At 34.1% G+C, this 279,084-nt stretch overlaps 24 protein-coding genes, 2 long non-coding RNA genes, 1 other non-coding gene and 4 pseudogenes across 50 annotated transcripts in view; 18 read left to right on the top strand and 13 right to left on the bottom strand.

The window, feature by feature from the left end:
- The first annotated feature begins 7,202 nt into the window (after positions 1-7,202).
- On the top strand, positions 7,203-9,690 carry LOC133704967 (homeobox-leucine zipper protein ATHB-13-like). Its single transcript, XM_062130044.1, has 3 exons — positions 7,203-7,898; positions 8,006-8,388; positions 8,943-9,690. Exons 1-3 carry the CDS (start codon positions 7,766-7,768, stop codon positions 9,297-9,299), a joined length of 873 nt encoding a protein of 290 aa, XP_061986028.1. The 5' UTR covers positions 7,203-7,765; the 3' UTR covers positions 9,300-9,690.
- Positions 9,691-17,729: 8,039 nt separating this feature from the next.
- On the top strand, positions 17,730-22,331 carry LOC133704985 (cullin-3A). The gene is made up of 2 exons (XM_062130068.1): positions 17,730-18,295; positions 20,162-22,331. The coding sequence occupies exons 1-2, from the start codon at positions 18,135-18,137 to the stop codon at positions 22,197-22,199; spliced, it is 2,199 nt and encodes a 732-aa protein (XP_061986052.1). The 5' UTR covers positions 17,730-18,134; the 3' UTR covers positions 22,200-22,331.
- A 2,124-nt stretch (positions 22,332-24,455) lies between these two features.
- On the bottom strand, positions 24,456-31,456 carry LOC133705446 (transcription factor MYB88-like). Of its 7 annotated transcripts, none has more exons than XR_009844270.1 (13): positions 30,555-31,152; positions 30,422-30,468; positions 30,252-30,308; positions 30,091-30,163; positions 29,768-29,823; positions 29,487-29,666; positions 29,231-29,403; positions 28,531-28,679; positions 28,143-28,285; positions 27,844-28,058; positions 27,594-27,742; positions 25,481-25,843; positions 24,456-24,836 (listed from the first exon to the last, which is right to left on the bottom strand). XR_009844270.1 is itself a non-coding variant. In XM_062130654.1 (13 exons), the coding sequence occupies exons 2-13, from the start codon at positions 30,642-30,644 to the stop codon at positions 25,733-25,735; spliced, it is 1,443 nt and encodes a 480-aa protein (XP_061986638.1). In that variant the 5' UTR covers positions 30,645-30,773; positions 31,200-31,456; the 3' UTR covers positions 25,079-25,732. The 7 variants fall into 7 exon arrangements, 6 of the variants coding, with proteins under 6 accessions (XP_061986638.1, XP_061986637.1, XP_061986640.1 ...); XM_062130654.1 differs by lacking the exon at positions 24,456-24,836 and adding an exon at positions 31,200-31,456 and having other exon boundaries at positions 25,079-25,843; positions 30,555-30,773; XM_062130653.1 differs by lacking the exon at positions 24,456-24,836 and adding an exon at positions 31,204-31,456 and having other exon boundaries at positions 25,079-25,843; positions 30,555-30,773.
- LOC133705447 (uncharacterized) lies at positions 24,757-29,597 on the top strand. Its single transcript, XR_009844271.1, has 2 exons — positions 24,757-24,846; positions 28,426-29,597. It is a non-coding gene; the product is annotated as an uncharacterized LOC133705447 (long non-coding RNA).
- Positions 31,457-46,075: 14,619 nt separating the features above from the next.
- TRNAY-GUA (transfer RNA tyrosine (anticodon GUA)) lies at positions 46,076-46,159 on the bottom strand. The gene is given in 2 exon segments: positions 46,076-46,111; positions 46,123-46,159. It is a non-coding gene; the product is annotated as a tRNA-Tyr (tRNA).
- A 2,777-nt stretch (positions 46,160-48,936) lies between these two features.
- LOC133704430 (probable pectate lyase P59) lies at positions 48,937-50,685 on the top strand. Its single transcript, XM_062129246.1, has 4 exons — positions 48,937-49,136; positions 49,250-49,904; positions 50,086-50,328; positions 50,458-50,685. The coding sequence occupies exons 1-4, from the start codon at positions 48,937-48,939 to the stop codon at positions 50,683-50,685; spliced, it is 1,326 nt and encodes a 441-aa protein (XP_061985230.1).
- Positions 50,686-52,173: 1,488 nt separating this feature from the next.
- On the top strand, positions 52,174-53,537 carry LOC133705245 (AP2-like ethylene-responsive transcription factor At2g41710; annotated as a pseudogene).
- Positions 53,538-54,004: 467 nt separating this feature from the next.
- Positions 54,005-60,979, bottom strand: LOC133704178 (uncharacterized). Its single transcript, XM_062128946.1, has 13 exons — positions 60,821-60,979; positions 60,673-60,734; positions 60,369-60,446; positions 60,193-60,274; positions 59,907-59,977; positions 59,636-59,737; positions 58,551-58,640; positions 57,977-58,051; positions 57,624-57,656; positions 56,785-56,862; positions 56,454-56,519; positions 55,831-55,967; positions 54,005-54,430 (listed from the first exon to the last, which is right to left on the bottom strand). The coding sequence occupies exons 1-13, from the start codon at positions 60,873-60,875 to the stop codon at positions 54,409-54,411; spliced, it is 951 nt and encodes a 316-aa protein (XP_061984930.1). The 5' UTR covers positions 60,876-60,979; the 3' UTR covers positions 54,005-54,408.
- A 2,879-nt stretch (positions 60,980-63,858) lies between these two features.
- LOC133704714 (single-stranded DNA-binding protein WHY1, chloroplastic-like) lies at positions 63,859-67,373 on the top strand. The gene is made up of 7 exons (XM_062129642.1): positions 63,859-64,249; positions 64,359-64,459; positions 64,559-64,651; positions 65,206-65,300; positions 65,934-66,007; positions 66,225-66,313; positions 67,097-67,373. Exons 1-7 carry the CDS (start codon positions 63,898-63,900, stop codon positions 67,214-67,216), a joined length of 924 nt encoding a protein of 307 aa, XP_061985626.1. The 5' UTR covers positions 63,859-63,897; the 3' UTR covers positions 67,217-67,373.
- A 2,735-nt stretch (positions 67,374-70,108) lies between these two features.
- LOC133704335 (glucose and ribitol dehydrogenase-like) lies at positions 70,109-71,251 on the top strand. Its single transcript, XM_062129136.1, has 2 exons — positions 70,109-70,288; positions 70,504-71,251. Exons 1-2 carry the CDS (start codon positions 70,163-70,165, stop codon positions 70,882-70,884), a joined length of 507 nt encoding a protein of 168 aa, XP_061985120.1. The 5' UTR covers positions 70,109-70,162; the 3' UTR covers positions 70,885-71,251.
- Positions 71,252-72,431: 1,180 nt separating this feature from the next.
- Positions 72,432-77,233, top strand: LOC133705244 (NADPH-dependent aldehyde reductase 1, chloroplastic-like; annotated as a pseudogene).
- A 2,890-nt stretch (positions 77,234-80,123) lies between these two features.
- LOC133704437 (E3 ubiquitin-protein ligase RHF1A-like) lies at positions 80,124-83,523 on the bottom strand. Of its 3 annotated transcripts, XM_062129258.1 has the most exons (8): positions 83,050-83,523; positions 82,425-82,471; positions 82,263-82,325; positions 82,024-82,132; positions 81,576-81,916; positions 81,078-81,185; positions 80,632-80,992; positions 80,124-80,502 (listed from the first exon to the last, which is right to left on the bottom strand). In XM_062129258.1, exons 1-8 carry the CDS (start codon positions 83,215-83,217, stop codon positions 80,500-80,502), a joined length of 1,200 nt encoding a protein of 399 aa, XP_061985242.1. In that variant the 5' UTR covers positions 83,218-83,523; the 3' UTR covers positions 80,124-80,499. The 3 variants fall into 3 exon arrangements, with proteins under 3 accessions (XP_061985242.1, XP_061985241.1, XP_061985243.1); XM_062129257.1 differs by having other exon boundaries at positions 80,124-80,992; XM_062129259.1 differs by having other exon boundaries at positions 80,124-80,992; positions 81,576-81,871.
- Positions 83,524-92,262: 8,739 nt separating this feature from the next.
- On the top strand, positions 92,263-98,567 carry LOC133704754 (mitogen-activated protein kinase kinase kinase NPK1-like). 5 transcript variants are annotated; one of them, XR_009844120.1, is made up of 18 exons: positions 92,263-92,715; positions 92,797-92,838; positions 93,430-93,495; positions 93,578-93,688; positions 93,777-93,857; positions 93,945-94,022; positions 94,109-94,191; positions 95,027-95,108; positions 95,243-95,343; positions 95,531-95,570; positions 95,975-96,034; positions 96,117-96,163; positions 96,248-96,476; positions 96,557-96,793; positions 97,145-97,485; positions 97,584-97,651; positions 97,891-97,990; positions 98,302-98,387. XR_009844120.1 is itself a non-coding variant. In XM_062129713.1 (17 exons), the coding sequence occupies exons 1-17, from the start codon at positions 92,419-92,421 to the stop codon at positions 98,403-98,405; spliced, it is 2,079 nt and encodes a 692-aa protein (XP_061985697.1). In that variant the 5' UTR covers positions 92,263-92,418; the 3' UTR covers positions 98,406-98,567. The 5 variants fall into 5 exon arrangements, 3 of the variants coding, with proteins under 3 accessions (XP_061985697.1, XP_061985699.1, XP_061985698.1); XR_009844119.1 differs by having other exon boundaries at positions 97,572-97,651; XM_062129713.1 differs by lacking the exon at positions 97,891-97,990 and having other exon boundaries at positions 97,572-97,651; positions 98,302-98,567.
- An 11,650-nt stretch (positions 98,568-110,217) lies between these two features.
- On the bottom strand, positions 110,218-111,648 carry LOC133705028 (protein FANTASTIC FOUR 3-like). The gene has a single exon (XM_062130122.1). It carries the CDS (start codon positions 111,306-111,308, stop codon positions 110,328-110,330), a length of 981 nt encoding a protein of 326 aa, XP_061986106.1. The 5' UTR covers positions 111,309-111,648; the 3' UTR covers positions 110,218-110,327.
- Positions 111,649-115,261: 3,613 nt separating this feature from the next.
- On the bottom strand, positions 115,262-118,082 carry LOC133704890 (uncharacterized). Its single transcript, XR_009844145.1, has 2 exons — positions 117,919-118,082; positions 115,262-117,240 (listed from the first exon to the last, which is right to left on the bottom strand). It is a non-coding gene; the product is annotated as an uncharacterized LOC133704890 (long non-coding RNA).
- Positions 118,083-121,258: 3,176 nt separating this feature from the next.
- Positions 121,259-127,647, top strand: LOC133705572 (protein phosphatase 2C 70-like). 4 transcript variants are annotated; one of them, XM_062130854.1, is made up of 13 exons: positions 121,259-121,525; positions 122,658-122,844; positions 122,951-123,187; positions 123,252-123,424; positions 123,520-123,678; positions 124,257-124,400; positions 124,495-124,562; positions 124,941-125,076; positions 126,200-126,294; positions 126,689-126,804; positions 126,884-127,013; positions 127,276-127,330; positions 127,430-127,647. In XM_062130854.1, exons 1-13 carry the CDS (start codon positions 121,385-121,387, stop codon positions 127,586-127,588), a joined length of 1,800 nt encoding a protein of 599 aa, XP_061986838.1. In that variant the 5' UTR covers positions 121,259-121,384; the 3' UTR covers positions 127,589-127,647. The 4 variants fall into 4 exon arrangements, with proteins under 4 accessions (XP_061986838.1, XP_061986841.1, XP_061986840.1 ...); XM_062130857.1 differs by having other exon boundaries at positions 121,260-121,525; positions 122,951-123,145; positions 124,501-124,562; XM_062130856.1 differs by having other exon boundaries at positions 121,260-121,525; positions 122,951-123,145.
- A 937-nt stretch (positions 127,648-128,584) lies between these two features.
- Positions 128,585-133,038, top strand: LOC133704721 (uncharacterized). Its single transcript, XM_062129653.1, has 11 exons — positions 128,585-128,911; positions 129,054-129,101; positions 129,243-129,422; positions 129,537-129,603; positions 129,809-129,873; positions 130,566-130,644; positions 131,002-131,120; positions 131,224-131,303; positions 132,234-132,303; positions 132,553-132,630; positions 132,726-133,038. The coding sequence occupies exons 1-11, from the start codon at positions 128,669-128,671 to the stop codon at positions 132,795-132,797; spliced, it is 1,101 nt and encodes a 366-aa protein (XP_061985637.1). The 5' UTR covers positions 128,585-128,668; the 3' UTR covers positions 132,798-133,038.
- Positions 133,039-138,306: 5,268 nt separating this feature from the next.
- LOC133704728 (probable ATP-dependent DNA helicase CHR12) lies at positions 138,307-149,045 on the top strand. Of its 2 annotated transcripts, none has more exons than XM_062129663.1 (12): positions 138,307-138,762; positions 139,692-139,851; positions 140,177-140,241; positions 140,732-140,920; positions 141,349-141,498; positions 142,032-142,424; positions 144,569-144,834; positions 144,950-145,165; positions 145,702-145,909; positions 145,987-146,140; positions 146,646-147,248; positions 147,898-149,045. In XM_062129663.1, the coding sequence occupies exons 1-12, from the start codon at positions 138,538-138,540 to the stop codon at positions 148,632-148,634; spliced, it is 3,366 nt and encodes a 1,121-aa protein (XP_061985647.1). In that variant the 5' UTR covers positions 138,307-138,537; the 3' UTR covers positions 148,635-149,045. The 2 variants fall into 2 exon arrangements, with proteins under 2 accessions (XP_061985647.1, XP_061985648.1); XM_062129664.1 differs by having other exon boundaries at positions 138,313-138,762; positions 139,695-139,851.
- Positions 149,046-150,726: 1,681 nt separating this feature from the next.
- On the bottom strand, positions 150,727-154,797 carry LOC133706053 (RAN GTPase-activating protein 2-like; annotated as a pseudogene).
- Positions 154,798-154,936: 139 nt separating this feature from the next.
- On the bottom strand, positions 154,937-155,671 carry LOC133706054 (small ribosomal subunit protein uS9). Its single transcript, XM_062131572.1, has one exon. The coding sequence runs from the start codon at positions 155,567-155,569 to the stop codon at positions 155,135-155,137; it is 435 nt and encodes a 144-aa protein (XP_061987556.1). The 5' UTR covers positions 155,570-155,671; the 3' UTR covers positions 154,937-155,134.
- Positions 155,672-158,150: 2,479 nt separating this feature from the next.
- On the bottom strand, positions 158,151-164,872 carry LOC133705470 (ARM REPEAT PROTEIN INTERACTING WITH ABF2-like). Its single transcript, XM_062130707.1, has 19 exons — positions 164,578-164,872; positions 164,301-164,461; positions 163,289-163,473; positions 163,080-163,200; positions 162,922-162,996; positions 162,714-162,808; positions 162,489-162,564; positions 162,090-162,197; positions 161,320-161,448; positions 161,119-161,187; positions 160,867-160,926; positions 160,588-160,711; positions 160,369-160,508; positions 160,005-160,068; positions 159,798-159,877; positions 159,366-159,430; positions 159,167-159,284; positions 158,956-159,080; positions 158,151-158,543 (listed from the first exon to the last, which is right to left on the bottom strand). The coding sequence occupies exons 1-19, from the start codon at positions 164,840-164,842 to the stop codon at positions 158,450-158,452; spliced, it is 2,154 nt and encodes a 717-aa protein (XP_061986691.1). The 5' UTR covers positions 164,843-164,872; the 3' UTR covers positions 158,151-158,449.
- Positions 164,873-172,933: 8,061 nt separating this feature from the next.
- LOC133704569 (leucine-rich repeat receptor-like serine/threonine-protein kinase At2g14510) lies at positions 172,934-177,635 on the top strand. Of its 2 annotated transcripts, none has more exons than XM_062129442.1 (10): positions 172,934-173,304; positions 173,416-173,959; positions 174,052-174,515; positions 174,926-175,061; positions 175,160-175,231; positions 175,311-175,379; positions 175,740-175,811; positions 177,029-177,100; positions 177,207-177,277; positions 177,441-177,635. In XM_062129442.1, exons 1-9 carry the CDS (start codon positions 173,223-173,225, stop codon positions 177,244-177,246), a joined length of 1,551 nt encoding a protein of 516 aa, XP_061985426.1. In that variant the 5' UTR covers positions 172,934-173,222; the 3' UTR covers positions 177,247-177,277; positions 177,441-177,635. The 2 variants fall into 2 exon arrangements, with proteins under 2 accessions (XP_061985426.1, XP_061985425.1); XM_062129441.1 differs by having other exon boundaries at positions 177,365-177,635.
- Positions 177,636-178,323: 688 nt separating this feature from the next.
- Positions 178,324-179,373, bottom strand: LOC133704933 (uncharacterized). Its single transcript, XM_062129999.1, has one exon. The coding sequence runs from the start codon at positions 179,261-179,263 to the stop codon at positions 178,562-178,564; it is 702 nt and encodes a 233-aa protein (XP_061985983.1). The 5' UTR covers positions 179,264-179,373; the 3' UTR covers positions 178,324-178,561.
- Positions 179,374-198,555: 19,182 nt separating this feature from the next.
- Positions 198,556-206,745, top strand: LOC133704271 (cyclin-T1-4-like). Of its 5 annotated transcripts, none has more exons than XR_009844035.1 (8): positions 198,560-198,825; positions 199,367-199,916; positions 200,019-200,100; positions 200,771-200,905; positions 201,209-201,384; positions 204,632-204,777; positions 205,323-205,616; positions 206,231-206,745. XR_009844035.1 is itself a non-coding variant. In XM_062129052.1 (7 exons), exons 2-7 carry the CDS (start codon positions 199,372-199,374, stop codon positions 205,355-205,357), a joined length of 1,119 nt encoding a protein of 372 aa, XP_061985036.1. In that variant the 5' UTR covers positions 198,560-198,825; positions 199,367-199,371; the 3' UTR covers positions 205,358-205,872. The 5 variants fall into 5 exon arrangements, 3 of the variants coding, with proteins under 3 accessions (XP_061985037.1, XP_061985038.1, XP_061985036.1); XR_009844034.1 differs by lacking the exon at positions 206,231-206,745 and adding an exon at positions 205,755-205,872; XM_062129052.1 differs by lacking the exon at positions 206,231-206,745 and having other exon boundaries at positions 205,323-205,872.
- Positions 206,746-212,858: 6,113 nt separating this feature from the next.
- LOC133704241 (sugar transport protein 8-like) lies at positions 212,859-215,025 on the top strand. Its single transcript, XM_062129018.1, has 4 exons — positions 212,859-213,249; positions 213,409-213,728; positions 213,826-214,452; positions 214,537-215,025. Exons 1-4 carry the CDS (start codon positions 213,117-213,119, stop codon positions 214,999-215,001), a joined length of 1,545 nt encoding a protein of 514 aa, XP_061985002.1. The 5' UTR covers positions 212,859-213,116; the 3' UTR covers positions 215,002-215,025.
- A 12,720-nt stretch (positions 215,026-227,745) lies between these two features.
- Positions 227,746-230,071, top strand: LOC133704250 (sugar transport protein 8-like). Its single transcript, XM_062129028.1, has 4 exons — positions 227,746-228,136; positions 228,296-228,615; positions 228,713-229,339; positions 229,424-230,071. The coding sequence occupies exons 1-4, from the start codon at positions 228,004-228,006 to the stop codon at positions 229,886-229,888; spliced, it is 1,545 nt and encodes a 514-aa protein (XP_061985012.1). The 5' UTR covers positions 227,746-228,003; the 3' UTR covers positions 229,889-230,071.
- A 349-nt stretch (positions 230,072-230,420) lies between these two features.
- Positions 230,421-231,994, top strand: LOC133705240 (sugar transport protein 8-like; annotated as a pseudogene).
- A 373-nt stretch (positions 231,995-232,367) lies between these two features.
- LOC133704756 (mavicyanin-like) lies at positions 232,368-234,696 on the bottom strand. Its single transcript, XM_062129718.1, has 2 exons — positions 234,422-234,696; positions 232,368-233,059 (listed from the first exon to the last, which is right to left on the bottom strand). The coding sequence occupies exons 1-2, from the start codon at positions 234,591-234,593 to the stop codon at positions 232,668-232,670; spliced, it is 564 nt and encodes a 187-aa protein (XP_061985702.1). The 5' UTR covers positions 234,594-234,696; the 3' UTR covers positions 232,368-232,667.
- A 4,007-nt stretch (positions 234,697-238,703) lies between these two features.
- LOC133705694 (sugar transport protein 13-like) lies at positions 238,704-243,432 on the bottom strand. Its single transcript, XM_062131042.1, has 5 exons — positions 243,149-243,432; positions 242,137-242,459; positions 240,833-240,957; positions 239,858-240,149; positions 238,704-239,590 (listed from the first exon to the last, which is right to left on the bottom strand). Exons 1-5 carry the CDS (start codon positions 243,282-243,284, stop codon positions 238,901-238,903), a joined length of 1,566 nt encoding a protein of 521 aa, XP_061987026.1. The 5' UTR covers positions 243,285-243,432; the 3' UTR covers positions 238,704-238,900.
- Positions 243,433-260,067: 16,635 nt separating this feature from the next.
- LOC133704752 (protein TIME FOR COFFEE-like) lies at positions 260,068-267,067 on the top strand. 2 transcript variants are annotated; one of them, XM_062129711.1, is made up of 12 exons: positions 260,068-260,466; positions 260,563-261,027; positions 261,142-261,230; positions 261,424-261,736; positions 261,878-262,283; positions 262,388-262,448; positions 262,542-262,631; positions 262,742-263,006; positions 263,143-263,212; positions 263,304-263,370; positions 263,491-263,847; positions 263,942-267,067. In XM_062129711.1, exons 1-12 carry the CDS (start codon positions 260,370-260,372, stop codon positions 266,420-266,422), a joined length of 4,761 nt encoding a protein of 1,586 aa, XP_061985695.1. In that variant the 5' UTR covers positions 260,068-260,369; the 3' UTR covers positions 266,423-267,067. The 2 variants fall into 2 exon arrangements, with proteins under 2 accessions (XP_061985695.1, XP_061985694.1); XM_062129710.1 differs by having other exon boundaries at positions 261,142-261,332.
- A 10,131-nt stretch (positions 267,068-277,198) lies between these two features.
- Positions 277,199-279,084, bottom strand: part of LOC133705686 (vacuole membrane protein KMS1-like) — a 5,219-nt gene continuing 3,333 nt past the window's right edge. Inside the window, exons 5-8 of one of the 2 annotated variants that reach the window (XM_062131028.1) lie at positions 278,923-279,080; positions 278,279-278,395; positions 277,809-277,988; positions 277,199-277,684 (exon numbers count right to left, since the gene is read on the bottom strand). In XM_062131028.1, coding sequence (XP_061987012.1) covers positions 277,508-277,684; positions 277,809-277,988; positions 278,279-278,395; positions 278,923-279,080 — 632 coding nt within the window. In that variant the 3' untranslated portion in view covers positions 277,199-277,507. The remainder of the gene's footprint in view (positions 277,685-277,808; positions 277,989-278,278; positions 278,396-278,922; positions 279,081-279,084) is intronic. The other variant, XM_062131029.1, reaches the window with a different exon arrangement.

Here is a 279,084-nt window from a genome sequence, read left to right as displayed (position 1 = left end):
CTTGAATCATTAGTGAAAAGTTGTACTTGCCTCGGTTGCCATGTCAATATCTTGTTCGTCTTCGTGGAAAGCCTTGCGTAGTGACTTGCAGGTTACTCTTTAAAAGTAATTTTTATTTTATTTTAACAGTAAGAATATTCTCAGATCAAATTTCCGGTAAATGTTTCAACTTTTAGAAAGTGTGCACAGCTATAACTTTCTGTCCATGGTTTTTTATTATTTTCGGCTGTGAGGTGAGTGCTTTGTACTAGCCTGTTGCTTCAATGTGCTTCCTTCGTCCGTTTCTGCAATCAAAACTTCACATGTTTCAAAAAAGAGTAATGATGTTTTGGCTGAAATGCCGGACCAAATTTGACAGATTTAATGTAAATCACTGGATCAAATTTTAAATAGTTGACAAGTTGGTCCAGTTTTTAGAGGGCTCCAACCTCTTCTTTCTAGCCCCCATTCTTTTTTTTGGTGCACGAAAAGACTAGAATCCTTGTACAATTTGCAATCCCCTGGTGAAAGAATACTTGTCCCTCTATGAAAGGTATCGAGAGGGTTCATAAACTTGCAATTTAATTGGGAGGATAATGGGTTTGGTATGCCGTTGAACGGAGGTTGCTTCAGAACGATCCTCTTCTACTTTTTTTCTCCGACTAGGTGAGTCGAACTGAGGACTGACGTGTTTTTTTCTTTTCTTTCAATTAACTAGTGTAGGACTGACCAAATCCAATGGTTTCTAAAATTCTTACTGTCATGATTTAAATGACTCTGTACAGTAGAATGTCCTTATGTCTTGATTTCTTTCTATGAGAAATTTATGTTTGGAGTTGCGGATTAACAGCTGCTTTGCTACTTTTTAATTTAAAATATTTTTTTATGTTTTATATAAAAATAAATTTAAAAAAATTATTTTAATATATTTTCAAGTAAAAAACAATATTTACCACATTTCCAAGGAGAAACTTAATTAGCTTCTGTTTGCGAACAGTTTGAAACTATGTGCTTTAAAAATTAAAAAAAAATTGTTTAAAATTAATTTTTTTGATATATTAATATAAAAAATAAAAAAAATTTAATATATTATTAACAAATAACATTTATAAAAAAATCACTACCACGTTCTTAACTGTAGCCGGTGACAATCCGGAGATATCACGATGCCGAGTGGACGGTTGTGATTGATGGGCCACCTGTCTTCGAAAAAAAAGTTAAACACGGCCACGAGGAAAAATTAAATTAATTAAATATAGCAGGTCCTTTTTTCGTTTTAGCCAAAAAAAAGGGGGGGGGGGGGCGAAAAAGAAAAGAACATGGCAGGTCTAGTGGTTGACAAATCAACATCAAAGAAATATTTCGATAGCCTAAAGTTTTGGAAAGATAATAAATAAATAAAAAATAAATCGCATGGAGAGAAATAGAGGGACGTAGACCGCAGACGGCACATGGGTTCAGACGTTCAGTGTTGAAGCAGAGTGAGCAGCTTGTTTTTTACCTAGCAGTGACGTCAGATTAGTCCTCCAACTTGTTCAACGCTCTCGATCGGCTCCCTGATCAATTGGATTCCCAACGTAATAATCTCAATTAAGCCTCACAACAAATTCTGTTAATGTTTTGTCCACAGTATCAATTTTATGCAATCAAATGATTCGGTTCCGAGGCAACTTCATATGTTTTTATCAAAAATCCCCAACGACTTTTACTGGTTTTATTTATTTCAAATAAAATATTTTTAAAAACATATATATTTTTCAATGTGAAACGAGAGAAAAAATAAATTAAACCTTAAATGATATTAATTTTTTAAAAAATATTTTTTACGGGAAGTATTTTTATTAAGTCAGTTTGCTTGATCATTTAATAATTTCAACAACATTAAAAACAACATTATCAACACCCATACTTTTTATTTGCATTGAAAAGAAAAAAAGAAGAAAACTTCAATATCTCGCATGATAGCGCCGGAAATCAAACTGAAAAGGAAGTAACCCTGATACTCATGACAGATGAAGAGAGATAAATGGGAGGGAAAAACAATAGTGCCTTGCTTTCTGGCAGAGAACATGGATCCACCCCCATTCCAACGGAGGTGGTGGTGACCTCCAGCTCCCAGTAATAAAGTCATGTAATGCTGTAAGAACAACTTGTCTTTTGTCCAGTTTCAAGGCAGTATTATCAGTCATGTGGGTCCCAACACACCCCACCTCCAATCCCCAGATCAGCGGGTCCTGCTTAACCCTTCAGTTTTAAGATACATCCCGGCTAATGATTTTTCCAAACAGGGATGCAGCTTCGACAGCTGTGATATTAGTAATATACAAAATGTCCAGAAGACCAGTCTCCAAGAATCAAGTCAGTAAGATCCTTTATATATATACATGCACAGAAATAAAGGTTCGTAGGTTAAAAGAAAGAATTCCTTCATGGACAGCTTGTTAAAGTTATTATTTTGATTTAGTGGACGAATTCATAATTTCTCTTTAATTATCTTGCCAATGTATATCTTCAACTCTTAAAGTAGGAGAGCAATCCATATCAAATTAATGTGGACAAAAACATGACGCGAACACTAGCAAGGGTGCAAGAGATCGATGTTTCTGATCAACGCGCGCGTACGTTCATTTGATCAGGAGGCAATTTGTGGGAGTATGATATAAATGAATGATGCATTTGGCTTTTCCAATCTCAAAATCCCAACCTTCGTTTCTAGCATTCCAATCACTTGAAAGACTAATCGAAATTGCCAAAACTCCATTGCCTCTCGTCCACGAGGATGTGGGCATTAATTGCATGCTTGCTTGTGGCTAAATTAACTATTTCTGGGTCCATGTGTTGGATGCTCGACTCGTTTCTTGGGTCCAATTTGCCTAATTGCTTTTCCATGCCATGACGTGTGATGAATGGTGGGAAGTTAAAAGGAGAAATATAAGAATGAAAAGAGTACTGAACCACTTGGTGGGGTTCCATTTCAATCTGCCGTCTTCCTTCTGCTAGCTATTCAAAGTTCTACCCTCTGCATCTACAGTGCTCTATATATGAACATGATCGAGTGGATTCATTTGCTTGACATGTAGTAATTAATTACGAGTGTTTGGAGATCTCTAGTGTGTGCATGTGTGTTTGACACAGCATATCAATGGAAGTAGGTTTCAGTGTCTTTGTAAATTATTGATTTAATTTTGAAGGATACATAATAATTCGCTGCATGAGGATGGTGATATCTCTGTGCTGGGGGGCTTTGAAGGGTTTTTAACACATAGGTTTGGTATATATCTAAACTACATCGTAGTTCCGCTAATGTCTAAACATGTCATTTCGGTCTCTTTAGTGTCAAAATAGGTTTAGTACTGATAAATTCCTGATCTTCAATTTATTTTATAATTCATTAATTAAGATTGTGTTTGGATTTAAGTTATAAGTGTTTAAATATTAAATTTTCTAACACTTGACTCCCTTAATATTGTGGGGTGGGGGGTTGAAGTTTTTGCAGTGTTTTTTCTTTTTTTTTTTGAAATCCAACTTCCATTTCCCCTTGTTTTTACTCGTTTAATTAATTCAGAAAATATCATTAATTAATTATGATTTTATAAATTATTGTTTAGTTTATGGATTAGCAAATAATGAATCATTGTCTATTCGTATTTGATTAATTTGCTTAATTATCTAATAATTTTTATTAGTTTAAAACTCTATGTTATACTTACCTCCAAAACATACCACAGACTTTTAATAGTTAATTTCTTAATTTATGATTACTATGTGTATAATTTTAAAAATGTCTTGTCCATTAAATCTGTTCATCTTGAAAATGATTTTTTTTCATTATTTTATTGATCTTAATATTTTTCATTATTTTAGCCTTATTTGTTTTATATTTGTTCTCTTTTGTTGTTTTTCATTTTATATCTTGATATCTACTCAATTTAAAGTAAAATTTGCTTTTGAACACAACACCTGTACATATTAGTTTTAAATATATCAATTTTAAACTTAACTTTAGTGGTATATATTTACTATTATTATGGATTACACAGTGGTTACAATATCAGAAAGCAACATGGGGTTGGAAATATATATTATCTCTCATAATAAATCAAACTATTAATGACATGTATTATTTTTAATTTGAGTAACAGTTTTGTTTAACTGCTTTCAGTGTGTCATTTATTTATTTATTTTAGCTTTCCTAATCAATCAAACTACTGTTGGCATGTACTATTTTAAATTTGCTTAACAATTTGCATTTATATAATTATTAATTTAATGGGGGATTTTCATTGATTCATATTTTAAAAAAATCAATTCAATCCAATAGTAGATAATTATTTTATAATACACTCTTCAAATAAAAGTTCTATTAACTTGAAATTTGCACAGACTCATATTATTTTATGTTTAATTTTTATCAAATAAATAGAAATAATGAGATTTGAACTCGTGACCGCTTAGTCATTAAGGTTGTGATACTATGTAAAAAATCAATTTAACCCAATAGTTTAAACTGTTATGTGAGATCTTAAAATATAATTTATATTATTATCTAACAATATTGATATTATAATACATTAATTCCCTGCATAACCTTTAATTTTATAGAAAATAATTGAATATCTTGTTCTATAGAAACCTATTACTAAGAAATGCAATATATAAGGATATGGTTTCTCATTTGATTTAAGTACTTTCAAAGGATAAAAGTTAGGTCATATGGATGAATCATTTAGCTGCCCCACATCCAACCCTAATTTTGTATTTTTATGAAAATCTACGAAGATGAATTAAGAACTAGCCAATAAAGAGAATGGCTGCTAGGAGTACAAGAATAAAAATATATAGTTAAAAAAATAATAGGTACATCAATTTATTTTCCAACCACAGATTTACAACAACAGTGGAAAAATTAAGACAATATCGTCTTGTTGTATTGGTCCGTAGATGCTACAAAGAATCATTTACTGTATCAACAAAATGCCCATCAAGATGCTTTGCCTAGAACGTCAATCTGGGAAAAATCAGGGCTTTTTCTAATCCGGTCCCTCGTCATTTGAAAACAGCATCATTCCTAGCTAGCCAACCAGATTGACCATAGAACAACTTGGAGTAGCAGGAATCAAAGCTTCTTCTGCATCGCTCCTCGACAGAAGAAAATCATCAATCTGACTATAATTAAACCGCATAAAAATCTGATTCTGTTAGATTTATTGAGGTTGCATGTCCACTATATCGAATAACACGTTACAATACATGAAAATATTCAGTAATAATATTTAACTTTCGGTGACTATCATTATATTAATAATTAATGACTTTGATAATCATGGAGATTGCCTCCGAAACTCTATATATAAAGAAATGAGCACGGTCAAAAAGGTTAAATATTGGGGGATGAGATGTGAGAGTTGAGAGTAGAAGATGTCGACGGAGGCCATCTGGGGGTGTGGCAGGAATAAGAGAGAGGAGCAGTGGGATAGAGATGGATGTATATTGTGTTGTGTGCACGAAGACAAAAAAGACCAGCTCTTGTAGGGTTATAGCAACAGGGGTTTTGCTTGAGCTTTTCAAAGCCCTTCTCCATCTCTTTCTCTTTCCCCACCTCTCTCAACACGTATACACACGAAACGAAACCAAAGCACAGAGGAGGCTCAAAACTGATGAAAGGATAATGGATAGGAAAGCTTTCGTCCTAGCTAATGCATGATGCTTGTTGGTGGTTTAGGTAGCAGCCCCTGTCCCTCTACTTGGGCCCATCCCTAGATTCCTGCCCCTTCTCTATCACTCTCCCTTTCGAATGCATGCAGTTCCCCTTTACGATATAATTGAAACTATAAAAGTTTTGATAATAAAAAAAAATTGAGAGGAAAACAATAAGAAATTAAAAGAAAAAAAAAAGGATCAAACTGAAATCACAATAATAATAGTAATTATTTTAACTAAAATCATAAATTTAATTTTAATGATAAAAATAAAAGCCATAAAAACTTTTTTAAAAGGAAAAATGGATAAAAATATGGAATTAAAAGACGAAAAAGATCAAACTGAAAATCATTTTATATATAAATTAAAAACACATAAAACTTTAACAAAAAAAAAATTATAAAAATATACAAATTAAAACTAAAAGAACTGAATCTGAAATATTAATAATACTAGTGATCACAATGTATTTATCATGATAGAAGAGAGAAACGAAAAGGAAAAAAAAGGTATCAATAATAATTCAAGAATATTTAAACTATATGTACCGTACCTAGGATGGAAAACGAGATAATAAGGCATCAAATATGGTAGAATTACTTTTTTAACTATCGGGAAACGTCGTACACGGCGCTATAAAGACATAACATATCTCATTTGTTGTCACATTAACATTACTTGTTAACAGTTTTTTTTAATTAAAAATATTATTTTAATGTCAAATTAATACACCACCCTCATGCCAACCAACAATTTAAAAAAATGGAGCCAAAAGACCCTGACATCCCTAGTTTTTATGAATTAAATTCTTTATATCCAAGTGAATATTTGTAATTCAACTGGTAATAAAAAAAATTAAAAATACTAATATACTCCTACTTGATGCAAATGACTATTTTACTCTTGAATATATTTTTGTTATTTCATTATTCATATAAATAATATATAGGTAAAGATATCCTCACACAAATATCTTTCTTGTCAAAGAACCATCTCAATCTAAAAATTTAAGCTGTTAAGTGAGGCCCCAAGATATAATTTATATTATTCTCTAACACACCCCCTCAAGTGAAAGCTCTTTGAACTTGAAACTTGCACAGACTCACATTACCTTGTACTTAATTTTTATCAAATAAATAAGGATGGTGAGATTTGAATTCGCGACCGCTTGATCATCAAGATTCTGATACCATTTCAAATAACTATCTCAACCCAAAAACTTAAGCTGTTAGGTGAGGTTTCAAGATATGATTTATATTATTTCTTGTTGTGAATTAAATTCTTTATATCCAAGTGTATACTTGTAATTCAACCGGTAATAAAAACTAAAAATACTAATATATCCTTACTCGATGCAAATGAGTATTTTACTCTTGAATATATTTTTGTTATTTTATTATTCATAAAAGTAATACATAAATAAAGATATCCTCACACAAGTCAACAATGTTATTTGTTACAAGACAGCTTATTATATAAAATATTACGAATGTTGCAAGTGAGCTTAATTAAGATACTCAAACTCTCCCTGCTCTTGCGATAAAATCTTTCTGGCTCTCCTATCTACAACGAGGCGGCTCTCAATTTCTGTTTTCACGAAAATAACTTTGTGTTTTCAAGAAGAATTACTACATACTTTTCATTCTTTTTATTGCATAAGAGAATGGAAGAAATTTCGTTTCTTTTATAGCAGTAAATTCACATTTAAAAAGAAAATGAGAATCGTTCCCTCTTCATATAAAGAGAAGTAGAAGAATAAAATCATCATCGTCTCTCTATCTATCTCTTCCCCGCCCTCACCTCCCTCTCTTTCCATGCGGTGATGTATTAGGAGCCGAAAGATAAGCTATCCATCTAACCAAATTTTGCATACCGATTCTCTTAAAATAAATTTGTTATAATCTTACATATTCCTTTTTTCTTGTGTAATATGTCATCTCGCAAGTCCCTCTTAGTTTAGTTCTGGCTCTCCTAGACTAAACTTTCTCCACACAGCATCTGCAGATATCTTTCGTTTTGAGTTCCGGATTAGCAAGACATTCTGATCCCGACCACAGTTTTAAGATTGGTGGCACTAGTCTAGGTGATGACGTGCAATGGGATGGCTTTCTTCCCAACAAATTTCATGCTCCAAAGCTCTCATGATCAAGATGATCATCAACCTCCCGCCACTTCTCTCAATCCAATTCTGCCATCTTGCGCACCCCGAGACTTTCATGGTACCCTCTCAATCTGATCTCTCTCTTTCTCTCTGAGCTAACTTTGACTGGATATATTCAGAGTGTTTTTTTCTTTTCTTTTTTTCTTATTATTTTTTTTATGGAAGGGGTGGCTCCATTTCTAGGGAAGAGATCATCAATGTCGTTTTCAGGGATTGATGTGTGTCATGAAGAAGGTAATGGAGAGGATGAGTTGTCTGATGATGGCTCACAAGCAGGAGAAAAGAAGAGGAGGCTTAGTATGGAACAAGTCAAGACTCTTGAAAAAAACTTTGAGTTGGGTAACAAGCTTGAACCCGAGAGAAAAATGCAACTGGCTAGAGCTCTTGGTCTGCAACCAAGACAGATTGCTATATGGTTCCAAAACAGGAGGGCCAGATGGAAAACCAAACAGCTAGAGATAGATTATGATCTCCTCAAGAGACAGTTTGATGCTGTTAAAGCTGAAAATAATGCACTACAAACTCAGAACCAGAGACTTCATGCAGAGGTTAGTTTTCAATTAGCTATTATATAGAGCTTCATGTTTGAATTAAAATTTGCCATTAGCTCTTGACCTCTTCACTCTTATTTAATGTCTATTGTACCTTTTGGGATACTAAAATCATTGATTACAAGCAGATTTTTTGCATGGAACTACAATTATTGAGTATAATAAGTTTCGAAATCCAATCATTGCCCCCTGGTTTATTCAGCTTCTTGGCCTTTTCTTCTTCGTACAATGATTTCTGTGAACTTTTCAATAAAGCTTCTTTTCTTATGATTAGTTCACCTTTTTTTTATTAACATACGTTGGTTTGAGCACCCACGAAAATTAAAAAAAAGAAATTCACAAGAAACACTATTTAATATTTGAAGTGCTGAATATTGTTCGTGGTTTTAGAGGTAAAGTCTAATTAGTCATGCATGTATGTGAAAGGTACAGATCTTTCCTACATGTATACGTTTAGTATATATACTTCAGTTTTTATTTTTTATTTTTTATTTTTTGAACTTAACATATAGGCGTATGCTTCATGTTGATTGGTTAACTCACGGCTGCAGATATTGGCACTGAAAAGCAGAGAACCGACTGAATCTATCAATCTCAATAAAGAAACTGAGGGTTCTTGCAGTAATAGAAGTGAAAACAGCTCAGATATCAAGTTGGATATCTCAAGGACGCCAGCTATTGACAGCCCTCTACCGAATCATCATCCAACAAGCAGGCCCTTCTTTCCCTCATCATCTATCAGGCCTACAGGTATTGCACAACTCAACCAAAACAACTCTTCAAGGCCCGATTTTCAATACCAGAAGATGGATCATATAGTCAAGGAAGAAAGTCTCACCAATATGTTCTGCAGCATAGAGGATCAATCTGGATTTTGGCCATGGCTTGAGCAACAGCAATTCAACTAAGAAAATGAGCCTGGAATGCCATATTGGACCGCACCCATTATACGCGCAGTTTATGTGGAAATAGTTAATCTTCAATTCATTAAAAGGGAATTTATCTTTATTTTATGAGTTTAAAATTAAGTTCATATATATAGTTGGCACTTAGATTGGTATATAAAGTAGGATACCTTACGTTGGGATTTCAGGTGGGGGAGCTGAAGATCTTAGTTTTCAGAGGAATAAGATTTGTGTCTTTGAGTTATATATATATTTTCCTTTAGTAATGAATATAAGAGGATGTTTGCTAGGTTGGATCGTTGGAGTTGAAATTACATTTGCTTGTGACTGGTTTGGAACGCTAGCATGGGTCATGAATGAAATGAGAAGGGGATTTACTCTCTTCCTTGCTTTTTTTTTTCGACTTATTTTTTCTTCCTTTTGAATGTTGTGTCTCTGTGCAAGAGAGATGCTTCCGAGTGCTTTCTTGGAAGTCCAAGTAATGAAATATTTTTTTGCCGATTTCATCATTCGGCACAATATGCTAACCCAACGGCGCCGATCAACCGAAACAAAAAAAATATATGTACTCCGATGTGCTGGCTGGACGGTAAAAGGAAATTGTATCGTTGGTAATTCACTTTTACTTTTTGTTGGAGAAAGTCTGAAATAGAAACAAATAAAGATATGGCTAAGAGGTGTGACAACTGGATAAATTTATTTCATTGAAATATTATAAATATTAATGTAATAGCATTAATAAGTTTTTTTTTTCATGATTTTTATTTAATTTACTATGCAATAAAAACTCATATTTATAAACACTAAAAAGAAAGTGTTTAATTTCTTTATTCATTTACAAAATATACCAACACTTTTTACTTAATTCATTTCATAAACTTTAATTTATTTCTTTTGTACACTAATGTTTTCAACAGTGTAAGTAATTCCATCAAAATTGTAATTTTTTTTATGATATAGTAGTTGACTTTAAGCAACTTATTTCATATTTAGAGGTTTTTTTAAAATGAAACTCTCCCTCCTAGTTAACAATATTGTATCTGGTAAATAAAAAGGAACCCCTTTTTTTTTTGTTAAAATTAAGAACAAAAAAATCCCCATTTGAGAGGGTTATTTTCTTTGTTATTTTATTTTACGATTACATGATATATAGCTTTGGATTAGTTTCTAAATAGTGAAATTAAACTTGTTTATTTGTTCCAGTCATCTACATCAAAGACTAAGTAAGAGTTATTAATTTAACCCAAGGAGAGAAGTATTGTATGATTGTAGAATTGGATTTATAATTTTACGCCGCATAATTGTTGTTTTTTTTAATCAAATTACTAAATATATTGTTTCAGTTTAAAAATAATTCTTATTTATAAAATACGATATATATTAATTTGGAGGAGACTTTTACAAGAAACAGAACCAGTGAGATCTTAGGTAGATAAAGTTGATTAATTATGCGTCATCACAGAAAACTTACAGAGTACTTCTCATCAAAACATTTGATTGGCGCAATCTAGAAAGTCAGTATACCAAACCCTAAGCAAAAGGTTAAAATCTATGCCCTTCACGAGAAGTGAAAGGTGTGTGCAATTCCTGGTCATTTTGAAACAGTACATGTAGAAAGAGAAGTTCACTTGCATGGCTCGTCACTTCATATATAGAGATTAAAAGACAGCGGAAGATCATGTATCCATCATCGGAAGCACCATCAGTCATGGTGCTTGGACAGGAAATACTACACGAGGATTAGGAGATGAACAAGGATCGAAAGAGTACAGGTTTTTGAAAAGGGATGATGAGATTAAGAAGAGTAAAGGAGTACGGGACGAAGCATGCTGTAGAGAGAGAGAGAGAGAGAGAGAATCGAGCACACATTCCGAGAGAGGAAGAGGACAAATAGATGGAAGAGAACAGGGAGAGTCGAAAATGGTCACTCTCGTGAAGGAGACGTCGGCAATCTTTGTGCTGACAAAGAATGGAATGGCATCGAAAAGCCAATCTAACATCCCACAGACACCTTTTTCGCAGTGACCAGTCTCCCATTTGCGCAGGTCTTTATTGAGGCTTCATGTGACTCACTGCGCCACCCACTCCATTGGCCATGGCATCCAACACAGAGTCAGTCTGAATTGTACCCCAACTCCTATACATCTCCTTTTCACAATCTCACTTTCTACTGTCTTTCTTTATGGGCGGAAAGTAGGGTTTTTTTTTTTTTTTTTTAAGTTGTTCGGTAAAAATAAATTATTTTTTTATATTTATTGATGTTATAAAAAAAATATTGAAAAAAATTTACAGTATTTAACTGTTATAAAAAATAAATTAAAAAATAACTTTTTAATATTTTATTTTTTTAAATTTATTTAAAGAATAAAAATCAAATCTAGCAAATAAAAAAATTAAAAATAATAAAATTAAAAAAATATATAATTTCCTGAATTATTTCGAATAAAATAAATAATAATATAAAAATAGAGACCAAATCTGAGAGGTAAAAATAATAAAAGATGATAAAATTGAAAATAAACTTTAATTTTATAAATTATTTCAAATTAAATAAATAACAATAAAAGAATATAGATTAAATCTAATAAATAAAAAATTTTAATTAATAAAATAAAAAAATAAAAAATAATGTTGATATAAAAATTAAATTAAGTCAGATGAAGGAAAGAATCAAAATTTTACCGAGATGTGACATTTATACTTTAAAACATGTTTTTGTTGAAATACTTGGATTTGTTTCCACGGAAACTAAAATCTCTATAAGATTGGTCAATGATTTCATGACTAAAAAATATTTTGATTTAAATTAAATTAAAAGAATCAATCCAAATATATTTTATGGCTTTTATTTTAATATTATTCTAATTAAAATTATTTTTTTAATATAATATTAAATTTAAAAATTTAGTCCAAATGTATTTTATGCTTCCTACTTTATTATTATTACAATTAAGAATATTTTCAGTAATTTCCATATATATTTCTAAAATACCCTTTAAATAAAACAAATTTAAGATAAATTGTACATGACTTGTCTATAAATAGACAGCTACACCACTTAATCAAACATAAAAACATGCATAGACTTAGATGATCAAAATCATTTTTAAATAAAGAAAGCAAATGAACATCAAAGTTATTTTCTTCATCAAATCAAACCAATGAAGCAAAGGATTAAAGTTATTTATTTTATCAAGTCAAACCAAGTTAAGATCTCACACGGTTAAATCTTTCAGATTCACATGAATATTCTTTATTTTCATTAAATCAAATAATTAAAACTTTTGGATTCATGTGAATATCTTATCATTTAAAGGAAAATTCAGATTTAACTGTTAACCAGAGAATTTGTAAATGTAAAGAAAACCTCAATAAAGTTTATATTTTTTTATATAATTCATTGTTATAATTCTATATAATTTTTAGTATATTTTCAATAAGCGAAATTATTTTGTGTGCAGTTTCCATAAACCTCTCAGAACTTTCCATAATCCTCTATCCAAACAAAAAAATCCATTTCAAATCCAAAACTGTAGACGTTATAATTATTATTATTATTATTTTTGCTTAATCACATTTTCATAACTAGATAAAAATATATATTCTAGATGTCCCTTCAAGGAAAAGAAGCACCTCATCTTGTCTCTATAAGCGTGGGCTAGGGCTTTTATTTTTATTTTACTCTCGAATGTTTTTGGTCTAAAAGTTCTTGCTTGCTACTAGAATTATCAAGTTTTTGGTTCGCGGGTGTTTGGGACTAGAAATTTACAGGAGGCGCCAGGTATGTAAGCTGGACTTGAACCTGATAAGAGTTTTGGACACTCTGGGCTTGGCACCTGTAATCCAAGCTGTTGTTCACTATTTGGGCCTATCGTCCTCTATCGTTTTCTCTTATTGGGTACTGGGCCCATTGAAGATTAGCACCTCCGTGGCTATCACCTCTGTGGGCCGTGGCTATCACCTCCTTCCCTCCTCCAGCCACCACACACACACACACAGACACACACACAAAACACTTTCTTCAACCACCACCCGCCCTTTTCACTTTTATTTTTATTTTTTTCGGGATAATGCAGTCAGTAATCTACTCCACTCCTCTCACCCTCCACTACCTCCTCCCTGGCCCACAAACTTCTCCAACTTCCCTCCAAGGTCACAGACTAATAACCATGTCACGTGTCCTCCGCCCCCAGCAAACCAATACCTCCTCGGAAAAACCCACTGGAGAGACCATCTTTTTTCACGGTGGAGCCCACTACGGTGACCTCATAGGCTCATAGCCAACCTGCCACTGGGTTTCACACTTCTTTGGCTGCCGGACTCTAGCTGCTGTTTCAAGGGCATTTTATCTTAGGTGGAGGTTCACCAACCTGAGGGTGACAGTACTACTTCAGGGCTGACAGCTCAAGACAGGAGTGGTTTCTCCTACGAGGCTACAAGGGATAAAACTAAAAGACGTTAAGGTCGTGCCACGTTTTATCAAGTTTGTAAATTCCATTTTGATAGGAATTTTATTTTTTCAATTAAAATAAAATCTTTCAGTTGTATAGTGTTTGGAACCGTTTCAGGGCTGTACTCTATATATATTCAACAAATATAATTTAAATTTAAAATAAATTAATTATAAATTATACAATATAAATACAATGTCAAACAAATATAATTTTAAAATTTAAAATATTTCTAAATAATCAAGATTAAATAGATCTTTAACTTAAAGTAATTTAACTTAAATAAAATATCAAAAATATTATGAAAGTAAAATATTTTAACACAAATATTTTAAATATAAAGTTAGGTCAATATTATCAATAGTAATCGAATTTAAAGCATTCCTTGGTTTGTTCAAGTTCCTACAAAGTATAAACATGAAAAAAAAAATGAATATAAACTATATATATTAGTGATAAATCTAATTTTAAAAAATTAATATCATTGTTAATAAAAATAGTAATAATAATTTTCAATATTATTATTAATATTTATTGAAAATAATAATGAAAATGAGCTTTTTATACCTGAATGGTTTAATTAATTAAATTGAACAAGATTCAATGGCTTTTCAGGAACGGAACAGAACAAATGGAATGAAATTGGAATATTTTGGACAAAATTTAGCTGAAAAATCCGGAATGAACCGAAATTTAAAATGAAATAAAATTATTTTGTTTTGTTTTATTTTTTAAATTAATATTGAATATTTCAGCAATTCAAAATAAAACAGAAACGAGATTCACAACCTTGTATTTTATAGGTGAAAGGGGTGATGTCGTGATTACCTTGAAAGATGGTACTAAAGTGCATCCTAGGAGCGTTCCTCAATTTAGAGAAATTGCCAAGTATTGTCTCTTTGCGGCTGAGAAGCCTGTGGATTTGACGCCGGGGCTACATAGTATTCATAGCATGTCTTTAATATGATTATAGTTATTTTTTTTAATCTGAAAATATATTAAAATAATATTTTTTTAAATAATATTTTTAATATTAACATATTAAAATAATTTTATAATAAAAAAAAATATTAATTTAAAATAAAAAAGTAAAAAAATTAATTTTTTTAAAAAATACTTTTAAAATGTAAAAACAAAAGGTACCGTATCTCTTTTTTTTTCTTTTAAGGCATGTGATTTTTTTCCTTTCCCACCTCTGGCCGAGCAAAAACGCTGGAATTACAATTTCCATCGTGAATGTATATTACAAGTGTAATAGATGGTTGTAATTTTAATGATACTCGACCATACAATTTTGAAGGCATTTCTATATCTATACTTGACTGCACAATTTTCAAAATTATAATGCAGTTGATGGTTATAGTTGTAATGGTTTGTTATATTACAAATAGTAATGAGTATTGCACAAGAAGGGCTATATAATGAACAATTTAATGATTAAAAATAATCATATAGGGGTTTAATTGTAAAAGAAAAAACTGAATTGTGTTTGTGGTGAGATAAAAGAACCAAGAAAACCTTCCAATTAATGGAAATGAAAATAAAATATGACTGGAATGAACTCTTAAAAATTATAGGGACTAAAATGAAATTAACTCGTGATATACTACGATACATTCCAAGAATAGTTTACAGCCAAACAAACAAAAAAATATTATATAATAACAAACACCTCAATAATAAATATAAGCTAAGCTTTAAAGTTATGATTAGGAAATTAAAGAGGATCATGATGGATTCCACCAACAAAGAGGTCTGCCACTTCTTTGTGCTCATTTGGAAAATCACATCTACACGTTTTTACGGGTTTGAGGTGTTTCATATAATTATTTTTTAAAATATTTTTTATTTATAAATATATTAAAATAATATTTTTTTATTGTTTTAATTTTTTTTAATATCAACACATCAAAATGATCTAAAAACATAAAAAAAATTAAATTTAAAATAAAAAAATTAAATTTTTTTAAAAATATTTTTTAAATACAAAATCAAACAGGAATATTGAGCTCAAGTCAGGGTACAGTGGGTTGCCCACACCTCAATTTTTTATTTATTAAGGTCTCTTGCACATTTCAATCACCTTATATTGTAATTTATATATAATAGAGAATTAAAACAGAACAACATTTACTGCTTCCTTCGTTTTGTAGGGCAATAGATTTTGTTTTGCACCTTGATCCCTATATTTTACAGCATTTACAAATTGACCATGAAAATTTGTTCTTTCATGTGTTGTAGAGGGCAGAGAAGTGTTGTCCGGCCATATTCCATCGAGAAAAAAAAATCAATCTTGTTGTCTATAGATTTTTTTGATGAGGAAATTTAAACGAAGGTTGTTTGAATCTTTAATTGTATAAAAAAAATTTAAATTGGAGTTTGAAAAATCTAATTTAATTTTATGTTCTTAAACTAGTTAGATTGTGTTTGAGACATGTAAACACGGTTATTTATTGAGGCACTAACAATATTTAAAGGTTTATAATTAGATTTTTATGGTTGTTTAACTTTAACTTTTCAAAAATCAATGACATTTATCCTTTGAAAAAAAAAAAGCATAAGCATTGCCTTCCAAGCCCAATGCGTGTTTGGGCTCGGCTCTGCTGCCTTCTTTTTTTATTCTAGCATGCTAAAAAAAATAGCCTTCAAATAAAACAATTAAAATTATATTTTAAAAAGTATATAGTGATATCATAATTTTGAAATAATATTATATATTTTTAATAGAATTGCTAGCATTTACCTTATGAGTAACTACATATGAAACTAACATGCAGAATATTTCTTAAAAAATATCATAAATATTATATTAATAGAATATCTAATTTTTTTATTGTGAAGTTTTTATTAAGTCTTCTAAAAAATAATATTCATTTATCTTCGCATGCAGAGAATTAAACTAGTAACGTTACTGATTACCTTCGCCCACCTCTCCTTTATTTATTGTTTTGTTGTTGTTATTATTATTATTATTATTATTTATTTTTCCACGTCATTCTCTTGGTTTTTCTTTCGTATATACAGCACAACATTGCTCCTTATTCAAGCTCGCACGATAGAATTACCAATTCGACTAGGGAAAAAAAGATTTCTATCTATTCTATTATTCCAAATCCTAGATACAAGGGTTGCTGTTGAATATAAATTTTTCAAAATAAAAAATAAAAAAGTTTATTTAGCTCGTATAGAAATTAAATAACAAAAGAATTGTAAAATACTTGAACAGGAAAAAAGATATCTATATATTATATTATTCCAAATCCTACATACAAGGGTTATTATTACTGAATAGAAAAATTACAAAATAAAAAACAAGAAGTCTATTTAGCTTATATTGAAAATAACAAAAGAGAGCGATGCAAGATGAAAAAAAAGAGAGCATTGCTTGGAGGGTAAATATTATTACAACATAGAGTAAAATTTATTTTTAAAAAACATCAATACGAGGGTATGTAGTACCCCTATTAATTAACCCTTCAAGCTAGGATTTGTGATATTAATAAAAATACACGCAAACTGATCTGAATACCTAAATTAATAAAAAAAAATTAACTTTCCAAGCACAACTAAATATGTTTAAATAATAAAAGGGTAAAATTTATCCCTAGTCACTCTCGTACCAAACACTAACAAGGAGTAAATTATGCAATTATAAGTTAATTTTTAATGTTTGAAAACTTACACCTTAATCCTTATTTACTGACCATTACAAGATGCTGATTTTTTTTCTTCTTGAATTTCCTTTTGTGTCGTGTTTTCTCTAAGAAAATAATTTGCAAAGCGACACGTATGTGATTTAATAAGACTACAGCCACCCTAAGCTAACTCGAAGATACTAAATTATAAGATAATAAACATTGAGAACTAAGTTAAAATCATATTTAAAATCAAGGGACCAAAGGATAATTTACTCCAAAATGGGAAAAAAAAAAAAAAAACCCACCGAGGAGAAACGTAACGTGTGTGAAAGGGAAAAAAGAAGAAGAAAGAAAACAAACTCGATCGATAATTCACTCGTTCGTTCATTCATCTGGCAACAGACGGAAATCCAAAAAAAAAAAAAACCAAGAAAAAGGGCCAAATCCATATTTGCCTTATACTTGTAACCATATCACCCACAGCAGCTAGCTAGCTAGCTCCATGCTAATATCATCCTAGAGCCCATAAAAATTAAAAACATACACTCCTCCTACCTGATTTTTAATTTATCTTGAAACCCTAAACTCTCCTTTCCGTATAGGAACTGAAATTAAAATATGGTTTGTTGCTTGTGAATTATGGCCGACGCTTTGCCCATATTTTAATAATCGACGACGTTGTTTGGGTTGTTTCGATCTGGGTTTAGGGGTTTGAATTTCGGGATCGGAAAAGGAGAAACAGGTAAAAAATGAGCAATCAGAAGAAGAGGAATTTCCAGATAGATGCGTTTAAGCACCGGGTGGTGGTGGATCCGAAATACGCCGATAAGACTTGGAAGATCCTGGAGCACGCAATCCATGAAATCTACAATCATAATGCTAGTGGTCTCAGTTTTGAAGAGCTCTACAGGTCTCTCTCGTTTCCTTTTCGATTCTTATGATTTTATAATATCTGATGAATTTATGATCATGGGTTTTTCTTAGTTATTGCCCTTAAACTTAGTTGTTGATTTGCCCTGGTTGGTAAAGGTGCTCGCGGTTAACTTTTCTTAGTTCCTTATGCAAAGGTATTTATCTGCTGCGGTGTGCCGTGTTTCCTCTCATGAGCAGTAAAATTAGCTTCAGGGATGTTCTGATGATTGAAGTTATTCTTGAACTGAAGAGTCAATTTCCTTTTCTTCTCAAATTCACTCATAGTTGCATTATTTTTGTCTTTTCATTTATTTCTGTTATTATTATTTTCATTTGTGTTTGTATTTTTTGTGTGTGTGTTGGCTTGTGATGAATGATATTTTTCCTGCCCTTAAGGTAATGCTGTGCAGTAGAGTTAGCCAAAGAAATGCAACTCATTCTGCAACTCAACTGAATTGAATACCCCCTTGCATGTAGCATCTGAATTTATGATATTCAATATCTTAAAATTCTAAAAGATGACGCAAGTGACCAACAACGAGGTAGAGAATTGATTGCCATTTACATAATATTTTCTGCATTAGTGGTTTGTATAGGTACAATGTGGTGATGGCCTCACCCATCAGCACTCGGAGCCTTTTTTTTCCTTTCAGGCTCAACACCCAAAGCAATACTTCTTGGATAACCTTTTTGAAGCTAGATATATAAGGATGCACCATCTGTTCTTTATAAGATTTTCATGGGTTTCAAGGGTATATTGCCATGTCCTTGCTCCTATCACAACTTCTACACGTAATGCTCAATGCTTATACAATGTGTTTGCACCTTGTTTTTGTGCATTCTCATGCTTGTCTTGATTGGGAAGGATACATGGTTACAAGAAATTAAGACATCTGTTATCCTGCCTTTCATTTGCTTGAAATAAATTTAACATATACTGATCACTGAAACCTTCCTTTGTTTCCAGCATTTAAAAATGTTGAATTATTGGCAATTTCTTTTGTTGCCTAATGCCTTTATTTGTCTTTCACTTTCTGAAAATCAAGCAAGGTTTTAAAGATTGATCTCTCTCTCTCCCCCTCATTCTTTTTATTATTTCATATAATTGGCTACTTTACTCGTCTCTTACTGTATGATAATGTGAATGATAATAAGCCTATGCAAACTTTTGTAACCAATTTTTATTTATTTATTTTGTTATTCTTTGATTTCTGTATATACCATCTGTATCCATGACGGACCTGTTATTCAAATTTATTTTGGCAATAGAAAGGGGATAAAATTAGGGTACAGTACATTCAAATGAAATCCATTATAAAGTCATAAACCATATGGTGGTCAATTTTTTTCATGTTTTGCTTGTACTGTTTCTTATATTTTACATAATAGTTTTTTAATTAATCTTAATGATGGTTCATCCATATGTCTGTCCTGCTGTTAATAAAAACATCATTAACTTTACCTCTTAATGGTAGAGGATCTTTTTTTTTTCTTTTTTCTGGCGAGGACTTGGTCACTTTCAATATATAAAGTGGGCATGTTCTTAAGATATTTTCTCAAACTTCTTTGTCTTATCCTTTTCGTTTATTTTGTTTTAAAATCAGAAACGCTCAGAAAATGTATAAAATAGGTACTTTTATTATTGTTCTCTCTTTTTCTTAGTTAACCTTTACTTGTATAAGAGACTATCTATTTCGGATATTTCTTCGGTACCGGGCTTTCTATGATTTTGTCCGAGTCTACTCAAATTCAATAGATTCAATTTTTCCTGGTTCTTAGATGTTTGGCTGGTTATCTTGTCAAAACCATGGACATTATAATACATATGTTGTGTTTTAAGTAACACTTTTTTTTATGGTTTCAGGAATGCCTACAATATGGTGCTACACAAATTTGGTGAGAAGTTGTATAATGGTCTGGTTGCGACTATGACTTCACATCTAAAAGAAATATCAAAATCTATCGAGGCTGCTCAGGGAGATTCATTTTTGGAGGAGCTGAACAGGAAATGGAATGATCATAACAAAGCATTGCAAATGATCAGAGACATATTGATGTATATGGACAGGACATATATCCCAAGTGTGCATAAAACCCCTGTTCATGAACTTGGGCTTAACTTGTGGAGGGATAATATAATACACTCGAGCAAAATTCAGACACGGCTTCAAAACACACTTCTTGAACTAGTTCATAGGGAACGGACTGGCGAAGTTATTGACCGAGGGTTGATGAGGAACATTGTCAAGATGCTAATGGATTTAGGTTCTTCTGTTTACCAAGAAGACTTTGAGAAGCCATTTCTTGAGGTTTCTGCTGAGTTTTACAGTGGCGAATCTCAGAAGTTCATTGAGTGCTGTGATTGTGGTGATTATCTAAAGAAAGCTGAGAAACGTTTAAATGAAGAGATAGAGAGAGTGACCCATTATTTGGATTCCAAGAGTGAAGTCAGGATAAATAATGTGGTGGAGAAGGAGATGATTGCTAATCACATGCTGAGATTAGTCCACATGGAGAATTCAGGCTTGGTAAATATGCTTCTTGATGATAAATTTGATGACTTGGGACGGATGTACAACCTGTTCCGCCGGGTTCCTGATGGTCTTTCAACAATAAGAGAAGTGATGACTTCTCACCTTAGGGAGACTGGCAAGCAACTTGTTACTGATCCAGAAAGGTTGAAGGATCCAGTGGAGTTTGTTCAGTGTTTGTTGGATGAAAAAGATAAGTACGATAGCATCATAAGCAATGCATTTAACAATGACAAGACATTCCAGAATGCTCTGAACTCCTCTTTTGAATATTTCATTAACTTGAATACTCGTTCTCCCGAGTTCATTTCACTGTTTGTGGATGACAAACTTCGCAAAGGTCTAAAAGGAGTTAGCGAGGAGGATGTGGAGATCATTCTTGACAAGGTGATGATGCTATTCCGCTATTTGCAGGAGAAAGATGTATTTGAAAAGTATTACAAGCAGCATTTGGCTAAGCGGCTGTTGTCAGGGAAAACAGTCTCTGATGATGCAGAGAGAAGTCTGATAGTCAAACTTAAGACAGAATGTGGTTACCAGTTCACTTCAAAATTAGAAGGCATGTTTACAGACATGAAAACCTCCCAGGATACAATGCAAGGTTTTTATGCAAGCCACCCAGAGCTGGGGGATGGACCAACACTGGTTGTCCAGGTTTTGACAACAGGGTCTTGGCCCACTCAACCTGGTGTTCCATGCAACTTGCCTGCAGAAATGTCAGCACTTTGTGAGAAGTTCAGGTCATATTACCTTGGGACCCATACTGGTCGGAGATTGTCATGGCAAACTAACATGGGCACAGCGGACATTAAGGCAACCTTCGGGAAGGGTCAGAAGCATGAATTGAATGTCTCCACTTACCAGATGTGCGTTCTCATGCTGTTTAATAATGCTGATAGACTTGGCTACAAAGAGATTGAGCAGGCAACTGAGATTCCTACAGCAGACTTGAAAAGGTGCCTGCAATCCATGGCTTGTGTGAAGGGAAAGAATGTTCTTCGCAAAGAACCCATGAGTAAAGACATTGGTGAGGAAGATGCTTTTTTTGTTAATGACAAATTCACAAGCAAATTCTATAAGGTGAAGATAGGAACTGTAGTTGCGCAAAAGGAATCAGAACCTGAAAAGCAGGAGACTCGGCAGAGAGTAGAGGAGGACCGAAAGCCTCAGATAGAAGCTGCAGTAGTTAGGATTATGAAGTCGAGGAGGGTATTGGATCACAACAATATAATCACTGAGGTCACAAAGCAGTTGCAGTCACGTTTCCTAGCGAACCCCACAGAAATTAAGAAACGGATTGAATCCCTTATTGAACGGGATTTCTTGGAGAGGGATAGTGTGGACAGAAAACTGTATCGATATCTTGCTTAAAGGAATGGCTTGTTCAGGCTTCTCTTGTTCTGTGGGATGGCTTAGAATTGGCAATTGGAACTGTAACCTTGCAGGTGGAAAGTTGTTTTAGTTCCGCAAGTTTGTTGGATTTAATGAATATCCATTTCTTTATGCTTTGCTTATTGTCTATACTGCTGTAGTTGGTCTGAATTACTACACAAATGCATGCCATCGCGCCTTGATCATTTTCCAATTCAGACAGGTCATACTTGAAAATGATTGGAAGTCAGGGATACATTTGCTTGTGCAGATGGCAGCCTATCCGTTCACGTATAGTCAAATCCAAATCCCATTTTCAGAAATGATTTTCTTAAGATGGCATTAGGGGTACAATTTGACCACAAAGAGGTTCTCCGTGGATCAAAATTTTCAGCTTTCTGCACCTCGCCTGCATGATGCTCCTTGAAACTTTCGAAGTGTTGGATTGATGTGAAATTGATTTGCCTCATTCTCTTGGCAGTATTTTTTGGATATGTTGGTTCTGATTATTACATGTGGTTTTCCCGAAAAGACTTGTTAATTTTTTTATACCATAGTTGTTAATTATGCCCCATAAACTTAAACTGAGTACACAGTGTAACTCGGGCTAGTTTTTTAAAAACTGAATTAGATATTGACATGGTTAATCTAGTTACTTTTTTAATAATTCTATGTTTAAATTTAATTGAGTCAACATCAATAAAAAAAATATTTTAATAAAAATAATTGATTTATGATGAGTTTTTTTAATTTGGATATGACAACTATGAGTTTTCTTTTGTGTGAATGTTATACAAAATGTTCAATTTTATTTTTAGTTTTTTTTTTTAAAAAAAAGCAATAATTTTTTCCATGGAAAAAAAGAAGACAAATTCCATTGCGAAGTAAGGACAACGATTGCATAGTTTTATTTGGGCCAAAACCTACCAGGCAATAGCCCTTTTGAAACCTATCTGGTATAGGTCCATAAATTACGAGCAGGCAAGTAAGTTGATGATTGACCCAAGTAAATACATCATCATTTTATAAATGCCAAGGCCTAACATATGAATTAATTACAGCTTAGTCCTTATAGTTTATAATAACTAACACATTAGTCCTTCAAGTATCATAAATAATTAAATAATCCCTTGACCAATAATATTCTCCATTCTCTACTTATAGTAGTTCTTTGTTCCAAAAATACCGCCTTTCCTAATCGAAATTTCCCATAATACATAAAATTTCTTAAGACAAAAATAAAAAAACTAAAAAAATGGAAAAGAATATAAAAGTGATGAAAAAAATTAAGTTATAAACATATTTTAAAATGTAATCCAATAGAACTTAGAAAAGGATAGTATTATTTAGTATAATATTTCTATTTTAATATTTATTTTATAATCAAACTAAATTTATTTTTAAAATAAATATTTTGAATAATTTTTTTATTAAGAAAACTATTCGCCAGGATTGTGAAAAAAATGAAGCTCTCGTTACCTTTTTCTTTTTCGTTTTTGTTTCTAAAAAGGAAAATAAGAGATGTTCTTGTAAAAACTTGAAGAAATATTGTTTTCATTTCTAACTATGGTAATAAAAAACCATGTAGTTTTTCTAATAATAAATATTTTAGAACTTCTTATATATTCATTCAACGACAATTCAAATTTATGTTATTAACTTTTATTTTAGTGAAATTATAAATTTTCTGTATAATTTGAAAATAGAGATTAACTATTTTAATTGATGGATTATCAAACTTTGTATAAAATTAATTGATTTTTGAGCAGCAAATATTTAATTTAATCCCAAAAAAAAAACTGAATTTGTTTTTTTATTAAAACTAGTAAAATTATTAAATATTAATGGAAAATACGAGACTAGCTAAGGCGATGATTGCACCTGCATGAATGGCACGAGCCTCTGTTCGAAGAGGATCAGAAATGGTTTTATCAAACATTAGCAAGCGTGTGGTTTTCCTTTTCCGCATTCTTCGCTGTGTTGCGACCGAGTCTTAGATTTCGTTACATAATGATTTTTTAAAATATTTTTTATTTAAAAATATATTAAAATATTATTTTTTATTTTTTAATATATATATATATATATATATATAAACACTTTCCAAGAAGAAAACAAGCGGGACAAAGCTAACGTGGGTGAAGCAGGGAAGCGGAAAAATCAGGCAGTTCATCCTTAATATGAAGATCACGATCCTATTTGAATTTAGGTGGACAAAGTGGTCAAAATAGTCAACTAAACCTTCTCTCGAGAAAGTTACAGCCAATGAGTGCACTTTATTTTGTATGAGGTTCCCTCTTCCTCTTTTAACCATTTTTACTTGTAGCTTTTGCTTTGGTCATTATTACATGTTTCCAGATGTCCACCACCACTATGAGACCCCCGTACAAAATATAACAGAATCCTTAGGACCATTCTTTCTCATAACACAACACAAGTAGAACAAACTCAGAAGATCCATGGAGATCTGGAGGCTTTCTTTGATGCTACAACACCAACACAAGTTGCTTTTCCATCCAATGCGGGTAAGAACATCTCCATTTCCTTTGCTTTTCTTCTCCTCCCCAGTTTCTAGCATTTTGTCAGGAAAGAAGGGGGATCTCTGGTTCATGGCAGGAATGGAGAGGGCAGAAGAAACTGCAATAATGTGAGTCATTTAGGCATCCTGATTCTCCTTTTATCTATGGTGGCATTTTCTTTGCGTTTTTTTGTTGCCCAGAAGAACTATGAAGGTCGAGAAATACTGAAATCTTCAGTTTAGAGCTTCTGTTTATTTCCTACTCTTTCTGATGCAAAATGGTCACATATCTTTCTGTAGAGTCTGGTTAGAGTTCACAAATGCAATGATTCACAGAAGAGGAAATAGACAAAATGAGACATGCACACAAAAACTAGAACAATTTCCATTGCGATCACACAAGTTATAGTTACTACATTAGGAAATAGAAATACAGAAAACTTATTCTATACCCTTAGCACACCCAAAAACAAAAAAATAGGAATCCAATCAGCTGGTTAATCCTCCTTTACTCTCTTTTTTTTTCTTTTCCCTTTCTTTAATCATATGTAGGCGAGTTGCCTGTATATAATTACACTCCGACTACGGACTTACATAGAAGGGTCTGTACAGATGGCAAATCAAATGCCAAAAACTGGATGAGAAGATAGAACACTCGAAAACAAATCAAGACAAACAAAAGAATGACACTCATTAACAAGCACACTGGTTTTTATGTGAGTATTAGGGTAGTACTCTTCTAGTAGGCAAAAATAAAACCGACCTCAGATCACGTTGTTAGATGTGTCCGAGTTGCTAGAATGCACCGCAACATTCCGGCATGGGGTGTCCTGTCTTGGAATGCAGATAATATGCCTCTTTATAAAACTTCAGGCCATGATAGCTGCAATCCGAGGAACTGATAGTAAACAAGAGAAGACACAACTCAATAAATGTTATACGGTCCCAGGCAATTAAAGACCAGATATGATGGGCTAGACCATGTTCTTTATATCAGATATATCAGAGAGGTTTGCTATAGACTTTGCAGAAGGGCTCTTTTGCAGAGTGGTGGTTGTGAAGGATTGATGCCTGGATTGGGACAAGGAGATTCCACTCCAAGTGTTTTTAGTAGGAAGTTTCTCTCCTGGAAAGAAAAAAATGCCAAAAGAAGTGGTTAGCCTCGCATCAAATTTTGAAAGATATCCATATCTAAGCACGAGCATGTGTGTTTATATGATGCTTGTACCAAAAAAAAAAAACGAAGAAGAAGAAAGACAACACGATGCAATGAACACAAGAAGACATCTATGGCTGCATTTGGCAATTAACTCCACATGCTGATTTCAGAAAGGAAATCTCATGAATCTTTCTTATAAGTGACCCTTAAGTACTAAAGAGATGGGGATGATTTTGTAAAGGCGTGGGCATTCTTGGAATCCAGTTTGCAGTCTTGCCCACTGACCATTCATTCTGCAGAAGCATACTTTGCGATCAACCTAGATTGACTGACAGGAGGAAATACTATTCTCAAAAAGAGTACATTAGCCTCTTACATCAGTGGGTGATGGTCCAATCAAAGCATTTTTAGCATCTCAAACAAAACAATCTAGTTGAGCTTCCTAGTGTATATGGAATTGGACAGGCTATTCTAGTGAATAATTTGCTCAGATAGCAGTTATGACATAAAGAATTAGACAGGCAATTTCGTAGTTGTTCAAACATAATTTATTCATCTGATTGCTTAGTAAACCTTTTGGTTTAATATCTCACCTCTTACAAGTAATGTCACAAACTTAACCCACGACTAGAGCCGGCATTATGTAGGGAAGTAACTTGAAAGGAAACACAATGTGTCAGGCATGTATGTGCTTCACAATCATATTCGATATGCATGCAGATTTGATATGTAGTGTGCGTTAGTTTTGGAAGTGTGATATTACTGGGTCAGAGGCTTGCATTATAGCATTATATAAATCTAAAGCATATTTCTCCTTTAATTTTATCAACAAAAAGTATTTCAGTAGCGGTTGTTGCAACCTTAACAGTCTTTAATCTTTCGAAGTTTCTGGAAGCTTACAAGTTTTTTGTATAACTAATTGTGCCCATGCATTCTTAACTTCGGCTTCAGGTTGAATTGAAAATTAGAAAAGGTGACTCGAACAGTGTTAGTGTTTAAGAATGAATCCAGGTTATGAGATAAATGGAATTCATGAATTTATATTGGAATAGTTATATATGCAACAGCAGCTACTGCTATGTTTGTCATCTGCACAATAAGTTGTTATCCAACAGTTTTAGTGATTGAGTTCATGTTCAGCAGTTTCATAGGAACATCATCTCCTGCTAGCTTAATTGCTTGGCACCTACTCTTCAAGTCGTGATAATCATCACAAATTTCTAATTAATGATTGATAATTAGCTAACACAACAAGTGCTATCACCCTCACTGCTATCACTAATGCTTCAACGACCACAGGAACTCAAAGCCCTACAATAATATGAATTGCAAGTAACATTCTCAAGCCCCTTCTAGTTTTTAGATTATATCTTTATTAAAGTCTTCATGAAATAAAAATTGCTGCAGGTGATTTGATGATCACCAATCCTCTACTTCTTGTTACTAGTACCCCTAAAATCAGTGGTAATTTAGAATCAAAGTTGCACTACTTCTACAGCTAAATCTGGTGCATCTATTCATAATCATTTGTAGTTTTGATGCTGTTGCCTAGTGGTGAGCTCTGACCAGAGAGCCATATGAGACTAGAGGCATAATATTTAAACTGACAGTTCCTCCTACTACTAATAGCAATAAGGGATAGTTTCCCTAGCATACACCACGTAATTAGAACTAATGGATTAATAGTCGGTAGAATTGATGGTCAAAGTTGACTTACACTCTCTGAAAATTTTGGGCTGGGAATTCCTGCTGCCAAGGATCTGAAAATCGGGGTAACTTGAAGAGGAGAACTGAACTCTGTGCCTGATGAAGCAGAAACAATTATGTCATTTTTTGTTTGCTCATCACAGGATGGAAACATCTCCACTGCAGTAAATTGAGATTCGTCAGAAGATGTACTTTTAAGGTATTCTAACCTCCACTTGAAAAGAAAGAAACCCACCCTGTCAGGCATGAAAATCCCTTACCTTGGGTTATATTTGCACCGGAAATAATTTCTTTGTCACTTGCACCCACAAATATTCCCTCATCAATATGAACCATTTGCAATTCAATTTCAATATCCTTATGCAGTACACCGGCTTGAGTTGGTTCTGTTTTATCAGGGGCTGTGTATGGCAAATGAGTTGACCCTGTACTGTATTCAGAACTTGATGGAGACTCCTCGTATAAATCAGGTTGTCTACAGCATTTTAATCATATATTAGACACTCTGACGAGTAAAACATGCTCAGTCCCCAACATTAAACCTCCCTATTTCTATTACCTCCAAGATGGTCGACTTCCATCATTGCTAATCCTTAGATCTTCTATCAAGTCTTTAAAATCTTCAAGTTTAAAATCAATGTCACAGATTTTTTGTCCAAATAGATCATTTTCTTTGCTCCGGTTCAGGAAATCTTGGAGAACCTGAATGTCATGTTTTATAAACATATTAGAACTGGAGCAAAACCTGTGTGCATTATAAGAGTCAAGGAGAAATATACTTGGGTACTGTTATGCTTCAGTCTGTAGGATCAACATAATCACTTCAACTACCATTTTGACAGGATAATTATGCTTTTCTCAATAACACTGAAGGTCAAATTGAAAAACTGCACCTGGACAAGTAGTCAAGTGCATTGAATATTTGGGTGTTGGAAACAAAAGCTCACCTTCCAAGCATTTTCCAGACTCTGATCTGTATTTTCTTCACCAACTTTCGATGCAAGCGAGCTGAGAAGCTCTGCTTGTTGCATTAGAGCATTTATCTTTGGATCATCCTTTTTTAGAAATGTTCCTTGAATCCTACTGCTTTGAACTGCTAAATGAAGAGCAAGTAAAGAGACTTTCGAGGAAGTTCAAAGATTTATGACACAGAATAACAAAAAATCAACACAAACTAAATTTGTAAAGATGATAAATTCTGCATGTTATTTTCTGTAATAAAACCCATATTGTGTCCTCAATTTTTGCAAAGCTGAAAAATCTAATGCTCTGAAAGCTGAGCTGTGGGAGTTTACACGGGGCTGGACCTTGCATGGCAGAAGGGGCATAAGAAAGTGGAAGTGGAAGTAGATTCAGAGGCAGTGTTCAATGCTTTAAACGGAAAAGGCAGCAATTTGGCGGCTAATGAAGGAATTGAAGGATCAGGATCAGTCATACATATTTAGAAGGAAATTCATGTGCGGATTGGCTAGCTAATGAAGGCCTTTTTTTTTTGGCATCAGCAGGATGAAGCAGGGGTATTTCTACCCTGTTTGTGTAGGGTGCAAGTCATTTTCTGTTGTTTAAGACTCCTCCCACGATTTTATTTTCTTAAAAGGAAACACAAACCACATCCTAATTGTAAAGTCTTTGTTTGAGGTGTTTTACCGTCAATGGGGACCTCCTTGACACTGCTGACATGATGCTGAGCAGCCATGTTAACATTGTGAAAGTTTTGGGCCAACACAGCAAATGGAGGTCTAGGTTGCTGATTTCCACGTTGTGGGTGTGATCTGTCTCCAAAGTTGCAACTCCCTGCAAGACTAGGGATGTGGGACTTCCTGCATTTGAACAAACATGAGGTTAACTATGCTAATTACTTTCCCACTCACTATTGTCTGCTGATACCAAAACTCCACTGTACCTTATCTTCTTAATTGGGGGATCATTTTCTGGTGCTCCATCCGTGTTGAACCCATCATGTAATATGATTCTTTTGTTATTTAAGTTGATGTGCGAGTTTTTGTTCTCTTTCGCTAAAGCCTCGTATTTTGCTCTCTTCTTGCACAAAGTGGAGAAGCGGTTCTTCACAGCATTATCCGTTCTGCAGAAGTAGCATATTTTTGAAAGAAGGATATTATAAGCATTAAATCATACAAAAATGTGTGAATAGAGAGAGGAGGGGCATGCAAAAACATTGTATACCTGCCTGAAACAACCTTTGCAATTTCAGTCCATCTGTTTCCAAATATTTTTTGTGCCTGCGGATCAACTCAAGAAGTTATCTATCATATGCAGCAATGACTAAAAACATCTAAGCTGAAACGCAGAGGCTGTTCCTGCAAAACATCTGGATGCAGGGCCACTTAACTTGTTTAACTACGGAACAATTAATAATGAAGCAGAAAAACAAAACCCTATTTTGACTTTGCAAATCGAAGTAACCTTTTCCTACTAATATACATTTGAAGGGGGGCAAAATGGACAAGACAGAATTAAAGTGCAGAAAAAGATCAAAATCAGAGTACCTCACACAAGAGCAAGTCTTCCTCTGGTGACCATCCGCCTTTCTTGAAATCAGAGTTCAAATAGGTGTACCATCTGAAGTAATTAATAACTTAATAAGCGCCAAAGCACAGAAGACAGGATGAGCAGGGTAACTATATTCAAGCTGAAATAACACGCTAACCTTCTTCTGCACTGTCTTGTGGTTTTATCCTTGAATTTAGATGCAATGATGGCCCAGCTGCATTAACACACAAAACCCCTCAATTTAATTAGAGCATTGAAGAGTGCTTGAAAGAAAGGGGAAAAAAAGAAGAGAGGGGATTGGTATTAATCAAATACGGTTGTTCTCACTTTTCAGTCCCATGTTGGCTAATCTGCTGCCGAAGTATATCATCCTCCTGCGCTCCAATAAATCAATCAGATATATACTAATACTCCTCCAATAAACAACAAAGAAAGAAATAAGAAGGAATCGATTAATCACCTGTTGAGTCCATGTGACTATATGTCTCTCCTTCTTCTTCGATTCTTCTTCATGATTTCCACATGCAATCCTCTTCGACTTGCTTGTCATTCTTTACTCTTATCACTCTGTCTTTTGATAGCTAAATCTGTTTATGTTTATGTGAGTGTGTCTCTCTGCCTTGGACGCTCCTCACCTTTATCAATCCAATTCGCATGCTATGTGCTATCCTATGCTATGCTGTAATAAAATAAAGCCAAACTTTTTCTAAAAAAAAAAAAAGAAAAAAGAAAAGAAAAGTCTCTCTTTTCGTAATCTTTTTACAAGGATGGATACCAATGGAGAAGTATTACTGTTTGGTTCAAACGGAGCTCTCTTGGATTCTAGACTTGTAATCAACTACTTCTTCTTCTTTTAGTTTTACCACTATAAATGTTGTTTATTTTCTATTCAAACAACAAGCAAACAAACAATAAAGGAAAGGGAAAGGGGCTTGAAACACATTCGCTGGCCTTTTAGGTACACTCTGTATATATATATATATGGAGGCGTGGAGGCGTGTGTGTGTGTGTGTGTGTGTGTGTGTGTGTGTGTGTATATATATATATATATATATAGAGAGAGAGAGAGAGAGAGAGAGAGAGAGAGAGATCTGAATCTACTTACTTACACTTAATAGAGAGGAGATGTAGAGACAGAGAGAGGCGGGCAAAAGAAACTACTCCACTGCTACTACTACCCTCTCTTCTATTGAGTACGCTGCAGAAAGATTGATCGGAAGTTGTGAGCAAAATAATCACCCGTCTTTCTCTCTCACTCATTACTCTCACACTTTTTTGAAATGGGAAGGGGAGAGAGAGAGGGAGTGGTGCCTGTGGAAAATAAATATTAATTAATTTACACCAACGGATTCTTGCTTTAGTGCGCGGCTATGAAGGGAAGTTTGAAAAAAAAGAAAGAAAAATAACGCTGAAATCCATGACATGGATGGGATATTAATTAATATGGCCAGCGACACTAGAACCCTCTTCCACCTCAAAAACAAATTAAAAAATAAATTCACATTACTAATTATTATTCTACTGCTCCATATTTTATATGTTAGGCGACGCTTGCGTCATCACGCGCCTTTTCTCCCCCCTTTTCTTCTTCTCCAAGGACGTCTCACCGCACATCACACGTAACTAATGTAGATTTATCATCTTATCAAAATACACCAGCCAGACATCTGCTTCGTGCTCGAATCAGCCGTCCAGATGTACGGTGGAAACTATTTTTCTATGTTGCCTGAGCGATGCTGGATAGTTTTCCTTGACTTTCTATCAGATTTCTTTTGCTAGGTGATGTGGCATCTTCTAATTGATGATTTAAGAGTTAATACTTTCCATAATCACATTGTATTACTAAAACTGATGAAATATAAATTGAAAAACTCGCCTGTAACAAAATGACACATGGATTATTATTATTATTGTAAAATATTAACTCAAGTATCTCTAGCGTTAATCCTGCATACATTATTATCCATGAGCGGAACCGTAATTTTTTATTTTTTTTATTTTTTTTATTTTTTTTTTTTTAAAAAGAGAGACTGGTAGTTGCTCCTGTGGTTTTTAAAAGGCAACGTGACATTCTCCGTGACCTCCCAGGTACCATCTTTCGCATTTCAACTCTATACTACAATGCCTTTTTTTAAAAAAAAAAATCCTCATTTTCTTTTCTTTTTTCTTTTTTTTTTTTATTATTATTATTTTGCTTTGGAGTTGGAATTGGATGGCTCACGTGCATGCGTTGCTTGCTTCCACTCCAGTCTCCTCCTGCTTTAATACTCCATTGTAATTAAAACTACAGTCACACGTCTGCCGCAGGATGTGTTGAGTGTTTCGAGCGCTTCATTTGAAATTTCAAAGTGTTTTTTGTTTTGACGTGGGTGGTGCTTCTTGTTTGGTAATATGTACATGTTGCTTTTATTGACTTGTTTCCTTCGTTTTCGTTTTGGTGTGGATGGTACCACTTCTATTTTTACTAATTTTAATATTATTTTTCTCTTTAATGATGTAATCTAATCTAATCCTCTCTAAATAACTATATATATATATATATATAGATAGATAGATATATATGGTGGGTTTTCCCCCCTTATGCACCAATATTACTCTAGTGTGGAGGTTTGACTTTGAAATTGCGTAGGAGTGATCAAACCTATTCTCGATTAACTTATAAATTATTTAAATAATATCTCTTAATGTTGAGTAAAAAAAATATATAGTAGAGACAATTTAGAAAAACACAAATATACGCGCAATCTTGCATCCAACATTTATTATTAATGTTTTTGCTAGGAGATTTTTTCAGGTGAACTTTACCTATAACAAAATGATGACGCACCAATTGGGATAGTATTAAAATTATAGAATGACGTATCATTTTAATTAGTTAGAAAATCTACTATGGATAGACAAACAATAATCATAGTTGTAAAAACAGAAGGGATTTTTTTTTCATTTATGTAAAGAGATATATTTTTGAATTAACTTACATGTCAATTAAGGCTAAGTCCTTTTTTTTTACGATTATGAGAAGTCAACTCTCACAACAGCATGATAAATAAAAATAAATAAATAAATTTAATTTATAAAGATTTTGCGTGCATGGGATAAGTGTACGAGAAAAATATTGTGTATAAATGATGACTTGAGAATATTAAAAATGGATGAATTAATAAAAATTAAAGAAAAGGTGTTTTTATTGTGCTTCACTTTACAAAATAATATTTAGTATAATGATATTTTTTGTTTTTTAATTTATATTTTTTATTTAATTTGATCTTTTAATATTTGATTTTTTGAAGATCAAGCTTTATAATTTATTGTAGTTTGCTTTTTATATATTTATCTCAATCTCGTGACTCATGTTATGAATTTGTTAGGTTAACTCAGTTGATTTATTTTTTTTTTGTTTTTTTTAATTAATATTTTTTAGATTCATTCTATAACATTGTGTTGGTTAGGAATTAGACTTTTTCATTTGTTTTGATTTGTTTTCTATAAAATTATCTCAATCTCATGACCCAGATTATAAGTTTTGCGAGTTAACCTAGGTAGGCTCGGTTTATTTTTTTGGTTTATTTTTTATAAGATTATTAGGTCTCGTAACTTAGGTTATGAGTTTAGTGGGTTAGCTCATATTGACTTGAGTTATTTTTTATGTTTTATAAATTTTATCATTCAATATTGGATTAATTGAGAATTAAACTTCATAATTTAATTCAATTTATTTTATATAAGATTATCATGGTTTCATGACCAATGATGTGGATTTGGTAGGTTGGCTTAAGTTATTTTTTTATTATTTCATCATTTAATATTAAATTCATTAAAAATTAAATTTTACATTTTAATTTTTTTTTTAAAAAATTAAAAATTAATCTGAGCTACAATGAACCGGAGTTGAAGATCGAAGAGTGGACAATTTCTTAGTGCGTGTAGATGCTGAGATTGCAATGCGCCGTTAGATGGCATGGCACAGAGAGGACTCCGCTAGGATGTATTCTCTATAGCATACGAGAGGAACTATTCTTGTAGACATAATTTTTTAAGGAGAGAGCTCTAAAAGACAGGCTCCGAAGTACATTTTTAGTACCTAGATGTCTCTAAAACGGCAAGTGAAGGTTATTTATGTGAAAAGAACAGGATACCACAACCACTAAGATTGTGACAGTTGGTCAAATGTTGGTATGTGTGTATGAGATGTTATAACTAATAGGATTTTACGTGGTCTTCAGGAAATGCAAAGCGTTTTGTACTCTTTAGTTAAGGAAAAATTATAAACTTTAGGAATTGTTTCATATTTTTTTCATATTTGACTATATTATAAAAAAATAATTAATAAAATTTATTTTTCAATTAAAGAAAAACACAAGTTTTAGATGGAGAAAAGTGTTTTTAAATTTAAAAGATTGAAATACACTTTCTATAAAGAACACAAAAACCAAAGTAATACAATACTTAATTATTCTTATATATATAAAAACAATAGTGTATTGATAAGATATTTTAAAATATAATACTATTAGAAAATAATAAATGACTAATATATTTATATAGAAAATAATATATTAATATACAATATAAAATTATATTAATTTGATATATTAGTGCATATAATAGTTTAATCTATATGATATTGCTAGAAAATATATCTGAGTACAAAACATGTTATATTATACAATATATAATTATATATTTTAAATCATATAAATTGTGTTATAAATTAGTATATCATAGAAAATAAATTTATAAGTTACAATACTTAATTATTCTTATATATATATATATAAACAATAATGTATTGATAAGATATTTTAAAATATAATATTATTAGAAAATAATAAATGACTAATATATTTATATAGAAAATAATATATTAATATACAATATAAAATTATATTAATTTGATATATTAGTGCATATAATAGTTTAATCTATATGATATAGCGAGAAAATTAATATATTTAAATACAAAACATTTTATATTATATAATAATCATGTATTTTAAATCATATAAATTGTGTTATAAAATTAGTATATCATAGAAAATAAATTTATTTTCAATGTTCCCCAAACACCAAAAAAACAATGAGAATATGTATATAATATCATATTTAAGATATTTCTATTATATATATAGTTATATTTTCTAAAATAAACTATATATAAATATACAATATAGTAAAAAAATCTCACCATTAAACTTTTTAAATCTTATTGTTTTTATTATAATAGGTCAAATAGCTACATTTAATATTCTATACATGTTAGATAAACTTGAAAAAAAATTAAAAATTTAATTAATAAATTTTCAACTTATTTTTTATGGTACAACCAAATACAAAAACGATTTTTTCAATTTATTTTCATGATATTACCAAACAATAAAAAATAATTCATTTCTCAATAATCTATTTTCCATAAAAAAAAAACCTTTCTAAAAAAAGCTACTTTTCCGGCTAACAAATTAATATGTGCTCTTTCACAAGCCCTAACCTAAGTCTTTCAAGCCACATCTTCCATGATATCCCAGATTACTCATTTTTCGAAAGCTCGATAACAAGCCTTCGTGAATAGTGCGAATTAAGCTTGCTAGCTGCTAATTTCAGCAAGGTTAAGCAAAGAGGAAAAGAGAGCCGGGCTTGATGTTATCTCACTGCGAGCATGGATGTAGCTAGAGATATATATCTTAAAAGTGAATCAATTCCTTATTATTTCTTAGAAGGTGTACATTGTTAGAATCACCAATCCTACATGAAATAATAAACAATAAAAAGATTAATATATAAATAATTAAGAATGAGCCGTTCACCTTGAGATTTCAAGTTTTTGAATATGACAGTAAAGTTATTAAAATCCACTAATCCACTTGAAAAGCCTCGAAAGAGAGATGCTAATTACAAGTGACAGAGTACGTACGTAGTGTTAAAACTATATATCAAGATCCCATATGGAATAAATAAACAATGAAAAATTAATATATAAAGTTTAGAATAAACCATCCATCTTAAAGCTTGATTTTTTTCAAATAGAACTTAATAATTTAACTACAAAGCTCGATACACACCATTCTTTTTTGGAGGGAGGCTATATGCGTATCAACCTAGCTAGCTCCCTATAAAACATTGGTGCACGTATATTTTCATTTGTTCTTGGCACCGCCTTAGGCTTTCTCTGAAGTTCCTCCGTTAGATGTAGCGGCACTTGATTGAAGAAATTAACAACTGGGGATACAAACATCTAAGTAAAAAAAATAAAAAAGACATAATTAGAAAATCTGAACAAGTACAATGGCTGAAATCTTCATTGCATAGTGAAGGCATATGCTGCACTTTCCAACATGGTAAAATAAGTACTCCCGTGAATGGGAAAGCACTCCCAAGATGCCAGGACCCAAGAGCATAGTAACAATGATAATTGAAAAGGAAAGAAGGGAAGAAAGAAACTACAAACGGCCATCTCACTGGACGTCGTTTTCTCGGCAATCAATCTCCCGCCAAAACTACGGAGAAAAGGTGGCTGACTGGATTAAACACAGAACATGATAAATGTAATACAAAACTGAAAAGATCATTTAAATGGGAGCTAGAAAATACGTGAATTGATGTGTAAAAGCGAAAATAGTAACTGGCATGGACGCTTTGGGGGGTCGGTGGATATTTGTCCCACAAGCAGCCATCAAAGAGCAAGGAAACCCCGAAAAGACCGACCCTTTGGAATCCTATTTTAAAAACTTTCAAAAGTACTGTCCAAAAAATTAAGCTTGCTTTCTTTTTTCCTTTTTTTTTTTTATAAAAGGAGTAAATGCATGCTCGGTAATGCAGGGTACTGGGTAATATACTCTTCAATTAAAAGTGTTTTAAAATATTTTTTTATTTATTTTTAATATTATCATATTAAAATCATAAAAAAAACACTTGATATTTTCTTAGGTAAAAAAAAAAACATTTTAAAAATCACTTTTAAAAAACAAGTTAAATCACACATTCAAACACCCCATAAAAGGACCTTAGCAAAGCCAGATAGTGTTTAAAAAGTTAAAGTACTACCGCATATCCTTGTGGCCTCTTTCTCCACCCATCATGCCTTAATTTGGCATTTTTCGGCTTTGATTGAAGACGAATATCAGTTTTTGTTCTTTTGGTCATTCATCTTGTATCGGGCTTGACTCTACGTGCCTAACTCACTTTTCCTATTGTTGTTTTATTGTGCTAATATATTAGTACAAACAATCAGAAAAAGAAAAAAGAAAAAAAAACAATATTATTAGGTGATTTTGAACCCCTTTTCTTTATGATCTTTGACGAACACCGGGTAAAAATTATTAGAGATGAAAATGCTAGATGGGGTGTCTTTTTAGGAGTCACGATCGTGAAAAATACCTAAATCTACCAGCACAGTAGCAAGAATTTCAAATGGTCCCTTTTTAGGGAGAAAAGATCGTTTATGGTAAATTATTATTGTTAATGTTATTGTTATACAGAATATTATATGATTACAGAGAGGTTTATTGACGAGCTGCCAACCTTTTGAGGTGGTTAATGATACTGTCCTCAAATTTATTGGAAACAAAAGGCAGCTCGTGAATTTACGGGAGTTCAAGGGCATGTGTCCGTTCAGTTGAAGGACAATCGTTAATCGATGCTCTGTTACTTTTTCTTGCTTATTTTGAGTAACAAATCTACAGGCTATCTAGGGACGTACAAAGGGAGGAGTGTCGCTGTACCCGTCTGACTGACCGGAGATCAAAAGCTTGATTTAGATTCAGTTGGTGACACTCTTAACTAGCTCGAGACATTACAATACAAAAGCCGCTCGTTTGGAGATGTGGTTCTCGTCCTCAAGGTTGTTAACAAAAGTCTTGTTTCCGTTATAGCAAGTTTCCGAAATTTCCTGCCAGAAGACTTTCGCACCGCGAACACCAAGTAATTTGATCCACAGGTAAGTGGATGAAGCTGGTTTTTTATTATTATTAGGAGGAGGGGGTGTCGGGATTATTAATAGGAGTGAGAGATTCTTGGAACTTGTCATGGATATCCTTTAAATTTATTAAGTTAAGGGGTATTTTATGTCTGGTGTATCAACTTGTTTTTATACATGTTATTTTTTCTTCTTAAAATCCATGTTTAAAATAAATTAAATGCACGTTGAAGGTTCAATATCTTTAGCTCAACTGTGCGCTAAATCTAAATGTACGTGGATATGATTAATTGTCCAGCCCAATATTCTTGAATTCAACTTTATATTGAGTTTCAGTACATGTGGATCTGTCAAGCTGTTAGATCCAACATCCCTATGTTGAACATCTCATCGAGCCCAAATGGATGTGGAATTGATAATCTTTCTAGATCTTATATTAGGCCACAAGACCCCACTTATATTTTTATTGTGACTTAAATATAAAATGTTAAGGTTAAAGATGCTCATCTCTACACCTCCATGCGTATAAAAATCTTTAAAGGGACTCACAATTTATCTCTTATCAATTATGTGTAAAATATATTTTTCTTCATTAATGATGTGTAAAAGATATTTTTCTACTTTAAATTATGGGTTATAAAAACTATATAAATCCTTAAAAAAAGAAGATTCACAATTTTTTTTATTCTCAACGGTTTTTAGTATACATGTTTTCTGAGTTCATCTCTAAAAAATATTAGTCTTTTCTCTTAAAAAAAATATTTACGCATTAGAGAGTTCGAAAATGTACAAAAAGATATCTTTTATAGATACAAACTATTATGACCAATAAAGTATTGGTCTAGTGGTTAATGCACTGTTATATTCTTGTAAGGATGAGAATACAAGTTCGATCCCTAGGAAGCGTACTTGTTAGGAGGGGCAGTCATGAATCCTGAATGAAACCAGTTTCACCCTTTAAAAAAAGTATAAGAATACCCAAGTTAGCACACAAAAAAAATACTTTGACCTTTCAGATACCAGATACTGGTTATCAACTACACTAATAAGAGAAAATGAAGTTTCAAACCTACTTGAATTTTTTGTAACCTCATCAATGTACAAATAAGATAAGTATGATAATTTAATTTAATTTATAAAGTGATTGAAAACATCTTGCTTAAGTTCCATATTAATCAATGTCGAGTTGACGAATAAAGTAACTGTTAAAAAAACTTTACAAGCCTTACTTTTTCTTTCTTGCCTTTAATAAAACATAATCTTTATTCAGCGCACCATAAGTCACCAGAGATTATTAAGTGAGCCTAGTTTATCATCTAAAATCTTGAAACAATCACTGGAATTTTCTTATAAATCAATATATCTTTTCAAATAATCAGTTTATAAATAGATATATCTTTTCATATTTAATAACAAACTATATTTATGAAATAAAATAATTAAAAAACGCATCAACCACAAAATGATATGGACAAATTTATCGACATTTAAGAATTTTACTTGCTTCATCCATGATTTTAGATAGTAAACTTAGTTAATAATGGAAAATGCAAGGCTAAGATCAATACTGTAATTTCCACATGAGCAGATAAACTCGCCTACAAAATGCATAAACAAATTAATGGATTCTATATCGTAAGTGGAGCAAAACACAACAGCATTGAGCCCCAGATGAGCACTCAATTGCCAAATCTTCATATGCTAATCATACACTTAGCCAATAAAGCACCCCAACATCCCCAAAAAAGCAGTACTTAGGCAAACTAATGCAAAAATGCTTTCTGAAAAAGAGAGAATACACGCCATGATTTCGTTAGGCTTAGTAGAGGCCCAAGTTCCCAAAGAGATTGATATTTTGATTGGATGGGGGTGGGGCTTATGCATCATCTTTTAGCGGACTCAAGGCACCAAGCAAGAGCGGCCAGCTCACCAACTGTCGCCTGCCATGTGTGTCTCCTTTCAAGTTTTCTTTACAGTGAAAAAAAAAAGAGGAGAGAAAAATTAACACGTGGGCCTTTTTTACGCTCCCATTCTCAACAAAAGGAAAAACGAGAATGATGAGGTGCTATATATTCAATGAGCATATGATAGCTTACCTTAACTTTGGTCCAAGCATGGACTATAGAAACGGGGCTCTAGATTATATGTATACATAAAGGTTTCACTGTAATCGGGCTCCATTGAATAATCTTCAAATTTTATTGCCTTTTCGTTTTTAAATCATCTTTAAATGATGATGTTTCTCTTATGTAATATATAGATGAACCACTCGGCCATGAACATATGACCCAACGGAAAAGAAAGAAGCAGTATCTATGTCAAAGCTTCATCGGCGATCATGGCAGCTGTTTGCCCCAAAACAATCGCCAATGAAATCGGTCCATATTTCTTATCGGAAAATTAATAAATGGAATAAATCCGGCCGTATTTAACATGTACTTAATTTAATTAGTTAAAAGTAATTTAGATGCGTCTCCTGGTCCTTCTTCAAAAGCAATGAGGTTGATTTTTGATGATACCCTATCCCATTGCCTTGTTCAAATATTACGGGGCCCGTAATAAAACTCCTCTGTGCTCGTAACTTTCAAAAAAGCTGGTAAAAGGAAAGAAAAGAGGAGACATTTGTTTGTCTACAATTTCTCAATTTTAATCTCAAATAAATAACGAATCGTTAACCCGAAGCTCTGATGATCTGTTTGGTCGTCCGGAGTGTAATTACATTAATCTTAATCTTGCTTTGTGGTCATGTTTTATGTTTTATATATATTAAAGAAAAATTTTGAAACTTCATCCGATAATTTAAGTTTTTGAGATGAAATAATTCTTTGACATTGTATTATAATTTTGTTAACTAAGCGGTCATGAGTTCGAATCTTAGTACTTGTATTTTTATTTGATAAAAATTAAATATAAATTAAATATAAGTTTTATTTTTGTAAGCTATCCTTTTCATAACGCAAATTTTATCTAATTCTACCACTAAGTATATATTAATTTGTATTGTTGTTTGTGCACTCTCCCATATATATATATATATATATATATATATATATATATATATATATATATATATATATTCAAAGTTCAACAGAGATAATTTTTTCAACAAAATATTAATCTTACTTTTCTCTCTGAGGACCCCAATCTGGGATTTGTTTGAGCGCTTCCTAATTATTTCCTTTTCATCAATTCAAGTTGGACTATGAAAAAAGAGGACAACAAAGTCGAAAAAGAATGCTGAAAAGGAGAGAGAGCGTTTTTACCCTGCAATTAAAACCAATCAACAAAGCTTAAACCAAGAGTACATACTACTTTACACGCTTTGTCTAATTAGCACTATATATTATGGTTTAATTTTATTATTATTTCACAGGGGATGATTAATTAATGTGAAATTTTCTATTGATCCAAGCATGCAGCATCGAGACATTGGATTCAATCTTGTCCCTACTGTTCTCTCGTTTTCTCCTTTTATTTTCTTTCTCCCTTCTTTTGTTTTCTTCCTTTTGATTTTTTGTTTTTAATGTAAAAGTTTGTTTTTATTCAAGCAGAGTCTCTTGAGTGTTTATATTCCCTGATCCCATCCATAAGAAAAAGAAAGAGGAAAAGACCCCACGTGTGGATCCAAATACTGTACAGCACATTTAGGAACCTCACACTTTTGTTTATTTCATACTTAGCTTTTATGCGAATGTTGGGCCGGCTCGCTTGCTTGGGATTCCTGCTACACAATACACCTATGTGGGCACCATCTCTGGTATTAGAGCCACCTTTCAAGGCCGGGGTTGGCTCTTTACTTCACGGATCTCTTGCCATCCCTATCTTTTTCTGCAAAGCACGCTCTTGCTAAAGAGAAAGGTTTTCGGAATCCTATGCCCACATTCTTGCTTGTATATTCCCAATATTCCCATCACTTGGTTCTTATTGCTATATCCCCTTTTCGTGGTGGCCAGACTTTCCATGTATCGCCACCACTTTGTGGCGTATGTATCCATATACTCTTATATATGCATGGTACGTCGCCGGTAATATACAGGGTATATATATAGTTAATCTTTGCTTATTACTGGTAAGAGGGCCGGGGTAGATCTTGACTGGTTAATGGTCTGCATAATTAGGGTTTACCTTTCAAATCTGGTGCTTATAACTCAATATCCTAGAAGTAGCTAGATCCATAGAATAATCTTCTTCTTTTGCATGACCTAGCTAGCAGGGTTTGAACCCTTGCCATGCCTAACTGACACAGCTGTAAGTGCGCCAAACTCAACCTAGTCTTCGAGATTTGTTAGTGTTAATTGTTGTTAATAAATCAAATAATATTGTGGCAATGCAAGAGTGTTAGACTGTTAGTGAGCACCAGCGCTGCATAAATTAAGGGGCGGTCAAGTTACAACTTTTGACTTGAATCATGCATAATGCAAAATATGGATCCCAACAGCACTCTTTTATTATCATTATCGTTATTTAAATTGTCCAATTGACTTAAATATTGTGCTCTCTTTGTATTTGAAAAATAGTTTCTAACTGTTCAACAAGCAGCATAGCAGTCCCATGATATACCACACACTTAATTAAAGAGTACGTTTTGGTTTAAATCGAAGGCCCATGAAATTATTATACACATATATAATTATATACAAAGATCATGAAGGCAGCGGATCAATCCCCATTCTAATTGTCATGAGAGGCTATGGTCCAAGCTGCGCCCTGCTAGTACGTAAACCTTGCTCCACCTCCTTTTGGCTCTCCCGCGCCACTGCTAGTATAACTTATCAAATGCATATTGTAGAGTATTTATAATTATCCACCAAGAGAAAACCATTCCGTGTCTCCAGAAAATGACTCGTATTATTGAGCTTAGTTCAGTTGTGTTCAAAACTGTTTAAACTTGGATGGTCAGTGCTAATATCGGTCCTAAAATTGCCCATTGTCGTCTTTGCGGCCGGTCAGGCAAAGAATAATCTAGCTCACTGAAGGAAAAACACACGGGGGGTACTGTTTAACAAGCTGTCTCATGCAATACAATTTCATGTGGATTGTACCAGAAAAAGGAAGTTTTATTGTTTATTTAGAGGACTTTATAGGCAGAGCAGAGCCTGCAAAGGGCAACTGACAAAGAGTAGTTGATGATGAAGTTACAACCTGTCATCTTTCACTAAAGATATGCGTTCATGGAAGAGTTCGCTCCTGGCCTCACCAAACTTAGCAGACCCCGGCCCTTAATACTCTTTGCCAAACAATGACTTGACAGCACCTTCTCTCGTTCTGATCTTCCATAAATACTCTCATTACAAACAGCTAACAGAAAGAAAACTGCTGAACATGGTCAAAAGACCTGGAGTCCTGATGGATTGGTAACCCCAGCTTCAGTTTCTTTTCATGACCTGAGGTTGGTCCATTTTTTGGATTTTCTTTTCTCACTGCCCAAGTCTGCTGCGGGTACAATATTTGATTAAGCAGACTCCACATGGGACATTTAGAAGGTGTCAGTGTTGTACCCTTGCACAAACTTTTGATGATGATGATGCTTTAAAAATTGAGTTTGCAGGTTTATGGAATTCCTGGTCCTCTGCTGGGATGCTTAGAGGTTTGTGTTTTAATCCAATGTTCAAGGAAACTTTGCCCAGCTGTATTCGAGGGAGTAGGCCCAGAACTGAAAGCCCATGGAGAATGCAAGACCAGGCTGCCATTGTCTGAGATTCTCCTTTAATAGCTAGCGCGCAGCAGCTCCTCCGTCCTCGCGAATCAGAAAAGGGAACAAGTTTTGATTCTTTCGAGTCAAGCATCTTGGACTTTTCTGCAGTGATTTAAAATGACTATATTTACATTTTAAATGAGTAAAATAGTTATGACATATGTATGTTGAAAAGAAAAAAAAAGACTTGTTACCAGTAGAATCAATATTTCAAAACTTGTTTCTTTTTTAATGGTGCATCATCATTAACTTTAGAATTTATAAAATTAATTAAGATATATATAAATTTATTCGAATATTCATAATAATAATAATAATAATAATAAAATATTTCAAGAACTTTTAAAAATAAAATACTGTATTGAGAAAAACACAGCTTATGAATTATTCTTAATCAATATGCTTTAGTAATATCTTTTGAAATGTTTACGCTGTATAATCTATGTATTTTCTCAATACTATAAACAAAATAAAAAAAATAATTATTTTTTATGCAAATATACTTTTATTAGAGTGAAGTTAAAATTATTTTATTGTACACTTTAAATTTAAATGTCTTCTGACTATGATAATAGTACTGTCTTTCACCATGACTAAGACAGTTATGATTCTTATTACAGTCATAAGATAAAGTGTTGACAATAGAAAACGCTATTTAGTATTATCTAAACATGAGTATTTAAATTATTACGGTAATAATAGTTTGTTTATTACTGACATCAAAGAAACTCTACTATTATAAAGATAGTGTTATTTACAAACACACAAGTTAAATTACTTTTCAAAATATAATTTTGCTTCGTTAAATGTAAAAATAACAATTTACAACCACTGCAGTAAAACATCTATAAATATTGTGTTATCAGTTATGAACAATTTACTTAAGTTTTATTAAAACAATAAAAACAAAATAATTAATTTAATTTTACTCCATTGCTACCATAATTTAAAATTAGTTTTCATGTTTCAAACTGAATTGAAAATAATATTTTACATTAATTTATTTATAAAAAAAACTATATGTTAATTCTTTTAAAAAAACTTATATATGTGTAATTGAATATTAATATGTAGATTGGAAAGGAAAACTTACTTGTGAGAATTCGTTTTCTTATCTTTAAATCTGTTATTTCAGTGTCATTTCAATTACTAGAACCAAAGTGATATTTCACAATACGAATGTCTTTATAAATTTCGTTAAAGTAATGCAGAGTGTTCAAGATGAGAGGAGAGAAAGAGAAAATGATTATTCAACAAATGAAAAACATTCATCTTTCCATATGAGTTATGTCTCTTTATATATGATTAGAGGAGACGGTTACTTTCTTTAGTAACTTCTCTAATAACCTGGACCAGACACATCCATTATGAACGAATCAAGTCTAACCTAATAACCAACATATCTCACTCACTCATAAAAGACTAAATCTATTTAATACGTTATACTTCAAACTTGCATAAAAATTTCATACTTGATTGAACACTATAAGTGTTATCTTTTGCGAGTACTTACTAAACATTAATGTTTATATGTATAGATATATAGTGTATATATAAAAACGATATTTAGTGTGTGTGTGTGTGTGTATGTGTGTTGAGTCTTAAAAAATACATGAAACTAGATGCAACAAGTCGTTTTCAATTAGAATTAGAGATTTGGCTTTTATTTGTTTTTATGATAATATATTATGAGGTTTTTTAAATCAAGTAAATATGTTTTTTATAGATGTGAAAATAACAAAACAAAACAAGAACTATTGATTTTTAGGGACTAAAAAAAAGATAAGAAAATGTTTTTTTGTTAATATATATTTCCATAAATATAACCATAGAAAAAGAAACAAATAACGTTGCTTGTATCTTACAGCATGATTTTTTACTTTCAACGACTAAAAGAGAAATCTTATGCATAAAAAATATTTCTACACAGTTTATTTGTCTAATTTTCTTATTATATCCATAGTTTTACGCTTAGATATTTTACATAAATTTCACTATAAAAACAAGTATTTTTTTATTTTTTATTTTTACTTTGAGCACTTTGGTTTTACTTCATTGTTACTCTAAATTTAATATACATATTATATATATGAAAACAATATATGATTATAATTTTATTATTGAATATTGAAAGACACTATAATTAAACATCTCTTAAAGAAAAAAACAAAAAAAGGATAATTGATGCTACAAGTCTTTATTAAGTTTATATATATATATATATTCAAAACAAAGCTTAAATATTTTGTTATTCCTAATCATTTTAAGAAACATAAAAAAATAGTTTAAATGAAAATTATTAATTTTTAAATGCAGTTTTAAGTTTAAACTTTCCAAACTACACCTCATTCCTGCAATCCGGGGTTTAAAATGGAAGTCCGACCTGCCGGATTCGAACCAGCGACCTAAGGATAACAGTAACCACTACAGTCCTCCGCTCTGCCAACTGAGCTAAGGTCGGAATTTTATTTATGGCTCAGATCAAATGCTACAAATACATAGTTAGTAGATGAACTGGGCGAGTGGGCTGGGCTTGGATGTTGGGCTAATCCATTAAGACCTATATTATGACATAGATTTGAGGTTTTGATTTATTTTTACTCATTTTAATTTAATTTGTCTATTATTCAAAAATGCTTTCAAATATAAGAATTCGAAATTCTGCAAAATTGTACTCAATCACGTAATTAAAACTTTGAATGTTTAATTGTAAGAGTAACTCCAATAGGTGTTCTACATAGAAATGGTAATGTTCAATATATATATATATATATATATATATATATATTGGCTCTTCAATGCCTGTTTTGCATGTTACAATGGTAATGCTAAATAAAATACTAAAATGTATTTTTTCTCCAAAAAGACCATTTATACATATTTTCTTAAAACAAAAACCAACAAAGTAGAGTTAATAATAAAATAAATTAATTAAATATAGTCATATGAAAAAAAATAACATTAAACTTCTTAAAAAAAAATAAAGCATTTATTTCTCTCGCTTCAATACAATTAGCTTTTCAAATGGTTTTTTAATGGTTTTTTCCCACTGAAGTATACATTGTGAAAAAAAATCATTTGTACTAATTATAATATTATTTTATCAATTTTTCTCTTCAAAATAGCATCTATAGCATCTTAATATTTGAATTAGTTAGTAATTATTTGACTTCAAATTTTACTTTCATGCTATGATCGATGGCGGATGTTGACCAAATCATTAACGTAGTGTGACTCTGAGCGAGTGTTTGGGGTTGCATTTAAAACTGTTTTTTAAATGTATATTTAGCATAAAAACATTAATTTAATGGTTTTTAGTTTTTTTTTATGATTTTAATGCATTGATATATTTTTTTAATATATTTTAAGTAAAAAATTATTTTGAAAAACATTTTTTATAATATAATTTTATATAATCTTGAACACGCACTGAATCGAAAGTTCTCATGATAAGAAGAACAACTCTTACTCTGACTGCCAACACTATTCAACGAGAAAGAAGAAATGAAGATTTTTTTTTAGGATCAACAATTAATGTTCTAATTAGCAAAGGAACTTGATTAAACATCTCACATTGATGCATGGACGAATAGGACCTAGAAATCCTTTATAGGAGTCTTGCTCAACATACAATTAAGAATATTTAAGAGTGCGGTAATAATTATTTTTTAAAATATATTTTTGTTTAGAAAAATATTAAAATAATATATATATTTTTTATTTTTTAAATTTTATTTTTATATCATTATATTAAAATAATAATTGAAAAATATTAAAAATAAACTTTAAAATAAAAAAATTAAATTTTAATAAAAAAAATAGATTAAAACTCAGTCGTGAACAAAACCAAATGAATCTTATAGAATGTCGGTGAACACGGGCAATCAGTAGTGAAAGTTTTGACACCAAGTGCGCAGCAAAGCAGCTTGGCTAATAAAATGCAATTTTTTCCACCAACCATTCTTCACGATAAAATATCAGCCACTGACCTGACTAAAAATATTGCAGGGTTCCATATATAATCGCATAAAACGCCATCGGCGATCTTTAGAAAGCCCCTTTTTTAGACTTCGTCATGATCACTATTTCCAGGAACTCGTGGAGAAAGGTGCTTACACCAAACCAGTAGCTTCAGAAAAGTTTGTTTCTTAATTTTCGAAACAAACTTGTGTTGTAAATAATGAACAATATTTTAAAAGATTTTTATCCTATTTTTTTTAATAAATATAAAGTACAAATAAAGCTTTCTATCTCATATTAAAAAAATAAAATATTCATTTATTAAAAAAATAAAATAATATATTATGCATAACAAAAATAAAAACCCGAGTCTGAATTTTTTGATGCATCAACCTGTTGAATCCTTGGATATAGTTTTTTGTTGATGAAATGTCTTTAAAAACAGTGTCTATACACTTTGTTTGCTGTTTTATTTTGTTTTTGTTCTTCGTTCCTGATTTTAATTCCAGCAACTTGGACTATTGTAGATTTTTCATATTAAAGGAAAACGTTTGAAATAGTAATTAAGAAGCATCCTGGAGTCATTCATTAATTAGGAGTTCATGAATATACGCAATTTGTAACAGTTCATGTATGTGTGTATGTGTGTAGATTTATATATTTAAGGAGTCTCTAAAGTATATATGGCTTAGAACTTCTATATAACAAGTAATTTAGTCTCTAATTAAGATCAGAGTATTGTAGGCACAGATATTGACTCGATCACTACAGACTTTCTCCAAGTTTAGTTTCCGACCTTCTGCCGCTACTTGTAAGTACTGCACAACGCTTTTGAATCATATATCATACAGTATTAATCAAGATACTAAAAAAGCCAAGAAATCTAGAAATTTGGCTATGGAAAATACATACCATAGAAATAGGAGAGTTAAGAGACAGTTTTAATTTAGATGTTAATATACTATTATCGTTTCTACAGAAGTACTGGTTCTCCAAAATGCCAGCCTTATTTGTCTCCAAACTCAACCTTAATGACCTCTATTGTTGCAGAGCCTAAATTTAGTTGTGCGAGGACGACAAGAAATCCCAGTCATAAAAGACTATTTAACTCTGATCTGATCGGGAAAGAAATATACTTGGTCCTGTGTCTCAGCTCGCCGAAACAGGTTGTAGCTGGCTGCTCTTAGGACCCAGGCTTCACGTGGGAAACTACATCTTGCAAACGATAAATTAATTAAGGAGAGCAGAAAGGGGGGATCTTCTACATATACAAGAAGAATGCGAACTCTCAATGGCCATTTCCTTTTTTTCTCCCTTTTTGTGTCACTTGCGGCATTCGTTCCAACTCTGCAAGGCCATATTGGTGAATTCGATGAATACTGGAAGAAGAAAGCCGATGAAGCCCTTAAAGCCGCCCAGGAGGCTTTCTACCCGGATCCCATGAACGTCACCAACCAGTTTAACTTCCAGGTTAACAAGTGAGTCTGATTGAATTAAATATCCAAATTTCATTAACTAATACGACAAATTAACTCCAAGCTCATAGACACGCCATGCAAAAAGGGTTCCCACGTCTTCTTTCTTTTTTCAGGGTCATGACGGAGACCAACAGCACTAGAAGGAGCCTAGAAGGGAAAAGAGGCGGAAGATGCATGGCCACAAACCCAATTGATCGATGCTGGCGGTGTGACCCGAATTGGGCCAGTCATCGACAAAAGCTAGCTGATTGCGTCCTTGGCTTTGGCCACAAAACTGTCGGGGGAAAGTATGGAAAGATTTACGTTGTGACAGATGCCTCAGACAATGACATGCTTAACCCCAAACCTGGAACCCTACGCCATGCTGTGATTCAAAAAGAACCCCTTTGGATAATCTTTTCAGGTAGTATGGTAATCAGACTCAACCAGGAGCTGATGGTAGCTAGTAACAAAACCATTGATTCCAGGGGAGCCAAAGTGCATATTGCTTATGGTGCTGGTATTACTCTCCAATTTGTACAAAATGTGATCATTCATGGCCTTCGCATTCATGACATCGTTATCGGAAGTGGTGGACTCGTCAGGGATTCTGTAGACCACTATGGATTCAGAACTAAAAGCGACGGAGATGGGATTTCTATCTTTGGATCCTCTAACATTTGGATCGATCACGTTTCCATGTCCAACTGCCAAGACGGGCTTATCGATGTCATCATGGGATCAAATGCCATCACCATTTCGAACAGCCATTTCACTCGCCACAATGAGGTAACATGAGACTTAAATTCTTTATCTTGTAGTATTTGACTCTTGATTAGAATGTAATCTGGAAAATAAGGAAGACGGTCACCTTATTAAATGACTTTAGCTGTTTACTAAATCAACTCTTAAATGTTTTCCTCATTTCAATAGATCTCTGGTTGATAATAACCAATGATTTCTCATGCAGGTGATGTTGTTCGGTGCAAGTGATAGCTACTCGGGTGATTCTATAATGCAAATTACAGTTGCATTCAACCACTTTGGTAGGGGATTGGTTCAGAGGATGCCTAGGTGCAGATGGGGTTTCTTCCACGTGGTCAACAATGACTACACCCACTGGATGATGTATGCCATTGGTGGAAGCCACAACCCTACCATCGTCAGTCAGGGCAATCGATTTATTGCTCCTAATAATACTTTTGCTAAGGAGGTATGTATATAACCAGATATTATATCCTTCTCCTCCAGTGCCCTTCAGGTAGTTTTTTAACTTCCAAATGCTTGGTGATCAATTGAATTTTCTTCATGCTAATTAATTGTTTTACGTACGTTTATGCAGGTGACCAAGAGGGATTACGCAGTGGAGAGCGAGTGGAAGAATTGGAATTGGAGATCTGACAATGATCTCATGATGAACGGAGCATTCTTTGTTCAATCCGGGAGTCCTATCACTTCAAGCAGGCGGATCTCAAGGTTTCACGTGATGAAATCGAAACCAGGAACATTTGTGACCAGGCTAACTCGATTTTCTGGTTCACTTAGCTGCTTTAAGGGAAAGCCTTGTTAGAAATTTTACGTCTTCCATCAACTCCTCTGCAGACATAATTAAAGCCTGATCATGTTGCTGATATATATAGCGGATATAGAAATGTATGCATATATTTTCGAGTTTGCTTGAAGTGAACGTGTTGTTAGACTGAGAGAGAGAGAGTGAGAGTGAGCTCGGTACGGACAAAAATGAATAAGAAAAGCAAGCCAGAGTGAGAGACTGCTTAATTTTGCTGTCGTTTATTTAATCCTGTTCTTTCATTTTTTTTCTTTTCATTTTTATTATGTATTAAATTATAGTATATGTGTGCATTTTATAATTTAAGATTTAATTCTCTTCAACTTCATGAACACAAATAAATTTCGAGTTGAGTGTGGGTTGAATTTGAGGTCGGGTAGAGGTAGAGCAGTATCTTTTACGGTTTTACCCCCTGAAAACCCAACTTTATTTTTATTATTTATACCCGAACCCGATAAAACCTAAACTATCCATGAAATATATTAGTATTAAATGAAGTTAGATTCCATGAAAAACACCGCCGTCAATTAAGAAACCACTTTTCCAAATTTAGCCATGGAGACTCCTATAAAATAAACATGCCAGAATACTGTAATTGTTATTTTTTAAAATATATTTAAATAATATATTTTTGATATTAGTATATTAAAATAATTAAAAAATTCTAATTTCAACGGAAAACACTGTACCTCTGAGGAAGAATCCCATGAATGAACAGGCCAAAAGAAAGAATAAACAAGTGAAGAGAATGCGTTAAGAAAACAAAAATCTAAAAGGCAATTAGGAAGCTTTACTGTAAGTAAAGCCAAATTCACCTTTTGTCCGAGCTAGGCTTAATATATTAAAATTATCAGCTGATCATCCCTAAATCCAAACTGTGGACCAGAAATTTAATCTAGGGTATTTAAACCAGGACATTTAGCTTAAATTCAGTGCATTTCTGATCATTTCCAGCAGCTAAATTAAGGGTTAAAAGATGCTGTTAAACTTGAGTACGATCCTTGTGATAATTTCAAGGAAAATGTTTCATTAATAGCATATTGTTATGCTGTTAATGAATAGCGATACAATTTGCTGCTAAACATTCACACTGAATTTCATAAAAGAGGAAATAAAATATAATATGTCATCCTTCTTAGTAATCTTATACTTTTTTAATTCTATATTTACGTTTTTGGAGTTCTTAGGCCTGCATTCCACCTTTCCTGCCATTCATTAACAAAACTGCTATTGTGCTGTCTGCTAATCAACGTACTTCTTCAAGTACTACTGCAAAAATTCTTGGCAGAATTTTTGAAAAGTGATGGTACCGAGGATATTGTCTGGGGTGGGTGCTCATGAAGCATATGAGCAGTTGTTACAGCTCAAAACAAACAAACGAACATGCTTATAAATACTTCATTCATTAGTTTTGTAAACATATTAATCGAGTCTGGTCTTTTTGTCGCTCTCGATTTTCCCTGAAGAGTCCTGTTACTGTAGACAAAGATGGAGTTGACAGGGAATATTGGTGATCACATAAGCCCAGGAAGGCGTCGCTTGTGCATGATAGAAGAAGAAAGAAGCGGTGCGGAGACAAGTAATTGTATTAAAAGACGGCGGAGAGACCATTCTACATTTGCATTAAGCTGCAATAATCAACAAATTTGTCAGCAGCAGCAACGGCCACTTGGTGATTCGACCGCAGCTCTTGCCACTACTTGATTACTGATCACGATCGCTTTAGTCATCTGGTTGCATCTCAACTTCATTTTTCTCTGAGCAGTTTATATTGGTGAGCGCTCCGCTTTCTGGTTCAAATCAATCTTAGTTGTCTCTAGAGAAAAATAAAGCTAATTAACCTTCGAGAACTTCTGCAAATGCAGCAGGAGCTTATGATGAAGAAGAATCCGCCGCAAGAGCATATGATTTAGCTGCTCTCAAGTACTGGGGAACGTCAACTTTCACAGATCTTCCGGTAAATATTATCAATTTATCAGATAAAAAAACCAAACATTTTTATATGTAAATCCCTCATTAGATATTTGGTTATTTATGGAGCTAGAATAAGATCTTAATTTTATGTTGATTTCTGTGTGATCATTTGTAACAGGAGTCTGACTATGAGAAAGAGATTGAAAGAATGAAAACGGTCACCAAAGAAGAATACCTAGCCTCCTTAAGAAGGTTTGTTCTTGAGCATTCTCACAATAACAGGAGAAGCTAGCTTAAGAGATGTTTCCTCCTACTGTAGGTTCCCAGGAAGAAGCTGCTCATGCCTATGATATAGCAGCCATTGAATACAGAGGGACCAATGCTGTAACCAGCTTCGATTTCAGTACACGTTCATCAGGTGGCTGAAGCCAGAAGCCAGTCCTGCTGCACCTCAAGAATCAAAACCAACTTCAGAGCCCCTGCCAATGACAACCTTCTCCAACCACTTTCCTAGAGAGAAACCAACCCAGCTATCCATTCCCCGGATGGACCCTTCTTTAATGAATAGTTTAAACACCCCTAAACACGAGGTCATTTTCCAAAGGAAGAAACTTCCCGTTAGGCTTCTCACCAAGTCATCTTCCCCAACCGCTCTTAGCCTCCTCCTTAAATCTTCAATATTTATAGAGCTTGTGGAGCAGAACTTGAACACAACCTACGAAGAAAATGATTCGAAAAACCTTCGACATATAGGCAACATCATTACTGGGGAGGCATTCCACGACGGATTCAGCTTCATACCTCACATGGGCACTTCATATGACGATTCATTGCCGTGCTTAGAGCAGGGAGGAGAGACGTGTACGTTGCCACCATGCAATATAATGAAGCGATCTCTTTGGAATGAAGCGATGAGCATGCCTTTTCGTTTCCCATAACTAGAGATTCCGGCTTCCTTCTTTCTCATCCTTGCATGGTGGCAATACATCTGAACTAATCTATTAATATGTACCATAAATTGCACTTGAAAATAAATAAATGATAGATGCCATCTCCTCCAATACTCTTGTGAAAATAATAAATTCTTCATAATCAATTATAGTGAACAAGGAGACAAAAACTTATAAAAACCACAATAAAAAATTCATTAAAGAAAAGTATAGTCCATGGCACCAAAAAATGCTATTCACGGTTGATCAAAACCAAGAAAATAATTACAAATTCAAATTTGAAGCCCAAGGAATCTAAATTTGATCAATTTTTAATGCTAGGAATTAAAGGACTCGGCTGAAACAAATAAAATAAGGTTGTTGGACTTATTTTTAGCAGCTTAAAGTAGTGGAAACGGACAAAGAACTAACGGAGAAAATCACACATCCCTGGAATGTCAAATACACTTGAGAACAGCAACAAATACTTTATCATTTTTACTTTCTGAGGTAACATAAAATTCTCATGTCCCAAACAGGCACGCAAGGGCGTACACCATTCTCATAACAAGCCTATTTTATAAGTCAAAATTCCATACTTTACACGCCTACGGGTTGTTTCCATAACACTTGCAACAAATAAAAAATTACGATAAAATACACATTGTACTATAAACAGACTGCTTTTGTTTATTAAATTTCCAAAGCAGAGCAGCGTCTATTTTCAAATAGAAACCTACAGAGGGAATCTACCATGAGAAATCAACCATCATTTGAGTGATCAAGTTGCTCAGTGTAGTGGAAAATGTCCTTATTTGTACATAAATAATCAACGAGCATGTTGCAAAGATGCAGCTGGGTCGCGTCAAGGATATTGCAATCAACACCTGGCAGAATTAAACCTGCAAATGGCAAACCGTGCAGAACAAAACTGTAAGCAACAGAATTGCACGTCAAGAAGAAAGAAGGGGCATGGCATTTCAACATTATATTTCAGAGAAACACATAATTATGAGCAACAAGATGAAACACAACCCAGAAGCTTTATCACCACCTTTCCTACCAGAAAGCACCAGCTCAGTGAGTGAGACATAACCTCAAGCTTAATCACCAACCACCATAGTCCGTTAACATACTAAGGAAACAGGGTATATATGCTCCTAAGTTATGATATGTGGTATATGGGTTGACGACTTCAGAACCCAAACACGGATTTGGTACAAGGAAAGTTTTTCCACCAATAAAGTTTGGGTAATTCTATCTCCACGCCACCAAAATCTAATCCAAGAAAAAATAATAATGAGACCCACATTTATTTCTTTAGATTCTTTCCAGCTAAGCATCCAAACACTCCCTATCCTCTCCTGGGGTCACTCCTCCTTCATCCCTTTCTACAAATAGCCAAATTAATCCCCCCTTTATGCAAAAAGACAAATTAATTACCCACCAGTAACACCAGAACAATTCGAAATACTTCACCTATGAGATAAAGAGACTAAGATCATCATCAATTAATTCAAAGGTGTAGGGTTAAAAAAATATGGGAAAAAAGATTCGAAAGAAAATTTTCTAACACCAGAGTTCTGAAGCCACCAGCAATAACACCTTTATTTTTAATCACCAAGCTAAAGCCTCACCATTAAGTTCATTTCTTTAGTCCTTCATATGCAAAAACCCACCAAAGGGGCAAAACAGTGCAGTCCAACACTATAACTCCAGCAATATTGGTCACCAGATGGGAGATTCAGGGAAACAGATATTCGAAATTTAAAAATATTTCTAAAAGAATGCCTAATCTCATAGTAGTTGTTGGACTAAAATCCCTTCAAGAGCGGAGAAAAAATGAGGAGCTGCGTCCCTATCACAACCGGTAAGAAGAAAGCAGAGGGAGGGAAGACAGTAACAAAAGTCTAGGTGCGATTCAATTTGTAACATCCAATTCTTCAACAACTGCAACCATTTGGGTGCAATTCAAACTGTATAGATATCATGGGAATTGGCAAACTTATATAAAAGTCAATTAATTATTCCCCTTACAAACACCTTATTAATGGTGTTGTCGTAAATTTAGATATTGGAGGTGTGGAAACAGACCCACCCTAAAAGTTTCTCACTAGTTGTTAGAGAGCACAAAATATGATCATTCTTATTTTTCCTTTCAGATAACTATGAAAAATAACAGTAAATAACTGATTGTTTTGCCTGCAACAAAGAAATCCATCCCAATATACTGTTTATGCACATGCACAAGCTACTCTAGCAGATTATTAGCATTTAAAACTTGAAAATGTTGGGAAAAAACCTGAGCAGAGCTCTCGGTTGATCAATACGTGGGATTCTTGGCTGGTCTTCCAGATTATCAGTTCCATCTTGCAGAATAGCATCAGTGGCTGGCTCACCGAAGGTTTGAGATATATCGTCTGCAAGCTCCTTTAGACCCTGTCAGGATTGAGAGAGGCATCAAATTCTAGTCCAGGCTATACTCAGTGAACAAAATGCATTTTTATTGTCACCTAAAATTCTCAGCCCAAATCCTCAATGTTTTAAGCATAAAGATTTCCTGTTACCTTAAATAAGCAGTGCCAACAGACCAGAAAGCAGATATGGCCTGGTTCAAAGCATGCAACATACAGTTACATTTGTTTGCTCTCTTTTCTGGGATTCAAGTGTGGCTTAGAGGGACATGATTACGTATTAAAATGTTCTGGGATTCAAGTGTGGCTTAGAGGGACATGATTACGTATTAAAATGACAGTTTCCAGGCCAGTTAGCATGTAGTGGCTGAAGGATCAAACTGTAAATCTGCAGCCAAGCTGCATACCTAACTTCAGCTAATCTATATCAGGGTATTGGTACACTTGTGTGCAAATAAGGGAGAACAAAGACACAGAAATTTAAATTCAATTCATTAAATAAGAAAGATACCGTCAAACTTGGGACTTCAGAGTACATGAGTGAAGCACGAGTTCTTCCTGAAGGTTTGAACTGATCCTGCAAGATACAGAAAGCTGAAGTTGTCAGATATAAAACTAGACTTAGGTAATTGGAGGTTTGATAAGACAGGTTAATGAAAACTAATACTGCCTTCCCTTGTCCAAAACCTCCACTTCTGGATGGTGGTGAGAGCAAAATTTTACAATGTGCTAATTCATGCAGGCAATATGATTTGTTTACAATGCCCATTAACCACTTCTAATGTAAAAATCAGATGCATAGAATTAAAAAATCACCAAATGCATTAAATACTATTTCCAACCTCTAGAGCTTTAGGCATTTTTGCTTTTTTGCCACCAACAAAGTTGCACAGGTACATCACACCCATATTTGCAATATCCTGTCACCATACAATTGAACCAGTACATTAGCAATAATACAAACAGGAGCTCAGACAACAAGAACCGCCCATTTATGCAATTTAAAGGCATAAAACACTGGTGAGTTATCTCACTATGCCTGCTTAGGAAGCAACCATTTTATCATAAGCAACTACAATCAATCTATATAATAAACGAATAAAGAGGTTAAGAGAATGCTTCCAGCTTTTGGTTGGCCTCAAAATTAAGTAACAAACACACACAATGAAAAACCATAGCAAAAGAAAATTCAAATACTCATCTGACTATCAGAGCACCCACAACTCATGGATTATTACTTTCAACTCTTAACAAGATTTTGGAACAAGAAAAGGTTTGTTCATCCACCAAAAGTTTCAATGGCATGTAAACATCATTTCAGTTATTAAAGGCATCACAGATGCTCAAAATACAACTTTCAATTCCTTGAGCAAACACGAAGAATATCACACAAAAATATTCAGTGTTTACGACTTATGGTGCACTTCAACATAACAAACATTCATTCAAACATCTTTGACACAAAACGTGTCCAATCTGTGATGCATGTACTTAACAATTAATATTCTTGTGACTCCAAAAAAATGAGATAAATAAACCAGATAATGCAAACTTTTCATGGGGAAAGATGTTCAGCAAACCTCAGCATGTTATAGAAATGCCAGCAACACATGGATATATAGAATTAGATATGGTTTTCAATTTAAATTGAAAAAATGTTTATGTTTAAGTGTTGGTTCACCTGTTTCTCCTCCAATGAACCTATCTTTCCATCCTGCAAAAAGAACAGATTGTAATGAATTCAGAGAAGGGGCAGAGAAACAAAGACAAACATACCCAATTACAATAAAAAAATTGAGCCATTTCAACCCTTCATTATTATTGAACTTTTTTCTTCTTTTCCTATTTCAAATGGAAATGGAACAAATAAGAAGGTTTCATAAAGCACATCGTCAGTGTTTTTGGTGCTTCAATCGGATGAATAGGGTTGTGTGCAGATACGTGAGTTTGAGAATATGAGATATATATATTGACAAAGAAAGTCAGAGCTAGCAAAGCCAAAAAAATGAGGGATTATCATTAGGCAAACCCTACCAAACCAGATACTAAACACTGCAACTGCCATAACTCAGAACCAATTTGTGTAAGATTTTCAGAGGCAGCATTGACCTGTGTAAAAAAAGACACGTTAGGATCATATCACAGATAAATGTTTGGATTGCAAGGGACTGCTCTGTAATTACCTTATATTACCTATAATATCATAGAAATCAGTCGAAAGTGAGACTGTATTTTCAATTAATAAGGAAGATATAATAAGTTCTAAATAATAGCTAAATGAGCTGATATATCACACTAGGTTATTCATTAACAAAAAAAGTTTACATGCAACTAGGCTTTCAGCACATAAGATGCACATAAAATAAAGTTTACTGCTTGAAAAACAATTTCAGTGAAATCAAATCCTTCAACAGGTGTATCAATTAACAAGAAAGCTAGCCAGAATCAGGATTTCAATTATTGCATTTAAATGCTTCTATATGCAGCTTCATACAGTTTCCCAAAACTAAGGATGACACATTTGATGATGAGGTCAATCAAAACAAATAAACCTGGTCATTCATTCACAAATTAAGGTGCTGGGGCAAAGAGAGACATATTCTCTTACGTCATTTTGAATTGCCTTTGAGATCTCCTTTTGACTCTCCATTTTATCATCCAAAAGTTGTATTCTCTGTGTTAAATGCGTCTTGGCAGTCTAGCAAAAGAATATATACATAAACACAACAGCATAAATGGAAAACATGACAATGTCAGCCAGCCAGCCAAAAGAATAATCAACTCATAACTTGACATGCCAACATAATAAAATCAAGAATTGCTATGTTTTGAATTATTTTCAGAAGAGTTCACCCTATAGTCTCACATGTCACACTCTGTAAAGAAGAAAAAAGGGACGGGTACCGACCATACATCATATGAGATCCATAATCATAATCATATCATAATAATATAATAAAATGAAAGCACCAACGTTTAATATTGACAAGTGTTCTACTTACATGTACAAAATACAAATCTATCAATTAGGTGGAGCAAGGCATGGTGACTTGACTGATGATTAGGAGGGTTGACAACCATGCTTTCTCAATTGCTAGGAAGTATGAATTCTAATTGAAGCTTTTCTAATTACTAGGAGGTGTAAATATCCTTTCCAAAAAATATTCATAAGACTTTATCTACTAAAAACTAACTTATTATGATTTTACATTAGCATTAAATAAAACAAACAAAAAACCAGGAAAGCCTTCCTCCAATGAGAAAAAAGCTTATTAATTAAATGAATCCATTGCATCCACGCAAAAAAATTCAATGGAATGCAAAATTCTGCTAAAAATGCAGCCTGATCTGATAGCACAATACAAGAAAAAAAATTTCTATCAGCTTTTACACGATTATTATCAACAAGAATTCATGTAACCAATCCAGAAGAAAAAAGGAGAGGAAAAAAACTTAGAAATAGAGAATAGCAGATTGCCCACACAAACACAGTGGGAAACTAGTCGGTGGAAAAATCAACAGCAAATAAAGTTCATCATCTACACCAATTGGCTGGTTGCATACTACTTTTATTCTTCAACATGGATTGGCACATGTATAACTTAATGGAAGCACAATGTGATCTACTTTTTCACGTTATCCACATCCTAGCCCCCACCCCTCAAAAAAAATCATCAATGAAGCAGCACTTACAGACAGAGCCTCAGATACTTGCTCCAAATGTTTTGTCAAGTTTGAAACAGCACTTGCCATACTACGCTTTGTTACGTACATAAAATCTGAGAATTTTAGACCCTAGTTGTCAACAAGGAAAAAAACATTAGCATCCTGAAAGCACCTAACTTCATCGTAGGGCTACATAAAACTAAATAAGATAAATAATAAAAATAAGAGTTTTGGGCATATGAAAAGACATTTTGATACAAGAAAACACAAGATAATGCAATGGTATTTAAGTAGATACCTTCCACCACATGTAACCATAACCCAATGCCCCCAAGGTGGCAGCTGGAGCTATAAGACCAGTGAGGTTACCTGTACCAGGCAGGAGGGATTAAAATCTGATGAGAAAGTAAACCACCATATGAAATAATCAAAAGAATAGTTCATCACTAGTACCAAAAGCCTAAAACAGAACATTTTGCAAGCCAGTAAAAAAATAACCTAATGCTGGTTATGTACTGAAAGGAAAAGGGAAAAAGAAAAGATTGTTCAAATTTCCATTAAATATAAAATACAGTAGAGGATACCCATTTGGCCAGAATTCCCATTGAGAACTGTTATTTGCCGTGCAGAGGCCAGTTGTCGAACTTCCATTGCTAACCGACGCACCTGTAGGGAATTTCAAAACAGAAATTATTTACAACTACATGCAGTGTAATATTATATAATTCACTATTTAAATTAAACTGGAAATCCTTATTACCTGTTGGGCAATGGCATCAGAGTAGTCAGAATCACCATCAGATTGTTCCCCGGATTTTCCCATACCCTTCGTCAAGGACTATCAAACACAATTACACATTTAGTTACCAGAATTTACATAGAAATCAATTTTTATTTATTTCTATTAAGAAAAATTAAATATTAATCTCCACTCATTTTCAGCTAACACATACATGGGTAAATTTAACTAAGCTGCAAACTATCAGATCAAAACGGAGAGAAACTAGGTATTCTTTAAACCAAATAATAATAATAATAATAATAATAATGCAATAACAAATTACCTGAAGTTCACCCAATAATTCTGATAATTTACCGTTTTTGAGCATAACCGTACCGGTATATCCTTGTAAACAACAGAGCAAGCAAAGGTCAGTCAAATACAGCTGTGCAAGTATACATGACTGATCAGAGATTTATAATAGTTATTACCTGCTCCGGCGAGGATGAGGATTCTAGAGACGCTGACTCCTGCTTGCATAGCCATGGCTACGTCCGGTAAATCAGGAACCCTAGACGGAGAGAAACTTTTTGTTTGGGGAGGATCAGTAGAGTTGTTGATCAGTGTGCCACGAGTATGTTTTACTGGGCCGGCGTCACCTTTAGGATTAGTTGGGCCGGATTTGCTTCATTGGCCTTTTTGCGTTTCGACCGACATCACAGGGCCGTACAGTCCATGTATGGGGCCTGATGGGAACAAAACAAATACTGCTAATAGGAAAGGAAAAAAAAAAAAAAAAAGCAAACCTCCAAAATGAAACAAGTCCCCATCCTACTGGGGTAATCTCAATTAGATCCCTGATTTTATCTCGATTAGGTCACGGGTCGCAAAACCAAGAGCAAGCTTCGTGTTAGAGAAAAATACACAACTACTAGTCTACAAATGGTTTAAGAGTCTGTGTTTTCCAGATGGACATGCCTCGAACATATCAAAGCTGGTTAATACCGAGGAATGCAGATTATATGGAATGAAGAGTCATGACTGCCATGTGTTTATGCAAACACTCATCCCATTAGCTTTTCCTGATTTGTTGCAAAAGAGGATATGGGATGCACTAACAGAGATCAGTCATTTTTTCAGAGATATATGCTTCAGCAAGTTGAATGTTGATCACATTGAGAGGCTTGAAACGAATATTGTGGAGACAATATGCAAACTTGAGATGATATTCCCTCCATCATTTTTTGACTCAATGGAGCATCTACCCGTACATTTACCGTTTAAGGTAAAAGTTGGAGGACCGGTCTAGTCTGAAAAATTCTCTTTATTTTTATTGGAAAACCATGAATTTACTAAAACCTCTCACATCATATTGAATAGACCATGAAAAAAAAAATATAAATATTTTGTATTTCTTTATATAGCCTCGTCTACAACATGTGCTATTAAAATCAAGGGTCCATAGAATTAGTCGAGGTACGCGTAAGTTAACCCGAACAACCATATTAATAAAATAAAAAAATCAAGGATGTTAGAGAATTTTATTTTTTTATGGAAAGAGAAAAATCATCTTAACTTTTTGTAATTACTTGATAGTTTTGTTGACTAAAAATAATGGAAGAATGTGTTTAAAAATTAATTGATAAGATGAGAACCTGGTTGAGAGGAAAAAATAGTGTGGGGACTTAAACTAAACTAATCTTGAAGGTTGGGGACTTTTATGAGTTTGGGTCCGTTTGTTTACGCGACCGCGGCTGCGTTTTAATTAAAACGCAGTTGGCAGCTGTTTGGTAATGAAAAAACTTGATTTACTGTGCCTGAGTCCCACGTGTTTTTTGCGGCTGAAATATTAAAAATGAAAAGCAGGAAAATCATGCTTTTCATTCATTGTGCATGCTAATTGCACTGTTCACTGAACAGTGAACAGTGCAATTAGCATGCACAGTGTACACGGTACACTGTTCAAGTGAACAGTGCAGGAGAATTGCATTGTTCACGTGAACAGTGCAATTCACTTGCACTGTTAAAACAATTTTTTTTTAGTGTGTATTAATTTTATTAATATTTTTTTTTAAAAAAATAGTTTAAAGTAGATTAAATTTATTTGCACTGTGATATGAACAAATATTTTTACCGAAAAATTAGTATAGAGTAAATTAAATTTACTCGCACTGTAATATCAATTTTATACATGATAATATTTTATTTAATTGTATTATTAAATAGTTTAATGGAATAATAAAAAATATTTTATATAAAGTATTACTTATTTCATAATTTAATATGAGTAATTAATTCTACAATATTTAAATTTAAAACTATCAATATTAATATATATTTTTTAAAATTATTTTATAACCTCAATTTCAAAAGTATTCTTACCCAAACATATTAAACTATTTTTTTTCAACCTCAATTTCAACCACAGTTTTAACCAAACACCTATTTTTTCAAACCAACCTCAATTAAAAATACTTTTTATAAAACTATTTTTTTCAAACCACAACCACAACCACTACCACAATACCAAACACATACTTTGTCTAAAAATTAACCATCCATGGAAGCAGGTAACTTTTTGTCCAGACTATGTATAGAAACTACTCGGGTGTATAGTTGCATCTGCAGGGTTAATTTTATGCACGAGTGCAACCAAGAAAGAGGGACAAGGTGCAGTCACCATTTCATCTCTCCAATTTTATTCGTGTTTTTAATATTTATTCGAGAATTTGATAACTTTTATTTTTTTATGTTTTTTAAAAATATATTTGCATTGAAATGACAATAAATTAATATTTTTTATATTTTTTAATATAAATACTTAAAAAAATCAAAAAAAATATTATATATAACAGTAACAATATTTTAATATTAATCTACATTTGTTAATTCCACACTCAGAACATGAGTGTAACCTTGTTCCCTGCAACTCGGGCGAGGAAGCTCTCTGTTGTACTGCAACTATTACCATCCACGCTCAACATGTAAATGTATATTATATATTTTTTCCTTATCATTTAATATAATTTATATTAATTTGTGTTAATTGTTGATTTTAAAAATATAAAGGCTTAAGATCATGGATTTTTTAAAAAAAATAAAGTTTTTGTGAATTGAATTTAAAATTGGTTAATCAAGTTGATTTATAAACCGATATTTTATTTTTTATGTTATCACTTTAATGTTTAAAAACAAGAATATCTTAATCTTTAACCTGTTAGGTTTTAGTTTTTAAGGGTTATTAGTTTGAGTATCATAAATTTTATAATTATTAAAATTATATAATATTTAATTTTAGAATTTTGAAAAATTAATAAAAGTATATATAAGTTATTTTAGACACTCACGGTTTAAAAAAAAACACATGTTGGTGAGTGATGACCTTTATCTCATCTGAACAACATTAAGACTTACAGTAAATCATCGAACAAGAAACAATAGATGAAGGGGGGGAAACTTGTCTGGGTCATGTGTGGTTAGGTTACTATGAGATACATTAAAAAAAAAACGTGTCAAAAGAACAGTGCATGATGGCATTCAATAAAACGACGAGAAAAACTGCGTTTTGATGGGATGGGAATGGGCTCATGGCCCATGGATGGGAGTATCAACCAATCTGTTAGTATACTTGATCTATCCAGTCCCTCCTCCCTCTGTCTCTGGCTCAGCAAAGAAAAGGGAAGAAAGAGGGAAAATGTTGCAGCTAAACAGTGCGAGCCGGGTGAGTAGTTCCCCTCAAAACCCTAAACTATGGCTTCCCCAGTATAACAGTCTCTGCTCACCAAAAAGTATCTCATTGAACAGTAAAACTTCAAGCACCGAGAAGAAGAAAACTTTGGGAGTGAAGTGCCAGTACTACGACCAGCAGCACAAGACCTTCACAACTTCCCCACGCTCCTCTCCTTCCTCTTCTCCTCCAGGTAGTTTTTATTATCCGTATTTCACTTTTGATTAGTTGGATTGGAATCGCCATTAAGGTTTATAATTTATTTATCACTATTATTGCTATACATACATACATACATACAGTTGGAGAATCACCGCCTAAGGTTTTCGTGGGCCATTCGATATACAAAGGGAAGGCTGCTCTTACTGTAGAGCCTCGGTCCCCAGAGTTTTCCCCATTAGATGTAAGCCCGCTGCTCTTCTCCTCAAACTTTCGTTTTCTTTCTTTCTTTCTTTCTTTCCTTTTTCTCTTCTCTTTATGTTTTAAAATTAATATATGGCAGTCAGGGGCATATAAACTAGTCAAGGAAGGCTTCGTGCTATTGCAGTTTGCTCCTGCAGCTTCTGTTCGTCAATATGACTGGACCAGAAAGCAGGTAACCTACAATTAACCTAAGCCTGTTCCCGAATGAAATTACCGTTTCAATTTTCCAATAGTTTTCCTTGGCATATTTGACCACTTAATTCTCAAAAAAATAAAAAATCTTCCTACTTCAGATCAGGTTTATTCCGTTCATTGCCGATCATGGTGTTTGATTGAGAATGTTTTACAGTTAGTTTTTTTTCTCGGAAATTTATTAAAATAATTTTTATTTTATTTTTTAAAAATAATTTTTAACATCAAAACAATCCAAAAACAACAACAACAATAATTTTTTAAAAAAATCATTTTTTTGTGAAATGCAAGTTCTCAAACGGCGCCTAAATTTCTTAAATGTGTGTGTACGTGAGAAAGCAGGACCTTAGGCCCTTAACCACATTTGGTAGACACGTGCTAAACTCTCAAGCATAAAAAGCAGGCCTTTGATATGATTGAGAGAAAATAAAAAGTATTCCTGTGTTTGACATGTTTCCTCCATCACAATTATCCTTTAATGTTTGATTTATGATGAATTTTCAATGTGGGTGACAGAAAGTGGGCATCTTGTAGGTATTTTCGTTGTCAGTGACAGAAATTGGGCATCTTGTAAGCCTTGACGCAAAAGGTTCATGTGAATTTTTCCATGACCCTAATAAGGGAAAAAGGTACTCTCTTGTTTTTCATGTGGACAAGAGTTAAACATTTTGCGTGCTCTTACTGCATTCTAATTTCTTCTCTGTAATCTTGTGTTCTCACAATGATTGCTGATACGGATTATATAGCCCTAAACAGCTGGCCAGTCCTACTTTAATGCCTTTTGTTCTCATTGTCTTGAATATATATGACTCCACTTCATCTGTTGCAATCTGAAATGAGTTTGTCAACGAAGAATAAATGAAAATTTATTTTTTGTGATTCCATCTTCCTGCGGTCATCAGGTGATTAGACTTGATGAGCGATAATTTCGTCTTTTCTAATTGCATCGAACTCCAACTAACAGTATACAATGTATGTTTCTACTCTCATATTTGACTGTAACTGAAAGCTGTAGTATGTCATGATGCTATAAGATACTCAGAATTCAAGACTGGTTTTATGTCCCTTAAGAACTGTATTGAGCCACATAATTGCCATGTTTCCATCTTGTTTGCCTATTGATACATGTGCATTTATCATTCGGCTCAGTATAGATTGCAGGGATGCTTGTTTTTTACCATGGAAAACATGGATTCTTGCAAGTTATAGCCTTAGTGTTTTAACGAGCTTGTAAAATGTAACAAAACTGTTGATATTTGCAGTGATGAAGGTAAGGTCAGGAAGTTGTTGAAGGTAGAACCACTTCCAGATGGTTCTGGTCACTTCTTTAACCTCAGTAATTCTCTTTCCCTTGAACTCTTGGTACTGAATTCAAAAGCATGATTTATGTGGATATAATCGAGCAATTCTTGGTTCACATCCAGAGGACTTGTCATATTGAGATTAGATCTTTGTTCATCCAAGTTCTTGCTTGTTCACCACCCTGATAGTGGCTCATTGACATTTTGAAGGCAAATTAATCCAACATTGTCATGGTTCTCGTTCTTGTGCAGGTGTTCAAAACAAAGTTTTGAATATAGATGAGAACATATACATTCCAGTCACCAAGGCAGAGTACACTGTCCTCACCTCTGCTTTTAATGTATGCCATCTCTCTCTCTCTCTCTCTCTCTCTCTCTCTCTCTCACACACACACACACACACACTCAGTTGCAAGCATCAGAAAATTGAGGGATCGTGCTGAATTAATATGATAGAATTAGCTGTTCCACCTGCCCAACATTCTGAATTTTGCTATCTAGTAGCCTCTGGAGGGTCCGTAGAGTAGCAAGACGATTTACAAAATGTAAAAGGGTAACCCTCAAAATAGTCCCCATATGTGAAACTGATTTCAAATATAGTTCCAAACTAAAGTGTTTTTTAATTGGGTGTCCAAATTATTATGTACTTGGGTCTATTGTTTTAAATCTTCCCATTTTGTTTCCAGAAAATGTCAAATTATCCTAAAATTGTGTTGTTTTTATTGCATGGTATATGCGAGTAAGAATACATTAAACAGACATGGATGTGGGGACTCAATTGAGAAATATCTTATAGTTTGGAGATCAAATTGAGAAAATTCATAGTTTAGGGACCTGGTTGAGAATTTAGTGGATAGTTTGTGAAATGAATTAAGGTGTGTCCAGTGTAAAATAGAGAACATGATGGCTGGTATATTATCAACACCAAATGCATCTGAATCTTGTCTAACAAATAGTAAATCCTTAAAAAAAGAATTTGCTTCATGGAATTTAACCAGATGTTAAATAAGGGAACGAGTAAATTCCTGATCAAAAGTACAAAATTGGGTTTTTATGGAGTGAACATTTTGTTTTATTCATTCTTCCAATCATGTTGTTTCTGATGTACTTCATGTCTCTTGCAGTATATCTTGCCATACCTCCTGGGCTGGCATGCCTATGCAAATTCCATAAAACCAGATGACAGTAGCCGTGGAAACAATGCCAGTCCAAGATATGGGGGAGATTATGAATGGAACAGGTAGCGAACATCAGCGTTGCTTAGAACAATGGTGTAAATTGGTTATATTTCACCAGTTTTTAGCTTTGGTTTGTATCAATGGCCAGTAGGAGAATGTTGTCAGAAATTTTGATGAGATTTTGGTGTCCATATTTTGTAATGAAAAAACACTGCATTTCTAAGATTGTATGATTTTTTAGGAGGATTATTCCGCAGGAGGTGCATCATTGGTTGAAATTATCAATGTGGCTCGTCTCACTAACCTTGGGAATTTTGATAGGCACTTAGATTAATTAAACATCTGACAGCTTTTCTCGTCAAAAAACGAGCGTCTTAATGTACACGCTTCTGGTAAGAAGTACAAAAACTGAAGACTATAAAGCCATTGTTCTGGTTCGAAAATTTTCAGGATTGCATGAAGATTGAGAGGAAAAAGGATGATTAGATGGACGAAGAGACAAAAAAACTCAATCGGGAAAAAAATAGACACCAATTCGAAAGGATTGGAAAGCATAAGAATGAATCCTTGTATTCCATTATGCTCTCACCTTATAAAAGGAGACTAGATAGGTACGTAGTGTTAAGCTTTACGTCAGGTCACGCGAGATAATTTGAGTTAAATTAATTAAAACGTGATCTGAAAAAAAAAATATAAAGTTGAAGATTTAATAATATGATATTAAAGATGAATTTAACAAAAAAAAAACACAACGTAAAAAAAAAAAACCTAAGTTAGTTTGGAAGCACTTGATGAATCAAAAAATAATTTTAAAAGGATAACATAGTAAAAAAATCAAAGTTGAATAAAACTATATAACAAAAACATGTGTCATAGAGTCAACTATAAATAGCCTTTATTTTTATGGTAGCTCCTCATCAAAAGATCATTTGTAGTTATTTTTAAGGGTAAAATAGTTATTACACTGAAAATATTCAGATTATTTTATCCCCAATAAATTTTGTAATGACAAATATATCATATAAAAAAGACATTTCTATCCTTAATTGTAGGCTTAATCATTTTTATGGTTAGGGCAAAATTATATTGACACTGGTTAGGGTAAATTCACTCTTTGATGAATTTTGAAAGAGCATCTCATACATAATTTAATATATTATTTTTTTAATAAATATTCATAAATATTATTCTCAAAGTTTATATCCAATAAATAAATAAAATATCAAAACCAGCTGCCTTATAGTTAATTTGTAACTAGTTTAAAAAACGAGCGCGCTTAAGATTTGTCCTCCCCTTGAAACTCAACAAAAGGTAAAAGAATTAAGAATATGATCTTCCTATCCAGTATTCTTCACTTCTTTCTGTCCCATTCCTTCAACCCATTCACAATATTGAAAAACACCATCAAAATCATCAACACCCGAAGAAATTGGCCCAATTAAAAACCACCGAATCCGTAACAAGTACTGGTTACACTCTTCTCCTCCGCCTGATTTCCTCCACCATCACCTCCTCAGTTACGACCACCATAACAATCATGTTATGGGTTTTGGATTTCAGATCTCAAGTTCGAGTTTTTTTGTTTATGAAATTAGGAAATTAAAAATGGATCCTTATGTTTTAGACACTATTTTGTGTGTTTTTGAACGGTTGATCTTGAAAACGATCAGGACCGAAGGAGAAATTGTTTTTTTCTTTTTTCAAAGTCTCTTACATACAGTTTTACTCCTCATATATGGACTAGACATAGAAAGACCAAAAACAATTGCCATACAATAATTAACAATCTTAGGATTACAAATCGTTCATCTCATAATCACTGTTTATATTAAGTCTAAATTCGTTGAGTTGTCCCTCTAATTAGTAACTGGCATCTAATAGAAGGACGGTGGGTTCGGTGGTAATTGGTGGTTGTGGCTGGTTTAACCGTTTATTTATTTTCATATTTTAAAAACATTTTTTTAAAAAATTATTGTATTTTTATAATTTTAGATTGTTTTGATAGGTTAATATTAAAAATAAATTTTAAAAAATTAAAAAATATATATTATTTTGATATATTTCTAAGAAAAAATATTTTAAAAAATAATCATACAACAAACTTGTTAAAAAAATAATTTTAATAATAATTTTATTTTTTAAAAAAATACTATTAAAACACAAAAATAAAACAGCTTCGATTATTTGATTTGGGCCAGCTTTTGAGTTTTGCCCACTAAAAATCTTACTCGCGTTAGCCCCTATGGCTGTGATCGACCCAATTAGAATTCCAGCTGTGAATCTTTCTCTATCCCAATCTCATGAACCCGTCAGCAACAAGGGCACAAACCTAAAAGTCAACATTTTCGGTTTCACCATCTTGTCTCCCTTACGGCGGAAAAATTGCACTTATGCCCCTGCTGTGGTGGCATCCACATCCACCAGTCCTTTTCCACTCTAACGTATTCGAAATTGTTTTTCTTAATTTTAACCGGCCAATCAATCGGTAGATGACGTGGTTTTGTGTAATTTTGCTTCTTACTCAACCAGTCCCCAAGATGAGAACAGTGGTAACGTGAACCACTGGAACTCATCAATTAGTGAATTGCAAAATGCATTTGACACCTGGCAGATTCAGCAGCACCTTCAATTAATTCACGAGAGTCCATGCGAGAATATGGTGCACTGCCACAACATCTAATATTTTCCACGCGCACATCTTGGGTGCCTTTCTTCCTTGGCATCCACGTGCACTAGTCCCTTTCCACTCTTACGTGTTCGAAATCGTTTATCTTAATTTGAAGTTTTGAACCGATGAATCAATCGGTGATTGAATGGTTTTTGACACTTGACAGATTTAGCAGGGCCTTCAATTAATTCACGCACATGTGTTAACCTTCTACTGCAAGTAATATTTTCCTTATAAAGGGAGAGCCTCCAGGGATCAAGCTCTCCATCTCCATGCAAGCAATAGCAATTAGCAAAGCCCACCTTGGTTTTAATTACTAGAATTTACACAGTTTCAAACAAACAATGGAAGAACAAAGAAAACCTCAGTTTCCACCACAGACTCAGCCTCAGCAACCAGGTAAAGAATATGTCATGTGCCCACTCCCGCTAGCCATAAACCCTGACTACAAGCCTTCCGAAAAACTCAACGTACGTGCTTAATTTGTTATTTTGCTTCTCCTTTTCTCTTAATTTTCTTAGATATATATCAAGCACACACACTTACATATATTTATAATTTATATATGTGGGTGTTTCTCTTCATTAGCTCAATAAATATATATATATATATATATATATATATATATATATATATATATATAATGGTACTGAAGCAACTATACATGTCTGATACTACGTCTCAGGGAAAGGTAGCTCTGGTGACTGGAGGGGATTCGGGGATAGGAAGATCTGTATGCTACCATTTTGCATTAGAGGGTGCAACTGTGGCCTTTACATATGTACAAGGCATTGAGGACAGAGACAAGGATGACACCCTAAAGATGCTACTGAAGGCTAAGTCAAGCGATGCAGAGGATCCAATTGCCATAGCTACTGATGTTTCATCAGAAGAAGATTGCAAGAGGGTTGTCGAACAAGTTGCGAGTAAATATGGGCGGATTGATATTTTGGTCAACAACGCTGGCGTACAGCATTATACCAACTTGGTAGAAGAGATTACCGAGGAATGGCTTGTGAGGCTGTTCAGAACCAACATATTTGGTTATTTCTTCATGACCAAGTAAGAAAACAAGTGCGGAGAAACAGTAACTGCTTGTGTATTCAGTTTTTCTTTTCTCTTAATCCAAGAACTAGACCATACTATAAAAACAAAAGTTTCGAAGTTGTCGCACCCTCCCGAGAGCTCGACGTCGCGGCGACCCATCCTTCGTAGCGAGGGATTGAATGTTGGGGTCTTTCTGTTGTGAAAAAGGGAGTCGCCACCTAGTATTATGGTCACTAGGAAACCTAACTGGTCTTTCAGAGATTCTAAGGCAAGGGACTGGTTGCGTAAAGGGAAGGTTTTAGCACCCCTAGTACGCCCTACCTAAGGTAAGCTGCTTGGTGTTTGATTTGCCTTATAAATGTTATGGTGTTGATGTTCACTAATCCCATCAGTTTCCTAGGATAAGTCTGCTCTGATGAACGAAATCTAGGGTGCTTTAAAAACCTATTTTTTCGTCTCGTAAACCGTGGAGTAAAAAAAAATTGAAATGTCCTTGATTATAATCAAGGCTTCTTTCAAGGATTTGCGCGGATTTATTATTCCTAGAAAATTATTTTGGATATTTACCACTCCGGGTTTCTTTATCCAAATATTAACAGTGAATAATAACAAATTATTCCCAATAATATTTTGGATATTCGTCCTTTAAGGATTTCTTTATCCAAACATTAGCGGTGAATAATAGATGAATTCCCCCAAAATAAGATTTTTATATTTTTTTGGAATATTGGCCAATACCCTTTGGAGTTTTACAAACATGTTGTAAAATCCAGAAATGCAAGAAAAATGATTTTTGTTGTGTTTAAGAAATCCATGCGAAAACACATTTTCAAAGCTTCAAATATTTGTTTTTTATATAAAAAAAACATAAAAACAATGTTAGGGTATTGGCCGTATGCATGAAAACGAAACATTTTTATTTTTGATATCTTGACGAAAACCGAGTATTTTCATATCGAATTTGTATTTTTACAATATAAAAATACAAACCATATTGATCCAAAATACAATAAACATAATTTGAGAACATCACATATTTTTTTTTTTTGAAATAATTTTGAAGAAAGATTTCATTTTTTTATTTTTTTCGGGCTGGGCCCCACCCGGCCCATGTGACTGGGCTGGACCTAGCCAGCCTGCACAGCTGGGCTGGGCCTAACAAGCCCAGCCTGGTCACTGGCCCATGCCAATGACCAGCCCCTCCAGTCCGCACCTGCACGTGTAAAACTTTACACGCGCATGAACAGTGCAAAGGTCATTAAATCACCTTCGCACTGTTCATCACCTTCCTTTGCATTACAGCATTACAGTGCATGACACAAAAAAAACGGGATAACAGAGTGTTGCAACAGTGATGGTTTCCTTATGATTTTCTTTTCATTTCTGCATATTATCATAACATTATACGAAGAAGGCAGCAGGCATACCTGGTTTTTGTGAAGACAGCGAAGATGGTGGTGCTGTGATATCTCTTCCCCTCTCCGTGGTTCTTGGCGTGGCTGCTGGAAACCTTCCTCCTGGTGTTGCTGCTGCTGCTCTTCTCCTGGTGTTGCTGCTGCTGTGGGGATGGAGGAGCTGATGAGGTCGTTGGCAGTGCTGGTGCGGCTCCTGGCGTTGTTGCTGCTGCTCTTCTCCTGGTGCTGCTGCTGCTGTGGGGATGGAGGAGCTGATGAGGTCGTTGGCAGTGCTGCTGCGGCTCCTGGCGTTGCTGCTGCTGCTCCTCTCCTGGCGTTGCTGCTGCTGCTGGGATGGAGGAGACGCTGCAGTCGTTGACAGTGGTGTGGCTCCTAGCGTTGCTGCTGCTGCTCTTCCTCCTGGTTTCCTTCCTCTCTTCTGTTTCCTTACTCTCTTCCCTGCTCTCCTTTGTTTCCTTTTCTCCCGTTCAAACACTGGAACCTCTCTTCCTTCTTTTCAAAAACTCTCCCTTCTTTTCAAAAACCCTCCTCTTTTCAAAAACTCTCTCATTTTCAAAAACTCTCCCCTTTTCCCCCCCAAAAATCTCCCCCCAAAACTCTCCCCCTTGGGTGCAGCTGCTAAGAGCTGTATTTATAGGCAAAGGGGGAAGCGGGGACGCTGCTGCGCATGGGGAGCAGGGGACACCAGGCGAAGTCTCCAATAGGCGTGGCCTTGCAGGGCGCGCCTGCGCTGTTTTCCACTCCTAGGGTCTCCATCTGCATGCTGCGGGGAGGGAGGAACAATGCCGTTTGCTTTGGGTTCTGCTCCCCTTTTTATTATTATTATTAATTATATTTGCAGGGACCCAAAAAAAAAAAAGGTTACAAACACGCGGCAGAATTTTCACTTCCTCATCGGGTATTCAAACATGCATATCTTGAGCTTCTGATATCGAAATTGAGCGATTCGAAAGCCCAAATTCATCTATGTGTGTAGGACTACAACTTTCATGAAGGATTTAAGGTGAGATATAATTGTTTTACCGGACAGAATCGGGCCGCAAAACTGGTCGGTAAAAAATGGTCTCCTGATCCGATTCAAAAACTGACGAATGTCGAGCATCCCGATATGACTAAGAGTATCCTAAGAATGAACCAGAAAAATCATGATGGCAGCAGAAATTTCAGTGCAAAACTTGGGTCAAAATCCTGCTCGCGGCAGAATTCTCTACTTTCACGTCAGATATTCAAACATGAATATCTCGAGCTCCTGATATCGAAATCAAGTGATTCGAAAGCCTAAATTCACCTATGCATCCAGGACTACAACTTTCACGAAGGATTCCAGGTGAGCTATAAACGTTTTATAGGATAGAAACGGGTCGCAATCTGGTTGGTCATAAAGGGTCTCCCGATCTAAATTCAGGGAACTAACAAAGCCAAGCATCCTACTTCGACCGAGAGTCTGCCATAAGAACAGTGAGCTCTAGGACCCGATAAAGGTGTAGGTCCATTCTTCAACATGTCACGAGTGACATAATTCCGTTAGGGAGGGTCAGATATTGCATGAAGCCCAGTCAGAATCAGGGCCTAAGTTGGAACAAAAAATATTGCGGCAGCAGCAGAACCAGTTTTTTTATTTCCACTTTTGAGGGATTTATTCACCCTTAAAGACCCTATAAAAGGGAATGAATTTGGCATTATGAAGACTTCTGATCAGTCTAAGAAAACCTGATGATTTTGGCAGCAAAGGGAAAGGATAAAAAGAGCAGAAAACAGCTCAAACAGAGTTTCGAAAAAAAATATTTCTTTCATTTGGTTTTGTCAATCTTCCAGCAAACATGGGGTCCAAAAATGAGTAACAACAGAAGTTATGCGTATTGAATGTTCAACATATATAAAAACATTGTAACAGTATAATCTACAATCAATTCTTAATTAGAACCACCAATAATTAACAGTTCCAACCATGTCAAAAATCACAACCCTAATTAAACAGAACCTAGTTTTAGCACCTAATTATAACTTCTTCCTAATTGCATTATTAATTTCTTCAATTGGTACGCGCAGGCATTCATTAAAGCACATGAAGGAAGGAAGTTGTATAATCAACACAGCATCTGTTACTGCTTATGCTGGCTCCCCTCACCAATTCCTAGACTATTTGTCTACCAAGGGATCGATTGTTTCCTTCACTAGGGGATTGGCTCTAAGACTTGTGGATAAAGGAATTCGTGTCAATGGTGTGGCTCCAGGTCCGATCTGGACGCCACTGCAACCCGCATCTCTGCCTGCATACGAGGTAGAATACTTGGGGTCTGACGTGCCAATGAGAAGAGCAGGACAGCCTTACGAAATGGCACCTTCTTATGTCTTCCTGGCTTCCAATCAGTGCTCGTCTTACATGACTGGCCAAGTTCTTCATCCTAATGGTATGGTAGAACAATTTAATTCGTTATTAACCATATTTTGAAGGTCACGCGCACACGCACGCACGGAACTAATATTAATTAATGGGACTTGTTTCGTCTAATGCATGCAGGGGGTACGATTATAAATGGTTAATTGATCTCTCAAGCTCTCGCGGTTCTGTTCGTTCTGCAAGTGGTCGTACGTATACGCTGTTATATATGTATGTGTTTGCCAAAGAAATACTAGCCTATCTGCGTGTTATTATCAATCAATAAAACAATTATATATGTTTTCTCAATAAAAAAATAAATAAAACACTCATGTTCTGTTTTTTCTTTATGGTATTGTAAATATATATTTCGCAGATTATTCATATTAAACACAAGTTTAAAATACAAATTAATGGCCCGCAAGCCGTGTGTATTTTTATTCAGCTCTTTTTTTTTCCTCTCTCTTTTTCATACCAATCTCTCTTATAAATTAAATAGTTATTGATTATTTTTTTATGAATGATCTCTTGTACTGTAATTATTAATAATCAATAATTAAGAGTATAAAATTTATTTGACTATATAAAATTTCTCCAACCAAGAAATTGAATCTAGTCTTAATTCATCAATTATCCATCTAAACATGAATTAAAAGAACCGAAGTTCGGTGAAGATATCTATATAAAATTAATATAAGCTTAAATTCGTGCACCAGCGGAATTCTTTCTTATTTCTTGCGGCTCCGAGGATGGAAACAATGCCTAGGCATTTGATATGACTTTGTGAATCACTTACGTTGCTCATAATCAAACTGCTTTCTGGACAAACGTATTGTTATAAATTAAGACTTTCTTCTTTTCAAATCAATATCTAGAATATTTAATTCTTAAAGAGACTTCATTGATCAAGCATATTAATTAGATCTCACGAATAAATAATCAAAGTAAAAAACAATAAAATTAGTCAAATTAATTAAATTAAAAGGTTCAAATTGAGAAAAAAAAAAATTTAGATAAAAAACTTTATAAACTATTTTTTTTGTGAAAGAAAAACAGTAAATAATGCAATACAACAATCATAGTTACAATTAATATTTGTCTGAGGACATATCAAAAAATTACGATAATTATTATTCTTTGTTTATAAAAAATATTAATGGACAGGAGTTCTCAATAACTCCTGTCCATTAATTAATGAGATAATCCTTAAACTAAAATCAATGTCAAGTCTCAGTAAAATTAACATATTACTGAGGAAAAAAAATCTCAGTAGTTTAAGTAGCGTGTCGCTTGGTTGCAAACGCTGTCTCAAATCTCAATAGAGCTTGCAATCCAAACCCATCCGGCTGGGAAAAGAAAGAGGCTTTATCAATTCCACTCAGCTTAGGCTAGAAATATTTGTGTTTGAATTCGCCAGAGAAATGCCACATGGGAATCCCTGATGACTCATGCGAAACATGCACCTGATACGGGCCACTAATATTATGACATATAGCTAGAGATTCCAAATGGCACCAACGCATACCATGCAAATATATTTCTGGTTATGGTATAGGTCCTCCCACACACACTGCAGTTCATATACATGCAAGGCAAAGGTTTGTGGATGACAGAAAGCACTGTTTTCTGGCCTTTATTCTGATCGCAACCAGTGGGGAACAGTTTCCGCCGCAGAGCAGCCAGGCAAAGAGTCTGTGATGCATCCAATCCCACAAGCCCACCAACAAGCTACATGTATATATTTTGTTTCTCTTGTTCTCTTTTTCTTGCATAACAAGCTTCTTACATATTGCCGCAAACCAGCCAATAACCACACCTAGTTTTGTAAACCTTTGTTTTCTAATTAATTATAACTTGGTCCAATTCAAATGTTATATATGCAACAATATTATGTTGTGATCATGTCAGGGAAGGGTAGCGTTGCTGACAGGAGGTAATTCCGGGATAGGAAGATCTGTGTGCTGCGTACAGTTTTGAATTAGAGGGGTGCGGTGCAACCGTACGTGGCCTTTACATATGTGGAAGGTGTGGAAATTAAAGAAAGATAAAGGTGATACCTTGCAGATGCTGCGAGAGGCGAATTAAGGCAATTGATGCAAAAGACCCAATTGCTATAGCTGCGGACCTTGGGTTCGATGAGAATTGCCAAGAGGGTTGTTGATCAAGTTGTCAGTGAACACGGCCGGATTGATACTGGTGAATAATGCAGCTGAACAGCACTTAACTAGCAACCTTGAAGAGATAACTGAACCTCGGCTATACTTCCACCAAAGGTGCAATTGTATCTTTTACTAGGGGTCTAGTTTTGCATCTTGTAGATAAAGGAATTCGTGTCAATGCATGCAGTGGCCCCGGGTCCAGTCTGGACGCCGTTGCAGCCTGCATCTATGCCTGGTGAGAGGGTCGAAAGCTTAGGATCAGAGGTGCCAATGGGCAGGGCAGCGCAGCCTTGCGAGATTGCGCCTTCTTACGTCTTCTTGGCATGTGATCACTGCTCTTCCTATTTCACGGGCCAAGTTCTGTTAGAAATATTTTTGGTTGGAAATAAATATGGTGTTGGTTTAGAGATGTAAAAATATTATTTATTTATTTTATATAGGGATAAGATAATATTTTTAGGATATAACTAAGTCCTTTAAATTCTAAAAAAATAAAAAGATAAGATAAAGAAAAGAATATATATTTTTATTGTGTTTCTTTTCTGTATAATAACATGCTTTTATAGACCTGAAACATAAAGATAAAATAATATGATTGTTCATCAAACAATATGACTATTTATGAAACAGTATAACTGTTCTTGTTAAATTTTAAATTTTAAATGTTATCTTTTAATATTATAAATATTTATATAATAACATTAGAAAACCAAATAAAAAAGTTTGTCCACCATAATTTAATTTATTATATAATAAAAACTTATATTTAAAACCATTAGGAAAAAGGGTTTCTTTTTAATATAAAATAAATATATTTTCTTTCTTTATTTATTTACAAACTACACCAACCAACACGTTCTGCATCCTAACTAGTTACATGACCTGCGTGATGCCGCAGGTCAATTTGTTTGCATAAAAAATATTAAAAAAACCTAAAATCTAAAAAGTGTTAGGTTTTTTTGTAAATCTATACCTAAGAGTCTCAAGTTTGACTGCAACACCTGATCTTAACGTAATATTTATAATAATATTAAACTTCCATGATCCAAGTTTAAGTGGGTCTGACTGCAGTACCAAATCCAATAGTTTTGGATGTGGATCTGGCTGCAAAGTTATGTTATAAAAGTGTGATAATTAAATAAATTGATTAAAAAGAAAAAAAAAACTAACAGGAAGAAAAAAAACTAATGAAGAAAAAGGAAAAAAAAATCTGAATCAACTGAGTTAACCCTTGAAATCAGGTTAACATTAAATTCGCGTCATGAAAGTTTGATAACTAAATAGAAAAAAAAATTGACGGGTTAACCTGTCAAGCTCGGGACACGTATCATGAAAGTCTGATAATTAAATAGAAAAAAAATTAACATTAACAAACTAAATTAAACGAAAAAAATTAATTAAAAAGAAAAAAAGCAAAAAAAATAAAATTTCGGGTTAACTCGTCAAACCAGGTTAACCCATCAAACTTGGGATTCATGTAATGAAAGTCTGATAACTAAATAAAAAAATTACCATTAACAAACTAAATTAAACAAAAAAAAGTCATTTAAAAAAACACAAAAAAAAAAGCAAAAAAAAAACCCATTAAGGCATAAAAAACAAAAAAAAATTAAAAAAATTAAAAACAAAAAACATATATATGTTATAATATAATAATAATAATAATAATTATTATTATTATTATTATTATTATTGTAATATATAAGTACAATTAAATTAAAACGCGTGGATTTAACATTAACAAACTAAACTAAATAAAAAAATAATTAAAAATAAAAAAAATAATATTCCGGGTTAACTCGTCAAACCAAGTTAATCGGTCAAACTTAGAATTCGTGTCATGAAAGTTTGATAACTAAATAAAAAAATTACCATTAACAAACTAAGTTAAATAAAAAAATTCATTTAAAAAAAAACACAAAAAAAAAAGCAAAAAAAAAGGGGCATGAAAAACAAAAAAATCAAATAAATAAAAATAGAAAAAAACAAAAAAAATATATGTTATAATATAATAATAATATTAATAATAATTAAGTAATACTCTAAAATAATATATAAGTACAATTAAATAAAAGGCTTGGGGGCTACAGTACTTTTCCCACACCTTTTAAGCATTACTTAGAGCGTGTTTGGCAGTGTGGTTGCGGGTGCTTTTCAAATAACTTTTCGGGCCAAAATGCATGTCAACGATGTTTTTTTATTTTTTAAAAATTATTTTTGACATCAGCACATCAAAACGATCCAAAACGTACAAATCATATTAAATTTTAGCAAAAGAAAAATTTAAATTTTTTAGAAATACAGTCACAGTCGCGTTTCTAAACAGTGCCGCGTTTCCAAACGGTGACTTTAATGGTAAGGCGTTTTGAAACTCTCGTCTTTTGTGGTTGTAGCAACTATTCATGAATATTTACAAGCATCGGACATTTTATAAAATACAGCAGGGGGTGATGGTCAATGGTTTATCAGCCAGTGCATGGGTTCTCTCGGACTCTTTTCCTGCCGTACTTTTCTTATAGCTGGTAGTTTGTACGAATGTATAGGTAAATCGAAGGGCGAGATCTTTGTTTTGTTGATAAATACGTAAGAAATAACCGGTGGTTGAGGATTTCGGGCGATGGTAATAAATACTTGCTACTCTATAAATATTTGCATTTTTGCTAGCTCTGTAAATGCCATCCTTGCATGCTCTTTATGAATATGCTCGTCAAGTTACCTTAAAGCAACAAATTAGTTCTTTCCTCTCCATCTCCCATTTAAAGGGGGAATGTTGTGACGCCTGATCAGCTGTGATAACTTTCATGGCAATATCTATGGATGAGCTGCGGAGTCCATCTTCCGGGAAAGTGGATTCACCAATAATGCAAAGAAGTAAATTGATGCGGCCATGTTGTTTCAAACCCCCAAATTCTGGCCCGGGACTAAATTTCATCCGCATCGCTTCACCAATATAAAGAATACGACCCTACGAAAACGTTACTCATATGTGATAAACAGTGCATATCCTATGTAACATTCTTGAAACATACGTGAAGATACTCATCATGTAAAGTTGGAAATGATCGAACATACTCGAAGATATTCATTTATCGCATCAGGTTGGTGTGAATTGGTGCAGTTCGGTAGAGTAAGACTTTTTCATCAAAAGAACCCTGCAGTCTATTTCACAAAGTAAAACCAAATGAACAGCAACATCCATCACCAATCACATCCAACTATCAAAGTAGAAACGTGTGATACTGGTGAAAGTGGACGCCAGGTTTCTTTGCAATTTTGATTTTAAGCAGGAGTAGGCATGGCAAGGTAGAACATCAAGTTTCTTTTTACTTGAAAAGCAAATAATGAAAAGAATTCATATATTAATCTATCTTAAACTCTTCAAACAGTTTATTGTGACAAAAGGAAAAGGTATCCCAGGACAGCAAGTCATTCTTGGTTAATTAACGGGGCGTAGGCGTTACTGTGCATAAATATTCGATGCAGGACGCAAACCAACAGGCACTTTCTTTCTTCACAGCACGTCACTTGCATCATATGCCTTCTTAGATGATAAGATCAAACAGAGTCAAGCTACCAGGTCAAAGCGCCATGGTGTCAATGACCTCTCTGTAAACCGAGGGAGAAGAAAGGCACGGATGTTCTGATACTATATGCGCCTAGGTGGTTAGCTTCCATGTTTATCACTATCAATTAGCATAAATATTTCAATGACATGGAAAATATTGTTAAACGTCAGCACTTCAGATTTAACATACTGGAACCAATCTGTTATGGCAATGGAGGATATGTTAAAACTTCAGTGGTTTCCAAACCTGCGTGTGGGAGATTTCCACTTGGGCTGGGACAGTAGCAGAGGCATGCGAGGAAGCACCTAAACTTGTATCATGAGCAATTTCCTCACTTTGTTTGGCCAAAGCCTGAGCAATGATGTTCTGTTCCACACCCTTACCCTTCCAGGAGAAATTTGATGCCCCCCTAGTAAAATCAGAATCAGACATGGAGGGTCCAGTGCGTTTTGAAGTAAGATCCAAGCGCTCAATCATTCGTGCAACACCAGCAATGCCTGCACTCATCTCCCTCTGAACTTCTTTGCTCAGCTCCTTAACTGAATTATTCCTTGCAAGTAGCTTTTCCTTCATACCTCTGGTACCTTTTGAAAGTGATTCCTTGTACCTGTTGCAAGATATCCACATACTTCAGCAGCAGAAATTGAACAAGTAAACATCAGTCCCAAAGAAACCAAGCTGCGATTATCTACCTGGCTGAAGCAGCAAACCATTTAGATTTAATAGATTCTGAGAGAGATAACATATCTGATGACCCTTGCCCCTGGGGAGGATCAATTGGTGGCTGTCTAAAGAGAATCCTGCATCGTGAGCATTTGAAAAAATAAGATACACAAAGATAATGTGTGCAGCTGCATGCCCATGAATGCATGTGTGTGTGTGTGAGACAGAGAGTCCAGCTACAGACAACAAGAAACATGCCATATCAATCTACCGCAGAAGAATTCTGCTAAAGAAATGTCATTCATCCAATGATGCCACCAGTTAAAACATAACAAGGGAGGAAAATGGAGGTTAGCTATAAAGTAAAAAACAAGGGCATTTGCTTTGGAAGGGTCATTCTTATTTTTCTCCCTATTGTTGTCAGTTATTCTCAGATGTTCTGACCCCTTCAACCCATGGTTCGACCAGTCACCTAGCCAGATGACAAACAATGTCTGCATTGAAAGTTGCAATTAAAAGAATAATACCTGGGTTTAAAAGGGCTATTGACAGCAGTGGTAGAGACTTGGTTCACAACAGGAGGGGCCACGGATGACAAATTTTGAATTTTAACTGATGGTGTACCAGGAGTTGATGAATTAATCACTGATGACCCATAACTTAACATTTGACCTTCTTCTGGTGAAGTGCATGTTTGCTGAACAGTGGATACATGTTCAGGAGAGGTAAAGACAAGACCCTGGGAGGGACCAAGTCCGGTAGACCTATGCCTCTCCCTTTTGCAAACATAACGAGCTCTGCTGGCAGCAGAAGCAGATAGATGCTGCATAACATGATCGTCGAAATCAGAGTCATCTGAATAGGAATCCTAAAAATTTCCATTAGCACCCGATAAATAAAAGAAAAAACTTTTGAGGCAGCTACGCAGTGAAATGAAAAGTTGTGGTTATGGTTTCAAAGTGACTAAATAATCACCTGCTCTACATCATAATCTTCATCCAAATGATGAACGATCATGGACGCAGGGTTAGAGTTCCTTGACCTGAAAAGCCTCTCAGTCTCAACAGCAGCTAGAAGCTCTTGGCTAGAAAACCAGAATCAGAAACAAAGGTGCGCAAACAGAAGCCGCAATCCATTAGGTTCCTTTGATCAACGCAAAAGTGGACAATAGAGGCAAAGATTGATATAGATGGCTTTTCGCGAGAATCATATACCTGGCAGGGTCTTTCAGTACAAGAAGCTGCCAGCATATCGGGCACTCTTTGCTTCTCTGTGACCTAAACAAGAAACAAGTAAAATCAATGACAGCCATAGCATCAAAATCCAATGCAAGACATCGATTCCTATAAAACAATGTTACGGTGATTGATACCTACCATTCAACAATACACTGAAGATGATATTCATGTTTGCAGCAGGTATCCTGAGACAAGAAACAAGTCCAAAGGTAACTTAAGCCCTAAATATAACAATCCATCACAGACAATCATGTTGAGACAGAACAAGAACCATGACATTTTGACAAAATGTAGTCAAAGGATCGCTGTAGAACAGCAAGAGAAACACAATGGTAGTACCGGTAAAAGCATCCTAAGATCAATTCTAGCATTGTTATTATATCATCAATCTTACATGGAAACCGTAGCAGAAATAAAAAATAAAACAGGGCCAAGAAAATAAATGCAGAGAAGAGATTATATATATATTCCAGGACCCTCCTTTAGTGCTTTCAGAAAAAGAAAAGCTCATATTTTCTTTGGGCATTAAAATGAAATTATTTATCGTCAACAGTTCTCTTCGAATGAAAATGGTGCCAAAAGAAGCGATTAGAGATCATAAAATTTACCTCAATTTTATCAAGAAAACAAATTATGATAATTAAATGATTGTGCCACAAACTTACTACTTTCTAAATTTGATTCCAACTGATACATAAACTTCCTTTGTATTCCCTAAAAAGAAAAAAAAAATGAATAAACAAAGAGTGATGGAGTGGTATACAGTAGCAGGGTCTTGAGGGGTGAAAGGATCGAGGCAAATACTGCAGGCGTCGTCTTCGAAAGCATCCTCGACTCCAGCTCCCAAAGAAGAAGAAGAAGATGAATACGCGGGAACTAAGATCATTGGAGCGTCAGACATTGAAGAGGAAAGCGAAGTAAAACTCGCCATTTCAGAGAGAGAGAGAGACTGTTTGAGTTGATGGAAAACAGAGGGGAGGGTGGTGAAGAAGAAGAGACCCTAGAGAGAGAGAGCTTGTCTGTAAATGGTCAAAGAAACGAAAAGAACTGAAGGAGAGGAAAAGGGAGAAAGGCAGAAAATGCAGGCAAGGGAATCCGATTCAGACGGTTCCATGGAATTGGTCAATCTCTTCTGATTCTTTCTGGCATTAAAGTTATTTACCGACAGTCGGTTAACTAATTAATTATATCTGGAAGAAAACAATTCCAAATTGCTTCAATGCCCCCTGAGTGGCTGTTCTCCAAAAGAGACGCCTGTAATGCTACAAGTCCGTCCTTATTCCGTGGTATTTTTTTACTTCTTGGTGTTAGTTACTGTTATACCCTCCCCCACCTACTGTTAAAACTGGTATGTGCTTGGATGGAATGATAAGGTTAACCTTCATTTAACAAACCATTTTTAGATTGCCTTGCCACATTTAGTTCCCATTAAAATTAAGATTTTATTGACACGCGGACTGATTGTTATTGCCGTGTTTTTTTAAAAAAAAAATAAAATATTTTAATTATTTTAATATATTAATACTAAAAATAAATTTTAAAAAATAAAAAAATATTATTTTAATATATCTCTAAACTAAAAACACTTATAAAATTAACCCTATCATAATATCAAATATAATCATAAACCTAAAACTTTACATAACTTATTGGTAATATGCTTACTGAATTTTAATAATACAATGCTTTGTCTTTAACCAGTTAAAATCAGTTATGAAACTTTGTTATACCATTTCAGATTTTTATCATGAATAAGAGCATTAGATTTTAATTCTGGGTCCATTTCTACTACTGTAACTGAGAAAATATGATCAAGTTAGGCTAACTGGTACTAATCGTCTGTCTCCATTGCATCACTTGAAGTCAATTTCTCATTTATATTTATAGCAGAAGGACAATTTTCTCCTTATATGTCGCATAAATTTGACGAGAAAAAAATGGAGTAAATTATTGATTGGTTTGACTTGGTCCTCTTTCTCTCAATTACAAGGAAAACTGATTAAGAATAAAAGAAAAATAGAAAGAGAGACATCAAAAACTTGTATTTTAATGAATATAAAAAATAAACTTTATCGAGATGTTTTTTAAAATATTTTTTATTTGAAAATATATTAAAATAATATATTTTTATTTTTTGAATTTTATTTTTGATATCAAAATAATCTTAAAATATATAAAAGATAATTTAAAATTAAAAAAAATAAAATTTAAAAATACATTTATAGTGTAATACCAAACATATCCATAAAAAGGGGGTTTTCTGAACTGTATTTTTTCATTAATGTTCCAATGTTCTACTTCCTTTTTTCCAATATAATGATTTACATTTTTCCGTTTATAAAACATATTTTTCTTGATTTGGTTAAAGTTATAAATGGAATAAATTAATTTCAAAGCAACATTTGATTGTTTAATTTGACCCTCCACCCTAACAATTACAACAAATCATCTTTTACGAATATGTTTGGAAATGTAGTGCAAACTGCATTTTTAAAAAATTTATTTATTTTTTGTTAAAATTTAATATGGTTTGTACGTTTTGGATCGTTTTGATATGTTGATGTTAAAAATAATTTTTTAAAAATAAAAAAATATCATTAACATGTATTTCAGCATAAAAAATTATTTAAAAAGCAATCACTACCACACTAACAAATAGTTATGGCTTCCACCAATTACTTCCAAGTAGGGGAATCACCTAACTCCTCTCCTTTCCTTCCAAGACTTGAGCAAAGATTGCTTTCCATTCCCTTATCAAAGTCATCACCATACTTTGTACGAGTCTTTCCTCAATCACCGACGCGATTAAAATCTCTGAATCCCAAAAGAAGTTGCTGAAAGCAAATCGAAAAGCAAAAATACAAGATAAATCTGGGAACCATTGACAAATACCTTACAGTATAAGGGTATGATCAACAAATTTAATAAATTACAAGGAGCATTACAAAAAAATTGCATCCCATTGTTGACTTGTCAATTCCACCGTTCATCCAACCCGCATGGCACGTGCAAGACCTTAGACTAAACTAATCCACGCGTTAGAAAATCATTTCCCAAAAAAACAAAAATCATAATAAGAAAAGCAGGCATCGCTTGTCGGTGCTTATAAATTATTGTTTTTTTATTGTTTTTTTGGTAATTTTGATAAATAAAATAAAAAATAAATATAGTATTATTATTTTAGTATCTTTTTAAACGAAAATCATTTTTAAAAAGCATCAAGAAAATAAAAGATACCTTCCAAATAAACACTAGCATGCAAATGTACCGTGATTATATGATGAGAGATAGTTAAAAATGCATTTTGTTTTGCTTAATTATTCAATTAATTAATATATAGTTTAGTTTAACATAGATTCAATTGAATACTCTATGCTAAAACCTTCATTGAAAAAAATAATAATTTATATTTAAAAAAAAACTTACTTTTTAGTCCATGTAGTCCAGCACATGCCCAAATGGATCAATCTCCTGCACCCTGCATCATTTTTTTGCCGCTAGCCAGTGAGAGTGAGCCAAGAGTTAAGCCGGCACTGGCTTCTATAATCTTAGCTAATTCTCACCTTCTCCCAGTTTCACAGGCTGCGGTTTTTTCTACTTCAACCAGAAACCAGTAATCCTTATAAAGAGAACAGAGCTATCTTCTTTTCTAGACCAAATTTTAAGCCATTGAAGGCCATTCTGAATTCTCCTTCACAAACCAAAGCAGCTGATAATGCTAAAGATAATGAGGATGCCTCCACTCTTCGCCAAATTTACCAAGGTCACGTGCTGCGCAGGCAAGTCACAGGTGAATCTTGATAGGTTTTTTTTTTTTTTTTTTTTAAAGTTAAGCATCTTCTTTTATGTAACAAGTTAAAAGTTGATGCTCATTATTGTGATTTAATGCTTCGTGTATCACTCTAATGGTGGTGGTGTCATTATTTGTTCACGAACAGGGTCAGTAAAGTTGCTTGGATCATGTTGGCTGCAAAGCCTATGGAGAATGAGGTGGGAGCATAAGTCTTGCACTGTCATGGCGCTCCTGGAGGCTGGATGGATGGATGTTAAGAAGACACAAAAGTTGGCTAAAGGTGCATCATTCTCTTTATGTGAAGTGCTTGGAAAAAAGAAAAAACTCTGCTGTCTGCACCATTTGTATTTCTTTAGAAGTTTCCGTTGCAAGAAATCTCAGATAGCTTCTAGGAACTGTGTCGGCTTGCAATAATATATACTGTTTGTCAACTGCTATTACAAAAAAAAACGAATTTTCATGTGCTTACAATTGCAATTTGCTACAAATTTCCTACTTTCCTATACTGATTTTATCCATTTATTGGCACCAGTATAGTATTAACTATTAAGATGATAGAAATTGGCAGTTAGCAAGTCAGCTACAAACCATAAGCTTTTTTACCAAAAACTGTCTGATAAACAATTTCTTGTATAGCTTGTAGCATTGACGCTGCTTCGGAACCTTCGTTAATGTTGATCACTAATACTAATTCGTTCATTAAAAGAAAAAAAAAATCAATATCTTCATCTTCTTGTGGTTTTGAAGTAATTGAGATAGAAAAAAGAAACATTATTTCAAATACGAAGGGAGGGAAGGAGGTTTTGAGCAAACATTTACTTCCCTTCTTAGACTTTTCAAGAGACCATAATTCAAAGGAATTTATTTCGTTGAATGGACTAGTTTGGAGTAACGTGCATACTAACCAAGAATACCTTTGACGGTATGAAACAAAAAATGAAGCGAGGGAAAATCTCTATAATGTCCTTGTAATTCAGGAACTCTATCTCCGATGACATGAATGCAATGTATGATGTGAAAATTATCTACACTTCCTGCTCTATAATCAAACAAAAGAAATTCTTCAACTTTCTTTCATCTTCTCCATTTATAAACTCATATGAGCGATTATTGATGAATATATTGCAAGGCTTACTGGACATAATTACACAGGTCTCCTTACAAACTGAAGTTATTAATTAAAGCTAAGCACGTGCTTTTTATAGCCCGTGATCCCCAGATGCTGTTATGTTCAGGGATCTGACCTGCTTTCTGTTCTGAATTGGATCATATCATTAATTAATTAGTTGTGTGCCGTTGGTTGAAACTCAGGTCTTGTTTTGGCGCTGTGTTTTTGTGAACCTTTCAAGAGCCTCTCCAGGTTACCATTTGCTGTGTTCAGGTTTTGTGCAGGCTTGCAAATATAATTTTCTTGTTTTGTGCTGTCAAGAGGCTCCCCACTTGCATGTAACTCGCTATTTCCTGATTCTTCACTCCTCAGGTTATTACTCATTTCAGGATTCTACTTTTTGCTCGGTCGTGGTGAAAAAGTCATTTTTCAAGTGTCTGTCACTGTAAGTTCATCATTTTTTAATATTTGAACTGACTTTTTTATGATCATCAGCAACATAAGAAATTCAAAACTTTGTGTACAGCTGCTATTTCTAATCCCTAGTTGCTGAATAACTGATGTAGCTTCGTTTTTTTAAGCCATGTAACAGGGTAGGCACCTGTTTCCTAGCCTATTTGGTAACGGAAATTCTCACGTATCAAAAAGAGTTACAAAGGATGAGGAATTCGATCCTGCACCACGGATAAACCTTCTAGCCATGTCCCTCAATCATCTACTTCAAAATGGAGAAATTTAGAATAATTGTTTTCTAAAAATTTGATTTTTTTATTAAAATTATTTTTTATATTTTTAAATTATTTTGATTTGATGATATTACAAATATTTTAAAAAAATATTATTTTAATATATTTTTAAATAAAAAAACACTTCAAATTATAATCTCTGCCATCCTCACCAACATCATTTAAATATTTAAGCAGAGCATAAAAGACAAAAATCCTGAGTGAGAGCTTATATTTCATGGAACATCTCCAAAAAGAGCAGTCCGCCTCTCAAAATCTCACAACTCAGAGGTAGAAAATCAAAAGCTCAGATGGTAAAATCAAAATTCTCCATTCCCCCGCCTCGCCCCTCTCTTCGAATCCCAAGTCTATCCCACAGGCCGGGCCCTCTGCGCATAAGCTCAATGATCAAAAGGTAAGACCAACAACAGTTTTTATGCTAGGCAGTGACATAAGCTAACACTGAAAAGCAGAGTCAGGTACCTGGACTGATGGATTTGCTGTCGGAAGAAGAGATATGCCAAGAATACGTCACTCCCAGTACTCTCTGAAAGGGTTTTCCGAAGTCCTTTGGATTTTCCAAATTCACTCGTTTGCATTTTAAAGCATGCTTGTTTTGTATCAATTGGTTATTGTTGGTTATATTTAGTATTGATTTTATTTATATAAATCTATTTACTTTTAATATTTATTAAATATTTGATTAATAAATTTAATAATTGATTGATAAATCTTGAGAAAAAAATAAAATACTTGGTATAAAAATATTTTATAAAAAAAATTATAGAGTTGTTATAATTAAAAGATTTTTATTGCATCAAAATATTATTCTTAAATATTTCTGATCAATTCTCTATTAAGATTGGATATTAATTATAGTTGTTGATACTAATACATGTTATTTTTTTTTATGAAATAAAGTAGTTGTTATCATAAACATAGTTATAAAAGAATATCTATAACAAATATGTAGATGCTTGTCAGGTGACATGAAAATTTTGTATAGAAAGATCACCAGTGACATGAGAATTCCACTAGAGTTGCTGAGACTAATACATGTTATGTTATTTCATTTATGAAATGAAGTAGTTGTTCTTGCGAGTTTAGTTATGAGGAATGCATGTAACTAATATGTATGTATTTGTTAGATGATATAAGAATTCTACATAAATAGATCATTTGTGTCGATGGAAAAGCTTACGTTACAACTGTGTAATTAATCATTGGACTCGAGGTCACTAAACTATATTATATAGAGAATCTTATACTTTGATCATACTATACATTGTCCAAATCAAGGACAACAAACGAATAAATATTGAGTATAATATAAACTACATGAGGTATCTAAGTAATCAAAAGAAGATTCATCACCCTATGTGAATTAGAAAAAATGTTTTTTCTGTTTTTAAATAATACTTATTGTAAATCCTTATGCCAAGTAGAATGAGATTTGTTAATAATTTCAAATATTATTTAAAAAGTCAATAATTATGGCGTTGGGAACAAACATGTCGTTATTAAATATAAATCAAAACATTGTTGATGAAATGATAATAATTTTATTGAGAAATTAATCATTAAAATATTAAGTCAAACCATTCGTGACTTTCATAATATTTGAGGGATAATGACAGGTTGCTAGACATTATACTTAATTTTCTAATAAAAAATAATTAATTGTTGAATTTATAATAAATTAGTTTATTTAATTATTTTAATCCTATTTTAATAGCCACTTGTCACTTTCGGACAATAAGAAAGACACACTTGAGTCACTGTTAATGACTGTTGCTGGTATCACTAGATTCATTTCATCAAAATCTTTGTGTTTGGTATTGCGGTAGCTATTGTGGTTGTGGTTTGAAAAAAGTTATTTTATAAAAAGTATTTTTAGTTGAGATTGGTTTGAAAAAATAGGTGTTTAGTTAAAATTATGGTTGAAATTGAGGTTAAATAAAAAATAGTTTAATGTGTTTGGTTAGTAATTCTTTTGAAATTGAGGTTATAAAATAATTTAATATATATATATATATATATATATATATATATATTGATGGTTTTAAATTTAAATATTGTAAAATTAATTACTCCTATTACATCATGAAATAAATAATATTTTATATAAAATATTTTTTATTATCCCGTCAAACTATTTGTAATTCCATCTCATACAAATTCAATACATGAAGGCCGATGTGATCCTTGATTAGCTGAGCGAGGTACAATATCAGATAAAAAATTATCTAGAATGAAATTGAGATTGCAATCATACTCGAAAAAAACCTCATCATCTTGCTTCCCCAAAACCTGAAGCACAATTCTCTCAAGAAATCAACATCACCAACAGATAAAACTATACACAAGAAGACAGTTTACCGAAATCTTGAAATCCGCCAACACTACCAAGAAAACTGATCAACAAAGTGTAAGGAAAACACAACAAGTTTGAATGGCAGATTAAGAACAAAAAGAGCCCCACATGAGATAAATAAAAAACAAAATTGATCCATAAATCAAATACAGAATCTCCAAATCAATACTCAAAACCCAAAATGGCAACTACATAATTTCTTCAACAGACAATTTCCATTAAAAAATCAAGATTTCAGAAACAAGTTCCCAGCATTGTTGTGCTTCCTGCAAACCGAAAAAATAGAGACTGCTCGGCACAAATGATTTCGGTGAAGGTGATCTGATCTTAGCTTCACAACAAAAGGGAAAGTAGGGAATAATGACGAACACTGTTTCTGGCATCAATCTTCGTCCAGATCAAGGGAACAGGGGGGAAGGGAACAGAGAAGACAAGCTCGGGTTGGGAAAATGTTGTGTTAAAATCTTTCGTTTGACAGGAGAAGGGACAGAGGGGAACAAGATGGAACACTGTCTCTAGTGTCAATCTTCATCAATCTCATCCAGATCACTAACAGAGGGGAAGGGGACAGAGCTTAAGCTCGGGCAAGGAAAGTTTTTTTACAAGAACAAAAGTGTTCGTGAAAAGTGTATGGCATGGAGTGAAAATTGAAAAAGCAGGTGTTACTTATTTTTCCAAAACTGAGGTCCAACCTTAGTTTTTGGTGGGGTCATGTTAAATAAAAAGTGTGATTGAAAATAACAAAACATCTTGATATTATTTTTTTTATTAACCGCAGCCGTAATCGCAGTGCCAAACGGCCTCTTAAATATACAAGTGACATATAGTCAAAGTTTTCATGTATTTATGAGAATTTTTTTATCTCTATCTTCTCTCTCAAAAAAACAAACCCATTTCAAATTTGTTTTTTAAATATCATTGATTTTACACAAACTTGAATGTCATATTTTTTAATTATAACATATATAAATTGTATTATTTTATTATTTATTTAAACTATGTTATTTTATTAATACTTTTTTTAAAATACCAGTAAAAAAACAGCCAAAATATCCATCAACGTATATTTTAAAATTTTCTCAACATCAAGGGCATGCTTTTAAAATACACCAAGCGCATTTCCTCGTAAGACAAATAAAAAAAGTTTTATATAAATCATGAAACATTATTTTAACGTTGAGAAATAAAGAACAATATACGTGCACAAGGGATCAAACAACGGACGAGAGTTTTGTTCCAAGTACAATGCTTATTTTTTCTCAGAATTTTTTTTTTGTTATTATAGAAAAATTGAAAACTTGAATATACAGAAGCAAGTGTAACTTATTCTGCCTCCCAAGTTATTTAAATTAATGAATGTCATTGTGTATACCCATAATTATTCCCGGTAATCATTCAAAATATTGTTATTCGAGAAAAAAAATCATTTTCTTTTATAAAAAAGATTACTCTATAAATGATATGAACATTATTTTACTGTGGTGTTTTCTGAAAATCACATATATATAAAAGCTCCATCACCCGACTTTCTAAATTTAAATCTTGTAGTCAACATATAAAAGATTCATTATATTCTCTTGAATACATCAAACTAATATATATAGAAACGTGTTTTTAAGATTATTTAGAAAAAGAACTTAGTCTTATTAACATACAATCTGATCCATCCAAAAAATTGATAACAAATGACGTCATTTACCAATAAAAAACAAGACAATACAGCAAAAATTAGTGTAGAGATGAGAGATGTATATATGTAAAATAACGCAACAAATATTTGGCTTTTCCATAAAAAAATAAATAAAAAAATAACCAAAATTGTACCGCAACCGACCTCGATAATCCAGTACAAACGAGGCACGAGGCCCATAACAGAAACTAACCAATCATTTAATCTGCCTTGCATTTGTTTATTCTTTATTTTTTATTTTTGAAAATAGACCTCTCGCCCTGCTTTTCCCTCCCTTCAAATTTTCACTTCCCAAATGAACCACCTCACACGCCTCTAACGGCTATTTCTCTCTCCCTCTCTCCCTCTCTCTCTTACTCTATCTCTCTCGAACATAAACTAAAACACTCGAGTCTAAACATCACCGAAAAGGCAAAAACCCTAGAAATTAAAGATCCACGAAATGCAAGACATTTTTGGATCGGTTCGTCGATCCTTAGTGTTTAAATCGACTTCAGGAGGAGGGGGAGGAGAAGATGGAGGATTCAGTGGTTTCGTTGAGAAAATCGGCTCTAGTATTCGCAAATCGCGAATCGGCCTCTTCGCCAAGCCTTCAATACCGTCCTTGCCTCCGCCATCTAAAAAAGAAGACGCGCCGCCGATCAGGTGGAGAAAGGGTGAGTTGATTGGATGCGGCGCTTTTGGTAGGGTTTATATGGGGATGAATCTTGATTCTGGAGAACTTCTCGCTGTTAAACAGGTTAATGACTTCAATTGCTATTTTTTTCCTTTGCTTTTTAACAATTACTTGATCAATTATAAATTATTATATTTTTTGCAGGTTTCGATTGCAGCCAGTAGTGCTTCTAAGGAGAAAACGCAGGTGAGGGCTGGATTTGAATTTTACTTTTACGTGTACAATTAGTTTCTTTTTCGGTTACTGTTGGCGTATTTTGGTAATTTTAGATGGTTAATTTAATTTTTTGAATTTCTTGGCAATTGCAATGGTTGAAGTTCTATTTGGCGTGAATTTTGCAAATTGATTTAAGTTGTTTTTTAACTTTTTACTTATAGAAAAGTCATAAATATGTTTGATTGGCTTAAATGAAACATTTGTTACAAAATTGAGTTAAAAAATTGATTTAATTGAAGGTTAAAATTTCTAATTTTTATTTATGGATTCTAACTTATAAAAAGTTGATTTGAGTCTTTTTCATCTAACATACTTCTAATTTAAAGTGATTTCCACTCACTTTTGTTAGGAAAAACTTTTGGATTATGCCTCAAACTAAAAAGTCATGCACACTGACACTTATTACAATATTGCTTTATTATTGTTTTTATTATGTTTTTATCTCAAAACATAGGAAAGCTAACTAAAGCTACAGCTTTTTACCCAGTTCAATCCAGAATTATTCTTGATCAAGTATTCTCATGGTTAATAGAGAAATTTTTACTTCAAATTTTAAAATAGGCACACATCAGAGAGCTCGAGGAAGAAGTGAAGCTTCTCAAGAATCTTTCGCATCCAAATATTGTTGTGAGTATGATATTTAGCTCTCTTTCATTTTGGTGAGTTTGGGTGGTTATTGGCTTATTTATGTTATTTCCATGTTTGTTAGAGATACCTGGGAACTGCCAGAGAGGATGATTCGTTGAATATTTTATTGGAATTTGTACCGGGTGGATCCATATCATCGTTACTGGGAAAATTTGGATCTTTCCCCGAGTCGGTAAGTGATTTCTAGTTTTGAAATATTAGAATGTCGGTGGTATTTGAAATGCTGATGATGGTCCTATTTAAAATCATTTTATATGCAGGTAATAAGAATGTATACGAAACAGCTGTTGTTGGGATTGGAATACCTTCACAAGAATGGTATTATGCATAGGGACATCAAGGTATTGTGTTGTTGTTATATAAAGTACATTATATTTAGAAATCCCTCTCTTTCTCCAAAATCTGACATTGAGCATGCTTCGTTTCAGGGGGCAAACATTCTTGTTGATAACAAGGGTTGCATTAAACTTGCTGACTTTGGAGCATCCAAGAAAGTAGTTGAACTGGTATTATTTATATTACTATTTTAAAATCTTACTTTTCTGGTTGAGTTTCCGTCGGCATCTTTGCTAAGTTGCTATGTTGATTACAGGCTACTATAAATGGTGCCAAGTCAATGAAAGGTACTCCATATTGGATGGCTCCTGAAGTTATTCTCCAGACTGGGCATAGCTTGTAAGAACAATGTTTCAATTTATTCTCCTCATATTTGTCCATTATGTATCTTGACATTAGAGTAGAAGTATATACATATGTATAATCAAGTTCTCTGTGATTTTTATGACATGGCTAAGGCATAATCTAACAGGTAGCCACACCTTTCTGCTAAAGAGGATATCATAAGTTCAAATCCTCCCTGACTAACTCAGTAGATTTTTCTTTAAAAAAAAAGTTATGACATGGTCCACCATATGATTTCTTCAAATGGAAGCTCCACACAATCTCATATCATAAAATCATGCGGTGGATTTAAAATGCAAGGATGTAATAATACATAATTGGAATCATAAATAATGTCAAAAAAAATTATACTCACATTTGTGACACGTGGAGTTTTTAGTTGTAGTTTGAAAAACTTAAACAATGTCAGAAGTTGCAAATGAGGAAATTTAATATGTATGCTATGCTCTTATGCAGAGTGTGATCTTATTCATTCCTTTAGCGAGGAATTAGACATTTACATATCAATACTCAAGTTAAAAGTTAGATTTTTTGAATCATAAAAAAAGTGTCAATATAATTTATATTTGAAACGCATGTAGATAATGACCAATATAACTTGTGGATTAGTCAGCATTTGCATAATATGAGGGTATTGAAGTTTTATTTGCAGTTTTATAAAGTTAGAAAAATGTCAGAACTTCCATAAGAGGAAATTAATGATGCATGCCATGCTTTCATGCAGTAGTGTATCGTTGTGCACTTATTCCTTCAGTAGAGAAATAGATTTGTGTGCTAGTCCTAATTCTTCTTCTTTGGACGCCATTGTCTTTGACATTCAATTTCATAGTTCTGCTGATATATGGAGCGTTGGTTGTACTGTGATTGAGATGGCCACAGGGAAACCTCCATGGAGTCAACAGTATCAGGAGGTACAGATTTGATGCCATTGACTGATTTCTTTTTTTAATTCTATTAATGTGTAAGAAAATTGACTATAATGTATTGGGTGGTGCATATTGTTTTTTTGATTAGTTTGCAGTCTAAAAACAAGTTTCGGTTTCAGGTTGCTGCTCTCTTCCACATTGGGACAACTAAATCTCATCCTCCAATTCCTGAACATCTATCTATTGAGGCAAAGGATTTCTTGTTAAAATGTCTTCAGGAGTATGTTTCACTTTTATTTATCTCAAGTCCTTCATTTCTCTAGTAATCTTTGTTCTTTTTGAATGAGCCAACATTTTTAGGCAGAAGTGACTCTGTATTTTTCATCAATGAATTCTGAAACATAATTGCTATCAATTGTATTAGATGTATGTCTGTACTAAACTCTTATGTATATACGTGGTGGCAGGGTACCAAACTTAAGGCCTGCTGCATCTGAGTTATTGCAGGTGATTTTGATATGTATATTGTTTATAAAAATTATAAACTAGGCGTAATATTACTCAAATATGCACTTGTAAAAAATATATGCTTGGCAGAAATAACTGGACTTGAAAAGACTTTTCAAATTTTATACTTGAAAAATAAGTTAATGAGCTGAAGAATGGAGAGAATTAGGTTAGCGGGATGACAAATGTGCGGTTGATTGGAGATAATGATAGGGTATAAAAGATGAAATTTTGGTTGTTTTGAAAATCACCGCAGTAACCTTCAGTTATTATCAATTCTTATATTCATGGCTGTTCCTATCACCTGGACCAAATTTATTCAAACTATTTGGTATTGGTTAATTATAGCGAACTAAACACGGTTTAGATTTTATCTCATTGCATCCTTTTCTAAACATGTGCAGCATCCATTTGTCGCTGGGGAATATCAGGAAACTCATTCAGTATTCCGCAATTCAGTTAGAGTAAGTGTAGTAAGATGTGCTGGTTTGATTACCGTATTCTGGGACCATCGGCTTGTCAATTAATGTGTTTTTTCCTGTTTAGGAATCTGGAAATCTGATAGCTGCGACCGGGTCGAATCTCAAGAGCTCGTAAGCTTTTTAACTTCGTGTGTTTTCATTATTATTATTATTATTATGCTATTTTTGACTCTTGAAGATGTATCGATGGCGCAGCATGAACTCTGTGATCAGAAGGTCAACATGTGCAGGATTGAAGGATGTTTGTGAAATGGGTAGTGTGAAGTCCTCAACTGTATATCGTGATAACTTGTCAAGATCAAGATCCTACTGGGGTGCAGCAAATTTTGATGATGACATGTGTCTGATAGATGACAAAGATGATTTTGCTGTTAGTGCATCCACTAGGTTCAAATCTACCTTAGCATCTGCTGATTTAAATAAGGTGATGAACACTTCTTTGTCCAACTATGCGTTTCAGGAGCTTGTATTATCTTTAATGACAGAATTGTTTCTTTAAACCAGAGTGTCAACCCAATGTGCGAACCCTTGGATGACTGGCCATGCAAGTTTGATGAAGATCCATTGTTTAAGAGAAGTGGATATAACTTGTCTTGTAGTCAATCAAACCATGAAGCTATTGATATCCATGAAGCATCCGGTAAGGGACAGAACGACTTCACATTTCCATGTGGGCCAGTGGTACCTGAGGATGATGATGAAGTTACCGAGTCAAAAATTAGAGCATTTTTGGATGAGAAGGTACATTTTTTTTTTCATGGGTACCAATTAACAATACACTAGAACACGTAGGGAAACTATTGTAGCAATAAATAGTACTTTCCCCCCATGTTTTAGTGTACCCTATAAAAAATATTTGTTTTTGTTTTTTTATTTTTTAATTGATATTTTTTCTTGTTTTTTATTATTAGATTTGTTTTTTTATTGAGTTATTACACTTTCATAACACGATTAGCGATTAGAGGTTTACATCCTTAACTAGTCAAAGATGTAGTGTAATCAAAATTTTGTTTATGCTTTTCCCTCTTTTGGTATAACACTATTCACTGGTATGATGAAATTGTTAATACCTGTTCTTTAAAACTCCACTAGGCTTTAGATTTGAAGAAGCTGCAGACACCTCTATATGAAGAGTTTTACAACAGCACTTCGAATACCATGGGTGCTCCAACTGCAGTCGGAACAGAAAACAGTGAAAATCCTACACATTTACCAAGTTTACCCTCCAAAAGCAGGTCACCCAAACGTTTGCCTAGCAGAAGACTCTCTGCAGTTGTTGATGCTCCCAGCATTGCAAGTCCTGGTCGTCAAACTAATCATGTAGCAAACGAAAGTAGTATACACAATCGAGCTTTGCAGGAAATTCAGCCACCTCAGCTTAGTGAGTGGAAAGAGTTTCTTCATGATGGCCAGCAGGAAACACTTACGTCTAGGTGTGTTTGCCATTATTTGATGCCTGGTTTATCTTAATTTTACTAAAGAATCACATCTGAAATATGTTACCTGAGAATGACATTAGTTTGACTTGCAGTACAAGCTTCTCTGAGAGGCAAAGAAAATGGGAAGAAGAGCTTTATCAAGAACTTGAAAGAAAACGAGGCAAGTTTTAATTTAATATCTTGATTTTAAGACTAAATTTCTATCAGTTTTTTGTTGCTGGGATTGGTCCTATGAACCACCATTGAGGTAAATTTGAGGCTTTCTTTCCTTAGCTGAAGTCTTGTTATTAGAACTTCATCTCAATCCCAAAGTGCCGCATGTATTGACGCTTGAGAAAATAAATGCTATTTCTGTAAAAACGTATAACTCTTTCTTGAGTCCTGGACTTTTACCCTTAGGTGATGAAAATGTGAAGATGGTTGGGCGGGCTGAAAGATGAGCAAGTGAATGGATGACCTCCTGCATAATAAGATATGTTTGCTTGTTGAGCTGAAAATGGTTGGTGGTGTATTTTTCATGAACTTGTAGCATGACTTGACCTAACCCTTGATAGGTGGATGGTTTTCTAGGCCCCCAGCATTTCATTGCCTTCATGTAACTTGCATATTGATCCTTTTAGTTGAACTTGCTTAGTTAAATTGACAAAATGTGTGGACATATTTGCAAACAGATTTCTTTTGCGCAAGAATTATTTGGAAAAACAATGTGGCAAAAGCCTATTGCATTTGACACGAGTTCGGCTCTAAACTCATAATCGATACATTTTATTGAGCTCTTTCAGCGGTATGATATTTGATTGCCTATTGCAGAGATGATGCGGCAGGCAGGCGTGGGAGGGAAGACATCATCTCCGAAGGATCCAATTCTAATGCAACAGAGAGAGCGGTTACGATTTGCATTTATTGGGAAATAAATGTATGTACATCACTTGTATTTGTCTTATTGCCTAATGGAAAAAAGAAACATGTTTTTCCATTGCAAGTTTTTACTGTATCTAATTATATATCTGGTGAAATGGTGTCTGATAATATATAAGCGGCACTTTGCCACAGGCAACCTTCCACCCATTGCATTACATCCTTGTGGTTGAGTTGATATAAGCAGTATCCTTGTATGCCTTTTCTCCACCTCGTTGAGGTGAATTAAGTTGATGTAAGTTGTTGCGGGATTCAAAACATAGAGAATGAAGTATTTTTTGAGTTTACGTTCAAAAAACATGGAGATGATTGAGTAATGTTTGATGGATATGTTAAGCCACTGATCAAGCTGGCAGGATGTAGCTTTAATATGTCTGGGTGGTGTGAAGAAACAGTACACTCGTGGCTCGTGAGTATCCATTTTTCTAACCTCCAAGTTGAAGTAAAAGGCTGTAAAAGAAAATTCTAATGTTTTGGTCTTTGCTTAGGTAAGAAGCTGTTCGGTAATTATCAGGAATCAGGCTGGTTGTATATGTTGTTTGCAGCTTATGCATCTATCACAAAGCATATGATTATGATCAATGCATAAAATGATGAGGTGAGGGAAGTGGGAGGCCGGCCGTTCTTTTTTCTCTTCTTTTTAGGATGCTACATGTTGAGTGAGTTTTTGCAGTATCAAGTGGTATTTGATTACTGTTTTTGGATAAAAAAAAATAAAGATAAAAATATAAATATATCTGGTTAAAAAAATAAATATAAATATATAAAAATAAATATGTTTTTGTGTACTTTCAAAGCATGAGATATAGAAAGCACATGTTTTTATTATTTTTTCCTTTAAAATATCATTGTAAAAAACATTCAATTCCAAAATTGTTTAACTAAGACATAAAAATAAAAATATTTATTATCATAATTTTAAAATTCAATTCGAAAAAAATTTAAGGTAAAGCTTAGGTCACTAGTCGAGGCTTGGGTTACCAAGGTCATGTGTCAAAATGGTCAACATAAAATAAAAATGATTATTATCAAAGTTTTAAAACTTGATTTAGAGTTCAACTCAAGGCAAGGGCTGAATCACGGATTAGAAAGGTCAACTTGGGTTGACTCAGGTCAATGTAATAATAAAAATTGTTATTATCATTATTTTTAAACCTGATTTAGAGGTTGATCATGACAAGGCCTAGATCACGAATTAAGAGGGTTAACACGAGTTGACTCGAGTCAACATATAAATAAAAATAATTATTATCATAGTTTAAAAATCCAACTTGAAAGTCAACTCAATACAAGGTTTGGGTCACTGGTTAGGAGGTTCAACCTGACTGACCCTGAAAAAAATTAAAAATAATCAAAGTAACTTTATTTTGATCAATTCTTTTTCAAAAAAGCCAACGAGTTTTTGACCCTTTTTTTTTTTTTATCTCAAGTTGATTTAAGTTTTTGACCAGATTAGATGGAATCAATTGTTCATTTTTTTTTAAACTCAGACCAATCTAGGCCCTAAGTTAAGTCAGACTTGATTTTATAACCAGGATTATTATAATATTATTGATTTCAATACCCAATATAAATTAAAGTAAAAAAATATTTAATTATTTTTTAAAATATACAAATTTGACAACAATATTTATTAAGAGTAAAATATTTTTTTTTTAATTTTTTCCACCATAACCAAACATGATACAAAAATAGTTATTCTTATACATATTATAAAATATAATTTTATCTTTTTTTTTCTATCTTGTCTCTTCTATATTATTTTCATCATCTTTTAAGTTTCATGAAAATAAACAAACACTATCTAAAAAAAACACAAGTCAAAGTTTTTACATTACCAACTTCCTCTCGTAGGAAATTTAAATAACAAAATCAATTTTACTGATATTGATCTTTGACCGTAATAGAATTTCATCAAACGTTACTCTAGATTTAAACTGTAACCAGTAATTACATAGTTATTTGATTTGTGTTTTGCTGTGGTTGGATAATTTGTTTTGGTAAAAAAAATAAACATGCAAGTTTTTTAAATATATATTTTAAAAATTTAATTATAAATAAAAAAGTACATGCATGTATTTAATTAAAAAATGATAAAATTTACAATCAGAGTACTTCTGCATGAAAATATCATTTCTTTTTAGTATTCAAAAAGTACATGCATGTATTTAGTTAAAAAATGATAAAATTTACAATCAGATTACTTCTGCATGAAAATATCATTTCTTTTTAGTATATTAATAATGCTACCCTGTTGATAGAGAGTGATAAAAAGCCGTTTGAAATGCTGATTTCAAATTCTATCCCATTTTTAGGGCAAGCTAATTCAATTCCTGCTCTCTTTTTCCATCCACCCACCAAAATAGTAATGGCATCAAAACCCATTCAAAGTTAGGATTTTTTTGTCTTCTCCTCGCTAAAAATAGGCCACCAGGGTCATTGTCCTTGTCCCTTCTTCGTATGTATATGTATTTCTCAATCTATTAAGTGTCTATTTTTTTAATTTTAAAAGTGTTTTTTTAAAATTAATTTTTTTATTTTTTTTTAAATTAATATATTTTTAATATTTTTAGATCATTTTAATATACTGATATCAAAAATAATTTTTAAAAATTAAAAAATATATACTTTTAAATAAATAACATTTTAAAAAATAATCACATCTATATTCTTAAACATAGCTGTAGCATCCACGATCCATGAGGTTTGCCAAAACAGCTCCACGCATGACAAGACGGCAACTAATGCCACCGGGCCACGATGTCTCCCCTCGCTTTGTACGAGTTTTAAATGGGCGACATGTTTTTTAGTCAAAAAATGACGATTTTCACGGTACAAGGGATTTGAATTTTTTAGACCAATCAAATTAATTAGAGGACGCCGACAGCCAAAATTTGGAACGAGAAAACTAGGCCGAGATTTGTGGGAGCCGAGCCCTAGTTTCTACTGTTCAAGCTCCCACCTTAATAAAGGTCTTTGACTTCATTCATTTTCTTTTATGTGCAAGGAGACTCGATCCAGCCGGAATCTGTGGATGAAAATACTATGTTACTGAATAATTATTCTTTCAATTTCTGAATAATTGTTTGAGTTCTGTAATTTTAAGAGTACCATCGTATAGCGCCTTCTCGAAGAGAAAAAAAAGGAACATGTAATGATTTCTAAAAATTCTTGATAATTATACAAAAAGAAAAAAGTGCTCTTATAATGCCTACCGAACAGCACTGTCTCGATTTCCCAAAATAAAGCCTATCAATTCTGAGAAGAGAAGTACTATCAATATTTGGGGGAGGAAAACAAATGGTGGCAAGAGGAGCCCTAATCAAATTTATTGAAAAGGAGCAGATTTCAGTGTTTTCTTTTTTCACAATGTCAATGCTTTCGTAAGTGCTAACATGCATGTTTCACGATATGTATGCTGCCAAAGTCGGCCTCCACAGGATCATGAGTTTGGCAAGGAATTTATTCTCTTTTTTTTCTTTTTCTTGTGTAATTCAAAGGATAATGAACCTGCCCTTGAATTTTTTATGGCCGCCTGCCCTTGAATTCCTCATGTTTCCCATTGTAAGTACATGAAATTGAACCTGTCTTGCCTTAGTCTCCCAACAAAAGAATCATTCAAGATTTAAGAATCTGTAAGAATTCCTCTTGTTTCCCCGTCAAAATCCAATGTAATCTACTACTACCTGTTTTATCAGGTGTAAGTGGTTGGTGAGGTCAAAAGTTAATGATCAAAGGAAGGCCCTTTTCCTATAGCATTTATTAATTATTTTTTCTCCTGTTCTTGCATGGAGGTGGTGAGGTTTTTGCCAAACACAACCGCCCACCCTTGAAAGGAAAAGCCACCTTTTTTGGTTGAATGGGAGGAGACTAATTAAAGTGCTTGAAAAGATGTTTTGTTGGGTGAGTTGTTCATGTCTTCTTTCTCTTTTTTGCCGTAAAAAGTTAACCCCTAGACGTGAAAGACCGGAATTCTGGGAGATCAAACATGATCACTTAAAGGAAGAGTGAAAATATCGATCGGACACAGGATTACTTGCATGAAAAAGAAGAATACGTAAAGGATAAAAGCAAGAGTTCTTAATTTTTATTGTTTATGTGCTTAATTTCTTTGTAGGTTCAAGATGCCAATCTTTTTTCTCGGGAATTCTGTGGAGATCATAAGAAAAATCTACTTCAAATCTATAAAATTAATGAAGGACTCATAATTGGTAACATCAAATTAAAAGAACAAAAAATCTAATTAGCCACTCGTTTTTCAATAATTAAGTTCATTATTAACATCTTATGATGGCTTGAATTGCACAAGTTATAGCCTTCCTCCTATTCTAACCAATATCTCACACTTTACATTAATGACAAATCATTAATAAGGGGGAAACCGGCTTAGAATGGACCATAATCACAAATTGAGAGTCCTGGTAGTGAAATTCACCTTATTAATTATGATTCTCATCCACCATGCATGTTATTCATGTCTACTGCAAGGATTCAAAATTCCTGCTGGGCTTCTCAAATAATTAATTGAGACAAATACCAACTAATTAACTATAAACAGCTAAATTTGACGTCTGGGAGCGCACAGCTACAGCAGCTATTGAATATTTATAATTTTATTGAGACAAATACTAACTAACTAACTCTAGCTAGACAGCTAAATTAGATTGCAAAGCACACAGCTACACAACAATTGTTTATTAATTAGTTGAATGTTCATGATTTTATTGAGACAAATACTAACTAATTAACTCTAGACAGTTAAATTTGACTGCGAGTACACAGCTATTGTTTATTAGTTGGATGTTCGTGATTTTATTGAGACATCAGACAAGTACCAACTAATTAACTATAGACAACTAAATTTGACTACGAGCCAACTACTGTTTATTAATTGAATGTGTGTAGTTTTATTGAGACAAATACAGACTAAACTAATTAGCTCTAGGCAGTTAAATTTAACTGCTAGCACATAGCTACACAACTACTGTTTATTAGTTGACTAAGCAATCAAATTACAAACAAATTTATTAATTCCTGGACTCTGTGATTTGTATATGTGCTATAGGAGACGTCGAAGGTAATTAAACATGAAGAGTACCAAACTTAATTATTTTTCTCGAAAGAAAGCTGGTGATTCTGTTGAATATTCTCAAAAAAGAGATGGGTATCTTTATCTTTACTTTCCTTTTCTGTCCATAAAAAAGATATCGGTGCCCCCACTTTTCCTTACCAAAAAGCACGGAAATAAATTCTCCGTTTCGTTCCTAACTAATATTTAAGGCATGCAGGAACGAGTATTATTAATAAAATATGTAGGGGTTTCAACATGGCTTTCAGCACTACTGTAACTGGCGAGCGCCGTTGCCAGCCAATTGAAAAGAAATCGGATGGATAAGCACATAGAAACTCTAGTGGTCGTAATTCAAAACCAGCATTATGGACCCCTTCAGTGACTCATAATAATAATAGCCCTTATCTTATTTTAGGTAAACCTTCTTTGGCAAGTCTAAGAAGCAGCACTTCTTTCTCAAAGGCAACATGCATGACCTACCTAGCTCTAGCCATAGTCTCACATTCAACCACAAGACTTTCACTGTGAAGCCGACTGTTTGGGGAGGAGGGGATTTGAATTTGAATTTAAGGAAAGGGACAACTGTGTGTGTGGTGGGCGACATGGATGGCCATTTAATGAAAGGATCTATCAGCTAGCTGGGATATTGTTCATCCAATATTGCTTTATATATATGCGGAGTGCAGCATTTTCTCCCTGTACAAAAAGAGATGTGACAAAAGGGTTTTACGACCACAAGTATATTCTTATGGTGTTTGATTTAAGAAAAAACAATCTCTCAAGTATGGTGATGAGAATTCAATCGTATTGAATATTTGAGCTTAATACTGAGGCTGGCCACCAGTGATGATCAGTTTTTCCTTTTCCTGTGCACACGTTCTTCTTAATGCACGACGTATATTTTGTGTGGACACAGCACATATGATTTATTTTCTTCTTCTTCTTTAATTTGTCTATTCCAGGCGTTGTTGTGATTGATTTGTTCTTGCTTTTAATACACTGCTATTTAATCATGCGTTCAAGCTAGTGATATATATACATAGTATCAAGTGTGTGTGTGTGCAGTGCAAAGAATGGTGTTGAGCTCATATTTTGCACTCCAACCTAACCTAGAGGTTTGGTGTAAAGATGAACAATAGATCAGTGGATTTATTGCTCTCCTATTTATATTAAAATAAAATAAAAACTGAAGAAATAAAAACCATCTCTCGTCTGTTAATCTGATGGTTCAGTGTGTGTACATCAATTCAAATGGCTGCCATTCAAGTTGGTTACCACTTACCATCAACATACTGTTGTACGGTGACCCAAGAGTTTCGTGGACACCACTTGTTTATATATCTAATCTCAGTGTTTTAAGAGAAATTAATTCTCAGATTAATTCATTACTTTTTCACAAATCCTCAATTAAAACCCTAAACTAATAAAATATATGTCCTTCAATTATAAATTAACACTCCTCCTCAATTTGACAAAATTAATTTCTTTACGATGAAATTAAGGATCTCGTGACATGGCAAGCATGAAAAGATTATGAGATTGATAAATATTCGTGCGTCTCATATAATAATTCTTTGATTATTCGATCCCTCCTTTTTTTTTTTTCCTTTATTGGACAGAAGAAACACAAAAGAGGGCCTGCTGTGTTATCCATATCCAACGATGAATGAACCAGTCAGTTTTTTTGGCGTTGTCTCTTGCTGGGACTGGTTTTATTTTTGCAAAAGCTTGAGTGAATTTTGGAGTGCGATCTGTGGTGGGTGGATGTTGATGGGTGGCTTTTGTTGGTGACGTCGCCATGTTTATGCAGACCCACCACAAATGCTAATTAAAAGGCTTGTGCTTTATTTTCTTTTTCTTTTTTGTTTTCCCTTTTAATTTCCCCTCTAAATTAGTTTTCTCAAGGCTTGAAAAGAAGCTCACATTCATTCAAGGATGTTTTTCTCCCCTAAATGGTAGATTCTCCACCTTGATATATATGCATTCGCTACAGTTTAATATTTAATTAATTCATTATCGTGTTTAAATCAAGAAATTCACTATATATCTTGCATTTCAAAGAAATTCACCTTGATCATATCCTTTCATCGTAATTAAGCATGTTCTAAAATCAATTCCAATTGTTTTTTTTTCCAGACAAATTAATAGCATTTGATAGTAAGCCAACTTGGATAAGAATTAAGCCCTTTAATATATAGTCTCGTCCTTTATTTTCATATATATATAAATTAATAAAATCAAACGTGTGATAATTAATAGCTTAGCTGTGTTAGTTTCAAAATCCAAATAATATAAAATTATTTATGGAGTTTCATTTAATAAATTAAATTCCTAGTTTAACTAACATGATTTCTTAACTTCTTAATTAAAATATAAACATAACAGTACTTAATTAAATACAATCATTTAAGATCGCAAAATCTATCCAAACTGGAGACCAAAAAGGAAGATTTGAAAAAGTCAAAAGGAGGTCCAAGATCTTGACACAAAGTTCTTCATGACAAATGGCCTTTGGAGATTTTGTTTTAGCAAAGAAGGTGGGGGGAACTCAACTCAGGCTTTAATTGCAAAGGAAAAGCCAGCCCTTTCAAGTCCTTAACTACCAAGAAATCAATAATTAAAAAGCCAGCAAGATCGGTCACTTCTTTCAGCAATCGATCTGTCCTCAACAGTATTAATTAATTATTTCATGTTTATATATTTATATTGAATTTATCGCTAATGCCGCAGCCTCACTGGTCTCTTATGGATCATTTCAATTTTAATTCGATGGCCGTTCTGTGGATATGGTTCACTTGGAGAAAAGAATCATGTATATATATATATATATATATATATATATATATATATATATATATGTGCGCGTGTAACTCCACCATTCTCACGTGAGATCCTTATATTTGAAGGACCATCTTGCAATTTATGCTTTTTGACTTTTCCAGCACTTAGTTTTCTTATACCCATGCAGCTCCTTCTCCCGTTTCTATTTTATTCTCTTACAAAAATGTATCTTCTCTGAATTTAAACACGTGCGTTTCATTCAACATATATATATATATATAGAAAAGGGAAAGACCACACTTCTTGGTTTTATTTACTGGAGATAACTAGGACCGGTGTAAACGTGTATACGGCCGGAATAACTTTTTTCTCTTTGCCTTCACGTAGTTTTTAGCAATGAAACTCACTGTTTTTTTGGCCCCTAGATTTTAAATTAGTTTCAAGTTTTGTGAAAAAATATTAATTAAATCAGAGGTCCGTTTTTACTGGTAAAAAGTCTACGTGATATATCCAGAGTTTAGAGAGCAATCTAGCAAGAACGAGAGGAAAAAATTAAAGAAGAACTAATATAATCATTAATTAAAAGCTTCAATGACTTTGTTGTTTTGTTTATTAAACTACCATTTGTTTTATCATTTAAATAAATTATATTTAAAAAATAATTTGTGTAGCTAGATCGACAGTTCTAATGTTTTATTAACAAATGTTTTCAGTTAGTTTTTTTATATAATTGAAAATTAAAAAAAGAAGCTAATATTAGATAGAAACCTGCATAAGATTTGAAGAAAAGATTAAAACATAACGTTAACCAATCTTCATTTTTTCTGAACAACATATAATTGTTCAATATCTGAAAGATGTTTAATTTTCTTTTTTTTATTTAACATAAAAAAGTCACAAAAACATATGACTAATTTAAATTTTTATTTTTTGTAAACATGACTCAAGGTACAAGAAAAATTATGTTACGTGAGACTAAACAACAACGATGATAATAATAATAACAAACGGAGTGTCACTTTGACAATAATTCTAAATTAGATCATTAATAATTTGAGAATAATTTAGATTTTCATTCAAAATTTCTACGAAATTTGATATGTCAACTTGTAAATGACAAATAATATAATTAAATTGTGTGAATTTTAAATAACAGCCTTCCATTAAAAAAAATGTCACTTGTATAAGAACTTTTATATGAGATCTTTGTTTATATAACATAATTCTAAGAATAATATTACGAAATATTTAGCAGCTGAATTATTAAGCAGCAAAATCTGTACGTACTCTCTTTTGTGATACTTTGCTTATAATTCTTTCCGAATATGTTTTTCTTTTCTTTTAAGACTTTGATTCATTAAACGGTGAGGTTTTGAAAAATGAGAATAGGACGTGTTAAATTCAGGACCATATTCCTTATTTACTTCAGCGTATATAAGCACCACAAAGAGAATCATCCTGATCTTTTATCGTACTTGTTTGTTTTTATATATGATGACAGGGATATTTTTGGACAATACTAGCTCTGAAACAATTAATAAACGTGATGATATTATTACCTTATAATATATATTTAACCACATTAATTCTCGTGTTATCTTACCATTATTTTTTATTTTAATTCTTATAATTAAAACAAAATATATATGGGATCATTAGAGTTTACGTGGTTAATTTTCTTTAGAGCAGACATCATCCCCCGACATGCAATTGTGGAAAGGATGCAGATGCAAGATGATCGATCCCATGTAGAACTACGTGAATTACTCTCATGTTTCAGTAATTGATCATGATATGGAAAACTATGCGAGATTTTGCTTAAAATCAGCATTTTACTTGAAATTCAGTAACAAGGTCACGGTGACTTCAAGGTATTGTAAAATATCTTCATATTATTACTAATAACGTGACTTTTGATTTTTTTTTTTTGTTTTGAAAGGTTGCGTTACTATGAATAGTATAGTTCTTTATTTTTTTTTTTAATTGCATAACAAAATTATTAACATTTTGAAATTTCACGAGAAAAAAATATTCTGACCAATTGTGTTGTTATTTTTTTTAAAATAAAATAAAAAAAAACTCCCCCGGCCTGCACTTTATCTTTTTGCTACCCCGTGGCCGTGTAGTACACTTTGCTTTGCCGCTGTGTTTTCACTTTCATTCATTCAACTTGTGATGCAGGCAACACTTAGAAGAGTTTACTTTGTTTGTTTTTATGTGAAGATCTTGTCAGGCGGTTCTAACGTACGGATTCACACTGTACCACACAGACATGTATTGCCGATCGTGATTCGTCTCCGAAGGGGATAAGACGCCGTCTGATAACAGCGCGGGTTTATGAAGTCGGAAGATGGAGCAGAACTCCTTGTGCTCAACTGCTGCCCTTCTCCGTTGGAAACCAATCACTGAATTCTCTAAACGTCAATTCCTGTTAATTAGTTCTTGGAGACGGAACTTAAAAATTCATTATCGGGAACTTTTTTAGGTGTATAAAAAAAAATACACGTAGATTGATAATTATACATCTTATACAAATTAAATAATGTGTTATTTGTTTTATCCATGCACTTCGTGAGCTAACTCATTTCATTACTAACAGCGCTAAAACATAATATAATTAAGTAAAATTAATTTGAAAAAACATAAAAAAATAGAATTATTACATTCAGTAGAGTTTATATCCCAAGTCGCAGATTTAATAGGTTGAGTCATGAAAATTAAGTCAATCTAATATTTTGTTATCTTAATATTAAAAAAATATTATCTTAATTTTTTAAAAAAATTAGTTTTTACCCGTTCATTCATATAGCATTTGGATTCATTAAATCAATTAGCTCATGTCGGGGTAAAAAAACAGTTTAATAAAAACATATTTATTTAACCTAGAAGAGTTTATGACCTGAGTTGTAAGTTTGAAGGATTAAACATGAAGCCTGAATTAGTTTTATTAATATATCATCGTTTTAATATTAAAAAAATATATTATTTTTAGATACTATACACCTTGTTACAATTCTAACAAGATTTAATTTAAAATTTCCGAGGACAAGAAATCAAGCATGGAGGTTTTAAAATTAAATAGCAAGGTCAAATTAAATAATAAAATAAAATAATTACCTGTAACCTCTATAATTTTTTAACTTTCAATTTGTTTTTTAACAACCCGCAGAGTTTGCGCCATGAGTAAATTATTATATCTATATTAGAATTAAGAAGGAAATATATCTTTATCAACGAGACTAATAAAATATAAATGTGTTAATTTAAAAAATATATATATTATGAGTTGTTGCTCCTTTTCTTCTCCATGTTGTCTTAAAGTCATTGAAATGGACACTAGATTGCCACTTCGGCAGTAAAATGTTTCCGTGGAAAAAATAATATTAAATTGCCGTTTGATTTTGTATTTTTTAAAAAAATAATTTTTTATTTATTTTAAATTAAATTATTTTTAGTATTTTTATATAGTTTTAATATACTAATATTAAAAATAATTTTTAAAAAATAAAAAACATTATTTTAATATATTTTATAAAAAAAATACTTCAAGAAATTAACAATTAACTACCAAACAACATCTAAATAGATGATGGAGCAGCCATTTATGCGACCATATAGAGTACATGGGTGATACAGCATGCACATGGAAAAAAATTAATGCTTCGAGGATTCAATACCATACAAAGTTGACTGAATTCCTGGATGGAGCACTTGTAACCTATTGTGACAGTAGGAAACACTTTAATTGTATGCATTTTAATTCTATGCTTCATCATGGTTGCATTAAGTTTGCTTATTAATCTCTTTGTCTTCGCCATGCTCGTACAGAGAAAGAGTAATTTTCTCCTCTCAAACTTGCTTTGTGCGCTGAGAAACACAAAAATCATCTTGGAGTGGCGATAATAACTACCTGCTAGAACCATGTTATGGATGTTTACAGGTTAACTCATGAGAAGAAAAGAAAAGAAAGCTTCCATTCGCAAAAGGTGAGGGAACAAAAAGGGGAAGGGACAAACTAAAAATTGAGAATTTGACTATTGTAATTAAGAGATCCAAAATAAAAATTTTATAATGTAGCCACCCAAAAAGGCTCCCAGTTTAACAATCCTTTGTTCTCTACTTCGCCTTCTTTGCACCTTCTTGGTCTTTGAAACTCCTCCGTTCCAGGTTCAGTATCAATGTCCGAATCATCACCTCCCACCTCATCTTCAAAGGACGCAACATTTCCTTCCCCAACATCAAAGTCATCTACATCATAATCCATGTCATTTTCAATCTCATCTTCTTTGTTATTGCCTTTATTTTCTTCAGTGGAGGCTACGCCTATTAAGTCAAAATCAGAAGAGGAATCTTTGACAAAGCTTAATCGAAGGCGGCCATCCTTTCTTTCAGCATGTAAGCAAGTGTGTCTTGATGGAGCCTCGACGGCTCTGATTATCAACCTTCCATCTTCGCGGTGGGGCCTAACTTGTAGAGATTTTGATCCACGCATCGTTGTCAATGGAGGTGGAAAACTACGAGAGTTCGCTTTCTTAGTTCCCAAAAGTCGATGCGATTTCTGTTGCTCCCTTGCTGGAGAATTTCCTACTCTTGAGTCTGATGAAGACAGTGAGAAAATGCTGCTTTCAATGATATCACTTCCACTTTCGCTACCTAAATTCTCCGTACATAATTCCAGGCTCTTTTCACTAAGCACTGAAGAGGAACGATTGAATAGAGGATGGACGTATATATTTTCTTTCTCCATTGATTCTTTGGGACCTTCAGGACTGGTGGATAGTGCTTGGAGGAAGCTCCAGCCACCCAGATCAGGATTTGAAGATGTGTGCTTATCATGAAGGAAGCTACTTTTGTGGCTAGTTTCCTCGTAGTGGGATTTGTCACTGACTTCTTTGGTGTCAGAATCTAACAAAAAAGGCTTTAAGGCCAGTTCAAGGGATTGGGAGAAGTTAGGATTTGGTGAAGATAATCTAAGTCTTAGTGTTCTTGACTCAACAATAGGGGACTCGAGGCAAGACTGCAAACCCTGGCAGACCATAGTTGCCATTGCATAAGCTAGCTATACGAGTTTTATCGCAGATACAAACAAGAAGTTGCAGGAAACCCGCCAAGAATAAATGGAGGCAGAGCAAAGACAGAAGAGTTTAGGCTTTGGGGGGTTTAGAGGTTCTTGTTTGCGAAGAGAAAGAGAAGAGGGGAGATGATACTGAACATGAGGGATAACTGAGGCGTGGGGTGTGAATTTGTAGTCTCCAAAAGGCGCCAGGAGGTACAGTGGACAGAGGTGGGGAGGGGACTTTTTAGGCCACTTGAAATATAACAAATCTTAATGATTTGCCACACTGAAAAAGAGAAGAGAGAAATAAAAAAGTGGTGGGTGTGTAGGAGGGAGAAGGTGGGGGTCTTTCAAGTTTAAAGACGAGGAACTAATCGTTGGTTTTGACTTGTAAATGGGTTTTTTAGGATTTATTTGTATGATTATGCAATGAGACTCGAATTTAAGACCTCTATCCTTCTTGTTTTTGTGATAATACCACTCAAGTATATAAGCTCACTAGGAACATGATGGGAAGTAACAATGACTCCAAAAAATTACCTGTTTTTCTATTCCCTTTTATTTCCTTCCAAAAGAAAGCCAACAAAAAAAGCTACGAAACAAAGGATTCTCTCAAATATTTCTTGATACTTTGATGGCGATTGGTTTTCCCGTCCTTGTTTTTTTCTTCTTAATTTTTTTTTTTTATCAGGACAGAAACCACACTATCCTTTCTTTTATATATAGATGGTGATTCATGTCTTGAGGGTCAAAACCCAAGTTGATTGCATTCTCGGTGAATCAAAGCAGAAGAAAACATCAGCACAAACCCTTTGAGATTTGAAGCTGAAGTGTCAAATTACATAAACGCTCATGATTCATGCCGACCAGATATGTAAAATTGATCAAAATCCTTAACTTTCCCTGATTTAGACCAGCAGAACTAGCAACAAAATCATGCCCGACAGCAAAATGAAGACAATAATATTTTCACCTTTAAAAAAATCAATGCTTGGTTTGATTGGCATTGAGAATCCGTGCTTCGTGGATCAATAATTCTGTTTCATGTACGGGAAAAAGAATACAAGAAGAGGGGCAGTAGAGTTAGAGCAACCGGCCTGGCCAAATCAAGACCTCCATACCCCACCATGAATTTAAAGAAGAGGCTTTGTGATGGTGAGACCCCACTGGCATGATAAATTGCCATTTTTTCAAACATGGCCATCATATTGTGCACTGTAAATTGCAACTAATTGAGATTCAGAGAATTTAAGACTTGCTATGTGATTTACAGTGTGTTGGGTTGATAATACGAAGCAGGTGAAATTCATTAAATTATTGCTTTTTAAGAATTTATCTTAACATCTTTCAAAAATCTAAAAAACATACATGGTTGAAGCACATTTTCAAATACACAAATACTGCTTTTCCCAAAGGTGATTTATGTTAACATATATTCCCTTCATAATTAATTCATATTTTGCCCAGCTATCACAAATCGTACGGATTGCTTATGCAATCCTTTGAAAAAGATATAAAGGATCCCCCACTGAGACACCTTTTCATTGTCTACTACGTGCTACCCTATGAACCCTAGTATGCTTTTCCCTCTGAACCCTGATCCATGTGGACAGACAACAAAAATGACCTAACCTACTGGATTAAAGTAACCCCAAGGCCCCGTTGGCCTCACCAAAAGTTGCTGCTATGGCTCTTTGCCACTTGAACTTGTGGGTGAGACCTCCAAGTTTGGAAATCAGTGGAGGACTCATCAAACCATTTACGGAAAAAAAAGTGAGCAAATGGCACCAGTGAACATTCTGCATCACATGTAACTGTACGGTACGCTTTCACATGTTGCCTTTCTGTGACCACACATGCATGAACCAGGCAGATTTTCTTTTATTTAACGTGCATGTTAATAAAGCACGATCAAGTACATTCTTTCTTATTTCTACTTGTATTCTACATAAATGGTTATGTACTTCCTTTTTTGTTTCAATATTTTAGCTAATGAATCTAAGAATGTCACAAAATGGGAAAACCACAACCTACGAGGACGAGCATTCCTTGAAAGGAATGCCCGTGCAGGGAGAATAGAACACAGAAGAAATGACTGATAGGATCATTATTATACTTTGCATCCCAGCTAAATTAATTAGATATTTATGATTATTACCTTCCCAACTAAGCTAATCAATAATGGAACTAAGCTAATCAATAATAGAGTAGAAGGGTATTTGAGGGCCTAGCTGCTGTGGTCAATCGTGTGACTTGTTTCGTTCTCGTCCCGGGTTTGACCCTCTATGTGCACGCTTGTCACCCCCGCGGTGCCTTACCTGCTCCTGGGCTTGCAGGATGTCCAGTGGGCCGTGGGGAATAGTCGTGATGCACGCAAGCTGGCTCGAACACCCCACATAAATCCAAAAAAAAATAATGGAGTAGAAGGGTATGCATAGAAAAGCATATGCCAAGCTGTGGTATACATTTGAATAACTGTCTATTTTCTAATCTACCATTTTCCTTCATGTTTTCTAGTTTCTTTGTACTTACAAGAGCATATGGCCATTGTTCACGCGGACGCGGACTTGGTCAAGTTGTACACATGTCTCCTTTTTTTCTTTCTTTCCCACTTATGATGCTCCACAACGTCCAAGAAGGTAAAGCTTGTTATTTTCGGAATATCGGTTGATTCTTTAGTTTTAATAATCTAATATATTCTTTTTATCTTAGTGTTTAGTTTCTGATTCTTGTAAAATATTTTCTTTAATGAATTTAAAGCCTTTACAAAACTTAAATAAATATTTTTTCAAGAGAGAAGAAAACTATATTTTAGAAATTGAGAATGTTATGTCAATTAAACTCTCCTTTCAAAAAGGAGATCCTCCTCGTATTTATAGTACACCTTTCTCTTTACGCAGAAGAGGAGCTAAAGAAAATAATTTTTATAACTCCTCAAAAAGTAAATTACTGTTGATTCATTGATATAAAATATATCTAATTTATCAGGAAAAAAATATCATAATCCAAACATGGGGCCTAAGATTTTTAGAGTCAAATGCACTTAGCTAAACTCAAAGATAGTAAATATATATATATATATATATATATATATATATATATATATATATATATATTTCGCTTGAATTCAGCCATTGGCTAAGCTTAGAAAGAATGGATTATCACCCTCCGCCTTGATCCCTTTAAAAAATATATTAAATAAGATATAACATGTTAATCCATCACCGACAATATGATTACATGTTTCACAAATTTTACAGGATTCAGCGCATAAGTGACAGGTCAAGAAAACCACATTTTATATTATCAATTTTTTTGTATTACATGTCTACTCGTCAAAGAAAGAAATGATGATAACATAAATAATCGATAATGAACAATTGAGGAGCTGTTCTAGGTCAAAAATTTGAACCTATATGGTGTGTTTTTCTAAGAACTACGGCCATATTCAATGTATCACCAATCTCCAAAATAATAGAATTGAAAAGAAATAAAATAGAACAAAACTGAAGATTGCTATGAATTGAAACTAGAGTGTACGAATATCTCATCTGTGCAAATATTCGTGCTTCCATGTCGCTTCCCAGAACTTTAATAGAAGTTTAGGCTCCTATTCAGTTTAGTAACCTTTGGTAGCTCCAAACGAGCATACTTTTCAAGCCTTTCCTAGTACAAAGATTCTTTATCTGTGACTAATAATAGTTGTGTGCGACAGAGAGAGAGAGAGAGAGCGCATTAATTTTGCTCCAGAACCCATCTGCGTTTCTTTGATTTTATTTTAGCGCCTAGGCCCATTTTGACTTGGAGATAGAGAAAGAGATACTGATATTTGCATCAGAATCCATCAAAATTTGTTTGATTTTATATCAAGTAATGGAGAATCTTTAACTTAGAAGACGTCATGTCCCTTTGGCCTTCAGTGAAGCCAAAAGTTGGCCCCTTGATTTTTTTCCCATGATGCATATTTAATGAAGACTTTGTTAAGAAAGACAAGTCCAGTTCATGGCTCACATTACACTAGCATGTAAACAAATCACTCTGCCAGCCTTTTTGACCATGTTAGTGCCACCTTTCCCTTTCACTACATACTTTGTTGCATTAATTTTTATTTTAACTTCCAAAAGAACACTGGAAACGATACACAAGGAATGCCTACGCAATCCATGCAAACATGCAATGCAACTAAAGGTCATGTTATTGCTAAAGCACTTTCTGCATAGAGCCCATGAAAGACCTTTAGAAGCAACATGTAAATGGCGCGGTTGAAGGATAGGTTAGCACACAGTGACTAGACATATGAGTCTGATCTCAACTGGCATGCATGATTAGTATCGATGCAGTCCTGTTGCTCTGACAATTAACTATTAATATAATGGGCTATCTATCATTTCATGCTCTAGAAGACTGATACAGAGAGTTTCTGATTTTGGCCCGCAAGTTGTTATAAATATGTTAATTGTTAATTTTAAAGTAATAACTATTTACATCAGTATTGTGGAAAAATGCTACGTACAAAGGGAGTAAATCTTTCAGGATTAGTTTAGAAAACTTACAGGCAGTCATATGACCATCTTAGAAGATTTGCTGCTTAAGTTTCAAGAAAAGATTTTGATGCCTGTTCATGGGCCAGCAGAATCTATACCATTGGTTGTGGCTTCAATCCTCCCCAAACTTGAACACAGTTTCAACTTATCGAAAAAGAGGACTTGGAAACAGAAGCAACGTATTTATTACAGATCTGATATAAAATAGGAATATCCAAGTCAAAGCAATCAAATGTAGAACGGAGTCACAGAAAATTTGGCAAAAGCATCCACTTTAGATGTTTGTGGAAATTATAAACAATCCATTTATTAATATATTCTTATCAACAGTAATAAAAGTACAAAATCAAAGAAAAAACTGAATCAACAAATTGCATTCCACCTACCAGGTACCAAACATTATTCCAGGGTAGTGTTGCTAAAAAAAAAGCTTTTGAAAGTAATGTTTTCCAAAGCAACCATACAAGGAACATCAAATACAGTTCCCCAGTTGGAAATTAAAAAAAATAAACTGGTAAAATAGAAATTAAAGTGCACAAAGTTAGTTCAAATATCTATCTCTATGACGACCTGCCTTTAACCAAATTATCAAACTCAAAACTATGAATTCAACACCATGAAGCTCTTGTCAGTGATTTTGGCGGGTTCAATGTTTATGTTCTCAAAAGATCCACTTGCAAAAAACACTACTATAATCAAGACTGTTATAGCGGTAAGCCCATCATCTAAAAACAAGGAGATGCAATAAGGTTTAAAGGAACATCATGCAGAATACAAAACGCAAATCATTCTTGGCACACATTAATGCGACATCATGGCCAGAGTGATAATATCACATGCCAATTATTGAGGGCGTTAATAAGGATGTCTTAAATTCTCAACCATTCCTAGAAGGTGCCAACTAAAGTCACTCAAATAAAGATGAGAGGTATCAAGAGATTGGAAATTTACTTTCTGTTTGGAATCCAACCATTGGATCCAACAAAAAGAAAAAGACTCAAGAAATGTCACTAACTATATATCTCCAAACACATTCCTCTTGCAGTCTCTGATTTTGATAGATAACTCTCCAAAACAAGTACACAATGTTGCGTAAATGAGCAGAAGTAAAATCTTAATATATGATTGATCTAGATGGGTGTCCCAAAAATGGTACAAGAAACAAATACTCCACGTAGCTTGTCGCAGATTCAAACCCTCTCTATCATCTTGCAATTCTAAAGTATCATGCATGCAAGCAAAAATGAAATATTTATCACCTTTTTTAATTCGTATTCTTTCCAAAAATGATGCAAGAGCCCCAAGCTTCAAAATTCCACATCCACGGTTCGGATCCTCGCCAATTATCAGGGAGATTTGTTCTCAAAATCACTCCACGTCTACCATCCATCCAAAGTTAAATGACTAAAAACCCATCAATCATCAAAGTGAACCATAATTATTTATACCTGCCTCTTATAGGTTTCTAATGACATGGTAACATATTAACCGAAAATCAGTCTCTTAGGTATGAATAAATGACCAAACTGAATTAAGAGATATATTCGGGCAGAAACGGGCAGGAAACCTCTCAGCTACAGATCGAGCTCTCATGGGTCCTTTACATTTTAAAAATTGTGATCTTGAATCCTTGAATTGTCAAATATTTTAGTAAAACAACAGCCATATGTTTCAATCAATTCAGTATCTAAGAGATAACAACAATGTATCACTTGCAATCACATTGTTTTTTAGAACACATGTTCAGCTCAAGAATGAACAAACACGATCAATTAATTACAAGGAAAAAAAGAGACAGTTTTGAGACTACTTCATACCAACTCATAATTTAGGGATTTCAACATTCTTTACTCTAATTTTTTTCTTTTTACCAAATTTACAATATACAAATCCAAATCTACGTATTGAAATTCAAATTACATTTTCACGTCAAATTACTAGATGAAATTAACAATTACATATCAAATTATAATAACAAATCATCAGCGTTTAATAATGCTCTTCAATTACCGATAATAGCAGCATTAATGAATAAAAACGAGAGCCAGATCACTTACAGTAACACAGGGAAGCTAAGTGAAGAACGAAGTGATCAATCAGAACAGCATCAATGGCATCAAGGAAGGTGAAAGATCCCGCTGGAAGTTAAAGCTAAATCGCTGCGAGGATGCCGCAGTAGCCGCGCGCAGAACCGCTGGTTTTGATTTTTTGACTTCGAAGCCGGGAGTCTGCAAATAAATATATTATATAATTTACCCTCTAACGTTTGATAATTATATTTATCCCCTGTTAGTTTTTGCAATTACAAAATCATACCACCTTGTGTGGGCTTATCATCAATGAGCCCGTATCCTTTTTAGAAATATTTGGTTTAAAATAGTAATTATGATTTAAAATATTTTTTATTTAAATATATATTAAAATAATTTTTTTATTTTTTAAAAAATATTTTTGATTTTAGTACATTTAAATAATTTAAAAATAAAAAAATAAGATTGCAATTATATTTTAAAAACTATATAATTTTTAAAAAACCAAATAAGTGAAATATAATGAGAAGTTCTGTTCTTTAATCAAATGAATTATTTTTTAAAAATAATTATGTTAAAATATGATAAAATAATAATTTTTATTTTTAAAATTTTATTTTTATATCAGCATATTAAAAAAATTAAAATAAAAAAATTTCCAAAATGTTTTTCAACCAAAAAACAATCAGAGCAAAAATCACATCTCCATTGACTTCTTTTAAAAAAAAATGTTTAAAATACCAATATACTTTCCATAATTGAACTACTAAAATCCAATGGGTCGCATTATCAAAGTATATAAAAGTGGAACGAGGAAAATTAATAAAAGTAGGAAAAGAGATAAAAACTAGGAAATCAATCAAAATAAATTAGAAAATCTAAAAAAGAGAAAGTAATAAAATAATTAAGAAAATTAGGAAAAATAAAATTATCAAGCATACCATTTAATTTTCTAATTTAAATAGAAAAAAATCAAAGAAAAGTAATTTTCTTTAAAAACCTCTTGCATCAAACTTCTTTGAAAATGATATAAATTATAAAAGGAGAAAAAAATAAACTGAAGGATCTTCATAACCCTAATAATATCTAATCCAATGATTTTATAGATTATCTCTTCTTCTTTTCTGAAGTGTGGTGTTTTTTTAAAATCAAATATCCGAACCTTTTCAATTTCCGTAGTCTCGTAGTGTCGTACTGATAAATAGCCTCTCCGTGCCTCTCCATGCAATAAGACAGCACACAGGCTGGCAGTCAACTATTCATGCCCCGCATTCGGAGAAGTGATGATTGAGCCAAGGGGGACAAGGAGAGCTGGACAATTACGCACAAAAACCTTTTTGGTATGACAAATTTAAGAAAACCTAATTTCCACTCATCTGGCTTCCAATTATCACTCTCTAATTATGAGTTAATTAGTAATTATTACATACATCTGGCATGTTGCTCTTTTCTTTGCATTTACAAGAATATCATAAGTAATTCTCTTATAAGCAAAGGCATTATATGCACATAGATACAGGAATATCGAGGGGACGAGGAAAAGCGAGCATGACGCACTCGCTCGAGTCTCGAGATTCATACTGTGAAGTTGGCGGCCCAATAGTACCGATCCATTCAGGCCCAGTAAGCTGAAAATCAGTCCACGAGCCCAAGTTCTTCTCTTCCCGCTGCCGTTTTGAAGTTTCGTAGGGGTAAATAAAACAAACTGAATTTGGCTCAGCGTGAGGGCCCTCTCTCAGCGATAAGGGGAGGAAGGAAAGAAACAGAATAACGAGAGTTACATTGAAACTTTTCAGCGTGTGTTTAGTGATACAGAATATATTTCAAAAGTATTTTTTATTTTAAAATAAGTTTTTATATTTTTTTAGTATCAATACATGGAAACTATAAAGAAAAAACTTTAAAAAATATTAATTTAAATTTTTTTTTTATGCCGAACAAGTTTTTAAAACACTTCTAAACACGCGTAGAAATGCAACGCGGGAGAGCTTGAACGACTTGCAAGTAGTTGCCAGTTGAAGGAGTTGAGGCAGGCCCACAACCTGCCCATCTTGCAAGCCCGAAGCAGTGGCAGTTGGCCGTGCCAGACAAAAACAAAAAGTTAAGAATATCCTACCTACCCCTTCATGCGGTTGCATTACATGGACCCACTTCTAAACTTTCAGTTTTGTAAAGTAAACCTAGTAACATAGCTACACATCGAATCCAAATCCATCATGCTCAATTGCAAAACAAAATCACTAACTCACACCTTAAAAGCAATGTTTTTCTCTCACATAATATGATTGCCCTCCGCTGCTGGAAAAAACCTGGAAAGTTAATGTAGCTTCAAGGTGACGCTTCTTCTTTTTTTTCTTTTTCTTTTTTTTTTATTTCAATCTAGTTTCTCTCCTTTTTTTTTCTTTTAATTTCAACCATTTTTTTAATTTCATTCTTTGTTTTTTTTTACAATCATTTAGATTATCGAGGCAACTATCAAACAATTCAATTTTAAAATCCAATCACTTTCTATACCATTTAGTTTTAAATCTAGTTTAAACAAATAATTATAATAATAGATTTTTTTGTTAATTTCGTTCCAAATATATTTTACTAGTTGTTTAAATTGTTTTTAACTTGATAAAGTTAATTAGATCATATCAAGATAATTTTTATATAATTTAATTTTAAATTTAAACTAAACATCAATTTAGATCCGAAATTCTTTTAATAAATTTATTTTTTAAATTTTTTTACCAGTCAGGCAAGCTGCTTTAAACTAAGTAAATCGATTATGTTATATCTTGTCAATTCTTATACGATTTAATTTTAAATTTAGGTTAGATAAATAACTGAATTAAAAAAATTTAAATTAACTAATAAATTTAATAATAATATTAAATAATTCTCTATTGTATTAATATTTTTTATTATTTTATTAAAAAAAATAATTTTACTCGCATGCAAGTAAACCAGTATTCACTGCAATTACGGAAATCAATTTTCACAGGAGTGTTGCTTCGAAAAATATTTACTAATTCCTCAACTCATCAAATTTTGATCAAGGAGAAAATCTTCTAGATTACATTCCATGTTAGTATGTGATCAAGGAGCTATACTCTTTTTTTTTTAAATTATGATTCAATTTTTGAGATTAATATTTTAAAAAATTACCAATTTTTTTTAATACATTAGTTTGACTGTTAGGCTGTGTCTTTAAAATAATCCCAAGAGAAATTTAATTTTAATTAACACTTAAGTTAATCAGAGAAATGTCCTTAATTATTGAATAAAAAACAGTATAGATTAAAATGAAATATCATATACCATTAAAAAGACTACCATTTTACTAGCAATAAATAAAGAATAAAATTAAGATAAAATTAAAACTAGAAGGGGGAGAGCGTGAGAGAAATGCAAAGTGCGACGCGACCATTTCAAAGCGAGGTTCTCGCAAATCAGGAGTCCAATCTCTAGTCTTGTCTAGAGAGACAAGAGAGAGAAAGGCACGAGCATGGCGATGATATTACAAGGAAGCATTGTCGGTGTCCTCCTCCTCCTCCTTATGCTGCTTCTGATCCTTCTCCTTATCCTCCTCGCCTGTAAACCATGGCGCTTCTTCTCCTCCCTCTCTTCCCCTTCTCGCGCGCTTAAGGTACGACAACAGCAGCAGCTGCAACAATAATCTAATTCTATTTCTTAGCTTCTTCGTCTGCTTAGGTACCATAATTGTGATGTTCGGTTTGGTTGGTGAGAAATCGTAGGGATTTTGTAACGGCCGATTCGACCTTACTTTCGTGTATTGTTAGATCATTTTTTTAAGGAATTTAGCTCAAAAATAGAAACCAGAGCGGAGGGTTTTAGCTTTGTTGAGGTTTATTTTTTACTTGTGGATTGATCTTGTATGCCCGGGTGGGTGAGAAATTAGAATTAATGGTGGCTAATATTTGGTTCCATCATGCTCTTTTTAAGAATTAGGGGTTTGATTGACACTGGGACTTGCGCGTTCTTGTCTATACTCATTTATTTTAAGATTGTCCGTTAGTTTGAGGAGGATTTGGTCAATTGATGGTTTGAGCAATCCGTCCACTGTCCTATCAGCTAGTTGATCGTGTCTCGGGCAGCGGATATAGCAAGCATTTATTTATCACGAACATTTTCCTTTATTTTTCGGACGAGGGTTTTAAATACTGCTTAAATAAATGGGATTTTTGATTGATTCCAGATCGGTGTTACTTATATATGGTATTTTGTGAACGAGCTTGTTAATTTTAGCAATGGAAGCATTTTTTATTTTTTTTTGCTTGTCTGGAGGTGCTCTTTGTGGAAAAGAAGGATTATAATCATTAAGGTCTCAAATATTTACATAAAAATGCAAATGCACGCTTGTTTTGCATTTTACTTTAACCGATGAAATATGAAGTGGAGTTTTAAACCTTTACCTCATTTTTTTATAAAATGCTCAAGTAGTTAATTAAACTGCTTTTATAAGGTAATCATACCTGTATTGAATGTATATTTAACGGGGCACTCCTTGAAATCTTCTTTACTTATAATCCTTTTAAATATCATAGAAGTATCACATTTATCTTGTCCCTGTCCTGTGCTTGACACAAATACTACATATTGGAAAATTTGCACTACTAATATTCCATGCGTTAATTTCTATGCACACAGCATCGATTCACTAAGGCTGGTGACATATGTATACATTTGCACCGATACTAAAATCTGCATGCTATAACTTTCTGATTCTGCTCATGCCTAGAAACATCTCCATTTTTTAGGTTGGTGACTTAGAGAGGCCCCTTGTCTTGGATGATGCAAATGCCCATGGCCAAAGCAATGAATCAACTAGAAGTAATGATCTAGAGGGAGCATGTGGTCAAAATGAAGGGCTCTGGCGTTCACCTCAAATGCATGACCTTGTATATAAACAGAGGCTTCCTTCCGCATCTCTCCAATTGAACGAAGGTATATCTTATGGTTTGATTCTTATTCCCTTATATTAATTCTTACAATTAGTTAATTTCTCTTTTCCTCTTTGAGGACATTAATTTTTATTCTCTACTTACCTCAGGTGATAGTGTTGTTTCAAATTCAGACCCAATAGAGGATCTTTCAGTTGGCCAGACCCTCAGGTTCCTTTCATTGACAGAGCGCTTAGCTGAAGTGCAAACACATGTCAGAAAGGAAGATCAGAATCCTAACTTGAAATCTGATTTGAAAAATGATTTACTTCAAGACTTAGCGCCTAAGGGCATTGCTGATCAAAGTAATTTTTGCCTCTCACTTATGGGAAAGAGGGCAATTCTTGGTATGTTCCTTTATTTTTCCAAATGTGAAAAACTTTTTATCATATTTTTCTGTTAGAAGTGCAGGAAGTTGTCTCTCTCTGGAAGTCATCTCCGGTCCTTCTTGTGGACTCCGTTGCTCTGTACAGCCAACAAGTGCTTCGAGGCTTCCACTGACCCTTGGAAGGGTTTCCAGTGACTTGTTATTGAAGGATTCAGAGGTGTCAGGGAAGCACGCGATGATCAACTGGAACGCGGATGTAACTTCTTGATAACTATTCCACTTGATTTCAGTTCGAAATATGTGCTGTGCATGTGGCACTCTGCTTATCACAGACTTCCTTTTGGGTTTCAGAAAAATAAATGGGAGTTGGTAGACATGGGTAGCCTCAATGGAACATTTTTGAATTCTCAGCTGATTAGCCATCCTGATTCTGGAAGTAGACATCGGGGTGACCCTGTTGAGCTTTCAAGTGGAGATATAATAACGCTTGGCACAACCTCAAATGTTCATGTAAGCCAAGCTGCTTGTTTAATCAAGTTGCTTTTTAGCATTTAAGCATCCGTGCTACAGTGCAGATTGAGTAGTTAATTTAATTGTCCATGAATAGCTGAATCATGTTCTACAATCATGAATTCATTTCATTTATGCCCCTTGTGATTTCTTGAGACACCATAACTTTGCTGTGATTGATAGGATTTAAAAATCTTGCTATTGAAATTCTAAAACTTTTCTGAGTAAGAAGAAAATGAAATTCCAAATTTGACATTCTCTTTCCATAGCCCCGACTACAATCCAACCGTTAGATTATGCTATCACTCAACTATCATGGAGTTTCTAAAACAAAGCATCCATGAAGTCGCATGATAACTTCAACAATCTGTTTCCATAGTCCCCACTGCTTCGTTGCTATATAGATGGTAGTGGCTGCTTCATTTATTTATTTTCATGATTTCGTTTCTGTTGATGGATGTGATTTGGACCTAAAAACTTGAGGAACCACAAAGATAAATAGTCTTTTTTTGTGTGTCAAAAATACAATTCTCGTTGCATATACTTTTTGAACCATAAAGATATTTTCTCTCTGTCAGGTCCATGTGACATCTACATCTGAGAGTCAGACACCCTTTGGCATAGGTATAGCATCAGATCCCATGGCTTTTCGCCGAGGAGGAAAGAAGCTTGCCATGGAAGATGTGTGCTATTATCAGTGGCCCCTTCCTGGCATTCCCCAGGTTTTTTTATCTATTGATTGCTTTCTTTTTTCTCTCTTTTTAAGAAGGGATGCAAATTTATTTGTCAGAAAAGCTAAGTGATCTAAATTCCTAGTTGCAGTTTGGAGTGTTTGGTATTTGTGATGGACATGGTGGAGTAGCTGCTGCAAAATCTGCTAGCAAGTTAGTATTTGTATTTCAGTATTGATGTGCTGCCTTGATGCAGATCAAACCAGGATCATTTTTCTATTACCACCTCTAACAACAATAGCAAACTACCTTGCACGCTTTATTTGTTGTTCTTGTCCAAGAAGTTGGCTGGTTGAGATTGTCATTTGATGATGACTGTTTTAAGGATTATGCTCTAAAAGAAGCCGCCTTTCTATTGCGTCTAATATCTTGTGATTTTCTTTCTCTTTGTTCTCCCTGATTCACGACTCTTGGTACCAATATTTGTTATCATTGTCTATTTTATCCCTTGCTTCTGCATTTATGTGATGAATTGGCTGCTTACCATGCCTTTTTGGTAATTAGTAACAGCCTTGTCATTTTTTTCTCCAGAATGCTTCCTGAGAAGGTTGCCAGTATTCTGTCAGATTCTCTTATAAGGGAGAGGGTTTTATCGCAATGTGATGCCTCAGATGTTCTTAGAGTTGCATTTTATGAAACTGAAGCTAATATGAATAACTATTACGAGGTTTTTCCCCTGGCTTTTCTTGTTTTGTTTGTTCCTAATGACTGTTTGTGATTTCCTCAAGTCTTAAATGAAAAGCTTTCCTTGTTTGCACCCAAATTTTTTTGGGATGGTTAAGGTAGAAACAAGTTTTCTCGCACTGTAAATTTATCCCATTAGGACTTGAATTATACCATGCTGCCTTCATGATACAGGCTGGCAGGTTTCTGGATTTTCAAACACCCACCTTAGTTGTTCGTCGATGGCCAAGTTTGATTTGTTGCTTTGGATAGTTTCTTGAATTGCCACTACTTCTACGTAGGTGTCCATGCATAATAAGAAGTAGCTAAATGAAGTAAGACTAATCTTAGGCTAGTGTGTGACAAGTTGGTAAGCACTGTGCTACAATTACCATTTTATATTGCTTCTTTATGATTTTTACTGAAAGATGTTTTGGGAGCAAATTGTGGACTAGCAGTATATTATGTCTAAATATTAATCATTGTTCCTCTAGCTGTATCTTGGTTTATTACCTGGTGCAAGAGAGAAGTTGTAGAATTCAACTGCAACTTCTAACACATTCATAGTTGCTTAAATATGCAACCATAACTGGTTTTCTATTGTCATATACCTGTGTTGTGGAATGTCATATATGGGCAAATATATGCTGTTTTAGCTCTTAAATGAACAAGCTACTAGTTAGAACATGGGCGATTTTTTGGATTGTTGAGAAGTCATTACTAGGATAGTTTTTTCAAGATAGCTTGAATCTATGAAGCACCTCAGGTCCTTTGGTGTTAATTCTCTCGCACACATTTTCTAATAGAAACAAAAGGGAGACAGAACAGATTATGTTACTAATTTATATAAGAAGGCATTGTCTGCTCTTTATTCTTGTATTTGGAAAGCATGGTTGATTGAATTCAGAGCAATATCACACTTAAGTGGATTCAACTCTTGTTAGACTGTTGATTTTCTAGTGTTCACTATATTGTTACCCGATTCAAGTTAACAAAGAGTGGTGATATTGTAGATCGGTTACCATCACCTCAGTGAAAATGATTATATTACCTACTTTTGAACAATTTTTGTGTTGCAAAAACTCAAGATTATCATTTTGCATATTACAATGATCAATTTCCTGCAGGGTTGTGCTGCAACAGTGCTTCTGGTTTGGGCTGATAGCAATGAAAATTTATTTGCACAATGTGCAAATGTTGGAGACTCAGCTTGCTTTATGAAGTATGTTTTAAAATTCTCATTTTGTAACGACTGCTGACACATCAAAAACCCAAAAAACTGTAGAATGCTTCTATTATATCATAAATCTGTACAATAATGGAATGTTTTGACTCAATTCTCAGTAGATAAGCTATCAAATAGTGATCCTTGTTTAAAACAGTCATCATAATCTTTAGCTGCAATGCTTTTTAGGAGTATCATTAAATGCTTCAACTCTGACACTGAGTATTCTCCTTTTGAAAGGGACTGCCCTTGTAACATATTGGCAGCTGTTAATATGAGGCGACACTAGTCATATTTAGAACATACTAAAAGTTTTGGATTTTTAGTTATAAAATGAAAAAACTTTTGACTTTTTGCTCTCATTGCTGTATCTTTAATACCTTATTTTCAGTGTTGATGGGAAGCAGATTAAGATGACAGAAGATCACAGAGTAAGTAGTTACTCTGAAAGACTTCGACTTAATGAAACTGGAGTACCATTGAGAGATGGGGAAACACGGCTTTATGGTAAGTTAACAGTGATATTTTATGACATGTTTCGTATCAACGTGTAGATAATAACCCACCCTTGTTTTTCCCTATTCAGGTTTGAACCTTGCTCGAATGCTTGGTGACAAATTTCTGAAACAGGAGGAACCCCGCTTTAGTTCAGAGCCTTATATAAGTGAAGCCATACATATTAATCAAGAAAGTGGTGCTTTTGCACTATTGGCAAGGTGATTTTAGAAATAAATGACATTGTTACTGTCTCTTCTAGCTTGTGATTTATTTAACCAATTTTCCTGATACTATTTGGATATTTCAAGTTATTGAAAATCATCACACTTGAATGCAACCCTCAGAACATTGTGTCCTTTTCTTGGGCAAGTCTTGATTCTCATGGAAATATTGGAGCTTAAAAATTTCGTTGTCTATATAAATTTTTTCTATAGATATATTTATTGAAAGTGTGAATCTGGATTCTAAAAAAAATTGCAGTGATGGCTTTTGGGATGTCATCAGTCTTAAGAAGGCCGCCCAGCTTGTCACACAGGTTAGCCTTATCCTTCCATCGTATCATTCGAACGCGGGTTTGTGGAAAATTTTCTTTCCATGATATTCTAGTGACACTTTGCATTTGTTATTGATGCAGGCAAAGGAAAGATATTTCGAAGAAGGAGGGAATATTTCGGAGAAGGTTGCAAATTTTTTGTTGAGCGAGGCTAAAACATTGCGAACAAAGGACAACACCTCTATACTTTTCTTGGAGTTTGACAGAAAATTTAGAATATCTTGTAAAGTTGATTCTTAATATAAATCACAAGTTTTAGTGTGCATTAATAAAAATTTTCTCTTGCTTTCTTCTTTTTAGCTATAGTCTCCATCTATACGTTGTTTCCCTTCAGATGGTTGTATGCATAAAGATAATATGTTCAGCAAGATTACTGGTTCTCGACTTGAAGTTGGTGTACAACAGACAAGCATACCGGTCTCATGACTTACTGGGAATAAATTTACAGTAACAAAGTCTCGACCCAAATTAACTCGTGTAAACAACATGGATCCGATCTACTGTGGCGTAGGAGCAATGCTGGAAGTTGTGGTTTTCTAAGGATGTTGGAGGTTGCCATGGCAGTTTTAAAAGCCACCGCCACGTACACTGCAATTAGGCTCTCTTTTGATTGGATGAAACGTGACTAAAAGTAGAGGTGAATAATATTGGCTTTTGAGTTGGTGTTGTATGATCCATGATGGGACTTCATACAAGCGGATAGATTGACCATAAGGAAAATCAGCCTTCTTTACCATTTCCTCTTATGACAGTGCCTGTTTTTCAGAGAGAGAAATACGACGTCGAGGTGAGCGGAACGTGACTTCATATTCTGTGTGCGGAAGTGATTTGAGAGGTGCGCAAAGGGTGACTTTCTATGAATTTAGATTTGTTATCCTCCAATTCATATTTTTAAATAAATAATATTTATTACTGTTCAAGCACCCTGAATATTTATAAATTTAGATTTGTATTATCTAAATTTCATGGTTTTCTTTGGCTTTTTGCACTCAATCTTTAAATATATACTTTTTTTAATTTGTATCGACAAGTTTATTCAAGAATTTGTGAATAAGTTTGCACTCTGAAATTATATTTTTTACAAAGGAAATTTATTATATTTTAAGAAAAAGAAAACAAAAAAACCGTGTTCTGCCACGCGGGCTAGAAGTTTTTTTCTTACAAAAAAAAATTATATATGACAGTTTATTTTTTTATATTAAAATATAAAAATAAATATTTCCTTGCACCAACCCAGAAAACCACAAGAAAGTAAAAAGTGCCCCGACCTCTATAAACCCTTGTCAAACGCGCGTCTCTATAAACCCCTAAGAAACTAAAATGGGGAAGAAGCAGAAGAAAGCGGAAGCCGAAACGGACGCAGAGAGAGTTGAAAACGACAAGGCAGAAAACGAGCTCGAGCTCACTAATGGCGATTCTCACAAAAAGAAGAAGAAGAAGAAAAATAAAGAAAGAAATGAGAGTGATAAAGAAGTAATCAAAGCAAAGGAAATACCTACAGTCAGCGTAGCCATTTCTGGTTCCATCATCAATAACGCTCAATCTCTCGAGCTCGCCACTCGAGTACTCCACCCTCTCTATTTAGTATTTCTATTTCTAAAAGAAATTACAGTCGAGTAGTCAGTTATTCAGTTGTTTTTTATTCTGTTATCTTTATTATTCCTGTTGACGTCTTCGTCTTTGATTTTCTGTTTTCATTTTCCAGTTGGCCGGTCAAATTGCTCGTGCCGCGACTATTTTTCGAATTGATGAGGTTTCTATCTTTATTTTCACTATTGATAAATTAGGGTATAATAAAGTTTAATATTTGAGAAACAATGCTTACGCTTCAGAAATGCTTAATAATTATCGGTTCCTTGTTGGGAAAATCAAGTGATGGTTATTGGTTAAACAGGTGGTGGTGTTTGATAATAAGAGTAGTTACGAGAAAGAGGATCGTACTTTAACGACAGACAATTATTCGGACGAGAATGAGAGTGGCGCGGCTTTTTTCGTAAGGATCTTGCGGTATTTAGAGACTCCACAGTATTTAAGAAAAGCTCTTTTTCCAAAGCACTGTAACTTAAGATTTGTGGTGAGTGAGAGACCAATCTATCATTGAATTCTGTTTGTTTCATGCGTCTATTGTTATTCCTTTGTTGGTTGCTCAACTAATGTTGTCTGTACTCCTGTTCCTCTGTTTTCCAAGGGAATGTTGCCCCCGCTTGATGCTCCACACCATCTGCGCAAACATGAGTGGGCTCCATTCCGGGAAGGTAAGTTTTCCCCGTTTTCCTCCTCCTATTATCTGCAAGGATTTCCATTTGATACTTCTTTTCCCTTATTTTTGTATTCAAATTGTGTTTGATCTCCTGTTATTATTATTATTTTTTAAAAAAGTATTAACTTTATCTCTGCACTTTTATATTCACAATCTCTGTTTAGAGCCAGCTTTTGACACGTGTTGCAATAACGTTGTAGGTGTCACCCTAAATGAAAAGGTTCCAAATTCCGGGGAAACACTAGTTGACGTGGGCTTGAGTAAGGTAATGTTCCATTGAAGTTTAATGCTGCAGGCTAATCCGTGCCTTTCACTGCCTTTTCATCTTTTGGGATGAACAAAAAAATTGTCATGGACTAACAACTAATGCATTCTATTGATTGCTATCATTCACATTTTCAGAGTTGTATAGTTTCTTGGTAACAATCTTCTTTCTATTATAATCAAGTTACTTGATCTTGATAAGAAAGTTTGTGACCAGCTTCTGGATGATCGAGCACTTTTTAACGCTCTTGCTTTGTTTTAATTTGAAAATGGTACACTATTTTGCTCAAAGAGGATGTTATTGCTACAAAGTCGATCTTTCATCACTTTTCATCTTGACTGCAGTTTCTAAGAACTAATCTGAGTAGTGAGGGTCTACATTATGAATCCCCTATGGCTATTTATTTTTATATCATCATTCAGTAGCTAACATTACCTTCTTATGTTTCTGTGTATGGTGTTTCCATTTTCTTCATTTAGATTTTATTTTCAGTGTCTGTTTTATGTTGTGTCATGATAAAGCACAAACTTATCTGAAAGAACGATTCTTTTCTTTCTTTCATTCCAATGCCTTGCCTGATTCTTTGTGGTTTATGGTTAATTCATTAATCTTATTTCATCCCTTTGAAGTCTAGATAGGCAAGTAATGCATGGTAAGTTTTATATCTTATGGATTTGAGCCAAATCATGCAGAATGTTTCCATAAATCAAGTGCTTGAACCTGGAATAAGAGTAACCGTGGCTATGGGAACCAATCGCAATTTGGATTCCGGTAAATGAATTTCTGTCTCCTTTTCCCTTTGCTATAAAGTTTTGAAGCTTGGCTGAGTTGTTTTCCCATCATTGTCTAGGGATTTTTGTGAAGAAAAGAGTAGAGAAATTATTTATGATTTTTAATTTATTCAACTGATGTTTTGAGCATCAAAGATAAAATTAATTGCAGTTGATAAGATGTCCTTTTTTGTTTCTATAATTAAGCCCATTTCATTAAGAATCATATCTTTTTTCTTTCTCTTTGTTTTTGGTTCTTATAATGATTCCATGAATTATCATTTACCCATTTTAAGCATAGGTTTGCTGTTAACATTAACTTTGTTACAGTTCTCAATTTTATATTGCATTTATCTAGATTCACCACGCCAGGTTGTCTCGTTATTGAAGCCGAGGGAGGAAGCAGGAATGTATTGGGGGTATAGAGTGCGATATGCTTCAAATATCAGCTCAGTATTTAAGGATTGTCCATACACGGTAGTGATACTTTAAATTTCTTTGTGTGTTCCTTTGATTTAACCGCACAATATTTTTTCCATTAATTGAAGGCTTTTATCAACTTCTATAATGTCAACCACAGGGTGGCTATGACCATTTGATTGGTACCTCAGAGCATGGTCTCATTATTAACTCATCAGAGCTTTCTTTACCACCATTCAGGTATGCTCTTGCTCTACATTATCATCTGGGTAACTTTATCTGTTGATTGCTTCTTAGTGACAAGAGGAGATCTCTGTTCTATGTGCAGTTCGTTTAGGTTGTTGCTTTTGGAGAGCCTTGTCCTTTCTCTTTCCAATATGATAATAAAAATGCCCCTGATATAAATTAGAAATGCAACACGATACTGTTGCTGCCTAATAGATTTACTATTATCAAACAGGGTAAGCTGAATAGTAAAGAATAAGAGATGCGATTCTCAAATAAACTATTTGTCTTGTGGAATGATTGGACTGTTTTGTTGCTATGAATCGACATGTTTAATGGCCAACACTCGAAATTGTATGATGGCATTGGTTTTAAGTGCTCAAGACAGCAGCTTTGAAAGATTTTCAGATAACTCAGAATGCCTTTGGAGGCGATCTTTAAGTACTGATTGGCGCACATGCACATGTCCTATTCAGAAGTTTTTTGAGGTCAATTAACCTGTGTTTTCCCCCTTTTTTGGAGAAATATTTATACAATAAGAAAATATGAAATGTCACAGTCTATACAGGTGCATATTGAGGGTTGCATAAATATAATGTGACTTCCTCTTTGGTTCCAAGAAGTTCTTGGAATTCTCCAATTTAATTGTTTTCAGAGCAACCTCTGCATTTATGTTGTGATATGGGATTTTGACTGAAGTATTCCTCTATATTGACCATTAGGCAATTAACTTTTTAATAAAATAATAGAATGTGAATTCACTTTGAGAGGCTACCGAATTTTTTAGTTTGGCAAGTGATAAGCATGCAGTGCCTTTGGAGGATTGTAATCTGCTTTAGGCATGTTCTTTTTAGTTCTGCCATATGTTGGTATAAAGTAGTAACACCTATGCATTTTATTTAATCGTGATCCATTGATAATTTTATTTTATGTTCAATTCGTTAGGCATCTCTTGATTGCTTTTGGCGGGCTTGCTGGGTTGGAAGAGAGTATTGAAGAAGACAGTAACTTAAAGGTATTGCACTATTGGAACATCCATTGCCATTGTTGAAAAGGCTATCATTCTGTTCTTTTTTCTTTTTCTTTTTTTCTGGGTTGTGTGGAGGGACACAACACTTCTCATATATATGCTGCTTATACTTGATTCAAACCTGTTTGATGGCACATGCTCAAGCTGTTAGTTGCTAGCCTGCTGTTGATTCAGCATATTTTTGTTTGAGAATTACCTATTGAATACTGGTTTTGGCATTTCTTCTTCTTTAAGGGTAAAAATGTCCGTGAGGTATTTGATTCGTACCTGAACACATGCCCCCATCAAGGAAGTCGGACTATTCGAACTGAGGTGTTACTCTTTGATTGGCTTCTCGTCTATGTATCAAGATAGCTATCTATCAACTGAAACATGTGATCTGATTAAATCATGTATCTTTTCAACAGGAAGCAATTTTCATCTCACTTCAGTATTTTCAAGAACCAATCAACCGAGCACTGCATAGAGTTCAGCTTTGAAGTTACCAGAAATCAGCCAGGTGGCCATTCTGCTCTTGATCCTTTGAGGCTCCCAAAAGCACTTTTTTTGAAGATTCTGGAATTGTTTGCCTGCAACTTGGAAGATTAAAGGATCTTCATGTTCTTTATTTAGTCTAGTTTAAGCTGCATGGTTGCAAAATTTGTAATTTCTTTCTAGTATATTTTCTGAAAAATTTTGGTGATGGATTGGTCAATTCATTAATGCCATTTTTTTTTTTAATTTCTAAGAGCAACATGAATTACAACCGATCAGTGGATCAGCCGACGGGCTCCTCAAATCAAAACAGGGCTGGCCCGTCGTCTCCCCTGGCGTTTCCCGTTCCCCTGCAAAGGAAGGGAGATGTCGCTACTCGCTACAGCTACTAATTACATGCTATGCGTGATGAAACCTCTTTATAGCATTGTTATTGTTGGCTATGGTTGACTACACTACTGTTGTCATCTAGCAATTCTACCAACAGCCTGAATTGTCAAAAACAAATTATAATCTTCTCTCTTTAATTATTCTAGGAGATTTGTGTCTTTTTGATATTTTATTTATGGTTAATTAAGAAAAATTACTTGGATGGCGAAGTCCCATGTGAAAAAAAAAAGGTTTGGTGAATAAATTTGAGTGTATCTTATTTTAATATAAAAATTACCCCATTTGAAAAAAAATAATCCAACTTTAAAGGGAGAGTAAAATAAAATTGCGAAGAAAAGAAAACGGATTCACTTTTCCTTCACTGTATTGTCAAACTATATAATAATAATGATTAACAAGCAATATTATGATTTAAATTTACATGTCAGAATAAGTGACAAATTATCAAGAATCTTGAATTAGCGTACTTAAAAATAACCCTGGAATTCTCAACAGAAAAAATTCAATAGGAATGGGGGAAAAAAAAGAACTAAGATAAATGACTTTTGGTATAATTTTGTATAATTAACATGTACTAGTACGGTGATGATCTCTAAACAGTGGATATATATATATATATAAAGTTTCATTTTATGCTTAGGCATACTCAATACATGTTAATTAGTTATTTGACATGTTTCCGTTCGCAGGTCATAAGTTTTTTCTAAAAAAAATAGATCTGTTAGTTATTTTGATATGTTTTTTAGATAAAAATTAAAATTATAAATAAAAAACCTTATACAAATATCAAATTAAATAAATCGATAATAATCTATGTAAATAAACAAAAAAATCATTAACAGTGACTAAAAGATAAACTAGAAAATTTTAGAGATAAATGTAAATTAAGATATTTAGTCCCGTAAAATAAGATATTTACTCTGTTGTGTTTACTGGATTTGTTTATTAAAATCAATAAAGCATAATATAAATATAAACGCAAATGAAATTGGTTGAATAAAATAAGAAAAAAATATCATGCAAGGCTGAACATATTAGAAATATTATTTAATTTTTTTCTGAAAATAAAGTTTATTTGTATAAAAAAAATAATATAGATGGATTAGAATATTATATTAAAAAATTAAACACAAACAAAACAATTTTTTTTAAAAAAAAATCTATTCAAAAAGGCCTGCAAAACCCATAGTCTAAGTCATGAAATTGAGATATACCAACCGGAAAGAAATTGAAGATAACTACAAAACATCTTTTTTAAAAAAATAATATAGAATGATAAAATCAGAAAAGGAAATGAGAAAAAAAAAGATGTCGAGTTGCATAAACTTTTTAAATTTATAATTTGGATTATTAGATCAAAAGCATCACAATTGAAAAGGCTGTGAAGCCCAATCACTATCAAATCAAACGTTGAATGATGAAATTAGAAAAAACATTTAATTACATAAAATGATCTAAAACAAAAAATATATAATTAAAACAAAAATATAAATTACATGAGGGTGAAAATCAAAATAAAGAATAAATTAGAGGGCAACCTAGAATTTTCAATTGGATAGTTAAATTAAAAAGAAAAATAACGTTAACAAAATGAAAAACAAATCAAAATAATGAAGGCCAAATTAGAAAAAAAATAATACAACATAAATTCTGATTGAATGATGAAATTGATAGCCAATAAAACTTTTAAAAAAATGACCAAGAAAAAAAATATCAAAAGAACAAAGATCGAATTGGAAAAAATAATACATTACAAATTGTAATTCTAAATTGAAAACAAACAAAACTGCTATGAAAGGGTCAGGAACAAAAATAAAAAATAAAAAGATTAAGGATTGAAATTGAAATACAAAAAATAAAAAGGATAAACGTGTACTTTTCAAGATGAGAAATAAATAAAGGGAAAAAAATGACCACAATGACAAATCACCGATCATTCGTTATTACATGTCATGCCAGGTGGAAGAGGACACGATAACACTTCTAATAACACAATAAAATAATAGGTTTGGCTATCATAAGACGTCGCACTCGCTGCCTAGATGGTATAGCGCGTACTAAGCACGTTCCAACAATTTTTTTGAGTAAAAAAAAATAGTTATCCAAAGTAAAAATATCAAAATGCCCTTTATTAGTGAGGAATTACAGGAAAAAAAAATTGTGAAAAATGAAAAAAAAATCCCCTTATGCGCATGCCTTGTTTTTTTTAAGAGCAAAGATGTCTTTTCACTATATTATAATAAATATAAAGATTAAAAAAATTTCAATCTACAATTATAATTTTTTTTAACCTTGAAAGCAAACATTTTAGTATTTAAAAAATTTAGAAAAAAATAATATATCCTCTAATAATTTTTTAATGACCAATCAGCAATTAAAAAATATAATTTTTTTCCCAACACTAAAACTTCTATTTTTTCTACAAAAAATAAAAACATGGTAATTTTAATATAACAATCCACAATAATATTTATGCAATACCATAGTAAAAACCCCACTCTTTTTTTTTTTTTTTTTTTGTAAATACGGTATGGAGCAGTGCTCCTTTAATGACAAAAACACACTCGTGATGGTAATTGTTGTTAGATTATTACACAATTATAACAACCACCATGTCGTTCGAAGTGGAGAGTGGAGGCGCCACTGATGAAGCGGAGCTTGTACTGGGATTAGCGCTGGTTCAGCGACAATTGAGATTTTTTCCTCCCCGCTCCTTTGTCTCCCCTAACCTGGCCAACGTTCAAACTTGTCCTCCTAAATTCTTTGATTTCGATTGTGGTTATTGTTCTTTTATTGTTTTTTCAATTTCATTTATTAATACTCGTTCTATTTGAGTTTTACAACGAATTTAATTTTTATTTTTTTTATTGTTATTTTTTAAATATCCATCTCCTAGTTAAATTTATTTTTTAATTTTATCATTCGTCATTTTATTTTTATATTAAATTTGAACACTGTCCTTTCAATTGCTTTTTTAATGGCTTTGGTTTCTTTTTTTTTAAAAAATAATTTTATTTTTCAATTTTCTCATTCAATACTACACTAGTTGCGGATTAGTCTTTGTTATTTTCTCGCATGCGGTGATCTCGGTCTCATGACTCGGGTCTTGAATATGAAATGTTAACCTAAATTGACATCAATCTCTTTTTTTTTTGTTATTTTTTCATGATTTTTTTTAAAATTTTTACCCTTCGATATTGTGTTTGCTAAAAATTTAGATTTTTTAATTTTTTAATTGGTTTTCTATTGTGATAACCTGCCTCGCTATCCGGGTCACAAATTTACTATGCTAACTCAAATGGGCGCAATGCTTTTGCATCATTTTATTTTATTTTGTTTTTGTGTCAAATTTTGTCCTCATTCTTTTAATTTTTTTTTGCCTCATATACTCTTTTTTTTTAATTTCACCTTTCAATATTTTATTGACTAAGAATTGCGCTTCATGATTTTTTTCGATGCAGTGTCTAAGTCTCATGACTCAGGTCACAAGTGTAAAGTGTTAACCCAAATTGCCATCAATGTTTTTTTCTAATTTTTTTTGCACAAATATTTTTCAATTTCATTATTTAATATTTGATTTATTAAATATAAAACTTTTTTTATTTTGTATTTTTAGGTTAGCTCAACATCACCACCCAAATCATGGAATTTTCATGCTACCTCCGAATATTGAGTCAATAGTATTTTTTGTTATTTTTATTTTTTATCGATTATATTCTTTATTACTGGATTATTGTGAAATTCAATGATTTTCTAACTTATATCAAGTGTTCGTTTTCTACATGTAATCATTACCACCTTTTCTTTTATAGATTTAATGCATTTACTATTGTTGGTTTTTTTATTGTGTGATTAAATTAAACCGTTATATAATTTAAGTCATTAGATTTTTTCTTCTTTAAAACACACTAACATTGCTTGAACTCTGTTTTTTCACGTTACATTAAAAATTAACCCACCTCGTGACGAAACGTGGAGCACCCATCTAGTTACCCGCTAATCTCTCATGCATTAGTTACTGGCAGCTTGACCCAGCAGCATTCCTATTTAAAGTTATAAAATTTAACACTTAACTGTTTATTTTTGTATTTTAAAAGTGTTTTTTTTAAATTAATATATTTTTAATATTTTTAGATATTTTAATGTGCTGATATTAAAAATAATTTTTAAAAAATAAAAAAAATATTATTTTAATATATTTTTAAATAAAAAATATTTTAAAAAAACCATAATTATATTTTTAAATATACTCAAGAAGATATTCATCACCGGGCCACAGCACTGTGGATGTGGCCCGCAACACAACAGCATCGCAGCCAAAACCACATGAGCATGCTCGTATATCTAAAAAGTGCTTTTGTTTTTTATTATAAAACACAGCTGAATTTAAGAATTTTTAAGACAGAACTGCACGAATGTCAACTGAACCATAAGTTTTTTTTTCATCTTTTAAATTTAAATATTTTCTCTGAATTATACGCCTTTCGAGTTTCATATCAAAGATTACTTATATATAGATATATAATTATCTTCGTTGTATTTATTAACACAAACCTAAAAAAAAAAGAGAAGAGAGAGCATGGAGCTCCCGATCTCCTCCATACAATTCATGCACTAGATAAAGAAAATCTGTTGGGTTAAAAAATTAGAGACCAGGGAAGTGGGCAAACCGGCAAAGCAAAGCAAAGATCTCTTTCGTTTGTCTATGCGTCGCGTTTTACATTATGATTTAAATTAAAAAGTAATAAAAATAATGTTTTTAATTTTTAACTGTAATTTAAAACACGATATACATATTGCGGTCACATTGTTTTTTTTATTTAAAATTTTATTTTTTTATTTTAAAATCATTTTAATAAATTAATGTTAAATATAATTAAAAAAATAAAAAAAAAATATTATTTTAATATATTTATAAACAAATAAAACTTTAAAAAACCTGTACGAAGCACTCAGCATTAGCAGGAAACCCCAAGCGTACTAGCATTAGACAAGCAGGTATGGAGGCATATTAGCAATATAAATAAGTTAATAAGGGCATTTTTGTAATGTCACAAAACATAGAGGCGTGTTTGGTCAGAACAATATAAAAGAAGGGAAATAGTAGCACTAGCAGTAAACCCCAAGCGTAACTCGGTCCTCCTACTCTCTCCCAAAAAGAGAGGAGCGAGAGAAAACGCTGAAGACAGAAAAGAAAGAAAGAGTGGTCTTTGCCAAATTAGTGAGTGAGCGAGTAAAGCGTGTGTTTGCGCCCCTTCTTAAACACAAAACACAGGCACAGCAGCGATAATTCAAAAACAAAAACCGTTAAAAAATAAAAACAAAGGACCGTTAAAATCGTTCCCGCCAATCGCCATGGTCCCTCAGCTTGAGCACCACCGTCAACAAGACTCTCCAGCCGCCTCCACCTCCTCCACGCTAGAAGACCATGTTCAGAAGACAAAGTCTCTGATCTCTGCCCTCAATTTTGTCTCTCGCGATCTCCCTCTCCCTCCTGATCTCTTCGACACCGTCTCTTCAATCTATTCAGATGACGGCAACGCTGATTTTGACGGTGGGACCCAAGATAAAAGCCGATTGGTACGTGTTTTTGAGATGCCCTTTTGATTTTCTGGGGTCTTGGGTCATGGGTCATGCGATTTGTTTAATTTTGTGAATTTGTTTGCTTCCTGGGGCAATTGGGATACCCTTTTGGTATTTGCTGTCAAAAGTTTGGAAATTTGGGGTTTCTGAAGGGGGATTTTAGAGTTTGGTTTTAGGGTATGTTGTTTAAGAGGAGAATTTCGAGGTTAGGGTTGGTTGGGGATTGCGGATGCTGTAAATTTTGTGTTTTCTTCTCTGCGCGTGTGAAATTGTTTCTTGTTATCTTTGTTTTGTGTGGTGCACGTGTGAAAATTTCATGGATTTTTGAATTAGTATTGTATTCCTCTTGAACCACAAGATTGTGATAGTGTCAATTAAGTTATGCAGTGAAGAGGATTGTTGGGGTTAGGTTTCTTCGCGGTTAATGGCTATGATTTGTTTTCTCATTGTTAATCTTTGGACTAGATATGTATGTTTACTGTCCTGTAATTGACTATCTAAACTGACAGTATATGTTAAGCATATACACATCCATTGTCGGAAAGTTCTGTGGCTTCTCTTTCTCTTCTATAATGGTCTCATTGTTGTGTTACCTTGTTTAAAGAATAACACGTGGAGCAGTTTTGGTTTACTTAGATAAATTCTCTCTGTTTTTCCTTATGTTTTACTTTTTTTCCCCTTACCTATAAGGCAGGTCAAATTGAATAATGATTGTTTCCGCTTCTCATTTGCTGATGGTCTTTGTATTGTAGAGTTTACACCAATCTCTTACATTGAGAAACAAGACATCAATTTCCTTGCAATGGAGATTTTCCTGTTAATTTCTCTTGCTGTTTTTAGTTGATATTGCTATTGAAGTCTGCAATTCATGTGTTAATTTGTTGTTTCTGATATAGCTTTTGGAATGTGGATTTAACATAACACAGCAGGGTAATCCTGGGATTTCCATCAGAGGTGATTTGATGACTGAATTTGAGGATGCACTTTCAAAGCAAAGGCCAAATTGCATGTCGGGTTTTGCTCTTGCAGAATTGAGGGAAAATCGATATCAAAGCCATATTCTGCATCGCATTAATGAACTTGAAGGTTGCTATCTCTTTTACATAATCTTTACCTCTCAGGACGTGCATTATACTTTCTCACTCATGAAATGCTTCATGTGGTAATTTTAATTTAGTTCGCTTGTTTGTTCCCATGATTTGGATTGTTGTTGGTACTTGTTTAAGACACCTCTTTCACAGAACTTGGCTGCTATGCCTGCTGATATTTGGGCCTAATGTCTTTTGTCGTTGGTAATTACTTTGGTAATTTGTTAATAATAGTGACAGTGTACTTACCCTATTTGTTGATTGGGTCGTTATAGATTAATCCTTGGGAAGGATTTATTGATGCATTTTATGTTTTGGATCAGAACTTTCTTCAACCAGAGGTGAAGACCTGCAGATGAAGTGCTTACTTGAACTTCATGGACTAAAGGTAAGTTTGATTTGTTAAAATTTGGTATGAAAAGTTTTATGAAGTTTGTGCATGCTTTTGTATTTGTACTTGATAAAGTAAAAGCTTCAATCTAAATTGAAGGTAAGGCAAACTTTGGTTGTTCTAACAATATGATTGATGCTTCTCCAAGAAACTTGTCTGCTTGGGTGGTGAAGCCACTGAATATCTGTAATTAGAATAAATCTGCTTTCCCCCATTGGATTTTAGGAAAAGCTTCATTGCTGATCTTTTGGTTTTGATATCCTAAAGGATTTTAGAATCCAGTGAAGGAATGCTAAATTTAGCCAAATTAGATTTATGCTGGCTGACTGGTTTCATTGTAGAATCTTATAGTTTTTTTTTTCTTAGATATGTTGCTAAAGGGGCTTTTGGATTCATGGTGATAGATGGGTTCTGTTCATTGTTTTATTTGGAAATTGAGGGATGACGCCTGTTTTGTCCTTGTGGGCAAGGACTTTTTTTCTGGCAGCTAGCAGAGTTGCAGAGCAAAGTTCGATCTGAAGTGAGTTCAGAGTACTGGCTTCGTTTGAATTGTACGTTTCCTGACAAGCAACTCTTTGACTGGGGTATTATGAGATTGCCTCGTCCATTATATGGTATAGGAGATGCTTTTGCCATGGAAGCTGATGATCAATTCCGGAAGAAACGAGATGCTGAGGTTATTTCTTCTCATGTTCATTTTCTTTCTTTTTGTGAAACTTTTCTCATATTCCAAATCGGGGGATTTTGGAATCTGGGCATTCTAGATGGCATATAACATCTGTTAGTGCGCCCCACTTCTCTCATTAACCAAGTTGAAATCTACAACCTGATGGTGTGGACCTAGGTTCTGACCCTTCAATACTGGTACTATATAGAATCTTAGCTGTTGATTGTTGAAATATGTTGTCAACTAAAGTATCTTTTATCTCTCTCTAAATATAATTTTCTTTCCAGAAGATGATAGTAAGTTGAGATGAAATATATGAGTTTTGGATATTAAGATTTACAATTCAATTGGTTAACTAGGAAAACAAAATTTGTTTGCTGTCAAATGTATTGTTTTCTGTTGTATGCTCTGATGATTTGTGAAAATCTCTATTGCAGAGGCTGTCAAGGTTGGAAGAGGAAGAAAGGAACCAGGTGGAGACTAGAAAAAGAAAATTTTTTGCAGAAATACTCAATGCAGTCCGAGAGTTCCAATTGCAAGTTCAGGCTACTCTTAAAAGGAGGAAGCAAAGGAATGATGGGATTCAGGTTTTCTACTGTCTATCAATCTTGCTACTTCTTATAGACTGCTAATATGAATCTGAGTAGCTTAGACATTTGCATGGACGAGGGATTTCTAAACCTTTTTTATATGGAATTTGTATGATTAACTGAAGTGATAACCATGGAGTTTAAGTGTATCAGAAGCACATAGTTAAAGAGAGAGAGGGGATTGGATATCATTTCCATAGGAAAAGGAAAAGAGGAAAAGAAAAGTTTAGATGGAAAGCTTCAAAGCATTATTAGGTGATATTAATATGAAATTAAGTCTTGTTTGCCGTTGAAATTTTTGTGCACAGCTAAATTGAGTTTAGTGATGGATCTGTTTCTTGTGACTAGTTGCAGAATGTTAGAAAGAAACTAGTCCACAAAACTCTTTAGCTTATGAAACTCTTTCATTATTTATCTTCTGTAATCAGGAAGATGAGATCTGTTGGTTATTTATCAGTTCAACTGATTACTACTTTTCTTAGTATTGCATATGATTAGTGAATACACTTAATGTTATCATATTTTGACAGGCATGGCATGGAAGGCAGAGGCAGCGGGCTACTCGGGCAGAGAAACTGAGGCTCCAAGCCCTGAAGGCTGATGATCAAGAAGCTTATATGAGAATGGTAAAGGAGAGCAAGAATGAACGACTTACAATGCTTCTTGAAGAAACAAATAAACTACTTGTTAACTTGGGAGCTGCAGTCCAGCGCCAAAAAGATGCAAAACATTCTGATGGTATTGAACCTTTAAAAGACTTAGAAGCTGATTCGCCTGAGTTGGATGCTTCAAGGAATGAAAGTCCACTTGATACATGTCCCGAGGAAGATGAAGTCATTGATTCTGATATTAATGATGATAGTGGTGATTTGCTTGAAGGCCAGCGACAGTATAACTCAGCCATTCATTCAATTCAGGAGAAGGTAAATAGTAAATCTTTATTCTCTGTGTCATTTTATCTCCGGATTTTCCTATGCAGATCTTGTATTTGATTTCCATGGTTTAAATTTCAATCATTTTGTGTTTCTCCTGCAATGTGTAAGCTAGTTGGCATGATGTTTAGATTTCCATACACTTGTGGGAATGACTAGATTAGAGTTAATCGGTGCTCGCAAGTGAATGCTCAAGTATCAAACTGTCTATTTACCAGTTCCTTATAGCAATTACCCTAAGCTGTGTTTGGCCACCAGTCTTGGCTTTTGAATCCAAGCACATGGAATTGGAGGCTGTCTCATGCAAACGATTATGTTCATCTTGCTTGAGTGAGTATAGTTGAGTTTTTTTGCATGGACTGTTTCAGTTTGTTATTTCTTTTGGTGTCTAGATAATATGGTCAATAGATGAAAGCACAGTTAATTGGCTGGTTTCAGCATCAAAAGCTAACTGTTTTCTAGTTTGAGGGCGTGAAGATAATGTGGGTCCTATGCTGCAGATGTTGGGCAGGTTATTGGAATTTGCCCTGCTTCATTTTGTAATGGGTTGTGGTTGTTGAACTGGGGATTTAGGAGCTATCATTTGATGTGGCACATGGAAATTGTTTTGTCAGTTGCTGAAATTATGTCTGGTGGCTAAAGGTTGATTGGAAGAGATTAATGAAGGCTTTCTTTTGAAAGCAGCTAAATAGTGAGATTTGGGGTTTCATTTAAGAGGTTAATTAATGTACAAAGAGTCGGAATAATATGACTTTCATGTTGGAGTGATGATGGGATAAGTTTGGAGGTGATTAGAGCAGTGAAGGAGGAATTTGGAGGGCGTCTGCCATGAAAAATACTTGGTAAGTTTAGCATCAGAATTTGGATAGAGAGAGTGGAGGAAGAGACAACAAACCTTAGAAAACAAGAGAAGTTAGAGGAATGATATCACATTAGGCAAGTTTGCATCTAGTTGCAAACCATAACACTTGGTTGTGTTTACCTGTGGAAAGTTATTCAATTTTCCAATAAGACAAATAAAAACTGCTACAAAATGTGCTTATTGGCTAGAGGTGAACCTTTATGTTTGAAACTAGATTTTATAGCTCTCCAATTTTCTGGAAAACTGGAAAACAAAAAATGTCTGCTCAAGTGAAACTTGTTTTCTTAAACAGTTTTTTTATTTTTTGTTCTTTGGGAGATCTATCATGCCTTGGACTATACAAAGGGAGTTAACCCTCTCACCTCTAATAAATTGTCCTGTCTTGTCCCTGCCACAGGCAGATTTTGACCAAGTTGTCAGTGTCATTCCCACCTGCTAGTTACACACTTGTTGGCTCTTTTAGTACAGACATTCGTGGTTTTTTCTAGTTTTCGCAGATTAATATGGTTAAATATTTTTTTCTCTTATTTTTAATGGAGATCAGAGGAGACGAAGATAAGCAATGGATCAGATATCACACATCCCCTCTTTTTTCTCTTATTTTTCATGGAAATTAGAGGAAATGAAGATAAAAAATGTGATTTCATTTCTCCCAATAAACTTAGTGTTAGGATTCCACTATTGTTGTTATTTATATCCTTAGCCTCTTTGTCTTTCTAGAATTTGGATTCCTGAATCAGAAAATTCTAGCGAAGCTGCTGATCAACTTAGAATCAAAGAAAAAAAAAACATACCACTCAAAGTTCCTATTAGATTGTAATCTTAACTAAACTGCCAGTTACACCTGTTTTTCTTTGATACTGCAAATATTTTGTTTCTGCTCACCCATCATCCATAGAATAAGACTCTAAATAACAAAATAATTTAACCCAAGGATTCAGCATATGAGACCATGTGAAGCGTCGACCTTGCTGAACTCTTTTTGGGATTTATAGAAAGAAAAATTCTTGAACTGCCAAAATAGAATGCTTTTTGGGATTTATAGAAAGAAAAATTCTTGAACTGCCAAAATAGAATGCAAGTCCAAATAGACAGTATATTTTCCCATTGCTGCATGATCTCCAATGTGGCTTATATTGAGCAGTGATTCTTGGTGCTGTTTAACTTATGTAAATCTTTCTGGTTGCAGAATGGTGATTGCGATTCCATGCAACTTTTGTTGTTCATACTACTCTTAATCAGAGAATCTAACTAATTGTACATTGTAATGCAGGTAACTGAGCAGCCATCCATACTTAAAGGTGGACAATTAAGACCATACCAGTTAGAAGGACTTCAGTGGATGCTGTCTTTGTTCAACAACAATTTAAATGGAATTTTAGCCGATGAGATGGGGTTGGGGAAAACAATACAAACAATTTCGTTAATAGCATATCTTAAGGAGACAAAGGGTATCTGCGGGCCACACTTGATAGTTGCTCCAAAGGCTGTGCTACCAAATTGGATCAATGAATTCTCGACATGGATTGAGGAGAATGAGTATGCAAATACATTTAATTTCAGGGTTTCTTTTTCAGGGTGCTTGTGTGTGCGAGTATGCATGCTCAAGTAGCATTTGATTTGAAATTGCTCATGTATTTGCTTCTTTGTCCAGGATTAAAGCTTTTCTTTATGATGGACGTCTCGAAGAGAGAAAGGCCATAAGGGAACAGTTATCAAAAGAGGGGAACTTGCAGGTGTTGATCACACATTATGATCTAATCATGAGAGATAAAGCTTTTTTGAAAAAAATTCACTGGCAATACATGATTGTTGATGAAGGGCATCGATTAAAGAATCACGAGTGTGCTCTGGCAAAGACTATTGCAGGGTATTGTGCTACATGTGTACTTTCCTGTCTCATTTCTTGTCTCCATGAACTCTATTTTTGGTCTTTTAATTGTATAGCTGAATATTGCAGGGTATTGTGCTCCATGTGTACTTTCCTGTCTCATTTCTTGTCTCCATGAACTCTATTTTTGGTCTTTTAATTTCTTGGCTGAATCTCTTTTTATGTTCATTTCTTTCCTACATTTTTTGTCTCCACTGAAGTTTGGATCAGCAGGCAACAATAGGATACTTATTTGGATTATTCTTTTTCTGTTGCTACACTGTGAAGTTCTTTTTCATGAAAGCAAATGAACACTACTTCTTTTATCATCCTTTTCACCTGATAAGATCAAATCATGATTATCTGGTGCACTAGCATGATACTTTGCAATGTGTACTGAAGTGGTTGCTATCTACTGTTGAAAAGTTGTAAAGATTTGTTATGTCCTCGGTTTTCAAGGAATCAAATAGTACTTTGGACATGGTTATATAAGACACTTCAAAGGCTTTTCTAATTGAATTTTAACCTGCATGCAGCTATCAGCTTAAGCGCAGACTTCTATTGACTGGGACTCCAATACAGAACAGCTTGCAGGAACTGTGGTCCTTGCTTAATTTTCTCCTCCCACATATTTTTAATTCCGAGGACAAATTTGAAGAGTGGTTTAATGCTCCCTTTGCTGATCGGGGTGAAGTTTCTCTTACCGATGAAGAACAGCTATTGATCATTCGTCGTTTGCATAATGTAGGTGTCCTTGAAATTTCATTTTTTTTCTGAAATCTTCTTGAACCTTTACCCTGATTCATTTGCATGATTCTCAGGTTATAAGGCCATTTATTTTGAGGAGGAAAAAAGATGAGGTGGAGAAATATCTTCCTGGGAAATCTCAGGTTATACTAAAATGTGATTTGTCAGCATGGCAGAAAGTATATTACCAACAAGTTACAGAGATGGGCAGGGTTGGGCTGCAAAATGGTTTGTCGTTTCTGCTCCTACATCCAATATGTCTTCATTTTTCCTGTGTTTTTTAACAGTCTTTATTTGCGGGTGCTTTGAATTTTTGTCATTATCTGCTTTCATTGTATGGCATTTCCTGGGATATATGTTTCCTGCTTTTCAAAAGCTGCTGTTTTTTTGGCTCTTCCGACCCCTTCCCTTCCCTTTTTTTCATCTCTCTGAGCGTACTCATTTGAAATACTCATTAGCTATCACTGAATTTTGCTGTTAAATAGCTTGACCACTTGTGCATTTGTTAGCCCCAATCATCTACCACTTTCTATAGAGAACTCTAGTGTCATTTTTTCCTATATATATCTACCTGCTATACTTGCTCTTTTTTCTCTCTATTAAATGTAACGATTGTTGTTTTTGCTTTGTGTATGACCTCATGATTGAATGCTTAGGGTTATTTATCAATCTTGTGAAATACTCACTAAAAGTGCAAAAACTTGAAGCTTAATGAAAAAAGATCAATTTACAGGATCGGGAAAATCAAAGAGTCTACAGAACCTTACGATGCAGCTCAGGAAGTGCTGCAACCACCCGTATCTTTTTGTTGGGGACTATAATATGTGGAGGAAGGATGAAATCATGAGAGCATCAGGGAAGTTTGAGCTACTTGACCGCTTGCTCCCAAAACTCCATGCAACTGATCATAGAGTCCTGCTTTTTTCACAAATGACTCGTCTTATGGATATTCTTGAAATTTACTTGCAACTTCATGATTACAAGTATCTTAGACTTGATGGCTCAACAAAAACTGAGGAAAGAGGAACTTTACTAAAGAAATTCAATGCTCCAGACTCTCCTTACTTCATGTTCCTTTTGAGCACTCGTGCTGGAGGTCTTGGTTTGAATTTACAAACAGCAGATACTGTGATAATTTTTGATAGTGATTGGAACCCCCAAATGGACCAGCAGGCAGAGGATCGTGCACATCGTATTGGACAAAAGAAGGAAGTCAGGGTTTTTGTATTGGTTAGTGTTGGATCGGTTGAAGAGGTAATCTTGGAGCGTGCAAAACAGAAGAAGGGCATTGATGCCAAGGTCATCCAGGCTGGACTTTTTAATACTACATCCACAGGTATATCCATCTAGATTCCATGCATTTAGCTACAAAGTATCCATGTAGTAAAGGAGGCAATGTTTTGTTATTCTTTTGTTTGCTATTGCTCCAACTTGGGGCATGTATACTCTTACTGGCAAGATGTTACTGCTGCAGTCTGCAGGGTAATTTTCATAATTTTTTGCTCTGACAACTGTGGATCATATATGCTTTAGTATTTTTTATAGACTTGTCATCATTGATTTCATCTATAAAATTGTAGCATCAAACATATTTACACATGCATGAAAACTACTAATGATAGTGATAATTGAGCAAATGACAAGGGATGAGCGCACTGGTCGGGACATCTCTTGGACCTCCTGCGACTACTGAATAGGATAAAGCATCGTGTCTGCATGATGGCTGACATGTTTCTATATTCTTTAGCTGTTTGACAGTCATGATTTCAGATATTGATGGACTGTATCATAGGAACCTTTGGTCTAGTCATCTTTCCAATTCCACAGTGTAAAGTTACCCCCAACGATAATGGAATTGGTCACTTGCATCCTTTTCTTTTCAACAGAAAATCGTCAAGGGTTGGACTAGATTTCTGCCACGCTTTTTTCACCTTTTTTGTATGGATTAAGCAATGCATTAACGTGGCATGTCTTTGCTTGTGCAGCTCAGGACAGAAGAGAAATGTTACAAGACATCATGCGTAGAGGAACTAGCTCACTTGGAACAGATGTGCCAAGTGAGAGAGAGATCAACCGCCTTGCAGCCCGTTCTCAAGAAGAGTTCCGAATTTTTGAGGAGATGGACAAGGAAAGAAGAAAACAGGAGGATTACAGATCTCGTCTCATGGAAGAGCATGAGGTACCTGAATGGGCATATCAAGCACCTGATAGCAAGGAAGACAAGGGCAAAGGTTTTGAGCAGAATAGTACTAGTGTCTTGGGAAAGCGGAGAAGAAAGGAGGTGACATACGGTGACACATTAAGTGATTTACAGTGGATGAAGGCTGTTGAAAATGGACAAGACATATCCAAATTATCAAGTAAAGGAAAGAAACAAGAACATACTCGGTCTGAAGTTAATGATACTGCCAATAATAGTGCAGGAACGGAGAAAAAGGTTCTGGAAATGAGGAATGATAGCATGCCCGTGGCAAGTGAGGGCACAAGCGAGGATACCTATGCTTCAGCCCCGAAAAGACCCCAGTCTGAAGAGGCAGTCACTGAAAAAACAGACTATCAGGTTTTAGAAAAATCTGAACAAGGTGTTGGGGGAAGTGGTTGGAACAGGCAAATATTTACATGGAATACTTACAAGAAGAAGAGATCCAGTTATGTTTTTCCAAGTTCGTCATCGGACTCTAGAGGGCAGAATTCCAACGTAAAAGGAAATGGGTGGGCTTGATGTAATTGAGCAAAATGTCGTCACATTTTTGTGATGATGAGATGGTCCAGAAGCATGGGTTGCTGCTCCATTGCACCAGTCTTTGGTTGGGTGCTGTTGCTGGTGTCGTTTGACGTTGCCTCCTTTAAATTAGTTGCTTCCAGTACTTGCTCCGATGCTTCATCTCTGTTGATTCTAGCATTTATAACTTCGCTCAAACGTAAGCAGCCGATGCAGCATTTTCCCAATTTATGAATAGCACCACTTATCATCATCATCATCATCATTTTCAACAGCATGCATAAGGTGTTGATCGGGTGGTGAATCTAGATGTCTGCATGGGTAATGACCACTCCTATTCATTGGCACCTGTAACATATTAGCACTAATGTGATGTTCCCTGATATATGACATGCACTTTTATTCTTATTATTTATGGTTTTCAAGATTGTTTTCATGTGGAAATAAGGTTTTGGCCTGGGGTATCTGGAGTTCATCCATCATGTGAGGGAAGATATTAAATTTTGGGTAAATCTCAAATATACCTCCAAACTATTGGGTAGTTTCAATTTTACGCCTTAAACTATTTTTTATATTAGTTTTATCATCATGATATTTTAACTCTTAGAGATTTCTGTTCAGTTATCATTTGTATTTTTATATAAAAATATATATATAGTTGAGATGGAAATATAGATGAAAAGTTTTAAAAATAGATAAAGTCTTTAATATTTTTTTAAGTTCCAGGATAAGATTGATACAAAAAATTGTTTAATGATAGAGTTGAGTGTATCTAATTTTTAGGTTTACCTATAATTTTTTATGAAAACAAAGGAAACTTGAAAAAATAAAAGGGCAACATCATCTCTATATGTTTGGAATTGAGGTTTAACTTGGTTTTTTTTTCAAAACTTTAATTTTTTTTTAAAATTAAATATTTTAGTATTTTTGAATTGTTTTAATATGTTGTTATTAAAAATTAAAAATATATTATTTTAATAAATTTTCTAATTAAAAAATAACTTTTACTATATTCTTAAATATTCTTAAAAATTAGAACAAAACACGAGATTGCTTTTGAGATATTTGAGGTTTTTTTTTTACATGTGCTCAGAAAAGTAATGTACAAGAATCAGGAAGCATAAGAGTGTTTTTAGTATTGTGGTTGTAACTTGAAAAAAATTATTTTATAAAAGGTATTTTTGATTGAGGTTGATTTGGTATTTATATATATATAGTTAAAACTATAATTGAAATTGAAGTTGAATAAAAATAATTTAATGTTTTTGGTTAAACATGCTTTTCAAATTAAAGTTATAAAATAACTAAAAAAGATATATATATATATATATATATATATATATATATATATATATATATTGATAGTTTTTAATTTTAATATTGTAGATTTAACTACTACTATTACATCATTAAATAAATAATATTTTATATCAAATTTTTTTTTATTATTCCATTAACTTATCTACAATTTCATCACATATGAAATTCATCCAATAAGGACTATAGTTTCCGTGGTTCTTTGAGCATGCAACAAAATCAGGTAAAATATCATCAAAAACAAAATTGAAATTGTGATTAAATTCTGAAAATACTACATCATTATGCAATGTCCTTTTAATTTATGTAGTATTATTAAATAATATTAAATACTAGTTTTTCGAGTAAAACACAAATTAAAACAAACGAATTTTTTTTACCGGGTTGGACGCAGTCCAATAAACAGCGGAGGCATTGTTCATTTCAAGAAGTGTACAGTGTCTAGGTGAATTAATTCACTTGACGTAAACGCGGCAGGGTAAGAAGCAACTCTCAGCTGCTTTCAGCAAATTGATGGTTTCAACATAAAATATATGGGTCCTACACAAACAGTTAATTGAGTTTTAATATTATCAAACATGTTTACGTGGTTTGCTTTGAAAGCTAAAGCTACCACGTAAACAAACACCTTCTTATAACATGTTTGGGACAACAGTTGAACTACTGTATTGCTATTTTTATTTTAAATTAATATTTTTTTTATATTTTTAAATTGTTTTAATTTGAACTTGTCAAAATAAATTTTAATAATAATAATAAATATTATTTTAATATATTAAAAAAAAAAACAGAGATGCCCATCATTTTAAAAGAACAGTCAATCCAAAATGCTCACTGTCTCCTACATCAATATGTGCCAAAGACTACGACTAGTGCAATAGAATCTGCTAAAAAGATAAATACTCCAAGAAAGCAGAGTTTTATTCATCTTTGTTAGCTTCAAGATTCTCCAGTTTCCGTTCCAACTCATGCTCATCATCTTCACCCTCTCCAGACTCCTCTTCATCGCCACCTCCTTCAGGATCATTCTCATCGAAGGATCCAAGCCTATCAGGGAATTTCTCAAACAATTCATTCACCTCATCAATGCCTTCATCAGAGATAAAATTACCATTGATATTCAAATATTTAAACTCAGGCTTCTGCACCGTTACCTTTGCCAAGACTCGAGCCCCAGACCTTCCTAAAGAATTGTTGCTCATATCAACTTCCTACAACTGGAGATGGCTTTCTTCTAAGACCTTACTGATCTGGATAATACCTTCATCCTTTAGTTCATTTTCAGCCAAGTTCAACTTCGTAAGATGCTGCTTCTCGGATATACAAGCAGCTACAATAGGAGAAGCTTCAGCTGTTATGTGTCATTTCCAGCCATATCCAGGACTTCCAGAGAAGGAGCTGATTCCTTGAGAGCACTAGCTATGGGCATGGCACCTTCATCTTCCAAATTAAGAGAGCTCAGATAAACTTCTGTCAAACCAGCATATTTGGAAAGAGCTTTACTCAGTGCAACTCCTGCTTCTTTTCCGAACATGTTGTCTCGCAAATCGAGCTTCTTCAAATGGGTGCAAGTCTCGAGTGCTTTTGACAAGGCAATTCCTCCTTCACAGACTACCCTTGTAGAGGAACATCGAAAATCTTCCAGTAAGGGAGAACATTTCACAACCCTAGAGATGGCAAGTGCTCCTTTGTCTCCAGTCATATTGTTGTGAAATTGAAGAACCCTAAGCTTCTCAGTGGAAGGAATTAATTCACAAACTGCTTCTGCTGCTTCCTCTGAGATGCCATCATTCATTAAGTATAGCTCCTCTAAGCAACTCTGAGATCTGAGGAGTGCCCCAAAAGCCCTAACACCCTTCTCACCCAAGGCATTATTCGAAAGGTTCAAAGACTTGAGAATGCTACCTTCCAGGGCAGTGGAGAATATATTCATAACTTCGAGTGCTTCTGCCTCTGGTCTTCCAGCAATAAATTCTGACAAATCAACTTCCTTCAACTGATCCTTGATGGAGGCTAGAATGGGTTCAGCAACACGGGCTCCTTCCAGACCAAAGCTTCTATTGCTAAAGCATATTTTAGTGTAACAATTTCCTGGATCCTTTAATGGCTTAAGTATTTCCTCAGCCTCCTTCACCTCAATAAAGGATCACGCACCTTTAGATATATCAAAAACAGTGTCACGGGGTGCACTAACTTTATCAGATGCCAAAACTTCTTTTTCATCCCTAATTGTAGGGCCTCTTTTGAGAACTTCCAAAATTAGCTTGCTGCATTCCTTGGCATAAAGCTGAACTGCAGAACTTCCATCACCATCCGGCTCCTTTTCATAGTGCTCATTTGCAGTAGCAAAGGCAACATCTTCAATTCGTTTTGCATTTTCCTCAGCCTCCTCTTTGCTCAGACTGCCATACTTCTGGGTGAAAATTGATTTGGTAGTCAGATTGTCAGTAGCACGTACAAGATGCATTTGACTTGTGTTTTGATTGGGGGGGCACAGTTTTATTGAAAACAGTCGGCGTTGTGAATTCAATTCAGTGGCATCCATTGCAGACAAACCTGCGGATGAAGACTGCAGCATCAGCATTTAATGGCAAGCCTTTCCATCTTTTCGAACAAGCAAAATGGAAAAGAAAGGAAAATAAAAACGGGTTGAAATATTCTTAACAATGAACAAGAGTGTATTCATAAAACTAAGGTTAGAAAATAATCAACCATCCAATATAGAGGGAAGGCTATATTGAAAGGAGACGAACGACTCCCTCTTTTTTTTGTTGTTAAGCAGATGCCCATAGAAATCTCACATCTGGTCTAGAACTGAAATTGAAAGGAGACGAACGACTCCCTCTCTTTTTTTTCCTCTCACAAGCAATGGTATAAAAATGCTCCCGTGTTATAGAAATACCTGGTTTGCTGTCAGATAGGCCCTCTATCCTGGTAAAGCTAACCAGAGCACCGTGATGAACAAGGTTGCATGTTTATTCTACAATCTACACAACTCCATAACGGACTTCAAGTCAGCAGTGGTCTATGCTTGGATCTGATGGTTAATACAAGTCAAAAAATTATAGTAGCCTGGTTCCAGCGCAGCATGTAGGCTGTAGCTCATAGCAAAAGCCATGGATGAATCTAAATCTAACCCGAATGGCATGATCATAGATGCCGGTTGGCCTTTTCCACACTTCTTTAACCTGATCAAGACACCTGATTTATGAAATCTAACCATTTATTCTCTCATCAATCAAGGGGAACCACCAAACAGGCAATCTCCCTCAATGGCTCCACAACCAGAGCTAACCAGAGCATTTCCACATCTAACTCGTCTCTGTAAAAGACGGCTCAACAGAACCGTGATAAGAGCATGCCCGTTGTCGATCGAATGGGGGCTTGGAGCCTTGGAGCAGCGAGTTTCACCGAGCTTGACTAGCGTTATAACTCTCGACATTGCTCTTCTTATTTCTAGCATCTGCATATTATGACGATCACAGAGCATTCCAAACAAACAAGGAACTACTAGTTTGCCTGCTCATATTGTCACGCAGTTGGAAGGATCAACGTTCAATCTAGGACATGTATGCCCAATTTAAAAATAAATATTTTTTTTACCATACTTGACACGATAAACAAGAATGCTCATTGAGACCATTATCCCGATAAGTGCTCATAGTATTGTTTGATAAGGTCAATTGTGGCTGCAAAACTAAAAAGCTTAGCCCTTAAAAAGGGGAACATGAAAAGCTCGGACAAGCAATAGGTTCTTGCTCAAGTTACTAGAGGTTTGAAGATGACATTTTGGATAGCAAATATCATCCTGTAAACTCCTATTCATGACGATTTAGTCTTGATGACATTAATACCATGCAGCAAGCCAGGTCACAACGATCATATGAAGCAGTTCTCAACTAGGGGACCAAAGATAAAGCCCCATGCTCCCCGTTCCAAGTGACAAAACTTAGAAGTGAAGCACCGAACATTCCCACCACACAAAAGAATCCCCCCAATCAGCTCTATACAATTCAAAGATAGCTCCAGTTGCAAGAGCAATACCATTCATAAGTATCAGGGAGTGTAATGAAACAATATTATTGCAATAACTAACGAGACAGCAAAGGATGAACAGAGGCTCGTTTTCTAAGAAAATATCATGCTTGAAAGAAATGGATTGTCAAAACTCTAGGCCAAAGAAAGCTCTAAAGTACAAGAATGAAGACTTCTGATGACCTAACCATTTACAATCCCACAAGATGGCAGATTGGATTGGAGCATCCCACCAGCTGTTTCTTTTTTCTTTCATTTCTCCAACTGGATTCACACTAAAGTGTGATATTTGGTGACTGATCCCCAGCCACAATATCAGTCCGCCTGTATGGCTACTTCACTTCACATAACTAAGCTAATTAAAACACGGGGAAAAAAGGCAGAAAGGATTACCTAATGCAAGAATGATCCACGTATGAATAGGCATTGACACCTCCATATAACAGAAATCCAGCATTAACTGGGGAATAAAACTGAGTCTTCATAAGCAATGATCACCATCAACGAAATAGATTATCCAAGTGATTAATCTATATACATCAAACATCAAACATCAAGTTCCTGACCTATGCTAAGCATGCACCCTAAACCAACATTCCCCAGGCAGACTTTCCTCACCCACATGTTTAATGCACTACCACCACTGAGAGCATACCCTCTACCCGTCCCCATTGTAAATCTGCTATAACGAAAAACATCCATGTTAATAAAAGTTTATTTACAAATGCGACCTAAAAAAGGTACCATTTGCCCTAAAGAACTAGGACCATATTAATGTAAGTACCCATTGTCCTTTTATAGGCAGCCCAAGATGGTATAGGTTCCTGTATAATACATATAAAGTTTTAGTTTCAAGGTACCTAAACTCAACTTCAACTCAATAACAAGCACAATTCAAAATGCAAATCGCAACTAAAACACACATACAGTTAATTAGAAGCAAAACCGAGTTAAAAAATAACAATTGCAATTCCACGAAAAGGAAATTCATATAACATCAAAATCCACGACAAAACTTGAGAAAATCCATAGCAGTAATACTAGTAATCATAATAACCCTTCCCTAAAACCCAACAAACTTGAAACAAAATACATAAGCATAACATAACCGAAAGAAAACGATTAGTCCAACAAAAAAAAAGGTTTGTTCAACGGTAAGATTTCTGGAATCTAGCTCTGGCGCCACGTCCACCAAACTTCTTAGTCTCGCACCTTCTGGGATCAGCAACCAGCAAAGTTCTATCATACCTCACCAAAATGTCCTTTATCTCCTTCTTGCTCTGCTCATCCACGTACTTCTGGTAAAACGCCACAAGTGCCTTTGCGATGCTCTGCCTGATCGCATAGATCTGAGACGTGTGTCCTCCACCCTTGACACGGATCCTCATGTCCACTCCAGCAAAACGTTGTCGTCCTAAGAGAAGGATTGGTTCATAGGCCTTGAATCGGAGGATTTCAGGCTCAACAAGTTCGATTGGGCAGCCGTTGATCTTGATCAGGCCGCGACCGCGCTTGCAATGGGTGACTGCGACTGCTGTTTTCTTCCTTCCGAAGCACTGCACGGACTCCGTTGGCGCCGCCATGGTTGGTTGGCTAGGGTTTTCTTCTCGGGATTTGGTTGCAGCCAAGCGCTTAAAAACTCACAAGGTGAAGTGGGGGAGTGTGGGCAGGAAAAAAAAACGCAGGAATATAAGGGGAGGAGTCTTAGGGTTTTTGAGTTGATGACGTGGAGGGTGGGAATAGGTTTCTGGTGTGATTGGACGGTTCTGATGGGTTTAATGAAAATAGGGGGAGAGGGTGGCCCGTTAATTGCCCACGAAATTCCAGACAAGCAAAAGATATTTGGGCCTTAAGGTGGCTGGAATATCAGTTTTGTGGGCTAGGATGGGAAGGCTTAGTAAAAGCCCCGTTAGAAAACTTTTTGATCCAAGTGTTCGGTTGCTGCACTCCTCCTTCATTTTTTTTTTCCTTCTTCGTTCCAAACGAGGCGTGTAGATAATTAATGTTATTTAGCCTAAAAACACATCCGCATAGTCGCAATGAGACATGAACATGGGACACTCCTCTGATTGGAAAGAACACGGCCATAAGTTGTGTGATACATGGTCAAACGATTATGTTCGTCCGAACAGGTGGTGCCGCGGTGGCTAACGATAGCGGAAGGTAGTGAGATTGAGAGTAGAGAGAATTTTTTTTGTAGGGTTTAATTTGTTAGTGTTCGCATATATATGTTTCAGCATGGGGTGAAGGAAGTGTATTTTTACTGTGCATTTAAGGTCAGTTTAAGGTTTCCTTTTCAGTTCTTCTTTTTGAATTGGGATGGACAAATCACCTAGCTAGGCACGCTTGGGTTGTCCAGACTCCAGTCCAAGCTCGCGCTTCCATCTTTCTTTCTTTCTTTTTTTCTTATTCTCTTCTTCTTATTATTTTTTCAAGAGATAAAAAATAGATGATGACATCTACTATCATTTAATCATCGTCCAGAAAAAAGAAGGTATCGTCGCCTTAGTCTTGACGAGCCTTAATTTACAAGATAACCGTTAACAATGAGTAAAGAGTTCGAATCGGGACACATGCATAACTTATAACTTATAAGAGTGTGAGACAACTTGAGTTTTATTTATTCATATCAACCTGCAAAATATGCTTTTGAGATGGTGGGTTTCCTCGAATTAAAATAATAATAAAAAGTACTAAAGATGTATTATCTTCTGATGTCAAAATTACAAGATAAAAGAATTCAATCTCTTAATTTGGTAATGTCTCTTCGTTATCATTATACTGGTAATTGTTCAAATGAAACAGGAATGACTATTTTCAAACCAATCAAAAGGCTTACTAACCAGCTCTCACATTAAAGTTTTCTTGTGCAAAAAGAAATGTTACGAAGTCTATGCTTATCAAGAAGGATGGATTGGAGGAATGATCGATTGGGGAAAGCTTTTCATGAATCTAGTTTCTGCCTGGCTGAAGGCAGACTCAACGCAGATGCCTCCGCCATGGAAGCAGACCAAGATGGAGAGTTTCTCGTGAGGAAGAGTTTCCTGTCCTTGAAATGATGCAGGCACTATCAGAGAACATAACCGAGCCATCCTTTAAAACCCGGACAAAAAGGAGCAGCTCTAGGGCCACTTCCTTGCTAGTAGATCCCATTAGCGAAGAGAAAGATACGAAGTGTAGAAAGGAAATGTATGATGAACTGGAAGTACCTCGTCTATATATAGAGATGGCAAGGAGGCAGGTTTGGGACGGATTATATTTCCCTTATCCCTGCTTAATCGAGTTCAGGATGGGAAGGAAATTTATTTGGAGATTCCTCGTTATATATATATATATATATATATATATTAGATTTGAAAATTTCACGAGATAGGAGGGATGTGCCTCTTCTCTATCCTCATTTGCTTATCAAGACAATAATATCCCTCGTAGAGTCAGATTCTGTTAGATCCCAAACCTTTATAATCATGTAAACAAGTTTTTTTTTATATATCTCTTAATATGTTTTTGACCTTTAGCCTTCGAAGAACTACATGGATAACAAGTAGTCAAGTACAATTTAATCGTTCAATTTAAAAAATAGACAATCACATTATTTTTTATTTAAATTGAAAATAGGATATTACAATTATAAAATTGCACATTAAAAACATAATATAATGATTTTTTTTATCAAGTAAGAAATATAATAAAAGGATATTATGAAAATATCATAGGCATTTACCTTTAGCTGACTAGAGGACGAGCTTGCTCTTCAGAAAATCACACACCCTGAAAGAGTAAATAATGGTTTTACACGAAGGGTCGAGGAAGTTTCGAGAAATATGGGGCACAAATTTCTAAAAATCGAGAGTAAATTTGAACCACTAAAACTGAATGGACTTCTCTCAGTCCGCCACCGTACTTACAGTTCACATTGAAAGTCAACTTCAAGTTCTGTTTGAAATTTTTTTTATTTTAAATTAATTTTTTTTAATATTTTTTAATATTTTGATAGATTAATATCAAAAAATAATTTTTTAAAAAAAAATTATTTTAATATATTTTTAACTTAAAAACAACAGCAAAACATCAGCAGTAACCAAGCGCTTCGAAGAAGGATTCTAGACGTGGATTTTTTTCCACTATTTCGTTTGCGAAGTAAATAACTCAAGCAACAACTGCTAAAGTCCACACCGATGAATCCCTCGCTAATGCCAAGGGGAAAATACATAAGCATCACAATCCATGAACACAATAACGTTGGGAGCGGGCCATGTTTCCATCAACATTCTCAACAGAACTAATTTTGGAAACTCACAGTGCATTTGCAACATAACTCTGGCAACGGGGATGATTAGGATTTTAGGAGCCATCCTATTTACCAACCTATTAGAACATTTGAATGGCTAGAAATAAATGAGAACATCTACCACTTTCTGTACAAAAATATCCAGTTAGATATGAAGAATCAGACCAGCCATCTACAGCCGCGAGTTATGTTGGTGAGGGTTGGTGAGGGTTTTTTCAAAGTAATTGCGAATCTCGGGTATTATGCGCTGGATTAATTGAGAGTGCCTGCAAATTTCAGCACACGAAATAATGTCAAGAACCAGTTAAAGAGTTTGGAACCAACCGTCTTTTTTTTAAAAAAAAAAAAATTGAATACCCCATACGAACAAGTGTTTGATTCTAGAAAAACTATTACACAGTTCCAATCAAATGAGCAAGTAGAGAGATCCTTCTACGTGAAAAGCATGCAATATTGTTTCCAAGGATAGACACAAGAACAACTTAAGTTTTGTAAATTTTCTTTCCAACAGTAGAAATATTTTCCCCCTTGATTTTAGGTTATGGCGTCATGTGATCTCAGATTAGAACTCTTTTTCCTATCTTTTTCCAGTGGAATTAGAAGCAAATATTTATATTTTTCAGTTCATTGCCAAATGGTCTTTTTGCGAGAGCAAGTACACAGGTTAAGGCAACGAACCTGGGCTTATCACTCAATTTATCAAACTGCTCCAAAATGAACAAAATGCATCTGTGCCTCAATGAAATAGCATGGAAAGCTTCTGAAAGTTCATACATGCTTCCAATGTTTTCCAATGTTATATCCTTGAGCAAACATAGAATGTTTATCAGACATCAGCTTTCAACTGAAAGCAGTACAAGATAGCACAAAAAAAAACTTCATAGCTCACCTGTGCTATGGTATACTCGCACAGTCGCTTAAGCCCCTCCAAGAGATACTGATCAGCAGCCCTGAGGAGATCCTGTGCAATAATTAATGTAACATCTACTGAACCTGTGTAAATGAATCTGTAGAAAACAGAAACAAGTTAAATAATTGTTCACTACAAGAGTATTTTTCATGAAACTGAACTTTACATCTCAACAAACCTCATCATCAACTCGAAAACCTCCCATCTAATATTCGGAATTTCAATGTCCCTTGCATCCTTTTCCTGTTAGACAGAGGAATTAATCAAGATGGACACGAATTTCATTGGAGTCTTCTTGGTTGTCTGATTGCATATTACCTTAACTCAAGTTGCCTATCCTATCCATGCTATGCAACAAAACACAACAAAACATAATACAATGCTACTTATCCCATCGTGTTTGGCATTCACACAATAAGGGGGGCAAACACATAGTAAAGCTTTGAAAATAATGAAAGCAGAAACTGATGATTTATATTAGTTAAATGAGTTTGGATTGCAAATGGAAGACTGGGTGATGAAAAAAAGTTGGAAAACAAAAATCTCTAGCAACCTCCCCCAAGAGGTGCATGAAGAACAGTGGGTAAAACATGACATGACAAGATCTTACCCGATAACCACCATCAAACATTGCCCGAAATGCATCTGAAGAAGCAAGCAGGCAAATTCTGTGGGCATAGAATCGTCTACCTGCAACACAATTAAGTTAATATTATAACCCAACAGGGCCAGCAAAAAATGTGCCTTGCACTAAAACAAAAATCACAAGTATCCTAGGCAAGTACCACAGCAGTATCCAGAACTTAAAATTTACTACCTTCAACTAGAAAGGTAACGTCAGACAATGTAGGATTGTTTACATACTGCTCCCCTAAATATACCTGCAATCAGAATTAATTGTTATCGCACAAACCAAATTCGAATAACAGACAGAAATTTGGAAGGATAGATTATCTTCATGTTTTGAAACAAAGAAGTGATAAAACAGCATCAAACAGAAAAGCATGATAAAAAATCCAACCTGCAGCGAACATGCTCAAAAAGTCACTTATAACTGTTTATACAATAAAACAAAATGCATGAGAAAAAACAAACAAACAAACAGTTCAGAGCTGTTTATACAATAAAACAAAATGCATGAGAAAAAACAAACAAACAAACAGTCCATAGAGGAAACTCACCTGTGGTGTTGGAGAAGGAGGAGCTGCATCCACTGGAGAAAGGGTCGTTGCTTTGTTGGCCAGCCTGTAAAGAGCTATGGCTCCATCAAGTTGTTGCTTCAGGCTTGAAGAGCCAAGAAGCCCAAGAAGTAAATCCAATCCTGCACTCAAATAAAATAAAAATAAGATTTTTCTTCTGTGTAAAATTTCAAATCACACAATTAATAGAACAGAACGTGCCACAATTATCAATGAATATTGCTCTCTGGTCATCTGGAGAACAAAGATGTGCAAGAGCTAGAGCAACACGTCGTTGGACAGCCTTCTCCGCTACACGCATTAGATATAATAAGTGGTTTAAAACCTACATACAAAAATTACACAATTACAAATTTAAGGCTTGGATATGAAGTTCTGAAGAAAAATAAAACTGCTACACTTTCCACAACTAGATAACTGCCAAATTTTAGGAAAAAAGGAAGAGAACAAGGGACAGGGAAAGAAAGTAAAACTGCTCACTCTTCCATGAATCTTCTCCTCCAATCTTTTCAAAGTCTTGGCTACGCAATCTTTTGTCGCCTGGAAACATGTTATTGATTTTATATAGATCATTGTAGATCAGGTTAAAACACAATGCCTATATCTAGATTCCAACATGGAAATATCCAAGCTACCATTTGCTTAGAGCAATACAGCATCAGCAGGATAAGCATTTATATGAGCCTAGATATAACAACTACTGTTCAACTATAAACGAAGAAAGTTGCATACTTGAACAATAAACTCTCCATCCTGCAGCTTCTGAACTCCTCCCACACTGATAAAATCAGAGACATTGTCCTGTTGGAGAAATAAAACACCACAAGATTGTACAATATAAGAAAACTTGTAGTTTAATAATTTTTTTATTAAAATGGAACAAAGACAATACTTTTGGTCAAGCTCCTAAGAATTTAGAAATTATTCCACTACCTCATTATCTGCAAGACCATACAGAGCAAATGCAGCATTATGTTGAAGAGATCCATTCTTTGAATCCAGAAGCTTCAGTAATGGCACCAAACCACCGTTGTGGGCTATACCAGCTTGGTTGTGTGTGTCCTGAAATTGAGTAATTTTTTCAACCCAAAAGGAACCACCCAACCAGCATTCGCGGAATTACACATCAGAACTTACTCAAAGACACTGTTACTTTTCAAGTTCAGATTTATTAAGTTTAAACAATGTGTTGCTGAGATGTGTAGAACATTTACATATTTGATGAAAGATAATTTGAAGCAGGGCAATTTGTCAATTTTAAGGAATAAAACAAACAAAAAAGTTGTGCCTGCCAGCAAAGGAACTCTTCAAGGAGCACACAAGATGAACATTTACATGTTACAATACCAGAAATTTGACCTCACAAGAAGGATTAGCAGTTAAAAAGAGTGAAAGAAAGGAGCAAATTTCCTACATCTAAATCAAGTATCAGGGAGAGGAAGGAAGAAGATTGTGCTAACAGAGGTGTAAATAAATACCCCGCTACTCTGTTAGAGAGTTCAACTTGCTTGATGGAAAAAGCAAGAATCCAAGTTATAACACAAATCATATTATGCAACTATGAAAATCATTGGTGGCCAGATCCAGAGTATTTTGGAGGGAAAAGGTTGTAAACTCTACCAGCAAATGCAACATTGTTTCATCCATAACTGGGATCTTTGTACTTGTATGCAAGAAGAAAGAAAAAAAAAATAAATGGTAACCTGCGCCAACCTCCCCAGTGCAAATGCCGACATTTCCCTCAGTTGGACATCAGGAGACTGGAGCATCTCAATCAAAGGTCTAACTGCACCCCTTTGTACAATGTGCACCTGCAAATAACTTGTTCTTCAATTTACCAAAACAGGGAGAGCTAGCAGAGAGAGCAAATATAGCAGTGAATGAATGATCAAAAAAGGTCAGGCAAACGAGCATCAACAGATTAATGTGCACTCTTTAGTGCATTGTTTATCAGTTCAAGAGCTAAAGATGGATGTAAACACTTAGAAACAATAAGAGAATAAAAAGACACGCCAAAAGGAAGAGATAAGCTGGAGGAGGGGTGAATTATCAAGAACTCAAGGGGGGATGCAAACAATGTTAAATTCACAACTCCGATGCACCTTGCAATCTGAATCGGTTGCTGCAAATTGTCCAAGTAATAAAGCTGCCTCCCTTTGGCTCTCAGAGCAGCAGGAGCTGTTGCAAAAAAATAAATTTGAGAAATTGCAAAAGAGAATTGAAGAAAATAACACGAGCTTGAAATTTTAAAACTAGGTATTATTGAAACTCAGCTGGGCCAAGTTGAAAGACAGTTCAGGGTGACAAGTCTATGAGATTAGACAAACCTAAGTAAACCTATAACAGGTTGCAGAGCCCCAGCAGCAAGAACTTCTCTTTTAATTTTTGGGGACGAATGTACCAGATTCCCAATCACACCTACCTGCAAACATGAAAAAGCAATTCACAATGAAGCAAACAAGAAGTGCAAAAACAAAAATCCTCACTCATGCAAATTTCAAAATTAATCACACAAGACAGTTTGAAATATCATACCGCTTCATAGTGTATGGCAGCATCATCAGATCGCAACATTAATATAAGGGTGGGAAGAGCATAGCATTCAACTATCTGCAAAATCAGAAAATATTAACATTTACTCCACATACAAGTGACCTGATAAAAATCAAACTTTCTATAGAAGATCCAATCACCTGATTCTTATTATCATCATTCTTAAAAGCCAGGGTTCGAAGTGCCCCAGCAGCTGCTCTTTGCACCTTTGTGTCAGTGAATTCGAGCAACTCGACCAGAGGAGGAATCCCACCTTCCATCCTGCATGTCCAGTTCCAAAGACCATAAGGATACTAAACTGACTGCTGAATACAGAATTGACAAAAAATTATCAACAAAATTAGCAAACCTAACACGAGTTTTAATGCTGCTGTTCTCATGAGCAAGATTGGTAATAGCATCAGCAGCTCTCCTAATTACGCTATTCACAGCTCGAGAATTAGAACCGTCCCTGTGAACATCCCTCTGCCTCTTCAACAAGCTCACAAGATGTGACAAAGCCCCAGCGTCGACAATGATTTGCTGATGCTCTGGCTGTCAGAAAGAGATACAAGATAAGAGCATGATTTAGGAGGGACCACAGGTTCAATGTTATATCTGGATTATTTTTCAACAAAAATCTTCAAATGCCTTACACCAAATATGTATTTGGGGTAAAACATAAGAGATTAGTGAATCATCCAATGCTTCAATTATTAACCGTGCTTCATTTCAATGATGTTTTAGATATTCTTTTGAAATAGTTCCATCAAAGACAATAGATTCCTGCCTCGAACTCCGTCAGAACCTCTGCAATTATACAGTTGTCATTGCATAGCCAAGCGCAACCTATATTTTTATTCAAAACAGTCATGAGTGTATTAACAATGTCACATGATTCTTGTCTTCAGCAGGATGTATGCTCCTTTGCCTGCCTTTCTTGGCTTCAGTCATAACATGATGGGGACAATATTCACATAATATCCTGCAAATACTCCTAACAAGGACTAAATGCGTGCCAATACAGCTACAATGTTCATACGACAAAGTAAATGAAAGATGCTAACTGCTTTATTCATTAAAATTCAGATCATAGAACTCGTGGCCGTACTTTGAAATCTTTGAAACCAGTAAAAAGAAAGTTTATCCTAAAAAACCCCTTCTTGTATGCCGAATTTCTTTATAAAGAATAAGATAACTAGCTGTTCAATTAGTAGATGATCAACAACACAACTATATTCCTTTAATAAAATCAGCATAACATAAAAAAAATTACAAGTTAACTATGCAGAAAAGGAAACCTCGAAATCAAAATCTTTTTCACTCTATTATTCAAACACCACATGCAACATACAGATATAAAAGTTATTGAACTGGTTCACCTTGACAGCAAGCAGTCCAAGCGCAAAAGCACTTTCTTTCTCGACCTCGTGCTCAAAAGGCTTCGAGTTATTGTGATCAATTTCACTTGACGGTGGTGCTTCAAGATGCTTAACCAGTGCAGGAACTGCACCTCCTTCAACAATCACGTTCACCACTTCCTCTGTAACAAAATTCCTCGTTTTATAAGCAAGACATGCGAAAACACACTTATATGAAACCGGATCTCGATTTCATGAACAAAAGTAAGACCTGGAAATTTAAGGAAATTGAGGTTACCGTTCTTGGCGAGTTCCGCGAGGATGTGAGTGGCGCGTTTAGCAGCGCCGCGATGAGTTTCGTGCCATGAGAAGGTAGAGTTGAGGATATTAACCTGAGTATAGACCTCGTTCAATATCACTCTCCGTGCCTCACCGTATGGAGCTGCGGCTGACGCCTCCGCCGCCGAGATCTCCCTCTTCCCCTCCTCGATTTCCTCCTCTAGTTTCCTCTTTTGCCCCTTCCTCTCAGGGAGTCTCTGATCTTGGTGCTTCTTCAGCTCCATCAACACAGAAAGTGAGAGGCTGGTTAGAAATGAAATTTTAGGATTTTGAAGAGATCACTGGATCAGGGGTACTTTGGAGATTTACATTTTTTAATACTTTTATTTCACATTTATGATTTTTTTTTCCTTTTCTTTTTTTCTTTTTTTTTTTTATTTTTCCTCCTCTGGTGGGGATGTCGAGTATTAAATGTGTCGGGTTTAAACCGGCCACTCGACTTTCCGGTCCGGATCTAGTTAGGTGGACATTGCGCACTGGGGTCGGTTTGTTTTAAATTGCTAGCGTGCACTCCCGCCGAAGTGAGGAGAAGCTGTGAAATATGCTAACGTGCGCATGCTATGTGAGTGGGCGGAGCAGAGTTAGGTCCACACGACGTTGGGATCCACCTGGATTGGATCTAATTGAATGGCAGGATCGTCGTGCGTGCTGGCAACAAAACAAGGGAGGGATTGAAGAGGCCTCTTTTGTTTGTGATTTAACATTGAACATATTGAAAATCTCAGGCTTCTAGGTTAAAAAAAAAAACTGGGTAGTGTGGTGAATTTACTGTTACACTGTCTAATAAATCAATATGAACCTGAATGGTCAGCTTTTTCTAGATTTCCAATTTGATCATCCATTTTCTTTTACATAATTGAGTTGTTTTGAATCTAAATTAGCATCCAATTTGATCATCCATTTTCTTTTACATAAATGAGTTGTTTTGAATCTAAATTAGCATCCAATTACTTATCTACTTTTTCTCTTTTTTTGGAATGAATAATTAGATTGAAATACATAAAACTAAAGTAAACAAAAATAAGTAACATGGGTGATGATTTTAAATTTCATTTGAAAAGTTCTTCTTGGTCTCCCATCTTTATTAATTGTTGGGTAATTGGTTTATTTAGTTATTAAAAAACCAATTTTTATATCAAACTTCATTTCCCTTGTTTTTCAATTATTTTATTGTGAGAAAAAAAAAACCTCACTAAATTTCAGTGTAAAAAAAAATGTTGTTATTAATGACGTTTTTAGGCACAAAAAATGATAAATATTAATGTCAATGAATTTCATTTCATTATGAAAATTTCACATGGAATTTTTTCTTTCTCCTTGCACTGGGAGGCAGATCTAATTATAGGGATATTTTTTGTTTTTGTTTTTTTAGGTTTTCTAAGGTTATGGATAAGCTTATCAAAATATTTAGATGTTTTTTATATTTTTTGGTTGAAAATAATTTTAAAATAGGTTTTTAGCAAAAAAAAAAAAAAAAAACAAAGCCTTTTTTTTCGATGACTCTGGTCATCGTCTTCTATCTTTTTTTTTCAAGAAAAAAAAAATAAACGATAGATCACTTACCGCTTTAAGAAATAAAGATTGCCCCAGACATACAGGCTAAGCTAAAAGGCCGCAAACTTGGGTCATTTTTCTTCTAATGCTTATGCAAGTTGGGTTATCAAACTCACACACATGGACTTCTTTTGGTTTTTGTTCTTAAAAAAAAAATGTGTTGCTATTTTATATTTAGATTAAAAAATTGATTAAGTAAATTATCAAACCCAATTTTATTTATGAATCGAGTCGCAAATTTAATAGGTTAATCCATAACATCCAAAATATTATTTGTTTTTTCTTTAATTTTTTTTTGTCCATCAATTAAAAAAAAATTTACCATTTGTTATCGATTATCTATTTATTTATTTAACTCAAGCCTAAAAAATGTAATTTTATCGTTTGTTATTGATGATCTATTTTTGTCATTTCAACCTACATCTTTGCTGTGATTTTTTTTTAAAAAAAAATTATCTTAAAAAATTATCATACATTTTATTTTCACACAGTTAAATGAAAAATCATCATCAAAATAAAAAATTTATTAAATTCGATTGTGTACGTGACTTGCATCACTCGTTCACTTTATTAAATTATGTTCATTTATGTTTTTTTAGAATTAAATATTATTTTTTTGTAAATTTTATTTTTTTAACATATAGTATGCGGGGAAATTGAATCTCTTACAAAAAGATATTTTTTTAATGTCATAATTTGATGGTGAGAAGTGTTTTTAATATACTCGTCGATAATTAATTGAAACTCTTAATTAATCCTCGGGTGATGTCCAGCGACAAGAAATGGAACGATGAAAATAATAAAAAAAAAATATATTCTCAACTTATTTATGTCTGTGGTTGAAAAATACCGAAATGAGAATGAGAAATTAAATCTCGCATAAAAGATTTTCTTTTAATGCTATGGTCTGTTGCTAATGAGTGTTTTTAAGACATTTGTTAAAAATGAATTTTTTTTTTAATTAACCTCTACGTGATGCTTAGCAAGGAGGAATGGAATGGGAATAGGAAATTGTAATTCGCTATTGACAATTTCCTCTCGGTGTATTATCCCAGTGGACGTCTGTGTATTTATTTTGTGTTTAAAAAATATATTTTTTAATTTAAATTATTCGTTAATATTTTTTTATTGTTTTTATATGTTGATATTAAAATTAAAATTTTAAAAATAAAAAAATAATATTTTAATACATTTTTAAATTAAAATCATTTAAAAAAATAATCATCATTACAATCCAAATACTTCTTTCATAGGTTTAGAAAATCAAGCTCCACTTGTTTTTATTTCCTGATGTGGTGAACATTCTACTTTAAATATATATTTGAAAGCATTTGGTTAATTAAAATACACTACAATTTGCGCGTGTTAATTTTTAAATTCCCTCTTAAAACGTTGGTTAAAAACGATAATTTGTAGTTTTTTTAAAAAAAACTGCAACAAGAAAAAAATTATTATAATTCCAATCACATGCTAGATCTCATGTTGAAATTTTTAATGTTATAATTTACTGGTAAATAATGTTTTATCTTCATGACTCAACCGGGAAGAAAAGCAAAGCTTTCCCGGTTTTACTTAAATGAAAGCTAAACTTCTATAGACTTAGCTATTCTTATATTACTAGATGTATAAAATTTATCTAAATACCTATAATATTTTTATTATTATTAATGTTGTGTAATGAACAATGTATAAAAAATTTCTCAACAACCTATTATATTTCCATCGTATTAGTATTTCTATAAGAGATATTTATTATTTATTAGTATGTATATCAATGATAGTTTCTCTCGTCAATGCTATCAATAAAAATTACATTTTAATCTATTTTTTTTTATAAAAAATAATAATTAATGGGCTATATGATAGCCCATGAATCATTCAAACTTCAATTCATAATCTCAATTTTTTATTATATATATATTTTAAAAGCATTTCTATTTAAAATATCATTATCTTTTTTTATTATAAAAATATTTACTATACAAGAGTTCCTAAATCTACTAAAACAGACCTTTTACAATTAACAATCACCATGTACCAGCTATCAATCACTTTAACGAGTGAGGATAGATCAGATTGCGTAAAATCAAAAGATTAATATTATCAACATATAAACCATCTCTCTCCCTGAAAAAAATCTCGCAACCATCAATCTTGCGCACAAATCTAAACCAAAAATTGGAATGTTTATTCAAATAAACCAGATAAATATTGTGGAGACGAAAAGGAAGCGGTGTCTTTTTCTCGTTTGCCTTGTCTGCCACCATTACCATCTCAAGACGAACAAAAGTCCAGGATTTGTGGCTTGAGTTGAACAAAAACAAATAACATAAATGTCCGTGTATTGTTAAAATAGAGAGAAACTGTCCGTGGATGTGGCTGGCAGGCAATTAGATGGGCATTGGTTGGTTCTCTCTATAAAAAAAAAAAAAAAAACAAGGAAAGATAAACAAGGATGTACAAAATCGGGGCCCTGTGGCTGATGGATTCGTGGGATGGTGGTTGAACTTGGATGTGGAAATCTGAGAGAGAGAGTTTCCTTGTTAGCGAGGCCAGAGGGACCCAAGATCCAAAAAATTATAAAATCACTGAAAGTATTTTCATTTTTAACTGATATCTAAAAAGGTAATTGAGGATTTACTTTGATAATCTTTCATCTTCCTCAGCACGTCAATTCTACTGTCCTCATCCTAATTTAATTAAAAACCTGGTTTTGTCTCGTACAATATTTATAGACCCTTTTTATTGACACGTAGTTATATTTAAAACCTTTTTTTTTCCCCAGATGTATGTGCAATATGAAGATCCTGGTGCCCAGTTGCGCAGAGGCATCAGGTTTCCTTGCATTTGGATTTGATGTGATCCTTGTATCTGTAAATTTTGTTTCTTCACTGAATCAGGGATTTCCTGAACATGCATTCAAATGGAGGATGGAGAAATGATGCGTAAATTATTATAACTTATATATTAAATGATATGTAAAATTTATTTTCTTATACATGAAAAAGAAAAATATTACCACGTTTGTTTAAACCAGGTTTAATGTGTCGAAATTAAAAATATATTATTTTAATTAACAAATATTTCTACGAAACCACACAGCAAACTAAATTTCCAAACAAATGCTAATCATCTTGGAAGGACGCAACGGCAAGCCCAGCCAGGAGTCTCATGCACGTGACAGCTCGCGTGAGTCACGAATGCTAACTTTGACGCTTCAGGTTCACATGCGCCGAAAATACTACGGTGATAAAAGAAACATGTACAACAAGAAAAACAAGAAGAAAATAAAAAAAATATTTTTAAACTCAGGTAAAAATACTTTTTATCTTTTTTTGTAATTTTAGACGTGGTTTTTTTTTTTTTTTTATCGTCCATCTCTTTCTCTCTTTTAAAATGAACTCACAAAGTAAATATTGGGAGTCATATCCATAACATTCTATTATTTTTTCCGTCTTAGATAGCACGATATGGACAGCCTCTTTGGCTCGCCGAATCACAACAGACGTTTATTTGAAAAGTGGGGATCCTCTACTTTAATTTCAGTGTCTTGCATTATATCGTATACTTTCACCTGACTATAGAATCCAATGAAAGATGGATGGAAGATAATACTTTCCCAGGTCATTTTTAAATATGGGGTGTTTGGGTGGGTGGTGGTTTTTTAACTGGAGTTTGTATAATTTTTATTTTTTTGTTTTAAATTATTTTTTGATATTTTTAATTTTTTTTGATGTCTTAATATCAAAAATAAATTTTTAAAAAATAAAAAATATTATTTTAATATATTTTAAAAAATTACTTTAAAAAATAACTACAGTTTAGGGTGTTTGGAGTGAGGTTGTAGTTGTTTTTTAAAGTGCTTTTTACTCATAAAAGTATGTCAATAATGTTTTTTTATTTTTTAAAAATTATTTTTGAAATTAACACATCAAAATAATTTGAAAACATCAAAAACATATTACTTCAAAGTAAAAAAAAAAATTAAATATTTTGAGAAGTTGTTTTAAAAAGCACTCCCACGTAGCAATGTACAGATAAAAAGCAAAAATTAGCAGACCAATCAAAACAGTAAAATATTGGCAGGGGCCATATTGCACTTATTACAACGTACTCTAAATGGTATGGGGGAATTACTGTTCCTCCACACACATTTCACCGTGGATTACAACAGTAATCCATGGTGATTCTTCTTCCTGTTTTTTTTTTTTTTGCTAACTTTTTCCTTTTTTTTTCAATTTTTTTTTCAACTTTCCTATTTTTTCATTTTTTTTTCAATTTTTTTTTCAACTTTCATATTTTTTCTTTTTTTTTATTTTTTTTTTCAAAATTATTTTTGTTGATTTTACCTTTTAAATATTGACTTGGTTAAATTTTTTGCTTTACAATTTTTTTCTTTAAAATACTATGAATTGCTGCGATATTTTTCCACATAGTTTTTCTATTTTATTTCTTTATTTTTCAAGATTATATTTGTCAATTTTTTTTTTATATTGAGCTGATTGAGAATTTGGTTTTGTAATTTTTTTCTTTAAAACATTGTTGATTGCTACAGTGTTTCTCCGCATGGTTTTTTTTCTTCAAAATTATCTTTTTTATTTTATTTTTTAATATTGAGCTGGTTAAAAATTAGAGTTACAATATGTTAGGAAAGCACTGTAACTTTTTTTGAAAATTACTGTTGATTGCTACAGTATTTTTCCCCACATGGTTTTTTTTCTGTTTTTATAATGTTTTTTCCTAAAATTATCTTTGTCAATTTTATTTTTTAAATATTAAGCTGGTTAAGAATTGCAATTACAAGTAAATACAAGTTTTTCTCACAAAACACTATGGATTGATACAGTTTTTTCTCACATGGTTTTCTTCTAGTTTCTTTTGTGTTTTTTTTTTGTGATATTTTTTTAAAACTTATCTTCGTCGATTTATTTTTTTAATATTGAGTTGGTTAGAATTTAACTTTGTAATAAAGCTTAATCACGTGGGGAAAACATTGTAGCTTTGCTCATAAAACATTGTGGATTGCTACAGTGTCTCTTCACATGGTTTTTTTTTATAATTTTTTTTAAATTATCTTTTTTCATTTTATTTTTTTAATATTGAGTTGTTTGTAAATTATAATTACAAGTCATTACAAATAAGGCTAAATCATGTAGGGAAGCACTGTAACTTTCATCACAAAACACTGTAAATTGTTACAGTGTTTCCAATATGATTTTTTTTCTTTTTTTTGGTGTTTGTTTGTTTTTCTAAAATTGTCTCTGTCGATTTTTTTTTAATATTGAGCTGATTAAGAATTTAGCTTTGTAATTTCTTTCTTTAAAACACTGTGAATTGTTGCAGTGTTTTCCCAAGTGATTTTTTTTATGATTTTTTCTAAAATTATCTTTGTCGATTTTTTTTTAATATTGAGTTGGTTAAGAATTATAATTACAATAAAACTAAATCATACGAGGAAAGCGTTGTAGTTTTTCTCATAAAACACTGTGGATTGCTACAATATTTCTCTAAATAGTTTTTTATTTTATTTTATTGGGAAAAACACTATAGTTTTCCTCACAAAACATTGTCAATTGCTACAACATTTTTTCTCATGGGTTTTTTTCCTTCCAAAATTATCTTTGTTTTTTTTAATATTAAGTTGGTAGAGAATTTAGTTTTGTAATTTTTTTTCTTTTTATTAACTGAAAAGTTAAATCATGTAGCGAAAGCACTGTATTTTTCCTCATAAAACACGGTAAATTGCTACAAATTATTTTGTTCAGTCTCTAAGTTTTTGATCACCAACACAACTTTTTTTTTGTCATGAAATATTTGCTCCGTCATATCTTTAATTTTTATTACTTATCTAACGCTGGTTCATAATTATAACGCTATCAAATATATTTATTTTATAAACCCGTGGCAGCACGCGAGCATGTCATCTCGCACATCTTAAATAGCATCTCCTTTACGGTCTAGCTGGTTAAGTTGGTGGTTGCATCTCCACTTATATCTTACAACGTTCATAAATACATGCATTTATTTTTTGCACGTTTTGTTTATCTGGAACTCGTTTCTCATTATTATATATGTGTGTGTGTGTGTGTGTGTGTGTGTGTGGTGTGTGTGTGTGTGTGTGTGTGTGTGTGGTGTGTGTGTGTGTATATATATATATATATATATATATATAAAAGTAGTCTTCTTAGAACGCACCACGGTACGTACATGCTACAAGGCTGTATTTTATTATAGGTAAAAAAAAAATCGAGAATTAAGTGTGAGTGTTGTAAAAAAATGACAGAGAGATTAAACTGTCACCCAACAAATTTTAAATCAGAATTTAAATTAAATATAATAAAAAATAATATACAATATTTGTTTTTTGGGATTTCAATAAGTGCGCAGAAAAGGAAAAGTTTGACTTTGAAAAAAATATAAAAATAACTCACAAACCCCCAAAATCCCCCCTCGAAAAAAAAACATTTTTTTACGCGAAAAGAAAAACTCAAAGCCATAGATTCAAGGACAATACTTCAACTACTTCCACTTTTATCAAATTGGTGAATTATAAATTCCTTTTTAAATTTTTTACTTTTAAACGAAAAAAAAAACATAACCACACTGCATCATATTTAGAGAAAAAGAACTGCTTAGTCCTCATAAAAAAAACAAGGAAAAATAATGGCGCCATAAGTCATTGCTGCCAAGAGCCGATCCGCAGAATCATGCTGACATATAGCGAATTCACAGACAGTGACAGGCCAAACAAATACACCACGGTATTACGCAGCCAAAACGAACACAACTCCGCTACAAACTGCTTGACTATGCCCTCCCATTTCCCGCGTCACCAAAATTCCTTCCCTCTTCCTCAACTCCTCCCCCTCCTCCCTATTTCTATTCCTTTCTTGTAGTGGATGCCTCCCCAACGACCCATTCAATACCCACTCCACAACCACCACCTCCACTACCCTCACCAACCAAACCAAACCAAACAAAACAAGCCCCTCCCTCTCCCTCTCATCGAATTCCAATTCTGTTACAATTAAAGCTGTGGACTTCTCCGTCATGTCCCCTCCGTCACTCATCATCCTGATTTCTGTATTTTCTATCCTCTCCCTATCTACCTCCCAACCTCCACCTCTTCGCCGTCAGTAATTCAATCCCTTCACTTCTCCCGCTCTAGAATTTTTTTCATTTTCACTTTCTCTTAACTTCTCCATCTTCCTTTTGCTTTAAAAAAAAAAATAATTATTTGCAGGTACTTTAATTGATTGCGGTGCTACCGTGCCGTCAACAATCAACGGTCTTCAATGGATCCTAGACACTGGCTACATCACCGGTGGAACCGCAAAGAACCTAACAGTTCCAGTACTCAATCACACTCTCTCCACCGTCCGATCATTTCCTCTGCAAAATAATCTCCGCCGCAAATTCTGCTACGTGGTCAATGTTTTCCGCGGAGCAAAGTACATGATCAGGTCAACTTACTTCTACGGAGGAATCAACGGCAACGATTCACCTCCTGTTTTCGATCAGATTGTTGATGGAACACTCTGGAGCGTGGTGAATACCACGGAGGATTATAGAGATGGCATGTCGTCTTACTACGAAGGTGTTTTCTTGGCTCGAGGGAAGACTATGAGTTTCTGTATTGCTGCAAACTCGTACACGGAATCTGACCCGTTTATTTCGGCCTTGGAGTTCGTGATTTTGGAAAATTCGTTGTACAATTCGACTGATTTTAAACAGGCTGGACTTAGCTTGGTTGCCAGGCACAGTTTTGGCCACAATGAACGTATTCGGTGAGTTATCAGAACCGAACATTGAATTGCATGTTGATTTGTCGTTTACGAAATCTATTTCTCTGCATATATTGAATGATCGTTTCAATTAGATATCCTGATGATCAATTCGACCGAGTTTGGGAGCCATTTGGAGCAAATGATTCAACAATATCGAGTAGTAAAAATGTGTCTGTTTCTACTATCTGGAATCTTCCTCCTACCAAGATATTTGAAACGGAATTGACAACCGGGCGGTCAAGTCCTCAGGAAATGAACTGGCCTCCAGTGCCACTTCCTAATTCAACATACTATATTGCTTTATACTTTGCACACGATCATAATTCCTCGCCAGGGGGTTCGAGGATTATTGATATAAGTATTAATGGTGTACCGTATTATAAGAACATGACTGTGACGCCGGCTGGTGTTGTTGTCTTTGCAAATAAGTGGCCTCTTGGTGGTCTTACGAAGGTTGCTTTGACTCCAGCTACTGGTTTGAGCATTGATCCGTTGATTAACGGTGGAGAGGTGTTTGATGTGATTGCACTTGGAGGAAGAACACTTACAAGAGATGGTATGATTAAAAAGGACTTGCCTTTTCTATTGGATTAATATAATTAATTTGTTTTCTAGAAAAGTTTTAAACTTCTACAAGAATTTTGTTGTTGCCGTCATTCATTGAATGAGCTTAACTGAAATCATATAGCTAAGCATGAGACCGGGAAAGTGTGAATGTGATTCATGGTGGAAGAAAAAAGACTTTTTATGCTGATTAAGTGCATTTGTAAATATTTGCATTCATTCTCTGCATCACAATTCACATGATAACATAAACTTTGCCGTGGTGTTCGTCTTGTCCAAGTGGTGCTCGTTTATAACTTAAGGTAGGTGGAATTGAAGTTGGATTCATCATATAATTGTGCTTTGAATTTGTCACTTGCATTGATAGTACTGATTATATGGAATTCTTATTCGTTGGTGCAGTAATAGCTCTGGAAGCACTGAAAAGCAGTTTCCAGAATGCTCCACATGATTGGAACGGTGATCCCTGTATGCCACGTCAGTTTTCATGGACTGGAATTGCATGCTCTGAAGGCCCCCGGATACGAGTGGTTACCTTGTAAGTTGGATCTGGTCATGAAAGACTGATTCTCTGTATGTGCAATGCTTCTTAGCACTTGACAAACAATTTATCTTCTGTTTTCTTCTTGATTCCAGGAACCTGACAAGCATGGGTCTTTCAGGATCACTTCCACTTAGTATTGCCAGATTGACTGCATTGACTGGCATGTAAGTTATCAAAACTATAATCATCAACTAGTAGAAATTGTACAGGAATTCTAGATTGATGATCTCTTGTTTCTAACAGCTGGCTCGGGAACAACACTTTATCAGGATCAATACCTGATTTCAGTTCATTAAAGATGCTGGAGACATTGTAAGATTGTCCTCTTGCCCTCCCCTGTTTTTTTCCCCATTTGGCCTAATTTAGGGTGCTTGGTTGCATATGGAAATGGAGTGCTTGTGGATTAGTCACCATTTGAACGGTATTGGTGACCTGTTTGTTCTGAAATGAACCAATTATCCCTGCTGCTTACGATATGGTGGGATGCTTTATATATCCTCAGGGGTTTGCTTGTATAATAGCATGCTAATGTGTGTGGAAATATTTGGGGAACCGTTTGAGTGCAACTTGTTTGCAATTTGGTTTGGCTTTTGTTTTTTTTTAATACGAAATATTTTTAGATAAATATAAAATAAACATTACTTTACATGGCATTGTTTTCATATCGGATAGGCATTTGGAAGACAACCAATTCACTGGCGAGATTCCTTTGTCACTTGGAAACATCAAGGGTCTTCGAGAACTGTAAGTCTTTTTAACACAAGAACATATACGAGTCCCATGTTATCATTCCATGCTTTAGTTTCATGCTTCGGCTCCTTATCCACATATTTGCGGTCTATGCTGTTCACACCTTGGGTGTTTGTTGTTCAATATGCTTTTGGTTGTTTCCTGCTCCTAATTGTTATGCTAAATGGACAGAACTTAATGGAAGAGTGTATGATTTGAATGTTAAGAAATCCTTTACTGTTCCATCGTAGATCTAGAACGCAGCACAATTGGAAATGTGACACTGTTCATTGAATAATTTGAAATTTGTATTATTGCATACATTGAACCTTTGGTGGTGTATCTCGTTAGATTCTTATAATAAGGAAGTGGCATCTGCATGTTTATCCCAACCCTTCCCTTGCATAGGCACATAGCACACAATCTCTTCTACTCAATAAAAGTACCAACGTGGGATTCACGAAGGTTACTGCACTGTTAGCTAAAATGGATGAGTAGAATCTAGAAGCACTCATCTTTGAAATTGGTAAATGACCATTTCTGATTTGATGGATACCTTGTTCGTACAAAATAAGACATTTTATCTGGTCCAGTTTTTAGCTCAACACTGATGATCTTAGATAGGAATTTATGAAACATACATAAAAATATTTTATTTTGTCCATAACAAAGCTGTGAAAAGTATGTTGAGGAGTTTATTTTGTTTCATGGTTGGACCGCTGTCATTGATTAATTGCAGATGGCTTTCTCACCTTTATAATAAGAATGATCTCTGATGAAAAAATATTTGTAGTTCACAGCCCCGTAAGTTTCTATGGAGTACTGCTGGATTGAAATGGAATTGGAAGAACTACTATTTGACATATTTCACCATCCAAGCTTTCTCGTGAAGTTTGGATACCAAACTTGTGTTGCATTTTTCTGATTTAGTGGTATCTAGTCAATTATCTTTCCTCTTATTGTCACTACCATTACGTGCTACTAATTCTTCCAACTTAAACAGCTACGTAGTAAAAAATCTGGATGGTTAACCATTTCTTAGCAGATTCATTGACTTATTCTTCATTCTTCGCTTGAGGTTCAGATATGTTTTTATCTATCTGCTGCAGATGACAACATAAACATTTTGCTGTAGTGTTTTTTTGGTCGCATGTAATCTCTTTATTCAATTGCTTTTTTGGTAATTCTAATTTTATTCTCGATTTACCTGACAAGGTCCCTTTGTCTTTCAGGTTCTTACAGAACAATAATCTGACTGGCCAAATCCCAAATAATCTTATTGGGAAACCTGGACTGAATCTTAGGTGAGCTTGAATGCACAATAGTTTTAATTAATGCTGCTAGTTATTTACTGGTAAAATTATTTTTCAAGTAATAGTTTAAGCTAATTGTTCAAATGTATTAAATTAGGACTTCTGGAAATCAGTTCTTGTCCCCGTCTCCTTCTTAAGCAGAACACGTTATGTGCACCCAAGGCAAAGGTGACAAGACTGCGTTTATGTCGAACCTGATTTTAACCATTTGTTTAAATCCTCATTTATTCTAATTTAGAGATCTACTGCATCTAGGTTTGAAAAATTTGCTAGAAGCTTTGCCATTGTCAGATCCAGAATCAGGTTTTTTTTTTTTTCCTGTTTTGACCAGTCTCTAATTCCTCAATTCTACGAGGACCACAACCATAGACTTCAACTGGGTGTGCATACCAAGTCAATGTGATTGTTCTTTAACAAGGCACAGTTGGATTCTGCTGTCAACCTGTACGTAAACAACTGTTCCTGTATATACATATTCGTTTTTTGTTGTATCATATTTTTTAATCTTTAGTGGTGTTTTACATAACTTTTGTTTTTGTTATTAGGTGTTTTTAGCTTAAAATATTAAATTGATGTTTTCAGTATTTTACTATGATTTTAATGGGTCGATGTGAAAAAAAAAAACTATACCTGGTCTCTCTCTCTCTCTCTCTTTTTATATATATATATATATATATATATATATATATATATATATATATATAAAATGACGAGTCTCGATGGTTTGTTGTTAATAAACGTCTTATACCATTTGCTTTCCCTTGGCATCTGACCCTGCGATCTCAGTTTCTTTTCGTTTTCCGATGGCCATTAGGGATGCTATCCATAGTTAATCCTGTTCCATCTCTCCGTCATGCTTTTCCGCTTTTTACCCTCTTTGAACTTCCTTGGCAACTGTACCACGAGAGTAACTTTTGGAAAGTCAAAGAAAGAAAGGGAACCGTGCTATTTACCATCTTTTACTTGGCCAATGGTCTAAAAAGAAAATCTTGAAGACTAACTTCTGATAGACAGACAATAATAATGGGGTGTCAGACGTTCCATGACATAGCACTCTCATCTTACAGCATGACATTTAGTTCAGGCAATTGATCAGATTCTTTTTGGCCGATCCTTCCATGTGGACCTTTCTGATTCTCAGGATCTGCAACTTTGCATGTGGCATGACACCTCACTAGTTCCTATCTGTAAGCAATTGAAACTGTACGCCTTAATTCTAAGCAACGCAAAGCGGAAGAAGATATTATTTTGTCCATACCATCCATTATAGATAATGTCGTCATTTACATGATAATTCATCAGATCCATCATGATTAACAGTACTCTAAACACAAAAGTAGGGGAAAAACTGAAGTTCGAAATGAAGTAAATCAACTGGTAAAAGAGATGAACGAACATATTGAACAGTCCTACGGTTCATACAGCCTCGAGCTACTTCTTCTCTCCTAATCTTCACCTTTCCAACCTTCCCTTCTTGAGGGGAAATAAAGGTGGCAATGCACTACTCTTCATCTGAGTGCAAATTGGTACATTTATCATTGGCCTTATTCTCATACTGGCTGATCTTGTTCTCTCTAATCCTTTCTTTATCCGCTTCACGTGCTTCTCTCCATTCCCGGAACCCCGCTTCCCTTCTTCTTTAGTGGCAATGTCTGCAAGGGAGCTAGAAGAAGATGATGTTGAAGAGGAGGATGATGACGGTGACAAAGAAGAAGCACGCTGCTTCTTTAGCCGCAGCAGCTCTTTCCACAGAACAGTGCACTTTGGTGGCCTTGGAGATGGGTCATCATCAACAAACCAAACCCTTGGCTCTTCCTTGCTCACCTCCTCTTCCTCCTCAGCATTTTTAGTCTTAAGGCTGACTTTGTTGAGTTTCTCAGAATGCTGCATTTGCCAAAAGGGAAGTAATCTCCCTTCGCAGAAAAGCTCATCTGCTGTTAGCATAGTCTGGCTACTCATTTTGCTCGAGAGGAACTCAAATTCTGCATTTCTAGCCCTTTCTCGCTCTGTTTCTTTATCTTTCTCAGCCTGTGGGCTTGGACTAATGGAAATGAAGTTCTTGTCATCAAGGAATTCAGCAGAGAAAGAAATACGGGGGCTTGAAGGTTGGTCAATGGATCTAGATGTGGCTTGAACAGTTTCTAGGGATACCATTTTCTGCGTCTAGAACGAGAAAAATGAAGGAGTTTGTGGAGTTGACTGTGGTGAGGTGTGAGTGAAGAGGTGCATGGGATTTGTGATATATAAAGGGAAGAAGATGCCCGCTTTATATTGTCCTGTAACCTTTTGGTCTCCTTTGTTTTGTTATGTGAGTAATTGTCTGGACGGTGAGATTATAAAAATTAAGTGGTCCGGTAAACCCGAAACAAGTGAGCTTAAGGTGTTGTTTAGAATATGGGTAGCAGCACATGGACACCTTGGGAGGAGCTAAAGACAATTTTTTTTATTACTAGTATTAATTTTCCATACGATTCTGAGCTCTCTGTACAATCTTTTTTTTTTTTTTAATTCCAGGGACAGAAAAGAATTGACAGGTATTTAAGTCATCTCATCAAGATCATCGATTATGGGAGAAAAAAATTTCCAGGTCAGTATCTGACAAATGACTTGAAATAAGGTTAATCACAGCATCTTGGTTAAGTTCTTCCATTTATAATTGGAACAAATTTAAGAATATCTGAGGATGATGTTGATTGTATTTTTCTTAGAAAAAAATTTGTGCAGTTTAAATGTAGCTTTATTAGTTATTACCCGTAATGGGATAAAAGGAAATTAAACGGGAAGAAGAAAAATTAAACTAGATTATCTATTAGCTTAACGGATGTTGATTATTATTAAGCTTGGATCAGTCAAAGATAAACTTTGTTGGATTGACTCGGCATGAACATGAAAAGAGTCCTGAGCATGTGGTCACATGAGAGTAATTTCTAGCCATGTGAGGGCTGAATCAAAGATACAAGCAGGAGATACATCTCAATGACCAAGATACCCTTTGAAAGAGCTTGGCTTATGCAGGTACAGTATGTTATTTGCTGCATCGGGGGATGGGTTTTTCTGGTTGCATGGGAGAAGTTTACACGTGGTAGATATCATATCTACCAGCCAGCATGCCCGTTCTTAAAAAGCTTCAACATAAGATTTGGTGGACAGCTCTAATGAAGTTCAGACAGCTAATAAACATAGGAGTAATCTTTTAGGTAGTATACATGTTCTGTGATTCGACTATTCACAGGCACATTATTTCAGGCATTCTGCAGCCCTACTATGTTCTATTATTGCCGAGAGAAAATAATGTTAAGAACTTTAACATATTGAACAAACAACAAAATCAAACATGTGGAAAAAGAAACAAAAGTAAGATAAATTATTTTGTCTCAGTTTCCTTGCTTTTCCCTTTGCAACTCCACAGTGGGACATTACATTTGTCTAATTTTTATTATGACTCAAGTTACCTATTCATGATTGATGATGTTTCAAGAATAAAAATTTTTAGTATTTAAATAGTAAATAATTATATGTCCATATTAATATTTCATTTTCCAAAATTCAAGAAGTAGATGATTGGTGACAAAAGGTTTAACACATGCAAAACAATTCTTTTTCGTGGGGTTTAGGAACCCTTAAATGATAAAGTCAGTGATTTTTAAGTAAGAGATTGCAATAAATGAGATAATGAGTTTTAAATCACAAGAACAAGAATTTTTATTTTTATTTTTGTATGATAAATGTTTTGAGAATTAAAGTATAAATACTTGGAGAATATAAATTATGAACCCTTTACTTGGTGGCTTAGAGGGTATTTAAAGCTCCCAAACCTTATCATGTTGTCAGAATGGAGGGATTGAAAAGCTTTTTTTTTTTCTGATAGCATTAATAATAGATAAATATCTCTTACACTATATTAATAAGAGATAAACACCCTTTACATAATATTAATGGTTGAAATACAATGAGCCCTTATAAAACTTTCATAACTTAGGGGTGTAGATAAATGAGTATTCTTGACATTAACATTCTACGTTAAAAGTCATAAGAATAAACAAACAAAACCTCATAACCCAACATAAGGCCTATAATAATTGTCAGACTATATCTATTTGGGCATGGTATGATACCAAGCTTATGGGCGGTGGATCTGATAGCTTACCAAACTTATGTCTGATTGAGCTCAACGCGTAGTTGAACTTAGGGATGTTGGGTTTGATAGCTCGTCAAACCCAAGTGTACTAAAGCTTAACGCATAGTTGAATCCAATGATATTGGGTCAGGTAGATTGCGCGCGTAACTGAACCTATGGATGTTGAGTCTGGTAGCTCGCCATAGCCATGTGTACTTGAGCCTAGTACATAGCTGAATCCAATAATGATGGCTCTGACAACTCACTAAAGCTATGTATGCTTGGACTCAAATGTTTAACTGAACCCAAAGATATTGGATATGAAAGCAAGTTAGACTCATGTCATATGGTTCTGACCAAACCTAAGGATGTTGAATTATCACCTTTCGTTTGGGCTTTTTAAATATAGATTTAGACTAAAAATTAAAATTTTAAAATATGTTGATCCATTAATATCCATATAATGCCTTTCAATAGTTTAATGTTCATGCAATAAATCAAATATTTCTATTGTCATGTATTCAATCGTATGTACATGTTCCCTCGCGTGTCCATAAAAAATGTTAAGATGATTTACAAAACATGCATATGATGAGATAAAGTGAGAAACTTGAGATGCCTAAGCAATATTAGAGTGGTGTTGGCACTTGATAGAGTAAGTTCTGATAACTGATGTTTTCCATGTAAAGAAGTCCTAAAAATTCAAGTAGCCTAGAAGCAAGGCTTCTAGGTTGAATAATCAGTTAATCAATTAGTTTTAGCAATCTTATATATTCTCCATATCTAAGGAGTTTGATAGCTTGTATTTAGTGTTTGGTAAACCAAGGTGGTTTATGGCTAATACTTGCAAAAGATCCTCTTTGGTAGATGTGGAGACTCACTGATGCTTAAATAAGTATCATTTTAGAGAGAGAAAATACAATAATATTCTGGAGAGAAATATTCTGACAATATATATGTAGAAGATAATGAAGATTATGAATCTCTATTCTGAATGTCTCATGATATATTTATAACCCATGAGTTTTGTCATTTTGTGGAGAAAATAGGTTGGAGTGTAACTTCACCTTTGTGATATTTTGAGTTGCATTGTGAGTTGTATTTCACTTATTTTATCCAATTAAAGATAGAGAAATAACGTGCCATGATAAATTTAAGTCGATACGGGGTTAGGCTTGGCAAACTGCGAAGCCTAATCATGGTTGGGCTTGGTTAACACTAGACTCATCGTGCCTCAACTAAGATGTGTTTGGTGCTTTTGCGTGCTGGCCCAACGCACCCGAGAATTCAGGGAAATTTATACCTGTATGTTTTTCTTGATCTAACATTTATTGGTAAAGATATATAAAGATATACTGGTAAAATCTTGGTTCACTCTAAAAATCGAGAGTAAATTAAGATATAACTAAAAGGGCTCAGTCTTTTACTGTGGACTGCACAGTGCAATCCACAGTAAAAGATGAGTTGTTTTTTTTTTTACACTTTTAGGGTTTTTTTTTTGTTTTTTTATTTTAATAATTTTTTTTGTTAATGTTAAATTTTTTTTATTCAGTTATCAAACTTTCATGACACGGATCCCGGGTTTAATAGGTTAATATGGTTTGACGAGTTAACCTAGAATTTTTTTTTGTTTTTTTTTGTTTTTAATTAATTTTTTTCGTTTACTTTAGTTTGTTAATGTTAAATTTCTTTCTATTTAGAAAAAGATGAGCTGATTTTTTTTCTCATTTTTTTTTACACTTTTAGGGTTTTTTTTTGCTTTTTTTTTAATAATTTTTTTATTTTGTTAATGTTAAATTTTTTTTATTTAGTTATCAGACTTTCATGACACGGATCCCAGGTTTAACAGGTTAACATGGTTTGACGAGTTAACCCAGAATTTTTTTTTTGCTTTTTTTTCTTTTTAATTAATTTTTTTCCTTTACTTTAGTTTGTTAATGTTAAATTTCTTTCTATTTATTACACTTTCATGACAGATTTTTTTTTCATTTTTTTTTACACTTTTAGGGTTTTTTTTTCTTTTAATAATTTTTTTTGTTAATGTTAAATTTTTTTTATTCAGTTATCAGACTTTCATGACACGAATCCCTGGTTTAATAGGTTAATATGGTTTGACGAGTTAACTTATAATTTTTTTTTGTTTTTTTTTCTTTTTAATTAATTTTTTTCGTTTACTTTAGTTTGTTAATGTTAAATTTCTTTCTATTTAGAAAAAGATGAGTTTTTTTTCATTTTTTTTACACTTTTAGGGTTTTTTTTTCTTTTTTTTTTGCTTTTTTATTTTAATAATTTTTTTTATTTTGTTAATGTTAAATTTTTTTATTCAGTTATCAGACTTTCATGACATGGATCCCGGGTTTAACAGGTTAACATGGTTTGACGAGTTAACCCAGAAATTTTTTTTTTGCTTTTTTTTTTCTTTTTAATTAACTTTTTTCATTTACTTTAGTTTGTTAATATTAAATTTCTTTCTATTTAGTTATTAGACTTTCATGACATATATTTCAGGTTTCACGGGTTAATCTGGTTTTACGGGCCGTCAATTTTTTTTTGTTTTTTTCTTTTAATAATTTTTTTTATTTAATTTAGTTTGTTAATGTTAATTTTTTTATTTAGTTATCAAACTTTCATGACACGGATCCCGGGTTTAACGGGTTAACCTGGTTTGGCGAGTTAACCCGAAATTTTTTTTTTCTTTTTAATTAATTTTTTTCGTTTAGTTTAGTTTGTTAATTGACAATAAATTAAAACTGCTCAGTGTTTCACTGTGCAAGTCCACAGTGAAACGTTGAGCTGTTTTCTTCTTCTTCTTTTTTGTTTTTTTTTGTTTTTTTGTTTTTTTTTGTTTTTTGTTTTTTTTCGTTTTCTAGCCTTTGTGGGTTTTTTTTTTGCTTTTTTCTTTATGTTTTTTTTCTTTAATGAATTTTTTTTATTTAATTTTTTTTGTTAATGTTAAATTTTTTATTTAGTTATCAGATTTTCATGACATGGATCCCAGGTTTCACGAGTTAACCTGAATTTTTTTTTTTGCTTTTTTCCTTTTTAATTAATTGTAATATATACTAAAAGGGATTAGTGTTTTATTGTGGACTGCATAGTGCAGTCCACAGTAAAACACTGATGCTTTAGGTTTTTTTTTTAAGTTGTCTCATTTTTTTTAGGTTTTTTTTATGCCTTTTGGGATTATTTTTTTGCTTCTTTCTTTGTTTTTTTCTTTTAATAAAATTTTTTGTTTAATTTAATTTTGTTTATTAATATTAAATTTTTTTTATTTAGTTATCAGACTTTCATGATACGTTTTTCGGATTTAACGGGTTAACCTGGTTTAACAAGTTAACCCAGAAAAAAAATTTGCTTTTTTCTGCTTTTTAATTAATTGTTTTCATTTAGTTTAGTTTGTTAATGCTAATTTTTTTTCTATTTAGTTATCAAACTTTCTTGACATATATCCCGAGTTTCACGGGTTAACCTAGTTTCACAGGTGAACTCAGTTAATTATGAGTTGACCGTCAATTTTTTTTGTTTTTTATTTTCATAAATTGTTTTTGTTTAATTTAGTTTGTTAATGTTAAATTTTTTTTTATTTAGTTATCAGACTTTCATGACACAGATCCTAGGTTTAACGGGTTAACATGGTTTGATGAGTTAACCCGAATTTTTTTTCCTTTTTAATTAATTTTTTTTGTTTGGTTCAGTTTGTTAATTTTTACTTTTTTTATTTAGTTACCAGACATTCATGACACGAATCCCGGGTTTAACGGGTTAACCTAATTTGACGAGTCAACCTGTAATTTTTTTTTGCTTTTTTTTCTTTTTATTTTTTTTTGTTTAGTTTAGTTTGTTAATGTTAAATTTCTTTCTATTTAGTTTTTTTTTTCTTCTTAGAGATTTTTTTTCTTTTATTTTTTCTTTTTAATTAATTTAGTTTATTAATATTAAATTTTTTTTCTAAGTAGTTCTCGACTGATGCCTTTAGTTTTTCTTTTTGTTTTTTTGTTGTTTTTATGCCTTTGGCTGTGGACTGCACAATGTAGTCCACAGTGAAAAGGCTGATGCCTTTTGTTTTTTTCTTTTTAATTAATTTTTTTGTTTAATTTAAATTGTTAATGTTAAATTTTTTTCTATTTAGTTATCAAACTTTCATGACACGGATTCCGGATTTGACGGGCTAAACTGGTTTGACAAGTTAGCCTAGTGAATTCTGGGTTAACCCATTAATTTGTTTTTTTCTTTTTAATTATCAAACTTTTACGATGCGAATTCAAGGTATGATGGGTTAACCTGATTTGAAAGGTTAACCTAGTTAATTCAAATTTTTTTTTCTTTTTCTTCATTAGTTTTTTTCTTCATGTTGGTTTTTTTTCTTTGTTTTTTTCTTTTTAACTAATCTATTTAATTATCACACTTTTATAACACGACCTTGCAGCAAGACCCACGTCCAATGCTATTGGGTCTGGTGTTGCAGTCCAGACACTTTGATGCTAAGGGTTAACCCAAGTTTAATGTTATTATTAATATTATAAACATTACTTTTGGGTCAAGCGTTTCAACCAAACTTAAGACGCTTGAGTATAACTTTGCAAAAAAACCTAACACTTTTAGATCTTGACTTTTTCTGAAATGCAAAAAATAATTGACCCATGACATCGCACGGGGCATTTAACTAGTATGAACTGAAAGAAATTCTTTCAGACATAGAAGACCAAGAATTTGAACTTTGAAAATTTTGGAGTGATTGAGGCTACATACTCTTTATCTATACAAATTCCTAAGGGAGACTACATCATGATTGGGTGTAGTAAATTACCAACCCTAATTATGGTTGTATCTAGTTAACACCATATCCAACGCACTTCCACTGAGATGTGTTTGATGCTAGCGCATGCCAGCCAGGGGCGGAACTAGGTGAAATTTACCAGGAAGGCCAAAATTAATATAATAATATATATTATTAAAAAACTTATTTATTTAAATTAAAAATATTAAATAATAGAAAAATTTAAAATATTTTGCAGGGGCCCGGGCCCCTGCTTGCCACCCCCTAGCTCCGTCCCTGATGCCAGCCCAACGCACCTTAAAATTAAGAAAAATTTATACCCGTGATTTTCTTAATCCAACATTTATTAATAAAGATATACCGGTTAAATCTCGGTTCATCAGCATGTAATCAAGGAAAAGAAAAAAACAAAATCAAGATTATGAAACTCACGAATCATCAGATCGCTTAATATTGCAACAAAGGGAAACTGGGACATGTTGATATTGAAGAACAGCTTGGCTGTTTTTTCGACCTGTTCTTTTTGGCCAAACATAATGAGAGCAAAGTTACTGTTGCAATTGCAGACAAGAGTACTGGTTTAGACAGAGAACATGATTGCAAATACTTTTGGTTGAAGGGGCCACAAATTATTTGATATTTTGACAAGTTAAGAGAAGACTAGACTAGAGGCACTATGCATAACTCTAACTCTAATGGGACGAGAGAGATGACTCCCAGGGAAAGCAATGTGGCTCAACTGTTCCTGAAGTGGGGGACCATACTCAGTTTGTATTAAATTAAGCATGCTGTTAGGTAGAACATCTTGATTTTAGATGCCATAATAATTCAGCCAGGGATAGTATAATGGCTCAGAGAGAGAGAGAGAGACTACTAGTTTTGACTCTGACCAAGCATATGCGTGGAGGAAGGCCATTCATTATTAGGCAGGCAGTGAAACTTTGGTTGGTTAAAGTTGCATGCCTATACTGTAAAAGTGTTTCAGATCGTAGAACTCTGACCAAGCAATGTGGCTTAACATTTTTTTTAAAAAATTTAATTTTTAGTGTTTTCATATTGTTTCACATGTAATATTAAAAATAAAATTTTAAAAATAAAAAATTATTTTAATATATTTTTAAATGAAATACTTTGAGTAATTTGATAAATAATTGATACTGTCATACAAAATGAGCTCTAAATTTGTGAAAAATTAATTAAAACAGTGACTTTCCTTGAAATAAATTTCTAGTTGGGGGTAGGGAATTTACTTCAGGGTCAAACAAAAAAAAATTTAGAGATTCTGGGTGATGACTTGACTATTATATTCAGCAATGAAGATCCGTAGAAGAAGACGTAATTCCAAGTAGAGGACACGTCCTTTATTTCGCTCACGTTTTTTTAGGCATTGTCAGCATTAGATCGACGATGGATTGGAGGCAAGCCACCCACGGAGGCTAATGGGTGATTAGGGGAGTACAAAAAAACAAATGCGACACCGCCACCGCCACCGCCACCGCCACCAGTTGGGTGTAATTTTGTGAATCCTCCCAGTCTCACTACCCCGCCAAAAATAGAAAGGAATGGAAATGGTTGCACTTTGCAGTGTGGCATGACAGAGATAGTGAAGAGACCTTAACCCTCCGCCTTCCTACCCGTTTGGGAACGCGGCTGCGGCCGCGTTCTCAAAAAATTTGAAAATTTTTTGTTTTTTTTTTATTAAAATTTAATATGGTTTATACGTTTTGGATCGTTTTGATGTGCTGATGTCAAAAATAATTTTTAAAAAATAAAAAAACATCGTTGGCATGCATTTTGGCACGAAAAGTTATTTAAAAAGCACCCGCAATCACACTGCCAAACACGCTCTAGCCTAACTTTGGGGCTTGGGCCTCGGCCTGTCTTGCATTTTAAGATCCGTTCCATTGTTTTGGTCCCCTTACCTCGTTATATATGTAATAATACACAGAAAATAAAACTGATTTCTCAAATATTGTTAGAGGACATGAGGAGGGATATTGGGAATGGCTAAAGGTAGAGACTGAGCGGTGGTTGTTTTTTAAATATATTAAAATAATATATATATATATATAAATTTATTTTTGATATCAAAACCATCCGAAAACATTAAAAAAATTAATTTTAAGTAAAATAAGTTTTAATTTTAGACAAACAATATTTTGATCATTTTATCAAACCACTGATATTAAAAATAAATTTTGAAAAAATTAAAAATATATTATTTTATATATATTTTTGAAAAAAAATATTTTAAATAAAATTCCAAACAGTGATTTAATAAAAAAATGCTCCAAAAAAGTCAATTCGACTCAATCCACGAATCAGCTAGAATTAATTCCCACGGGAACCTTACACGTGTCTTCCTGCCACGTATTCATAAAATACAAGCTCTGTTAAATGGTTCCATGACAAAGATAGATGGGAGGGTGTAACTGACGAAGTTATTGAATTCGAAATGAACGATTGGGACAAAACATAGTTTTGAAGGTAAAAATGAGAAACAATATATGAATCTCAGGTTAAATAAATAAAAAAAAAAACAAAATTATTGCAAGAATTCACAATTCTCTCTTTCCATATTTTAACGTTGGTCATCCGGAAAAACTTGCCGGGTCTTATTATTAAATACAGTTGGCGGGATTTCATTGGATATCAAACTTGTATGCCATCTTGATTAGTTGTTTCGGTCAAGATTGTCCCCGTCATTCATTTCAAGAGATAGAGATTTGACCATCTCCACTTCTAATGTCTCGTTGATCCACATACTTCATGATCTAACTAGCCGAGGGGCCTACGCTGCTGCGCAGTGCCCATTTTATGTTTATAATCTCTCTTTTTTTTCTTTTTTTTTTTATTTCCTTGTAGATTTGGTTACAAATTTGTTTATAACAAAGGGTTTTAGTGCTTCATTAATACAAATATAAAGACCCTCTTACTTTAATTAATAATCAGAATTAATAAATTTACAACAACAATTTACAGGAACAAATTGATGGTAATTTAAGAGTGTTATTCACTATAAATACAAAAAATAACAAGACTTTAATAAGCTCCACAGATTTTTGTTTTTCCCACCTACCACGCCCAAATGCTAACAAATGGTTGTTCGTAAAATCTAAATTCCTTCTTAATAATTACCCTCTAGTTCATAGAATGCCACGTGATTGTCCTAGTCACCATCCTCTTTAATGAAAGTAAGCAAATATTTCTTCGTGACATGATTGGATTGATGAATTGTATGCCTCTTCTTTCTAGTTTGTCTTGTATAGATTTGCTCAAACAACCTTTTTCAACGAGTTTTGATTGTAAGCCAAGTTGGTTGGAGATGCAAAATTAATAAACCGCGATGATGATGATTTTGTTGCTCTTGAAAAATCAAAGACAACGCTGCAGCCATCATTGCTGCTTCTGCGCATGTTTCTTGATTTCATGCTCTTGTACATGTTGAATATGGTAATGAATTATGACCAGAAAATTCCAATGTGGTAATTTCTCTTTAGAAACGTCGTAATGATTTTTTTTAAAAATATTTTTTATTTTTAAAAATTTATTTTTATTATCAGAAGATATTACTCTGCCATAGCCTCTCTTACAACTTACCATGAATGGTGATGCGAATATTGTGTCAAATTATTATGGACGTAGGATATGTAAAACTCTTGATGAGTTTATTTTTGTAACTCCTGCCAGTAGGATATCTGAGTTACTGAAGTGTCCTTGACATGATTAATTTATTTAAGTGTCGGTGCAGTCATTTTTTTTTTATGAGATTTGAACTTTTTTAAAAAAAATAAAAAATACGGCCAGCATTAAAGGAACTCTTTTTTTGATCGAAAGCATTAAAGGAATTCTTGTTTTATCGATTAAAGTAAAAAAAAAATGTTTAGGAAGCCATACTCTAGTCAAGAGTATGCCTTAATGTCATTTCATGTATCCTACCATGACAAGAATACCATGCTAATATTTAATGCCAATAACTACATCCACAAAGATTCATTAATAATACTTTCAAATGTAATATAACAGGGTTTGTATTCTAGAGCATTTTTTATTTAAAAATATATTAAATTAATATTTTATTATTTTTTAATATTTATTTTTAACATCAACGCACTAAAATAATCTAAAAATATAAAAAAATATTTTAAAATAAAAAAATATTTAAAAAAAAACACAGTTCACTGTACTTTTTAGAGCGTGTTTGGCATTGTGGTTGCGGGTGCTTTTCAAATAATTTTTCGTGCCGAAATACATGCCAATGATTTTTTTTATTTTTAAAAAATAATTTTTGACATCAGCACATCAAAACGATCCAAAAAATATAAATCGCACTCAATTTTAGCAAAAAAAATTTTAATTTTAATGAAACAGAGTTACAAACATAATATCAAACGGTTTTTTAATGTACAAAGATTATATGGATAAGAAATGAGTTCGCCCATGCCTGTCCGGGCATCTGCCTCCGAGTAAGCATGTCATCAGGCTCGGCCACGTCCCCTCGACACTCTGAGCCTAGATGAAGATGTGCCAATTGCATCAACTAAGCTTCTTGAAGATCATAGTGGTCGAGTGAATCAACTAGGCTTATTGAAAACTGTGTTAAACCTCCTCGGTCCAGTTTAATAGTGGGCAATGGAGAGTGCCTGATCTAAAGGAAAGATATTCATGTTCGGGTCCGCAAGCCATAGAGAGAATTTGTGGCCCATCGTGTCTTATGCTAAGGTGACGTGGGGAGGGGCGTGCTTCCTTCAATTTTGAGATTACTGAGGCTCGTATAATTATTAATTTAAAAATTTATATAATTAATTGAGGTGTATGTAAATTAATCTAAATACTCATATTAAAAAAAAACAAGGGTGATAATCCTAGATTAACATTTATTTGTTTTTCAGCTCAATGATCGAAAACAATTTAGACAGAAATATTCATGGGGTATATTGGTGTGTACCTGCGTGTACCATCTTCATGTTTATTTTTACGTTGAAATAATGTTTTTGCAAGAATTTAATTTGTTCAAATTAATTATTTCTTTATGTTTTAAAATTTTTTTATGTGCTAATTTTAAAAAATAAAAATATATTATTTTAATATATTTTTAAATAAAAAATATTTTAAAAATATTTTACTATTACAGTATCGAATACAATTTTTTATATAGGTCTGGATTATTGAATGCCCAACATGTATCAAATTTGAATTTGAAAATACCAGAGTTTTAAAACCCGGATCGGTCTGGCAAGTCAATCCAGGACCCGACCAACTCGGGCTTGTGATCGGTCCGAATTGAGGCAAAAACCCGCTTGGGAATTGGCCAGGGGAAACCCGGCGGGTCAACCCAGGACCCGGTCCACCCAGCCAAACCTGGGTGAGACCCAGTCAATTTTTTTTTTTTATTTTCACTGTCATTAAACGAAGTCTTTTTTTGCCATCTAAAATGCCAAAATACTGAAGACAGAAGACAGAATAATAACGAAACAATAAACCTAATTAATGTTACTCTTTGTCTTTGAAACTCAATTGAGGAACAGAGGAGCAGCGAATGTCTGATCATTGATCTTTGTGAAAAAGGTTTGAATCTCCCACATGGTACGGCGCTACATTGCCATCAACATGCTACCTCACGATCCCCCATCATAGTACCTTTACTGCCATAGCCACTGTTTTTTTTTGGTTGACCCGGGTCAATTCATCTGACTCGTGACCCGCTCATTTGATCGGGTCGATGACCGGGTCAAGTCTCAAAACTATACGAGAAACTTTATTGTTGGTTCAGTTCACGCATGCTATATACTAAATGCACCATCTTTGTCCTATCATAAATCCCGGAAGGAAAGCCTGAAGCTCCATTTGAGTGTGTTTGGTATTGTGGTAACTGTTGTAGTTGTGGTTTAAAAAAAGTTGTTTTGTAAAAAGTACTTTTAGTTGAGGTTGATTTGAAAAAATATATGTTTAGTTAAAACTGTGGTTGAACAAAAAGTAGTTTAATATATATATATTGATGAATTTTAATTTAAATATTATAGATTTAACTACTATTATTACACAATAAAATAAATAATATTGATATCAAATGTTTTTTAATTTAAATATTATAGATTTAACTACTATTATTATACAATAAAATAAATAATATTGATATCAAATATTTTTTATTATTTCATTAAACTATGTGCAATTTCATCACGTAAGAAATCTACCAAACAAGTACTATATTTTTCATGGTTTCTTAAGCGCGCAACAACAAAAAACTGAATTTTTTGTTACGTCATCCAATAATCTTCTTCTAATTTTTTTGAATAAAATACAAAAAAACACAATTTTTCCACCGTGAACAGTGTCAATTGAATAGCACTATTCATGTGAAGAGTGCCGAGGTGAATTAATTCATCTAGACAGATGCGGACGCGTGAGAAGCAACTGAGAACTGTTTCTCACAGAACACCGTTTTTTACGGGCTCCACGTATACAGTAATTCATGTTTTATTGTTATCAAACACTTTATTTATGCGGTTTGTGTTAAAAGCAGCCCCAACCACGTAAAAAAAAAACACTTACTCCTGTGCACGTGGCTCGCTGATTCGAGGAACCACAATATAAAAATTGTTTTCTCAAGAAAGAAAAAAAGGTGAAGAAGTCAGATGCCATGCAATTCAAATAATCCCTGGAACAGCGTAATTCATGCTTGTTTTTATTGTATTTTGTTAGAAAAAACATTTTTTTCATCAATTTTTTCATACTATTTACTTTATATATATACGCGCGCGTGTGAAACAAAGAAATAGAATTCAGTTAAAAATGGATTTTAAAATATAAGGATTAAATAATAGGTGTCGAAAACAATGAAGACTGATTAATTAGTTTTGATAAACTACAGTAATTAAGTTATAATTAACCATTGATAATTAATAGCCCAGCCAAATAAATGATAATATGCTGTTTTTTTTTTTTTAATAATTCGTCTTCAGATCTAAAGCATGAAGGCAACAGGATCAGCAGGCACAAAAAGTCATAACGTACCCCAACATGTAACTTGTTCATATCAAAAAACGACCTAGAGAAATGGAAAAGCTCAACAAGTTAATTAATTAAACAGCTGGGACTTGGGGGTATTAATTAGGGTAGATAATCAAATCAGCTAGTGATAAACAAAACCTAAAAAATAAAAATAAAAACCTAAAAGACATCAAAATTACAAGTTCCAAGGGAATAAACTTCAGTGTGTTTGGGAGTCGTGTTTCCTCGAAATTTAATTTTGTTTTTTATTTAAAATTATTATTTTTTATTTAATATTAAAAATAATTTTTTTAAAAATAAAAAATATTATTTTTATGTATTTTTAAACAAAAAAATATTTTAAATTATAATCGCTATCAAATTCTCAAACAAATAATTCTGTTTTCATCGATGTTTAGTATTGAATTTTAGAAGTATTTTTAAAAAAATTAAAATTTTTTATTTTTTTATTTAAAATCAATATATTTTTAATATTTTAAAATTATTTTAATATATTAATATAAAAATAATTTTTTTAAAAAATATTTTTTAAATATATTTTAAAATAAAATACATTTTAAAAACTACCGCGGTAATAATTTCAAATACCCATGCGTCAAAATCAACCACAGGATTATCCCGGGTCGCACAACGACACCACATGCAGCGCACATACCACTAAAAGATAAAATAAATTAGCTTACTGATCATGACTTAATTAAATCTCATGAATGCAGTAGATTTCGTCACTGATCACGGTCTTGTTTTGCATCATGGAGTTCTTGCAATGAGCAACTGCACCTTGAACAGCGCTCTGCAATTCCTCCAGGCTCCACCGTTAATGTGTCTTCGATGGTACATGCCACCACCTGCAGCAATCCTACTTGCTGTACCGGCTGAACCCACAACATTTTACAAAGCACACCAGAGTGACCAGGAGATGACCGCATTGGAGATGGACAGCTGGAAGCGCAGCTTCTCCTTCTCGGTCTCAAATTTCCCGAGAAAGAATGACAAAACACTCCAGGACTACTTCCCTTTCTGGCATCCTTGCTAGAGACATCATCAACATCTTTCATCGATCTCTGTGATTTCAGAGACAGACTGACAGCGTTATTTGCTGTTGAAGTTGGCGGTATTGAATGGATGCACATGACCTCCCATTTTTTGCTGTTGTTTTTGGGATAGTTTCTCATACAATGGCTTCACTTCTTCTTCTTCTTCTTTTTTTATTCACGTAGAGTATTCGGGCCAGCTGCGCGCACCATGACTATTCCCCACGGTCCACTGGACATCCTGTAAGCTCAGGGGCAGGTTAGCCACCGCGGGGGTGACAGGCGTGCACATAGAATATCGAACCCGGAACAGAAACAGAACAAGTAACATGATTGACCACAACAGCTAGACCCTCAAATGTCAATTCCTTCACTTCTTGAAATACTTCCTTGTAGCTTCTTTTGCTGTGAAGCTTATTCTTTTCACCGAAGAGCCCGTTACGTTGACGTCATTTTCACGGTTGTTGTTCTCTTTCTTGAAAATAGAAGAGAATCTTGATAAAGAGAAGTACTTGTTGCTACCCTTCTTATTGATATGTGAACTCAAATGAACTTGGGTTTAAAAATAAGTGATAGATGCTCAAAATTCTCAACGGCACAAAAAGAATGTGTCTCGGTGTTGTTGGGACCGGCCCGACAATCATGGGTCACGAGCAATGTGGTTGGATATATTTTTTGCTCCTAACAAACTTGAACAACTTATTTGACACCAACATTCACTTGTTAATTTTTCAATATCTTTACACGATTTTTTAAATATTTTAAATTGATTCAATATGTATTATTTTAGGTGAAATATAATTTAAAATATCACATAAATTAAATGATTATTTAGCTCTTCTTTTCCATAAAATGATAAGATATATGGACTATAAATACTTTCATGAATCCTTTAAGCTTCAGGTTTATAAGTTTCTTATTTTTATTATTTTTAGCATATTTATTTTCAGAGTTTATCTCTTTAAAATAACATTAACATTGCACTTTTTTTTTATTTAAATATATGAGAGTCTCAAAATCTATATAAAAAAGATCTTTTGTGGGTATCAATAACTAACCATCTTGGCCTACCAAGTATCAAGTACAAACTACAAACTACTTTGGCTAAAAATAAATAAATAGAATTGCTAAAACGAATAAATTAATTGTTTATCCAACATGCAAACCTTGTTTTTAATTAAACTCAATAGTTCCCTCTAGCCACTAAATTTTTTTTAAATATGAGCTCCATTTTTTTATTGGGTTTTTCTTATCACTTAAAAATTTTCTAAGCAAAGGTTTCTCTATAAATTCTTCTTAGCCATAAATTTTCTAAATACAAGCTTCCTCTTAATGAGTTCTTCCAATGAATTTCTCTAATAAGTTTCTCAAATAATTCTCCCCGTCACTTAGCAATTTTATAAATATAATTTCCTCCAATAAGTTCCTTCTGACATGATTGAATAACATGACAGTGCATTAAATTGTATCCTCCTCAAATTGTAAGTGTTGATTTACCAAGGTTTAGCCAAAAAAAAAAAAAACTTGCTTGCACCTGCCTGAAGTCTTGGACTCATGATTCTAGAAAGGATAGAGAGAACAAATATTTATTTTAACATGACTGAAGCTCTAGTCATTGTCAAAATCAAATGTTAAACAGTCATGCAAAGAACTAACTTGATTCCAGATAACAATAGCTTTATTGCTTGGTTAGCCATCTTGAATATATAGGCTAGCCAGACAAGTTAAGAGAGCGAGGCTTGTTGGCTCTGATTATGTTTTCTGCGAAGGAGCAATCGAAGACAGGGTTCTCTTATTTTTCTATTGTCCAGAAGTGAAGAGCATATGGAATTCCACTGTGCAGATTTGCAGCATTCTAGGGCCAGTAGGTTATCGGAGATATGAATTTGATTCTGCAGCTAAGACTTGTTTGCAGAAGAAGAGTTTCAAAGCCACTGTGATAAGGTTTGCTTGGTGCAGCTATATTTACTCTGTATGGCAGGATAGCAATAGAAGAATTCATGAGAGTTGCTTAGTACTTTTACAGTGACGTAGCAAATCATTCAGTCTGTCCAGTCCAGGATATGTAATTCTAACATTTTGAAAGAAGCAACTGCAAATTCAAATATTGCTGAATTTGCAAAAGGTAGAACTTTGACTTTTTTTGGAAGAAGAAAAATATTTTGGAAGAAGGGTAGAACTTTTACTTTATGTTGCCTTTGATCGTTTGTTTCCAGGATCGTTCCTGTTTGTAAGGCTTTTGAAGTGAGGTGAGCTCTCAACCTTTTGTTTCTTCGATAATGAAAACTTTCATTCATGTGTTCAATTTCAATGTTTGTTTCACGCAGCCGAGTAATTCTAAATTTGTGAAAGAAGAAATCCAATAAAAACTCTAATTTATAATTTTATAATTGAATAATTTTTTTTATATTATCGAATAATTCTCTGTTATTATTCTATTCTCAAAACTAACTTAATTCCAAAAACTGAACCAACTTTGAATAACTCGCAATTTTACTATGCTAACTTGAAAAGACATCACTTGCCACCTTTGTAATTGTCACATTTATTATTCATTTTTTTTTCAAACTAGAAATTTAATGTTATTTTGCTATGCTTTTTTTATATATATTAATAATCACATAAGTTATGAAATACTATGTCTTTTTTAATTATTTTATTATCAATTATATTTTTAATTGCAATTTTAATCAAATATTTCTCCACTGCTTTTTATTCAACAATAATTTCTTAACAAAATATATATTTTAATTTGATTTGCTGTAACTATAAATTAATACTTTTTTTTAATCTATTATTTTTTTCTAAACCACAATCACAAAAAAATTACAACAATATTAAGTACGCATTTAGTATAGTGTAAGCTTATGCAAAAAAAATTCATTTGGTTAGCGAAATAATTTATACTTTTTGAAATGGACCACAAACATAATTAGGTTTTAAATATTAGTTTTGTATATATTTAAAATAACATGTTTTTTTATTTATGAAGATTGTTTTTAATTTATTTTGTATGCAAAAATTCATTTTATAGTATTTTTAATCAAATATATATATATATATATATTAAAAATCACAATTTTTTTTTTTAATTTTTAACTATAATCACTAAAGTTACTATAATACCCAACACCCATTATGTCTATAAAATTTTGAGGTATCCAAGGCACAGGAGAGCATAATATTAGCAGTACGTGAACAAACGGTGTAGTAACTGGTTATGCAAACAGGTTAAGACTACAGGAAAGCTAGCTAATTGTGAGTAGATGTCAACGATAAACTACCATGCCGCCTGGTCCCCGAAGGCCTTCAGGGGCCATTGCAATTAGCCAAGCAAAGTAGAGTGAGAATTATGAATCCATATCTTTCATAAGGCACCTTCTTCTGTACTAATTTTTTTTTTGTACTTATAATTAACGAGGAAGGATTACATTCATCTTATCGTCCAAAAATGCATGACCAATTATTGAAATCCAACCAGGGAACCAAGAACAGCTAAGCATAGATCACTAGTACGCCGGCCTTCGATTAAAAATACGTGTTCGATTCGGAAATATACTGCTGTATATACTTGATGCGTGCTACTTTTCTCCCTTTCTTTAACACAAGCATGAGCTAATTTATGGTCAAATCTGGGACCATTTTGCATGTTGCAGACTAGATTTTCTTGCACAAAATCAAGCTGAGAATATTTTTGTACGTTAAAAGGGATATTTCTACACGTTAGTAATATTCTAGTACGCTGGATTCAAAAGAAAAGAAGAAGAAGACGAAGCTCTAGCACGTATACTTGGTAATTTGAACGAAGATAAACGCCATTATTATAGCATAAAATTCACAGGCAAACCGGAAAGATGAGTCATTGTTTTGTCTGCTCAGGTGGACAAATTGCGCTTTTGTGAGCGAGGAGTTTATGAAAGATTTGTCTTGGGCTGGATGAAGAATTGAAAAGCTTAGGTGCGTGGCAAAACAAAATTCTCAAAAACTCAAGCTTCAGTGCTTCACTATTGAAAATATAAGAGTAATAATTTCATATATTTGGAGTTGTATTTTATTTTTATAAAAATACAATTTATGAAATTTTTTTATGATAAATAAAAAAATGAGAGTAAAAGACGTGAGAATATAGATCTTCTTGGTGCTGCGTTGTGACCACACTTTTCAAAAAAATTAATAAGTAGGGCTGGAATTTGAGTTTCTTAAATTGACTCTCGATGACAAAAAATTAAGGAAAAAGTAGAGAAAAATCCATCTAAAAAACTATCGGAAAAAACTCTGGATGCAGAGTCTAATCTTCCAATAAAAAAATAAAAATAATGAATGTGAAGAAAAAAGGGGAAATAAATAAATAAATTAGGGCAGCGAAAAGTGCAAGACTCTTACCGACCAACGTCCACCCACCCCAAACCCAGACCCCAACCCAAACCCAGACCCAGACCCAAACCAACCCTTACCAAACTGAAAGAAAGAAAAGAAAGAAAGGAATCGAATTTTGGATTAAACCAAACAAAACCCACAAGGGCAAAGCAAAATCTCTAGCAACCACATGACCCAACCCAACAACCATTGAAATTGTCTCCTCTCTTTGCATCTCTCTATATCTTTCTCATCTCTTTTTCTTTCTTTCTATTTCCGCTCTCTCTTCTTTTATTCAAACGCTCTCTGTAATCTATTCTCAGCCTCGACGCCTAATAAAAAACTGAAATTCTCCTCTCCACTTTGTAATCTTAATCTCAATCACGGAGTTTTCAGATCTATATCTCCACTTATCACGGTAATTATATATGATCTCATACCTTTTGCCACCGCGCCGATGTTGTTTTTGATGTTCGATTATTATAGATGGATGCTTTTTTTTCCGTGTTATCGAAAGTTTTGATGCTGTATTGAAATACCGTGTTATATATATATGGTTGAATTTTATCTTGGATTTGTTAGATCGATGGATTCCCTTTTTTTTTTTCATTAAATGGCTATTTGAGAAAAATAATTGGCGTCCACCAAGAAATGTTGCTGGTTGAGTGTATGTAACAATATGGATTTTGTCATTAGAAGGTTAATTATGAATTATAGGCCTTTGACTTTGGTGAAATGCTTAAACTTTTATCTATATTTAATTTTTGGAAGCCACTTGAACTTTAATTTAAAAGGCCAATGAAAATAAGCACAAAATCTTGATAAAAAAATAATAAGACTATTCGTGATCTGACCTACTATGTGATTCTAGTTTCAGCTTCTTAGAACAAGTCTATTAATTTGAGGTGCAATCTTATTTATTTTTTTATTTCTTTTATTTTAATTGGATAATTTTTCAGGAATAATGTCCTTTGCACGGAATCATCGTTCACACGGAGGAACGGGCCATGATGATCGGTGGAACTCTTTGAATGGGTACACTTTCAACCATGGAAATAGGAACATTGATGCGAATAGGAACACCAACTACAGCTACAATTGGAATCATAGCAATATCCGAGACTACTCCTCGGGGAAATTCAGGGACCATGTTAATGGTTATGCTAACCCTCCCAGCGGTGCACCAGCTTTTAAAAGGAGAAAATTTAGTGCGGATACCTGGGGAGATGGTGGGAGACACTATCCTCAATACAATGCATATGAACATGCCGATCTATCTTACAACAATTCAGTCCCTCTGCCAACTAGATCCAATGCTGAGGTCTCTACATCTATAAGTTGCAAACGTGATTGTTCAAAACTGGAAGAAGATGAACCAGTATTCTTGTCAAAGGATGAGATTGAAAGACACTCCCCATCTAGAAAAGATGGAATTGATGCACTACGTGAAACGCATCTGCGGTATTCTTATTGTGCTTTCCTTCAGAACCTCGGACTGCGGTTGGAGCTGTAAGTGCTCCACTTAGAATGTGTTTCCAGTTAATATTTTTTGTTCGGACGCTTGCTTATCAGAATTTGCATGTAATTAACAACCTCTCGCGCTTCTTGTAGGCCGCAAACTACTATTGGCACTGGCATGGTTTTGTGCCACCGTTTTTTTGTTCGACGATCACATGCATGCCATGATAGATATGTGAGTTTTAAATGCTCATGCTTGAGTTTTTTACTACTTGGAGGATACTTTGTGTACAACCATTTTACTTAAATAACCTTTCCTGAATTGTGTTAGCATTCTCCTCCCAAGTGCTATTTCTATAAAGAGAACAATGTTATTAGCTGTTTAGAACTTTGGGCTGATAAAGAACTAAGTAATTGTTAAGTCTAGAACTGATGGTTTATCTATGGAAGCCTGGTGTACTCTGTTACGCTGAATAGTTTGCCTTGATTTGGAAATTTACTAGTCCTTTTGACTTATGATTCCTCCTGTGATGAAGGTGGAGTTAGAACTCTCAATTCAAAACTATTCTTTTGACACAAGGGTCTTACTTGTGTAGCTGCTTTGTGTACATGATCTGATACTGCATCATTCTGCATTTGTAACGTAAGAAAAAATCGGACGGACAGCCTTTGTTGTCTGTTTGTATTGCCTATCTTTTGGCTATTTTAGATTTGTTGCATCTATTTTTTGTTGCTTTTATTTTTCTGATTTCTTGTCAGTTATGGCTTGTTTAATCATGGTATGATTTCCGATATATGCATGAATGCTTTATGAGGATGCTTGCAATACAATTATGCAATAAATCTAGTGGACATTCCTCTTTTTGATGGTTATATTTGTCATGTGTGTTTTGTGTTTGTTGCAGTTAATTGCTGTTGCTGCACTTTTTCTCGCTTCAAAGTCTGAGGAGACGCCACGCCCTTTGAATAATGTCGTGAGAGCTTCTTGTGAGATTTTCCACAAGCAGGATATTACTTTCTTGTCATACCTGCTCCCTGTTGTAAGTACCTTGCAGCCTGATCTATAATTTCTTACCTTTTGTATATATTAAAGAAAAATTTAATTCGGGTCTGTCTTTAAATACAAAGAGGATAACATAAAAAAATCCTCATGTCCCTCTTTGAATTCATGTATGGAGTGCCTATCTCCAAATTGTGTTGAATTTCCTGTCTATTGGTTAATTTGGACCGCATTTCTTGCTTTACATGAAATCTCAAAGTGATGCAGAGTTTTCTTACTCCTTTTGAAAAGTTGCAGCCCCAAGTCTGTAGCGTACTAACTTGAAATGAGTTTTGCTAAACAGGACTGGTTTGAACAGTACCGGGAGCGAGTTATCGAGGCTGAGCAAATGATTCTGGCAACCCTAAATTTTGAAATAAATGTGCAGCATCCATATGGTCCTCTGACAACCATCCTTGACAAATTAGGTCTTTCACAAACTGTTTTGGTGAATCTGGCTCAAAACTTGGTCGGTGAAGGGTAAGTGCACTACTTCTGATATGATATATTTTATTGGATCTTTAGATTTGTACTGGTGTGGTTCATTTATATCAGTGTCAAAATGAACTATCTCTTACCAGGTACAATAATATAATAATATTAATTCTGATCGTGCTCCCTTCTTCAGGAAGGAATTTGATTTGGACCATCTTGTTGTAAATACTTTGTATCTGGATTTTCTCACACTAGTTCAGCTAAAGACACGGTTTAAGATTTAGCTAGTGGTCTTGCAGCTATGATGGCTTGTCTGTGTCCACAAGTATGGATTGGTTAGTGTCTAAATCCAAACCAATCAGAAGGTTTGTTGGGTATTCGTGGTACTTGGGTCATGGAGAGTATGTGCTGGGTTCTTCTATTTCTCTTTTGGTTCATCATAGCGTGCTACTAGTCTCAATGGTTTTCTTCTTTGAAGAAACCAATCTACGTAGTTATTCTGGTATGGGATATTGATTTTTTGGCATGGCATATAATTGCAGGGTCTACACAAGATTAACGTGCTCACCTATATGATATTGTTAGCTGGAGGATTGATATGCTGTGCATGGAAAGTTTTTTAAACATCTGAAGTTGCTTTGCCGATGTGTTGTGGATCACATTACTGTGATTCACTGCTCCCTGTCAACTGGGTTATTTGCCAAATAAGATACCCTCAGAACATCCAACACCTTTTTTTCTTTCAACTTTTTTCCCACTTTCTTCCTTTTTCACTTTCATTTGGAGCAAGTTGTGTAGCCACCTCATACAAACTCAAGTTTGTAAGACCTGGCTGCTTATTTTGTTAGTTTCCGTTCACCCTGATTTGGAGAAAACTAATTGACTTGGCAAGGATCAAGAGCCATAGTGACTGGGATTTCTCTTGTTCTTATTCTTTTCCTCCTTCCTTCATGATTTTTTCCTTGTTTCTAAATGGTACGAGTCCTCAGATATTCTGTTTTCTTTTGTTCTTTCTTTCTTTTTTAAACCATTATGCATCAACTCCTTTTTTCCCTGAAAATTGGTTGCACTTTTTTGGTTCGATTTCATAATTTTAGAATAAAAACCTCAATGAATTTCTCCAACAAGTGTAGATGCCCAATTGTCAGAAGGTCATGTAGCTGCATAGTTGTTTGATTGTGAGTTCTGATGTGCAGTGTGAGATTGCCACTTGTGTACCTTAAAGTTAGACTGGCTATCACTGTGTCAGTGGTTTGTGATGGTTTGCTGGTGGAAAATTGTTGATGTTGCCAGCATAGATAGAAATTTGAGAAGGTACAAGCAGCATGCCAATTTGTTTTTCTTTCTGAGGATGCTCTAATCCAAGTCCAATGGGGGATGATGGTTACAGTATGCCATTTGAGCTATTGCTCATTGTCACAAATATGTCAGTTTCTCAGTGCTGGTTAACTCACAATTATAAAATGCATAGATAAATTGTTTGCTTGGAAACTATTGGCATGCAAAACTAAGCGCATGCCAAAACCAGGGAAAATGCCTAACATTTTATAGCAGTTTGATAATTGTCATCATCATTATTGGCCTGTCATTGTGCATAGAGCTCCCTGCATTGCAAGCATCTGGGAAAAAAAATAGATGTAGGCATCACTATATATATATATTTTGGTTATTGTCATCAGCTGGTATTGCGATAAATTTTTCTAATATTGTTGTTATTAATATACCTGCTGTTATTGTGCATGCTGCACATACACATGGTGAGCCAGGTTGTCTTTTTAGGCTCAGCTATCTATGACAGCTGAGGTTACAGTACTATTTTCCTGCTACATTTTGTGTTAAATACATGCAGGCATTCATGGAATTGGAGTATATTAAATGTTCTTTAGGAATTCAAAAAAATAAGTGAAGCTTGAACCTTTTCCTTTGGGTAAAATTGGAATTTGGGACCATCTCCATTTCACTCAGGTCTTAGCTCTCTAAGCTGTTGCCTCGCCTTATTAAAGAAGAGATATTTTTGAGCACAAATGAACACTCAATCTTGTAGGGCCCAGGGCTCCTGATTTCTCTCATGCTAGGCTTGGACTGGCAATATCAGGCCAGAGGTTGATCTGTGCAGGGCTTAATTAGCTCCATATATGATTACTGCTTCTTTATCAGTTTGTAGTGTTGACTGGATGATGAGCTGCATGGGGAAATATCTTCCCTGTAAGTCAAAACTTTGAAATTTTGATTTGTTTTTCTTTTGTAAAGAGAATTAAGAAACAACACCTTTCACGGTTCAATTCCATAAAGCTGCTCTTATTCTTAAATGAAGATTGTAGGATGAGGGGCCAGGTTAACAAAACAATGTTATAATATTACATTTTACTATGTTTGCCCCCCAGCATCAGGCCTTGACCCTTCAGATATTCTATCCCAAATATCCTCAGCTTCCTTCTAATTCTCTAGCTTTGAAGTTTTCAAGATTGAAACATGCTTCATTTTTTTCTCACCATTATCAGTTTTGATAATCCCTCATATCAGTTTGAGGTTTTTAATCACTCAAAAGTATGGTTCAAAATTTTTCAGAACCCTTCCATATAGCATGATATTCATATATATATATATATATATATGGAGTTATCCAGTTTATAAGATATGTATTCAATTATGCCTCATCTTTTTGTTATTGTGGATGTGAATGATGCTTATAGCTGGCTAGAGGATTTGGGATGGTGATATTCTATATCTGGGTTACGTGCATGGTTCATGAGCATTAGTTCATGTGTTTTGACAAGCCTTTCCAGATCAAGTTGTTGAGCAGAAGATGCAGAATGTGCTGCTAGTTTCTATTTGTTTTATTATTTGAATTGTGTATGTTTCTGGAGTTAAAAAGCCCCTGCATCAGAATGGGCCTGGGGGTTGATGTGTTTATAAATGAGTGTAAGATGTTTGTTATAGTTTTGGTACTCTATCAGCCATCCTGCAGAGTTTCTTGCAAAATATTCTTCCTGGGTTGCTGCCTTTTTGGTGGGTAAGAGAAAAATCACTAGACTTGCATTATTTTTTTGTACTTGAATCCATAATGATGTCTTCTAGTATTTTGATTTTCTGTGTATTTGTTTATACATTTTACTTTGATTGCTAATATGCTTTTCATCAAAATTTTGGCAATATGCCAAGTTTCACAAGATATCTGGTTTCCATAATAGCGTTGTGAAGCTGGTTGGTTTGTCAGTTTTGCCTCTCTCATCATGTGCTGGTTAATGGTGGTTTTAGCACACTTTATAAAAGCTGTTATTTTGTGTTATAGGCTCCGGAGCTCATTGTGGCTTCAGTTTAAGCCCCATCACATTGCCGCTGGTGCTGCCTTTCTTGCTGCCAAGTTTCTAAACTTTGATCTTGCTTTTTACCAGAATATCTGGCGGGAGTTTGAAACAACACCAGCTATTCTCCAAGGTAGCTAAACATAACTTTTATCAGTTAAATTGAATCATTGCACTGCCTTAATCTTTTGCAGTCAAGTTCAGTTACCAGATAAATTGCATAAAACTGGCAATTCTCTGAATCTTTAGATATGCCGATCAAATCTACATAGTTTACTTTGTTGTGAACAAAGGACTGGTCCTTTCATTTCTGGATCAGAAACTTACATCAAGTTTATGACATTTTGAGAATGTCTTGGTGGACAAAAATCAGTAAATTGCTCAGGGAGACAAACTCCTTTTTTTCTTAAAAAAATTGATAAAATTAAATTTAAGTTGCAATAGAGGATGAAAATTGGGGATTTGGGTTCCGGCTTTCAACATTTTAACTTGCCATGTTTTTATCATGTGTCCCAGTGTGTACGCACTTTTGTGTTTTTCTCTTTGTGCTTCTGTAGTGAAATTTGTGTTTTGCATTTGATGAGCTTTTGTTAAATTAACTTCATACTAAATATTTTTATCAGACTTCACATAGGTTCTTGTTGCTAATTCATCTGTATGTGACTTTATGATGCACAGATGTATCGCAGCAGCTGATGGAGCTTTTCCAGTAAAATAGCATAATTGCTATAGCATGGTCCACCCTTGAGGGCGATGCACTTTGGGTGTTGTAAGTATAAGCCAGGTCAGAATATGTGTTCGACATGGTAACAAAGATCATCAGTACTGTTTATTGTGTGAGAATGTAGTGGAAGAGAGATGAAAGGAGATGCTCATCACAAAAAGTTGCACTTGAAGTACAGGTCAAATGGATCTGCTGTTCGACTTGCATGTGCTTTCTGCAAGAGAGTCGGTGGATCTATAGTTCAAAATGTAAGTACTAGCTGCAAAATTGAACGACAAATTAGCTGAAAGCCTAACCTTGGAGCGGTGTCCATTTTCAATTTAATTTATGCCTGAGGTTTCAATAGATGTGTGACAAAGCACTACCCTATTTGGTTCCATTCCTAGGTTCTTATGCATGATGCCCATCCAAGATTGGAGTTGGTAATGCAAAATGATAGTCTGGTATGAATCTTGGGAAATGTCGGATGATTTACCTTTATTACAACACCTAAGCTTGCCTGTCGATTGCTTTGCAAATATGAGACATGCTTATGATATTGGAGATGATTGTTGCAGCGATACAGTGATTATAAATTCTTGCTGAATTTTCTGTGGCAAAAAAAAGTAATAGGTTGAATATATGAGGGTGATGCTCCTAAAATTCAGGTAAAAATACAAGATTTCCTGTGATCGAAAAGTGGGAATTTTCCCATCGTATTGGATGTGGGATATATCCCTCTGCCTGTTTGTGTTATACTCTGCTGTCGTCTGGGTAACATTGATTTATGCCTCAAAATTTTTTTTGTTAGGAAAACTAATTAGAAGATTCAGTTGGAAAAGCTATCAATTCTGTCTATGTTTATAGTCAGGAAATTTTGCAGGAAAATCTTGTCCCTCGAAGAAAACAGGGTATAAGAAAGGGTAAACATGGTGTGATTTAGACGCAGATGAATGAAGCAACTTTTCTTCTTTAAATTCAATAAAAATGGAAAGGGATTAAAAGGAGGTGGAGGTGGTGGTGGGGGGTTGTTGTAAAGGGGGGAGAGGAGGAAATGGATTCATGGGGGTCGGGGAGTACTTTCCTGTGGCGACGACAGTACAAATCTAGCAAGGAAATAGATTCATAGGGTCTGTGGTGATAGATTGAGCCTGCATGACAGCTTAAAGTGGCTGCCACTCTGCTATAATGTAGAGAGAGTGCTCCTCCACATTACGATCCATAGGTTCCAAAGGGAATAATTCTATTCACATGCTAGTTTGAATACATTGGCGAGTAATTACCGTTGTAATTTCTTTTTAATAGTTACATTTTAATAGTCCTCAAATCCAGACAAGGAAAAATGAATTGGATTGTAGAGCCAGAAGATTAATTAATTATCCATTTGTTTTGAAACTACTTCAATTGTTTGGGACATTATTGCTAGCCATTTTTTTTTATAAATCAAAATTAAATTACAATCAATTAAGATTTTTTTTCTAACACCCAGTAAAATCTTTAAGAGTATTCACATGCGAAAAGCATGTATTGGGCTGTATCAATCTTTATTTTTGTGATGAAAAAAATATTAAATTAATATTTTTAAATTTTTTTCAAAGATTTTAATATGATTATATTAAAAATAAATAAATAAATATTATTTTATTACATTTTATTTTACAAAAACACTCACAAAAATGTACTCACTGCATTACTGAACGCATACGAAGATATTCTAACCAAAACAACTAATCTACCGTACACCCGAGCCAAGCGTCTGATGCAATTTAACTAAACCATATTAAATTGTTGGAAAAAAAAAAGCCTAATTAAATCATTTTAAAGAATATATAATCTAAGGTCAAGAGACTGCTGTCAGCTGCAAAGCTGGGCACGTGTCCACAGAGACCCAAAAGGTCGACTATTTTTAACCTTAATGGTAGGTCCAAAACACATTCTCCCAGCAAGAAACAATCATTCGGTACATCACAGTCAATGGCAGTGTCATATTCATATACGATCTCTGCTTCGTAGTTCATACCTCTTTCATGACAAAGCAAGAAAACCATAAGAAAAAAAAAAGGTGTAACTTTACTAATAAGGTTATATGTTATTTTTTAGCGGTTTACAGTTTAAATCTCATGAATTTTAAGATTATTGAAGACTTTTATAATTATTAATTTTAAAAATTATAAAATCAATAGAGATAAATGCTAATTGTTAATTTTAAAGATTGTAAAATCAATTGAGATAAACACAAGTTAATCCAAATATTTATATTAATAATAAAAAAAAGAGAAGGTAAAGAAATTCAGTTACAAAAAGATAAACAGATAAGCCAGCGAAAAAGAAACATCACCCAGAGAGGAGAAATAGAAGAAAGACAGGGAAATGCCACTCGCGATTCTATGCCATGGTCCCCTATATATATCAGAAACACGCGAGCGATTTCTCTTTAAAAGCAAAATTTTAGAGTTTAAATTCTCCATGATTTCTGTTTATTGATTATCAAATGCCGTACAGGATCAAAACTCTTCATAAACACGACAGTAACTTCCTATTAGGGTTTACACTTATTAGGGTTTAGTTTTAGTATTTGATTTCCAAGAGAGTTAGAGAGATTAATAAATAAATAAAGTAATCGAATCAATTACAAAAAGGAATGGAGACTGCTAGGCTATCGTGGTCACGGATTCCAAACTCAGAGGACGACGAGCTTGATGATGTTAGCCTGTTTGGTAGTAGCAATGGAAACAATGTTGTGTCTTGACTATGAAGTTCTTGAGAATGAAGCTTACAGAGAAAAGCAAGTTTTTTCTTTTTTTCTTTCTGATTTTAATTACTGAAAATTAATCCATCATCTTATAGTTAAGTTAAAATTATGCTTTGTCTCCATTATTTTGTAAATTACAGAAAATATCTTTAGTCAATAAAAATTTTCAAATCATTCAAAATATTAAAATTTCTCTCATGTAAATTATATTCCCAAACCTGCAAACATTAACCCTTTTTCTCTCTTTACATACAATTTCTAAACAAAATCTCTCTATAAAATTCTACAAAATCCAAGTTCGATTCAACCTTTAATTCTACAAAATCAAAGTTTAGATCCTTTGTAGTTGATTTTTGTATCTTGGTGTCTATTCATGTCAACAATTGTGAAATTGCTGTTGTTCTCGACATATTAGGGTATATATATCATTTCACATGTTTTCTATCAGACTTCAATAATTAAGTTAGTAGGTTTAGTGGTGGTTTAATTATTGTTATTTCTATAGAATATTGTTTATTTTACTCTATTTAACCAAAAAAAGCATAAAATTAAATGGAACCCTATTCATATAATGAGTAATTTTGTGTTATTTTACCGTACCATATTTAATTAGTGTTTGACTATGTAGGAAATCAAATGCCCAATATTATTATTGTATATCATGGAATTGCTACATACATCATGAGCAATTGCTTCTCTAAGTACATGTTTTATATAAACTTGCTGTTCATTCACAAGCAAGTTCATGACTTTGACTTGCATATAAGGAATAACAGGGGTAATAAAATAGTTGATGATCCATCGATAATGTAGATATTGAATATATATGAAGTCAAAGGAGAAGAAGAAATCCACATTTATATGGATCCTGTTGATCTTGATCCTAATGGTGCTCCACTATAAATAAAAATGCAGAAGTGTTATATAGAAAAACCAAATGCAAGAATAAAATATTTTCTAGACAAAGATGATAATAAAGTTATATTGATTATTGGGGAAGAAGGTTTGGATTTAGCTAAATATAGTGATGGTGAGGGTGCAACTATGACTGTGGGTATTGGTAGGGATGACAAAAGTTATGGCATAGATTTTAATGTTGGTGCTTGTAGTTGTAGTAAAGGTGTGGATGCTGGTGTAATTATCATATGGAAAGTGAAGAGGGTGGTACTGAATGTAAAACAAATTACGAGGATAATAATTCTAGTGAAGATGATGAGAATTATATTTCTTCTTCAGAAGAAGAAGGATTTGAGTTCTCGAATATAAATAAAGTTGAATGGATTGATAGTTTACAAGGAGATTCTTGTTTTGGTCAAATATTGAATGGTGTAACAGACACAAAAAATTAATGGAATTAAGTAGTGATAAAGATGACCTTGATGTTGAAGTTGAAGGTAATGAAACTTTTTATAGTAGTGATGAAGGTGATGAGGATTAAAGTGACATGAATGGAAAGAAACAGAGGAGGAAGATTGTTGATCCTAGTGGCCTTAAGTGCAAGACATTTAAGGTGTCTACTAGTGCTGAGCCTTTTCAACTGTCATGTCTACTAATGCTCATTTCCACTTCGTATGCAGGACTTGATATTCATGGTGTTCTACTCCTCAGAACTTTGATTGGAAAGGTGCGATAATGCTTCTGGGAAGACATTTTTTTCTTCTTTAGGTTTTCGCTCTGCCTTGATTTTGAGGGATACTCTTTTAATTTGTAGATATTTGGAAGCATTGATTTTGTGGGAGGTGGCCTTGCTTTAGGTAAAGGAGGCCCTCTTGGCTCCACAAAATATCATCAAAGTTTGAGGTGGCTTCAAGTTTTCAAGAGTGACTACGATCTTCGTGATCTTGTGCGTAACATGTTTATTCTAATTCTTGTAGACAAAAGCTAAGCCTTTCTATTTTAGGAAATTGTGCCTTTCATACCTGTTTGCTTGCTAGACACGAGTACTTGTCCTCTGATATTATGTTTTTTTTCTTTTCTTTTTCTCATGTATTTATCTTTTCGAACATTGAAGAAGAATGATCTATGAATGATGTGTCATTTTTTATGCAATTATCTCGTTCGTGAGTACATTATCTGTTTTTCCTCCATAATTTTTCGTGCTATTTCAAAAGTAATGCTACATCTGTATGATTTTTTAGCATGGCATAGCATGGTATATTTTCAACCTTTGAACCTATGTTTGATTGTTTGGTGGCAAAGGAGGCCATCAAGATAGGATGTTCTCGAGGAATGGGGACGTGGAGTGCCCGCTACTGAATGGTCTTCTAGTTCAAGATCGAATGCCTGGTTGAAATTATTGTCTGGCCTTTCTATTTGGGAGACCCATATTGATTCTACTGTCCTATCTTCTTCAAAGACTGATTCCTTTTAGCTTCCTTCATTTTCTTTGCCCTATATCATCAGTTTGTTTCCTTAGCTTCATCTCCACAAATCCTTCTAGATTATAGGCTCGACAATGTTCATTAATTTGTAACCCCTTTCATGGAGGGGATCATGATCCACACCCACCTAAGATTTTGTACATCTGATGATAATTGTTATGAAGAGAATTTAGATGGCGATGAGAAACGAAAATACAAATAGAATTTGTTTCCTTGATGGTGAATTGAATGTAGTTTCCTTAACAAGAGGTTGTTCACAAGCTCGAGTTTGGAGTGGGGGACATTTCAATTTGATTGAGTCAGGGTAAAATTGGGAGGTTTGGTGCCTTGTAAATTTCGTAGGCAGTGCTCAAAAAAAAGAAGGAACAAAAAACATTCTAATAATCTGAAACTTAATTTACCTATCTGAATCCAATAAATTTAGTAACGATGTGTCTATGTGCGTATGTTTATGATTTTGTGCGAGGGGGAGATAATTCTTTTGGAGGTGAGCATTGAAAAGCTTTAATACGTTAGTTTGGGGAGAATGCTTAATGCTTAGCGGAAACTGAGTTCTATACCAATATTACTCTTGATATTTTTCAAGATGTTCCAATTCTAACCATGATAATTTAATAAATAATGCAACCAAATGATGGCCTATTTTTTTGGTTAATTTGGTATCAGAGCGTGGTTGTTTTCTTGGCAGGATGACGAGAATGATAGAAAGAGGTTGGGATAAAAGAAACTGAAAAGGAAGAAATTAAGTTGATTAACTGATTAGGATAAGTAGGTTAGTTTCAAAAATTGGCAGCGCAGATATGTGTAGCTGTAGGTTTGTCAAAGAAAAATTGACAGCACAGATTGTTGACGAACATGGGCTGGACGATTGATTGTCCAGGCCAAGCAGGAAAACTCGTCAGGAGGATAGGCTGACGAGAACTGGGGCTATCACGGAATTTGGCAGCGCAGACATTGGCACCCCGCACGCAGATACGAATTCAAGACATTGGCAGTCTGCATACAGATGCAAATTCGACAGCGCACAACAGTTTGTGCAAGTCGTTGTTTCGACTTGGCACGATCTAAAACTTGGATGAAGGACTGTCCAAGGCATACGAGAGACCCAACAGGAAACGCAGCTAGAACTGGCAGTTGGGGCTGCCAGGTGGGCATGCAGAATATGGGTTAATGGTAGTTATGGATATCCAAGATCATGAGATCATGGGGGCTAAACATTGGGGATGACAAGGGGTTGCTCTCAACCCACTAAGATCATGAGGGATCATGGGGAAAAACTTCCCACTACTTCCTTAAAAGTAGAAATGAGAGTTGTGCCTTGTAAATGCTTGTCTATAAATACTTGTCTATAAATACTTGTTGCAGCTCTTGGTTGTGGGGGAGCATGCTTGGGGTATGTTTAGCATATAAGGGAATGCAAGAGCATGTAGAGCACTAGATAGAGATAGCTTGGTGTAGCATGCAATCTTTGTGCATAGCACACATACGAAATTGTGTATAGTTTCCTTTGTTTACGAGATCAATAAAGGTTGGGAAAGAGTTCCTATAAAACTTGTGTATTCTGCTTGTTTTTTAACTTGGGAAAGTGGGGAAACCTCTCGCGTGAGGGAAGCACTTAGTTACTAGACAAACACGAGTGAAATTGGTGAGAAAAGGCTGAGTCTAGTGGGGGACTAGGCTGCCGCACGAGTTTATTCGCGGAGCAAAAATTTACCCTGTAACATCTTTTTGAGTTTTCTTATACTTTCATAATACACACACATGCATGAATTTGAGAGGATAGAGATTCTTTAAATTATGTTCTTATTATAAAGATGGTCTGAAGTGAAATCTCAATAATTAATTAAAGATTATGGCTTAATAAAAAAAATTATTAGAATGATGTCTTAGCTACAAATTCTAATTAAATAGATTTAATTATGGCTTAATGAAGTCTTACAAATTCACTTAAGTTGTAGAGTACTGCGATAAATTCTTGCAACATAATAAGAAAGCTTAGCAGAAAGTAACTCGAAGGCATTGGCAGAGCATGTCCAGCCACAGCTATCTTGGAGACAGTTTATGATTCAAATGTTTCAGATAGGTGACTAAAAATAGGTTGGATGTCTTGAGAAATTTGAAAAAATCCACAGCACAATACTAATTTAATAAAGAGGTTGGGATAAAAGAAACTGAAAAGGAAGAAATTAAGTTAATTAGCTGATTAGGATAAGTAGGTTAGTTTCAAAAGGTTATCCCAGTACGATAAGAAATCAAGAATTTGTGGTCAGAATCTGGACTATATAAAGATATAACGAAAGGTTTGTCTGATTTATGTTCTCTTGTCACTTGCCGAGTCACCTGTTTAAGACTAAAATTAACATCTAGGAACTCCCTAAACATGCGGTTCTCCATTATTTCAGAGTCCAACCCTTAATTTTACCCTGTTCTCGTGTCTCTGTTATTAGCCTTAATTAATTTCTCCATCTCTTTAAATACCTGCAATTATACACTAACATAATTAAGAGCACTTGCAGCCTCTCTTGCTTTTCTGTTAAAGTTAACCTCCTGCCCGATCCTCTCTACTACTTGCAATTATCTCCTTCTCTACTTGTAAGACTATTTTGGAGATAATTTTTTGTTCTTAGAGAGGAAAAATGCCGGCTGTTGTGATCGCTAACAATGGCGACGTGCCAGAGTTTGAAGGCAGGATAACATTTAGTGTCTTCGTATGTGTGGTGATTGCGGCTTGTGGAGGCTTAATGTTTGGCTACGACATTGGAGTTTCAGGTTTACATTTGATAATGGACTTGAACCTTTTGCATTTCTTATATATTGCAATGATTAACAGTGCTGATGCTATTAAATTCTTGCAAACTTCCCTTTTGCATTTCTTATATATTGCAATGATTAACAGTGCTGATGCTATTAAATTCTTGCAAACTTCAGGTGGTGTCACAGCCATGGATGATTTCTTGAAGAAATTCTTTTATCAAGTATGGGAAAGGAAGCAACAGGCTCATGAAAATAATTACTGTAAATATGACAATAAAAAACTGCAATTGTTCACATCGTCCCTGTACATAGCGGCTCTCATAGCCAGCTTTCTCGCTTCAAAGACGTGCTCAAAGTTTGGCCGAAAGCCAACTATGCAGCTTGCATCTCTTTTCTTCATCGGTGGCGTTGCTCTAACAACATTTGCTGTAAATATTGAAATGCTGATCATTGGGAGACTTCTTCTTGGTTGTGGAGTGGGATTCGCCAATCAGGTAGTAATTAAGAACCATACCTTCGTTCACCTGCAGATAAAATATGCCATTGCGGTCTTCGATCAACAATAATTTGGTTTTCTTTTTCTTCATCCAGGCAGTACCGTTGTTTCTATCAGAGTTAGCTCCAGCAAAGATCCGTGGAGCACTTAACATTAGCTTCCAACTCTTCATTACAATCGGGATCTTGATTGCTAATATCGTCAACTATGCAGTCGGTAAGATTCATCCCTACGGATTTAGAATTTCACTTGGAATTGCTGGTGTACCTGCTCTACTGCTGTGCTTTGGTTCGCTTGCCATTTATGAGACTCCAACTAGCCTTATTGAGCGCAAGAAAGTAGAGCAAGGAAGGGCAGTGCTTAAAAAGATCAGGGGTGTAGATAATGTAGATCTTGAGTATGATTCGATCGTGCATGCTTGCGAGGTGGCTAGCCAAATTACCCAACCCTACCATGAACTCATGAAGAGAGAAAGCAGACCACCGCTAGTGATAGCCATCGTGATGCAAGTGTTCCAGCAATTCACCGGCATCAATGCCATTATGTTCTACGCGCCTGTTCTCTTTCAGACAGTCGGATTTGGGAGTGATGCTGCGTTGCTTTCTTCTGTCGTAACTGGCCTTGTCAATGTTCTGAGCACCACAGTTTCGGTAGCCCTCGTTGACAAGGTCGGTAGGAGGGCATTGCTGCTTGAAGCTTGTGTACAGATGCTTATTACCCAGGTTTGGATTTTAATTGCTCTGTCTATCTTCCTCGCTCCAATGAATCATCCTATTAACGTTAATATTTCATTGCTTTGCATCCAGTGTATCATTGGAGGTGTTCTGATGAAAGATTTGAAGACAACCGGCACCCTACCCAGTGGAGATGCATTGGTGGTGGTGATAATGGTATGCGTCTTTGTTGCTGGGTTTGCATGGTCATGGGGTCCTCTTGGTTGGTTAATTCCAAGCGAGACCTTCCCTCTTGAGACCAGAACAGCCGGGTTTTCCTTCGCAGTCAGCTCCAACATGCTTTTCACCTTTGTGATTGCACAAGCATTCTTGTCCATGCTATGCCATTTGAGAGCAGGGATTTTCTTCTTCTTTGCTGCATGGATCGTGGTAATGGGACTGTTTGCACTATTTTTGCTCCCCGAGACAAAGGGCGTTCCTGTTGACGAGATGGTTGACAGAGTCTGGAAGCAGCATTGGTTCTGGAAGAGATTCTTCAATGATGAACAAGTGGTGGAAAAAGGAGCAATTGAGATGATCCACCCACATTTGACCTAAACTACAGAGCTGTACAGATGGGAATTCGAGGCTTGCGTCATATATTAACAATAGAATGTTCTTTCGTCTACTTGTGATCTTCATGTATTTCACCACTAATTGAATTCTGCACTCAACGATAATCAATGTTTGAGACTGAATTGAATTCAGTTTTGCAAGCGTGGAGTGTTGCTGTTTATAGATTTGTTTGGTACATCTATATTCTATACATGGTATATATTTTTTAATGCTATACATACAAGCAAGGTAAAAAATTAATTTGATGCTGAATTCTTCTAATAATAGGTGATAATTTACTAGGAATCTCATAAAAAAAGATATTTTTAATCCTGTAACACTAAAAACAATCATCAAGGTCATTAATATTAAAAAATATTTTTTTATATACAAGTAAAATCATAAGCCAGTAAGAAAAATAAACATTCTTAACCTCAATCTTCTTTGTAAAAAAAGTAATATATTTCTTTATTTTTTCTTCACTCTTTTTTCCCTCATCCTTCCTTTCTTCTCTCTTTTTTTATTCTCTCCTTTTCTCGGCCAAGTCCTTATTTATTCCTATTTTAGTTAAATCTAACCTTCTTCTCTCTTGTCTCGCTTTATTTTCACTCTTTCTCACATCCTTACATGATTGATATTTTTCTTTGGCTTCACCTTTTTCTTTCAATTTTAATCGGTCTTCATATACCTGTCTAGAGAACAATGGTACAAGTGTAAATGTTTTCCCATCTTTATAAAGAGAATACATGCTCTTAAACTCATCATGCTTGCCTTTTCTGTCAAATTGCCAAGGTCTTTCCAATAATAGATGAGTAGCAAACATAGACACAACACCACACAAAACTTTATCCTTATATTTTTCAACCGAAAAAGAAATCAAAACCTGTTTAATAGCTCTTACTTTTCTATAATCATTCAACCATTGAAGTCTATAAGACTTTTCATGTTTAACAGTGTTTAGATTCAATCTTCTAACAAGTATAGTACTAGTAACATTAGTATAACTTTCACTAACAATAATCAGATCATATACCTTATTATTTATATGGCATCTACTATAGAATATGTTATCTCTTTATTGCTTTATATCATCCTCATTAATCTAAACATTAAGTGATCTTCTAATCACCTAAAACTAGTCATCAATTAGATACTTAATATCCCTATAGTCCTTAAGTGGTGGCTTCTCACCCTCCTCATATTTGTCACTTTCATACTCAAACTTGAAGATAAAAGGGATATAATTTGATTTAGTGCCTTGCTCTAATACCAACCGATACGAACCTTGTGGATATAAAGATCCAGAAACCTATAGTTAAATTGTCCCTTGTCAATAAAGCAAAATTCAAGCTTATAATTGAGTCTGACATAATGATGCCTTGTACTGAGACAACAAGACTTTAGAAACCAAACCCCCACCTAACACCTATAAAGAGACGCAAACGAGTAGTGCATAAGATGCTCTAAAGCCTGATTAATTCTTTGATTAGTTAGAATAGTTCTATAAGGAATCAAGAGTAAGAGCAAATTTTCACATACAAGTTTTATTTTTTAATAATCAATACATCTCTTATTAATTTTAAAAACTAAATAATCTTATTTATATTAGGAAAAACATCCTAAATAACTCTGAAAAATAATAAAATAATTCTAAATAAAATAGAAAAAAGAATCACAAATCAATTAATAAACTAATACAATTCTCATACATAGATTTTAGACCTTATTGTAAATCCTTTTCAATGTTTGATTGATCTAAAATTTTAACTCAGTATAAAACAAGACTTCTAAAATCTTCTATTATAATTTCATATTGATACAATGACCATATAAAAAATTATACTTGTTAGAGTAAAATTATGCATTAGAAAAAAATAAGCCTATGATGATGAAATTTAGTAAAATTATGCATTAGGAAAAAATTATAAATCCCAAGAATAGGGACCAAATTGAAGAATATAACATTTGGTAAATTAGGCTTCAATGATGAAATTTTATAAAAAAATAAAACTTCTACAAAAAAACTAAGACAAAAAATGAGAAATCAAAAGAATATGGACTAAAGTTAAAATATCAATAACTAACAAGGTCAAGCTGTAATTTTTAGGAAAGAGGAGAGAAGAAGAAAAAGAAAAAAAAACTCACCAGCAACAAATCAGATCGCCACCAGAGACACGCACCATGCTAAAAGAAAAAAGGAGACGACGATGCTTCCAACAATATGGTGGAAGGGCATTTTTAGACTCCGAGAGGCGCTGCACTCCCTTTCTTAAAGGCGTAAGCGCCTCCGAAACCCCTTTGGGTATGCCATATGTACACGTCCTTTCTGGGTTTTTTTTCTTAGTTCACTAAATACAAAAGTTCCTCTCAGTTGATTTTCTAATTACAAAAAAAAACTATTATGGAAAACCTAAAATGCCATTTGACCTCGATTTAATTTCTTTATTTTAAGTTTATTTTTGTATTTGTACTGTGCATTTTAATTGTTTATTATTTTTTTTATATTTAATTGAATACCAAATTCCCCCCAGTTTAAATTCTAATAACAAAACAACCATTGTGAAAATACAAATATACTCATTGATACCAAGTTTAAGCTTTTTGCTTATGAGGGTATTTTTGTTATTTTACTATGCAATCAAGATGAAAAAATACTTATTTATCCTTGGTCAATTTAAAAGTAACAAATGAGCCCTGTGAAAAGAACTTCAATCCCTTAGAAGCTAGTTAGAGTTTTTTGGGTGGAGGGAAAAACTATCATTACATTGTTCCAGTGAACAATGTTTTTTTAGTGTGGAGATGCAATGATTTCCTAAAATGTATTTAGCATTTTTTTAACTAGTCTTAGTGCTCGTGCTTTATGCGAATCTCAATTATTTTTTTTCATAAAAATGATGTTTAGGTGTTGAAATGAGGTTAAAAAATAACATAAAAAATTGGTCATGATAAACCAATAATCTTGGTAATCAGGGCAAAGTCAACTCACAATATCCCTCCAAACTAGCTACCCGGATCATAAGATTCGAATAACCAAATAAAAAAATAAAGTTGATTATAAAGCCCTTTTTGAAGAAAAAAAAATGTTTGACCTGTTTCATTAAACTTGAAACACCTAATTTAAAAAAAAATCATGAAGTCCAATTCTTAATCAATTAAATGTTAAAAGAAGAAATTAAAAGTAAAATTTTAATTATAAAAGATTTAAAAAACATAATAATTAAAATAATACAGATCAAAATTAAAATACAAAATAAATTTTATATTTAATTGAAGAGTATGAAAATACAAAAGTATCTCTTGACACCAGGTTCAAATTTTTTGCTTCTAAGGGTATTCTGGTTGTTTTACAATACAATCAAAATGAAAAAAAGTATTTATTTATCCCTGGTTAATTTAAAAATAACAAATGGGCCTTGTGAAAGGACTTAAATCCCTTAGAAGCTAGTACAAAGTTTTTTGGGTAGAGGGGAAAACTGTCATTACATTGTTATAGTGAACAATGGTTTTTTAGTGTGGAGTTATAGTGATTTCCTAAGGGGTTTTAGCATTTTTTTTAACTAGACTTGGAGCTCACAGTTTACCGCGGGGCCAAATTATTTTTTTCGCATAAAATGATGTTCAAGTGTCAAAAAGAGGTCAAAAAATAAGATAAGAAATTAGCCTTGATCAACCTATAACCTTGGTAATCAGGGCCGAACCAACATAGAATATCCCTCCAAACTAGCAACCCGAATCATGAGATTCGAATAACCCGATAAAAAAATAAAAAGGATTATAAAGCCCTTCTTTAAAAATAAACATGTGACCCGATTCATTAGACTCAAAACACATAATCTAAAAAAATCATGAAGTTCAATTCTCAATTTATCAAATGTTGAAAGATGAAATTAAAAATAAAATTTTAACTATACAAAATGATTTAAAAAATATAACAACTAAAACAATATGAATCAAAATTAAAATGCAAAATAAATTTTATATTTAATTGAATAGTGTGAAATTACAAAAATACATGTTGATATCAGGTTTAATTTTTTTGCTTCTAAGGGTATTCTGTTTTTTTTTTAATATGCAATCAATATGAAAAAAATAGTTATATTTGAAAATGATGAATGTGCCTTGTGAAAGGACTTCAATTCCTTGGAAGCCAGTGCAAAGTTTTTTGAGTGAAGGGGCAAAACTATCATTACACTATTCCAATAAACAATTATTTTTTAATGTGAAGCTATAGTGATTTCCTAAAGGGTTTTAGCATTTTTTTTCACTAGCTTTGGTACTCGAACTCACCGCAGAGCCAAATTATTTTTTTCACAAAGGATATGTTCATCTGTCAAAATGAGATCAAAAGGACATAATATTGGTAAATCATGATTAAAGATTGAGATTGAAAACAAATAAAACTTCTACAAAAAAACAGGATCAAAAATTAGAAATCAAAAGAATAAGAACTGAATTTGAAATGTCAACAACCAGGAGGGTCGAGCTATAATTCTTGGTGGAGGAGAGAGAGAAGAAGGAGAAAAAAAGGCTCACTAATACCAAACTCGCCACCAAAAGAAAAAGGACATAATCGTGCTTCTAATGACATGACAAAAAGATATTTTTAGATGTTGGGAGGCGTTGTATATGTCACTTGAAGGGCACATGTGCCTCCTATACACCCCCGACTGTTGTACATGTGAGCCCACCTTTTAGTTTTTTTATTTAGCCAAATACTGAATTGTCTTTGAAAAAAACCTTTATGGAAAGTTGAAAATGCCTCTTGACCTTAAGCTTAAAATTGTTTATTTAAAGGGTATTATCATAGTTTTATTATGTATTTATATATATATATATATATATATATATATATATATTTATGCAATTACTAAAGTGCCCTTCCAGCTTCAATTATAATAACGAAAAACTATTGTGAAAATAAAAAAAATACTCATTTATATCATGTTTAATTTTCTGACTTCCAAGAGTATTTAGATCATTTTACTGTGCAATAAAAATAGAAAAATATTTATTTTTTCTCGTTCTTTTGGTTAATGACAAATGGGTTATGTGAAAAGACTTTAATATCCTTGTAAGCATGTTTTAAGTTTTTAAGATGGAGAGGTAAAACATCATTACACTGTTCCGGTGAATAATGACAATAAGTCTAGAGCTACACTGCTTTCCCAAGGTGTTTTAGTTCTTTTTACTATCAACATTTTTTTTTTGTTTATGGTCAGTTAAGGTGCTCTAATTTAAAATTTGCATACAAAATGATCATATAGGTTTTATAACACATAGAAGAATCAGCAATTAACATTTCATAATCACACAATTAGTTGAGTTAATGTACTTACAGTGACTTGTTGCAAAGTAAATGGGGTAGTGTTTTTGTTTTTATCTTTTTCAACACAAGATGATGAATTGATATTTTTTACGCTTTGTAAAAAGGCTTAAACCCCTATCTAGAAAGGTCCAATAACATGGTGGTAACTCATTAATAGATGGGTGAGGTTTTAATCTATGCCCAACATTCTTAGGTCATCTACGAGTTGAGTCCAAGTGAATATGGGTCTGTTGAGCTATTAGACCCAACATACTTGAGTTCAACCACGTGCTAAGCCAATGTAAAACATGGATCTGGCAAACTGCGAGACCCAACTTACTTATATTTGGCTATATGTTGAGTTCAAGCAAATATAGGGGTCTAGCAAGCTGTTAGACCCAACATACTTGAATTCGACCACGTACTGAGCCCAGGTGAGCATGGGTCTGGCAAGCTACCACCTATCAGACCCAACTTACTTGGGTTCAGCCATATGCTGAATTCAAACAAATATGGGCCTGACAAACTGCTAGACCTAATGTACTTGGGTTCAACCACATGTTGAGTTCAAGAGAATGTGAGTCTTGTAAGCTGTCAGACTTAACATACTTGGATTCGACCATAAGCTCAGCCCAAATTAATATAGGTTTAGTGAACTGTTAGACCCTGCTCCCCTAAGCTTGGTTACATGCCTAGCCTGGTTGGCATGGAGGTTGTTATAAGCCCATGTTAGGGTTATAAGGCTTTGTTTATTTATTTTTAAGACTTTTAACATGAAATGTTCATATTAATTGTCATAGCTAAATTTTTGACGACATAAAATTCAAAAAAAATAAAAAAAATGAAAAAAATTAAGGTCTTGGTCAAAACAACACAAGTTAGAAGTCTTGAGGTTTAATCATGGTGAAATTATAAATTTAGGGTTCAATATTGCTAGAATTTGAAAGATTTGATAAAATTGAGAACTTAATTAAACTTTGGATTAGTTTAATTAATAAAATCATGAGCTTAAATGAAGTTTTGATAAGATTGAGGATTTAATTAAAATTTGATTTGGTTTAAATTAATGATGTCTAGGGTTTAAATTGAAAAATTGATAAGTTGGGGAACTTAATTGAGCTTAGAATTAGTTTAATTAATGAAATTAAGGGGCTCAATTGAAGAAATATTAAAATTCAGGTTTGATTTGGGGTCAAAATTACAAGAGATTAAAGTCCAAGGACCAGTTTGTAAAAGGCGCTGCAATTCTAGCTAGGGATCCGATTAAGAAGTGTTAAAGCTCGGAGTGCTAGATTGAAAAACGGCTGCCCCCGTCCAGAAACAGCGCCATTTGTGATTTCTGTTCACTGTCTTCTTCCTCTGAAAAACAGGGGAGAGCTCCCTACCAAAAAAAAAATACAGGCCATCAGACACATTGCAATGCCCACAACTTCCATCACCAGCTTCTCAATTCATCTATGTGTCCTTCTCCACCACAGTGTGCCAACAATGTCGAGGAAACCATCACCAACAGTGCAACTATGGCTGGACTGTTGGTGTCCCAATTCGTTCAAAACACAAACTCCTGAAGTTTCATCCTTATCAGGGGAAGATAAGGAGCAATAGGGGATGCCTATAAAGGCCTAGAGAATTCACAGAAAAAAGGACAGAAAAAAATATTATCTGGTACAGAACACACAGGAGAGAAAATAAGAGAGGGAGAGGGAGAATCAAAAGGGGCAGAAAGACAAGAGAAAAACAAATGGAGGGGAAGAAACCGAAGACAGAAGGAGAACCCAAGCAATAACCATCCACACCATTCTTTGTGCAAAACTTCAGTAACAAACTCCGGCAACAGGTAAGCTTTCATTGTTTTTCCTCTCTTGCAGTTTAATTACATAGATACTGTGCCAAGCATGAGTGGACAATTCATGCACGCTGTAGATGACTCAACCAGGTTACTGGTTGAACCGGTAATCAGGGTCGTGTTGACTGGATCCGGACCAGCCCATACAACTGGGCTAGATCCAGCCCAGTAAAAACAAGAAGAGAAAGAAGAGTGGACCGGGTCTGGGCCCCAGACCTATCCAGCCCAGTCCATATTTGCTAAGGGTGTGTTTGGCAAAACACACCCTCATGTCATGGCCATAATTTTTATGTCCATTCTAATTTGATATTTAGTCAAACGAGCTTCTTTTTTATATCAGAAAATTTCAAAAATATTTGGGGATCTTCGTTGATTTATTTGTGGGCCCTCACACTTTGTTTTATTTTTTTCTTTGTGTTTGTATTTTTTTTTATTATGTGTTTAATTTGTGGATCATTACTGTTAAATGCAAAATCTATTGTGCAATGCTTCTTTTATTTCATTCTAAAAATGGCAAAAAAAAACAAATATAATAAAGGGCAAGCAAAAAGAAAATGGCACAAAAAAATTCTTCTTTAAATTCAATTTTTTACAAAATTATTCACTGACATTAAAGTGAAATGTCGTATTTTTTTGGATTTGTGCAATATTTACCAACGCAAAAGTTAAAAGTATTTGTAGGAATTATTCATTGACGCCAGAGTCGGGAATATGATAGGAAAAAAAGAGAGAACAAATTCTTAGCAATTTTAGACAAAAAGCAATGCAGTTTGCTTCAAATAGAACACTTAAGGGGTGATAGTATATTTTCTTTGGCATAATCAATCTCATACTATAGAATTTTTGTTGATCAGTTACGGTTCCTAGTTACTATAATACTAGGTGGTGATTCCTTGAACTAGGACATATTCCCCTAAAAACAAGATGCAAGATATTTGTTCTTTTTCCAATGAAATTTTTAATTGGTCGTTGCGATGTCCAGGTGTGACATTAGTTATACTTGTCACCCTACATTTATAAGTGTATAAAAACTCTCTTAAAAGCCTACCATATTTCCATCTCATTAATAATATACAAGATATATTTATCACTTGTTAATGTTATAAAGAGAAAATGGCCTTCTAGCCCCTTCAGTGGTTATATATATATATATATATATCATCTAAACAATCCAGGTAAAATGTTTATAATTTTCTATTCTCTAAGTACTTATATTCTTATTTTTAAAGTATTTATCATACATAAACATTAAAAAATACTTTTAATCTTAGGATTTAAAGCTAATTATTTTATTTATTGCAACCTCTTATTGAAAAATACGATTTTATTATTGAAAGATTCCTAAATCCATCAAAAAAAAATACTTTTTTGAATGTTAAGTTTTCTATTATCAGCCATCAACTACATTATAGAAAAAAAAATATTAATATGAACATGTCACTACTATTCTTAAAAAAAAAAACCATGGTTTTGAGCATATTAGATTTTGAGGCAAATTACCATTTGGATCGTAATTTCGAAACACACACTTAAGTTGTAGAGTACTGCGATAAATTCTTGCAGCATAATAAGAAAGCTTAGCAGAAAGTAACTCGAGGGCATTGGCAGAGCATGTCCAGCCACACTATCTTGGAGACAGTCCATGATTCAAGAGTTTCAGATAGGTGACTAAAAATAGGTTGGATGTCTTGAGAAATTTGAAAAAATCCACAGCACAATACTAATTTAATAAAGAGGTTAGGATAAAAGAAACTGAAAAGGAAGAAATTAAATTGATTAACTGATTAGGATAAGTAGGTTAGTTTCAAAAATTGACAGCGCAGATATGTGTAGCTGTAGGTTTGTCAAAGAAAAATCGACAGCACAGATTGTTGACGAACATGGGCTGGACGATTGATTGTCCAGGCCAAGCAGGAAAACTCGTCAGGAGGATAGGCTGACGAGAACTGGGGCTATCACGGAATTTGGCAGCGCAAACATTGGCACCCCAAGATGTTCCAATTCTAACCATGATAATACGTTAGTTTGGGGAGAATGCTTAATGCTTAGCAGAAACTGAGTTCTATACCAATATTACTCTTGATATTTTTCAAGATGTTCCAATTCTAACCATGATAATTTAATAAATAATGCAACCAAATGATGGCCTATTTTTTTGGTTAATTTGGTATCAGAGCGTGGTTGCTTTCTTGGCAGGATGACGAGAATGATTTTGTGGCCAAATCAACGGATTGATTTGGTAGGGCTACTGCTTCTGCTGATGGATAGGCAGGGTTCAGCGCAATGATGAGTGATGAGAATGCTGATGCTTCTCTAGACAAATCGAAGGGACTGATTTGGGAGAAGCATTGCTGCTGCCGATGGATAGATAAAAACTTTGAAGCAGAGCGTGGTTCGCGTTCATGACGAAACGATGGACTGTTTCGTAGCACAGACGATGGATAGTTCTGTGGGGGCAAATTGAAGGGCTGATTTGTTCGAAGCCATTTTGGGAAAAACTTGCCAGCATTTTGGACAGTGTTGGTGTTCAAAGGCCTACGAAGTTTAGTGACTTAACTAATCTACAGGTGACGCAAAGTGATGACAAAAGGATCAGATCAAAATGGGTGTTGATTCGACCATTGAAACTGTCGATGGAATGGCAAACTTGAGAGCAGGAGCCAGCGAGGGGACTACTGGAGTTTCTAAGTTTTCATCAAAGCCTTAAAGGAGGGATGGAGAGAAATAGAAGAAGAAGCAATTCAGTGGGGGGGAGCCCAAACCTGTTGCTAATGATGGAAGGTCAGACGAGAAGGCAAATCGGTAAGGGTTTGAAACTGAATTTACATTGTTTTTTCTCTTGCGAGGGAAATTACTTTGTGTGGGATTGTTGCCCAAGGAGGGGAAACCTTGACGCTATCAGTGTGGAAGATGGTGTTGGGGATACGACATATGTAAATCTTATGCGTTTGCTTGATGACCGAGATGAAATTCAGTCGTCATGAACCAGCATATCGGTGAGGATGCTGTCTGGCCTTGATGCTTTGTTGATGGCAGAACTTGGGAGTTTTATGCATCTCAACGAAGGACTGTTTAGGGTGGTGGAAGCAAAATTCAGTGACGAAGTTGAGGAAGACTTGGTCGAATGACAAGAGAAATCTGCGAAGATTTGGTGTGGCTTTGCTGCCTTGGGGGAGGCAGAATTGATGTCTTCACTGGAGACCTTGACGATGGACAGTGTAGGGTAAAGAAGACAAGAATGGATGATTGAAATGAAACTTCAATTGCGAGGGGCCAACCTAGTCAATGAGAATTTGGGCGTGCCCAAATTGCCTTGGGCGAATGCAGAATTGGAGGAGTTTCGTAACTTTGATGATGGACAGATCATGGTGATGAAAATAGAGCTCTAGGCGTGAGGATGCGCCAATAAAAAGCACACTGCATAGAATTTGGCAGCGATGGACAATGGCAGCCTTGCATAGGCTGAGGCAAATTCGGCAGGGAGAGTTGATTGTTGCACGATGGACAAGTAAGCAATATTTAAATTTTATACTTGCAGTTTTGGGGCACGCAGAATGGTTGGAGAATTAGATGTTCGTATGGGAACTCATGTGATTCTTCAAAGTGATTTTGCGTGAATGTATTTTGTGAAGAGGGATGGATACCTAGGATACGGTGATTAGTGTCCGAACTTCATGATAACATGCTTGCGAGTATGATGTGTTTGACATTTGTGGAAAACTAACGAGCCAAAACAGAATGTGTCACAGCTTGGCTTTGAGACAGGTTCACGAAGATTCGGTGGACTGAATTTGTTGTTGAATGTGAGCAAAGCAAGAGGTTTTATGGAGAGAAACATGGATGGTGACAAGGAACAGATGCAGTGCATAGGTACTTCAAAAAATATCCGACGAGGGCGTCGAGTTCTTTTGGTGGGGGTGGTTTGTAACAGTGTTAAATGTGCATGAGGTGCACACTTCGGCGGGCTGTCCAAAATAGTGCCTAAGGGTGCTGGCAGCCATGCCAACAGTGGAAAAAATTGACAGCGCAGATATGTGTAGCTGTAGGTTTGTCAAAGAAAAATCGACAGCACAGATTGTTGACGAACATGGGCTGGACGATTGATTGTCCAGGCCAAGCAGGAAAACTCGTCAGGAGGATAGGCTGACGAGAACTGGGGCTATCACGGAATTTGGCAGCGCAGACATTGGCACCCCGCACGCAGATACGAATTCAAGACATTGGCAGTCTGCATACAGATGCAAATTCGACAGCGCACAACAGTTTGTGCAAGTCGTTGGTTCGACTTGGCACGATCTAAAACTTGGATGAAGGATTGTCCAAGGCATACGAGAGACCCAACAGGAAATGCAGCTAGAACTGGCAGTTAGGGCTGCCAGGTGGGCATGCAGAATATGGGTTAATGGTAGTTATGGATATCCAAGATCATGAGATCATGGGGGCTAAACATTGGGGATGACAAGGGGTTGCTCTTAACCCACTAAGATCATGAGGGATCATGGGGAAAAACTTCCCACTACTTCCTTAAAAGTAGGAATGAGAGTTGTGCCTTGTAAATGTTTGTCTATAAATACTTGTTGCAGCTCTTGGTTGTGGGGGAGCATGCTTGGGGTATGTTTGGCATATAAGGGAATGCAAGAGCATGTAGAGCACTAGATAGAGATAGCTTGGTGTAGCATGCAATCTTTGTGCATAGCACACATACGAAATTGTGTATAGTTTCCTTTGTTTACGAGATCAATAAAGGTTGGGAAAGAGTTCCTATAAAACTTGTGTATTCTGCTTGTTTTTTAACTTGGGAAAGTGGGGAAACCTCTCGCGTGAGGGAAGCACTTAGTTACTAGACAAACACGAGTGAAATTGGTGAGGAAAGGTTGAGTCTAGTGGGGGACTAGGCTGCCGCACGAGTTTATTCGCGGAGCAAAAATTTACCCTGTAACATCTTTTTGAGTTTTCTTATACTTTCATAATACACACACATGCATGAATTTGAGAGGATAGAGATTCTTTAAATTATGTTCTTATTATAAAGATGGTCTGAAGTGAAATCTCAATAATTAATTAAAGATTATGGCTTAATAAAAAAAATTATTAGAATGATGTCTTAGCTACAAATTCTAATTAAATAGATTTAATTATGGCTTAATGAAGTCTTACAAATTCACTTAAGTTGTAGAGTACTGCGATAAATTCTTGCAACATAATAAGAAAGCTTAGCAGAAAGTAACTCGAAGGCATTGGCAGAGCATGTCCAGCCACAGCTATCTTGGAGACAGTTTATGATTCAAATGTTTCAGATAGGTGACTAAAAATAGGTTGGATGTCTTGAGAAATTTGAAAAAATCCACAGCACAATACTAATTTAATAAAGAGGTTGGGATAAAAGAAACTGAAAAGGAAGAAATTAAGTTAATTAGCTGATTAGGATAAGTAGGTTAGTTTCAAAAGGTTATCCCAGTACGATAAGAAATCAAGAATTTGTGGTCAGAATCTGGACTATATAAAGATATAACGAAAGGTTTGTCTGATTTATGTTCTCTTGTCACTTGCCGAGTCACCTGTTTAAGACTAAAATTAACATCTAGGAACTCCCTAAACATGCGGTTCTCCATTATTTCAGAGTCCAACCCTTAATTTTACCCTGTTCTCGTGTCTCTGTTATTAGCCTTAATTAATTTCTCCATCTCTTTAAATACCTGCAATTATACACTAACATAATTAAGAGCACTTGCAGCCTCTCTTGCTTTTCTGTTAAAGTTAACCTCCTGCCCGATCCTCTCTACTACTTGCAATTATCTCCTTCTCTACTTGTAAGACTATTTTGGAGATAATTTTTTGTTCTTAGAGAGGAAAAATGCCGGCTGTTGTGATCGCTAACAATGGCGACGTGCCAGAGTTTGAAGGCAGGATAACATTTAGTGTCTTCGTATGTGTGGTGATTGCGGCTTGTGGAGGCTTAATGTTTGGCTACGACATTGGAGTTTCAGGTTTACATTTGATAATGGACTTGAACCTTTTGCATTTCTTATATATTGCAATGATTAACAGTGCTGATGCTATTAAATTCTTGCAAACTTCCCTTTTGCATTTCTTATATATTGCAATGATTAACAGTGCTGATGCTATTAAATTCTTGCAAACTTCAGGTGGTGTCACAGCCATGGATGATTTCTTGAAGAAATTCTTTTATCAAGTATGGGAAAGGAAGCAACAGGCTCATGAAAATAATTACTGTAAATATGACAATAAAAAACTGCAATTGTTCACATCGTCCCTGTACATAGCGGCTCTCATAGCCAGCTTTCTCGCTTCAAAGACGTGCTCAAAGTTTGGCCGAAAGCCAACTATGCAGCTTGCATCTCTTTTCTTCATCGGTGGCGTTGCTCTAACAACATTTGCTGTAAATATTGAAATGCTGATCATTGGGAGACTTCTTCTTGGTTGTGGAGTGGGATTCGCCAATCAGGTAGTAATTAAGAACCATACCTTCGTTCACCTGCAGATAAAATATGCCATTGCGGTCTTCGATCAACAATAATTTGGTTTTCTTTTTCTTCATCCAGGCAGTACCGTTGTTTCTATCAGAGTTAGCTCCAGCAAAGATCCGTGGAGCACTTAACATTAGCTTCCAACTCTTCATTACAATCGGGATCTTGATTGCTAATATCGTCAACTATGCAGTCGGTAAGATTCATCCCTATGGATTTAGAATTTCACTTGGAATTGCTGGTGTACCTGCTCTACTGCTGTGCTTTGGTTCGCTTGCCATTTATGAGACTCCAACTAGCCTTATTGAGCGCAAGAAAGTAGAGCAAGGAAGGGCAGTGCTTAAAAAGATCAGGGGTGTAGATAATGTAGATCTTGAGTATGATTCGATCGTGCATGCTTGCGAGGTGGCTAGCCAAATTACCCAACCCTACCATGAACTCATGAAGAGAGAAAGCAGACCACCGCTAGTGATAGCCATCGTGATGCAAGTGTTCCAGCAATTCACCGGCATCAATGCCATTATGTTCTACGCGCCTGTTCTCTTTCAGACAGTCGGATTTGGGAGTGATGCTGCGTTGCTTTCTTCTGTCGTAACTGGCCTTGTCAATGTTCTGAGCACCACAGTTTCGGTAGCCCTCGTTGACAAGGTCGGTAGGAGGGCATTGCTGCTTGAAGCTTGTGTACAGATGCTTATTACCCAGGTTTGGATTTTAATTGCTCTGTCTATCTTCCTCGCTCCAATGAATCATCCTATTAACGTTAATATTTCATTGCTTTGCATCCAGTGTATCATTGGAGGTGTTCTGATGAAAGATTTGAAGACAACCGGCACCCTACCCAGTGGAGATGCATTGGTGGTGGTGATAATGGTATGCGTCTTTGTTGCTGGGTTTGCATGGTCATGGGGTCCTCTTGGTTGGTTAATTCCAAGCGAGACCTTCCCTCTTGAGACCAGAACAGCCGGGTTTTCCTTCGCAGTCAGCTCCAACATGCTTTTCACCTTTGTGATTGCACAAGCATTCTTGTCCATGCTATGCCATTTGAGAGCAGGGATTTTCTTCTTCTTTGCTGCATGGATCGTGGTAATGGGACTGTTTGCACTATTTTTGCTCCCCGAGACAAAGGGCGTTCCTGTTGACGAGATGGTTGACAGAGTCTGGAAGCAGCATTGGTTCTGGAAGAGATTCTTCAATGATGAACAAGTGGTGGAAAAAGGAGCAATTGAGATGATCCACCCACATTTGACCTAAACTACAGAGCTGTACAGATGGGAATTCGAGGCTTGCGTCATATATTAAGAATCTTCTTTCGTCTACTTGGAATCTTCATTTATTTCACCATTAATTGAATTCTGCAATAAACGATAATCAATGTTTGAGAATGAATTGAATTCAGTTTTGCAAGCGTGGAGTGTTGCTGTTTATAGATTTGTTTGTTACGTCTATATTATATACATGGTATATATTTTTTAATGCTCTACATACAAGCTAGGTAAAAGATTAATTTGGTGCTCAATTTTACAATTAATTAGGAATCTCATAAAAAAAAATGTTCTTAATCCTGTAACAAAAAAAAACAAATACTAGAAAAACAATCATCAAGGTAATTAGTATTAAAATATGTTTTTTTAGTTAATTTTTTATTCATTTTCTTCTGGTTAAAGTGACGTTAAAATATCTCCAAGATTGCTTCCAGTTCTTATGTATCACCGTACCATGTCGTTCTTTAATTGCTATTGTTTAAGATTGCCTATATAACACTTCTGTGAACTGAAATTTTGGAATGAAGGTTAATTCTCTTATCCTAGGTGAGGGTAAAATTGAAAGGTAATGGTAGCCGTGTTTTTCAGCTCAAATCAATTAGGCGTTATGCTTATAGATCTAAAACAATGTACATGGTGCTTTTGCATCGATGATCTGATGGAGTGACAGCCATGGATAACTTTGTGATCGAATTCTTTTCTGCTGTTCATGAAAGAAAGCTTCGCGCCAAGGAAAACAATCACTGCAAGTATGACGATCAATATCTTCAGCTTTTTACATCTTCACTCTACCTTGCTGCCTTTGTTTCCAGCTTTGGTGCATCAAAGCCATGCCCAAAAGTTGGACATTTGAGCAAACTTTTGTTACTGAATTCTTTTTTAGTTGATAAAAACTTTCTTAGAATATTGTGATGCAGCTTCATTTTAAATTGCTACCGCATTGGGTAGATTAACGAGTACCTTTTGCACAGTACTGAAAAACTTTGTAGGCAGTTCCTCTATTTTTTTCGGAAATAGCGCCAGTCCAGCGTCGGGGCTGTGAACATTATCTTCCAATTCTTTGTAGCAGTAGGGATATTCTTTGCAAATCTAGTCAGCTATGGAACTTCAAAGATGCATCCAAATGGATGGAGTACATTCCTTTTGTCCTGTTTATAGGATCCAGAGTCATCACTGAAACACCAACAAGCCTAATTGAATGCGGAAATGAAACTGCCGGGAAAAGCACGCTCAGGAAGATTAGAGGAGTCGACCATGTTAATGCTGAGTTCGAGCAATTTAAAGCTGCCAGTGAGATAGCCAGGCAAGTCAGGCATCCATACAAGAAAACCATGAAGTGCTCTAGCATGCCCACGCTAGTTATAGGCATCCAGTTGCAAATCTTTCATCAGCTTAAAGGAATCGATGCTGTAATGTTTTACGCACTTGGATTCAAAAACGATGCTTCACTTTTGTCAGCTGTGATCACTGGAATTGTAAATGTGCAAGCACATTGGTCTCAATCTTTGCTGCGGATAAGGTCGCGAGGAGGATTTTGCTTCTTCAAGCCTGCGTGCAGATGTTCATAAGCCAGGTGAGCATCCATTTCTGTTTGCCTTTGATTTCATTACCAAATCTCCTAGAGTACACTTGTATTACGTATTTGGCAGACTATCTGTTTTTCTGAACGAAAAGTTTTTGTAATGCAGACTGCAGTTGGAGCAATTTTACTAGCTTTGATGACTACCAGCACTCTTACCAAAGTACAAGCAGCCATTGTTGTCGTGCATGTGTGTTCGTTTGTAATGTCCTTTGCATGGTCCTGGGGTCCTCTTGGCTGGTTGATGCCAAGTGAAACATTTCCTCTAGAGACAAGAACTGCTGGGTTTGCTTCTGCAGTTAGCTCAAACATGCTCTTTGCTTTCCTTATAACTCAGGCATTCTTATCAATGTTGTGTAATATGCGCGCCTTTGTATTTTTCATCTTTGCTGGCTGGATTCTCAAAATGGAATTTTTTGTGTTTTTCCTGTTACAGGAGACAAAGAATGTGCCTATAGATCCATGGTTGAAAGAGTTTGAAAGCAGCATCGGTTCTGGAAAAGACTCCTGGATTAATGGTTATCATAATTGAGTGAAAGAGGATCGAGGTTCATGTAACCAAAAGGATCAAACAAGTTGTTCGTGTTCTGATTACCTGTTTGGATTTGGAAGCTTGAAGGTGACTCTTGGAAATAGGCATCTTGATTTCATGCTTCCACTAAAGACCAAGTTCATTTTATTGAATTAACGATGGGTTTTTTTATATGATTTTGGGAGGGCAAATGATTTGTATTGGATGATGTTCTTTCTCATTTGTAATTTCAGTATGTATGGTACTTGAGTTTCAGAATTTGCAGCTTACTTTCTTGAAATCCAGAAATACAACCCTGAAATTACAATTGTCTCATGCCTAGCTATCTGCTAATATATGTGTCAGCGAGAATGCGACTTATGCCGACGGTAGCTTGCTTATTGAAATTAAACTTGAGTGACAAAAGAATAGGTGCCTTAAAGCAATACATACTTTTAACAGAAGGTGCACACATCTCTATACACGAGATCAAAACTCACGGTGTATTTTATCAACTGCTTATAGGGTCTATTATATAAACGAATCCCTATACCGGGTCCGATGTTCAATCAAAACAATTGATCGAAGATGCTAATAAAATGATTATAGATCACTTCTTCGACAACATTGATCTGTATAACATCTATCATCACCCCAAAGTTTCAGAACAACAAAGCCTCAAAATTGAGCAAAAGTGATCAAAAACGTTGCCAAAACAGCCATTGCCAAACCAATGTTTCCAGAAGGACTTTTCAAAGCCTTCAATGGCATGGCATTACTTGGGGCCGGCCCGGGTGCTTTGGCAGAAGGAACTGGTGGAGAGGACTCTGAAGAAGAAACGGACGAAGTTGGTGCCATTTCATTGCTTTGTAGTACATTAATGTCAACCTTCTGTCCAGCTTGGCAATGGCCAGGGACACCACAGAAAAAGAAGTGGTGACCACGAGTCTTGATAGTGATCGAATCATTGCCGGTGGTGTAGGTTGCCAGAGGGGCAGAGGTATTGCATGCTTTGTACATTGCATGTGTAACTCGCATCACATTGTGAAATTGAGCATTGTATTCGAAAACTGATACACCCATTGACAGTCAATATATAAGTGAACATATAGTTTTAGATAGATCAATAATTAGGACATGAATGTATAAATCCTGAGCCAAAAAGCTAGGCAAATGTACTATTGTATATAGAAGAATAACCAGAACACCTAGGATCTATTGCATTGGTAGGTATTGTATATGGCCGATTAGCTATATGAATAAAAAAATACGCCTTCTCTGGGGTAATTAAATGCATCCTCGGTTTGCTTCAAAGATTAATCATGTCCATTCCATTCTTATCCGCAAGACAATCACTTGCCTTTCAATTTGTACTTGAAAACAAAACAAAAGAAATCAGGTAAATAGATTAAATCACGCCTTCCATCATGTACCTAAACCAAGCAAAGTCAAGAAAAAGACAGCAACTAAAAAGCTTTTGGAATTTTGGCTTTTTAGTCCCCACTTTAACCAGAACAAGAAACTTGTTATTTTCCTTTTCGTTTCCACGAATTGTATGAATGGATGTGATGTTTTACTCACATCCCACCTCTCATGAAATGTCTCAGAAGAAAGATACCCATACAGACATTATCATGCCAATGCACAGGATAAAGGGACACCCATGTAATGGAATATAGGGGAATGTAGCGTGTTGAGCGTGTTTTTTTCCATGTACAAGTGAGAAACATCAATTCATCATCCTTGAAGCATGCTAGAACCGGAGGATCAGAGTTGATTTGGTGGGGGCAACATGTAATGTCCATTCATGCTGCATTTCATGGCCCACCAGTGTCATCATGAAATCTTAACAAGTGTATTTGGTGCTAAAATTGCTCAAAACACTTGGCGGATTACAGGTCACCCACGTATGGGGTGACTGCATATTATACGTGTCATATAACGCTTCTTATACCATAAAGGCCAGTTTCCATGCACAGTGGCTAGCCACAGGAACAGCCAGCTGGGAATTTAAGCAACATTGATGAAGATCAAACACCAAAAAATTGAAGCCAAAACAAACAGCCAAATAAACTGTGAGTGAGAGGTAATAGACAGGAAAACTCGCTGCTGCTAGTCCTGATATTCAGTATGCTAACCCCACCTAATTAGAATGAGAGAGCAAAGTTCGAGATAAAGATTTGTAAAGCAATAGCAGTATTGGAATTGCAAAACAGTAGTGAAACTTATCCATGAATAATAAGCAGATCTTGAAATTATTTTGGAGCACAACGTTAACTGGAACTGAAATTATTTTAGCTCATAAAATTATGGTTTATATGGAAAATGAGAACTCACAGAATGAAATATATAGTCAGAAAGGAAAACCCAGAGCAACCATAAAAACCGTAAGATTAATCAGGTAAAGATTGTAAAGAGGGTAATAAACTTACGGATAATATCATGAACTTGGAAGGTCTTGGTAGCAGACCATTTTTTGTAGTCAAAGTTGCCAATTGTGGTCCAACCAGCAGAATCCCCAACCTTGTACACAGCTGCATGGATCAACTCCATCGCTAGTGTGATTGACATCAGCAGAGCCAGGACTCTCTTCACCAAAGCCATGGCTGCAAAACTGTGATAATTAAGACGCTTGATGGGTTTCTTTGCTTGGATTGAGGTACGAGAACTGGAGAGGCATCTTTCCCTCTAGGCGTTTATAAATCTTTTGGGCTTGCAAGGGTTCCTCGTCTATTTTGATGGTGAATTCTAAGAAAATGAGACTTTGGTCCCTCATCTATTTTGATATATGCAACTGAGGACCTAATTTAATGTAAAGTGACAGCGGTGGTACAAACTAAGAGGAAAGAGGAGTTATATTGGTACGATTCTTAATTTTATTTATCTTCGGAATTTTTAAATGCAAGAAGTATAGGTTATAAGGTATGTCTAGACGTAAAATACTTTATTATAAGCAGTTTAAAAGGAAAAAGAAATAGGTTTGTATTTTAATTGATTTCAAGATTATTTACTGATTTTTTTTTTTATTATAAGGACAACATTTGAAAGAAAATATACTTGCATGTGAAAAAATCTCGACCGGATATGTTAAAGGTAAGCTATCAAGAATATATGTAGATGTGGTGTTTATTTAAATTACTCTTCTAACATGTGTTTTGAGGAAACATATTACATGATATAATTAGAAGTTTTAATTGATTTATTTATTTCCATAATTAAGTAAAATCTTACCCTGTAATTCGATATTGGTGATCATATATATTATTAGAAACCCTCAAGTGAGTTTTATAAGGAAAATATTTGAGATATACTTGGTCAGTAAATATTATAGTTTCTCCACCCCCAGCATGTCCAGTAAAATATATTAATGGAAGGACGAGGAGGAAATAATATTTTTTTTATTTTTTAAAAATTATTTTTGATATTAGCGCATCAAAATAATCTAAAAATACCCAAAAAAATATTAATTGAAGCAAAGAAAAAAATAAAAAAAATTAATTTTTTTTTAACTTTTAAAATGTAAAAACAAAATAAAACTGGAAAAATGACCAGTATTTTAATTTAATTGAGAACCAATCATTGGCAATTTGGTAGATGCTCACTCATCCATGTCGTTTGCCGCATGGGGCTGGCGACTTGGAAGGGAAGAATGCTGTGGCGTTGGTGAGCAGTGGAATGCCAGGTGGCTAGAGAAATTAGAGCACCTCTTTTTATTATTGGACTGGTCAGGGCATAATTACAATCGAGCCCACCGTAATTATTTCCTTTCCGGTTGCTTTCTTGGTACACGGGAAAAGTAGAGAGTCTTGCAACCTACGCTACGCTATTGCACTTTACTCATATTTCTCTGTCCAACTTTTCCTGTTCCGACCACAAATTTTTTAACACATTTCTTAAAAGACTCCCGTTTCAAGTTTGAAGTCTTTCTTCGAGATAGAAATAATATAACTTCGGTACTGTATCGAGATTTATTATTTTCAGGCTCTCTCTAGACACAGCTGGTAGTTAAAATAAATATTTATAAAAATCCAACAATTTGAATTCTTGAGTTAAAAAATACATTTTTAATTAAATTTATTTATTTATTTATGAATTGCTTTTTCGTTTTGACATAAATATTGTTTTAATCAGCAGTGTGATTTCTTTAATGAAAAATTAAAACAATTAAACTAAATATTTGTAAGAATTTAAATTATTTAAATCTAAAAAATAAATAAAGTATTCATTTAAAAAAACTTCAATTCGTATTTTTTATATTTTTAAGAAATCATGTTTTTTTTATTAGAAGCATGGTTTTATAAATAAAAAATATATCATGATATGAAAAGCAAGTTTTAATTAAAAAAATGTATTTATGATTATATAAAAAAATAATTGATTTGAAAAAAATATATAAAAATTTTAACAAACAAAACAAATATTTTACTTTGGTTGAATATTCATAGACAGTTCTTTTAAAATAATTATATATAATTATTCATGAAATAATTATTAATATTACCATAAATATATTGTAATCTTGTTTGAAAATTATGGTATAACCAAAATTCTTATCTCTTCTCTTAATATCTAGAAATTAAAATATAAGAAAAATAAGATTTTATGATTAGAATGCAAACAACTAAATCTCTATGGAGCAAATACTATAAAAATAAGAAATATAAGAGCTAGAGCTAGTTTTCTAACTATGAATATTTAAAAAAGAAAACATTGTGAATGCAGTGCAATTCATGGTATTTTCTTTCTACGTGTGAATACTCACATCTTTTAGTTTATTAGTAATTTAGATTTGAATATGGAACAAATCATTTTTTATTATAATTTAGAAAGATAATAATAAATTTATGGGTAAACAATATAAAATAATATGAAATTTATACTCTGATTTAATAAAGAATCGTCCATATATAAAAGAATATCATTTACATACCCACACACTATTTCTCTTGATCATAATTATTGGTAGAGTGAATTCAGAACAGAATTTCAAAAACTCTTAGCTAATAACCATTAATCCAAAACTCTATGCAACGAAGAAGAAAATGGAACCGCGCGGGAGCCGAAGGCATTTCACATTATACACTTGTGTCAGAGAGGCTATGAAGAAAATGAAGACAGAGCTTTTCTCTATGGGCATTTTATCAAAAGTTCAATGAATCGTTCTTGTTTCTATTTCTTTTTCTCGCTAATTAATTAGTATCATTGTGTGTTTTAATGCCCGCCGATGTATAGAACGACTAATCAAGCCTCATAATTTTGCACCGTTGATTAAACAAATTTACGCGGGATCGCTGTTGGAATACTCGATTTTAGTAGATATGGTGTCGAAGACTTTGGTTGGTGGAGGTGTTGAGAGTAAGGAGAAGAAGAAGCGTTCGATCAAGTAGATCCAATACGACCCCATACCCCATATATATATATATATATATATATATATATATATATATATATATGATGTATTGCGTAAATTAAGCTTTAAGAGAACCCTTTACGCTTTTATTGCCCTTCTATACATTTCTTGAGCTTTGCTCTATCAACTGATATTTGTAGGTGGATCTACAAATGGTTTTTATTTACATTTTAAAAATATTTTTAAAAATTTTTATTTTTATTTTTATTTTTATTTTATTTTTATTTTATTTTACATTTTAAATTAATATTTTTATTGTTTCATGTCATTTTAATATGTTGATGTGAAGAATAATTTTTTAAAAATAAAAATATATTATTTTAAAATATTTTTAAATAAAAAAATATTTTTAAAAATAATTATTACCATTCTTTTAAATAATATTTTAATAATAAATAAATAGAAACATCCAGCAGACGAGCACCAAGCCCGGTAGTGAGATGAGACGTCTCTTTCAGTGTTTGGCAGTGTGATTGTAGGTGTTTTTCAAATAATTTTTCGTGCTAAAATATATGTCAATAATGTTTTTTTATTTTTTAAAAATTATTTTTGATATCAGTACACCAAAACGATCCAAAACATATAAACCATATTATATTTTAACAAAAAAAAAATCAAATTTATTAAAAATACAGATTAAATTGCATTCCCAAACACTACCGAAATCATTGGATGCACTGAGATTCGGGCTAACGAATACATTGGTCGCCTTTTGATAATGCAGTATATTGACCTCTTAAATCTCTTATTAAAGAAAAGGTTCAGGTAGGCTGGCTAGTTTAGTTTACAAGCAAAGAGCCCAGTGTCAAAAGATTGGGCTTCGAACCAAAATGGATCCTTCTTCGAGTGGGTGCGGGGAAGAGTGGCGAGAAACCCGGCCCCGATGCCTGAATCCTCATGTTGCCACTAGCCAGGATGTTGTCTATATATTCGACGACGATAAGATGGTATTAAAGCCTAGTAACCAGTGATTATTGAAGGAAATTGCCAAAGAATGCATTTAGGCAAATAATAAGACATCCACCGATGTAAAAGTTCCGCCAAAGGACAACAAGAAAAACAACATTGCGAAACAGTAAAAGGATGCAACTTTAAATTAATTTTTTTTATTATTAATACAGGTATCTAAGTCAACTTGCGTGCATCTCAACTAATCTTAAAGGTTCTAAAGTTAATGATCATGTAAGTTTTTAATAATTCTGAAATTTATAAAATTTAAATTGATGACCAATAAAAAATAAATCTAAAATTTAATTAATTAAACTAAACCCTTTTAAGTTTTAAATTTTTAAACAGGAGGATGCTTGTTATATGCCAGTAAAGGATTTTCTTCTAGGCAAACAATATCGTGACAAGAATCAATGCCACCTGCTGTGAATTTATTTACAATCAGAAAGGAAATTCCGATTTTAAGTAAAAGATTTTATTCCCTTTCTAGTATTTCGGTTTCGTATCGCAATGTTCTTAAAACCCCTCAAACTGGGAGGCAGGATCAAGTCCATTAGTGTGCCCATTTTTCAGTGAGTGGGTCACCTTTAGTTCCAGTTGCTGGTACCTCCTCGTTGTCGTCTATAAATCTCTTCCAGAACCAATGTTTCTTCCACACCGTGTCCGTCATCTCTTCAATAGGTATGTTCTTTGTCTCCGGCAGTAGAAATACCACAAATATTGACATGATAAACACCCAGCCAGAGAAGAACAAGAAGATGCCGAACTTCAAAGTACAGAGCATGGAGAGAAAGGCCTGTGCCATAACAAAAGTGAAGATCAAGTTGACACATACAGTGACGCTTTGACCAGCTGATCGTGTCTCCAATGGAAAAGTTTCGCTGGGGATTAGCCATCCAAGAGGTCCCCAAGACCATGCAAAGGCTGAAACAAATGTGCACACCATAACTACTACTAGAATTCCATAACCACGATGAAGGTCATTAGAGTCGTCTGTAACCTTAACTCCCAGTATTATTGCTATTACCACTTGAGAGAAGAACATTTGGACACCAGCTTCCAGTAGAAGCATCCTGCGACCAACTTTGTCCACTGAGTAGATGGATACACAGGTGGAAAGAACGTTGACAGCCCCAATTATAACAGCTGAATAAAGGGCAGCATCACTGCCAAATCCCACTGTGTCAAATAGGACCGGTGCATAAAACATGATTGCATTAATTCCTGTGAATTGCTGGAAGATCTGTTGCAACCAATGAATTATGATCATCAGACCAAATCTTTGGAATACAAGGTATTATACGGATAACCAAACTAATGAAAACTATAAGGTATGATTGAAACTGAAACATGTTAATTAATTTGTTGGGTTAATTAGGGCCTCCTTATTATGCTTGGCAAGTGTCATAGTGAAATCATATTGATACAAGTTACAGTCTAAATGCAATTTAAATTTAATCCAAGAGATTGAAGATGTCAATTACAGTTCCTATTCATTTAAAGTACTGACCTGCAAAGCTATTGTTATAGATAGTTGGGGCCAATTCCTCCTCTTGAGGAGATTTCTGAAAGGATGCTTTACTTCTTTTGCCATTCGGCTTGCTTCAACGAGCTCCAAGAACTCTGGTTCAATATTATCTGTACCACGAATCTTTCTAAGTACAGATTTTCCTTCATCTAGCCGACCACGCTCAATGAGGCTGTTAGGGGTTTCTAACACCAGGAGAGCCCCTCCGGTTAAAAGAACTGCCGGAATACCAGCCAGGCCCAGTGAGAGTCTCCAACCCCATCCTCCTTTAATTCTGTTTACATGAGGCACACCGCAAATATAATTACCAAATTAAGAATTGGCAGCAAAAGTAAAAATATATCCTTAATCTGGAATCTTCCTAATTTCATGTGGCTTGTGACGTCTATAGAAAATGGCACTAGACCATCACTATAGGAGAGCGCATCTGATTGCACAAATGACAAATATGTCGACTGTCATGGACAAAAAGAAATTGAAATAGGGGAAAAAACAATCGGATATGGACAATTGAAATTTATTTCCTCAAACTGTCGAGCAAAGATTTCTTTTCTTTTAATTGTTATACTTAAAGCCAAACCACTCCCGTACTGGTATTCATCCGACAAGAATTTTTCTTCTCTTGTTGGTAGACAACGAAGCTGCTGATCTCAAGTATTTCAAACTCAATCCTTAACCTAGGTGTTCAACAGTGAAGCAGTGAGCATTTGATATTTGTGCAAAGGAGAAGAGCCCATGCTTCTTTTAGTAAATTCGAACGAAAAAAATTCCCGAGTTCTAATTCCATCAATTCCTGCCAAGTGATCATCTGTCCAGGCCACAAGAAGTTTGACACCAATATGATGACAGAAGATGTTATAATATTGCAACGGTAACTAATTCTACAATCTACTTCCTCTATGTTTCTCCTTCTGATTATTTCTGGAATAAGTAAGGTTTCAGGAAGAGAAGACTTACTTTGCAGTCCCATAATTGACAAGGTTGGCAAAGAGAATGCCAACGGTCACGTTGAGCTGGAAAAGTATGTTTAATCCTCCACGAATTCTTGTGGGTGCTATCTCAGATAAAAATAGGGGCACAGCCTGTCATGTATTGAAATTGAGATCATCAGTATAATTAACAGAAGACTATTTTCCATTTCTTGACAAGAAATTAAAACGCCTCTGTGCATGACGGCCCAATTGACGTGCATCGCAACATAATAAGATTCTCACCACCACCTCAATGTATTAGACAGAAATACATAATTAACAGTCAAAGAAGCATTCGAATCTCAAATTAATGACAAATTGAACTGATTGATCAAAACAAGTTTCAACAATCTTTGGCTGTTAAAACAGCTGGCATATTAATATAAAATTTAAGTTGGTTGCATTTGAATTTGGAGGAAAAAAATGTTCAAATTATTGAGCTGGAATATTGTATTAGACAATCAAAGTATTTAAAAAAAACCCTACCCTCCATCTATTTAAATCTTAATTTAGGACAGCTCTTAAGGTTTTCCACACAAGCAGTTGAATTTAAGGTCCAAGGATAAGGTAAATAATTCAAAGATATACATCAATTAGGCTACACAACTAGAAGTTGGAAACAAAGCGTCTACAGCCTTCAGCCCTTCACAATCAAGTTATTCAATAGGAAAAAAAAAAGTACTTTTCGAAGAAAATCTTTCTTTAGGCAAGAGGGAAGGCACTATGAAACTCGCTGTTTCTGGACATAAAGCTAACCATTCTTGTCGTATGACACTTTTTATGATCAGGCCAAGAAAAAGAGAGAAAAGATATCAATCACGTGTAAGAGCATCAAATGGCTAGAATGTAAACTTGGCACGCGATCGGAGAGAAACTAATTGGTGTTTTTATCATGGAAATGCAATTTAATTACATTTCTAATATATAGCAATGGATTAACCAACAAATTTGAAAAGGAAATGATGTCCGCAAGACATCAGGATATTGCTAGGTCCTCCTCGATCGTCTGCTTAATTAACTATCTTGTCTATATGCCTCCTCAGAAACTACCCTCAGCCCACTTGATAACCAATTCTCACATTCTACTCTTGATTCCTAAATATGTGAGAAGCGACGGTTTAAATGTAGTGTGTTTTTTTTTTTCAATTTAAGCCAGCTAGATGTCCAGGATTCTTTGACTTATCAAATAGAAACATATGGTCTGAGGTCATAATTAAGTTTTAAATGCAACAAATTATAAACCTTAGAAAATGAGGTGGTAGCGCAGTTGATATATACACACACACGAACCTGGTTAGCAAAACCAACTCCACAGCCAAGAAAAATCCTTCCAATAATGAGCATGGCAAGGTCTTGAGCAGCAGCATTTAGCACCACACCAAGTATAAAGAAAAAGCCAGCAATCAACATGGTTGGCTTCCTGCCTAGCCTTCTAGTAGTCCAAGATGCAAAGAAAGTTGCTATCAAGCCAGCCAAGTAGAGTGATGATGTGAACAATTGCAAGTTCTGATTATCGTACTTGCAATAATTGCTATTGAGATGGGGATCCTGGGTTTTCCCATAAACTTCTGGGAAGAACTTTTCCAAGAAATCAGGCATTGATGTAACACCACCTACAACATCATCATCATCAACATGTATTAATTACGCATCCATAAATTAATAACATCATCCAGTTCTTTCATCAAGTTAAACAACCAAGTAGCCTAAAGTTTCAGCGGAAACAAAAAAAGGAAAAAAGGAGCCTAGAAGGAATTTTTAAAAACAGCAAAATATAACGGGTGGAAAATTAATTTTAAGAGGAAGTGATGGTGATGTGGGCCCGGGTAGATTCTTTATATTTCTATTTTATATTTTTGTGTGTGTAAATCGAGGCTTAAAGCCCATCTATATATTTCTAGTGGTAAACAACCAAACGGTTCTCTCTCAGCTGGCAAAACTTTAACGAACGAACGAACGAACTCCTCGTGCATGTCACTGTATTTCTTAAACTACCCGTGTTCTATAACAAATAACGGGGGTATTATAGTAATTTTGAAGGCAACAGAACCTTCCCGTCTGTTTGGCGGGAGGTGCTCTTTGCGGAGATCTGCACGCACTCTAAGCATAAAGTTCTCGGTTAATTTTATGATATACACACAGTTTTTGCCTTCAAATCTTTAGCTTGTAAAGGAGATAGTTTTTTTTCAGAGAAAAAAAAAGGAACTGACTTAAGTTCAAGTTTTACAAAGGATGTTGCTAAGAAACTTCAAAGAGTAATGAAAACGAAATGAACAGTTAGAGAGGGCCAATGATTAATAACCTGAAACACCAACGTCATAGCCAAACATGAGACCACCAGTAGCAGCCATTATGCAAGAAAGGATGACAATCGGCGTTATCTTGGCCTCAAACTTCACTCCCCCGGCCGTCGCCGTCGCAAATCCTCCGGCAGGCATTTTAACAAATAACAAAGTAAACTCAAAAGGAAAGTACTATCTTCTCTCTAAAGAAAAAAAGAACGAGAGAGAGGATAGCCGAAGAGGAGGGGACTAGTTTCTTTTCTGTTGTGCGCAAATACTTATGAAATGGATTGTTCTGATACAGCGCCTCGTTAATGAGTTCTTATAGACGCGCGAGAGGGAGCGAGCAAAAACAAAATGGATTATGTGTGGTGGGGGCACCCACGTTCTGATGTTTCCACGTGGTTTGTTGGTTTAGATCGTTTTTATAATTAGTGTGTGTATGGCCCGGAGGTTTGTTGGTTTTTTTTAAAAGGTTAAAGTATAAATTATATTTTCAAAAATTAAAAATATATGATTTTTGTGTGGTTCTAAAAAAAAAAAAACCAAAGTCTCCTCCAAACCAGACACTCTATCTTCCACGGCTGGCTGGTCAACGAACGGCTTTAATTTAAACCTCACAAGACTCTAAACTCTAACTACAGTCTAGAGGATAACTGGATAAGTAAACTAATGAAGCCATTTTGAGTTTCTTTTCTTTGTTTTTTTTTTTAGTGAGTGAAAATAAAATCAAAAGCACGTGTTGCTGGGCTAGCTAGCTTAGCTCGAAGCACAAACAAATCTTGAACAGTGCCAAATTGCCCTTAAGGAGTGCTTAGTTTATTAATGAACTCAATTTGATTCTTCCAAGCTTCGAGGATGTTAATCCGTAGTTGAAAGGGAAGAAAACAATCAGAGGAGCTGTAATAATTTCGAGGGAGAGAGAGTTTTGTATAAAGAGAGCACTGCGGATCGGAGCACTTTAAGCGAAGTCATAGTGGCCCTTGATTACTCTAATGAATTTTCGCGGTACCAAACAATCATGAACCCGGAAACAAATCATGCCTTTGCAAAGTGCAAATGATATCATCATCCTTGCGTTCACAGCAAGAAGAGATGGTGATTTAACTAAAACTTCCATGATTTTGTTTACAATTAATTAGCAATATTCTAGGCCAGATAAGTAGGTTTTAGCAATAATTTATGATGCCTGATGAGGTGCTTGTGCTTGGATTAGCCTTGGATCATAAAATGAATTGCAGTTTCTCATTGCCAACCCAGAAGAAAAAGGTACTTAATTGGCATGCATTGCATACATGAGTTAACCTCATCAGTTTATTTGGTAATATGGTTAAAATCATGTTTTTTAAAAATCTAATTTTTTTCATGTAAAATTGTATTTTTATATATATTTTTAAATCATTTTTATATGTTGTTGTTAAAAATTATTTTTAAAAAATAAAAAAATATTATTTTAATAAACTTTCAAATAAATAACAATTTTAAAAATAATCAGCACCTCACGACTAATTAAACACCCTTTAATTATGACAAGTGATAAATTGATCGGAAGGTTATCCTTTTTTCCTTGTGTGCTTGTCTATCAAAACGTTTCATCACATGTATTTCTGTGGTGGATTGGAGGTTTATTAAAACCAAGAGCTTTGATGTGGATCCACATGTATATCCAATTGATCACACAAGATGACATTATCCATAGAGAAAGATGCATAATGTATATATGTGGATGTAAATTTTGGAGGCGACACTATCTTTTGACCAATATGTAGGAATTCCATGGCAGTGGGATCGAGCTAGCAATTATACCAGGATAGACAATTGAGGTTCGTTTCTTAATTTTGGATCAGAATTATGGAAGGAGATAAATTGACATCCACAATAGACAATAAAAGAAAGATTATCCCAAATTAAGAAAAAAAAAAAAGATTTTTGAGTGCTTGATGATTGCAAGTCAGAGAACTTAAGCTGAAGACCCTTTGGCCTTTTTTTTATATAGATTAACGTGGGTGTTCGGGTCAATTTACGCACATCTCGACTAATTCTACAGCCCTGAAATTAACAACCATGTAAGCCTCCAGTGATCATCATATAAGCAACTATAGGACTCGAATCTGAGATTACAGAGAGAACAAATCCCTTTACACCATGTTGTTTGGAAGGGTTTTGAGGTGTAGGGTGGGAAAAGGCGAGGTTAAAACTTAAAACCTTTCATTTTATAGGGTTTATTTTGTATTTATTTTATAGAGACATTTAAGTAATTGATACACCCACAAAAAATATATAAAACTAGAAAAGCCTCTAAATCAAAGGAAAAAAAAATAAAAATTATTTGATAATTACACTAAAAAAACATGAAATTACTTATCAACACCTTCTTTAATATAATTACTAATAAATCCAAAAAAAAAAGTCATATACCTCTAAAGTCACCATTACCCACCAAAAACAAAATCAGCTTTCACTGTATATTCTCATAGTTGTGAAAGACTGACCTCTTTTAATCACAGTTAATAATAGCAATTTGTATAATTACGTGGCCGTCAGAGTGTTAGGGGATCACCTTGTTGGGGTAAGTTGGGTAGCAAGAGTTACATGATTATAACAAAACGGTAGGTATTGGTTTGGTAGTGTGGAGGGTTTCTATATGGATGGAGTTTGTATTATGAGCTGGCGCGGGGCCATTGGATTGTTGATAGCTGATAAAGGGGTGTATATATATATATATATATATATATATATATATATGCAAATGAGTGATGGATCTGTGGGGGGGCTGGGTCAACTGCTGATGTCGGTTGTTGTCCTATTAGTGTTGCTTAATTTGCCTTATGCTTATCATACATTTTCCTGGAGGAGAGGAAAAGGAGGAAGGCCACCTGGAAAATCACCTTCATTAATAAGTACTGACAGAAAAGAAAGCCTTTTTTCTAGAATTTGAGGAGTCAGCAAAACACAGCCATGAAGATCATGCTTCGATTGACTCTCGCATGGAGAACTGTAGAATCTGAGCACGCCAGGATTAAAGATGCTCCTTTTCGAAGTTTAGCCTAATTGGCTATGTATTAGTAGTCTTATCTTGAACCGCAATGCAGCTTCGTGGTAGTTATTGGGATCGAGAGAGAAGTGCCGTCTCCACTTCGGTGGAAGGAATGGCCATAATCAACTTCGAAATTAATTCATTTTTGCTGATTTTTTTTTTCTTTTTTTCAAGAGCATGGAACTATTTCACTGATGATTGGAGACTTGGAAAAGAGCACCTTTTCTTTTTCTAGCGAGAGAAAATATCGGTTGGGCAGAGGAGCAGATAGCATGCACTACCATGTTTGTTTGCTCTCCATGCCAATCTGCTTTATTGAAGCTCTTGCAACCATTAAAGCAAAACCCAAGTCCACTAGGCCTCTTTGATTCTGGGTCAGGCCTCCATTGCGAGCCCGGTTTATATCTAGCAGTCTCTATGAATGTCAAGTGCCGATCTATGCTACCCTTGATTAAAAGAAACTCTAAAACGTGTGTTAAAATTACCGGAGCAGTTTATAGTAAAAACATGATTTTACCCTTCTCAAAACATACCAAATAACTAGCCAATAAAGGTGATGTGGCCCTTTTCACAGGAATATATTTATCATTTCCAAATTCATTGGTCTGACCGATAAAAAAACAAAGAGCTTGCGCCGAATGGCTTTATGAAGATTTTTCTTTTCACATTAAAATTACTTAATTATCCTCGAGAACAAAATTTTGAAAACTCCCTTGCAAAGACTTTTTCGTCCTCTACTCATGGGTTTTTTTTTCCTGTTATGTTAAGTGGTTCGAGGAGTGCTTTCTTATTTTAGTAAATATAAAATATTAATAAAAAATAAAGTGGCTAGTGCGTGTCATGCAATCGCTAATGAATTGACATTATTTATATCATTTGAGTGGTGCATACATCGGATTATTATGGTCGAACGCAGTTTTTCTATGACACTTTTAAAAGTGTGTAAACATCCTCTTTTTTATGCAACAACGTGTGTGTCACGATGGTTATGAGTCTGGTGAGCTTTTTTCTTCTTCTTCTTCTTCTTTTTTTTTTTTTTCATGTCAAAGTATGAAGGTGTCCTGCATCCTGCCATTTATTTGTTATACCAGTTTAATACTCGTTTTTTTTATTATTATTTATTTTATTTTTTATTTTTTTATTTCATATCATTTAGTTTAATTTAATTTTTATATCAAACTTCATTCTCATTCTTTTGATTTTTTTAACCTTTTTACTAATTGAATTTTGTTTTTAATTCATTCCCTCAACATTTTATTTTAAAATTTTTATGTTAATTTTGATCTTTATTTTTCTTATTATTATTTATTTTGTTTTGGATCCTTTTTTATTGCATTTTTTTCTATTTTTTCCCTTAGCATATTTTTAATCAAAATTTTAATTCAATCTTCTTCTTCTTTAGGGTTAGTCACGGGTTTTAAAGGTTAACACGGGTTGAATTTGATTTTCTTGTAAGTCCTTTTATAAAATTGATTTATTTTCAAATTTATCATTTAACATTTGCTTTTTTTGAATTGGTCTTAGAGGTTTTTTTTCACTTCTTTTTATATGGGGTTTTTTCAATATTATGTCCATGATCATAGAGTTAGCAGATTAATTCATGTTAACTCGGATCTTTAACCTTAGTTTTTTTTTAGATTCCTTTTTAAATTTGATTTTTTTTCTATTTAACCCTTCAATATTTATTTTGTTAAGAAATAATCTTTTTGTTTTTTTGTTTTTTTTTCTATAAATATATTTTAATTTTGTGTCCGTGTTTGTGGGGTTTAGGTGGTTGATGGACTTGTCGCTCAAATTATAATCTCATGTTAAATTGAAGAAAAGGCTGCCAGCAAAAAAAAGTTGCAGGAATGCATTAGTTTGTCTAGTTAAAACTCAACCAAAAAAGAAGTTTTATAATCGATAAGTAAAAGCAAGTTCAAGATGCCTTAGTCAATAAAATAAAATTTCTTAAATAAATTTTTTGATTATTATTTTTTAACATTGGATATCTGGACCAGTTTATATATATTTTGACTAATTTTTTAAAATTTTAAAATTAACAATTATATAAATCTTTAATGATCATAAAATTATGACACTCAAATTAATAATATTTAAAAATCAAGTTCAAAACTTGAGGAATTAAACTATATTTTTTTTAATTAGTTTATTTATTTACAGATTTTCAGGTGCTTACCCCGTTGTGATGGTAAGGATAGCAAAATAGTGGCCTACGAAACATGCAAAATTGATGGTCATGGAGTGTGAAGTGACCTTGCTATCAATAATTTTAAATAACTCGTTAGTATAATTTTTTTACACTTTCTGAGTTCAAATTATAGGATCAACGGTAATTTATTAAGTTTTTTCGAATACATTTAATTGATATAAAATATAGGTCTTTAAAGACCATTAAAATTAAATAATTTAATTTAATTAATATATAAATTGTTAAAATGTAACATATTAAAAAAATACTACAAGTGGATTGATTTTATACATAATCGGCCATCCAGTTTGAAGAGTTACATCGTCACATGTAGGGCCTGTTTGTTTCTGCGTTTCAAAAGCGTTTTTGATAAAATTTGAAAATTTTTTATTTGTTTATTAACTTCAAATTAATATGTTTTTAGTGTTTTCAAATTATTTTGATGTGCTGATGTCAAAAATAATTTTTTAAAAATAAAAAAAATATCATTGGCATGCATTTTGGCACGAAAAGCTATTTGAAAAGCAACCGCAACCACACTGCCAAACAAACTCGTAATCAAATAAACAACTCTGACAGCAAACTCGCAATATTAATTTGATAAAGCCATCAAATTATGAGTAGCTTGTCATGGCAGTATTTTAAACTGCATATAAATACTCTGTTTGTTTTAATACTTTAAAAGTTTTTTTTTAAAAAAAATAAATTTTTAAATTTTTTTTATTTGCTTCAAATTAATATATTTTTAGTGTTTTTAGATCATTTTAATATATTTTCAAGTAAAAAACACTTTAAAAAACAACTATAATCATACTCTCAAACACCCCAAAATCATGTTATAGATTCATACTTTGATTTGTGGTCCCTCATTGTCGTGGGTCTATAAATATTTTTTCATAAGAAAAAGCTTTTTTAAAAAATAAATGTAACACTAAGATATTGGATTAATTAGTAATTTTAATAATATGAATAAAAAATAAAATGATAAAAAAAAATTAACAAAGAAAAGGTAAAGAAAACCTTTTATATATATATATATATATATATATATATATATATATATATATATATATATATATATATAACAGCAAAAAAAAAAAGACCACTTGAAAGAGGGTAAAAAAAAAACATGAAGATCAAATTTCAATACAAAAAATGTTGAAAAATATTATAGAGAAAAATATTTTAAAAATATATATCTAATAGAAAGTGAAGATTATAAACATTTATTTTAAAGGTTTCATGATATATTTATAATTCATGAATCTTGTTGTTTTTATGAAGAGGGGGGTTTAAAGTATAATTTTATTCTTATAATATTTTGAATTGTATTTTATTTAAAATAATATATATTAAATTAGTATAAAATACGAGAGACCCGAATAAGATCTCGAAAAAATACCTGATTAAAAATAAAAATGTATCCGGATGCGTTGCATATATCCAAACACACGAATTTAAGTGTGATAGCCTGAGCTAAGAAGAGGTAAAAATGAATCTAGACACATGCTGAATTCGAGCATGACAACCTCAGCTAAGGAGAGGTGGATTCATATGCGCTGCCTGCATCCAAATACTCTCGGACGCCCAAGCCCACAGGAAATAAAAGTGAATCCAGGCGTACTGGCTGACCAAACACACTGGGTTAGACCGTTTGTGGTTACGTATGCGTTAGAAGCAAAACGCAGGAGCTGGAATGCTTAATTAAATGTATTAATTAAGCTCAAGATCTCCTCAAAGTGAGCGTTCATTTAACCAGAGCATCACTTCAACAAGTGTTGCTGCTTCAAGAATTAATCATTGGAATGTGGTTTGAAAATCAACTCTGGATCCGTGATGAATATTTGAGCTCTTCTATCAGTTATCAATGTCACTATCAGTGTGACTGTTATGTCTTGTTACCATTACCATTTATGAACATCGGGGTTTTGCTCGCCTTTTATTTGCCCACAGTAGAGGAAAAACATTCTATATGTATGAACGGTACTACTGAGTCCACGCAAGAGTGTAATATTTTGCCCACATGATCCAACTTACTTGTATCTACAGTTTTATACCATCTGGCTTCGCTAAAGCCACTGTTAAATGGGCTTGCCTATGACCCTATCAGGTCCCCTATCTTTTCTATGGCGGTCCGCGCAGCAGTTGCTTTCACCAAACCTTTTATGCTCGGCCCACTTTTAAGATGGCGAGGGGATCTTATCTTTTGCGTTCCTGCGCTCTACTGCCAGCTGGGTAATTACATTTCCGCAGGATATTTGGCTTTCCAACTTGCTAGAAAGTGATTTTTATGAGAAAAGATTTCTAGAAAGTTGATCATATATCTCCGATCTTTAACTGTATTCTGAAAAATGAGTTAGATATTATTTTTTAACACTTGAAAATAATATTTTTTGAATGTTTTTTTTTAATAGCGGTATCAGGTGTTTTTTAGTGTTTGATGTGCATAAAAAATAACTTTTTTTTCAAGATAACTTATTTTTATAATAAAATTTATTTTTCATGATATATATACTGTATGCATTAATATATTAAATTAATATGACTTTTATATGTTATACATGGATAAATCATACTATTTTGTTCCTAATAATATATGTTTGTGTTGCGCGTGTAATAGTTCTATTCTCACGCGTATTATTTAATGATATATTGAATATTTTTCATTAATAGTTAATAATTTATATTAAAGTTAAATACTTATTGAATTAAATTAAATGTTTCAAATTATATTGTTTTTAAAAAATATTATTATAATTTGCAATTCATAGACATATACAAAGCAGAGCAGAGCATAACAGCTCCAACCTTTCAGTTTTAAAAAGAAGAGGATTTTCAATGGGTATTGAGAGAGAATAAATGATTCAGACGGGAGGATCAGAGAAGAGAATAAACACGCACACAATGCTCATCACCAGAGACACTTAAAATAAATTACGGATACATGGAATGGAAAGCACGAGCCAATCACCTGCCACTTGCCATAAGAGAAGTGCGGGATCAGATAACCACCCAAAATTCACAGATTTGCACTTTCTTCTTCTAGTGCTGCCCGTGGGGTCACGTCCAGGTGGCGCGTTCACACGTGTCCTCGTCGACCCCTCTCTCCATTGAAAATAAAATATTTCGTTCCTTTGTCTATACTCTATAGCATAAGCTTGGATGTTGTGATTTAAATAAAGATGTGATTTAAATAAAGATGTGATTACACCCCTCTTTCTTTAACAACGGCTTAAGATAGCTTGTCGCGTGCCACTGTCACGAATAAATATTTTTTTTCAATAAAGAAATAGAAGCCATGTTAGGTTTAGGTCAAAACGCTCCAAATTCCAATATAAGATTACCAATAATAATAAATAACATGTAATTGTTTAGCATCTAGGACTTTTCTTTAAAATTTGTTTCCAAGTCGTTAGCAAATGAAAGCAAACGTCAGGCTACTTTTTTAACAAGTCTCAGAAGCTGGGCTATATATAGATAGATAAGATATCGTAGTAGAGAGGCTCATAGGCAGTTTGATTGGTGTATTTTAATAGTATTTTTAAAAAAATTAATTTTTTATTTCAATTTTATTTTTTATTTTAGTTATTTTAGATCTTTTTAATATGCTAATATTAAAAATAATTTTTTAAAAATAAAAATATTATTTTAAATAAAAAATAATTGCTATGTCATTGTATTAATTTTGATTGTAATTAGAGAAACAATAAGAAAGTTGTGTAAAAGTCACTGTATGAAACGGCACGCTTTGTCCCACTCGGTGGACTTTTCTCATTCATTCTGTTTCTTGTAAGATTGCACCGTCAAAATCCTAAAGCGACAATCTAGAAAAAACTAAGAACCCTCGAGTTTTCATCTTCTTAATTGGACCCTAGGAAATGTGTGAGCCGAGAGGAAAAACAGGAAGAAAAGGGTCGTCTATAACGTGTTTTAAGAACGTGGTCCACATCCGATTAAAAAGAAATAAAGAATGCGGTCCACATAACTTGCATGCCAGCGTGTAAAATATACACTCTCATATCCTAAAGTTTATTAATACGAGTATTATACCTTAAGATATATCTAGCATTATATTAATGCCTGGCCTGGCCTTTTCAAATCCCACACCAAAAGTAGGTCTAGATGGATTATATATGATAATGTTTCTCAATCAATCAGCTGTGATGCAGGTGTTGATAAAGATAAGATCCCATATCTTATGCATTCATCAATTAATAATGAATGGCGAGTCTAGCAAGAAAGAACCGATCGAGAGGCAGAACGATGCAGCTTGTTCGTTGTGATCGCCATTCATGCCTTTTATTATCCACACACAGATATAATGAGTAGGACCATACCGTACAGCAAACCTCGAGGGCAAGAAGAGCATCCGACGGGGAATTATGCCATACGGACACGCATTGTTCTGTTTTGTTCAAGTCTTCGGAACATAGCTTAACCCATCCCCCTCGTGCTTGTTCAAAAACATCTTTGATCGTGTCTGATCGCGTCCACTGTAGCTTTAGATTTGTTATTTTTTTCTCGGTCGGAATACGTCGTCCGAATTTACAGAATTTAGCATGTAATTTTTAGGACACTTTGACACGTTTTTTACAAGACGGATTAATCGCAAGCGTGTTTGTTGTGTGCTCGGCGGATGCATGGATAAAAGGATTACGTGAATTTAAGGTGTTGGGAAAGAAAGATTGTTTTTTTTTTTTTTCAAAATAGATACACGGATCACATGCATAATAATTCCTGTCGCTTTTAGCAATAGATGGATTTATTGAAGGCTAAACGACGAGATAAAACATGTATATCGTGCAAAAACAGTGGGATAGAATATGCATGATCAAACATGCAGCACGAGCGTCTTTCTAGTGTAGTTATAATTATTTTTTAAAATATTTTTTACTTGTAAAAATATATTAATATTTTTTTTTATTTTTTTAAATTATTTTTAAGATTGATACATCAAAATGATTTAAAAATATCAAAAACATAATAATTTAAAACAAAAAAAATTCAAATTTTTTCGAAAGTATTTTTCAAACACAGTGTGAAACGCCCTCTAAATATGATTGGATGAACATGAATTATAATTCTTTGTTTCGGAGTGTGTTAATAGTTAATTTTTAAAGTCTTTTTTGTTTGGAAATACATCAGAATAATAATTTTTTTATTTTTTAAAAATTATTTTTAATATCAGTATATTAAAATGATCTAAAAATATAAAAAATTAAAAATAAAAATTAAATTATTATTATAATATTTAAACAATAAACTATCTATTACTGTTATTATGCCTGACCTAGTATAGGTCAGCATGGAATTCTCTCTGTCCGACTTCTATACCTGACTTTAGTTTAAAATTAATACAATAAAAGTTGTTTATACGTGACTGGTACAAATAATGGTTTGACTTTAAAAAAATTCAAGGCGATGTCTTTTTTTTAACATTGAGACAACAACATATTAAATTGACCTGAGTTTCATGACTTAGCCTACCAAGCTCATGACTCAAATCATAGATTGCATTGAGTTTAACAACTTTGTTTCTTAAAAGTATTTTTTACTCAATGATATGCTAATAAAAATACACACCTGCATAATTGATCACTGACTAAATATTCGATTGTTTATGAGACTTTTATAACCCTGTAATAAGCTAACAAAAATAAATTATGATGGCCAATTTAAAACCAATCAAATATTGAATGATAAAATTGATAAAAATAAACCAATAATGATTTATTTGAAAGAAAAAAAAAATGAGTTTTTTTTTTACAAGAACTATTGGGCATTGTTATTAAATTAGACCTAACAATCTTGAAAATTCTTGACTCAGCTTCTTTCCTAGCACGGTTTTTAAATTAACTTGCATTGGAGTTGACTCTACATGACCTAGTTAATCTGACGGGTCTAAAAATAACGTGAACTATCGGTAAAAGCATAGTTTATATTTTTAAAAAAGCAAGATAATATCTTCTTTTTTTAATATTGAAACAACGATATATTGGATCGACCATGACTTTGCATCTCGATTCACAAAACTTGCGACTTGAATCATGAAGTTGACCGATTTAAAAAAATTATTTTTTAAAACTTGTTTTATTTAATGACATGATAACAGTAGAAGTAGATGCTTGTGTAAATTAAGTATCAATCAAATATAGAGATGTTTATTTGAAATTACAATAACTTCACAAAAAAAAAACCAAAATAAATTACGACAACCAATTCAAAATCAATAAAAAAATCAAGGATTAAATTGAAATAACAAAAAATGGAAGGAAAAAGGGATTTTTTCTTTCTTTCTTTTAAAAAAAATGAGTTGCTTCAATGTTCACGTAAACAGTGAAGCACCATAATGTTTTTTGGTTGTTCAGGCAACGAGTAATGGATTATAAGCCCATGCTACGCTGCAAATCGAGTCAAAAGTTTCTTGATCGTAGCAAAAATTATCTAGGTCATATAAAATTATTTTATACTTTTAATAAATATAGTCTAACAAGTCAACGCTTAACCTTTTTTATTAGACTCATTGTCTTGCCCAATTTTAAAGTTAAACAATGTATGAATTATCTTGACATGACTCAGTTTACTTGGCTAGTCTAACAACATACCAACCGATTGATAAAAAAAACCTAATGATGAAAATAAAAAAAATTATGAAATTAAAATAAAAAACCTTCTCGAACCAATTTAAAATAAAAATCATGTGGGAGTTATCATAATATTTACTTGGCCGACCAGGCTGATTTAAAATCAAACTGATCAATTAATACAAATGTGTTATCATAAAATCTAAAAAAATCAATGAAATTACGAGAGAGAAAAAACAATCGACTCAACTTCTCAACTTCTACCTGAATCTGGATTGAAAATTAAATGATATAGAGCACTTTCAAATGCGAGATTGAAAAAAAAAAGAAATAAAAAAAAGGGAAAAAAGAAAAAGAAGGATGCTGAATTGAAAAAATTAAAAACAAAACAAACTTCCCATGATGATCCCCTGGTCTTTTATTTACAGGATAAAAGTAATAATAATGTCCATTATTTGTTACGCGACGGATTTAAAACCATTTCGTGTTCTATTGGTGAGCTTGGAGCCACATTGAACAACATGTTTTAACAAATTTATTTCACTGTGTATCCAGACAGAACAACATCTGGCTACAGTGCTCATTTCTCGTGTACACGAAATTTGAAACAACAATCAAAGTCTCTGCAAACTATAAAAACAATCAATTAACTTTACTGGGTGAAAAATATCTTATTAATATGTTTGTGTTCCATAAAATGAAAATAATTAATTCATTTTTGAGGTAATTAACTGAGTTCATGTTTATCATTTTCATTTAAAAAACTGTTCTTTCTCTAGTTGTATTGAATTCTTTATTTTTATTGGTTTAACAGGGTAAATCATTTTTTTATATCTCCGGTGAATTATTATTCTATCTTATAATTTTCATATATAAATGTATCAACTATATTCACATCATAGATAACAATGAATAATATACATGAAAGTTTTTATTTTATTTTATTACCGTATAGAATTAATTTATTGTTATCGTTCATCTAAAAAATAATGGATTTAAAATATTTTTAACTCTGATTCTTTATTTTTTCAATAGTTGATTTTATTTATTTTAATTTGTCTCGAAAATGAAGCACACGAACAAATTCAAATTTCACACTGAAAGGTATGCCGGGATTCAAAGAAACTAGCATCGGTGGTTTGGAAATAATGATTTCGTCACGCGAGACACCGAAAACCTGCCCTAAAAAATGGTGGAATATAAATTTTGATATCTAAACAAAACAGACATTAATTATTACCCTTTCACAGTTCTTATCCTTCCATGCACACCAGAAGTTATTCAATCAAGCCTCACCCACGTTACCAATTAAAATGATTTTTTTTTGAATTTTTTAATTAAAATAATGTTGTATTAAAAAAAAAAAATTAAAATTTTATTTTATCAACCCTTAGATAATTCAAGTTTGAATAGGCAATCCGAATTAATTTTAATAATACTGTTACATACACTAAGCAATTTTAAACATTCTTTTCTAATGTCCCATTTCGGCGAATACAAACGGTTCTAATAACCTCATTTAATAAAGCGAGCATCGCGTATGTTTAGGGATATTTGATAGTAAGACAATGATTTGAAGTATTTTTTATTTAAAAATATATTAAAATAATATATATATTTTTTAAAAATTATTTTAAATAATAATATATTAAAATAATATTAAAATATAAAAAATTAATTTTAAAATAATAAAAAAACAATTTTAACCAAATTTTCCGAACAATGCATTAACCAATAGGCTAGCATTATAGATACTGAGTATGTTTGAGATTGTGCAAGTGGTTGCCATTTAAAATATTTTTTATTTAGAAATATATTAAAATATTTTTTTATTTTTTTAAAATTATTTTTAATATTAACATATTAAAAAAATTAAATATATATATAAAAAAATTAAAAATAAAAAAAATACAATTTACATCGCAATTGCAAATATAACATGATTACTGTATCGAACCACAGGGTAGACGACTTGATGAGCGCGACATTAGTCTGACGATAACGAATTCCTCTACTGCACCCCTATGAAATGACGTGTATATATTTAATGAAATTATTTAAAAAATGAAAAAGGATGACATTAAAGAGATACATACCAAGAAATGGAAGCGCATGTATGTGATTAACCCCCAGCAAATTAAAAGGCACCGAAGCAACGCTAATAAAACAACCATGCCCAATAATACACAATAGTGGAGCCCTTGTGTTAAAACTCTGATCACAAGATGCCTTAATGATGTACAAACATCAATTCTAAAATAGTATCTTCTCGCTCCCTGACAATATATATTTTAAACACCCGGGCACTAACATTTGGAGTTAGTATTGACGGCCAGGGTTCTACGTAAGGTCACTAGACATCCACGGAGGCCGTGGTGACGTGGCAAACATCTTTCGCACGTGGCAACTCCTGGGGATTTGGCGACAGCGAGGGGAAGAAGGAAGAAGGAAAAAGGAGACCCTCTTCCTTTCTCTCTCAAACTTTCCATTCATATCTCTTAAGCGACAAAAAGGAAAGGAAGGGGATCAATTATATTGGGTCAACAATTCATTGCGGGGCATACAGGAATGAGCGAGGGCTGTTTTTTTTCATAATACATGTATTTTTTATTTTTTTTAAAAAAATTACTTATCACGTCAAAATAATTAAATAATTTAAAATAATAATTTTTAAAATATTATAAAAATACAACCACGCCGGTGGCCTTGGACACTCACTTAATTTTGACGTCCCCATCGCGGTCTCTCCAAATTTATTTTTGATACATGGGTTTGGTAAGATGACAATATTTTATATAAATAAAAAACTTTTATAGCATCCAGCTTGCAAAATGTGGACAAAGGATCCATTCATGGATATCTTATCAAAACTCATTCAACACCATCTAACCTTCTCGTCAAGCTATCTTTCCCGTATTAAGAAAAGATATTTATTTAGTGGAAAGGTAGTGTGAGATGGTGAATCGTGGTAACAAGATTCAAGGGGACGAATAAGCGAGGAGGGCACAGGGAGCTGCACGTGGCATGTTAAGACACAGACACGTAACGAAAGTGACTTTTCCACGCTGGACTGTTACTGTTTTAAATCAGTGCACGCAGAATGTGAACCAACTCTCTCCGCTTTGAGCGCGTGGGGTAGAAAGCGGGAAATCAGAGGGGTTTTTTTTTCTGATTTTCTTTTAAGAGTAGCTCTGGTCTTTTTTTTTTTTTTTAACAGATTAGGATAACATGAAAAATTATTTTAAAAAATAACATAAATTTATGAGCTGTTTTGCTGTCAACAGTGTAATTTATAGATTATATTTTTCTAACAACACAACTCCTTTTTTTTTCATTGTATATTTTTATGCTATTAAAATAAAAAACAACTCAAGTATTTTTAAGATTGTGAATGTTCAAAACAAAGACAAGATATATATATATAAGTTATATTGTTCCATCCAACACAACCTTAAAAATTAAAAAAATTAATATATAAAATTTATTAATTACATTCTATAAATTATGTTTTTTTTTTAATATAGATGTTCGGATCAGCTTGAACGCACCTCGATTAATTTCACAATCATGAAGTTAACGACAATATAAGTCTCTAATAACTTTAAAATTTTTTTAATTTATAATAATTAAAAAATAAATTAAAAATCTAACTAATTTAGCTAATTTTAATGTTTAAATTACCCTTAGTGAGTAAATTATGTTATTCTTAACTTCACATGTCATTTACCTATCATAGTTTTTTAAATATTTTTGTGTTCGGCTATTTTGCAAAAACAGTTTGAGCAAATAATTAGATAGAAAAAAACACCTTTTTTTATCCTGCTTTTCACCTTTTAACTGCGCGGTGGAATTTTACCGAGCGAGAGATTCTGGTCTTGCTTCTCCTACTGGGACCCAGTACACGTCACATATTAGCTGCAACCTACGGGAGGAAATAATTCATCTCTTTCTCCCTTTCTATACCGGCAGCTAATTGTGCTTGTTTCTGTGTCCCCCTCTTCCCTCTTGTAAGTTCCGTGACCGTGACTCGAGTTTCCTCACCCGCGGATCAACTGATACCAGCCGTTGGATTGAGAGAATCAACGGTCAAGAAATGGCGCGCTGATCAACATGAAAAACCAAGCCTTTTCTTTTTTGTTCGGTGCTGCCAGCTCGGACCTGTTCGTTGGTATCTTGGGTTTGGGATTTTGTTTTAAATGAGGCCTTATCCACGTCAGATTTTGATCCAACGGTTGATGAAGTGTGTTCCCCTGGCTAATGACAATCCTACGCGTTGATTTTACGATTTTTGATTGCTTTCATGTGGGTCCCACATGTTCTTTTAATGGAAATATACTGTATGAGCTAGTCTCATACCACAATAATTTATTAAAATGTAGAAATAACGAAACGTGGGAACTGAAATGTAATGAATTTGACCGGTTGGAGCGATATTTTCTGCAGCCACCTAGATTCCTTGTGATCGTCATGTTGCTTTTACCAAGGTCAGTATAACCGGTTTTAGGCAGTAACCAGTCAGGACATCTCTTTGGGAAATTCAAGGGGAGCGGGGCCTCAATTTTGATCGTGATTCGTGGGCAACAGTATTTTCTCACTCTTCAAACATTGAATTAATTAATTAATAATTAATTTAATCATTAATTAGTTTTAAAATAATATTTTGTCATTGCAGTAAAATAAAATAATACCACATTAGGGTAAGTGGGTGAACATGGAAGCTTGAGAATGAAGAAAGAAACAAGGCCGACACGTGGAATCACTATGCAATGAAAAAGTTTAGAGTTGATTTGTTTTTTTTTAAAAGCGTTTTTAAACATTTTTGATCTTTTTAAATTATTTTTTTATAATTTTAAATTATTTCCATGTACTAATATATGATTTTTTTTAAAATATTATTTTAACACATATATATTTTTAAATATTTTAAAGAGTAGCAACAATCTTCAACACTACCCAAGTGGTCACAGTAAATTAGGGCATTTAAGGGTAGCGATTTGGCATGTTGGTGAAAGCCAATCACAACCGCAGGTTGTGTCGTGTGATCAATGGTTAGATCTAACCATGTAATACACCAAAAAATCGTGGCCGTCAACTAGGGCCTGGAGTGAGTTTCTCTGAAAGTGATGGGAATACGAGAACATAAAAGAAAAGAGAGAGAGAGAGTTTTTTTAGAGAGACAGAGAAGGGTGGCTGGGCTAGGAGAGAAGAAGATAAAAGTGGAAAGCTAAGATCTTTCAACACTTAAAATTTTCTATCTTTGATTTTCAAAAGAACAGAAATATTCGTTCTGTAAAACACGTCTCTGTATTTCATTAAAAAAAAATCCAGCGAGCCAGAGTCAATTATGCTTTGGTTTATGGTGATATGAGAGATAAGATAAACTTTGTGATTACAAGTTGTTTGTTGTTAGAAAGGGGGGAAGAAAAGAGATGGATAGAAACAGAGAAGCAAGAAGAGTGAGTTTGGCGGCTAGTAATGGCTTGTCTAGAAGAAGACATAGAAGTAGCAGTCTAAGAGACTCTCCAGGTTTTAATCTCTCGTCAGATCTAACCCTCTTTGGCTCCCACTAAAAGCGGCACAGTTTTTATTAATTCTGATGTGTTTTGGTGTTTGTTATTGCAGAAGATGATGGACCAGTGGAGTTGCAAGAAACAACGAGGCTACGAGATCGGAAAAAAGATCGAGATCGGGACAGAGATAGGGACCGAGACCGTGAAAAAGACCGAGAGAGAGACCGGATTAGCGGCAGGAGTAAAAGGCGGAGAGGGGAGAGATTGATGCACGGGAGTAACAGAGAAGATGGAGAGCGAGACGATAGCTCAGACGAAGAGAGCGTTAACGATGACGAATATGAAGATGACGATGACGCAGTTGGTGTTGCTGGGAGTTCCATGAGGATGCTGCCACCGAATCCTTCTTCTTTATCTTCTTCTTCTATGTCTAATCATCATCATCGGAAGAGCTTTCCGCCGCCGGCCAAAGTTTTTAGAGCCGCGCCGACGACGATAAATACCACGGCAGCAGTAACACCGTGGAAGGCTCCTGATGAAATGATTGGCGTGTCGGTGCCTAGAAAAGCTCGGTCAGGTATAGAGGTGGAAGAGATTTAATATATATAAGGCAAACGGCAAAGTTTCCAGATTTTGATGGATTTTGTTTCAGTGGATTGCTAATGTGTTTTTGTTTGGTCTTCTTTGGCAGCATCCACTAAGAGGTCACATGAATGTTGGGTTTCAAGTGGTGGCGGAGTTGGTAGCGAGCAAACTCACCGGCAAGCTTCGACATCTCCGGTAAGATCGAGTGGACCAGCTATGCTGGCTTCAATTTCAGCTTCTCCGGCTGCTCCCGCATCCCCTCCATCATCTTCTAATGCTTCAGTAAAAAAGAAGATGGTTCGTTGCTTCATTTGTACTAGATTTTGTATTTTCTTTTTATAATCTTTCGTTCAGTAAACTGATGACTGTTTTTTTTTTGATGTTGTAGAAGCCAAATGGACCGAAACAGAAACCACCTAAATCTTCTTCGAAACCCAACTCTTCAGCACAAGATGAGATTGAGTTTGAGATTGCTGAGGTGTTGTATGGATTGTTGAGGCAACCACAAGCACCTTCAAAGCAAGAAATAGTGGGAAATGATTCGACAAAGTTTGATTCCAGAGAAAATCATAATAAGTCTACTAGTGATGCTAAATCCAGAGTTTCCTCGCCGATCTCTAACTCACAGTCAACTGTTCCTCAGTCATCTTCAATTCCTCAATCTAATTCTAGTTCCTCTGCTGCTCCTATGTCTGCAATTGGTGAGTTTGAGCAGCGGTGGTTTCATATACTTCCTTCCCGATCCTTTCCTTTGGTGACTGTAAGGAAAATCGATGGAAAATTGTGATCAATTTGATTTAATTTGTCAATTTGATTTTTTTTTGTCTGGTTTAAATCCGCAGCACCGAAGAGGAAGAGACCGCGACCAGTAAAGTATGAAGATGAGCATCCCCCAAATTTTCCTGCTCGCAATAGTTCCATTTTGTCAACGGCCAAGATTGACATTGATCAGCCTGCAAAAATTGAATCTTCTCCTAATATAGAGAAGAATTTGGGATCTGCAGCTGAAAATGGTGGAGTTTCATGTGATTTACTGGCCAATCAAGCTGCTCCGGCGACAACAGAGGCGCAGCTGCAGGAGGTTGTTAAGCCGGAGAATCATCCGTCATCGGATTCCAAGCCCATGACTGAAGAATCAGAATGTAGAGATTTGGGTGAACCTAAAGAAGAACCTAAGTCTCCTATGAAGGAATCCACTCCTGGCCTTAGATTTGATGATGGTTCCGAGAGTTTGACAGCAAATAAAGCGTGAGCATCCAATAAATGGACACTTGTTTGATTTTGATCTTCTTCGTTGTTTTGGAGGATGGGGTCTGATTGTGATTATCTTGGAATATTTTTTGGTTATCCAGGAATGTGATGGCCTCTGAGATTGATAGCCAGCGAGAAGAAAAGTTCCAGATCGATCTGATGGTGAAGATTTTTTCACTATTTTACAAGATCAATATCTTACCTCTTTTAGAAATTCAATTGTGGGACTCTTTTTTTTTAAATTTTGAGTTGCAGGCTCCTCCATCAAGATCATCTCCAGAAAGGGACATTGAGACTGATTTTGTGGCTGTAGATCCTAAATCTATGGTCACAAATGGGGAAACGGTGAGTGGGACCGCTTTTTACTGTCTACTTCATATCACCTATCTGTTTGGTATGATTGGGTGTGAAAAATTAATGATGTTGGTTTTATACTTTCTTGTGTCACATGGTAGGAAAAGAAGCCTATGATGGTCAAAGAAGACGAGAAAGCATTAAAAACTGGGAAGGAAAATATGAATGTGGAACCTGAAGAGAAAAAGACAAAAGTTACAGGAGAAGAAGTTGAATCCCAGAAGCCTATTGTTAATGAAGAGAGGAATATTGATCTCCAGCTGGATTTAGAGAAGGCTGATAGAGATAGTGCTACTGTTACTGTAAGTAGAAACAAGCTACTTCAGCATGTCCAGAAGCAGCAGCAACCCAACATAGAGAAAATTGGTAAAAAAAATAGCGGATTCTTCTTCTTCTTCTTCTTCTTCTTCCCTTTTGAATTGAGAACTTTTGTTCTCTTGAAATTTTGCCAATTCGGTCGCTGATTCATTTTATTCTCCTTTCCTCTGTGTCTCATCCTCAGCTCCTCAATCTAGTTCTTTGCCTTTGCCAATGTCTATGACTGGCTGGCCTGGTGGGCTTCCTCACATGGGGTATGGTTTGTTGTGTGTGATTCTTTCATTATTTTTCTGTAAATGCTTTAATTTCTCCTCTTTGGGAAAATGACATTTTGGTGATCGGCAGATATATGGCACCTCTACAAGGAGTTGTTTCCATGGATGGAAGTGCCGTGTCTTCTGCAGCCTTACAGGTATGTTATGCCTTTTTCTGTCGATCTAACTCATGTTTGATTACCCGTAAAAGAATGAAACAAACCACCCCCCCCCCCCCCCCCCCCAATTCTGCTAAGTTTTCTTTGAACTTGTTGCAGCCTCCACATTTGATTTTTAGCCAACCACGGCCAAAAAGGTGTGCAACACATTGCTACATTGCAAGGAATATTCATTGTCACCAGCAAATTATTAGGATGAATCCTTTCTGGCCACCAGCAGGGGCTCCTGCTTTACAGTATGGGGCTAAAGCGAGCAATATGAATGTGGTGCCCTCCACCGATTTGCATGCAGTTAGAGGTGGGAATTCTGTAGAGAAGGGGCAGGGTCTTGCCATCTTTCCAGGTCCCGCTGGGAAGGACAAGAATTCTCAAGCTGCTAACAGCGTAGACGCTGCACAGAGAAAGCAGATTTTGCTTCAGCAAGCCCTGCCCCCTGGTGCTCACAGTAATATTTTGGTACGGTCTTTAAGTTTTAATGTTATTTATACTCTGCAATTTGTCCATGGTTTTTTTTTTTTTGAATGTTAGTTTTCCTTTCGTTAAATTTCAGCATGGACCCACTTTTATCTTCCCAATGAATCAACAACAAGCTGCTGCTGCAGCAGCAGCTTCTGTCCGACCAGGCAGTGTTAAGTCTTCTCCTGCTGCTGGCAGTGTAGCTTCCTCAAGTAGCTCAAGTTCTGCTTCAATAAGTGCCACGGCTGGTGCTACAGCAATGAGCTTCAACTACCCAAACTTCCCAGGCAATGAAACTCAATACTTGGCAATTTTGCAGAATGGTGCTTACCCGATTCCAATCCCTGCACATGTTGGGCCGCCCACAACAGCTTATAGAGGAACCCATCCTCAGGCTATGCCTTTGTTTAATGGATCATTTTATTCTTCTCGAATGGTTCATCCTTCACAGCTTCAGCAACAGCAACAGCAACAGCAACAGCAACAGCAACAGCAACAGCCATCCACACAGACACAACAAAGCCAACAGGGTCATCAAAATCCAAGTATTTCTAGTGGTTCCTCGTCATCCCAGAAGCATTTGCAGAATCAGCAGCATAAACCACATGGGAGTGCAGGTAGTGGAAATTTGCAAGGTTTTCCTTGCCCTAAAAACCAGCCACCTCAGTCCCTGCCAAACCATCAGCGGCAGCTGATGCAAAATCAAAATGTTACTCACCAAGCCCGTCAACTTGAGAGTGAATTAGGTGGTGAAGACAGTCCATCAACTGCTGACAGTCGAGTTTCCCGTGCAAACATGAGTATTTATGGCCAGAATTTAATGCCAATACATCCCGCAAACTTTGCTTTGATGAATCCCCCACCAATGGGTAGTGCCCATAGCGCAAGTGGGAATACTGGTGAAAAGAAATCGCAGCAGCCACAAACACAGGTTTCAAAGGCTGGGGTTGAGCCTTTGGCATCTCAGACTTTTGCAATGTCATTTGCTCCCATCAACGGAACCACAGCTTCCCCAGGTCTTGATATTTCATCACTTGCACAGAATCATGCTCTTCTCCAAAGCCTCCCAGAGGCAGCAAGGCATGGCTATCATCACTTCATTGCTGCGGCCCAAGCAACACAGCAGAAGAATTACCGTGTTTCTGAAGAAGGGAAATGCGGAGGAAATGACACTTCAAATGTGGAAGAAGAGAGGAAGGCCATGGCAGGAGGAAAGACTCCATTATCTGCTGGGCAGTCAATTGTGTTCTCTCGGCCAGATTTAACAGACTCCCCTGTTTCAACAATGCCTGTCAACAATGTTGTTGATAGCTCAGCCAGAAATCTTAACCTTGGGTCCGCTCCTGCTCGGACCTCTGGCTCTTTTATGTCAGCTACTATTGGCACTGTAAATGCACCAAGCATGCAGCAGCAGATGCAGCGGAATCATCATCATCAGCAGCAGCAGCAGTGGAATCAGCAAATCTTTCAGCTGCAGAAGCAGCAACAATTTGCAGCTGCAGCTGCAGCTTCCACTCGTAGTAAAACACCAGCAACTAGTAATGGAAGTGTTTATTCAGACCACATTTCATCATCATCATCTGCAGCCACCAAGTTCCCTAATGCACTTTCTGCATTTCCTCAAAATCTTGTTCAAAGCAGCAGTAGTCCAGCTCAATCTCCTCAGTGGAAAAGTTCCGCGAGGACCACAACCTCTCAAGTTCCTTCTTCGTCCCTAACCTCATCTTCATCGACCCTCAAAAACCTTCCTCAACAGCAAGGCCGAACCCAACAAAGTAACTCACACATATCTTTTGCAGCTAACCAAAAATCATCTGCTTCTCCTCAAGGGCAACCGAATCCCAGTAGTAACCAATCATCATCTCCTCCATTGGTGGTTGGTTCCCCCACAACATCAATTTCTAAGAGTGCAGGTGGAAGTCCAAGGACATCTACTTCCACAAGTAACAAAGGTGGCCAATCATCTCAGCAATCCAAGAACTCTGCCTCAGTGCCTGTGCAAAAATCATCTCCAGTTGGTGGAAGAAATATTCCATCAATCCTTGGTTATCCTCACAACTCTTCTTCATCTAACCCTGGTGCAAAGCCTCAACTGTCACATCAGCAGCAGCAGCAGCAGCAGCACTTAACAAAGCATGCACTGCAGCAGGCTCAGCTAATCTACTCTAATGCTGCTTTTATGCAAGCTCAAGCTCAAGCCCAACATGTGGCAAATTCAACAAATGTTGCATCAGCAACTAGTGGGTTTTATCTGCAAAGACACCGCAGTGAGCCGCAACCACAACCACATGGGGCACCAGCAACCTCTTCTACAGGGATGTTGTCTTTATGTCATCCAGTCACGCTTGCCAACACCAGCACAACTGATCCTGCAAAGGCAGTTGCTGCAGCTGCTAACAATATGAAAGGTGGTGGCTTACCTCCACAGGGTCTTATCCATGCTCAATTTGCTGCCGTCCAGCCCTCTGGAAAGCCACACCAGATCTTACCTGCTGGCTTCTCTTATGTCCATCCTGTTCCCACTGCAGTTCAGGTGAAAAAACCAGCAGAGCAGAAACAACCTGCTGGCGAATAGAATCACGTGTCTGCCTGGTGCTTTAAATGGCAAGCCCCGCAGAGGAGATGGTTTTCAAAACAAGATTGGTTTGACGGGATTTTTAAGAATTTAAGAGCACAGTTAACAAGCCAAGGGAGACATTTTGAATACCTCCTGGCAGAATGAGAAGAAATGAAAGGGTGAAAAATGTTCAAGGAAGCACGCCAGCTGGATCCAACCCCACAATTTTGGCAAGGAAAGTTGGGGGATGCTATATTTCGTGCTGATTGTGCTTGCTCTTTACACTTGTGTTTATAGTCTGACAGAGGTTGATGGTCAGGTCTTATTAAATTTTGATTGGTTTGATGGCGAGAGGCTGGGAATGAAAAGCATGGGGTACGTTTGATTCCGAGTGTTTTTTGTAGGGAAAAGGGAGGAAAGATGAAGATGAGGGAGGGAGGGAAAGGGGGAGAAAAAGAACTGCCTTTCCTTCTTTTGGGTCAGTTTTTTTCTTTTCACTTTGTTAGATTTTTCTTTCCTTCTTTCGGGGGGTCTGATTTTATTTTCCTGCAAGAGCTGTAGGCAGTATCTTTCTAAACAATCTCTCTCTATATATATAGTGGAGGGTGTATATGTATATGTCTGGCACATATAAAAGTAAACCCTCTCAATTTTTTAATTTAATACGTGTCCCTGTCTGTCTCGTTGTGTGGTGGTGGTGGTGGTGGTGGTGGTGTAGGCACATTTTATTTTCCTGAATGTTTTTCTGGTCAATTTAATGGTGTAAGTGAAAGAAAATGCTGCCGATATCTGTTTCGTTGTTTGAGATTGTTTGCGGATGGGTGAGGTGAATGTCCGGACAGTTGGGCACCTTACCTCAGGAAGGGTTCAGCTCCAATTTTGGGACTTTGGGAGTAATTGTTTGGTTTGGTCGGCTGGATCTTTTTTTTTAATGCACGTGGTGGTGGTGGTCGTTACGGACCACAGTTGCTCACATTAGTACAGTGTCATATTACATAAACCCTTGCTTGCCTTTGCGAGATCGTAAAATACTACTAACAAAGTTGATTGTTGAAAAAAAGGTGGTCATTTTAGGGCCAGCATCTTGCACGTTGCTGTTGTCTATCCTTGTGGGCTGGTGTGATAACTTCCCCTTTAAAAATGTCTTGCTCTGTAATTATCTCTCTTGTTTTGTTCTTCCTTCCTTATTTTTTTTCACAGAGAGAGAGAGAGCACTCGATAATTATCGTTGTGGTAAGTTAACAACGGGTGGGTATGTACAACGTGAGGTAAGGTTTCGATCATGTCTTTTTGCATATAGATAAGATGCATGATCTGCGCGCAACCAAAACCCAAAATTGCTACCAAATTGGCTCTTATCTTGTGGTCCCGATTAGAAGACAACTTTGGGCCCTTACGTTCTATAACAGCGACCTTTGTGCCAGAATCCTGCCTTTAACTTTGCAAGCTCTTCTCATCTACACGCGTTGCCCCACCTCTTTTTATCTACTTTTCAGTTTTTTCTTTTGTTTACTCGACACAAGAAAAAGGGCAGCATTTTACAGGTGCTGAAGAGTGAGGTGGGCTGTTCTGCTCAAGAAAAAAAGAAAAGAAGAGGAAAAAAGTGAAGTGAGAGCACTCCAAAAAGGATTTGAAAATTTGGCCCATTGCAAAAATAATAATAAAAATATATATATCACTGTTGCATTCTATTTACTGGTTAATGAAATGGAATTGGGCAACAGGAAAAAGGGAGGTCCGGTTCCAGAAGACGAAAAATGGCATAGGAATTTAACAAGGTTTTACAGTGACTCAAAGAGGGAAAAACACAGGATCTACCCATGATGAAGAACATGCAAGTGCTTGAAGGTGATGAGAATATTTGGATTATGGCCATTTCTGAAATCTCAGGTGTTGTTTAATTAACATGACTGCCCCTTGGTTTCTGTCCCTTGCTAATTTGATCCCTTTTGAAGGCGATAAGGTCCCACGAAAGAATCATTTAAATGGAAAGAGCAGCCCACCCATGCCACTAGACGTTATCACATCCAGGATTAGGTCTTTCCAACCCCCTGGCCCCACCTCTCATCCACCCCTCTAAGGAGAGGTTTGCGCTCAATTTTGGATTATTTAACACAAACCCAGTGGTTCCGTACACAACATGATCCAATCAATCTACACGTCTAAACTCTCATTATCACTTGAAAAAAACACTCCCGTTAATCTCAAAAAAAAAAAAAAAAACTTTATCACATGCAAGAATTTCAGCCAGCGAGTTGGTATCGATATATATGCTTGCTGTTTTTTCTTTCTTTCTTTTTCTCCAGTAAAAGATTTGATGGTTAGAAGTTAGCTGGATAGAAAAAGAGAGAAAAAAAAAGTTATTGTGTCACTTCTCACGTAGGTGATTAGCTTGCTATTTTATTTGATTGATTTTTTTGGCTCGTTGGAAGGCACAGGGCCCACATTACCTAGCCTTAAAAACGAAGCATTTTTTTGGTCGTTTTTAGCTTCTTGGGATGTCATGTACACCAAAAGATAGGAACAGCTGCTGGGTGAAAGTGAGAAGGGAAGCAATTGCAATGAATAATGAATGACTTTTGAATTTGAAAGAATCAAAACTCACGGCATGATCGTAGGAAGAATTGGAATTGCAAAACTACAATAAATAAACTGTTTTATTTATTTACCCATAAACAATGTTTTATTATGTTCTTTCCGGTTACTAGAGTTAATTAAGTTGTTTTTCCACATGTTTATTTAGGCATAAATCATGTAATGTCTGATATTTTATTGTGTTCTTATTCCCTTTCAAATTTCTTGATTTCTAGCCTAAAAACCGTATTGCATAATCAATTGCAACACTACTATACTAGATTCCTTTTTGGTTGGAGATCATTCCATTAGACTTGTAACAAATGGTATTAGAATAGTTGATCCACAATCTAATATTATGACTCCTGATACTAGAATACAAGAGCTCAAAAAACTAGAAAGCTCATTGGAAGCTGTTAATAGTGATCAAACATAAAATTATAAACAAATGATGAAGACGTTGGAGACCTACAATCACAAGTTGGAAACTACTAGAACCAACCATGAAACTAAGATCGATGAACTTATAGAACTTATTATTGGATTGGCTTATCAATAAACAACTCTTCTTCAAAATCTACAAATGCCCGCAATTGAGACTAGTGTAGCCAGAGATAAATAGACAACTCATAGTGGAACTTCAATGGCAAGACCTTATTTATTTGGTGAAGGGGGGCAAACTCAACTTGAGACACACAAACCTGGACTTGATTTTCCTAATTTTGATGGAGTGGAGGTCTATAAGTGGTTGTATAGGTGCAATCAATATTTTGATATAAAAAAGACTGAAGAATCAAAGAGACTCAAGTTGGCCTCATATTATCTAGATGGTATGACCCTATACTGGCACCAAAACTACATAAGAAGTTTAGGTGGTCAGGAAGTAACTTGAGAGGAGTATGTAGAGGCATCGTGTGCTAGATTTGGTGGCCAAAAGGGTCCTTTAAAATAACTCATGGAGCTGAGACAGGTAGGCAACGTAAAGACTTATATATAAAAATTTAATATTTTATATAATAGGGCATACATCAACCAAAGGCAAACACTAGTTTTTTTTTTGGGATTGGAGATTGAAATATAAAATATCGTAAAAATATTTGAGCCTACATCCTTGAAACAAACATACAATTTGTCTGGACTACAAGACAACACCTAATCTTATAAGCGTAGCTATCCAAGTTCTACTAAACACCTCCATCATATTATGACACCAAACACTCAAACCAAAATTAACTCATCATAAAACCCTTCTAAAATTCCTCTACCCTCCATTCTTAACCCTTCAAGACCTTAATAAATTGGGTTGCTACCTACAACTACCCTTAAATATACAAAAAAAAAACCAAGTGACAGGCCTACAAAACCCCTGATGAGTAAGGAATTAGAAGAGAGAAGATATAAAGGTCTTTGTTTCTAGTGTTACAAAAGATTCATACCAGGTCATATATGCAAAAATAAAAGACTCTACTCACTTTGTATCATTAATGAAGAGGAGAGTGAAGATGAAGGTAAGATAAAAGAGACACATACCTTAGAGACAATCAATCTCCTCATTTCCTTGAATGTTTTGGAGGGTGCGATAGGATTTCCCACCTTAAAGGTGACCGATAGAATTGATAAACACTCACTATCCATATTAGTAGACTTAGGCAATATCCATAATTTTATTAATACAACGATGGCTAAGAGGTTACATTGTAATCTCATTAACATCAAACCTCTCACAGTTGAAACTGCCAATAGAGAAACTATGAATTGTATAGTTGTGTGCAGGAATTTCATAGTAGATCTATTTGTGGTCGATCTGAATAACTATGACATAGTATTAAGGGTTCAATGGTTGGCTTTATTGGGAGACATTATATTCAACTACAAAGAATTATAGATGTCTTTTTATTGGTAGGGTCAAAAAGTGATGCTGCAGGGTTTAGAAGCTATTAATCTGCAAACTGTTAGGCTAGAGCAACTTAATGGATGGTTGACTAACTCTTCTTAGGTGGTAGAAATTAATTTGTGTAGTCTAAGGATAGTGACATATGAGGAAGGTTTTGTGCAGCTCATATCCACTGCTCTCATTCCTGAAATGAAAAGGAATCCTACCTTTAAGGAACTGTTAATGAAACATCAAGATGTATTCAAGAAACCAAAACAGTTGCCCGCTATAGAGAGCTCATGATCATTCAATACCTCTCAATCAACTCACCATTAAGGATAAATCTCCAATTCTTTTGGTAAATGAATTGCTTGAATAGTTAACAGGGACTACTATTTTTTATAAGATGGATTTAAGATTTGGATACCACTATATCATAATGGCCCTAAGAGATGTATTTAAAACTGCATTTCAAACTCATAATGGTCATTTTGAGTTTCTAGTCATGCTCTTTGGGTTATCTAATATACTTTTAACATTCTAGAGTCTAATGAACAATGTATTCAGGCCACATCTCAAGAGGTTCATGTTGGAGTTCTTTGATGATATTCTGATATATAGTAAGTCAATGAATAAACATCTAGAGCATTTGAATATGGTGTTTGCACTTCTAGAACTTCATACATTGGTGGCAAAGGAAAGCAAATGTGTTTTTAGGAGCAGCTAAGTGGCATACCTGAGGCATAATCATTAAAGAAGAAGTGTCTACAGACCCATAAAAAATCCAAGCAGTAAAGGAATGGCCTTTACAAAGAATATCAAACAGCTAGGATAATTCCTAGGGCTTATAGGCTACTATAGAAGGTTTGTGAGTGGGTATGACACCATTTGCAAACCATTAACATAATTACTTAAAAAGAAAGTATTCAGCTTAAATGAGAAAGTGATAAGAGCCTTCAAACTCTTGAAAGAATCCATGACTAAACCTCTTGTGTTGACATTGCCCAACCTTAATAAGCCCTTCATCAGAGAGACTGATACCTTAGAAATTAGCATCAGGGCTGTTCTAATGCATGAGGGCCACCCTATTGCTTTTTATCCAGTAAGTCTCTGGGATCATGACAACAAAAGTTATCCATCTATGATAGGGAGATGATGGTCATACTACATATAGTGTTCAAATGAAAACATTATATTTAGGGAAGACATTTTACAATCAGATTTGATCAAGTCAAACCTCAAATACATTCTAGAACAGAAGGTAACTTTTCCCTCTCAACACCTTTGGTTAGCTAAATTATTGGGATTTGGTATTGACATTGAGTATAAGAAGGGAAAAGACAATGTTACAGCTAATGCATTGTCCATAAATTCTAGTGGAGAGGTATTTATCATGACAATATCTACTATAACCATTTGTATAATAAAGCAAAACAGGGAGTGATGGGCAAAGGATCAATCTATTCAAGCTATTATAAGGGAGTTATAACAAGATCCTACAACACATCCACATTATAAACAGGTGAACAATCATCTTAACAATAAGGGAAAGATTGTTGGGGGTAATAATAAAGATTTGCAAAACAAATCGATAGTAATGTACTATGACTTAGTTGTTGTGAGATACTCTAGAGCTATAGTCACAACCAAAAAGGTAGGTACTCTTTTCTATTAGAATGAATAATAAAAGCATGAAAGGCAATACATAAAGGAATGACCTATTTGCCAGAATAATAAGTTAGAAAATATCTTAAGCCTTGGTTTGCTACAACCCATGCCTATTTTCAATGCATTCTTTGTTGAAATTAGTATGGATTTTATGGAGGGGCTTCCTAAATCTAATGGTAAAGAGGTTATATTTTAGTGGTGGATAATTTTTAGAAGTATGTCTATTTTGCAGCGTTGGGTTATCCCTACTCGGCCACCACAATGGCTAATGTTTTTATGAACCAAATCTACAAACTTCATGGTCTACTAGCCAGTATAGTCGGTGATATAGGATCTGTATTTCTCAGTCAGTTTTGGAAGAACTTATACGCATATCAAAGCGTGGAACTACACTATTCAATAGTTTACCATCCACAGACGGATGGACAGACTGAAGCAATCAAAAAGTGTTTAGAACAACACCTCAGATACATGACTGATAAGTCTTCTAATCAATGGACAAAATGGAGCCTCTGAATGAATGATGGTACAACACAAATTGCCACTCTTCAACTAAATTTACCTTATATGAGATCCTTTATGGATGTCCCCCCAATCCATATACCCTATTTCCCCAAAGATTCCAACAATGAAACCATAGATGCATTGCTGATAAAAAGAGAAGAAACGCTCAAAATCATCAAAAGTAACCTCAAATCAGCTTAACAAGTGATGGTACAACTAGCAAACAAAAAACAAAGAGTGAAAGAATGTTTGCACTGGAAGGATTGGGTTTACCTTAAACTACAACCTTATAGGCAGGTCTCAGTTACTAACAAAGCATTCAATAAACTATCAGTAAAATTATATGGTCCCTACAAAATCATTGAATGTATAAATACAGTGGCATATAAACTAGAGTTACCATCTTCAGCAACTATCCACCCAGTTTTTCATGTTTCTTAATTAAAAAGGCATGTGGGTAATAAAAAGGTTATATGAGAAGCTACCTGAATTCTAGACTGAGCCAGCATTCCAGCCTCAATTGATCTTAGACAGACGTATGATGAAGCGCGTGAATCAAGTTGCCACTCAAGTCCTAATCATTTGGAAAGGAGTGCCACTTGTAGAGGCCACTTGGGAATTCCTAGATGAATTAACCCTACAATTTCCTTCCTTCACCCTTGAGGACAAAGGTGTGCTGATGGGAGTAGCATTGTCACGGACACAAATAGATCAAGAACAACTACTGGGTAGAAGTGAGAAGGAAAGCAATAGCATGGCTAATGACCGTTGAATTTGAAAGAGTCAAAACACATCACATGATCGTTGAAAGAATTAGAATTGCAAAACTTCATTAAACGAACCATTTCATTTATTCACCCACACACACGCTATTTTATTATGCTTTTTTCAGTTAGTAAAGTTAGTTAAGTTGTCTTTCCATGTATCCATTAAGGCATAAATCATGTAATGTTGGGTATTTTCTTTGCTTATATATAATAGAAATGCTAGAGGAAAAAAGCATGGAAAAAAAAATAAAGTAACCAATTATGTCCTTTTCTCCATTCTCTCTTTTTCTTCCTGTTGTTCTATTATAATCCATACTATTCTATTATGTTCTTATTGCCTTTCAAATTTCTTGATTTTTGTTCTAGAAACAGTATTGCATAATCAGCTGTAATATTACTCTACTAGATTCCTTCTTCTTCTTTTTTAAATCATTCCATTAGACTTGCAACATAGTTGTAATTTATTTATAAAAAAAAGGTTGTAGAGTCTTGAATAGGGGTAATCATTTCTGATTTTCTCAGTTTTTTTGATTTTTTAATTTTTTTACTTACCCGATATAGGATCTATTTTATCATCCAAATAATAAAAATAAATCAAGCAATTCTCAAACTTCGTATTTGCTGCCGAGTACATACATAATAGACACTGGACAGATTTTGTTTTCGAAAGAAGAGAATATGCTACAAAATTATAAAAATCTTTCTGCTTTGACAACAATGTTCACATTTTGTTTGCAATGAGTTATTTAATCTTTCTATAAAATATTTAAATATAAAATACAAAAATATTGATTAGCAGTCGAAAGTCAAGATGCTGATATTCGCTTTCCTTTCTCCACTGTCAAGTTATGTTTTCAAGTTTTGTCTGAAGTAAACAAGAGCAATAATTGGCCGGCAGTTAGCGTTTGGGACCGAATATTTTTTTAAAGTATATTCTTTGAAAATATATTAAAATAATATTTTTTATTTTTTAAAATTTATTTTTAATATTAAAATATTTTAAAAATATATAACAATGTTTTAAATATTTTTTTTATTCTTATGAAATGATTTTTACACCGCGTTTTCAATGTGCTTGTACAAAGGACTGTATTCAACGCGCCGCCCCCACCATCCTACGATGCGACCATTGATTCTCATGTTTTTATTTCTTTATTTTTTTAAAAAAAAAAAAGAAAAACAAATTTGATAAGAAAGCAAGCAACCGAGAGAAAAGATTGGTTCAAAATAATATCGAGTCCATATGGCACTCTTAACTGTCGTGTTATGCTGTAAAATTAAATATATGAGAATATATAATGATAAATTGTTATAATATATTATAAATAAATTTTTGTAACAATTAATTTGGCAAATTATTGATATGTTGTTCGCATTAATATTATTAAATGCACTTAATATGCAAATAATTAACATGCCATCCTTTTTAATACAAATGTGAACAGTGGTTAATTCTAAAAGAAAGGGAAAGGAGAGTGATTAGTGCGTCTCTAATGCTGGAAGGGGAAGGAATATGGATAGTGATGCTACTCAAGTTTCCAATAAAATCACTCTTTCTTGTATTGCTCGTCCTGTGTTTCTTCTTCTTCTTCTTCTTCTTCTTCTTTTCTTAAAGGCTTAACAAGATATGAATAGGTTATTAAGGGACTGTTGAGAGTCTATTAGAGATTACGTTTTATAATATTTTTTAATATCAAAAAATTAATTTTAAAAAATTAAAAATCTTCAAAAATACGTTCTACAGCACTCTCAAACATTAGCACCATAATGAATAGAGGAACAAAATCCAGCTATATATATATATATATATATATATATATATATATATATATTCCACCTCCTCAATTTGTTTTTTTTAATTATTAATATAGATATCTGGTTAACTTGTGCATAATTTAACTAATTTCATAAATTTTAAAATTGATGATCATATAAGTTTCTAACGATTTTAATATTTATAAAAATCAAATGGGTGATTTTTATGAAACAAATTTATAACATGACTAGTGAAGGTATATCTTTCAAGTTGTACTCAATTTATTTTTATTGAAGAAAAGATTGGACACACACACATCTTATTCATTTTTTAGTTTTATTTATTTATTTTCTTAATAAGTTTAATTGTTCTTAGTTTGTTTATGAATAAAGAGTTGTTTTTAACTATCTTTTTGTTAGGTATTTTCATTTAAAATGACATAAATGTTTTCATGCAAGAAACCCAAATCTGACCTGATTTACTAGAAAAATAAATATGAAAAAAAAACAAATATAATTTATTTTTATAAAAATCCTGAATATTGGTTTGTATAGAAAAACTTGTTGGAAGGATATATTTGAGATAAAGATAAATCAGAAACAATTATAGATTCCAGAACATGCTAGAAACTAAGCTTGGAATATAAAGATAGATTGAATTAGGTTTTTTCACAAAAATATGAATGCTGTCGTGACCATGAAATCACACAAACCAGCAACCAGATAACCCTCCACAGAATTCAACTCCTCTAAATGATCATAAATTTTAAAGTTTTTTAAATATTCACTCACCTTTTATTTGAAGTGGTCTGCTGTCCTCAACGCTCATCTACTCAGAGCCAATTAAATACATTTTAACGTATGCCCACTTGTTTTTACTTTTTAGGTGGACAAAACATTTCTTAAGAGGGTTTTGGATTATTTGAGTGGTGCGTGGATGGTCGGAGATGGCTTGACAGTCTCTATCATCGGAAATTATTGTTTTTTACCCATTTCCTCGACAGCTCTGATACACAATCCGATGAGTCATCAAGTATGCAATCTTGTTTCCTATTATTTAATTATTTTTAAGATTTCTATTATTATTTATCAGATCAAAAAAACCATTGCTTTTGTTAGTCACCCACGTCATGTTGTTCTATTTTAATAATAAAAAAAAAACAAAGGTTGATGTGCACGTGTGCTCGAGCATAAACAATCAAGCCTCTGCCAGAAAAGCTCTGATTGCCATTGTAGCAGCTTTTTATAGTGGCGATTTAAAATAAAACTAAAGGACAAGGCTCAGATGATTTATTATTATTATTATTATGGAGATTTTTGATATCATGTGATACTATCGACTCAAGTTTGCTGCCATTGACATCAAGATCCGCAAATTCATGACAACCGCCCAGCTCGATTTCAATGGAGATTTTTAAAAGAGTTCTTTCTAATGAGGATCTTAATTTTCACAGGGAAAATAAGGCCAGTATACATCCACCAACAAATTCAGAGAAGAATCCATCAGAAACAAATGTAAAAGACAGTATATAGGGTGGCGGCTAAGATTCTGAGCATATATGCATGTAAATTCACTGACTCCAAAACCGGTAATTTGTCAATTACAGCGTCATAGTGGGAATCCAACAAGTTTATGAGCACAACGCCAGAAGATCAATCACCACATAATCTGTCTTGCATTTCCAAAGAATAATAATAATAAGCTTCCGATAACAATTTCAACAGTTCTTTCTGACGGGTTAAGAGCTACCCAAAACAATGCCTCTCCCAACATGATACACGGCATCATGTTCCTATTTCTATACAACCTTCTACCAGCAACTTACTGATGTAGACAGATTTTCTGGTGACTTGTAAGAGCTGTCACTTTAGCTTCCCTAAGCTAACTGTAGCAAGGAAAAAAAAAGATAAAGGGAAGAAAAATAGAAATGCATGTGTCATAGTGTCCTTTTGGTCAGACTCCTAATCTGAATGCGTCGATGCTGATGCCCTATTTGTCAATGCAGCTAGCTCCTTTTCCTGCTGTTTTTTCAGATACATCTGAGCAGTTGCATTCACAATCTTAAAAAAGAAGTTCAAGAGCATGAGCCATACAACAGTGTTCCAGATTCCAGTAAACGAGAAATCCCATTTTTTGACCTGTGAAGAATGCACAAACCGGCATGTAAATGAGAAATAAAACTCAATCAATGCAATATCGCTGAGATTTAAAAGCATTTAATATGAACCTGTTTGATTTAGCTAATGTGGTCTATCAGGGTACCTTTATATCTGCGGATGCAGGGGGTGCAGGTGCCATATATTTTTCTTTCATTGCATGGAGTTTTGCTGTGAGGTCAGGCAATGCAGAATCGAAACCTGGTACAAGGCCGAGTACCCAGATCAACTCATTCTCTATCCAGTTAAGAAGTTGATTGTTGCAAACAGAAATAATGAACACCGTCTGCCAAAAAAGCAATCAACCAAGAGACAACTCAGAAGGATTTAAAGTAAAAAGCAGCATCCAACACCAACTTTATCAAATCAACATTAATTTCAACTCTTGATTTCCATTATACCCCATATCTTCATTTGAAGCACTTATAGCAATATTATCAATGTTGAAAATTATCATACCAAACTAAGGGAACTAGGATGGTCAATAGAAACTAAAGCTTCAAGCACAAAAGCACCTAAAACAAGTGTTTAAATGGTCCGAAAGATATAAAGAGAGAGAACAGTAATATCACAAACCTGTATGTGAGTTTTAACAATCGCCTTTCCAATCAGTGTCGCCAGAAAAAACTTCCAAAATGGAACCCCAAATTGTCCACACATAATGCCAGCAAGGTCAAATAGAGGATTTGGCACCTAAAAAATAGTACAAGTCATCAGCAAGTTGCAAGTTAATGAAGAAAAAGTATGACATGAACAGATCATAATCAAGGACGACTTGTTAGCACCAATGTTATGTATCTGATGACTAGAACAAAGTTACTTTGTTCTTATGTTTCATGATGTATCACAATAAAGCACCCTTCATAGATACAAAGAAAATAGTAGAGCAAATATTTTCTAAAACAAGAATTTGTAGTTTAAATAAAATTTTAAAGAACGTCAGAAACCAAGCCCTGTTTTTTATCGGGCCTAGTACTTGTCCACGTAAACACTAAAACAATCTCAAATTATTAAGGAATTGCATCTATGACAACAAATTACAAATATTAAAATGTTTTAAAAGGGACAACTGAAATTGCATTTTGGAATATTTAAACTAAAAGGAGTTGATAAGGATTTTAATGGAGGCATGAGTATGAGAAAAAATGAGTCCCTCTTGGTAAGGTCATCTATTTTCTGAATAACTAGTAGTATAAAATATAGATGGGCATTGCACTAACCGAAGCAAGCACTAAGATTGTGAAGAAGTTCAAATGTTGAGAGTGGTTCAGAAACCAATGTTTGATTGCTTTAAGGCGAGCAGCTACGATTCCACTATCTCCATCCGAAGAAGCATCCAATTCTTCCATGGCATCCAAGTTGCTACCTGACATACGTGCTGC

The sequence above is a fragment of the Populus nigra genome, chromosome 10 (genome assembly GCF_951802175.1).
Source record: "Populus nigra chromosome 10, ddPopNigr1.1, whole genome shotgun sequence".
Taxonomy (NCBI): Eukaryota; Viridiplantae; Streptophyta; class Magnoliopsida; order Malpighiales; family Salicaceae; genus Populus; species Populus nigra.
The sequence above is the reverse complement of the archived record's forward strand: the minus strand, read 5'-3'. Positions and strand labels throughout refer to the sequence as shown.

Excerpts from the sequence above, each read along its gene's own strand:
- LOC133704178 (XM_062128946.1), bottom strand. The coding sequence starts at position 60,875 with ATGGCTATGCAAGCAGGAGTCAGCGTCTCTAGAATCCTCATCCTCGCC. Across the intron at positions 59,978-60,192 it reads TGGGAATTCTGGCCAAATGG|GTAACCTCACTGGTCTTATA; the intron begins GTATCCTCTACT and ends TGCCTGGTACAG. Across the intron at positions 58,052-58,550 it reads CAAAGGCAATTCAAAATGAC|GTCAATGCTGCCTCTGAAAA; the intron begins GTAAGAGAATAT and ends TTTTTTACACAG.
- LOC133704714 (XM_062129642.1), top strand. The coding sequence starts at position 63,898 with ATGGGATGGGAATGGGCTCATGGCCCATGGATGGGAGTATCAACCAAT. Across the intron at positions 64,250-64,358 it reads TCCTTCCTCTTCTCCTCCAG|TTGGAGAATCACCGCCTAAG; the intron begins GTAGTTTTTATT and ends ACATACATACAG. Across the intron at positions 64,460-64,558 it reads CAGAGTTTTCCCCATTAGAT|TCAGGGGCATATAAACTAGT; the intron begins GTAAGCCCGCTG and ends AATATATGGCAG.
- LOC133704250 (XM_062129028.1), top strand. The coding sequence starts at position 228,004 with ATGCCGGCTGTTGTGATCGCTAACAATGGCGACGTGCCAGAGTTTGAA. Across the intron at positions 228,137-228,295 it reads CTACGACATTGGAGTTTCAG|GTGGTGTCACAGCCATGGAT; the intron begins GTTTACATTTGA and ends TGCAAACTTCAG. Across the intron at positions 228,616-228,712 it reads GAGTGGGATTCGCCAATCAG|GCAGTACCGTTGTTTCTATC; the intron begins GTAGTAATTAAG and ends TTCTTCATCCAG.
- LOC133704569 (XM_062129442.1), top strand. The coding sequence starts at position 173,223 with ATGTCCCCTCCGTCACTCATCATCCTGATTTCTGTATTTTCTATCCTC. Across the intron at positions 174,516-174,925 it reads AAGAACACTTACAAGAGATG|TAATAGCTCTGGAAGCACTG; the intron begins GTATGATTAAAA and ends TCGTTGGTGCAG. Across the intron at positions 175,380-175,739 it reads TTAAAGATGCTGGAGACATT|GCATTTGGAAGACAACCAAT; the intron begins GTAAGATTGTCC and ends CATATCGGATAG.
- LOC133705446 (XM_062130654.1), bottom strand. The coding sequence starts at position 30,644 with ATGACAAGCAAGTCGAAGAGGATTGCATGTGGAAATCATGAAGAAGAA. Across the intron at positions 29,824-30,090 it reads AAGACTTGCTCTTGTGTGAG|GCACAAAAAATATTTGGAAA; the intron begins GTACTCTGATTT and ends GTTGATCCGCAG. Across the intron at positions 25,844-27,593 it reads GCCCAAAATTTTCAGAGAGT|GAGAGAAACTTCCTACTAAA; the intron begins GTAAGTCAACTT and ends TTTTCTTTCCAG.
- LOC133704430 (XM_062129246.1), top strand. The coding sequence starts at position 48,937 with ATGCGAACTCTCAATGGCCATTTCCTTTTTTTCTCCCTTTTTGTGTCA. Across the intron at positions 49,137-49,249 it reads TTTAACTTCCAGGTTAACAA|GGTCATGACGGAGACCAACA; the intron begins GTGAGTCTGATT and ends TTCTTTTTTCAG. Across the intron at positions 50,329-50,457 it reads ATAATACTTTTGCTAAGGAG|GTGACCAAGAGGGATTACGC; the intron begins GTATGTATATAA and ends ACGTTTATGCAG.
- LOC133704271 (XM_062129052.1), top strand. The coding sequence starts at position 199,372 with ATGTCCTTTGCACGGAATCATCGTTCACACGGAGGAACGGGCCATGAT. Across the intron at positions 200,906-201,208 it reads TGTCATACCTGCTCCCTGTT|GACTGGTTTGAACAGTACCG; the intron begins GTAAGTACCTTG and ends TTTGCTAAACAG. Across the intron at positions 201,385-204,631 it reads CAAAACTTGGTCGGTGAAGG|GCTCCGGAGCTCATTGTGGC; the intron begins GTAAGTGCACTA and ends TTTGTGTTATAG.
- LOC133705694 (XM_062131042.1), bottom strand. The coding sequence starts at position 243,284 with ATGCCTGCCGGAGGATTTGCGACGGCGACGGCCGGGGGAGTGAAGTTT. Across the intron at positions 240,150-240,832 it reads GTCAATTATGGGACTGCAAA|AATTAAAGGAGGATGGGGTT; the intron begins GTAAGTCTTCTC and ends TCATGTAAACAG. Across the intron at positions 239,591-239,857 it reads CTATAACAATAGCTTTGCAG|ATCTTCCAGCAATTCACAGG; the intron begins GTCAGTACTTTA and ends TGGTTGCAACAG.
- LOC133704728 (XM_062129663.1), top strand. The coding sequence starts at position 138,538 with ATGGTCCCTCAGCTTGAGCACCACCGTCAACAAGACTCTCCAGCCGCC. Across the intron at positions 146,141-146,645 it reads CAGGGTTGGGCTGCAAAATG|GATCGGGAAAATCAAAGAGT; the intron begins GTTTGTCGTTTC and ends ATCAATTTACAG. Across the intron at positions 147,249-147,897 it reads TTTTAATACTACATCCACAG|CTCAGGACAGAAGAGAAATG; the intron begins GTATATCCATCT and ends TTGCTTGTGCAG.
- LOC133704756 (XM_062129718.1), bottom strand. The coding sequence starts at position 234,593 with ATGGCTTTGGTGAAGAGAGTCCTGGCTCTGCTGATGTCAATCACACTA. Across the intron at positions 233,060-234,421 it reads CCAAGTTCATGATATTATCC|TTTTCGAATACAATGCTCAA; the intron begins GTAAGTTTATTA and ends TGGGTGTATCAG.
- LOC133704721 (XM_062129653.1), top strand. The coding sequence starts at position 128,669 with ATGGGGAAGAAGCAGAAGAAAGCGGAAGCCGAAACGGACGCAGAGAGA. Across the intron at positions 130,645-131,001 it reads CAATCGCAATTTGGATTCCG|ATTCACCACGCCAGGTTGTC; the intron begins GTAAATGAATTT and ends GCATTTATCTAG. Across the intron at positions 132,631-132,725 it reads GTCGGACTATTCGAACTGAG|GAAGCAATTTTCATCTCACT; the intron begins GTGTTACTCTTT and ends TCTTTTCAACAG.
- LOC133705572 (XM_062130854.1), top strand. The coding sequence starts at position 121,385 with ATGGCGATGATATTACAAGGAAGCATTGTCGGTGTCCTCCTCCTCCTC. Across the intron at positions 122,845-122,950 it reads ATCTCTCCAATTGAACGAAG|GTGATAGTGTTGTTTCAAAT; the intron begins GTATATCTTATG and ends TACTTACCTCAG. Across the intron at positions 123,679-124,256 it reads GCACAACCTCAAATGTTCAT|GTCCATGTGACATCTACATC; the intron begins GTAAGCCAAGCT and ends TCTCTCTGTCAG.
- LOC133704752 (XM_062129710.1), top strand. The coding sequence starts at position 260,370 with ATGGATAGAAACAGAGAAGCAAGAAGAGTGAGTTTGGCGGCTAGTAAT. Across the intron at positions 261,028-261,141 it reads GCCTAGAAAAGCTCGGTCAG|CATCCACTAAGAGGTCACAT; the intron begins GTATAGAGGTGG and ends CTTCTTTGGCAG. Across the intron at positions 263,371-263,490 it reads TGTCTTCTGCAGCCTTACAG|CCTCCACATTTGATTTTTAG; the intron begins GTATGTTATGCC and ends AACTTGTTGCAG.
- LOC133704754 (XM_062129713.1), top strand. The coding sequence starts at position 92,419 with ATGCAAGACATTTTTGGATCGGTTCGTCGATCCTTAGTGTTTAAATCG. Across the intron at positions 92,839-93,429 it reads CTTCTAAGGAGAAAACGCAG|GCACACATCAGAGAGCTCGA; the intron begins GTGAGGGCTGGA and ends ATTTTAAAATAG. Across the intron at positions 93,858-93,944 it reads TTATGCATAGGGACATCAAG|GGGGCAAACATTCTTGTTGA; the intron begins GTATTGTGTTGT and ends GCTTCGTTTCAG.
- LOC133705470 (XM_062130707.1), bottom strand. The coding sequence starts at position 164,842 with ATGGAGCTGAAGAAGCACCAAGATCAGAGACTCCCTGAGAGGAAGGGG. Across the intron at positions 162,565-162,713 it reads CCTGTTATAGGTTTACTTAG|CTCCTGCTGCTCTGAGAGCC; the intron begins GTTTGTCTAATC and ends TTTTTGCAACAG. Across the intron at positions 159,285-159,365 it reads GTTTTCGAGTTGATGATGAG|ATTCATTTACACAGGTTCAG; the intron begins GTTTGTTGAGAT and ends TGTTTTCTACAG.
- LOC133704933 (XM_062129999.1), bottom strand. The coding sequence starts at position 179,263 with ATGGTATCCCTAGAAACTGTTCAAGCCACATCTAGATCCATTGACCAA.
- LOC133704335 (XM_062129136.1), top strand. The coding sequence starts at position 70,163 with ATGGAAGAACAAAGAAAACCTCAGTTTCCACCACAGACTCAGCCTCAG. Across the intron at positions 70,289-70,503 it reads AGCCTTCCGAAAAACTCAAC|GGAAAGGTAGCTCTGGTGAC; the intron begins GTACGTGCTTAA and ends ACTACGTCTCAG.
- LOC133704985 (XM_062130068.1), top strand. The coding sequence starts at position 18,135 with ATGAGCAATCAGAAGAAGAGGAATTTCCAGATAGATGCGTTTAAGCAC. Across the intron at positions 18,296-20,161 it reads AGTTTTGAAGAGCTCTACAG|GAATGCCTACAATATGGTGC; the intron begins GTCTCTCTCGTT and ends TTATGGTTTCAG.
- LOC133705028 (XM_062130122.1), bottom strand. The coding sequence starts at position 111,308 with ATGGCAACTATGGTCTGCCAGGGTTTGCAGTCTTGCCTCGAGTCCCCT.
- LOC133704967 (XM_062130044.1), top strand. The coding sequence starts at position 7,766 with ATGACGTGCAATGGGATGGCTTTCTTCCCAACAAATTTCATGCTCCAA. Across the intron at positions 7,899-8,005 it reads CGCACCCCGAGACTTTCATG|GGGTGGCTCCATTTCTAGGG; the intron begins GTACCCTCTCAA and ends TTTTTATGGAAG. Across the intron at positions 8,389-8,942 it reads ACCAGAGACTTCATGCAGAG|ATATTGGCACTGAAAAGCAG; the intron begins GTTAGTTTTCAA and ends TCACGGCTGCAG.
- LOC133704241 (XM_062129018.1), top strand. The coding sequence starts at position 213,117 with ATGCCGGCTGTTGTGATCGCTAACAATGGCGACGTGCCAGAGTTTGAA. Across the intron at positions 213,250-213,408 it reads CTACGACATTGGAGTTTCAG|GTGGTGTCACAGCCATGGAT; the intron begins GTTTACATTTGA and ends TGCAAACTTCAG. Across the intron at positions 213,729-213,825 it reads GAGTGGGATTCGCCAATCAG|GCAGTACCGTTGTTTCTATC; the intron begins GTAGTAATTAAG and ends TTCTTCATCCAG.
- LOC133706054 (XM_062131572.1), bottom strand. The coding sequence starts at position 155,569 with ATGGCGGCGCCAACGGAGTCCGTGCAGTGCTTCGGAAGGAAGAAAACA.
- LOC133704437 (XM_062129257.1), bottom strand. The coding sequence starts at position 83,217 with ATGGCGAGTTTTACTTCGCTTTCCTCTTCAATGTCTGACGCTCCAATG. Across the intron at positions 82,472-83,049 it reads CCCCTCAAGACCCTGCTACT|GATACCTGCTGCAAACATGA; the intron begins GTATACCACTCC and ends TTCTTGTCTCAG. Across the intron at positions 82,133-82,262 it reads GTACTGAAAGACCCTGCCAG|CCAAGAGCTTCTAGCTGCTG; the intron begins GTATATGATTCT and ends CTGGTTTTCTAG.